General features: G+C 56.0%; 13 protein-coding genes and 1 long non-coding RNA gene across 27 annotated transcripts; 4 read left to right on the top strand and 10 right to left on the bottom strand.

Moving 5' to 3' along the window:
• Positions 1-14,423: 14,423 nt before the first annotated feature.
• TRNP1 (TMF1 regulated nuclear protein 1) lies at positions 14,424-14,918 on the bottom strand. Its single transcript, XM_066204667.1, has one exon. It carries the CDS (start codon positions 14,916-14,918, stop codon positions 14,436-14,438), a length of 483 nt encoding a protein of 160 aa, XP_066060764.1. The 3' UTR covers positions 14,424-14,435.
• Positions 14,919-18,096: 3,178 nt separating this feature from the next.
• KDF1 (keratinocyte differentiation factor 1) lies at positions 18,097-27,161 on the top strand. 3 transcript variants are annotated; one of them, XM_066204299.1, is made up of 5 exons: positions 18,097-18,135; positions 20,212-20,359; positions 22,293-23,364; positions 24,277-24,351; positions 24,939-27,161. In XM_066204299.1, the coding sequence occupies exons 3-5, from the start codon at positions 22,311-22,313 to the stop codon at positions 25,019-25,021; spliced, it is 1,212 nt and encodes a 403-aa protein (XP_066060396.1). In that variant the 5' UTR covers positions 18,097-18,135; positions 20,212-20,359; positions 22,293-22,310; the 3' UTR covers positions 25,022-27,161. The 3 variants fall into 3 exon arrangements, with proteins under 3 accessions (XP_066060396.1, XP_066060394.1, XP_066060395.1); XM_066204297.1 differs by having other exon boundaries at positions 18,103-18,135; positions 20,185-20,359; XM_066204298.1 differs by lacking the exon at positions 18,097-18,135 and adding an exon at positions 18,772-18,819 and having other exon boundaries at positions 20,185-20,359.
• Positions 27,162-30,568: 3,407 nt separating this feature from the next.
• On the bottom strand, positions 30,569-38,568 carry NUDC (nuclear distribution C, dynein complex regulator). The gene is made up of 9 exons (XM_066204511.1): positions 38,434-38,568; positions 37,356-37,433; positions 35,381-35,581; positions 35,007-35,090; positions 34,516-34,629; positions 33,918-34,112; positions 33,319-33,402; positions 33,110-33,228; positions 30,569-31,433 (listed from the first exon to the last, which is right to left on the bottom strand). Exons 1-9 carry the CDS (start codon positions 38,527-38,529, stop codon positions 31,382-31,384), a joined length of 1,023 nt encoding a protein of 340 aa, XP_066060608.1. The 5' UTR covers positions 38,530-38,568; the 3' UTR covers positions 30,569-31,381.
• An 869-nt stretch (positions 38,569-39,437) lies between these two features.
• Positions 39,438-41,683, top strand: NR0B2 (nuclear receptor subfamily 0 group B member 2). The gene is made up of 2 exons (XM_066204451.1): positions 39,438-40,174; positions 40,719-41,683. Exons 1-2 carry the CDS (start codon positions 39,649-39,651, stop codon positions 40,988-40,990), a joined length of 798 nt encoding a protein of 265 aa, XP_066060548.1. The 5' UTR covers positions 39,438-39,648; the 3' UTR covers positions 40,991-41,683.
• Positions 41,684-43,386: 1,703 nt separating this feature from the next.
• Positions 43,387-49,417, top strand: GPATCH3 (G-patch domain containing 3). The gene is made up of 7 exons (XM_066204300.1): positions 43,387-43,744; positions 45,239-45,648; positions 47,045-47,219; positions 47,956-48,015; positions 48,262-48,383; positions 48,550-48,677; positions 49,038-49,417. Exons 1-7 carry the CDS (start codon positions 43,396-43,398, stop codon positions 49,255-49,257), a joined length of 1,464 nt encoding a protein of 487 aa, XP_066060397.1. The 5' UTR covers positions 43,387-43,395; the 3' UTR covers positions 49,258-49,417.
• Positions 49,418-50,349: 932 nt separating this feature from the next.
• GPN2 (GPN-loop GTPase 2) lies at positions 50,350-54,703 on the top strand. 2 transcript variants are annotated; one of them, XM_066204521.1, is made up of 6 exons: positions 50,350-50,407; positions 50,793-51,279; positions 52,365-52,521; positions 52,801-52,961; positions 53,545-53,675; positions 54,134-54,703. In XM_066204521.1, exons 2-6 carry the CDS (start codon positions 50,863-50,865, stop codon positions 54,204-54,206), a joined length of 939 nt encoding a protein of 312 aa, XP_066060618.1. In that variant the 5' UTR covers positions 50,350-50,407; positions 50,793-50,862; the 3' UTR covers positions 54,207-54,703. The 2 variants fall into 2 exon arrangements, with proteins under 2 accessions (XP_066060618.1, XP_066060617.1); XM_066204520.1 differs by lacking the exon at positions 50,350-50,407 and having other exon boundaries at positions 50,690-51,279.
• A 3,807-nt stretch (positions 54,704-58,510) lies between these two features.
• Positions 58,511-59,813, bottom strand: SFN (stratifin). Its single transcript, XM_066204306.1, has one exon. It carries the CDS (start codon positions 59,723-59,725, stop codon positions 58,985-58,987), a length of 741 nt encoding a protein of 246 aa, XP_066060403.1. The 5' UTR covers positions 59,726-59,813; the 3' UTR covers positions 58,511-58,984.
• Positions 59,814-61,953: 2,140 nt separating this feature from the next.
• ZDHHC18 (zinc finger DHHC-type palmitoyltransferase 18) lies at positions 61,954-73,848 on the bottom strand. Of its 4 annotated transcripts, none has more exons than XM_066204479.1 (10): positions 73,533-73,848; positions 71,468-71,628; positions 69,875-70,024; positions 69,057-69,194; positions 68,654-68,702; positions 68,222-68,324; positions 66,878-66,987; positions 65,217-65,316; positions 63,149-63,372; positions 61,954-62,597 (listed from the first exon to the last, which is right to left on the bottom strand). In XM_066204479.1, the coding sequence occupies exons 1-9, from the start codon at positions 73,790-73,792 to the stop codon at positions 63,307-63,309; spliced, it is 1,137 nt and encodes a 378-aa protein (XP_066060576.1). In that variant the 5' UTR covers positions 73,793-73,848; the 3' UTR covers positions 61,954-62,597; positions 63,149-63,306. The 4 variants fall into 4 exon arrangements, with proteins under 4 accessions (XP_066060576.1, XP_066060577.1, XP_066060575.1 ...); XM_066204480.1 differs by lacking the exon at positions 63,149-63,372 and adding an exon at positions 63,411-63,502; XM_066204478.1 differs by having other exon boundaries at positions 61,954-63,372.
• A 329-nt stretch (positions 73,849-74,177) lies between these two features.
• PIGV (phosphatidylinositol glycan anchor biosynthesis class V) lies at positions 74,178-80,083 on the bottom strand. Of its 3 annotated transcripts, none has more exons than XM_066204585.1 (4): positions 80,035-80,083; positions 76,813-76,966; positions 75,048-76,199; positions 74,178-74,964 (listed from the first exon to the last, which is right to left on the bottom strand). In XM_066204585.1, exons 2-4 carry the CDS (start codon positions 76,897-76,899, stop codon positions 74,668-74,670), a joined length of 1,536 nt encoding a protein of 511 aa, XP_066060682.1. In that variant the 5' UTR covers positions 76,900-76,966; positions 80,035-80,083; the 3' UTR covers positions 74,178-74,667. The 3 variants fall into 3 exon arrangements, with proteins under 3 accessions (XP_066060682.1, XP_066060683.1, XP_066060681.1); XM_066204586.1 differs by lacking the exon at positions 80,035-80,083 and adding an exon at positions 78,504-78,738; XM_066204584.1 differs by lacking the exon at positions 80,035-80,083 and having other exon boundaries at positions 76,813-77,245.
• A 1,794-nt stretch (positions 80,084-81,877) lies between these two features.
• ARID1A (AT-rich interaction domain 1A) lies at positions 81,878-135,744 on the bottom strand. Of its 2 annotated transcripts, none has more exons than XM_066204678.1 (20): positions 134,171-135,744; positions 114,261-114,470; positions 113,150-113,611; positions 112,441-112,554; positions 98,346-98,586; positions 97,962-98,051; positions 97,253-97,420; positions 96,237-96,552; positions 94,678-94,823; positions 94,483-94,592; positions 93,372-93,578; positions 92,687-92,894; positions 89,141-89,273; positions 88,682-88,854; positions 88,393-88,543; positions 88,140-88,271; positions 87,964-88,060; positions 85,712-86,576; positions 85,273-85,403; positions 81,878-84,834 (listed from the first exon to the last, which is right to left on the bottom strand). In XM_066204678.1, the coding sequence occupies exons 1-20, from the start codon at positions 135,269-135,271 to the stop codon at positions 83,110-83,112; spliced, it is 6,780 nt and encodes a 2,259-aa protein (XP_066060775.1). In that variant the 5' UTR covers positions 135,272-135,744; the 3' UTR covers positions 81,878-83,109. The 2 variants fall into 2 exon arrangements, with proteins under 2 accessions (XP_066060775.1, XP_066060774.1); XM_066204677.1 differs by having other exon boundaries at positions 93,372-93,581.
• A 5,628-nt stretch (positions 135,745-141,372) lies between these two features.
• LOC136301539 (uncharacterized) lies at positions 141,373-150,251 on the bottom strand. Its single transcript, XR_010723893.1, has 3 exons — positions 150,127-150,251; positions 146,942-147,070; positions 141,373-141,680 (listed from the first exon to the last, which is right to left on the bottom strand). It is a non-coding gene; the product is annotated as an uncharacterized lncRNA (long non-coding RNA).
• A 14,199-nt stretch (positions 150,252-164,450) lies between these two features.
• On the bottom strand, positions 164,451-195,750 carry RPS6KA1 (ribosomal protein S6 kinase A1). 5 transcript variants are annotated; one of them, XM_066204730.1, is made up of 23 exons: positions 195,617-195,750; positions 189,721-189,765; positions 179,267-179,320; positions 175,498-175,611; positions 174,603-174,684; positions 174,232-174,312; positions 173,555-173,634; positions 172,844-172,950; positions 172,259-172,296; positions 172,008-172,150; positions 171,416-171,486; positions 171,104-171,192; positions 170,818-170,882; positions 170,367-170,469; positions 169,782-169,909; positions 169,234-169,356; positions 168,660-168,749; positions 168,053-168,211; positions 167,671-167,832; positions 167,287-167,363; positions 167,058-167,175; positions 166,532-166,669; positions 164,451-166,285 (listed from the first exon to the last, which is right to left on the bottom strand). In XM_066204730.1, the coding sequence occupies exons 1-23, from the start codon at positions 195,677-195,679 to the stop codon at positions 166,163-166,165; spliced, it is 2,253 nt and encodes a 750-aa protein (XP_066060827.1). In that variant the 5' UTR covers positions 195,680-195,750; the 3' UTR covers positions 164,451-166,162. The 5 variants fall into 5 exon arrangements, with proteins under 5 accessions (XP_066060827.1, XP_066060826.1, XP_066060829.1 ...); XM_066204729.1 differs by having other exon boundaries at positions 169,234-169,359; XM_066204732.1 differs by lacking the exon at positions 189,721-189,765 and having other exon boundaries at positions 169,234-169,359.
• Positions 195,751-209,807: 14,057 nt separating this feature from the next.
• HMGN2 (high mobility group nucleosomal binding domain 2) lies at positions 209,808-213,282 on the bottom strand. The gene is made up of 6 exons (XM_066204737.1): positions 213,172-213,282; positions 212,528-212,572; positions 212,107-212,136; positions 211,473-211,523; positions 211,045-211,140; positions 209,808-210,683 (listed from the first exon to the last, which is right to left on the bottom strand). Exons 1-6 carry the CDS (start codon positions 213,184-213,186, stop codon positions 210,648-210,650), a joined length of 273 nt encoding a protein of 90 aa, XP_066060834.1. The 5' UTR covers positions 213,187-213,282; the 3' UTR covers positions 209,808-210,647.
• Positions 213,283-213,552: 270 nt separating this feature from the next.
• On the bottom strand, positions 213,553-224,799 carry DHDDS (dehydrodolichyl diphosphate synthase subunit). The gene is made up of 10 exons (XM_066204734.1): positions 224,752-224,799; positions 223,669-223,756; positions 222,722-222,838; positions 222,044-222,186; positions 221,326-221,442; positions 221,049-221,150; positions 220,280-220,394; positions 219,031-219,138; positions 214,555-216,557; positions 213,553-213,886 (listed from the first exon to the last, which is right to left on the bottom strand). Exons 2-9 carry the CDS (start codon positions 223,729-223,731, stop codon positions 216,321-216,323), a joined length of 1,002 nt encoding a protein of 333 aa, XP_066060831.1. The 5' UTR covers positions 223,732-223,756; positions 224,752-224,799; the 3' UTR covers positions 213,553-213,886; positions 214,555-216,320.
• Positions 224,800-228,788: the final 3,989 nt, after the last annotated feature.

The raw sequence follows: 228,788 nt of genomic DNA on the forward strand, positions 1-228,788 counted from the left end.
TCCCTCGGCCCTGCCGGGGGAGATGGTGACATTCCCGGGAGGGAGCGGGGCTGGGGGTGGGACGGTGGCTCCGGAGCCGGGGAGAGGCTGGAGCGGCGCCCGGGGCGGCGCAGGGCGGTGTGAGATGTGTTATCTCTCTCCGTGCAGGTGGGAACTCGCATTTTCGCTGCCAGCGCAGGGCTCCCATCCCCGGTGCCAGCAGCTCGGTTCCCTCCCAGCGCCGCAGCCGTTCCCACCTCTCCCCGTGCCGGCGGATGGGGCCGCAGCCCCGGCTGCTCGGGGCGGTTGATCCTTGCCCTCTCCACCACCACGGTGTGTTTGCTCTCCTTATCTTGCCCCTATCGAAGCCCGGGCTCGGCTGGAGCACTGTCACCCTGCCTTCAAAGGCGCAGGCAGCGCTCCCCGGGCTGTTTGCGTGGCCTATATTTTTGCCTTGTAATCCAAGGAGGGGATGGAGGTACGGACACCCCTCCAGCCCTCCTCCCTTCCCCCCTAGCCGGCGTGGCTGGAACAGCTGATTACTTGAAGCATCCCTCCACTAATGTGCAATTACAGGTGGCTTGGGCTGAAATCCCGGCTGAATCCGCGTGTCCGTGGCGTGAGTCACCTAACTACTGCTCCCCTGCGGGATCCTGCGCATTCCTTAAGGACTGGACAGGATGGTTAACGCGCCACGCACCAGCCACCCTTCCCGAATGTCACCAGCGCAACGAGTTCGGCCAGTTTCTGCCTGCGCTCCTCCTTCCCCACAGCCCTGCATGGTGCTGGCGGTTCCGACGGCCAGGCTGAGCACCCAGGGGTGATCCCCCTTCCCGGGGGATTTTCCAGCAGGGCTCGGGAGGAATCAGTCCCTCAGAAGATGCTGGTGGGGGTGTTTCAGCTGAGATCAGAGGCTAAAAACCCCAGAGTGTGGATGGTGGGAAGGCAGGACAGGCACCGCCCTTCCCTCCGGGGACAGAGGGAGGGATGGCAGAGCCCGTGTCCCCTTCCCCGCAGCCGGGCTTGCTCGCGGCACGGGCAGCTCTGGGCTCGGGGAACGTGTCCTTCCAGAGGGGACGGGAGCCTTTGAAGCCAAGCTGCTCATTTGGTGCCGCTGTTGCTGCTCGTGCGGTGACGGAGGGCACGGGGTGAGTAAGAGCATCCTCAGCACCGCCCCACGTCACAGCTGAGCTCAGCCCGGGAGGGGCCGGCCCTCCGCCCCACTAATGCCCCGGGAATTGGAGATGGTCGGCATTGCTAATGGCACTAATTGCCCGGTGCTCATTGAGCCGATGATTTGCTTTATCCAGGCAGGCTGAGTTACCCCATCGGCCCCGAGGCCATCCCGGGCGTGCAGAGAGCCAGGAGAGACCGGGGGGGTGGAGGGACAGCAGCCCCGAGACGGCTGGGGGCTGTTGGTGGATGAGAAGCTCAGCAAGGCCTGGAAACGTTCGTTCGCAGCCCAGAAATGCAGCGGTGCCCTGGGCTCATCCCACAGCCTGGGCAGCAGGGGAGGGAAGGGGGGATAGTGCCCCTCTCAGGTGAGACCCCACCCGCAGAGCTGCCCCAGCCCTGGGCCCCCAACATCAGGAGAAGGTGGAGCGGCTGGAACAAGCCCAGAGGGGGCCGCGGAGATGCTCCAAGGGCTGGACCCCGCTGCTCTGGAGCCAGGTACTTGGGATGAGGGCCTGGAGTGCCGGGACAAGGGGCAATGGCTTCAAACTGACAGAGGACAGGCTTAGGTTGGATATGAGGGATAAATTCTTCCCTGTGAGGGTCCCTTGGCAGCTCCAGCAGCTCCCCACAGCCCCAGGTAAGTGCAAAGCCACCGGCAGCTGGGAAGAGCCAGCTCCTGCCCCCAGGCCAGCTGATGGCAGCGCTGGTGGGTTTTAGGGGAGGCTGCCCAGGGGTTTGGCTGCCAGGGCTCGTGTCTGCGGGCAGGCAGGAGCTGCTCTGCTGCCCAGGTCAGCGGCTCCTCACTCACCATCACGTGGGTGGGAGGAAGGCTCATCCCGCAGCCGGCACTCCCTAAACCTTGGAAAGCCGGGATTACCGGCATTATCCCGTAATTGAGGAAATCCCCCCTCTCATTAGCCCCGCCAGTGGCTGTTCCCTCCTTCCTGCTCGGGGCGGGGGTCCCCTCTGCTCTCCCAGCCCAGGACCTCTCCAAAGGCATCCCCAGGCTCCAAAAGACCCAAAATCTCTGGGGTGACCCGGAGGGAAAACCTTTTAATTGTCCCTTCACAGGGCACGGGCTGGGAGGAGGAGGGGAGGGGGCAGTGGGTGCTTTGTGATGCCATCTGCCCCGGGAGCTGTGTGGGGTCAGCGTGTGCCCGTCCCCTGCGCAGCCCCTGGCACGTGTCCGCGGCGTGATAAGGACAGCCGAGATAAGGACACGGATGTCCCTGTGCTGTCTTCCCGCTCCCTGGCCCCAGGCACGGGGGTCTGATCCAGCCTTTCCCTGTTTCCAGCTGTGCCAGGGCTCAGCCAGGTCCCACTGTCACAGCCCCTGTGTCCATCCTGCGCTGGCACGTCCTGGTGCTCACGGAGAACTCGGATCCTGGCCCACATCATCCCTGGTTCGCCTCCCCTGCTGCCTGGTGGGGTGAGGCGAGCCCCAAAATTCCCCTTCCCAGCCCTCTGAGCCCCAGCCCAGCGGCGCAGCACCCCCTGCACCACCAACAGCCCCAAAGCCAAAGCAGGAACGGGATATTTGCTCTCAGAGGAACTGCTGGAATTTCTCCCAGTGACTCCATGGCTTGGACAGCCCCAGCTGGAGCAGGTAACAAATCCCCCTTGTCATGGCCTGTTCTTCAGGTATTTCAGGATTACGCCAACCTCTGCGTGCTGTGCTCTCCCAGGCCGGCTCTGTGTGCAGGGCAGGAGGCTGCAGCTCTCTGGGGTTATTTGTGTTCATGGCTTTGGGGTTATCGGGGCCCAGGAGGGGACAGAGCGACATGAAAATGGCTTTGGGTTAAAATGCAATTACAAGCCGGGAAATTGGGGGGTTCCTAAAGCACAGGAGGCACCGTGGGTGTGAGTATTGTGCCCAGCTGCACTGGGGGTGAGCTTTAGTCAGGTTGGCCCCAGCCAAACCTGCAGGTGTGCAAAGCCCAGTGAGGCTTTTACCCTTTAAATTGACTTTTGAGGCATTTTGCTGCCTGCTTTGAAAAGCCAGGCCAGTAGGAGGAAAATAATGTGGCTGTTTCTCCCCCAGACGGATCCCTGCGTGTCCAGGCCGGGCTGTTTTCACAGGATCATGGGATGGTCTGGCTTGGAAGGGACCTTAAAGACTTTTTGGTACCACCCCCTGCCCTGGGTAACCTGTGCCAGGGCCTCACCACCCTCACAGGGAGGAATTCCTTCTAAAATCTGATCTAAACCCACTCAGTTTAAAGCTATTCCCCCCTTCTCCCACTTGTCCTTGTCTCCTTCTGCTGCAAAGCCCTCAGCAGCTCTTCTTGAGTGGAAATGCAGCTCCATCTTGGCTGAAATTCTGGCAGAAAGTGGGGATTGGGGTTAAAATCCTGGGCTGAAAGCAGAGCAGGTGGTGGGAGCTCAGGGCGCTGAGATTCTGGGAGCTCATGGTGCAGCTGAGGTTTACATTTGGGATGTTTCCAGGCTGGTGAGCGGATCCGTGGCTCAGCCTTTCAGACTTTGACTCCCAGTCACAGGAAGGATTTTACAGCTTTCAGGAAGAAGGGAGTGGGGAGAACACGTCCCTGCGATCCCCTTTGGAGGGCTTTGGAAGGATGAGCAGAGCTCTTTGGGGCTCACCCCGGCACCGAGTGTCCCAGCAGCCAAAGGAAACACCAGGACCTGATCCAAAACCCTCGCCGGGAATTTTCCCATCTGCTGCACCGGGCTGTAGATCAAACCTCGGGTGACCTGCGGGGCTGACAAAGGGAGAATGGACTTTTGGGGTTTGTTTAATGTCCCTGGGGCTGGGAAAGGACGTTCCCAGCCCGGATCCTGTCCTCCCTTTGTTCCTGGGTTGGGCACTGTGGCGCGGAGCCCCAGCAGGGCCTGTGCTGCCCCGGCCTTTCAGCCCTTTCCTCCGGCAGCTGGGCTGAGCCCGCTGGGTTTCGGTGCTCACGGGGATGTTCAGGGGCTTCAGGACAGTCAGTGTGGCTGAGGATGTAATGCCAGCGTCTCCCTGGGGACACAGGGAGCAGAGGGGAGAGGATCTTCCCCAAAAAAGGATGGAGGAGGATCCACTCCCAGCCCTCACAAGGCTCCGCGTGTCCCACAGCCCCAGCCCAGCTGGGAACACTGGGATGAGGGTTTCCCCAGCAGGACACGGGCCGGCTGCGGGAGGAGGGCGCAGCTGTGTGGGATTTGGGCACAGCTCCCCCCTGGGAGCCGGGTTATCAGAGCGCCGCCGCTCTCCCCGGGCAGCGATAGCACAAGGACACGCCAGGCTCCTGGGGACACAGGGACCTCGGGGACAGGCTGCCGGCTTTGCCTATCACAAGGCAACGAGCGGAAAACAGGCAGGGGAGATAAACCCGGGGCTCCACGTGGGAGCCCCGCCGGCTTCAGCCAAACTTTCCATGGAAATCGGCGGCACTCGGGGGCAAAGCTTCACCCGCGGGACGCGGGCAGGGGACACGCCTTGTCCCCGCATCCTCCGGCTGCTCTTCGCTCACCAAAGCTGTGTTGATGGATGGTGCTGGTGCTCCCCGCGGAATGGGGTCTGTGGGATGCAGAAGAGGCGGTGTCCCAGGGCCGGCTGTGACGCCCGTCCCGGGAGGCCGCGGTCCCACAGCCGTCCCCGCGTGTCCCTCCGGTGCGTGTTTTCCTTGGCAGTCCCCGGGCAGGAATGTTTCCCGCTGCCGAGAGAAAGTGGAGGCAGGAATTGCTGGAATAGCGACAGGCTGAGTAACAGCGCTAACTTTATTCTCCGAAACAAAGGGCAGTGTCCCGGCGCCGAGCGCGGCTCCCGCTCCCTCCCGGCCGTGCGGGGGCCGGGCTGGGGGGTGCCGCGGGGTCCCTGCCCCCAATTCCTGTCCTGGGGACCCCCCGGGCCCGGCTCCCACCGCAACCCCCTCTGCTGCTCCCGCCAGCCGAAAGGGCGATTCCAGGAGCACGGAAAGGCTGGGATTTCCCTCCCGGGGGCTTCCCAGGGCTTCTCCCTCTGCAGGTGTATCCCCAGCCTATCTCTCAGGATTCCGGGGGGCTGCGAGCCTGGTGTGGACATCACCGAGCCCTGAGCAGGCCGGGCCCGTCCCGCACTCCCGGGGTGCTGTAGGGGGGTCCTGACCCCCTGTGCCCCGCCCGGGGTGATTTCTCACTGTGGAAGTGGCCGAGGAGGGGGTCCCCTCCCCAGAGCACAAACCCCACGGGCTGTGGCAGCACCTCCCACCCCGAGGAGGGTGCAGACGGGCAGAGATCATCCCTGGAATGCAGCCCCGGGCCCGTGGTTTCCCTGCAACCAAGAGCAGGGGGGTGGTGGAGCAGGATCCGTCCCTGCGAGCAGCCTTGGTGCCAGGGCCGGCCTTGGCTGCAGGGCTCGGGGCAAGGCAGCGCTTTCCAAAACAAATATTTGTCCAGCGCAACAACACGTGGGAAAGAGCAGGAGGATTTGCTTCCCGGCCCAGGGGGAGGTTCCCAGGGAGCTGAGCTCGGCCGTGGGGGTTCAGCCGTGCCCTGACCTGTCACTGAGCTGAGCTGCTCGGGGTTTGAACCTCTTTATGCTCCGTGGCTTTGCACAAAACGGGTTTTAATTTGCAGCCCAGAAGGGGAATCGCTCTTGGATGGACTCAGAAAATCCATCTGGACGTGAGGGAGGGGGTGTTGAGGAAGAGGTAGGACTGCACAATGTCCTGGCTCTGCCCTGTATCTGTGCCAGAGAATCTCAGAGACCCCAAATCTACCCCCAAATCCTCCCGCGTGTGAAGCTGAGCAAGGTTGTGCACTGACAGCCCCGAGGTGTTGGAAGTGGGTGTTTGGATGCTGGATGTCCTTCCTCAGCGGTGCCATTGTCCCCCCAGCCCCTCAGCCCCCAGTGACAGTGCTGTGCTTGGGGGGGTCCCATCCACCATTTCATTTCCCCAGAATTCACCTCCTGAGGCTTTTCCTTGTGTCCCTGGTACCTTAAAGCCCCGTTTTTCCAGCGCTTTTAGAGTGAGACCATCCTGCGCTGAAAATCCCTCCTGCTCTGCCCCCCAGGGCAGTGACACAGCCACCTCCCAGCTCGGAGTGTTCCCCACCCGCCCAGGTTTGCTTGGAAGTGCTGTAGGACACAGGGAGGGACCCCGTGCAGAAGGCAAAGCTGAGGCAGCAGCACTGAGCCCCCGGGACACCCAGGGACACGCAGCAGCCCCCCAGCTCCTGCTCCTGCCTTGGCACAGGGCAACGAACCTGGAGGGTCAGCGTTAATTGGGAATTAAGGTACGGAAAGCCCCGGGGTGAGGCCGGGGTAATGGCCTGGCTGCTCCCACCAGGGCACCAGTGCCCGGGGTGAGCTCTTCCTCCTCCTCTTCCTCTCCAAGACGCATCAGCTGTGAGGTCGAAGTGTGTCCCTGGCCGTGATCCCGCTGGATTTAAATCCCCGCGTGCTTCACTGCAGTGCATCCCTCTGCCCGTGCAGGGGGGTCAGGGGGCTCTGGCGGCTGCCAGAACCGGGGGTCCCTGGTGCCTCCCCTGGGCCCCCCCTGCCCCGGCCAGGGCAGGACCCCCCGGCTGGGATCCGTGTGTCACGGCTGTCCCCGTGGGTGGTGGCACGTCCCCAGCACGTTGTTCCCCCCGTGCCCTGCCGGGGCTGACAGGGGTGAGCCAGGGTTTCCCCAGGCTTTCTCCATAACGGGAGCTGCTCCCGGCCCCTCTGCCCTCCTGCTCCTCTCCATAAGAGGCGAGACGGGGAGAGCCGAGAGGAGCCCGTGCCTGGCTCTGCTCCCTGGATTCCTTTCCTGCCCGTCACCGACAGATTTAGTCCCCAGCGTCAGCCGCGCCGGGGCCGGCGGGAGGGCGCGGGGCTCGATGGTGGCACTCGATGGTGGCACTCGTGGTGCCCGGGAGTCCCCCGGGGGTGATGGGGCTGTGCCCGGGGTTGTTTCCATCCAAACAGGCCGGGGGTCCCGGTGGGCACCATCCCTGGCACGGGGACGGCGCTGGGGGGGCACAGCTGGAGGGGTGCGGAGAGAGAGAGAGAGAGAGGGGATGTGGTGGTGATTCCCCTGCCTTCCTTCCTTCCTTGCAGCCCCGATGCTCAGTGTGATCCTTGCACTCGGATTGCTCAAACCCCTCCAAAAAACCCCATTTTTAGCTCTTCCAAATGAACTTTGCTGGTAGAACAAAACCCACCTGCAAACAACAGAGGGCTGGAAAGGTTCGGCGCTTTTTTGGCCTTGGATCCTCTCCTCCCACAGTGCCAGCAGTGGGCAAGCTGGGGCTGGGGACACCGAGGGCCCGGTGCCACCCACAGGTGCCTGGGGAAGGATGAGCACCCCACGATGGAACTGGGACATGAGGAAACCTGGAGCTCTTTGTCTGGAAGGGAAAGTCCCCAAACCCCAAATTTTTGAGTTTTGAGGATTATGTTGCTGCAGTTTTTAGGAAACCCTCACCCTACACCCCAGCACATGGAGCCCAGGGATCTCTGGATCCTCCCGAGGGAAGGGCTGTGAGCAATAACTGGTGCTTTTGGCAATTAATCTCGTTAAACCTCTTAATGAACCGTGATCAGGTTACAGGCTTGTCATCTCAGATTGCTGGGGATTAGCAGGAGCAGGGAGTGGAGCAGGCAGGGTTAGGGGGCATCCCTGCTGCAGGGTTGGGACTTGGGCTTAATATCGACCTATTCCATTCCATATACTCAATTTTATGTATTCATTATAAATCACAGATATCAGGGCTGCAGGGGGAATCTGTCCCAGCATGAGATGGGACAGCGAGCAAGGCAAAACCTGCCAGCAGCACCTTGCCCTTTGCTGGACACGTCATGGAGCTATTCTGGGGACCATCCCTCACTGCTCTGCCCTTCCCAGGACTTGCCAATCCACAGATTTGGCTGCTGTGGGTGTAGGGAAAGCCTGGGGCTGTGGGGAAGGGGCAGGTGCAGGGCCTGGGGTGCTGGGGATCCACTCCGGACAGGAGCAGGAGGATAATTCCCCTCTGCTGGGGACACAGTCCCTGGAGGAGGTGTGGGATCCTGCCCGAGGCAGGGACATGGAGCACCTGTGGGCCCTGGGAAGGAGCAGCTGTGGCACGGGCAGAGGCGTGTGATCGGATTAGGGCAGCCAGGACTGAAAATAGAGACGCTGCTCTGTGATGGGAAACTCGGGGGTGATCCAGCCAGCCCTGGGTGGAGGTGACAGGCAGGGATACCTGAGCCCTGGAGAATCCTGGCTGGGACACTCCTGGCTGTGCCCAGCTCCAGCCCGGCCTTCCTGGAGGGAGAAAGACCTTTACAAGAACCCACGTCCCCAAGCCCTCCTGTGGCAGCATTAATGACCCCATTTCCCTTAAAAGATTCCTTTAAAAAAGGGCTCAAATGCCTAGACAAATCTCTTCTGAACACCCAAATGCTTGGAAAAGGGGGTGAGGACGGGGGTGAGGCTGACCAAGACATTTTCTGTCATTCATCACCCAGAAGCAGAGGGTCTGTGGGAGTCACCAGGGTGCAGCTGTGCCAGGGAGGGTGGGCACCCGAGCTGAGCCTCATCCCAGCTCTGCTGGGCCATGGGGGGCACAGGCAGGACCTCAGGAGAGGTGGCAGATCAGCCTGGAGCTGGGGCGCCCACCAGGCTCACATGGAGCCCCAACCCTGCCCAGCTCTGCAGCATCCCCAACCCATCCCTGCCCTCATCCTGCTCCAGACAGGGCCAGGCACCATCCACACCCTGTCACTGGTCCCCCAGGGATGTCCCTGGGATCCCACTCCTCGTGAGCCAGGCAGGGCAGGAGCAGGGGGAGCCCCGGGCTGGGCCAGCACATCCCAGCGTGGGCACAGGGCTGGGGCTGGGCAGGAGTGAGCGGGGCAGGAACTAGACACATTACCTCGCAGGGCAAAACAACCCGATTGCTGAGGTTTAACGAGATCAGTGACTTAAAGAGCTTTAGTGGGGAAGAGAGAAGTGGACCAAGAGGAGCTTAACACAGTAAGGCGAGCACAGAGCATCCAGGTGCCATGGGAAAGGGCCTCTGAGGTCTGGGAGGTCTCCAGAGCCACAGCAAGGCCCCTGGGCTCTGGGGCAGGGGCTGATGAGGTGGTGAGGGCAAGGTGGCCACCTTCAGGGCAGCATCCCCCGCCTGGCAGGCACAGGGGGCCAGGACAGAAAATAGGGGATTTATGGGCGTTCCTCAGCACATTTGAACTGGGCTGAAGCACAAGGCTGCTCGTCCCAGGGGTGAGGGGTGGGAAGATGGAAATACCGCAGCTCAGAAGGAGCCAGAAACACGGCCAGGTGTGTTCCCAGGTCCGGGTCACAGTCCCGGCCCCCGCGGACCCCTCCGAACCCGACTGCCCTGGTCAAGGAGCAGAACCAGATCAAAATCCCAGCGTGGGGCTTCAGCCCCCCGCAGAAGGACGGTGAGGAGCCCGGGCTCATCTGCCGGGAGGGATGAATCGGAGGAGGAGGAGAATCCCACCGCTGGGACTGCGCGGCCGCGATCGCCGCCCGGAGGAGGGCGGGCGGCCGGGACGGGCCCGCCGTGCGCGGCAGCGCCCTCTCGTGGCCGCGCCGGGGGCTGCTCCGGCTCCGCCACCGTCCCCTGGCCCTGGCCCCGACACTGTCCCCTGTCCCCTCTGCCCTGGCCCTGTCCGCTGTCCCCTAACCCCAGTCCCCTCTGTCCTCTGTCCCCTGTCACTGTCCCCTGGCCCCTCTGCCCTGGCCCTGTCCCCTGTCCCCCCTGTCCCCTGTCACTGTCCCCTGGCCCCTCTGCCCTGGCCCTGTCCCCTGTCACTGTCCCCTGTTCCCTCTGCCCTGGCCCTGTCCCCTCTGTCCCCTGTCTCCTGTCACTGTCCCCTGCCCCCTCTGCCCTGGCCCTGGCCCCTCTGCCCTGTCCCCTGTCACTATCCCCTGTCCCTTCTGCCTTGGCCCTGTCCCCATGTCCCTGTCCCCTGTCACTGCCCCCTCTGCCCTGTCCCGAGTCCCTGTCCATTGTCCCCGTCCCCTGTCCATTGTCCCTGTCCATTGTCCCCTGTCCCTTGCCCTGAGTCCCAAGTCCCTGTCCACTGCCCCCATTCCCTGTCCACTGTCCCTGTCCCCCATCCCCGTCCCTTTACTGCCCTTCATCACTTTTGCACCAACCCTGTCCCCTCTCCGTCACCCTTGTACCATCCCTGTCCCTCTTCTGTCACCTTCCCACTGTCCCTGTCCCCTCTCCATCGCTCTCCCACTATCCCTGGCCTCCCCTCCATCACTCTCACGTGGTCTCTGTCCCTTCTCCATCACACCTCCACTGCCCCTGTCCCCACTCCACTACTCTCCTCTGTGTGTGTCATGCCCTCCATCACTCCCTCACCCTCCCTGTCCCCTCTCCATCAGCCCCCCGCATTCCCAGCCTTCCCCCCTCTCTCCCATCAACCTCTCAGAGTCCTTCCAGCCCTGGGCAGTTTCTGTCCCTGCCGTGGGTCCCTGTGTCCCCCTCACACCAACCCACCCCACCAGGCCCAGCCCAGAGGAATTAACGGTGGGAAGGGGAGAAGCCAGGCTTAGGTATTAACGTGCCACATTAATTTTATTTTTCCCAGAAAGTCTGTCACAGAATAATCCCATAAACCCACCAAGTGTGGGTGCTGTTTATGTAACGGTGCTGGCAGGAGGGCAGGGAGGCAGCGGGGTTATGTAAAACCCTCCCGAGCCTGGGGGCTGTCCCGGCGCCGCGAGGGAGCTGCCTCCTGCCTGTCCTTGTGCTGCGGCTGCTCTGTGTGTGCTCTCCCCTGATCTGTGCCCCAAACGGGCCCAGGACCCCCGGCTATGGTGGAGTCAGCTGGAACTTCCTTCTTGTGGAGATGCAGGACGTGCTGGCTGCTCCCACCATGGAATGGAACTCGGACCAGCTTCTGTTTCCTCTTAATTCCTGTTCCCGAGGCAGTGATCACTTCCCACTCCAGCCTGGGGAGCTGCTGTTACCCCTCCAGTCCCAAACCCAGGTGTGGCCACAGCTGCCTTCCCCACCCTCCCTGACTGAACTGCCCTTGCTGCTCCTCCTGCCGGGCAGGGGGACATCCCAGTGCCCCTGGGATGTGCCAGGAGATGGATGTGCCTTTCTCCACCCTTTGAAATCCTGAGCGTGGCATTCCCTGGGCACCTGGGGTGGACAAAAATCTTCATTGCAGCTCTTTGCAGGGTGGTGAGGAGCCTTGGACTCTCCTTGCCCTTCCACCGACCCTCCTGTCCTCACTGACTCCATCAGGCTCCCCCATCCTGGAGGAAAATGGGAATAAGTGTGTGAATTGTGATGGATGTCATGTTCCAGCTGAAGATACCCCAGGAATACAAAGTGGTATGAGATTGTATCCTTACTGAGACCGAGGGGTGGGGAGGAACCATCACGCAGAAGGATTTTTAATGATTTTAGTATTTCTGGTTTAATGGAGTTGATTTATTATAAATTTAAGGTCTTTCCCTGCATTTCCTCTAAGTCGGTTCTGCTCTAATCAGGTCAAAAGCTGATTTGCAAATAATCACCGGGGAAAGGGGGGAAATCGAGGGATTTAGGATCAAGCTGCGCATTCCATACTATTAATTGAAAGCCAGGGGAGATAATGTGTCTCTTCCCCTGGCTGAGACCCCTAAGCTGCTCTTAGCAGCAAACTCCGCTGGAATCACCTTCCAGCTGGGATTACACTCGGGAAAATCTCCCCTGGGGCTGAGGAGTGAAAGGGCAGGAACTGGGGAGCACCGAGAGGTGTCAGAGCACTCACAGCTCTGCACAGGGCAGCACAAAACCAAGTGTTCAATCAATTGTTTGAAAACTGGGATTAGTGGGGAAAAGAGAGTTCTTGAGTGTGGGGCTGCAAAGGCAGGATGGGAGCTTAAAAACTTCTCTGGCACCAATTTTCTGCAGATATTTATGTGCAAGCTGTGCATTGTTTGTCACCTTATGTGAGTTTTTCAGGACAGACCGTGTCTGTAGGTATGTGTGTATATATATATCTCTGTGCGTGTACACAGTGACATCCTGCTGCAGGAATTATGCACATGTTTTTCCACATCTCCCCACACACTCACAGGAGGGAAGAGGTCGATAATCAGTGAAATCCACTCCGGTATTAATTACATGCCATTACCGGGGCTTATTTGCTAATCCCCATTCTAATCACCCTCCCGGTTATGTTACAACCAGCACCTCAGGACTCCGCATGTAATGAATAAAATATATATCAAAGTTTATTCCAGAGCACGGGCGGCACGGTGCGGGCAGCGCAGCCAGGGTTACACAACAGACCTGCTGTCACACCAGGGAGGCGCGGCACATTCGGACGTCAGTGAAATCCCCCCCACCCCAGCCCAACCCCAGCCTTTTGGTTTCTTAAATTTAAATTCATAAATAAATAAATAGCGGGGGAACTTAGTGTTTTTTTTCCAGGGGGGGTTCATGCAGCTTCTGGGGAACGCCACAGCGGGAGCTCGGCACGGCGGAGCGGGAGCCGCTGGCTCAGGTGAGGGCCGGAGGAGGAGCGGGACGGGACCGCGGGGCCTCGGCAGCCGAACCTCTGCAGTTCCCGGCGGGGACGGGCTGCTTCCGTCCGCTCCCAGCCGCCCGTCCTGAGGCCGGCTCAGGGCTGGGGGACAGCGACGGGGACAGCGGCACCGGGGCCCTGCACAGGCTTTCAGTCCGGAGAGAGGTCCTTCATCCCGGAGAGAGAGAGATCCTTCTTCATCCCGAGCCCATCTCCGCCTGCTCGCTCCTTCCTGCCAGCCCGCAGCGACCGGCTCTGCCACCAGGTGACATTGGGTGTCCCCAAGGACGCTGGCTGGAAGCACCGGGAGCCTTCAAGTGTCCCTGCTCGGTCGTCAGAGCAGTCCCAAACTCCGGCTGGGTGGGAGGCGAGCGGTGCCAGCGGATCGCGAGTCCCGGCCCCGCGGGGATGGAGCCCACCCCGCTGCCCAGGGACGGTGCAGGTGCGGCGGCCCCGAGCCCGCTCGACTCCCGCCGGGGTTTGCGGGGGGCACGTCATGGCTGCCCCGAGTCAGTCACAGTCCCACCAGTGTCCCCAGCGCTGGGGTCCCCTCCTGGGGGCCTCGGACGGGGAAGGGGCCCTGCCCCAGAGCGGCTGCCCTGAACCTGCTGCCTTCAGGAGGGAGCGACCCCAGACCGAGCTGGGGGTGCTGGCAGCAGATTCCTCCATAAACACCCCCAAACCAGGCAAGATCCTCCAGAAACCCCAGATTCCGAAGGCTCTCCCGACGCCAGGGAGGTTCCCAGAACCTGCTGGGTCCCCCAAAATCATTCTGTCCCCCCAGTCTGCTGGTTCACTTCACCCCCTGGACCCTGACCCTGCAGGGTCTTTCAGGCACCACAACCTCAGGGCTGCTCTCCCCACCAAATTCCTCAGGGCACCCCAAGGTCCCCAGACCCTGCTGGGTCCCCTGGAGTGCCCCAAACCACGAGGTCCCCTATGGAACCCCGAATACCCCAAAGTCTCCCCCCATCAGAACCCTCTGGGGGCCCCAGACCCTGCTGGGTACTCCCACCCCTCAGAGTCCCCGAGACCCTGCAGGATCTCCCTCAAGGCACCATCAAGGACACTAAAGCCCTTCCAACCCACTGGGTCCCATCCCGCTGGACCCCTCAGACCATCTCCAAGGTCCCCAGACCCACCCACGTCCCCCAGACCTCCCCCACCCTGCAGGATCCCTCTGGGACCCCCAAATCCATTGGGTTCCAGCCCATCGGATTCCCCAGACCCTGCTGGGTGCCCCAACCCCACAGGGTCCCCTGGACCCTTCACACTCCGCAGAATTCAACTGTAACCCTCAAACCCACCAGTTCCAAACCCAGCAGACTCCTCTAAAGGACCCCAGACCCTGCTGGGTTACCCCACACCAGGTGGGCCCCAGATCCTGCAGGGTCCCCAAGGCCCCTCACACTCACCAAGGTGCCCCCGACCCCAGGACTCCCAAACCCAGCAGGTGCCATCCCACCAGACCCCCCGGGACTCCCTCAATGACCCCGGGCCCTACTGGATCCCCCCCAGCACAGGGTCCCGCCAGTGAGCCCCACAAGGTGTCCCTCCTCTTTCAGAACCCCCAAACTCCCCAGGTCCCCACAGACCAAACCCCCTCAGGTACCCCAGACCCCTCCAGCTCCCCAAACCTCCCGTGTCCCCACCGTTCAGACTTGCCAACGTCCTCTTAAGGACAGGATCCCCCCCACCACGGGGTCGCCCAGATCCTGCAGGGTCCCCCAGACCCACCCAAGCGTCCCCCATTTTCAGAACCCCCCCCACCAAACCTCCCCCCCCGAGCACCCCGGAGCCCCGCCGCCCCCCGCACCCGCCGCCCCTAGGCGGAGCCGCGGGCGGCCGCGGGCAGGCGGCGCACGGGGGTCCCGGCGGCGGCCCCGCGGCTCCGTGCGGGGGCCCAGGGCACGCAGCTGCGGAGGGCGCGGGCGGCGGCGAGCAGAGCCCCGGGCCGGGGGCGCGGGCGGCGGCGCAGCCCCTTCTGCAGGCGCTGGCTCTGCGCCGCCAGCGCCAGCTGCGCCTGGGCCACGCCGGCCCCGAGGCGGCCCAGGGTCTCCGCGCGGGCGGCCAGGCGCAGCTCGGCGTGCAGCAGCGCGCAGTGCACCTGCCGCACCCGCCCCTCCAGCTCGGCCGCCGCCCGCCGCCGCCCCTCGGCCGCCACCAGCCTCCGCCGCGCCGCCGCCAGCTCCACCGCGCCCGGCCCGCCGCTCTTGCCGTCGCCGCCGCCGCCGCCGCCGCGGGACGGGCGCTGCGCGTCGCCGCCGGTGGGGCTCGGAGGTGCCGGTGCCGCCGCTGCTGCAGCCATGGATGGGAGCGGGAGCGGCGGCGGAGGGATGCGGCGCGGATATATAGCCCGGGGGCGGTGCTGGCGGCGGCGGCTCGGCCCCGACGGGGGCGGCTCCGGCACGGGCTCCGCACCGGCACGGGGGAAGGGGGCGGGGGACACGCGACCCCGGACCGGGACGGCGCGGCCCGGGGATCGGTGTGGGCCGGGGATGAGCCGGCACCGCAGCGGCACCGGGCTCGGTGCGGCACCGGTGCCGGCGTTGATGGGCCCCCGGGCTCGGTACGGTGCAGCCCTGGCGGGGCTGCTCTGGCTCGGTGTGGCACCGTCAGGGGTCCCGGCTCGGTACCGGGCACCGGGCTCGGTACGGCACCGCCCCGGTGGCGTTAGTGGTGCTGGAAAACCGCCCTCCCTTGGAGGGGTCGGTGGGAAATGCGGAGCTGGGGACGGGAGGGATCACTGGGAAGCGCTGAGAAGGTCACCGGGGGGTCACTGGGAAAGGCTGGACTGGGAGGGGCCGTGGCCGGGGTGTCCCGGGGCCGGGGGCGTCCTTGGCCGTGTGGCTGTCACAGCAGTGTCGCTGTCAACGTCACTGTTGGCATCCCGTCATTTCCAGGTATCGATAAAGCCGGGAATGGGCTGGCAAGGGAGGGGGTGCGGCGGGAGCCACCTCGCTCCCCCCAGACCCCGGGTTTTGGGGCTCCCCCGGTTGGAACGTCAGCCTCGGCAGCTGCATCTTCGTGTAGGTGCGTGGGTCTCACATCGGAGCAGCGGAGATGGCAGAAACCAGGTGTCAAGGTTTCATCCCACCCCCGGACTGGAATAAAAGCCTAAGCCAAAAACAAAACCCCAGCCTAAATCTGTTTCAGGCAGAGCCACATCCAGCCTTCGGTGGATGTCGCCCACAGGGCTGCTGACATTTTTGCTTTCCTTACCTTAGGAGGAAAAAAAACCCATCTCTTGTGCTTTGCATCACATTCCTGCTCCTGCCAGGCTGCCACACGTCTGCCAGGCACCGGAGCAGCGTCAGCGGCTGCTGCGTCACGGCTCCGGCCCCCGCTGCCGGCTCGTCCCATCCCCCGGTGCCGCCGCATCCCCCCGCCCGGGGTCGGAACACGGCTCCGACATCCCCTGAAGCTCCTCGGGCTGCTTTCCAGCCTGTGGGGAAGCTGAAGTTCGCCTTGAGCGATCTGATAGAAATGCTGCTCTAAAACGAGGTGTGGAAGTTGAGGGGTGCTGCTCCACCGCGGGGTTAAAGCTCTTTCAATGCTCCCTCTGCCCCCGGCCCAAAAAAAATGTAGGGAGAAGCAGTAATTAAACAGAGCATCCTCCTCTCTCATTTTTTTGCTCTGATTTGGTGGAACCCGGACCCCCAGGGGGAAAGGGCCGGGGTGTGTCCTGCCCTGAGCTTCCCCCGTTCCCCCAAAAGGAAACCCCGGAATTGCAGAGGTTGGAGAGACCTCAGGAGGCGCCTGCTCCGTCATTACCTGCTCAGAAAATAATTGCTTTTTCGGGTCACCCCCCATCTCTGCACTGCTTGACGCCTTCCCAGCTCCAGCCCCTGCTCCGGGGTGACAAAAGGACACGGGAAGGGGGAGCAGCTGTGCCTGGACGTGAGTTTAAGAAATAAGGTGAGCTGGGGACACTGGGCAGTGAGGCTGAGGCTGAGCCCCCGGAGCAGCCGTGCCTCCAGGCTGTCCCAGCACATCCCAGTGGCGAGCAGACAGCGGCTGGTAAATGCAAAGAGTAGGAAAGGACAAGAAATGCCCCTGCCCTGAGGTAAGGCACAGCCTGAGTCCCCAAAACCCGCCGGCACTGCGGGATTTCTGCTCGGGCTGTGGAGCTATTAATGATTTAGCAGAGGAGGCTGCAATTAGCAGTGCTCAGAATAAACCTCGGTGATGCAAAAGCCCGGTGAGAGCTTTGTTCTCCCTCTGTTCTCCCTTCCCTGGCAGTGCCCCCGTGCCGAGGCACCAAGCCCCGGGATGGGACACCAGGATGGGACACCGGGATGGGACACCGGGATGGGACACCGGGATTCCCCCCGGCCACGGGGATTAGGGATGCAGGAGGACAGAGCCGAGGGATGCAGTGGCCTCATCTCCAGCCTCTGTAAAGCCCTGTGCTGGGATGTGCTCCAGAAAAAGGGAGCCTTTTTACAGGCAGCAATAATTAATGTCGGTGCCATCTCTCCCAGCCTCTCCCCAGGTTTTTTCCCGGGTGTCCCAGTTACCAGGGCAGGAGGGACTCGGGTGCTGCTCTTTCATCCTGGCACAGTTTCAGGGAAGGAATCCTGATGCAGGATTTCATGTTGAAGCCCCAGGACTCCTGGGCTGACCCAGCTCCCTGTCCCACCATGCCGGACCCAGCGATGCAGCAGCGTTTTGGGACATGGTGACAGCTCAGCTGGGAGGTGATGGGGCACGGGAAGAACTCAGGGACTGAGCAGTTTTGAGTTCAGAGGGTCAGATGTCTGCTCTGTTCGTCCTGGGAGTGCCAGACTCCACAGGACGGTGCCAGGAGAGGTTTTGCGGCTGGGATCTGTGCTCAAGGCACCTGGCAGAGGAGATGACACATTTCCAAGCAGTGCTGTGAGTTATCCATGAATTGGGGAAACAGCACCAGCTGGACTGCAGTGCCAGAGGCCTGGATAAATAAAAACAGTCTTTGTGCCCTTTGGAGAAGGAATGAGCTTCTTGGTACTGGCACCGTCCTTTAAACGGATTTCTCTCTCCTCTTTCCTCTTGGAAACCGGCAGCAGACACTGCACAGCTGCCATTCCACCAGGCTCCTTCCCTGCTGCGCCTTCCCAATGGGTTTCTTTCCTTTCCTCCAGACCTCCGACCCCCCAGGAGTGAATCGCCAGCTCTTTGGGATCGGGACACTTCGGGACAGGGACCCTCGGGGAGTGAGACCCTCGGGGATGGGAACACTCAGGGTGGGCACAGCGATCCTCGGAGAGGGGACCCTTCCTGGCAGGAATCCTTGGCACCAGGAGCCCGGGAACGAGGGCTGCTTTGGGGCACAGACCCTCGGGGCAAACTCTCGGCTGCCCGGGGTCTGTTCCCGGGGTCTGTTCCCGGGGTCTGTTCCCGGGGTTTGTGCCCGGCTCTGTGCCCGGCCCTGGCACGGAGCAGCTTCGCCCGCCGAGCTCTGCTGTCCCTCGGCGCGGCCCGTCGGGGTCACGTGGCGCACCTGGCCCAGGTGAGGCGGGGCCGGACGCGCTCCCGGCTCGCAGGTAACGAGAGCCCGGCCCGGCCCGGCCCCGGCGTTAGCCCAGGGCCCGACCCCGGCCCGATATCGGCATCAGCCCAGGGCCCGATCCCGGCCCCGGCATCAGCCCGGGGCTCGGCCCGGCCCCGCCGCCGCCTCCCCGCGCTGCCCGGCCCGGCCTGGCCCGGCCCGGCCCGGGGGCAGCCGCAGGCCGCGGCCGGCGGGGAGGGAGGGAGGGAGGGGACGTCCGTGACCCCACACCGGGATCCCCTCGGAGGGGACGACCGTCACCCCCCACCGGGATCCCCTCGGTCTCCGGGCTGCCCCGCCACGGCGCCGCGTCCCTCCCGTGCGCCCCGGGTCCCCCGGCACAGGGACCCCCGTGTGCCCCGGCGGGGACAGCCCGCACTGCCCCGCCAGCCGCTGTCCCCCGTGTCCCCCGCACTGTCCCCTCCCGCCGCTCCGGGACCGTCCCCGCCCTGGCCCTGGCCCTGGGGAGGGCTGGTGGCGGTCGGAGCTTTCCCGGGGTTTGGGGTCTCGCTGGTCCCTGCTGGGCGCTGATTCCCAGGGCAGGAAAACGAAGTGGGGGGCGCGGGGGGAGGCTGTGCAGGGCAGGACAGGCTGGGATGGGGCCGTCCCCTGCTCTTCCTGCTGCCAGCTTCTCCTCTCCCCGAAAACCCCTCGTCTGGAGGACGTGGTGGGGGCCAAGGTAGGCAGAGGGGGCTCTGCTTGGTGCCCAGGTGGTCTCCCCTTTTCCTTCCCGTTCATTTGGGTCAGGCTTTGTTCGTGGCGCAGCCCTGGTTGTCAGCTGGAGCAGGGTGGGTGTTTTGGGCCGGGGCAAAGGGAAGAGTTTGGCAAGAGGCAGTTCCCTGGCCAAGTTGTGTGTATCCCAAATGGCTGAGAGAGAGAAGATGCTGGATCCCCCGGGGTGCACAGGGAGGATGTTGGATCCCCAGGGAGGATGCTGGATACCCCGGGATGCCCAGGAAGGATGTTGGATCCCCAGGGAGGATGCTGGATCCCCCGGGATGCAGAGGGAGGATGCTGGATCCCCCGGGATGCCCAGGGAGGATGTTGGATACCCAGGGAGGATGTTGGATTCCCAGGGGTGCCCAGGGAGGATGTTGGATTCCCAGGGGTGCCCAGGGAGGATGTTGGATCCCCAGGGGTGCCCAGGGAGGATGCTGGATCCCCAGGGGTGCAGAGGGAGGATGTTGGATCCCCAGGGGTGCAGAGGGAGGATGCTGGATCCCCAGGGGTGCCCAGGGAGGATGCTGGATCCCCAGGGGTGCCCAGGGAGGATGTTGGATCCCCAGGGGTGCCCAGGGAGGATGCTGGATCCCCAGGGGTGCCCAGGGAGGATGCTGGATCCCCAGGGGTGCCCAGGGAGGATGTTGGATCCCCAGGGGTGCCCAGGGAGGATGCTGGATCCCCAGGGGTGCCCAGGGAGGATGTTGGATCCCCAGGGGTGCCCAGGGATGATGCTGGATCCCCAGGGGTGCCCAGGGAGGATGTTGGATTCCCAGGGGTGCCCAGGGAGGATGTTGGATCCCCAGGGGTGCCCAGGGATGATGCTGGATCCCCAGGGGTGCAGAGGGAGGATGCTGGATCCCCAGGGGTGCCCAGGGAGGATGCTGGATCCCCAGGTGTGCCCAGGGAGGATGTTGGATCCCCAGGGGTGCCCAGGGAGGATGCTGGATCCCCAGGTGTGCCCAGGGAGGATGTTGGATCCCCAGGGGTGCCCAGGGAGGATGCTGGATCCCCAGGGGTGCACAGGGAGGATGCTGCATCCACATTTACTCTGGGTCAGGGTCTCCATCCCTGCCCGGTGCCAGCAGAGCAGTTGGGAATTAACAGGTGAACTCCAGCTCCTGGCCAGGCTCCTTAGGACACTTCACAGCTGTGGGTGCTTCCACAGGGTTCAGAGAGGCTGTTTCAGTGTGTAAATCCTGTCCCCTGAATTTGGGAGACGTTCCCTTGCTGCCAGCAGCACCAGCAGCGTGGTTATAGGCAAATGGATGTGACATTGTTCAGGAGAGTCACAACTTAACTGAGCTTGTTGAAAACCTTGCAGGGAAATCCCGCCCTCTGAACAATGAAGATCTTAGACCCTGGCTAACTCTGAGCCCTGCAAAGCCTTTGTGGATCCTTCCTGGCTGCTCTGGAGCAGATGCTGAGGCTCTCCAGAGGGATCTTCTCCAGTCGCTCAGGGTGCCTGTGTGAGAGCAGAGGAAGCCCCCAGCCATCGTGTGAGTGACCCTGGGGTGTGGATTTTGGTCTGAGCATTTATTTATGGCTGAGGGGTTTGGTCCAGGCTGTTCCTGTGCTGGGGAAGCTGCTGGATCAGGGAGCTGTGTTCTGTCTGTGCTCCCGAGGAACTTTTCCATGTGGTCCGGAGGTCCAGAAACGTGAGCTGTGATGGGAATGGGCGAGCGCAGAGGTGTGTGTGACACCTGCAGGTCCTTTCCTTAGAGCTGGGATAATGCTCCTCTCTCTGGCCAAGGTGCTCTGAAAATTCCAGAAGGTTGTCTGTTGTTATATAAAGGAGTGTTGCTGTGCAGTGCAGGTGTTGCGCCTCTCAGGGAGGCCTTGGAATGAAAAGAAACATCCCAGCTAGCAGTTCCCAGTTCAGCTCAAATGTTTTCATTTCGTTTCATGGTTTTTTCAGTCTGTTTGTAAATTTTGAACTGCATTGCAAAACTGAGGAAGTTGAGGGGAAAGAAAACCAACTTGTTCTGAAGTAAAAGAAATCAAAACTCTCCAGTGATGCTGAGGTGAGGGAGCTCTGCCTGCTCAGCTCTGAAACTGGAGCGTCTGGGGCTTTTTACTTTGAATGTGCAAAAGGAGCTCCCGGGATGAATTTTCACAAGGTACCAGAGCCAAAATATTCCTGGAGAGCAGTGGTGTGCTGGAACTGCCTGGCTTTCAGTCTGGGCCCGTTTCTTTGTGGGGAAAACGTGACTATTGGTTTAAAAACCAGGGAAAATGAGGCAGTCCAGGTCTGACAGATTTGTTTATTCATGCTTGAGGTGCCCTATAGAAAGTCTATAGTAAGGCAACAAGGACAGCCCTAAAACACTTAAGCTATGGCTGGGCTCTCACTGCTTATTAATTACCCTAATTAGTATTTAAAAGGATCTCTTGGAGGTGAAAGCAGTGTTTGCCAAGAAGCCTGGAAACCATGGAGAATTTGGGACCCACCACAGCCCGGGATAAAGGCAGAGCAGTGCAAGTGGGGAGTGACAGCCCTGACCTGACTTTCCTCACACCGCCCCGTGCTGAGCCTGAATAATAAAAAGATTGAGAATGGGGAGAAGGAAGGTGCTGAAGTGTGAATGTTGGCTCTGTGCAGACAGAACGGGACAGTGCACACTGTGACAGCAGTTCCCTCCTGCTGCAGGAGCTGTGTTGGCTCAGCTGAGCAGGGGCTGCTGTGGCATTTCTGGAGCGGGGTTTGTAAAGGTTTTGTTCCCATGGGGAGGGATTTGAGGCTGACTCGTTGACAAGATTTTTTCCTTAATCCAGATGAAGACATTGGGTTTTCTTAGGGAAGCCTTTGACACCACCCGACCTTAGCATGACTGGCAAAAATCATTAGTGTTGGTAATGCTGTCATTGCTAAATCCTCTAAATTGAAATAGCAGCAAATAACGTGGAGTTGGAATTGGCAGCTTGCATAATGATGGATTGCTTGTCATCTCCTCCTGGGCACGATGTGTTTTGAAATGGATAAGTGCTGTCAGGGCCCAGCCTAATCCTAAGGAATGCAAGACAAAGGGAAGTTGTTTAAAAAGAGATACTTTCCCTCTGGAGCCTGTCAGTGGCTCCACCTCCAGCTGTGCTGCTCCTTTATTGCTCTGGAGCCGACTCCTCTTCCAGCTGCGTGGAGGAAACTCTTCTGAAGGTTACAGGGATTCTGATGTCTGAAAATATCCCTTTTAAAGCATCTCTCTTCCGATGTGAGCATCGACCCAAGGGAAGCAGCAAAGCTCGGGTGGTGGGAGAGCCCCGGAATGCGGGCCCTGGGTGAGAACAGCGTGGGTCCTGATGCCAGATATTCCCATAAATCACTGAAACGAACGTCTGGCTTTGGGAACGTCTGGCTGTCAGGTCCCTGTGTGCTGGCCGAGGTGGGGCAGGGATGGGGCGATGGCTGTGTTTTGAGCCCCGTGTGTCCTGCAGGTGCCCCGGAGCCGAGCCATGCTGGGCCGGAGCAGCCCCGGGCAGCGGGAGGCCGTGCCCCTGCGGACACGGGCGGCCAGGGACACGGATGTCAGCCTGGAGGTGCTCAGTGGCTCCACGCCCGAGGTCAGAGCCGGCCGCAGCAGAGCCCAGCAGATGAGGGACAGGAAAGGGCGCAAGGCCGAGCTCAAGGACTCCAACGGCCGCGAGGCAGAGACCATCACCTTCATCTCTGGCACGGCAGAGGCTCCCCCGAACCAGAGCTTCTGCTGCTCCTCGCTGTCTCAGGCCTGGAACACGTACAAGGCTGTTTTCTGTTGCATAGTGACGTGTGGGGGCTGCTTCCAGGACTGCAGTGTCTGCATTCCCTATCCAGGGCCTGCTGAGACCTCCACAGATGACGGGAAGAACGGAGACTACAACGGGCGGCTGCCGAACAGCCCCACCAACACCTCTCCTGCTGAGAAGAACGGGAACCAGATCAAAAAGTCCAGCATGGGCAGCAGTTTCAGCTACCCAGATGTGAAGCTGAAGGGCATCCCTGTCTATCCAAACAGGAACCCCAACCACCACCTGGAATCTGATTCCTGCTGCAAGGAGCTGCTGGAGAAGCCCTTCAGGAACAGCATAGAGAAGCCACCTCTCCCCAGCAGCCACCGGAGCTCGGAGGAGTATTACTCCTTCCACGAGTCGGACGTGGACATCAGCGAGCTGAACGGCTCCATGTCCAGCCGCCAGATCGACGTGCTCATCTTCAAGAAGCTGACGGAGCTCTTCAGCGTCCACCAGATCGACGAGCTGGCCAAGTGCACCTCGGACACCGTCTTCCTGGAGAAGACCAACAAGATCTCGGACCTCATCAACAGCATCACTCAGGACTACAACCTGGACGAGCAGGACGCCGAGTGCCGGCTGGTGCGGGGCATCATCCGCATCAGCACCCGCAAGAGCCGCGTCCGGCCCCACATCCCCCTCCCGGGCAGCCACGGCCACCAGGACAAGTCCAGCCGGGGCACCGCGCCCGACAGCGGCAACGAGACCATGCTGGAGTCCATGGTCATCAGCCAGGACGGTACGTGGGGCCCCCTGGGTGTGCCCGGGTGTCTCTGGGTGTCTCTGGGTGTCCCCTGGTTGTCTCTGGGTGTCCCCCGGGTGTCCCCCAGGTGTCCCTGGGTGTCCCCGGGTGTCCCCAGGTGTCCCCGGGTGTCCTGGGTTGTGTTACCAAAGCCACGGAGATGTGGCACTGGAGCGGGGCCGGAAGCTCATGTCTCCGGTGGGCTTGTTCTCCTGGGATGTGTGAGTGGAGAGCTCTGCTTCTCACCCTCCCTGTGCTGTGGCTTTCTAGAGCCTGTCTTTCCTTGCCCATGAGGTTTGTGCTGAGTAATTGATGGGTTTGTGCTGCTGCTGCTGCCTGTGCTCATCTAAGGGAGGCAGAAGAACCATGAGTCAAACTGAACTGGTAGGACCAGACGAGCTGCCTGTGCCAGAGGATGTCCAGTTACTCAGCTGCCTCTCTCCCATGTGCTGCCTGGCTAATGCCACCCTCAGACTCCGGTGACAGTGTGTCCTCAGAGCCCAGACCTCCTCCACACAGTGAATGTCCCTGCAAGGAGCAGGGAAGGGCTGTTCCACAGCACCAGTGCCTCCTGCTTCTTCCTCCTTGTGTGAGCAGCCTCAAGCGTCTGAGCTCCGGAGCAAGTTATAACAGAGTTTGTTGTAGAAAAACCTTGAAAAGCTGAGTGTGGGGGGCAAGGAGATATCCAGAAGTAGCAGAGGAAACCGTGTGGGTGTTGTGCTTCCCAGATTAGCAGAGAGAGGCTGCTCCTGGGATTTAAGGACACACAGCTCAGACTACCCGGGCGATGGGAAGAGTCAGGCTCTGCCTCTCCTGCTCCCTGAGGGTGCTCGCTGACAGGGATCCTTAGTGCTGAGTCATCCCTCGCACCCTCCTGTGCTGTCTCAGGCCCTTTGGTTTCCCTTCCAGAGCTGGCCGTGCAGATATCGGAGGAGACGCCGGCGGATGTGATGGCCAGGAACATGAGGCGGCACAGCAGCGCAGGTAACGCACCTGCCTGGGGCACAGGGTGCCCCGAGCCTCCCCTGCCTCATCTCCTCACCCTCCCCCAGGGCTGGGCTCACCCTGCTCCTCAGGTTCCCCTCGGTTCTCCTGGGCTTTGGGAGTGAGGGAGGTCAGACACTCCCTGGGGTGGTGGATCTCTTTGAAAAGGGGTGAAATCCAGGAGAGGCACGTTCCCTGTCCCTGCACAGGAGCTGGCCTGAGAGCGTTCAGTCTCTCTGTGCCTTGACAAAGTTTGGGGCTGTGTTTGGGGTGTGACTGCCAGAGGTCACAGCTGGGTGGGAGTGGGAACAAAAGGAACTGTGCAAAAGGGGAGCAGGCAAGAGTGACGGGCTGCCCCGAGCTCTGATCCTCCCAAAGAGCACCCCAGGGCTAAAAGACAAGTTTCCTCCTGCACAACAGCCCTGTCCTGGGAGATGGCTGCAGTGCAGGCAGGGCTGTTCCCTGCCATGGCTTTGTGTGGCTTTCTCCTCCCTCATGGTACACAAAGCCTCCTGTGGCAGCTCCTTCCCCACTGCCAGGCCGCTGTGCTTCCCCTGGGCTAATGGCTCTTCTCTTTCCTCCCCAAGGCTCTCCGACCAGCAGAGATTCCTCTTTCCAGGACACAGAGACTGACTCATCTGGGGCTCCTCTGCTCCAGGTGTACTGTTAAAGGACCCAAGCAGCGGCAGGGAGGTGTTCTGGGGCTTTGCTGCAGCCACAATCCTCCTCTTTCCACGTGGAGTGTGCTGTGCCACCTTTGATTTTTTTTTTCCCCCCAGTCTACCCTGATCCTTATTGAAGCCAGATTCCTCCTGCTGTCTGAATTTCACTGGATATTTTGGTTCCTTTGGACAATCAGGGAAGCAAACTGCAGAGCTAATGAACTTGGGAGGTGGAATGTGTGCCCAGGGAGGAGAAGATGGACAAGGAAGTAGCAGATAACTTGTGCCTCCGTGATTTCTGTAAATCACATTTAGCTCCAGCCGCCTCAGTGGCTCAGCCCTTTCCCTGCTTTGAGGACCTGTTGTACAGTTCCTGCTTCCTGGCGTTGCCCAAGTGAGCCTGGATAGGGAATAACTGTGTGGTGTCTGTGCTGGTGCTGATGGGAGGTGCAGGCTGAGATCCTGCCCTGTAGGGACCCAAATCTCCATTTGAAGTGCCTGTCTTGGTGCCACAAGCCCAAGGTCTTCTACCCATGGTGTTTTCAGTGGCCAGATCTGCCTTTCCCTGCTGACCCTTGGTGTCACCTCCTGCTGCCCTGTGAGGAGAAGGTTCAGGTTTATGGGGTTCATTGAATTTTTGGCCTCTTGGCTCCACTCCTGAGACAGTGCCAGTGCTGGGGCTGGGATGGCTGCGTGAGCAGACCATGGGGATCAGCTCTGCCAGCCTGCTGTGAATCCTCTGCCAAGCCCTCCCTGTTTCCCCTGGGAGAGCCTGGAGCAGGGTTGTCCCAGGTGAGGAGAACACTTGGTTTCACTCCTGATTTTCTGTGGTTCAGAACTGGGCTGTTGGACTGTTCTGCTAGAAAATCCTGTAGAAGTGCTTTGCTTTGAGAGGAAAGGCTCCTGGGAGTGTCTGCAGAGGGTTGGTGAGGCTCTGCTGGTCCCTTCCCTTCCCTGGGGACACTCAGCACCTTGTCCTTCCCTTTGCTCCCCTGGGGCAGGCAGTGAGCCAGGAGATGGGCACTGCTGTCCCCAGGGCACAGTGCCAGGTGACCTTGGGGGCTGCAGCAGGAGGAAGCTGCATCTGTGCTGTTGCCACTTGGTTGTTTGTCACAAAGTAAACACGTAAAGCCGTGGGACTTGTTTGGAGATTTGGGTGCCCTTGGACATGAACAGAAAACGCTTCGTTGAATTTACCAGCCCTAGGATAAACACACGCACTGGATTTTGGGGAGAGGGAAGCCCAAACAGGCCCTGGGCTTCGGTGTGGACCAGGGTTTTGTGCCTCAGTTGGACTGGAGTGTGCCTTAGTTGAAATGAAACGTGCCTTAGTTGAAATGAAATGTGCCTCTGTTTTACAGCCTGTGATTGCTCTTCAGAGGTTTGGGCAGGGAGGAAGGATTTCATTCCTCTCACGAGCTCTCAGGCTTCTTTAAACGGCCAAACCCCTTTGAAATGGACAGTTCCTGTCCCTGTTTTTGTAACCCCCTGGCTTTTTTCAGAGTGTGCTTCCAGAAATCAGGGGCATTACTGAGACCACACTGGAGACACTGACAGAGAGAGATTCCGAGGATGAAGGGAAGAGACTGAGCCTTGCATTTGGCTTCCCCTCCCTGCTTTGTGTTTAAAGCTGTTGGTTTATGAGAAATGGAGTTTATACAAGGAAAAGACTTGAAGCAAGGCCAGGCCGGGACTCCCAGGGGAGCTGTGTGAGGTCATCTCCTTCCCAGTGCTGCCCATCCTGAGGGACCTGCTTGGCTTCTGCTTCTCATGGGTTTGTAGTTGTTACTTGGAGAGGTTTCCTCCCAGCTGTGCACTGAGGTGTCACAGGGGTCACACTGACACGGCTCCGTGGGCTGTGCTTTGGAGACAAGGGCTGGGCTGGACTTGCTACGAGCTGCAGTCGCTGGTACTGAGCAAATACACATTTTTAGTGTCTAGTCTGGGCACGAAGAGTGAATGTGTGTGGATTAAATTAGCAATAAAATCCCCAAGCCCCCCAGAAACTCACTAAGTGGAAGACTGTCAACTCAGTGGTCGCTGAAGCTGGTTCACCTGTGGTGTCTTACGGGATTCTTTTGCACTCATTGGCCTTAAATGTTCCGGTTTGATCTTTTTTATAAAGTAAAAGTTGTGCTCTTTACCTGTGCTGTGACTTTTACGTTCCTGTTTTCATCAGCTTGGCGATCCTGGCCTGGGGGTTGCACAGAGAGTGGCTGATTCCTGCTGTCCCAGATGGACAGAGGTATTTCCATCCATTTGGCAGCTGCAGGGGAGTGCCAGGCTGGTGTCTGGATGCAAATGAAGGAGCCTCTGGGGACATGTTTGTTGACAGCAGGGAAGCCTGGACTTTCCCCGAGTGGTGATGCTGGAACTGAGCTCTGGAAAAGCTGAGCCTGGGGGAGAATTCCCATGTTGTCCCTATGATGTCACCAGCCCGTGGTAGCAAATGTGGGGTTTGCTCTGCAGGATCAGCTCAGGGGTGGAGGGTGGCCCAGCCTCTGACCCTGTGACTTGAAGGACCAGTTCTGCACTTTCCAATTTCAGTGCAAATCCCAGGATGACCTGCAGGGCTCCATTCCTGGCCACTGACCTTCCCTCATCCTCCTGGGCAGGTGCCTGGGGGGGTTTCCCTCTGGTGCACAGAACCAGGATGTGTTTCCTGGGAGGATTTCAGAGCCATGGCCAGGTAAATGCTGCCTTCTCTCGGCCGGGAAGGGTCTCTGGGGCTGTTTTTGTGTCTGGAGCCCTCAGACCAGCAGGGTGGGGCCCGTCAGCCCAGTTGTGTTCAGCAGCTTCCCTTTGGGGCCGTGGGTTTCCTTGCTCACATCCACGCGTGGAATGAGTCTCTGGGGGTTTTGTCTGCAGGAAGTTGTTTGCAGTGGGTGAAGCTGCCTTGGCTCTTGCTGGAGTGGTTTTTGCTCTCAGCATTAGTGTTGAGCGTTCTGCCGAGTGATCCCACCGGGTTGCCCAAGTGGAGATCTCACAAACACGGGAGCCTTTCCCTGGCCACGCAGCTGTGGAGGTGTTCTCCCTCACAGGTACTTCCTCCTGGGAGCCTGACTCAGCACCTGCCTTTTCCTGAAGACGTTGTTTGCTTTTATTCGGCTTGGTTTTGGCAGGGGAGTCTCCAGAGACTCCCACTTTGTGTGTGCTTGCTGTGCTGTGGCCTCAGAGGGATCCTGTCCTGCCCAGCCCGAGCTGCCCACTGCCCACAGACCCCGGGGTCCAGGTAAGGAAGCTCAGGAGCTCTGCAGAGAATGGCTGCAGGAGTGTTAGAGAAACTCCTCTCCACATCCTGAGCTGCTGAATTATTTATTTCAGTGTGGCTTAGACATTAGGAAGCAGGTGGATGGACCCTGATTCCTCACAGCCTGGCCCTTGCAGTAACACAGCAGCTGAGGCTTCTCCTAGAACTACACAGTAACATCCAATACTCGCTGTTCTGTTCCCTTCCTTGGGGTTTTGCTGTCACATCGCTCTTCCCAAAGCAGTCCTGGAGTCTGGGATATTTCCCAAATGCTCTGAGCTGAAGTATTGATTAGTAAAAGCTAAGCCAGGAGCTGTGTTAAGGAAAAAACCCCAAATGACTGGGGAAAACCTTACCCTCTAGAAACTCTCTGCAGAGCCTGTTGTGCCTGCAAAGGCCTTGCTTTTCCAGGAGGTGGGGAGGGGCCCTGGGCAGGTGAGGAGCTCCGGGCTCTGCCCTCCGGCTGGCAGCAGCACAAAACGGCTTCTCCAGGTGACCCGACACAGGTATGGAATGACAGAGGGACCTTTGTGACCCGTCCCTGTCCAGCACTGCCCCTCCCGCTCTGCTGGGGCTCACCACCACCAGCAGGACGTGTTTGCAGGGCTTGGATCCCTGGTGGAGCTCAGCCTGTCCCTGCCGTGGGCAAGGACAAGGCCACCCTCCGTGGTCTGCAGGGACTCAGACCGAGCTGGGGCTTTGCTTTCCTTAAGCCTTGAGCAGCTGCTGGGAGCCGGCAGGGTTTATCCCAGGGCAAGCTGCCTCGGGAAGCACGAGGCTGCTGCCAGTTCACTTTGGCCTGGGGAAAGTGGTGGCTGGAGGTGTTTGCAGAGGACAAGGCCACCAGTGAAACACCTTCTGTTCCGCTGGCCCAGGGGGTGAAGTCCAGGGGCAGCTCTGGGATCAGCCACGGTTCACAAACAGCCCGGGCGTTCACCTCCTCCTGGGGTCCGGGCAGCAGGGATGGCCCCGTTCTCCCAGTGACACTTCCAAAAACTCTCCCCCAGCTCCCCTGGGGCTCCTTTTCTCCGTCTTCTCTCAGCTGCCACCGGAACCAGCAAATCTGGATTTCCCAGTTACGACCCCAAACACTGTCGTGGCTCACTCCAGCTGACCCCGCAGTGGCTGAGGAGCCCCAGATCCCGGGAACACTGAGGGAGCTGTGCACTTCCAAAGGGCAGGGACTGCTGCTCCCACCGTGCTGCCAGGCCCAGGAGCTGCCAGGCCAGGCTCAGGTGTGAGCTACAGGGCTGAGGAGGAAACGGGGAAAGAACAAAGGCACAGGTTGGGTTTGTGCCGTGGACTCTGCCTGCTGCCTGCCCGTGCCTGTCCCTGAGGAGGGGCTGGTGGTGGGATGTGGATTCTGCTGCAGGTGCACGGTCTGACCCTGCTCCCCCAGCTCCAGCAGGGAGCAGCAGCAGCACTGACAGAGCTGAGAACGGGGTGAAGCTCATCACACCCCAGAGCAGCTCTGCCCTCCCAGCTCACCTGTTCCCCAAACCAGTGCACACAGGCAGGCAGCTCATTCCAGGGCTCAAACCTTCAAATCCAGCACAGTTCAGCTTTTTTGTGAAAACAGGAGATGCTGCTCTTTTTTCAGGGCCAAAGCGGGGACAGGCAGGTGTGTGCAGGTGATCTGTAAGACAAACAGCCAGGAAGGTCCGGGCCAGAGCACTCCAGAGGCAGCTGCCCTGATCTGAGTCCTTCCCACCCTCAAGGTCACTGCTCTGCTGGGTGGGGGCTGCTTTTTAACCCCAAGAGCCTGTAAAACTGAGGGACTTGATGCCAACAGAGCTCTGCTGCTCCAAAAACAACCCCAGCAGGCCAGGTGCTGCGCCTGGCCGGACTTTGCCCAAACAGGATTTTCAGCCGTTTGTGCCCATCCCTGGGGGAGGAGGTGGGAATGTTTGGGGGAGGCAGAGGGAAGAGCCACAGCAACAGGGATCTGGGATAGAGCCCAGCATTTCCTGACACTCTCCTTGTTGGCATAAAGGAGCCCTGGGGCAAGGGTGGCTTCCTGGTGTGGTCACCTGCTGCTGCCTGGGGAGCAGAGCCAGGAGCAGCCCCCTGGGGCAGTCCTGGGATTTAGGCTGGGAATGAGCTCAGCAGCACTCCCGAGCAAGACACAGCTCCCACTGCCACGTCCTGAGGGAGGGAGAGACCATCAGGCCAGAGCTGGGAGCAGGAGAGGTATCCACAGGCAGCTGCAGAGAGCACAGCACTCCCCTGGCTCCCCTCCCTTGTCCCTCCCGGCCTGGATCCCACATCCCTCCTGCCAGAGAAACCACACGCTCTGCCCAAGATGTTCCACTTGTTCTCCTTTATGTTGCGCTGCAGTTTGAACAAAGATATGAACATGCAGAGTGATGCCACTCGTCAGCAGGAGCTCACACAACGCCAGCAGGGAGAGAGGCTCTGGGAAAGGAGGCAGGAGACACTCCCAGCAACAACAGCATCCCCAAAGGCCCCCATCCTCATCCTCATCCTCATCCTCATCCTCATCCTCTCCCACCCACAGCCACGGACTCTCCAGCCTCTCCTTGCTCTAGGACAGCAGGCTGACCTCTCCAGCTGTCCCACTGCCGGCACAAACAGGAGCAGCACCAAGGAGAAGCAGGGTCTGTCTCCACTGCAAGAGCTGTGCTTTTAAACTGCTCTTTTCCCCTCACAGGAAGGCAGAAAAAGATTTATTTTACAGAACAAACTGCCCCTTGTTTTCACAGGAGAGCAGGAGGGAGGAGAACTCAGGAGTTCCTGTGCCAGTGGCAGGGAGCAGGTGAGCAGCTCCGAGCAGCCCAGGGAAGCGAAGCAATGCCTTAAGGATTTATCCCAAAACCTCTCGGGTCTGGCTCTCTCAGCCCTAGCAGCCCTTTTTGCTCTAAGCCCTCCTTCTCTCCTCACTGCCTTTGGGAACTGTGGCAGATGTCTCCGCCTGGAGCTGCTCTGGGGCCCTGCCTTCTCTGCACAGGACACTGAGGGTGATTTTGCACAGGTGCCTCCACAGCTAGCTCGGGTGGGGGATGCTGAAGTTTTACTTGCCCAAGGTGAGGAATATCCAACCATACAAATCCTGCCCCATTCAAGGGGCTCACTGAAAGAGGGGGGGAAGGGGGGGAGCTCAGTTGAATTTAGCCTTTGAAAAGTCCATTTCTGGATGCTGCTCCATGAACCTGCAAGGAAAACAGAGACAAGAGTTTGGGTGAGTGAGCAGGAGGCAAACAGCTCTGTTTGGGGAGGGGAGGATTCCTGCTTCCTGCACTGAGGGGTTTTGCTGCAACCCCACGCCCTCCACAGCAGGGAGGGTCCTGCTGAGCTCCTTGGGACACATTCCCTGGACTTTCCCTACAAACACCTTTTCCTCGGGTCAGTGGGAGCAGCATTCCTGCCAGCCCAGCAGGTCAGCGAGTCCAGACACGCGGGAGTTGTTAATGATCAAACACAGTTACCCCTGGGCTGGACACGTAGCAGCCACGACTGATTCTGGGGCAGAGGGGAGATGGTGAAAGCAGATTAGGACTGAAGCTCCAGCCTGACAGCTTTACCGGGAATATGGGGAATATCCCCAGTGCTCTGACAGGAGAAACTCAGGGAGGCCACGACCAGAGGAATCTGGTTTCAAACCAAGTCTGGTTTTCAAATGTACTGCAGTCCCAGCACAGGGAATCACAGAATGGCGTGGGTTGGAAGAGACCTTCAAGATCATCCTGTTCCGACCCCCTGCACAGGGACTACCTGGACTCGGGTTGCCACATGAGGAAGTTCTGAGGGCAGTGCTCTGTGCCCAGCAGTGCCCAGGGCACACAGAGGCTCCTCTGCTCTGCTCTGCTCCCCACGGGACACGACACATCACAGGCCTGTGGAGGACTCACACAAGGTACAAGTGAGGGCAGCTTGGTCTCCTCTGTGTTCCCATCGCAGGGTTTCCCCTGGAACGCCCCTGCAGCATTCCCACTTTCCCCTTCCAGGGCCATCTGTGCTGTGAGGATCCCGTCCTTGTTTGGCTGCCAGGAGAGCTCCACTGGCAGACATCAGCACCCACATGGGTGTCACTGAGTCTCCTTTGCCCTGGACTTCCCAGGGCAAAGTCTCAACTTCCTCTCCATCCTTTGCCAGCCAAACTTCCAGGGCACCAAACAGGTGACCCTGCCGGTGAGGTGTCCAGCACGTGGCTTCCTGGGAGCAGAGGGTACCTCCCATCCCACTGAGCACCAGGGAAGCCTGGTCTGTGCTCTGCTCGAACCCCACGCAGCCCCACGGAGACGCTCCTGGCACTACAGATAAAGCCAAGGGGAGCGAGCAGTCGGCCACAGCGATCCTTCACCCAAGATAAGGTGTGAGGTGCCCTTGCTGAAGAAGCTGCCTGACCCAGAATTGCCTCCACACCTTCCCACACGGCCTTGGGAGCTCCTGGAGTCACTTCCCTGCTGCAGTGCCTTCGTGCCAAACAGGGCAATAAAGCCATAAAGGTGGCTAGGGGAAAACTGTCTGGGGGCAGGTGGAGGGAGGGAGGGAGGGGTGATTAGCTGGCTACCGAGGGAGATAAGACACCAATCAAGACCATGGTTAAATGTTCAGCAGGGATGGCACTTCCAGATCTAAACGTGCCTTCTGGACTTGAAATCAGCAGATCAAGACAATTCCAGAGCTAGGTTATTCCCAGATTTCCCCACTAGGCTTTCTACCCCCATAGGCTTTTACAGACACTGGTGGTGCCAACAATCCAGTGACTGTGCAGACGTGAGCACGGCAAGGCCAAGCTGCTCTCTGTTCCCTTGTTAGTGCCAGAGAGGAGGAGGAGGAGGCACTTGGGAAGGCAAAGCCATGCAAAGGAATGAGCTGTACCCACTTTTTCAAGATATCCTGCTTCTTCTGCTCATCAGAGGTGGGCAGCCCCATGGATTTCTGTCGTTGGTCATACATCATCTTCTCCACCATGCTGCGAGTTTCGCTGTCCAGGTCTGACAACTGAAAGCAAGGCCCCAATTGGAACAACTCTGGGCTCAACTGAGGTAATTTCTGAGCAGGCTCTGTCCCACGAAACAGAAGAATTCTTACCTTTGAATTCTCTGGATTAATTTTCTTGGTGTTGATTTCTGGGTCTGTGGAGACCAGTTTGTTCCACCATTCCATTTTGTTGATCTAGAGGACGAGGAAGCAAAAACAATTTATCTTCCTTGGATTTGTTCTAGGGTTAAGTCTCAGTCACAGGGGAAGAAAAATGATGGAATCAAACTTTGACAGTTTTCTAAATATCAGTAAAATCAGAACATAGATAAAGGCTATTTTTGTTTCAAGCTACTTTAGGCAGCCTCAGTTTTCACAGCTGGGAGATCTGAGAGAATGTCAGATGTCCAGTTTGGCATGACATAAATGGGATTACAGACACGAGAAGGTCTGTCCCTGGATTTTCATGTCACTAACAGATGTCAAAACACACTAAAGGACAGCATTAAAATGACTGATTTCCTTCCGACTTTTCCTGAACTGCTGAGGAATACACTGAATATCCTGGAAGAGAACTAGGCTGAAGATGGGGGAACTTAAATACCCCACTAGCAGTGGCACCTCTGACCCTGCACCCAGGACAACCAGGGTGGTGCTGAGCCCAGAAGAGGCAGCCAGGCCTGACTCCTGCCCAGCCCAGCCTGCCTTACCTTCTCCAGGTGCACGGTGACTGTTTTACCATCCTCAATGAGCCAGGAGCTCTCCTCCACCTTGACCTCGTTGAAGAGCTCCCCATCAATGACAGGGGGGTGGCCCTTGAGGCCGACCTTGAGGCGGCGTCTCTGGATATCCACCACCACGTCCTTGCCCTTCAGCCTGAAGCTCACCTTGAAGGGCACAGCCAGCTGCAGCAGAGAGGAGCAGATCTGAGGAGCTGGGCAGGGAAATTCCTCCTTCCCCTCCCATGCTTCTGTCCCAAGCCTTTCTGCCCTGGTTTCACCAGAGCCAGACACAGCAGGGACTCTTTTCCTTGGGGGACTGAGCGAGCAGGAGGTGAAAGGAAGGGATCATCATAAAAAGGGAAGCAGATTTTAAGGCCTGGTTAGAACAGGACCAAAATTTGACAAAGTACAGCTCCTGGGAATTTCACTGAGTTACCAAGCTCTCTCCCAGCTATTGACACATCGCTGTTTCCAACAAACTTCCAGAGGCAACTGAGACATAGGGAACTGGCTTCATCTCTTACCAGCACCTGCTCTTATTCCCTGTCTCAGATTCCTCAGATCCTGGTCATAGAGCACTACTTACATCCAATTCTGAAAGTGTCTGTGTCCATCTGTAATTTGGAAGGTCAGCTCCATTGCCAGAGTTGGGTTTAAGTTTTCCTTTATCCTTCTCATCTTCCTCTTCATCATCTGTTCCCTAAGCAATTCAAGTGTAAAGAAAGAAGCTTCTCCAGTTTCCATTGTAACAACAGCTCTAAGGTTCTGTAAGGGTTGCAGGTCAGCTGATTGTGTTTTAGATCCACTTAAATTTACCTCCATAATGATTAGCTGCTTCTGATAAAACATGACTACAAGAAAAAACCCAAAAGCCCTCTCTATAAGCACATTTAGGAATTGTTTATTCTTAAAGCCAAATTTTCTAATTTGTGTTTTCAAAGTGTTTATTTTGGACAGGGCTTGGAGCAATCTGGTGTAGTGAAGGCGCCACAGCAGAGGGTGGAACGGGATGAGCTTTGAGGTCCCTTCCAACCCAAACCATTTTATGATTCTGAGGTAAGTCCAGACGAGTTTTACCTGTTTGTTGGAATCTGAAGATTCACCTTCCTCCTCCGAGGGTTTCACTGGGACACTGTTACCCTGCCCCTGTGCCTCTTTCTTCTGTTTGGAAAGAGAAGAGCAGGAACAGGCTCAGCCAAGGGCTGGCACTTTGTGCCACCTCCTGAGCTGGCACTAGGTGGCCTCAGCCCTTCAGTCCAGCTGAAGAGCACCACTCACTGCATCCCACTTTGGAAAGAGGGATTTTCAACCCTTAGGAAGTGACAGGAAGGAGGCACTGAAGGGGGAGATTCCCTTTGTCCCCCCACTCGGACCAAGAACAAGCCCGAGCCCTTCGAACCCCTCACAGCCGCAGGGAGGACAAAGGTGCAGATCCCTGACAGGGCTCTCACCTGGTTGATTTCCAGCTGCAGCCTCTCTGCCTCCTCATCTGTGAGCTCCTTGATGCGTGGCTCGCTGGCCTGGCCCCTCTCCCTCTCCCTCTCCCTCTCCCTGGCCAGGCGGGCGGCGCGCTCGGCCTCCAGCCGCGCCTTCTTCTCCTTGCGCTCCTTCTGCGCCAGCTTGTTGTGGTGGCTGAAGGCCTCTGTGATCAGCTGGGGACAGGGCACAGGGTCACCAAACAACACCCATTTCAACCCTACAGCCCCCCAGCTCCCTCTCCTGAGCATCCGTGGAGTCACTCACATGCTGGGAATTCTCCCTGCACCTCACTCAGTCTTTCGGACTGAAAACTCGGAGATTTTTCAATTCCAAAAAAAAGAAGAGGAAGTGAAAAGGGAGGAAAAGGAGAAAATTTGAAATATTTATATGTAGTCCTTCCTAGTTACATGGGGAGTATGTTTCCAGGAGATAACAGTGAAATAAAAATCCTTCACTTATTTTACCCAGCCCTCTGAAGCTACTCCACACCTCCAGGACAGCTGGACACACCAGATCCAACTCTTTACCTACTTCTGACCTTTCCCACACCTGGGGCTTCTCTCCAGATGCAGCCTCAGTGCTGTGATTTAGAGGAGAAATGCTTGAAACACCCCCGTGTTTTCACACTGAGGGGTGAGTTCCCCCATAAATAATTTGTTTCAGCCTCGCTCCCAATTCTCCAAAGGTTGTTGTGACTCCGGGAGGCAAAATCCCAAGGTCTCTGATGCCAAGGGCTGCGTGCTCAGCGGGAAAACTGAGTACACAGGCAGGGAGCCAGAGAATTGCCCCAGGGTCGATAAGGGCAGGGGTGCTGTGCAGAGCAGCACGTAGGTGAGCTGAGGTCTGCCCCAGAAAATAACAGACAGGTCCTCAGAAAGGAGTCAGAGGGGGAAAATCTATTTATTTATATTTCCCCAGAAGTTCGGGGCGGAGGGAAATCCAGAACCTTTTCCAAGCAAACTGTGGTTTGTAAGCAAGCACTGAGTGTTTCTGCTTTGCTTTGCTTTACAAACAAGGTTTGTTTACACTCTCAGCTCCAGCGTCTCCTGGAGCACAGAAAGCAAGATGTGCATCCCCCAGGATGTCCCAACCTGATGATCCACGGTGAGGAAATTATCTTCAGTGCCTGACCTTGTCCGTGTCACTGCCCACACCACCAGCCTGCTGAAACGGCACCCAAAAACCCCAGCGACTTTCCCACCCTCTCCTTTCTCCTTCCTGCCAAGGGCTCAGCAGAACTGGGCAGCAGCTCCTTCCCCATTTGTTGGGGCTCCCATGGCATCAGAGCACTTTTCCAGGAGGCCACAAAGCATCGTGACAGATGCCACCAGCCAAGGGCACAGACACTTTTCTCTCACAGGCACAGAAGTGCCAAGGACAGCAGCCAGGCACCTCTGAATTGCCACTCAGGTGGGAGCACACAGCCTCCAGCAACAGGGGAGATTTCCTCTCTGTTCTGAGAGAAATGACAGCAGGGTTTGCCTTTCTTACTTTTAGGGAACCACAGGGTATTTTGGGACCTTAAAGCCCCTCCATTTTAGGAAGAGCTCCCTGCAGGAGGGGATGCTCATCCAGGCAGCCCAGCCAAGGGGCAGCTGCATGTGCAGAGCTGTGGACTTTGTGCTTTTCCTGAGCTGAACAAACAAGGTGACAGGGGGTTATCACCTGCTGTGTCACTGTTCAGTCACTGGGCCTGGCAGCTTTGCTTTCCAAACTAGCCTTTGGCCAGAGCCTGGCAAGAAACCTGCCCTGTGCTTCCACCTGAGCAGGGAACCGTGTGCTCCTCACCTCTGGCAGGGCAGCTCTGGCCTTCCTTCCCTGGGAGCTGCTGGTGCCCAGGTGCACCCAGGTGCTGGGAGCTGCTCAGGCAGGGGACCCTTGGCGTGGCCCAGACACGGGTGGGGTGGAAGGGACAGGAGTTACAGGCCTGCAGGATTCACTTTTTACCTTCTCTGCCACTCCGTCCTCTCCCCCGGTGAAGAAATCCGTCTTCCTCCTCAGGAAGCTGAAGAAGGTGTTGACGAGCTGGGAACAGGAGAGGGAGGAGAGAGGGGGAGCAGTGAGCGCAGGTCCCTGCAGGTCACCCCGCGTCCCCGGAGCAGCCTTTATCCTTTATCCTTTGTCCTCCCTCTCCGTGGCTGTGGCAGCACTGCCCCGGGCTCAGCCCCGTGACCCACAGAGCGCCCGTGGGGAGGCCCAGCCCTGCATTCCAGCTTGTACTTGGCGTGCTCTGCCTGGGGAAAGGCAGCAGCTCATCCTCAGCTCCTGCTCCCACTCCCCAGGCTGTTATCTGAGGCAGGGATGGATTTATGCATGCACACATACCTATATCTCACATATATATATGTATATACACACATGCCATATTTTGTTTCCCTGCACACCTAAAAACATGCAAACTCCTTATTTCTACAGCTGCCGGGGATCGCCAACGAACGAACCAGCACCTCCAACCCCCTCTGGAAACACATCCTCCCCTTGGACTCGGCTGATCTTTATTGCCCAGGAGTCTCGGCCAGTGGGGGCTCCAGTCAAGAGGCTTTGCCACAGCACGAGGAGCTGTTCCAGGATCGTTTTTTAAACATTATTTGGGAGCGGGATGTCCCCACACCCTCCGGCCCTGCTGCAGGTGAGCACGTGGGCCCCGGGGGCCCCGGGCAGTGGGACCAGAGGAGATCGCGGGGGATCAGGGTGGGATCGGGGGGGATCGTTGTGCTGGAGGGTGACCGGGGGAGCTCGGTGCTGCCCTGTGGTGCTTTGCCCCGCCGTGACCCACCGCAGGCCCGGGGACCTCAGGGCAGCCCCGGGGCGCCGGGGCCGGGCTGCGAGGCCACGGTGAGGGCACCGCGGGGCCTCATTAACACCGCCCCGGTTAACGAGGGGCCGGCGCTGCCGGGGGCCGTTATCGCCGCACGTGCGGCCGCTGCTCCACGTGCCGGGGCGGGGCGCGAGGAGGCCGGGCCGCTCCCCGCTCGCTCCTCCGGGCCCGCCCCGCCCTCCCCGCTCCCCATGCCGGCGGCGCTACCTCGCGCACGCCGCCCTGGTGCTGCTGGGCCATGGCGAGCAGCATCCCGTCGAAGCGATCCTCCTGCTCCGCCGCCTCCTCCGCGCTCAGCCCCATCCCGCCGCCGCTCCCGCACCGGGCCGCCACCGGAACCGGAACCGGCGTCCGCGGAAGCGCGAGCCCCTTCCCGCCCGCCAATCCCAGCGCGCTCCCTCGCCGCTCTCTCCGCTGATTGGTCACGAGGGCTGTCAATCTCCCGGGGAGGGGCGGGCGGCGGGGCGCGGCGGGGTTGCTATGGCGACGGGCGGAGCGGGCCCCGGCCCGGCGGGGAGCGCAGGGCGGGCGGTTCCCCGCGGCTCCTTTTCCCCGGGCCGAGCCCCCTCCCTGCTCCCGCCGCCGCTCCTGGGGCTCCAGCCCCTTGCCCAGCTCCGTTCCCTGCCTGGCCGCGCTCAGGGTCTGTCCTGCAGTGCGGCTGTCCCAGGGTTTGCGGTGCCGCTGAGCAATCACTGCCCGCTTCGGCTCATGCTCAGCTGCTGTCGAGCAGCACCTCTGGGTCCGTTCCATTGGGAAAATACGGGAATTTCGGCCTTTTCTCTTCACTCTTCTCTCATCCTGCAAATGGCAGCATTGTCCCTTCCCCAGCCCCGTGTTTCCTCCGAGAGACACGGCCCCCGGCCCCACCACAGCCCGCCCGCTCCCCAGGTCCGTTCCCGCACCACAACAAGAGGCTCCCGAGCAAGGCCAGGCAAACAGCTGCAGATAACACGACTTCCAGGTTGCTGCTGCCAAGGCCGGGCGCCGGGGCCGTTGAACGCCGGGCCCAGACGAGCTCCCCGTGTTTGTCTGTGAACCCTGGCAGCGACACCTGCTCGGCGGGGCCTTGGTGCCATGGTACAGCCCGGGCTAATGACTCTGTTTATCCTCTTTCGGTAATCCTGATAAGGCCACGGGGCCCCTCCCGGCCCATTCATTGAGAAAAGGGCCGTTGACTCGCCCGGCCCGGCCAATCAGCCCAGCAACGACGGGGTTGGCCGGGTGCTTTTACTGAGGGCGGCTTAATCAGGGCGGTCAAGGCTGCCGAGGGGTGTTCACCGTGACCCGGCCTTATAAGAGCTGCCGGGAGCAGCCGCGGGCTGGCAGGACGGGGACGATCTGGCCTGTGACACTTTCCACAAAGGATTTTTCACAAAGGTCTCTCTCCCATCAGCCGAGTTTCTCTGAGGACCCGGCTCGGCCATGAGCAGCGGTGTGGACACGGAGTGCGAGAGGTGCCAGTGCCAGGGCAAGGACAGGCACCCGGCCATCCTGTACACCCTCCTGAGCCAGGAGCGGCATCCCGGCGGGGCCCGGCAGCGCTGCCTGTGCCGGCAGCACCGCACCGTGTGCCTGCGCTCGCCGCACCTCACCTGCCGCGCCGCCTCCGACGTGCTGCTCAGGACCATCAGCTTCGTCAGGAACGTGGCTGCCTTCCACCTGCTGCCGCGGGAGGACCAGCTGCTGCTGCTGGACGGCTGCTGGGTGCCCCTCTTCCTGCTGGGGCTGGTGCAGGGCATGGTGACCTTCGAGGTGATGGAGGCCCCGGCCCCCAGCATGCTCAAGAAGATCCTGCTCAGCGGCCAGAGCAAAGGGCAGGAGCCCCAGGGGACGCAGCCCACGCTGGCGGCCGTGCAGCGCCTGCAGTGGTGCCTCAACAGCTTCTGGAGGCTGGACCTGAGCCCCAACGAGTACACCTACCTGAGGGGAGCCATTCTCTTCAATCCAGGTGAGTGCCAGGCCCTGGGGGCTCTGCTGGACACGGAATCATGGAACCCAGAGTCACTGAGGGTGGAAAAGGTCTCTGAGACCGTCGAGTTTACCCTGTGCCACTCCCCACCTTGTCACCAGCCCAGAGCGCTGAGTGCCACGTCCAGGGATCCAGGGATAGGGACTCCTCCACCTTCCCAGGTGAACACAGACCTCGTGGCTTGGAGATGCTCAGAGACAGGCAGGTGTGAGAGCAGAGAGGGCTGGTCACCTTTTCCCTAACTCTGGTCATTCCCAAATGCACTGGGGAGCAGGAAGGAAGGATGTCAAAACCTTTGCCTGCCCTGCAGAGAATAAATCCTGGACTCCTTTACTTTTAAAGCATGGTTTTCCCTGTTAAGTGCTTTCCCTCCCTCACCCAGCATCCCTGGAACAGCAGTGCTGCGTCCACCTCCTTAGCGTGGCCTCGCAGATCCCTCCTGAGGAGCGGGGAGGGGTGGGAACGGGATCAGCTGGAGCAACTCCCCACCCTTCACGTCGCTCTCTCCCTGCTGTCCCCGCAGACATCCCTGGGCTGAAGGCGCCCGGCTACATCGAGAGCCTCCAGCGGGAGGCGCAGCGGGCGCTGCGGGAGCTGCCGCACCCCGGGGAGCAGGGCCGCTTCTGCCGCATCCTGCGGGTCACGGCCTCGCTCAGGTCCGTCCCCGCCGCGCTGGTCACCGACCTGTTCTTCCGGCCCGTCATCGGGGACGCCGACATGGGCGAGCTGCTGGTGGAGATGCTGCTGGAGGCGCCGGGCTGGCCGCGGGCGCCGTGGCCGCCCCTGCCCCGCTGAGCGGGACCTGGGACGGAAGCGCTCCGGACTGGGCAGAACTCTGTGCTTCCCTGGGGAAGCAGCTGCGGCTCAGCAGGTTTGACAGCAGCCCCTGCTCTGCCTGGGCCGGTCTCCAGTCCAGGGAGTGCGTGTGGGGTGTCCTGCCCTGCTCCCGGTTTTCACTGGTTTTGCTGTGAACTCCAAGCACTGAGGGTTTGTCCTCAGCCGGATGCCGTGGTGTCTCACGGCCTCAGTGGGTTCACTGCCCGAGGGCAAACGTTATGGAATTACTCTGGGTCTGCCTTCCATGCTTGGAATCTTAGAAATACTCAGGAAATTTCTTCAGGGAAAAAGCCAGTGTTAAATTCTACAGGGTGTACAGACTCACCCCTCTTTTTCCTTAGATTCTCTCTTTCCTCTGCAATTCCATGAAATACAACAGGATTAAGAGCATTTAGGAGCACCTAAACCTACTGCACCGCATGTGGGGCTCTGGGCTTTCCTGTCTGTGTGAAAAGTTAAACCCGAGCAGAGCTGGTTTAGTGGGAGATCCAAAGCTCCCTCCCTGGAGTCAGAGCCAGGTGCACACCTGGAAAACTCGCTCCTCCCGCCTCCAACAGGTGAGGTGTCAGTGTTTTGTAAGTGAACATTCTTGTGGTTTGTATATAAGATGCAATAAATTATTTTTTTAATAAAATATTTGGTGTTTTGGAACACGGTGGTGCCTTTTTAGCAACGGCGTTGAATTTGGGGTGGGCAGAAAAAACCTGCAGGCACGGAAAAGACAGAGTGGAATAAAAAGGGGTTTTCCACAAAAATCCATCTGGCAATGCAGACAGTGGGAGCTGTTGGGTGAACAGCCCCTGGGTGCTCCCAGCACAGAGAAATTCCCAGGGGCAAGCCCCCACCCTGCACCTTTCTCCAGGTGTGCAGATCAGGTGTTGGGGCTGTCCCCAGGCCGTGTCGGGGCGGCTGCTCTGCTCACCCCCGGCAGCACAAACCCCGTTCCCGGGGCTGACACAGCTCAGGTGGCTCAGCTCCAGCCTCCCGTGCCACGGGAACAGCTGGAATCCGCGCCGTGTGAGGAGGAGCTGCTGTGCCAGCCCGGGCTGCAGCTCTGCCCGGCTCATCCCAGCCCATGACGGCCTTTTTCCATGGGGAGGGAATGCCTGACGCACCCCACGGTGCCCGCGGGGTCACACGGGGACAGGGGACGGCGGCGGGCACCCACCCCTGAGCGGGGCTGGCAGCAAAGCTCCTGGCACTGAGCGGGACAAGGCCAGAGCGTGGCGTGGGACGAGGACGGGCAGCCTGACACCCCCCGGGGCTGTGAACCGCCTGCAATGGCGTATCCTGGCCCCAGCCCCTGTGACTCCCCCCGGGTCTCTGTCCCCAGCGCCTGTCACCCCCGGGGTCTCTGTCCCCAGCCTCTGTCGCCCTCAGGGTCTCTCTGTCCCCCCCCGGGTCTCTCTGTCCCCCCGGGTCTCTCTGTCCCCCTCAGGGTCTCTGTCCCCAGCCCCTGTCCCCCCGGGTCTCCCTGTTCCCCCCGGGTCTCCCTGTCCCCCCCGATGTCTCCCTGCCCCCCCGGGTCTCTCTGTCCCCCCGGGTCTCTCTGTCCCCCCGGGTCTCTCTGTCCCCCCGGGTCTCCCTGTCCCCCCCGGGTCTCTCTGTCCCCCCGGGTCTCTCTGTCCCCCCCGGGTCTCTCTGTCCCCCCGGGTCTCTCTGTCCCCCCCGATGTCTCTCTGTCCCCCCCGATGTCTCCCTGTCCCCCCGGGTCTCTCTGTCCCCCCGGGTCTCCCTGTCCCCCCGGGTCTCCCTGTCCCCCCCGGGTCTCTCTGTCCCCCCGGGTCTCCCTGTCCCCCCGGGTCTCCCTGTCCCCCCGGGTCTCCCTGTCCCCCCCGGGTCTCTCTGTCCCCCCCGGGTCTCTCTGTCCCCCCGGGTCTCCCTGTCCCCCCGGGTCTCCCTGTCCCCCCGGGTCTCTCTGTCCCCCCGGGTCTCCCTGTCCCCCCGGGTCTCCCTGTCCCCCCGGGTCTCTCTGTCCCCCCGGGTCTCCCTGTCCCCCCGGGTCTCCCTGTCCCCCCCGGGTCTCTCTGTCCCCAGCCCCTGTCCCCCCCCCCCGGGTCTCCCTGTCCCCCCGGGTCTCCCTGTCCCCCCGGGTCTCTCTGTCCCCCCCGGGTCTCTCTGTCCCCCCGGGTCTCCCTGTCCCCCCGAGTCTCCCTGTCCCCCCGGGTCTCTCTGTCCCCCCGGGTCTCCCTGTCCCCCCGGGGCTCCCTGTCCCCCTCAGGGTCTCTGTCCCCAGCCCCTGTCCCCCCCCCCCCGGGTCTCTCTGTCCCCCTCAGTCCGCCCCGCCTGCCGCGCGCTCCCCCGCCACGAGGCGGCGCCCTCCCCGTTACGTCATCACCGCGCGCCAGCACGGCCGGGCCAAGATGGCGGCGCCCGGCGGTAGCGGCGGCGATGGCGGCCCGGCCCGGTACTGCCTGGTGAGCGGCATCCCGGCCGCGCTCCGCTCCGCGCAGCTCCGCCACTACTTCAGCCAGTTCCTGGAGGCCGGCGGCTTCCTCTGCTTCCACTACCGGCACCGCCCCGAGCGCCCGCCCGCGGGAAGCGGCGGCGGGGCCTCGGCGCCGCGCACCTGCTCGTGCCTGGTGTCCGTGCGGCCCGGCCGTGCCCGCCGCCTCGTCCGCATGTACTCGGGCAAGCGCTGGCTCGGGCCCGGCGGCGCCGCGCTGCCCGGCCGCTGCCTCATCCGCAGGGTCCGCCTGAGCCCCGGGACAGGTACGGCGGGCCCCGGGACGGAACTCCTGAACTCCTCCTGGGGTTTCCTTAACGCCTTAAATCCGCTCCGAGGCAGGAAGAGCCCGGGTGGGCTCTGCTTAGCCCCCTCCCGCTCGGGATTTACCCGCCCCGGGTGGGCTGTGGGACCCCCCAAAACTATCCCTTGTGTCCTGTGGGCTCCCAACACCTGTGGGACCCCCCAAAGCATCCCCTGTGTCCTGTGGGACCCCCCAAACCATCCCCTGTGTCCTGTGGGACCCCCCAAACCATCCCTTGTGTCCTGTGGGACCCCCCAAACCATCCCTTGTGTCCTGTGGGACCCCCCCAACCATCCTCTGTGTCCTGTGGGACCCCCCAAAGCATCCCCTGTGTCCTGTGGGACCCCCCAAAGCATCCCCTGTGTCCTGTGGGACCCCCCAAAGCATCCCCTGTGTCCTGTGGGACCCCCCAAACCATCCCCTGTGTCCTGTGGGACCCCCCAAACCATCCCCTGTGTCCTGTGGGACCCCCCAAGCATCCCCTGTGTCCTGTGGGACCCCCCAAACCATCCCCTGTGTCCTGTGGGACCCCCCAAACCATCCCCTGTGTCCTGTGGGACCCCCCAAACCATCCCTTGTGTCCTGTGGGACCCCCCAAACCATCCCTTGTGTCCTGTGGGACCCCTCAAACCATCCCCTGTGTCCTGTGGGACCCCCCAAACCATCCCCTGTGTCCTGTGGGACCCCCCAAACCATCCCCTGTGTCCTGTGGGACCCCCCAAACCATCCCTTGTGTCCTGTGGGACCCCCCAAACCATCCCCTGTGTCCTGTGGGACCCCCCAAACCATCCCCTGTGTCCTGTGGGACCCCCCCAAGCATCCCCTGTGTCCTGTGGGACCCCTCAAACCATCCCTTGTGTCCTGTGGGACCCCCCAAACCATCCCCTGTGTCCTGTGGGACCCCCCAAACCATCCCCTGTGTCCTGTGGGACCCCCCAAACCATCCCCTGTGTCCTGTGGGACCCCTCAAACCATCCCTTGTGTCCTGTGGGACCCCCCAAACCATCCCCTGTGTCCTGTGGGACCCCCCAAACCATCCCCTGTGTCCTGTGGGACCCCCCAAACCATCCCCTGTGTCCTGTGGGACCCCCCAAACCATCCCTTGTGTCCTGTGGGACCCCCCAAACCATCCCCTGTGTCCTGTGGGACCCCCCAAACCATCCCCTGTGTCCTGTGGGACCCCCCCAAGCATCCCCTGTGTCCTGTGGGACCCCTCAAACCATCCCTTGTGTCCTGTGGGACCCCCCAAACCATCCCCTGTGTCCTGTGGGACCCCCCAAACCATCCCCTGTGTCCTGTGGGACCCCTCAAACCATCCCTTGTGTCCTGTGGGACCCCCCAAACCATCCCCTGTGTCCTGTGGGACCCCCCAAACCATCCCTTGTGTCCTGTGGGACCCCCCAAACCATCCCCTGTGTCCTGTGGGACCCCTCAAACCATCCCTTGTGTCCCGCAGGCCCGGAGGCGGCTCCCAGCAGCCAGGACAGGGCGGCTGCCGGGGAATGTGTCAGCGAGGCGGAGCTGAGGCGGCTGCCCGAGTTCAACCCGCCCTCCTTCATGCCTTTCGGGAACGTGGGCACCCCCCTGAGCGTGTTCCTGGAGCTGATCCGGGCCTGCCGGCTGCCCCCCCGCGTCATCAGCAAACTGCAGCTGGCTTTCCCCAAGACTGCCTCATCCCGCAGGTATGGGAACGTGCCCTTCCAATACCTGGACTCTGAGACAGTGCCTGAGGAGGAAAGAGTTTACACGGCTGCAGGGGATGAGATCACGGAGGGAGAGGAGCCCGCGGGGGTGACTCAGCCGGCCCGGCCCCAGGAGGATGAGGAGGGCCAGGAGAAGGAGGAAGAGGAGTTGAACTCAGATGACGTAAGTGGAATGTTCCAGCACCGTCCAGGCTCAGCTGTGGGGTCTGGGAAGGCAGATCCCACTCTCAGAGCTCATTTTCTAATCTCTTAGTTGGATAAATGGCTCGTTAAAAAGAGCTTTAAAATACAGTGGTTCACCCCCTGGTGCACTGAGCCCCTCGGGGCAGGGACAGGGGGGTCTGAACCCCCAGAACTGCTCAGGGGGGTCAGAGGGGTGATCCCAAAGGGTCTGACCCGCGGAGGGGCAGAGGGGAGGCTGGTGCTGCCCGGCAGATCCTGCCCTGCTGCCTGGCCCCGCTCTGCTCTGCTGGGAAATGAGGTGGAGGTTGGGGACAGGTCTGTGTGCTGGGAGTGACGTGCAGAGCTGCTCAAAGGGCTGACCTGGGATGCTCCTGCTCCTGGAGTTAGTCACTGTGAGGAAAATGGCTTTTGTGACCGAGACTTCTGGAGAGCTGGGCAGGGCAGGAGCCATCCCAGCCCTGTCCCTGGCAGACACCAGTCTGGCCTGTTCTCCCAAACCTCTGTCATTACACGTCCCCAGGCAAGCCGTTCCCGTTCTCTCCTCCACCAGAATTAACTCAGATGCCCAATCTCTGCTGCAATCCCACCCCGTTGGTTTCTCCTGGCAGCGTGGGGCACTGAGAGCACTCTGTTCCCTCCTTTTCCCAGCTTTTTATTCAGCTTTTCTTCTCCAGACTAAACAGCCTCCTCCAGCTGCTTCTCCCAGGCTGTTTCCTGGCTCTGCAGCCGTTCCTTTGGCTGTTCCCTGGCTGTGCCCAGGCCTGGGCAGGAGCTCTGTGCCTGTGCCAGGGACCTGCTTCCTGGGAGCCCACGCAATCTCCTCAGGGATCAGCTGGAGAGGAATGAATTCCTTGCTAGTGCTGACTCCAGGTCCAACGCCCCTGCTCCTTAAATGGGCATCGGTGTGGGGCAGGTGGGGCCCGTGGGGTGGGTGTGCTGTGGGATTCCTGCTGCTGACTCTGGCGGTGCTCTTAGTCAGGGATGAGCTCATCCCTCGTGTCGGGGCCTGAGCGCTGTGGGCCCAGCTCTGCCAGCACAGCTGCCCCAGGGACGGCCTGGGGGGGTCAGCGGGCGGGGAGGGGCAGTGCCAGTGTCCCCCAGTCCGTCCCAGGCTGTCCCTGCAGGACCAGGACAGTGACAATGGCAGGTGTGAGGAGTGGGAGCAGGGAGGGGCAGTGCCAGTGTCCCCCAGTCTGTCCCAGGCTGTCCCTGCGGAACCAGGACAGTGACAATGGCAGGTGTGAGGAGTGGGAGCAGGGAGGGGCAGTGCCAGTGTCCCCAGCTCCCTCTGGCTGTCCCTGCAGGACAGTGACAGATGGGAGCAGTGGGGAGGGGGCTCTGTGCTGTCCCCAGCCCCACGGCACTCTGTCCCCCAGGACAATGACACGTGTGAGGAGTGGGAGCGGCACGAGGCGCTGCACGAGGACGTGACGCAGCAGGAGCGGGTGCGGGAGCGGCTCTTCGAGGAGGAGATCGAGCTCAAGTGGGAGAAGGGCGGCTCCGGCCTCGTCTTCTACACGGACGCCCAGTTCTGGCAGGAGCAGGACGGAGGTGAGCTGGTGCTTGTGTCACTGAGCCAGCAGCTCAAACAAAGAGTGCAGCTCAGCTGGAGCCACCAGCACCGTGCCAAGGCCTCTGAGCCTTCCCCTGGGCGCTGAGCTGGTCACCAGAGACCCCCGTGGTGCTGCGGGCGGCCTCTGGGGCGGGCCCTGGGATCTGGGCAGTCTCTAATGCCGTTTCCTCTGTGCTGGGACTCCTGGAGCACCACCTCGAGTGCTGTGTCCAGTTCTGCAACAGAAACTGGAGGTGCTGGGGAGTGTCCAGGGCGGGGGCTGGAGCTGGAAGTGCCCAGCCTGGAGAAAAGGAGCTCGGGGGGACTCTGTGGCTCTGCACAACTCCCTGACAGGAGGGGACAGCCGGGGGGGTCGGGCTCTGCTCCCAGGGAACAGGGACAGGAGGAGAGGGAACGGCCCCAGGCTGGCCCAGGGGAGGCTCAGGGTGGACGTGAGCAGGAATTTCCCCACGGAAAGGGTGGCCAGGCCCAGGGAAATAGTGGAGTCCCCATCCCTGGAGGTGTCCAGGGAAGGACTGGCCATGGCACTCAGTGCTCTGGGCTGGTCACAAGGTGGGGGCTGGTCACAGTTGGACTGAGTGGTCTTGGAGATCTCCAGCCTCAATGACTCTGTGAATCCTTCGCATTTTGTTGGAGCAAACAGGGAGCTGGGCCACCAGCAACGAGCTCCCCTGTGCCAGACCCCACCAAAGTTGTGCTTCCCTTCTCTTGCAGACTTTGACGAGCAGACAGCCGACGACTGGGACGTGGACATGAGCATCTACTATGACAAAGGTATCAGAGCTGAGCCACCCACCCCAGGGAAACCAGGAAGTTCTGACCATGCAGAATGCGGGAGCTCTTTGTCATTCTTTGAAAGCATCCAAGCTGTTTCAGTGAACCTGAAACGTTGTTTTTCTGGTCTGGCAGCAAGGGTTGCCAAAAAGAACAGGTTCTGCCTCCTCTGCTGGTGCTCTGGGGAAAATGATGGTGGTGAACGGGCTGCCGGGGCTGTGCTGACTCTGGCTGCTCTCTCCCCAGATGGAGGGGATAAGGATGCTCGGGACTCGGTGCGGATGTGGCTGGAGCAGCGGCTCCGGGACGGGCTGGAGGACGGATCTGTGTCAGGGCAGCCCATTGGCACCTTCGAGAGGTACACCAAGGTGAGCCCTGTGTGCCTGCCCAGGGCAGGGCTGAGCCAGGGGGTGCCCACGGGCTGTGGGGTAGGAGCAGCAGAGCCCCTGGCTGTGGGAAGAGGGCGGGAGGCTCTGGGAAGATGAGGGTGGGATTTGTCCAGCAAGTCTCTGATGGTTTTTTCCCCTCTCCCAGGGCTTTGGCAGGAAGGTCCTGGAGCAGCAGGGCTGGACAGAGGGGCAGGGCCTGGGGAGCAGCAGCTCTGGGATGGCCGAAGCCCTGGACAACGAGGGTCAGAACCCCCGGTGCAAGAGGGGGCTGGGGTAAGTACCCCAGTGCCCTCCCAGCCCCTGTTCCCACCTCTGCCCCGGATCTCTGGGCTCGCAGCAGCTGAGAGGCTGCACAGGGAGCTGACAGGGACAGGGCTCTGCCTTTCCCTGCTCAGCTGGGGAGTTCCACAGCACTCCACAGCCAAACAGGCTGCTCCTCCTGACAGTCCAGGCTCCTCACTGGAGCAGGGCTGGAAGCGTGTGCAGCTGAAGGTGTCTGCCCATGGCAGGGGGTGGAACCGGGTGGCTTGAAGGTCCCTTCCAACCCAAACCATTCAGGAAAGGAGCTGGGAAGCTCAGGGATCCCTGATGGCCTCTGCAGCCTCCGGCCAAACCTTTCCTGCTTCCCTCCAGGTACCACGGGGAGAAGCTGCCAACTTTTATCAGGAAGAAGAAGCCCCGTGGGGACACTTCTGTTGTCATCTCCACCATCTACGATGACCCTGAGCCCCAGGACACGGGTGATCAGCTGCTGAGGCGCCAGCCCCCCACGGCCATGAAGTACAGACAGGACATGGCCTTTGTCCGGGCCTCCCACCCCGCCCTGGGCAGCCTCAGGGCCCAGCCACGCTGAGCAGGGACTGTCACAGCCTTTGTCCTGCTCCCCAGTCCAGGCTGGCTCCTGGTCTGAGTGTGAAGCAGGGTGTTTATATATTTATTTTTCCTAAAAACACAGATTTGTAATAAAAATTGCCACAGTGGGGTTTTTTTTCCCCACTAATTGAACCCTTCAAATGAAAGGAAATGGTGTTCTGTGTGAATGGGGAGGGATTTGGGGGGGTTAAAACTTATATTCGTCCTGGGATCAACCAAATGTGTGTGTTTGGCGAGGCTGAAAAAGCAGAACTCGCAGTTGAGGGCGGCCTGAGAGCCGGGGAAGGACAAGTACAGACGGGCACAGTAACTGTCATGCCGCTGCCCGAGCCAGCGTTCCTTGGGCGTGGGCATCCCACACTGCTGGGAGAAACTGGCGGGGATGAAAGGCTTTTCCTGGCAGCCCGCGGGAGCTCTCGGGAGGCGGTGCCCCGTGGTTGTGGGTAGCGGGTGCTTTCCAGGGTGCTCTGCCCCGGGCAGAGGGGAGAGTTCTGTGCTACTGACCCAGTGCTGGAGGGCTCAGTGTGAAAGGTCCGGGCCAGGCCCTGGGTGACTGCCTTAAGGGCTGAGGGGGGAAAATGTGGGGAGGAATTCCTGCTTCTACCTGACAGGAGGGTGGATCCAGGTGCGAGTCCGGCTCGTCTTGTCAGCGAGTGGCAAGACAAAAGGACGTTGTCTCAAACTGCCCCAGGAAGGTTTAGGGTAGACATTAGGAGGAATTTCTTCACGAAAAAGGGGGTTAGACATTGGGAACGGGCTGCCCAGGGAGGTGGTGGAGTCTCTGTCCCTGGAGGTGTTTAGGGAAAAACTGGGCGTGGCACTCAGTGCCATGGTGGTGTTTGGTCACAGTTAGGACTCGATGGTCGCAGGGGCCTTTTCCAATCCCGTTGTTTCTGTGATTTGGAAAGAAGCGGGGCTGGGGCTGTGCTGGAGGGACAGGAGCCGGCGCCGGGACTCGAACCCGCGACCCGTGACCGGCTTCGGAGCCGCCGGTTCGAGTCCCGGCCCGGGCGGGGCCGCGCGTCCCCCCGGCCGCCAGGGGGCGCTGCGGGAGCGGCGGCCGCTCCGCGCCCGGAACGCGGCGCTCGGGGCCCGCGGGCACCCGGACCCGCAGCGGGGACACCGGCCCGGTGAGCGGCCCGCGGGGCCGGGGGGGATTACCGGGATTGGGGGGGGGGTTAACGGGACAGGGGGGGGAGGTTAACGGGGTGAAGCGGCCCGGACAGGGAGGGGAGATGGGGGAGAAGGCGGGAGTGGAAAGAGGGTGGTGAGGAAGCAGCGGGGACGCGAGGGGAGCCCGGGGATGGATGGGCATGGATGGGCAGGGATGGGCAGGGATGGGCAGGGATGGGGAGCAGGCAGAGGGAGGGGAAAAGGGGGTGGTGGGGGAGAGAAGGCGTGGAGAAATGGGGATGTTGGGGTGAAGGGGAAGGGGGATGTGAGCGGAGGAGGGAGGGGGCACAGGCGCTGTCCCTTCCCGTGCCCCGCTGCCCCCTAGCCCTGCCCCGTCCCCAGTCGCAGGTCACCCGGTGCGGGGGCTGTGTCCCCCCTCAGCCCGCGCAGGAGGAGCGGGAGATGAGGCAGCATGTCTGAGGGCAGCAGGGGCAGCCCGCTGGCCTTTGGCCAGGTGGTCATCGGGCCGCCGGGCTCGGGGAAGAGCACCTACTGCCAGGCCATGGGCGCCTTCCTGCGCCGGCTGGGCCGCAGCGTGGCCGTGGTCAACCTGGACCCGGCCAACGAGGCCCTGCCCGGGCCCTGCGCCCTGGACGTCGCCGAGCTGGTCACCCTGCCCGACGTGATGGCCAGCCTGGGGCTGGGCCCCAACGGGGGCCTCATCTACTGCATGGAGTACCTGGAGGCCAACGCAGACTGGCTGCGGGACAGGCTGCAGCCCCTCAGGGGACACTACGTGCTCTTCGACTGCCCCGGGCAGGTGGAGCTCTACACTCACCACGGCGCCCTGAAGAACGTCTTTGCCCAGCTGGCCAAGTGGAATTTCAGGGTAGGGACGGGCTGGGGCAGCCCGGGAGCTCCAGGCTCACACCCCGTGGGCACAGGGTGGGGCTGAGGGTACTCATGGCTGTTGTCTTCTGGAGTTTTTGGGCCTTTCGTGTGAAGTGGTTTTGTCAGGGAAGGAGGGGAATTTTGCCCTGTTGTATCCTGAGAGAAGAATGGCCTGTCAGGGCTTTCAGTGGGATTGGGAGCAGGAACACGGATTCCCTCCTCACACTTCACACAAATCCCAGAATGGCTTGGGTTGGAGAGGACCTCAAAGCCCATCTCATTCCATGGGCAGGGACGCCTTCCCCTGGAGCAGGTAACTCCAGCCTGTCCCTGAACACTTCCAGAGGTGGGACAGGACATGGTGCTGTGCCCCAGGATGCTCCCCACTCTTGCCCAGAGTGGGGCTCTGCGTGTGCTGGGAGCCTTGGCACTGCCTTGAGGGCCGCAGGGGACGTGCCAGCCCCTCCTGCAGCCCCAGCAGGGCCCCGTGCAGCCCGTGGGACGGGCTCTGGGCTCTTGCACAACGGGAGCTGCAGGTGAGGGCAGCCCCGGGAGCTGCTGACGCTGCGTTTGCTCCGCGGCTTGGCGGCCGCACCACGAATGTGCAAACCCTGGGTGCTCTGAGCAAGAAGGGCAGCTTCATTTGTTTGGGAATGTCACTGGGAGTCTGCACATTAGAGCTGATTTTCATTGGAATGAGTGGACGTGGAATTGGAGTTGCTAAAATAAGACATTTACAGGGCTGGTTTCTGCTCTCCCAGGTGCTCACTCCAGACTGGCTGGGTTCTGCTGCTGTGACTCAGCCTCAGAGCCCTGGCTTGGAGTGACGTCCCCAGCTCTGGGGCCACATTGTTACAGCCACACAAAACCCCGGGGAATCAAACTGCTCGTTAGTGCAATTGTTAATTATTAATGCCGACCACAGTCGACTGTCCCAGCAGAAGGTGGTGTGCTGCAGGTGCTGCTCCTCAGTGGGCCTGGGCATTCCTGTCAGGCCACTGTCCTGTGGTCGTTTCCACACTGTCCCACGAGCAGGGGATGGGCTTGTCACAGCTCTGACCTGGTGTGTCCCTCTGTGCCCAGCTGGCTGCCGTGCACCTGGTGGATTCCCACTACTGCACAGATCCCGGGAAGTTCATCTCCGTGCTCTGCACCTCCCTTTCCACCATGCTGCACGTGGAGCTGCCCCACGTCAACGTCCTCTCCAAGATGGACCTGATCGAGCAGTATGGGAAGCTGGGTAAGGGAATGCCCCGGAGCCTCGGCCTGCTCTGGGGGGGAAGGGACCTTCAAGCCCATCTCTCCTGCCTCCCTGCTGTGGGCAGGGACGCCTTCCACTATCCAGGGTGGCTCAGAGCTCCCTTCTGGCCTTGGACACCTGGAGGAATTCGAGGGGGAGGGATGTGGAATTGGGCCGTGCCAGGTGCAGACCAGCTCTGTGAGAGTGGGAGGCTGCTGTGGACCTCACCGTGCTCTTCAGCCTCCAGCTTGCCTTCTGAGCTCCCTGTTTTCCCTGCAGCTTTCAACCTGGATTATTACACCGAGGTCCTGGACCTCTCTTACCTCGTTGACCATCTGGCCTCCGATCCCTTCTTCAGGAATTTCCGCCGCCTCAACGAGAAGCTGGTGGAGGTGATCGAGGACTACAGCCTGGTGTCCTTCGTGCCACTCAACGTCCAGGTGACCCAGCAGCAGGGGACAGCCAGCCCTGCGTGTGCAGCAGCCACTCAAGCCACAGGGCTGCAAACCCCAGCCGTGAAGGGACTCGGGGCTGGAAAACAGGGAAACACACCCAGACTTGTAAATGGTCTCTGGCAGCCAAAGGAGAGAAAAAGGCTGATGAGCTTGGGGCTGCCTGGGCCTTGTGTCCTGGGGTAGGGAATCCAGGCTCCCCCTTCCTTCAGCTCTCCTGGCCTGCGTTTCAAATCTGGGCTGAGGATCACCTAAACCCTTGTTAAATTAGGGAGCAGCGAATAATGAGAAGATTGGGAGGAACACATTGGGGAGGAAGGGCTGGAAATGTCCTTAATCAGGCAGCTGGCAAAAGTGCCAGCAGGCAAATGGGCTGGGACAAGGTGATGAAAGGGAATGAGAGGGTGGAGGGTGTCACCCGGCCAGCACCAGTGTCCCTGTCTGTCCCTGTCTGTGTCCCCGGGGCCTCGGGCGCTGTCGGGTGACCCAGAGAACATCCAGGGCCCAGCCCAGCGTGAGCTGCTGCCCGTGGGGAAGGAGCAGGTTCCCAGTGAGCTGTCCTCCCTCCCAGGACAAGCAGAGCATGAGGCAGGTGATGCAGGCTGTGGACAAGGCCAATGGATATTCCTTCGGCGACCAGGAGCACCGGAGCCTGGAGGCGCTGATGTCGGCAGCTGTGGGCGCCGACTTCCACTTCTCTTCGTATCCTCCGTGGTGTTCGTTTCTTGCTCCCTGGGGGACAGAGGCTGGAATTTGCAGGCCCAGGTTGTTCCTGGCATCCTCTGGTGGGTGATACCCGTGTGGGGAGTGGGGTGTGCCCAGCCCAGCCCGGGGCAGACACTTGTCCTCACCAAACCCACCAAAGTTGTTGCTAATTGATACCCTGAACCTGTCAGGAATCTTTTTAAGAACTTTCCTCCCTCTCACCCTCCCTAGGATGGGTTCTTTCCTTCCCCTTCAAACCATACATTTGATTCTCCCGGACTTGTCAGGTGTGGGATCAGGCAGAGCCTGAAGTAACTCAGGTGATGCTGCCTCTTCCTGATGGCCTTCGGGCTAATGTGAGGCTGGGCTGGTTCCTCGCTGGGAACGTTCAGAGCTCCTGCAGAAGGGAGTGTTTGAGCCCAGCCCCTCGTTTTCCTTAATTACTGCGTTATCAGCACCCTGGCAGTGCAGGAGAAGTATGTGCAATCTCAGGACAAAGCCGTGGAAGAGGAGGTGATGGATCTGTGACACGCCCTTCCCCGGCTCCTCTGTTTTGACACCTCTCCTTTTCCTACCCCGAGCTTCAGCTGTGACTCAGAGCAACTGAAAACTTTTCCAGGCAGAGTCTGGACTCCCTCTCTGGGTGGGTTTGACCTCCCGAGCTTCAGTCCTGCTGCCCAGAGCAGGGATTGGGCAGAAGGGAGGTGGCTGAGGGTCTTAGGAACAGAGAGACTGAGCCAGGGAAGGCAGGGAGAGCAGGGAAAAGAAGCGAGATAAAGTCCCCTCCATCACGACCAAGACAGATCCGGAGAAGGAGGAACCAGGTGGAGCTGCCTGCTGTGCAGTGAGGCTTGGGGCAGCAGTCCTGGTTTGCTGCAGGAGGAGCACAGGGCCCCATGCTCCGAGGAGGATCCAGGCCGAGACGCCTCCGCGCTGTCTCAAGGACAGAAAGATGTTTGTTTTTCTTTTTCTTAGAAATAATGATGGACTCTTTCTTAATAAAACACTCCTCGGTCTCACTTTCATCTCAGGAGTTTGCTGAACCTGAATAAATAAAGCCAAGAGAGCTGCAGAGCCCGAGGCCAAAGCGCCTCCGGGGGGAGCGTCGGCAGCTCCCATGTGCTGGGAGCAGCCCCAGCCAGGCTGCGGGCAGCGAGGGCTGTGGGGCAGGAAAGGAGGTCACTGCTGGCGATCCAGAGGCTGCAGCTGGCCTGCGCGCAGCACAACCCACAGAATGCCAGCCGGGCTTTGGGAGGTTTTGCTGAAGAAAGCCCCTGCGTGACTCAGCCCATGGTTTGCATCTCGGGCCTTTCCCAGGAGCAGCCTGGTGTGTCCTCATCCACCTTCCTTTTTCTGGCCTCGCTTTCTCGGTGTCCCAAATCCTGGGGCTTCCCCTCCTGCCCACGTAATTCCCTCTCACGATCCTGCCTCAGCTCCCAGTGCTGGCGCAGCTCTGAGCCCCGTGTGCCCCTGCTCTGGTCCCTGCTCCAGGCGGCAGCTGGGGCAGGGATCAGGAGGGCTGGGGGGTGACAAGTGGGGTGGCCACCTCAGGGAGCCTCCAAGTGCCTCCTGGCAGCTCCGCACGGGATGGGAGCGGGCACGACTCCCAGCCCCAGCTCTCTGCAGACTCAGCATCGCCTCTTGCCCAAGATCTTGCATAAAACACAACAGGATTTTCTCACAGGATGGTTTGGCCCTTGGCAGAGGGATGGGAGGCTGGATCCTCCATGGATCTAAATGTGAACGGGCTCTTGGGCAGCTGGGCAAGGAATTGAAATGATTTTCCCCACATCTCCCAGCTCCGTGGCCGGGACTGGGAGACGAGGAGGAGCTCAGGGAGAGGAGGACACAGACACTCCTGCTTGTGCTTCACCCAGACCCCTTCCCAATGAAACAGATTTCAGATATCGATGTCAAGTCCCAGTGTGCTGCCAGTGCCTCAGCTCTTCCCGAGAGCCCGGGAATTTCCCTGGCTATTCCTGGCTGGAACCCAGCAGCTGCATTTCACTGCCGAAGCTCTGGAAGCCAATCTAACCATAACTGAACTGAAATTCCACCCTCACCCAGTGGCTCGTGGCCTTGTCCCCATCGTTTTGGAGCTCTGTCGTTTCTGTGAAGGGGTGGGAGACGGGATCATAAAAATATTAATTTTATCGTGGCTTTTTCATGGCTTTGAGAGATTTGGTAGCTTAAAAGGGTATGGTCAGGTCAGACTGAGCTACGCAAGAGCCATCAAAGCTTTTGTGGTTTTTTGGCTTTTTTATTCCATTGCCCTGGACATCTGCAACCTCGGCCTTGGCATGGGAACAGCTCAGCTCAGGTCACGGTTCCTGTGCTGTGCTCAAGCCGAGAAATGCTGAGCTCTCAGAGAGCTTAGCCCCAAAACTGCCGCGGTTTTGCACCAGAACTTCTTACAGATGAATCAGGGGCTGAACGGGGACCCGCAGCCCAGAGGGGACAATTCTGCTGCCGCTCAGGGCGAGCAGGAGGCAGGAAAGGCTGGAGCCCCTGGTGTGAAATGCAGGGGAGAAAGGCAGCCTGCTCCAGCATCCCCAGGCTGGGAGGGGACACCGGCTCCCTGAGGGAGGTGACACTTTGGCTCCTGTCGCTGCCTTGAGCAATCGGCAGGGCCAGGGCCAGGATGAGTCAGCCCAGCCCAGGCACATCCCTGGGAGGGGGCCCGGCTCTGCCCAGCTGGTCCTACCTGCTGAGCCCCCCTGACCGTGAGGCTGGACCCGCCAGGGTGGCATTTGGGGCACGGAGGGATTTGGGCATCGATCAAAGGCGTGGAGCTGGGCTTTCCTGGGTCCCCTCCCGGCTCCAGCCCGAATTTCCAGCTCCATCACGAACCCCTGCTCAAAAGCCGAGTTCTCCCATCAAGCGATTCTTTCTAATGGGGATAAAACCCCTCCCCAAAGCCCCGGGGCGGGCGCTGGTGCCAGCCTGGCAGGAGCTGCCCCAGGCCAGGGGCCACGGACGGCCCGTGTCTGCGTGCCCAGACTGGGGTGCCCCAGGCAGGAGCCGGCCAGCCCCGGCCCTGGGCACAGAGCCTGGGGGAGGCTGGGAGGGCTGCTGACGAGGACAGGCCGGGCTGGGGGTGCTGCAGCTCAGCCACCTGTTTTGGTTTGGCTTTTCCCCATGGCTACCAGTCCCTGTGCAGGGGCTGTGCCAGGACCCTCCGTGGTGGGGGAGACACTCCTCGGCCCTGGGGCACCCAGCCCCTCTGCTCCAATGGTGTTTGAGACACTAAAAATAAATTATTGGAGAGCTTTTCTGGGCGCCTCTTCAGGGATGCCGAGACTCTTCCACAGCCACCGGACAAGGACCAGGATGGGGATCGAGGTCCCGATGTCTCCCTGGTCCTTCCACTATCCTGTGTCAAGCAGGGGGACAGAGGGACCCCGGAGAACGCCCCAGCAGCACAACCCTCTCACAGGAGTGTCCTGGGGATCCAGGGCCTCCCCTCCTTCCCAGGCTGGAAAAGCTGCCGGACCGGCTGGGAGCTGGGGAGCACCAACCTCCCACACGGCCCAGCCACGCTGCAATTCCAGGGGCTGTTGAAATCAGTTAACTCCTGGGCAGCCAGGGAGAGCCCCAGGGATGGACAGACACCCCCGGTTACCCCGTCCTGGGCAGCAGCGCTCAGCTCCAGCCCCGCCACTCCCCAGTTTAACCAGTCCGGGTGTCCCCGGGCCGGGGCCGGCGCGAGCCCTCAGCTCGTTTTTCCCGTCGGCTGCCCCGGTTTGGGTAATTACAGGGCTGGGGCTGTTCCCAGGCTGGCAGGGCTTGGGGCCAGGGGGAGGCCAAGCTTTGGGGTCGCTCCGTGGGCTCCTCCCTGGGGGGCCAAGGCAGCACCAGGGGAGGTTATGACGGGGCTGGCCAGGGACTGGGGGGTGGCTGAGGGCCAGGGGGCTCACAGGGCTTCATCCCCTCTGCTGGGACCTGCTCCAGGTGTCCCAGCCAGGGTGGGCAGGTTCTGGTTTGTGCAGCCCAGGTTCCCACGGCAGAGCCCTGGCAAACCTCGTTACATCCCAGGCCAGCCCCTCGCCCCCTGGGCACCCACAATTCCTGCACCAAGGGGGTCACGGCCCTGCTCGTGCCTCATTTCCCCCAAAGCCCAGGGGCTGCTGGCACTGCACGGGCTGGGATTTGGGCTCAGGCCTGGCGTGTCCCCCCGTCCCCCTGAACTGGGGCGGCACGTCGTGAGTCAGGCGCGTTTCCTGCCGGCAGCCCAGCGCTGCCATCAAAGGCCGGCTCCTGCCCGGCCCTGCTGCCTCCGCTGAGCTCACAGCCCAGGGTGCCGTGACTCTATTTTATTGTAATGATTTTTCATGTTGAAACGCGCTGGCGGGGGCAGGGGGGAGCTGCGCCCTTGGCCTGGTGCCAGCGCCAGAAGTGCTGAGCTTTCACCTGTCCCGGCGCGTCGGGACCTTGAGAGGGGTGTCCCCACCCCGCTGACACCCCAGGGCTGTCCCCGTGTCGCTGCCCATGCGGCTTTTGTGGATTTTCCTCCTGGGACTGAGAGGAGCCGTGGGGGAGGACCTGGGCACGCACACAGGGGTGTCGGCGGCAGGTTTTGGGGAGCTGGGGTGGGGTCAGGGGGCACCTTGGAGCTCCTCGCGGAGCAGCCAGCCCTGCCTGGGGCCGCCCAAACCCTCGCCCCACGATGCACAGAGCCCTGAGCCCTCCCACGGGCCGCAGGTCGCCCCAGGACCCGGCTGGGGGACCCCGCTGCCCCCACCCCGGGACGGGAGGGGACGGGAGGCGCCCGGAGCTGCCCGGAGCTGCCCGGACATGTGCGCGGGGAGAGACGAGGCAGACGAGAGCAGAGGTGCAGGAGAAGGTTTATTGGAGACGCACAGAGGCTTCGGCAACACGCCCCCCCCTCCCGGAATGGGGGGGCTGCCCGGACCCCCCCGCGCCCCGGCCCAGCCCCTCACCTCCTCCTGTCGCAGCTCCAGCCCTCCGGGACGGGGGGTTTGGAGCTGGCACAAGCCAGACTGGACACCCCCCACAAAAACAAATGTTAAATAGTTGGGGTCTGGGAGCTCTCTGGGATGGAGGCGCCCCCTCTCCCTCTTTTCCCCCTTCCCAGAGCAGAGGATGGGGGAGAGGGAGGGAGGGACCCTGCCAAAACCACCCCCACTCCCAGTATCCAGGCTGGGGGGGAGTTGAGACTTCTTCCCCCCAAAACCAACCAAAAAAAAAACAAAAAAAAACCACCAAAAAAAAAAAAGCCACAAGGAGGTGCCTAAGGGTCTGGAGCTGGGGCAGGTGGGGCCGGTCCCCAGCTCGGCAGGGGACGTTCAGTTCTTGGGCTCTTCGCCAGCCTCGCCGCCGTCTTCACCAGCACACTCAGCTGTCCATAGCGTGAGGTTGTCCCTGAGCAGCTGCATGATGAGGGTGCTGTCCTTGTAGGAGTCTTCGCTGAGCGTGTGCAGGTCGCCCATGGCCTCGTCGAAGGTGGTCTTGGCCAGGGAGATGGCCTGCTCGGGGGCGTTGGCGATCTCGTAGTGGAACACGGAGAAGTTGAGGGCCAGCCCCAGGCGGATGGGGTTCGTGGGCTGCATCTCCTTTTTGCTGATGTCCATGGCCTCTTGGTAGGCCTCCTGCGCCTTCTCTATCGTCGACAGGCGGTCGTCGCCGCTGGCCACCTCGGCCAGGTATCGGAAGTAGTCACCCTTCATCTTCAGGTAGAAGACCTTGCTCTCGGTGTCGCTGTCCTTCTTGATGAGATACTTGTCCAGCAAGCCCAGGACGTTGTTGCAGACGGCGTTCAGCTCCTGCTCCACCTTCTCCCGGTACTCGTTCACCACCTGTGCCTTGTCGTCGCCCTCCTCGGTTTTGTGCTCGATGCTGGAGATGACCCTCCAGGCCGAGCGCTGGCAGCCCACCACGTTCTTGTAGGCCACCGAGAGCAGGTTGCGCTCCTCGTTGGACAGCTCGTCCCCGTGCTCCACCACCGCCTTCATGAAGTCTGCCATGTCCTCGTAGCGCTCGGCCTGCTCGGCCAGCTTGGCCTTCTGCACCTGCTGGTTTCTTGCCATGGCTGGGACGCGGGGCGGACACTTGGGCGAGCAGCGGGAGCCGTCGGAGCCTCTGCCGAGCGCGGCCGCCGGGATTCGCTTTTGGCTGGGCGTCGGAGCCTCGAGCGAGAGCAGGAGGAGCCAGCCAGGTCCAAGGAGTGTCCCTCCTCCTCCTCCTCCTCCTCTGCTTCCTCCCCGCCGAGCGCGGCCTTAAAAGGAAACTGGCGGTGAATCATCGCCCGCGGGCGGCGGGGCCGGGGAGGGGGCGAGGGGGGCGGCCAACGCCCTGCCCTCCCCGTGGGTGCGGCACCCCTGGGTGCCCCGAGGCTCTCCCCAGAGCCAACGCCCACCCCGGCACCCAGGAAACGCCCATCCCGCTGCTGAGAGGGCTCGGGAGGGCGACAGGCGCTGTCCTTTGGGGGGACGGGGCACACAGCAGCGCTCGACTCTTCCCCCCCCGGAGAAATGGGCCACGGGGTGTGGCCGCTAGTAACAGTGGGTTCCTCCCCCCCGAAAAAGTCATATCAGTGTCGTTTTTAACGTGGTGATTAACTCGGCAGTAATTGCGAGGGCTTGACGGGCAGGTATTTATTCCCACAGCGGGGACACCGAGGCAGAGGCTCCGCACCGCTCGCAGGCGCCGCGGGAGGGACCGGCCCGGAAAGCGGGGCACGGTCAGCCCCGGCCTTGGAGCCACGGCCCGGTGGGGCCGCCTGGACCCCCCGAAGGCGCCGCGGCGGGAGGAGCGAGGGGAGCCCCCATCCCCAGGGCCTTCCGCACCCCCGGGGGCGTTTGGCTGTCAGCGGGCAGCCGTAGCCTCGGCTTTTCGCTGAGGCCGTTCCGGGCTGGCCGCGGGCCGCGGTGGCAGCGCAGGGCCCGATAGGGATCTGAGCTGCGCCTTGCGCTGAGTTTCACTCGGAGCCTGTCGCCACACGCCGGGTGCGGCCCCGGCCCCGGCCCGGCCTTATCTCCGTGCGGGAGCGTGCGGGAAGGGCAGGGTGGGGCGGGCGGCTCCGCGCCAAGGGAAAAGGGGCGTTGGGATTCTTTCAAAGAGCCGGAGACGCTGCTCTGCTCCTCTGCTCCTCCCTGCCAACACCCGGCCGGGTTCCCCCCGCGCCTCCCGCAGCGCCCCAGTGGACCCTGCTGGGATGGAGGAGGCAGGAAGGACGGGAGGATGCTTTTCCCGACCGCTTCAAGCCCAGGAAAACGCCTTCAGCCTTCACATGGCCCCCTGTGCGCCCTGGAAAGGGATTCAGGGCCGTTCGGCCCTTCCCGGCCAAGCCCCGGACACGCGCTGGGGTTCGGGGTGCCCGGGGTGCCACCGAGGGGCTCCCGTGGCAGCACCGGGGGGTGTCCGGCCCCAGCAGCCTCCCCACAGCCCCTCCAGCGCCCGCCCGAGCAGCTCACGCAGCAATCGGAGCTCCTGCCCCAGGTGAGCCGATCCCGTGGGAGCAGGTTCTGCCCCGCGGAGCCGGGAAAAGGCGATTCCCAAAGGAGCGGCTGAGCAGGAGAACACGGCCCGTCCTGCCCCCTCTGCCCGGCACACACAAGGCAAACCCGCAGAGACCCTCCAAGAACTTCCATCGGGCACAAAACCCGCTCCCCACAGAGGGATTGGGGCCAAAGGGACACCCCAAGGTGCCCGGCCTGCCCAAATCCACCTCCTTCCCTTGGAAAACCACGGGCAGGAGTCCCTGGGTGGGGTGATCTGAGCTCACACTCCTTCGGGCAGCAAAACCCTAATTTGAGTCTAGGGTCTGCAGCGGCCAGTCCCGCCCAGGCCAGTGCCCGTCTCCAGCCCCCTGAGCCGAGGGCGGGCGTGGGCCGGGCCGGCAGGAGGCAGAGGATGCCCGTGGCTGTTCCCAGCGGCACTGGAAGGATGCTCAGAGCCCGTCTGGCCACCCTGCCCAGCCCTGCTGCTCCCCGCGGCTGCGGGGACGCCGCCAGCTCCCAAAAAACATCAGCGGACAACGCATTTTTCCGAGGGGTGCTCACGGCGCCCCGGGTCCTGCGGGCGCTGCCCATTGCTCCTTCCCAGCCGGGCTGGGCCCTTCCCCCGGCGCAGGAGGGCGCAGAGACGGCCCCAGGCGCTGCCACAGCCCCGTTTGGGAAGCGCCTGGCTCCATCCCCGCGGCTGATGGCAGAGCCGTGCCAGCCCTCCGTGCCTTCCCTCGGCTCCTGCTCGGGCCTGCCCAGGCAGGAGCCCTTCCCCTGCAGCGGCGGAGCAGAGGCAGACACCGAAGAACAGGAAATAGGAGAAACTTTCATTTTGGTACAAAAGTAAAAGGCGTAAACAGGCGGTGAATCCTACAGGGCTGGCGCAGGCCGGGCTGCTCCGCTCAGCTCTCAGCCCAGGGCGGCTGCTCAAGGTGCTGCAGGGCTGGAGCCCCTTCCCCAAAACCAGAGCCGTGCTGGGATGGGGCCGGCGGGGGGAAGCTGGCCCGGGGGGCTGCGGGGATGGACTGACGGGGTGAGAATTCCCATCGGGAAAAGTCCTCTGGCACACGGGCACGGCTTGGAGGGGCTGGAGGGCTCGGGGGCCGGTGCCCCTGGCTTGGCTGTGAACGCGTGATCCTGCTCCTTCCAGAACCCCGCTGGGACTCCGATCACGACATTCCAGCGTCCGCGGCGGGGAGACGCCGTCACCGTGTCCGCCCGGTGGCGCGGCGGTCCGTCCGGCGGCGGGAGAGCAGGAGCTGCGGTCATTGCAGCTCCTTCTCCTCCTCGGGGCGGCTGTATGGCTTTGGGCTCCCAGGCCGGCTCCCCGAGCGGGCCGGGAGAGGCTCCCGGGGCGGGGAGGAGGCGCACCCCGAGCGGAGGCACTGGAGGTGGTCATGGCTCCGGGCTCGGCTCCCGTGGGATGCGCCACGGGAGGCTCGGGCTGCTCGCGGCGCTGGATCCGCGCGGGGCGAGGAAGAGCACAGGGGAGGAAGAGAAAGAGAAAGAGAGAGCGTTAGTGGCAGAAGTGGAGGAGCGGAGGAGCAGCGGGAGCGGGGCGGAGCAGCCAGGCTCGCCGGGACCGGCCTGGGGCGGAGGAAGGGAGGAGGAAGGGGCTCCGTCCCTGCCCCGGGGCTCGGGGAGCTCACGGGGGCTGCAGGGAGGGGCGGAGGGGCAGCTCACGGCCCCCGGGTGACACAGGTCACCCCGACGTGCCCTGAAGGAACTTACCTTGGCCACGGGAGGAGGAACCGGGTGTTGCAGAGAGGAAAACGGGCAGAGGGGCCAGAGGGATCACTTAAGCCACGGAAGGGGTCAGGGCTGGGGGTACAGAGCTGCCCCGGGGGCCGCAGCTCCCTCCATACACCGAACCTCCCCTGGGCTGGGGTTTCCTCACACAACCAGCCCCGGGCTGCAGGAGCCTCTGCCATCCCCGGCCACACGGGTCCCACACTGTCCCACAATGTCCCACAATGTCCCACAATGTCCCACATGCAGCCAGCCTACCTCCAGCCCATGCCAGGGGAAAGCAAACCCATCCTCTCCTGGCAAAGCCTTCAGGTGACCCTCACACCCACAGCCCCAGCACCACTGCCCCCATGCTGGTGGGGTCCTGGTGGGGTCCTGGTGGGGTCCTGGTGGGATGGATGGGGCACACGTGGATGTCACACAGCCGGAGGGTGACGGGCCCCCAGGCCAGAGCTGTCATGCAGTGGAGACGAGATGGGTGGCTGGAGTGGGTGAGAGGGAGAAGGAAGCACTTTCTTACCAGCCAGCCCTCAGAAATCAGAGCAAACATCCGAGGAGGGGCAAATCCCGTCAGGCTGTGCAGGAAATGGCAAAGTCCTGGCAGGCATCCTCCTGGGGAAGACACCAGAGGTTATGCACCTCACACCTGCCGTGGGGCCAGGAGGGCTGGCACAGATGGGGAGCTCGGGAAAGGACACTGAGGCGACAACGGTGGGGAGGGGATGAGCCCCTGTCCAGCCCAGAACTGTGGGACAGCAAATTCCCCTTGCTCCAGCAAGAGTCACAGCAGGAGTTTCCAGGTGAGGCCTGAGCCTAACAGAGCCCAACTGGCACCTGAGAGATGCCAAACCCTGGGACACACCTGCCCTCTTCTGTCTTCAAGGAGGAAAATAATCATCCAAGCAGTTAACTCTTTAAAAATAGAATTTTATTGAGTAACAAAGGAACCTGGTTTAAATAAAAACAGAAGGAGTCTGGCCCCTGGTAACCCCCCTCCTCACTGCTCCTCTGCCATCCTCCCGGCACAGGCACTTGCAGAGTACAAAGCACGATGCTGGTGAACTCAGGGGGGCTGGGCTGCCCCCCAAAATGTGCTGCCCCTGCCTGAGGCTGCAACTGGTCTGTCTGATCCAAGGAAACCTGACAGGCAGCTCGGCACCGTGAGCCTCTGCCCTGGTGCCCACGTGCACAACGCTCCCTGCGCAGGACACAAAACGTTCTACGTAGAAAAAAAGTCCTACAAATTGTGCAAAAAATATCCAGCAGCTTGTAATAACACGATTCAAGTATTGCTACAAGGTTTGTGACTCTCCCCTCAGCCCAGGGACACAGAGCTGGCTGCCTGGGTGCAGAGGGTGCCCGTGGATGAGCAGCTCCCGGGGCACTGGGGACAGCCCAGGGGACACTCTGCTGCTCAGCAGCCCAAACCAGGAGCACACCACGAGCTTCTCAGAGACCAGCACCCCCTCACTGCTTCCTCGGGGAAACTCCACCTGGGAAGGCTGTGCCCCCCGGGAATTCACACTGTTCTGTTGCTTTTGGTCTCCCACAGACAGCACACGATCCTGGGAAGCTCCAGTTCCCAAACCTGACCCCTCGTGACCTGCATCTCATGGCAGTCAGAGAGCACAGAGCGTTCCTTCTGCCCCAACACAGGAGGGTCCCCTGGCTCACGTCTGTGCTGCAAAATGTGTCTGACCAACTGGCAGGGCCAAAACACAGCCCCAGCCGAAAAACAGAGCAGCAGGGATCACCCAGGACATCCTCACTTGCCTCCAGGAGCCAGAGTCCTCCCAAATGAATAGCCCAACTTACCGAGGCACAGCAGCCTGGGCAAAGGGGGAGCTGCTCCAGCCCGAGACAGAACAGCCCTTGCAGGTGGGCCAGGGGAACAGGCTGTGTTCCTGGAGCTAACAGGGACACCAGGCAGACACCACCTCCCCAGCCCAGCCCCCAGTGGGAATCGTTTTTCGGTGCCCACCTCCCACCCTTGGCCCACCTCATTCCCAGCAGGAATCACAGCAATGCCCTGGAGCTCTGGGGACTCCCCAGGGACCCCCTGCACGAGTCCAAGGCTCCCACAAGCTGTTGGGCTCTGTCAGGAAAAACCCCTGACAGGCCACATCACAGTGAAACAAATAAACAAAAAGTAATAAATAAATGTATAAAAAGAAGGCAACACATGGCTCGAGTCTTTGGCAGCTCTGGGTCCCAGGGCTGTCCCCCCTGAGGCCGGGGATCACACAGGGGCAGGCACTGGCTGGAGCAAGGTGCAGGCACAGCAGGCACTGGGAACATCACAGCACTGCTAGGGAATGCCTCCTACCATGCTGGTGTCAGTTTTGGCTCCAAGGGAAGGGATTTCACTCTTGGGACTGGACGGGGTCCCGATATCTGGCTGGATAAATCCTCTTCTGTCTATCAAACTGGAAAACAGGAAGGGAACAGGAGTTCAGGGAACAAAGCCTGAAGCTGGGAGCTGGCAGGCCACAGGGAAGGCTTTTCTCCCAGGAGCTGCTGAGCACAGCACAGGCAGGATGCTGGAGCACAGGGTTCCTGCCCAGCACGTGAGCCACAGACCCATCCCATGAGCCACAGACCTGCCCCATGAGCCACAGACCCATCCCATGAGCCACAGACCCCGTCCCATGAGCCACAGACCCATCCCATGAGCCACAGACCCCGTCCCATGAGCCACAGACCTGCCCCATGAGCCACAGATCCCGTCCCATGAGCCACAGACCTGCCCAATGAGCCACAGACCTGCCCCATGAGCCACAGACCCCGTCCCATGAGCCACAGACCCATCCCATGAGCCACAGACCCCGTCCCATGAGCCACAGACCTTGTCCCATGAGCCACAGACCCCGTCCCATGAGCCACAGACCTGCCCAATGAGCCACAGACCTGCCCAATGAGCCACAGACCCCGTCCCATGAGCCACAGACCCCGTCCCATGAGCCACAGACCCCATTCCATGAGCCACAGACCTTGTCCCATGAGCCACAGACCTGCCCCATGAGCCACAGACCTGCCCCATGAGCCACAGACCTGCCCCATGAGCCACAGACCCATCCCATGAGCCACAGACCTGCCCCATGAGCCACAGACCCCGTCCCATGAGCCACAGGGAGCTCTGAGCCACCACAAACCCAAAGGGGAACTGGCCAAAGGGCTTTACAACACGAAACCAATGTGAAAGAGGAACAAAGTGCAGTAAAACACTGTTCTTTTCCCCACAAGCTCCCAGCCTGGCTCCCTGAATGCTCAGCTCGACCAGCTCTGAAGGGCAGCACTGCATTTTGGCACCTCTGAACCCACTAAAGGGCCACTGGGGACACTTGAGAGGGCAGGGCCTGATATCAAACACAAACCAGATTTTGCTCTGCTGCTGTTACACCGAGTTAGCACCCCTGAGCTGCTTCACCACTCCAGACTGGATCCTCCAGGGATCCCCACATGCCCAGGACAGGCTGGGAGCTCCAGGCAGGTCCTCAGCTCAGGAAGAGCCGGGCAGGGCCTGACTCTGCCCAACTGCACCATCTTGTGACGAAGCTGCAGCTGTCCTGTGCTCAGAGAGAGCCAGGGAGGAGCCTTTGGGGGATACTGAGCACTCCTGGTCACCTCAGGCTTGGAGAAGATCACCCAGATCACCCCATTGCAACCCTTGGGGACATGGGCCTGTACGGGACTGACCAGCTGCTGCCGAGTCCTTTGGTGCTGTTCTTCCCCTTACCCAACTGCAGGACCTGTCTGATGCTCAGGTTCCAAGAAACAGCTACCACTGACCCAAATTCATCCAGTTCCTACACAGCTCATGCCCTATTCATCCACCTCCAGCCTTTCTCTGCAGAGAGGGAAGCTTTCCTCCTCCCCACCAGGGCAGATGTGTTTGTGCTGACACGGACATGACAGCTCTGTCCTTGCCAAGGCTCCTCTCCCACAGCAAGATGCAATTCCCAGTGCCCGGAGGTCACAGGCTCTTACCTGGGGTGGAATGGTCCACACAGCACTGCACAGCAGTTTGTGAGGATGCTCTTATGGCTGTAGGGATTGGCAAACTCCGAGCCCCTCTTGTTTGACCAGGACCCTTTGATCTGAAAGGGAGGGACACAGATCAGGAGGGGAAGGACGTGAGAGCAGACAGGGGCACCGCAATGGATCCTTGCAGGGGTGGGAGGTTTGTCCTAGAGCAGAGGGAGGACGCCTGCAGGCACAAACAGCCTCGTGCTGCCTCTGCTGAGGTTCAGCCCTGCAGCTGCAGAGCTCCCGAGCTGTGCCCTCCCCGCGCTGTGCAGCAATGTCACTGTCACCACTGCCACCACTGCCCCCGCTGCCACCACTGCCCCCACTGCCACACCAGCCCCATCCTCCTCCTCCCCTCGTGGTCTCCAGGGTTGGCAGCCCCTCAGAGCAGGGCTGTGGTCCCTCAGGCTGAACAAACAGTGAGGGGATTCCCAGGGCAGAGGCTGCTCTGTCCCCACCCCAGCAGCTGCCCCGGGGGTGGCACAGGGGGTGGGCAGCTGCCACATCTGCCCCAGGCTGCACTGAGCCACCACCAGCACATCCACCTGCACGTTTCCTCCTCCTGTTTTACTTCCTCCCCCAGCTGCAGCACCAGGCTGGAGCCACGGGCCACTGGTGCCCCCAGTGCTGGGGTACAGACTGTGAGCTCCACTCACACAGCCCTGAGCAGTTCTGCCACACCTGTGAACGTAAGGTGGAGGGGAAAGGGGGAAAAGCAAAACCAAAAGGGATGCAAACACGCCTTCTGCAGTGCTGGAAGCTCCCAGCAAGGATTACAGGTACTTCTGGCCAGGAGGGCAGATTTTGATTCTGAGGATCAGACAGATCCTGCTTTTCCATGCAATCTGCCCCACTCAGGGCACTCCTTTGGTCCTTGGAGTCTGTGCACAGCCCAGATTTGAAGGTGATTCTCATCAGATGTCTGTACGTCGTGTGCTAATTAGAGATGAGGAACTGCCAGACACAAAGGGCCTGGCCCAGGGTCTCAGAGGAAACCTGTGGTTACACAGGATGCTGAATTCACATCACCAAGCTCACACCCAAACACTCCCCTGGGCCAGCCTTCCTTTTTTAATCTCACAGCTCCTCATTTTAAGCAAGGCCACAAACAGACTGGAAAAAACACACACGTGATGGTTCTAATTCAGCCACCTGAAAGTGCAGCCGTGGGCACAGGCTGTTTGCTCTGCACTGCGTTATCACAGGCAGTGAAACACTGCACTGAGGCAGCCAAAAACTCCCTTAAAACTTGCTCAGGACGGGTCCTGGGCAGCCTGGCAGCAGGACAAGCATCCAGGTACTTACATCTTCGTTCGTCGTCAGGTTGGAGGCGACTAAATAAGTGTGAAAACCTGAGAGGCCCAAAATGGACCAGACTGAGAAAAAGCAAATCACCAGCTCCAGCACAGTGAAACAGAAGTCAAGGAAGTCTCTAGGAACAAAACCATTCCACAAGGAGAGGCAGAGGACTGTCTGGGGAGGTTTGGACAGGCTTCCCATCCCCCAGGCTGGTCTGCAGGGATCCACCAAGGCACAGCCTGCTCCAGCTCTTCCCTTCCCACCTCAGCTTGCAAACTGGGAAACAACTTTGTCACCCACCCTCAGTGCCAGGTAGCCAGGGGACTAAATTAATTGGGGAAGGGACACCAGGGTGACCTGCAAAGAGCTCCTGGCCCCTCTCTGTTAGTGATTAGGGGTGCTGGGCACCCCAGGCAGCTGCTGCCAGCAGAAGGATATCTCGCAGGGGTTGTCTTCAGGGTGGCCAGGAACCCGTCCCTCTGAGAGCCTGCAAAGCAAACAGAGCAAGGACTGGCATCCCGGCGGGCAGCCCTGCCCTCCACGGGCCGCGTGGATCTGTCTGTCTGCCCGAGGAGCATCTGCAGCAATGTCACTGCACGGCCACGCAGGTTTGGGGCTGGGGGGAAAGTCACGCTCCCTGCCAGGGGAAGGGTGGGGCACCAGCAGCTCAGCTGCTCTGGGGACACCAACGCCGCCCCCGGCTCGCACAGCCCCGGCGCTGCGAGGCACAGAGCACCCCTGGGAGCCCCGAACCCCTCCCCTGCTGCCCCCCAGAGCCCTCCCGTGCGTGTCCCCAGGGGCAGGCCCCGAGCTGCGCTGGCAGCCCCAGGCCGGCACTTACGCAGGGTGAGGTGGGTGACGACGCAGGCGAAGATGAAGGCGGTGAGGAAGGACAGGGACAGGATGAAGGCGTAGAAGTAGCGGTAGTTGCGCTTGCCCACGCAGTTGCCCACCCAGGGGCAGTGGTGGTCGAATCTCTCTGGAACAAAGGCTCCTGGTGAGGGGGGCCTCCCAGTACCTCTCACCCAACACAGAGCAGGCTCTGCTCAGCCCCCCCAAAAGGAGGAGCTTCAAACGCACCTTCCCCCTGCACCCCGAGGGCAGAACCTGCCTGCAGCAGTGCAGAGGCACCAAGTTTCCATGGTGTCTGTACCAGCCTGGGGACAGCCAGGCCACACGCAGCCAGGACCTGCAGCAAACCTTGTGTTTGTGCAGGCCTGCATTGCATTTTACAGAACCCTCCTCCCACAGCCAGGGAAAACACAGCCATGGAGTCTCGGATGTGCTGCCCTTGCCCTGAGCCACTGCACTAGTGCTGCTTTCAGTTTGGATGCAAAGGAGACAGACCATGCGGTATCCTGTTTTATAATCCTTACGAGAAGCAAAAAGCAATCTGCCCAGGAACACAAGTGACAGATCAGTGCCAGGACCAGAGGGAATGACTGGAGCTGTGTCAGGGGAGGGTCCGGCTGGAGATCAGGGAAAGGTTCCTCCCCCAGAGGATGCTGAGCACAGCGCCAAGGCTGCCAGAGCTCCAGGGATGCCCAGGGTGGGGTTGTTGGGGGTCTGTGCAGGGCCAGGGGCTGGACCCATGATCCCTGTGGGTCCCTCCAGCTCGGGATCCCTGTTATTTCTTCCCCCTCTCCCCAGGCCGCTCACCCACGCAGTTGTCGCAGACGCTGCAGTGCGACGTGCGCGGCGGCCGGAACATCTTGCAGGTGTAGCAGTACTTGAGCTTCACCACGTACTTGTTGATCACCACCTCCATGGTGCGGGCCGGGGGACGGTACGTGGAGCTGCCCATGCTGTCTGCAGGGACAAGGAGGGACACTCACACCCCTGGGCCACCCCCAGCTGCCTCCTGGCAGGGGCAGGGGCTGGCACACTGGCTCTCCTGGCTCCCACAGGACACGAGGCAGGATTTGCTGCAGGGTGGGCAGCCAAGAGCTCCAGTCAGCTCCTCGCATTATTTATGGCCTGTCTTTGTGCAGTGGCAATGCTGCTGGGTTGCCAAGAGGAAGCAATAAGCGCCCAGTGCTGTGGGAATGTCAAGTAATTTACAAACAGTGAGTGTGAAGCAGCAGCCCAGGGACCCCAGCTCATCTCTGCCTGCCCGGCAGGTCACAACAGGCAGCCTGGCTGTGAAGGCACAGGTGGCTCTGCCGCAGGAGCAGGAGCATCCCTGCCACTGCCAGCACGCAACCTGTGTCACCCCACAGCTGCAGCTCTGCCAGCCTGCAGGGACTCGCCTCCGCCACCCTGGGGAAGGACAGCAGCAGGTCTCGAGTGCTCCAGCACATTCCCTGGAATTTGACATATTTGTGTTTGTAGCACAAGAGGATTCCTCCTCCTCCAGGTTTGAATTGAGGGTTTTTAGGGGCACTGCCAGTCACATGTCTGTGTGCTGGCACTCCGTTATTCCCTGGGGGCTGGAGACAGTTCCTGTACACAGCAACAGCTGGAAACCCCCAGTATCATGTTTGCAGTGTCGGGGGTTATTCCTTTTAGTCACTCCCAAAAAAGTTCCTTTCCAACTGTGAGGAGTTCTTTGAAAATAGTGACGCAACAGTGAGCATGTTAAGAGGATAATAAGTGGATTATATTAGCAGTAACAGCTGGCACATCAGGCAGCATCTGCAGCCAGATTACTGCTTTAGGCCCTTATAAATAGAAACGTGGATCAGCACTCTGGGGATATTTAAAAACCATTTTTAAAGTCAGATGTACAATTACTGCCTTGCGTCTGTCTTCAGCGGGACAGGTTCAGGCTGCCTCACATCAGCTTTGCTAAAGCCTTTGTTCCAACCTGCCACAGCTCCTGGATGCAAACACCTCCTTGGCTGCCCCCAAACCAGCGTGACAGAGCAGTTTTTAGAAGAGGACAAACATTAGCCTGCTCTAAAGAACACCTTGCAGCACAGCAGGCTCAGTGGCAAATCACAGTATCAAAAAGCATTAATTATCCTTCAACTCTGCTGCCTGGGAAAGCGCTGGGACTGAGCAGGAACAAAAAGCACCTGAGCTGCCCTGCAGATCCTCTCTGAGGCACTGCCCGCTGTGCCAGAGGAGCTTATTGCACCTCTCATCACGACTGGTAAACACTGTCAAGCCTCACAATGTGATATTCTGGATTTTTCTCCCCCCTGGAGGAGAAAAGACCCAAAAGACCCAAAGGAGCCAAGACCCAAAAAAGGGGCCTCGTTGAGCCTGGAAGGTGCACAGACACACAGAGAGAGGGATCAGAGCTCTCACCAATTCGCTTCTCCAGGTCTGCAGCCTCACTGGGGGTGGCTCTGGGCAGGATTCCCGGGTCCCTGAAGCTGGTCTGGAGCAGGCAGCTGACCACAAAGAAGAAGAGGACGGCGGCGATGATGGGGATGGCCAGGGTGAGGTGACTGGCAAGGAAGGGGCAGCTGTTAAAAGAGAAATCAAGTGGAATTGTTATCAGTCATTGCACAGACCTGCTGTTAGCTGGGACACCACCAACCACCACGGGGTAGTGGGCTCAGCAGTGACCTGGGGCTGTTTTTCCAGAGATGGGGACTGGTGTGATCACACCCCAGGGCAGGTGGCAGCTGGGGACAGCAGAGGACACAGCCCTGCATACACAGAGCCACTGTCCCCTCCTGCAGAGGACTGATCAGCACTCAGAGCCAGCACGGGATGGGCTGCCCCAGTCCTGACGGCTGCAGGCAACGCTCGGGCTCTGCAGCACTCTGAGAGGATTAAGCAACTTTTGTTTCACCTCCCCAGCTCAGCTGTCCTGAACAAAGCACCCACCAAGCAACAAAACCCCTTCAGTTCAAGCCTGAGCCCCTCAGCCTCGACAGAAAGGTCAGTGAAAGGAGACCTGAGCTTGTTGTCAGCCCTTTCCTGGGAGAACCTCCAGAGCCCACTCTGCCCCACTACGGAACAGAAATCTTGGAATCCCCAAATGGTTCGGTTTGGACCTTAAAGCCCATCTCATCCCACCCCTGCCAGGGCAGGGACACCTCCCACTGTCCCAGCATGGCTCCAAGCCCTGTCCAGCCCGGCCTTGGGCACTGCCAGGGATCCAAGGGCAGCCACAGCTGCTCAGGGCACCCTGTGCCAGGTTTTCCCATAGAAACCATGAAGTGCAGACATAGACAAGATGTATTTGCTGTACACCCAGCAAACGAGCCTGTGCAACAGAGGCATCCTGCTAAAATAACAACTCGGTGAGCCCCAGGGCATCTTCAAGCACGAGAGAGTGACTCGGCAAGAAGAGAGGCAGAGCAGATGTCCTGCATCCCCTGCCCGGCCACACAAAGCCGTCCCTGTGCTGAGCTGCCCGCCAGCCCCAGAGCCGGCAGAGAGAGCTGGCAGGGCACGGATGATGCTGAGAAAGGCGTTTTTACATCGGGATGCTGCGCCCGCTTCCCGCAGCCGCCTGTCCCTTTCAGCTCATCTGACTTCTCAGAACCTCTAATCCGATCAAGTACTTTCATCTCCCCACCAGCAGGCTGGGGCAGCTTTCCCCCGAGACTTGCAGGGATAACGCCGTGATCCAAAGGCAGGCGTGGCCCCCGCTCCAGGGAAAAGCGGCTCCCATCCCTCCCGGGACAGGAACGGAGGCAGGACGTCAGAACCCTGCAAGGTGTCAGGAACCCACGGTGCTGCCAGGGCAGCACGGGACACAGCGGGATGCTCCTGGCTCTCCGCTCCCTCCGGCTGCAGGAGCTTCCCTGGACCAGCTTTCCAAAGGAAAGGGGACTGGGGGGGAGCAGCTCCCCCTTCCCCAGACCCAGCTGCACAATGGGGGCCGAGCCAGCGCAGCCCCCGAGGGGTTTCACCATTTAGAAGAAACACTGTTCCAGTGGTGGACAAAGCCCCCGAGCCTTGCGGGTTTCCTGGGTGCAATTTTGGGCCAATTCTCTTCTTGGGAGCAAAAGGGGAGACCTGGGGGCTGTATTTAGAGGCCGGGGGGGCATCCTAGGGGGATGTTAAACCCCTTCCTGCGGCCAGACTGAGCAGACAGGGTGCAGGAGAACCCCTGCGCCCCATCAACACACCCGGGGACGGGTGGCGGGGCAGTGACTGCCGGCAAAGGGGGTCTGGGGGGCTGTACCGCGGGGAAGGGCTTGGGGGGCAACGGGGAGAAGGGACAGCGGGGACCCCACGGGGCGAAGGTGACCCCCAGCCCGCCTCCCTCCCAGCACGGGGGCCGGCGTGGGCGGCCGGCCAAGCCCGGCTCCCCTAAGGCCGGCCCTAAGGAGGGCACCAGCGCTCCGGCAGCCCCGAGGGGAGGCCCCGAGCACGGAGCCCGCAGGGCCCGGGCCCGCCGCCCCACACTCACTCGAAGGCGAAGAAGAGGCCGCTGGTGGCCAGGATGAGGCCGAGCGTGAGGGCGAAGACGCCGCTGTGCCGCGCCAGCATGAGGCGGCCGCCGCAGTAGAAGCGGTTGCGGCCCGGGAACACCTCCCACTTCCTGCGGGGCCGCCGCGCCGCTCCGGCCCGCGGGGGAACGGCGCCCGCCGGCACCGGCGACCCGGCCGGGCCCGGGCCTGGCGTCGCCGCCGCCCCGGGCGGGATCTGCCGGTACTCGCAGTCCTTCATGGCCCCGCCGCGGCGCCCGGAGCCCCGGCCCGGCCCCGATCCCCGGCCCGGCCCCGATCCCGGTCCCGCCCCGCCCCGGGTCCGCGGCCCCGCCCTGATCCCCGGCCCGGCCCCGCCGGCCCCGCCCCGATCCAGACCCCGCCCCGCCGGTCCCGCCCCAATCCCCGGTCTGGCCCCGCCCCGCTCCCCGCCCCTCCGCACAGCGCCCCCTGGCGGCCTCGCCGCCGCACCGGGAGCGGCGCGGGCTCGTCCCGGCACCGACCCCGATCCCGACGCCGGAACCCGTGACCCCGACTCCGACCTCGGCCCCGATCCCAACCCCAAGCGTGACCCCGGTTCCTGACCCGGTCCCGGCCCGGCGGAGCGGGCTGAGCCGCCTCTCCGGTGACTTTCACCTGTTTATTGGGGTCGTGCATGTGCCCACACAGCGCCCGCCACCCTCGCCGTGCCCCCTGCCCGGCCTGGCTCCATGGAAAAGCAACCGGAGTAGTCTGAGCAGCTCAGGGCAGCTGGACCCTTCCTGCCCCCCTGCTGTACCCACAACACATCCCAGGGAATCCCCAAATCCATCACAGGATCCTGCCACAAATCGGTGCCTGCCGTAATCTCCCGCAGGACATGCAGGAACCGAGGTGCATGCCCCATCCCAGGCAGCTGATGGGAAGTTTGGCTGTCAGCAAGGCCAGCTGAGCAGGACAGGATGCTGCAGCATCACACCACAGAGACCACCCCGCCTGAGACAGGGTAACGGAGGAGTAACACCTTTGTAACTGCAACAACTGCGCCGTCACAGCCACCTCAGGCTGTTAGAGCAGGTGAGTTTCAGGTATGAGCAGAGCTCCCGTCCCACTGCTGGTCTGTGCCAGCACAGCCCGCTACGTCCATGGGAAGAAGTTGCAGTGCAGGATCAGCCCCAGCAGCCAGTAGCCCAGGAAGAAGCCCAGGATGCTCTTGCTGAGGGGGGTCATCAATCGCCAGTTCAGCAGCAGCCTCACAACGGGGTTGTCCGAGGTCCCTTTCCCACACCAACTGGGAGATTTACCCTGAAGAGGCTTCCCCGAGGCTGGATTATCAGTCCCCGTGCTCCTGAGTAAAGGTTCGTGCTCCTGAAGCAGGTGAGCTGCGAACCAGTACAGGACGGGCGAGGAGCAGCCAAGGAACCGGGTCAGCACCTGGAAACGACCAGCAGAGGAGAAATCACCCAAATGCCGTGACTGTCCCTGCCCCAGCCCCACAAGGAACCCCTCTGTCCTACCTGCACGTGCATGCAGAAGAACCCGAACACCAGCAGGGCCGTGGCGTGGACCACATACACGAAGGCAGCAGGGCCGCAAAATCCGTCTCTTGCCTTTCCCCTCCCCTCACTCTTACTCCTCTCTAGACCAAGAGTCAGGCAGTGCCGGGGGTTTGTGCTGATGTAGGTCCAGGCAGCCCATGAGCCCAGAAGGGTGACAGGCAGAGCAAGCAGGAAATTTGGGATCTGCCTGAGCTCAAAGTACCTTAGAAAGCCCACGTTCCAGTAAGCGTCCTGGATATAGGAATAGACCACGGGGAAGCGCTGGGAGCACCAAGGGGGTTTGTCCCCCCCCACGCCTGCCACACGATAGCCCTTGTCCCGCGCCAGCCGCAGCAGCGGCTCGGGAACGGCCTGGGCCAGGCCCGCGCCAGGCCCGCAGAACCTCACGTAGGCGTAGTACTGAAACAGAGCAAAAGGCAGAACAACGCCGGCACAGGCCAGGGCCGCCGAAAACGCCAGGCTGAGCACCTGCTTCCCCAGCGAGGGGAGCTGCCCGCGGGGGGCCGGCCCCGCCTGCAGCCGCAGGGCCAAGCGCCTGCCGCGGGAGTAGAGGAAGAAGCCGGCGTTGAGCACCCCGTTGGCGCGGGCCCCCGAGGCCAGGGCGAAGAGCATCCCGCCGAGCCAGCTCTGCCCCCGCTCCAGCCGCCACATGGCGCTGAAGGCCAGCGCGGCGAACAGGCTCTCCGAGTAGGCGGCTGCCATGAACACGCCGGCGGGGCTGAGCGAGAAGAGCAGCGCGGCCAGGAAAGCCTGGCGGGGCCGGCCGAGCACGGCCCGGCCCAGCCCCAGCAGCGCCGCGGCCGCCAGCGCCGACAGCCCCGCGTTGAGCGGCGCGGCCCAGAGCAGCAGGCGGCTCCGGGGCTGCAGCGGCGCCGGGAACGGCAGCAGCGCGCACAGGGCCCGCAGGCTCAGCGGGAACAGCGGCAGGAAGGCGCAGCTGTGCTCCAGCAGGTAGCCGCGCTCGGCGATGAAGAGGAAATGCTCGGCGTCCCAGCGGCCCAGCCCGCCCAGCAGCCGCTCCAGCAGCGCGTCCGCCGCGCCCGCCGGGCCCGGCCGCGGAGGGGAGAAGGCGTCGGCGGCGTGGTCCGGGATCAGCAGGTTGAACACGGCCTGCAAAACAACGAGGCGCTGGAGATGCTCCGGTGCCGCCGGGCAGGACAGCTGCCGGGGCTCGGACAAGGGGCGAGGGTGGCGCCGAGGCCGGACATCCTCAGGGCTGGGTGTAAAGACGCCCACGAGGCTGTGAAAAGGTGCGAACCTTTTGGGGTATTTACATCTGAGCAGAATAACGCTCTGGGACAGAGCCAGCACGAATCCCTGCAGAACTGGCTGGGGAAAGCTGCTGGTGGCTGTGACTGGGCTCCGTGCTGGCTGTCACAGCCAAGCTCCCCCACGCTCAGAGCAGGGTGTCTCTGGCAGTAGGACTCGGGAGGAACGTACAGGAGGAGATTATTGTTCCTTTGCTTTGAGAGAAACACCCTTTGGGCCAGACCAGCCTCTTGCAGCAGCAGCAGCGTGAAAACACAGCAAGTTACAAGGAAATCTACACAATTTTCCTTAACAGCAACCCGTAAGTAAAACCCCTGGCTGCAGACGGCCTGTTGGCTCCCCAGAGACGATTCCCCCATTGTGCAGCGCCAGCTGACGGGTCTCAGGGGTGCTGAAGGGAGGAGCCTGGCAGCAGCAAAGCCCAGCAGAGCCCCTCTGGCTGGAGGACACTTGCCTGCAGCAGCAGCGCCAGGGCCCGGCAGCGCAGGGAGAACCACACGACCTCGCGGAGCTGGGGGTCTGCCCTGCCCCACAGCTCCATCCCACACGCAGGAGTCGCCTCAGGAGGTCACCGATGCCAGCGGAATTCTCCTTCCAGTTTGGGAAACCTGGGGTGGTAAACATAGAGGACAAAGAAAGGGATTTTTGGCTTCAGCCTCATGTGTGAATTTTGCGCCTTTGTTTACTGCCAGGCCCTTGAAAGGGTGCAAGTCTCTGTGAACAAGAAAGTCGCCTGTGGAAGAGATCATGGATCTGGGAGATGACGCAGAGACCTCTTTGATATTGTTCCTATTAAAAAAAAAATAAATCCCTGACTTCTTAACCTTGGCCAAGACACCGAGGGAGAGAGGTCACAGTGTGTTCTCTGGCCCCACTCCTCACGGGGCCGGAGCAAATCCCTGGAGCAGACAGGCTGCTCGGCTGCCTCAGCAGGGACCCCAGCAGCTGGAGCCAGGCCTGCGCCAAGCATCCTCACACACATCCACTTCCAGTGCAGTGAATGGGATTTACGCCTCTTTTTCTTGGAATGGAGACAGACTTCATGTGGACTCTGAGCGTAACCCCCGTGTAAGCAGTTGCAGAGTGGGGCTGCCAGGAGCTGCCTCCTCTCTCCCGCTCTGTGCTTGCCCCTGGGAAGCCAAGAGTGGATTTACTCAGCTGGCTCCGTGGCACCAGCTCTGCCGGAGTAGGGTGGATCTCAGGCACACAGCCTCCCCCAGCACCAGCAGGACACAGACTCTGTGCCACTCCATCCTCACCACCTGCAATTTTCCAGTACTTTGGCAAAGCTGCTGGCACCTGCCTGCCGGGCACACTGCACGTGCTGAGTCCCCCTGTCCACCTCCTCCCTGCAAACCTCTCCCGAGGGGTTTAAACCTCTTTGTGGAGCCTCCCCAGTTCAGTGTCTACGTGTCCTGGGTGCTGTGGTGGCCCAGCTCTGAAGCCCTGGCCCCGAGCCATGGGAGGCAGGCAGGATCTGCTGTGCAGCTCTTTAAGATAAAATATTTCTTCCGTTGGTTCCACGGCCACCAACTGCTTTTCACTTTGAGAAACACACAGCCCACAGCTCTCGCTGGGTCCCAGCGACACCACATCCTGCCCTTCTCTCTGCTCCAGCACTTTGTGACACACAGAGATCCCCGAACTGATCACTCCACAGCCTAAAATCACTGAGATTTCTCTATTGCCACTGTGGAGAAAAAACCCTGCCAGGCTGAAAATGCACGAGAGGGCAGAGAGCAAATCATCAGCAAGGCAAAATCCAAGATCCAAACTGGCTCACTGACAACTCCAATCCCCAACCACAGGGTTATGCTTCCTATTGAACCACAAATAAAAGTTTTGGGGTTGCTCCTGTTCCCCTTGTGCTCCCCAGCACGCACAAAGCAACTGGTGGGAGGCACACTCTCCTGCATCACGAAGCTGTGACGTTATTTTAAGCGAGGGGACACTTCAACCCAGCTGTAAACTCTTTTAAAGCACATTCACAGCTGCAAATCCTATTAAAGCACAGCAGCAAAAAATTGTCCCGGCACTTTAAATATAGTTTTTTCAAAACGCAGAGAAAAAGCCTCGCCTGAATGTGCCAAGAGAGCTCAAAGCAAACAGCTTTAAAAAGCCTGTTCCTGTCACGACGCAGCACACCTTGTGACAGAGCAAAGCCTTCAAAAGAGCTGCAGCCCACAAGCCCCGTTTGGATCCAGAACGCGGCATCGGGAATGGCTCTGCCCCAAAAATCCTGTGGGAAAGAGCACCTGCACCAACACAAAAAGGAGAGGGAGAGGCAGAAGGGCGTTAAAAATACTCCAGCGGAAAAGGATGCAAAGTCTTAACTAAAGACGCTTTTCCCTCTGTGTTCCGCGCTTGGCTCTCAGCTGTGAATCCGTTTGGGAGCGGCGCTGGGAGCGGGATGGAGCAGGGGCAGAGCAGAGCCGGGAGAGCGCGGCGGGGCCGGGCGGCCGCAGTGCGGGGCCGGGACCAGCCGGTGGCAGCAGCCGCTCGCCACCGCGGCATCTCCCCGGCACCATCTCCCCGGGATCTCCCGGGCACCATCTCCCCGGCATCATCTCCCCGGGATCTCCCGGGCACCATCTCCCCGGCATCTCCCGGGCACCATCTCCCCGGCACCATCTCCCCGGCACAGCCGGCTCCCGGCAGGGTGAGCAGCCCTGCTCCAGCCCGCATCGAGCACAGCCTGGGCGCCGCTCTCCAACCTGCTGGGAGACTCAGCGGACGCTCCAGACGCGTCTTAAAACCTCTTCTAACCAGGATGCCAAAGGAATGCAGCGGGATTTTGGAAATCCTGTTTGCTTGGTGCTGTTTCTGTGGGCCTGGCAGCTCTGGCCATCGCTCCTGGCCGGTTCCAGCTGCTGGTCCAGAGGCTGCAGTGCTTCCCTTGTATCTGGATGCAAACGGGAGTGTTTTTATCTCTTACAACAGCTCACGGGGGTGAACTAAACCTGCTCTGGAGCAGAACCCAGGTGTGCCCGCCCTGCTTGAGGCTGGGCTGCAGCTGCACCACGGCTCAGGGACGGGACAACTCCTCCCGCGCCCGGCACATGCACGGAGCGCCGATCCCGCCGCCGTTCTCAGCGGCCAAACCCGCAGCGGCCGCAGCGCTGGTGCCCGGGCGGGCAGGAAGGGCGCACAGAGCCGTCCCGTCCGGGGCCGGGCACTCGGTGCTGTGCGGAGCCCCGGGCAGCGGCTGGGCGCTGCAGGAGCGCACGGCGGGGCCGTTCCCGCTCGGGGCGGAGCGCTGCTGAGGTGTGGCCGCACACAGGAGGGCACACGGGCCCTGAGCTCACCGCCCTGTCCCGGGGCTGTCTCCGAGCCCTCCGTTCTCGCTCCTGCCGCCAGCGGGGCCGCGCCGCGCGGCCCGGGGACACAAACCCCGCCCGGACCGGCGCCTGAGCCGGGTGGGACCCCGGGGCGAGGCCTGCCGGCGGCTGGGCCCTGCAGGCCTCACGTGCGGCTCCTGCCGGGGCCGGGGCGAGGGCGGCGGGGACAGGCCTGCTCCGATCCCGCTCCCGCTCCCCATCCCGCTCCCGCTCCCCGTCCCGGTCCCCATCCCGACCCCGACCCCGGCCCCGGCCGCGGTCCCGGCGCCGCAGCGCCCCCTTGCGGAGGCCGGGGGGAGGCGGCCCCGCCCCCCTCGCGCTCCCCCCCCCCGCCCCACCTGAGCGCGCGGCGCGCGCGCGGCTCCTCGCGCGCCTCTCCCTGGCCCCGCCCACTGCCCCAACGCGGGCGCAGCTTCCGGTCACGCCCTTTCCGGCGTCACGTGGCGGCGGCGGCGCGCGCGTGTGGGGAAGGGGCGGGCGGCGCCATCTTTGTTGAGGGCGGGCGGGGGAGCCGGGCCGGGCCCGGGGCCGGTAACGGGGCAGGCCCGGGGCCGTGCCCCGCCAGCAGCAGCTGCACAAGGGCGTGGGGCGGGCAGGGCGGCCAGAATGCAAATCCTTCGTGCTTTGCACCCGAATCTTTCCATTCCTGAGCAGTTCGTTAAACGCCCCTCTCCGACCCGACCTCTCTGCCGTTCCCCATTTCTGCCATCAGAGGAGAAAACTAGAGTTCACCCCAGGCCAGATCCCTGATTAAAAACCCTCCGGGTCTGGCCCTGCCCGGATCCACCCTGGGATAAAGGAGAAACCATCGCGGGCTGCTCAGCCCTGAAGGAGAATTCCTGAGTGCTTTGAATCGGGCATCAGGCTTGGAAGAACTCACCTTTTCTTTGCTGGCAAAAAAAAAAAAAAATAACAAAAAGAGGAACAGCAGAGTGATTTGGGTCCAAAAGGCGTTCCAAGGAATTCCTTGAACGGAAGGATTTGGGAACAAATGAGGCCCAAAGCATCACGGATTTCGGCCAAGGTCGGAGGTCAGGTGTGGGTCCCCAACGCTCCCGGTGCCACACTGCCAACACCGTTCCCATTTCTCACCTCTGCCCTTGATTTCCACTGTTTTACAAGTGCCCAGGGGCTGTGTCTGTGCACACACAGCGATGGGGGAGCAGAATTACTCCCCGTGGATCACCTGGGTGTATAGTTCCGGTCAAATTAGGAGCACTCCTGCCTCTCCCCTTCACTCCAGATTAAATCCACACAAGAAAAGCTGCCGATTTTACCTGCATCCACTTCTTTGGTGGCTCCTTCCTGTTGAGGAAACGAAGCAGAACTTCCACATCCATTTCATCAGGTTAAACACAACTCCTGGAACACAGAACTGAATTATCAGGGCAGTTGGGTTTGCACTGGCAGAGTGGCAGAGCCCAGCACAATCCTGGTCTCACACTCGGTTCCCGGCGTTTTCCAAAGCCAAGGAAGCCCAGCACCATTCCTGCCTTTTGAGCAATCCATTTGAAGGACTCTCCTGCCAGGAAGAGCTCCCGCAATTCCTGCTGACTGACGAGACTTTTCAGGAAAACGACTCTTTGATTTTGGCACAATCACTCCCAGGAATCTGAAGTTTGAGGAATGAAGGTTCTGGGAACTGAGAGCTCCCGAGGCGAGGACTGGGAAGATGAAACAAGGGGAATTTTTGAACAAAAATGACGTTTGCCTTAAAAAAAAAAAGCTGCTTTTTCTTTAATGAGCTGGGAGCAGTTCTAGCTACCCTACTTCCAGTATCCACTGAGGACAAAGCCTCGGGCTAAATGAAATCCCCGCTTCCAAAGCCCTGAAAACGTGCAGCTCCTCATCCAGAGGGCCTGAGCCTGGCCTGGGAGCTCTGCCTGCTGGGGAGCCTCGGGAGGAAGACAAGAGTCCACAGCAAGAAAACGTGAAAAACGCGAGGGGAAGGAAAATTTTCCGTTTTACGGAGCCGGGAGGGAGCTGCCTCCCTTCCCTCCCTGGCAGCCACAGCTTCACCTCATGCTGCAAATCCCCGGCCTGGGCAGCTCCGAAGGAAAAACTCCAGCAGGGAAAGCAAAGTCAGAGCAAGCAGCATCAGAGCTCGTGAGCAGGGCAGGCCTTGGGCAGCACTGAACTGCCCTCCGTGCCCTGCCAATAAAAAAAACCCTTACAAACATCTTACCAAGATTTAATGTACATTTATTCTTAACACGTGGAACATATAGTATAAAGATTTCATACTGAATAAATGATATTCATTAAGCCAAAAAAGGAAAAAAGGGAGGAATTTACATCAAGTTTTTAGCTACATCGTCTGAAATACAAATATGCAGAATTCATCACTGAAAAATCTCAATTGTGTTTCTTCATCAGGAACTTCAACTGAACCTAGAACTTTTTCACACCTCGATTAGAAAGAAAACAAAAACAGGAAAAAATAAACTATAAGTTGATTGGCTGCTGAGACAGCAATGACTTTATACACAGAGACCTGTACAGCATCCTCCAGGGAGGGATGTCTGGCAAGAGATTAAATAATTGTGTCTCGCTTTTGCAGGTCATCAACTCGTTAACTCGTCATACTATAAAGGGGTGGGAGGGGACAAAACTGCAGGAGTCTCAGGGTATGTGCAATGTACAACGTCATATATATATACACACGTGGCAGCGCTGGGCTGCAGCTAAAGGTTAAAACCAGTTCTAAGAGGTGATCTCAGGGTTATTCATACAATCAAGGAGGAAGAGAGAAAGAGGTCAGGGTGTTGTAGGTTCACACATTATACTTTGGGGGAAAAGCCTTTTTTTCTCCTCAACATTAACTAAAAACATTTTTAAAAACTACAGCTTGCTGCTGATCCAGCGTTTTTTTCATTTTTTTTTTTATCCATGTGAGACATTATTACAGTATGTTTACAGTTTAAGGTGTACAGTACATGGAGTTCTACACGCTACTGCACAGGCCTCCCTTGGACAAGGTCTGTTCACAACTGGTAACTTCTTGGTTCCTGCAAGATTGTGAATGTACAACGATAAACCACACAGAGTTCAGCAGTCACTTTTTGTCCTTCAGAGTTTACCATTAAAAACAGTTATGAAAGTGGTGCCTGTCAATGGGATAACACGGCAAGTCGTCTTTCCCCAAACTCACTGTAAACGACAGTAACTTTGGTTAAAATAAAAAAAGTCTTCTATGTAGACAGAACTTTGTCTCCTTTAATAAGGGATTCAGGACAAATTTGAAGGGCAGGGAAGGGGGAGAGGGGCCGGGGACATCTCTCCCCGAGGGAGAAGCAGGACAGCGCAGGGCAGACAGTGGATTCTGAGGTGGTTTTGCATAAATAAAGGGCAACAGTCAGTTTCTAAGTTCTCCACTCACGCACACGCACACGGGGGCTCGGATCCCACAGCTGTCATGACTGGCCAATTAAAAACAGTACATCACAAATAACTTGTGAAACCAAAGAGTTCATCAAAGGCGACACGGAGATGTCCAAGAGCCGCGACTCGTACAAGGTGAACTCCGAGTGGTTCTCGTCCACCTTGGCCAGGGCCAGCAGCGCGCGGGCGGCGCGGCGCATCATGTCCACGCTGGTGGCCTCGAAGGGCGGGCTCTGCATGTGCATCAGCCCCGCCTGGCTCTGCTGGAACTGCGTGGCGGCCAGGCTGTCCTCCAGGAAGCCCAGCAGGTTGCCAATGCTGCCCTTCTGCACAGCAATGGCTCTGGCAGCCAGGCTGTCCCCCTGGGCCAGGTTGGCCAGCAGCACCACGGCCATCTCCCGGCACACCGGGTTCTTTCTGTCACTGAGGAACCGCACCATGGTGCTGTACAGCTTCTCCAGGCGGCTGAACGGCGGCGTGGCCAGGATCAAATCCACGTTGTTGTCCTGGATGCTGAGTTTGCTGAGTGTTTCCAAAACCAGTCTCTGAGGGGAGAGCACAGCGTTGGGTCCCAGTGTCGGAAAGGGATCCTGGGCCTCTGCTGAGGGACACACTGCCCAGTGGAGGAGTCCATCCAGGATAGGCAAACAGATGCTTTCCGGGTAAGGGGAGAGGTCCAGCTGCCCGGAAATGTTGGCCAACGTGACCAGTGTGTTTTCACGCAGCATCTCCAAACAGTCCCACCACCACTCCACCTTGTTGCAGCTCACCCCTTGGTCCTGCTCCTCCTCTTTCTCGTAGGTCAGGGGGGCCTGTTTGCGTTCTGGATGCTTGTGGTGTAGGAGGATCAGTTTCCCTAGAATCAGCAGCAGCCCAGGGTGTTTGGACATTTCAAAGTCATTGCCTGGCACAAACGATAAACTCCTGATGATGTTGGAGACGCAGATGCAGCGCTTGGCCAGAGAGTCCTGCCAGTCCAGGAGGGTGCAGAGCGGCGTCTCGTCCTTACTGTGGGGCTCATCCTCCAGGATTTTTATATTTCTGTGGCTCTGAGCTGGGCTGATGACAAAGGGGAACTTGCTGCTCTCCTTCGCCGTTTCCGAAGCCTTGACCTCTTCCTCGTCCCCTGCCAGGGAGCCCGGGCGTGCCGAGAGCATGTCGTCCATGGTGGCAGTTATCCTCTTCTCCGAGGAGCCGTCGGCCGCGGGAGCCTCCCCTTCCCTGGGGCTCGGGGCGCTCTCGGCTGCTGAACGTTTCCTCAGGGCAGAGGAGCAGGAAGCTCGTTTGTGAGGCAAGGGCAGCTCGGTCTTGCTCTCGAAGTGTGTCTGGATGTGCTCGGTGGTGTCCCCGCCGCCGATGCGCCAGTGCAGCAGCCCGCTGTCGAACTCCTGCACCCGCCCCAGCTTGTCCGAGTAATCCACCACGAAGGGGTCGTTCTTCTGCACCACCTTCACTGGAAGCTTGTCAAATTTACTCACTAGCTTCTCCTCGCTGCTCTCTAGAGGTACTTTGTCCTTGCTCGAAAACGCAGCCTCCTCCTCTTCCTCATCCTCCTCTTCCTCCTCACAGTTCAGGCTCCGTGGCTCATCGTCCTCCTCCCCTTCTTCAGGGGAGGAAGCTGAAGATTTGCAGAACCTTTCTGGATCTAATAGTGTTCTTTGCCCTGGGTCCCCTACCTCGTATTCCTTCAGGATTCCAAAGATCTCGATCAGGCAGCGCCGGAAATATTCCACCAAGAGTTCCAGCAAGCCTGGCAGCTACAGGGGAGGAGAAAAACAGGAGGGGAGGAAGGAACAGCCATCAGAAAACAACTCAGGCCAACGCACGCAGGGCAGAGGGTTTAAGCAATGCTGGCAATTAATGGTGCTTCTCATGCTGGCAACAAATGGCGCAGAGGAGAGGTTTTTGTCCTCTGAGAGAAGGGACAAAAGCAGACACTGGCTGCCAGTATCCAAACTGCCCCCTGCACACACCCGGTGCTCTCGGCTGTATCTCCCTCCCAGTTAACTCCCAGGGAGAGCCTCTGCACACACACACACAGAGATCACTCAGGCCAGGGAGGGACCACTCACAGCTGCCCTCACCCCACGCTCCAGGTACAGAGGCTGCAGGAGCTGCTCGTTGCCACCTCGCTGACAGAAACCCCTGCAGCATCAGCACTTCAAAGACCTGGCCCAGAGAGCATCTGCACCCACCTGGCTGAGGTTGAAGGTCATTATGCTGTTGTCATCATAGAGCAGGATGTTTATGGTATCTAAGGCCCACGTACTTTCAGCCAGCAGCCCCGACTTCAGAGACATCATCACTCTCCAGGCTTCAGGAGTTCCTGTAACATAAACACATGATACTTCCAGCTCCTGGAGTTTCAAAACAAAGAGGAGACACTCGATACTGCTTTTTTGGACCTGTGAAGAGCAGAGCCTGGTTAAGATGATGTACAGGCTATGTCTGCCACCAACCTGCCCGCAGGCAACGCCAGACTAAGGGCTCGGAACACAATTAACCTGCAAAAATGCCTTTTTTTTTGTTTCAAAGCCAGCAGAGCCCCTGCGCTTGGCAGGACTGCGCCAAAGGGCCAAAGGCAGCAGCAATCCCTGGGAAGGCTCCATGAGGAAGGCAGGGGTTTCCCCTTACCGATATCTTTCGCCGTCAGCCGCCTCCTCTGCTTCAGCACAGGTTGCGTGGCTTCCACGGAGCCCGGCGGGAAGGTGATGTCCCTCCGGATCATGGGGGGCTGCACAGCTGCTGGTGTGATGTGCGAGGCAGGCACGGGCGGCCCCGCCTTCTGCATCTTCATCCCCGAGTGCAGGAACGGGGATTTACTGGGAGAAGTGCGGTTCTCCAGAGGTCTGGGCAGAGGTGCTGGGCTGGATACCTGAGGAATGTGATTCTGCATGCTGGGGGGGGTCTGGTAGTTGGACTGGGGGGGCCTGGTCATGGGGGGCACGGGGGCGGAGGGGCCGTAGGGAGGTTGCCGGTTCCCGTGGGAAGGCCATGGTCCCTCGTGGTTGACCCTCTGGTCTGAATGCAGGATTTCATCCGTTCGAGTGACCCCGTGGTAGGCGGGGCCCTGGGGCGCCGCGCCCGAGCTCTGCCGGTTGGGGTAACTGCCGTAGCCCAGCTCGTTCCTGCCCTGCCACAGGGCCCCTTGCTGGGGCCCCTCGGGGGCCGGCTGGATGGGGCCCCCCATCATCTGCGGGGGGATGTTCTGCTGGGCGCCGGAGCCGGGGGCGGCCGAGACCCTGTCCCTGCCGAACTGGAAGGGGAACTGGCTCTGGCCGGCGCGGCGCTCGGCGGGGTAGGTGCTGCCGTACTGGTTGTACAGGTCCTGCTGCGGCGAGGGCTGCGCCGGCGGCTGCTGGCTGGGCTGCTGCGGCTGCGCCGGGGGCAGCTGCTGCTGCCCCTGCCCCTGCCCCGAGCTGTAGGGAACGTTGTAGAGCTCGCCCTCGTGCCGCTTGGCGGGGAGGCCGTAGCTGCCGTCCATCGGCCGCTTGTAGTTCTGCGGGGACAGAGAGGCGCGGGCGCGGTCAGGTGAGAGGGAATTGGGGATCGCTTCGCCTGGAAGGGTTTTGAAGCACTGGAAGGGGCTGCACAGGGAATGACCATCCCTGGGCAGGGGAATCACCGCCCCTGGGCAGGGGAATCACCATCCCTGGAGCGCTCCAAGGAACGCCTGAGCTCGGTGTTTTGCCCTGGGTGACGAGGCGGTGACCGGTCACACGTGGGACTCATTAATCCCAGAGGTCTTTTCCAGCCTCAGTGATTCCATGAAACAAACAAGCCAAACCTCCGGGCACGGTCCCCAGAGCCGGAGGATCTGCCCCATGGCACGGCCTGGGAGAGGCTCTGTCTCCCTGTTGGCCGTATCCGAAGTGAAAGTTGGACCAGTTGTTCCATTTCACAAGCCAAGGCCAATTCCTTGTGGCTGCCTGGGGAGCTTCCCTGTGGATCCCACAAGGATGCCTGAGGGGCAGGAGTCTGCCCACAGAAAGGGCTTTCCTGCAGAAAAGGCTCAGCTCTACTCTGCATTCACCACAAACCAGACCAGACACTGGCACTTGCTTCCTTCCACACCCAGGAATTTTATCAGACCTTATTTCTCTCACACTTCCCAGGTTTCTGCTGAAGTATCAGACAAAATGCATTAAAAACAGTTGTACTTCCTGCATCTTCCTTTCCTGTGGATTTCAAAACACGCTGCTGAAAGGAGCAAGAAGGCTTTTCACCCCTAATTCTTTTAAGTGCAAAGGGAGAAAACAGCCAATTGCTGAGACCAAATTAAAATCCGGGCTCTCTCCTGCCTCCAAGGCCCGAGCTGTAGCTGCTGTGGAGGCTATTCAGACACTCCACGGTCACAACTGGCTTCAGATGGAGCTCTAGGGCTTCAAAGATGACAAGTTCCAGAGTAACTCGAACTCTTGGCTCCGAGCCCCGTGGCTCTGGTTGCAGAGCCAAACTGCAGAGCAGTTGGAATTATTCTTAGCACAGCTCAGTGAGTGCCCTCTCTATACTCTCCTAAACCATAGGACTTAAAATTATCAGGAAAACATTATGGGTCCTGGCACGGATACAAGGAGCAAGTCGTATGTCAGGATTATGGAAAGGGATACACGTTCATTCAAACTGTCCTGAGACAAACCTGATGGGCTGGGCAGGGCTTGGAGCCCCCTGGGAAGGTGTCCCTGCCCCTGGCAGGGGGTGGCACGGGGTGGGCTTTAAGCTCCCTTCACCCAAGCCTTCACTGTGTGATCCTTTGGTGAGGTTCCTAAACCTTCACGTTTATAAAGCAAATGCACAGCCCAGAGAGGATTTTCCTCCTCCCCTCTTCACCAACAGCACAGGTAAGACTCTCAGTTGGGCCAGTCAGGATGTCTGGGCTCACCCACCTGCTGCTGCTGCTGATACATGGTGGTTTGCTGGCTGGGGAAGGGGCTGCCCGAGGATGTGCCTTGAGTGGAGAATTGATTGCCATAGGAATCATGTCTGGAGAGGAAAGAGACGTGTCAGTGTCACCGCGCCAGGCTGGGAGCCCGGGGTGGGGCCGGCAGCCCCCGGCACAGACCTTTGCTGCTGCTGCTGCTGCTGGGGGTAGCGGCTGGGCGAGTACATGCCCGCCTCGGGCGTGGAGGGCAGGATGCTGGGCTGGGCGGTGCCGCTCCCCAGGCCGCCCTCGGGGCCCAGCCCGGGCTCCGTCCTGCGGGGACACAGAGAGAAAACCCCACGTGCACTCAGCACCCTCGGTGCGCGGGGCGAGCGCTCGGCACGGGCGCACGGGGCCTGGCGCGAGCGCGTGCCCAGGGCGGCGCAGGACCCACCTGACTCTGTCGTAGGGCGCTCCGTAGGAGTAGTGCTGCCGCTGCCCCATGGCCATGCTGCCCATGCCCGGCCCCGCGGCGCGGTTGTAAGGGTCACCCATGCCACTGTTGGGGCCCTGCCCTGAGGACATGAAGGGATCGCTTCCTGGAGCTGCAACAGAGAGAGAGAACCACTCAGCACACCCACCCCTGCCTCGGGAAAGGACCTCTGAGGCTCTGGGGAGGAAGGGCGAGCAGGGGGTGTCCTGCAGCACAGGGCTGAGGGCTCCGGGAGGAGAGGATCCCTCACCTTTCCTCATACTGCTGTAAGGATCTTTATTTGTCTCGTAAGACATGCGACCCATCATGTCAGAGGTATTCATGCTGGGCTGGTACCCTGGGTTTGGAGTCATGGAGTTCCGTTTCGGGAACGCAGGATCGCTGCCATCTGCAAAGGCATCCTGAAGGCCCACGGAGTTACTCCTGTTCCAAAAAAAACCCACAAAGACCACGTTACAGGGGTCCACGATGGTCCTCAGGACACTCCTCCTCTCAGGTGTTGCCATCCCCTCCAAGGCCACAGAGTCAAGAGGAACTGCCCTTCCACAACGCTGTCCTCAGACCCAACCCCGAAGTTTAGGAATATTCACGCACAATGTTGCTGTCAGCCATGAAGGAAGGAGCAAAGCAATGGAGTCCCACCAAAACAGGCCCCAACATCTGCAGCAATGACCCAGAGGGGACCCCAGCCCCAGCAGCGCTTCCATACCTGATGCCTGGCAAAGGGGGCATCTGACTGTGCGGCGTCGACGCTGGAGTCGGTGGCTTCAAGTCTCCTCCTTCTGCCATGGAGCTGCTGGTGGACTGAGGTGTCTGGGGGCCCTGCATGGAGCCTGAACCCGCTGCAAGAGCAGGAACGTGGGGTGAGCAGCTTTGCACCCTACAGATGCAACCCTGAACCTCCCGGCACATCAGCCTTGAGAAGTGAGTTCTTTGAGGAAGAGACAGATGAAATATGGCCAAAACAGCACGAGGAGCTCAACAGTTCAAGGACAGGCTGGGCCAGGCTCCCCAGAAGACGCTAAAGCTGAGAGGTTGTATCTCTGCTCACCTTAACCCCGTTCCCTTTTCCACACCGTGGCCCTGTGTGGTGCTTCCCGAGTTATCCTGTCAGGGGATAACTGATGCTCTGGAGTGCACCACGTGGCAGGAACACGGGGCTTCCTGCCAAGGGACAACCACTGACGTGCCTGTCACCTTCACATCCCCCCAGCCAGGAGGGGCGGGGGTTTGAACCCTGTCCTGGGAGCCTCAGGATCTCCCCAGTGATGGAAACTTCAGCTGAGGCCACCAAGTGACTCCTCTGTCTGCTCTGCCCTTCCAGAGCAGTGAATTGAGCAGTGAAGCACCACTCCCAAGGATTCCTGGAACAGGGAATGCCGGAGATGCCGGATCTTTCACTGGAGGACAAAACTCGTCCAGCAGGTTCCCTGCAAGTCCCAGCCTCCTTTCTGCTCCAGTGAGCTTTGACCAAAGCCCCGTGTGTAATCCAGCTGTGCTGGAGCTCCAGCAGCTCTCCCCTGGCCCGGGATCGCCGTGACAGCATCAGCTCAGGTTCAGCCGCTCCTCGCAGCTGGCAAGAGCTGAACTCTTAATTAATGTTTCCATTAGTTCCCGTCCCCAGCACCCGATATCCCTCAGCTTCAGGCCTGCTGGTTGATGAGTCATTTCAGCTATTCATTAAAATCCTCCGAGGTCACGTCCAGGGCATGTTTGTTTACACCCCACCTTCCTGGCACCCTGTCCCTGGCTCTGCGACTCCCTCCGGGAGGAGGAAGGGCAGCAGCTCCGGGGAGTTTCATTCACAGCCCCTCCCTGGCAGCCCAGCCCCGCTGCTTCCCCCAGGAATTCAGTGTGGTGCTGCTGGCAGGGCAGAAGAGGCTCCGAGACATTCGCCGTGCCGCTGCCATTTGCTGTTTGTCCCCACCTCCCGCCGTCCCTCCCACTCACAAACTCACAGGAGCTGGAGCGGGGCCAGCTCCACGCTCCGCGAATTCAAACCCAAGGTTCCTCCCCGGGGACTCTGCCAGAGGGAACCTTCAGGGCTTTCAGGAAACTCCCAGTGCCCATGAGGGAATTCCCAGTTGCCTGCAGCCAGGATCTCTGGGAGCACTCCTGGGTGCTGCGGGGTGCGATGGACACTGCAGGGGAGAGCTCTGGCACCACGAGTTCCGCCCCTGCAGCCTCAGGAAGCGGCCGGTGGAGAACGGCACAGCGCAATCCTCACCAACGTTCTGCAGGAGGTAATCTGGCAGAACGGGCTGCAGTGAAGAGCAAGCCAATGCCAACAGGTTGTGAGGCCTGCAAGGAGGGCAAACCTCATCTGTGGGGCAGCAGAGCCCTCCAGCAAGTGATGGAATGGCTTCAGAATGTCCTCCTGCTGTGCACGGGTTTCCAGACAGGGAACTTATTCTGATCCAGGCAATTCCCTGGGGGCCTGCAGGACACAGCCCTGCAACAGCAGCATCCACAGGACTCCACATTCCCCCGGGGCTCCTCAGCCTGGAGCTGGGCTGACAGAGCAACTTCTGTCCTGTCCTGCACCCCCAGGGCCTGAGAGGAGGAAAAGGAAAGTGAAAGAGGAGCAGGGACACGCTGAGTGATTCAGCAGAAAGGATCAGAGCCACCAGCCAGGCTTCAGCGCTGCCTCTGCACATTCCCAGCTGTGGGAGTCTGGAGCAAGGCGAGTTGAGAGACGGGTCTGAATTGGAAATGCAGCAGAGTCCTCTCATAGCAGGACCCAAGCTTGCAGAGTTTGGGTTAAGAGCCCTGCAAATTCCTTCTGCTGATGAGCTGAAGCAGGAGCTCAGCCCAGAAGGCAGAGCCAGGCCCTGCACAAACACCACGTGAGCTGAAACAAAACAAAAACCGACGCAGCACCTAATCCACTCTGACACACACCTAGAGCTACAACGAGCCTAAAGTGGCTTCCTGGAAGTCTCACTGCTCTCCAAAGAAAGCCCAAATGCTCTCAACATCTTTGCTGCACTGCCTTGGGGGGGCAAGAAAGAGGTTTTGGAAAGAAAGTGGGGCTGGATTTGTGGTCTAGCTCGAGCAGAACTCAGACACCGCTTTGGACAGAGGTTTAGTCTAATGGCACAAAAGTGACTTCATCTTGCAGAACACACCAAGGCTGAAGCTCCACTGGGGCAGGTTTCCTGACCAGTGACAAGATATGATTTAGTTCTTTACAAACCAAAGGAGAGAGAAATGTGGTGCCCAAGAGAGCACTGGGACAAGCCCCTGTCACTGAGGGGTTCAGCAGGGCTGGGACACAACTGCACTGCAGTCAGAAGAGGTTCATTATTCCACTCCTCAGGAGCCAGGCAAAGATGGTGCCAGGTTTCCAAAAATGCCTTTTTGGGTTTTTTTTTGCAAACATTAGAGGAACTTCAAAGCAGACCAAGTTTTTATTTCACCTACATGAGTAGGCTCCTGACCAGAAAAAGCATCTGAAGTTTTTTAGTTATAAGACAAACTGGAAAACTCAAGCTTCAAGAAGAGTTGGCAAAGTCAGCAGCAATTCAAGCAATGAACTTAATGCAAATGAGACAGAAAGGATCAGACTTTCCAAAGACTAGAGAGTGCAACGTGCATGGCTGGCCTGGATGTCTTTTCTTTTTTTGTTTAACAAATCTGAATTGAGCATTATGCTTAAATATTCTAAAACAGGAGCACCCCATCGAGTCTGAAACAACAGTGGAGGTTCCTTTTAAAGGGCTGATTCCTAAAGCACTCAGCTTGTCGTGGGCCTCCCCTGCTCAGAGCACAGAGCCTCACAAAGTCCTCCCTGGCTCGTGCTGAGGGCTGGGAGCAGGAACTCCTGAGGAACTCCAGCCTTTCCTCCCACCAGGTACCACTGGCACAGTCCAAAGCAGCACGGCTCTTGCAGTGGGCTCCCAAACACCACAAGGGTTGCTGCTGGAATCACCTTGCAGGGAAATCCAGAGCTCTCTCTCCACCACATTCTCACCAGGCACCAGAGATGCAGCAGCAAGCAGAGGGATGTTCATGTGTGTGTATTTTTGTTTTCTTTTTTCTCAAGCTTAATCCAGAGCTGACACCCAAAACTGAACTATGCCAGGAGGCTCAACTCCCTCCCAGTCTCATCCACTCCCACGTTACCAGAGCATTTTTATTCCACACAGCCAGAGGACAGGTGGGGCTGCTGTGGCAGTATGGACCCAGAGCACAGTGCCAGAGACCCTCCTGCTCACACATCCCCTGCACACCTCAAACCAGGCTCTGGCCTCACCTGGAGATGGGGGCTGAATCTTGGTCTGGGACTTCTTGGAATCAGCAGCAGCGAAGATGTCGGGAGGGGGGTCCTCTCCCCTCTCGATCTTGCACTCGAAGGCGTACAGACACTGGATGTACTGCTTCTTCAGCGAGCTGGCCGCGCTGCTCGACGTGCCCACGTTCAGGTTGGTGGCCAGCTCACGCCACTTCTTGTTCTTGTTGACCTGCACAACCAAACAGCAGGCTCTGAACCCCAAACCCCAGCTGTACCTCCTCCAAGATGAGGAATCCACCTTCCTCAGCTCACACAAAGGATGCAGTGAGGGCGTAGCAGAGCAACCCCGAAACTACTGAACTCCCTTCTTCACCCCCAGAAAACTTTTCAGATTTACAGGGACAGATTGCAAATCAAATTAGTCACGAGGTCAGCTGACAGCCAGATGCAAAGACAAAGACAGTGTCACCAATCTTTGCACTGGACAAAGCGGGGAAAAAGGGCTTGAATTGGATCTGGCCACAGGCTGTTCTCACCCAGACAAAGGGAGAGCAGACATCTGGCTCACTTAAAGGGCGCTGGCTTTTATTTACAGAAATAAAACAGAGATAAAACGCGGCTAGATGGAAATTCATGGCTCACATCTGGCCACAAAGCTGATTTTTTGTGCAGTGGGCAGCTCTGTCCCCTGGCTGGGGTCACTGACCTGAGTCAATCCCCCGATCTCCTTGACAGAGATGTAGAGCCTGTACAGGTCCAGGGGCTTCCTGCCCACGGCAGGCAGGTTGGTCATGCCCATGGCCTTCTCCTCAGTGAAGGCCAGGTAACGATCCACCCACAGCTTCCTCTCGGGCTCCCCGCCCAGCTCATACAGCTTGGTGATCTTCTCGTTGGTTGTAGTAGAGGAACTGGACTTCTAGGAGAAGGAAAGAGAGATCAGGACTGAGCAGCAGCTCCTCCACAGCCCCGGAGGCATCCTGGCCATCCTGGCTCCCCCCAGTCTCCTGATGCTGTCCCTGAGCGTGTTCCTGTGTCTTTCACCACCTGGAGCAGAGGCAGAGATGGCTTTGGCATTCCAAATCCCTACTTAAAAATGAGCTCCCAAACTAGAGGTGTTCCTCAAACCTGATGATGTTCCAGGTGAACCCTAGAGCCAAAACTGAGTGTGCTCATGGCACATGAGATGATCCTTCCACAGCACAGACCAGGACAGAGCAGCCCCGATTCGTGGCCAAGAGCATTCAAGTCCTCTTTTGCCATAAACAAGAGAGGCAGATGCCAGAGCACAGGAGCAGAAGTGAGAGATCTCCTGGATCTTCCTGCTGCTGGCACAGGGATCAAACCTGCTGAGCATTTGTTTTCCTTCAGGTAGCAAAGGAAGAGACCAGGGGCTCAGAAACTGCTTTTTTGGTGGTTCTTTTGAAACTGGTAGCAGCAATGCAAAGAAAAACAGTCCCTGAAGAACTTGTCTGCCTCCCTCTTCTGGCTTTAATACAGGATTAGTAAGAGGTTTGTTTGTGAAACAACTGCAACACTTTAGTTACCACGTCCCAGCTGAGAGCTGCCTTGCTGCAGGCCCACTCCACCAACAAACTCAGGTTTGTTTACGCTGCTTTTGGCAGTTTCACTGTGGCAGGTAATAATTCCTAATACTGAATTTGTTTTCCAGGTGAAATCCACGACTCCCACAGGACTGGGAAACGCTCCCCTCCATTTCTCACACTGTTCACTCCAAGTGAACATACAACACATGGCGTTATTTCCCTGGATGCTGAAGAGGATGGGAGTCAATAAAAACAAAACCCAGAACATTTTACCTTTGACTTGGATTCTGCTTTGGGCGTCCCATCTGCCTTGTTGTTCATTTTAGTTGCAGGTGTTAATTTGACGTCCCCGAGTCCCATCATTTCAGGGCTTGCTGCCATCCCTGGGAAGGTGAAGGAATCTTTAAGACTCATTTTCCTTCCAGTGCAATGAAGTCAGCGCAATGAAATCCTAAAGCTCTGGCTTACCTGCAGAGTTGTTGGCCATGTTCCCCCCCATGGGGTAGGGTGGGCCCTGGGGGTTTATCATGCCAGCCATGCTGTTAATTCCCTGCCCATAAGGAGGTCCAGTGCCCATCATTCCCCCCTGATTCATGTTGGGATAACCAGGAGGCCTAGAGGAGGAAAGAAGAAACAAACACTTACTCCACACATGTTATTAAGCAGTAGGGTATTGCCTTCTGAGGAAGCAGCTTTGCTAAAAGAAACCTAAAAAGGACAAGGAGAAGTGACTTGCCCCAAACCATTTTTCCAAGAGAAGAACAAAGATCAGGTGCTCCCCTAAAGCTCAGCAGCCAGAGCCCAAGTCACGTTCCCAAGAGAAAAGGGGACGCAAACCCTTTGGAAAGTGGGACTTGAGCTCTGAACATTTTCACCCTTCATCTTGTTCTCCTACATCCACAAACTGAGCCTCATTCCACTTGTTAAACTGCCTTTAACCTGCAGACTCTGCAGCCCTGGGCAGCGAAGTGAGAATACAGGATCTAGAATCATGGAATGTCCTGGGTCGGAAGTGTTGTTTCCCATTTACTGCAAACCTCCCACACAACTGTGGCTCAGACTCCTTCCTCAAAGGGACAGGCTTGGGTGCCTTCACTGGGGCTTGGCAACTTGACCCCTGGCAGCCACAGGTAAAAGCAGGAGCTTTCAGGAGCAGCCCTCAGGTGAGGATAAAGAGCAGTGTCCAGTCAGACAACAAATATATCCACCAGTTCTGGGGGAGCGCAATTGAGGAGCAGGTTCATGGCTCCCATGGCATTCTGGTAGGCCACACACACCTACTCTGAAATGGGCAATAAAGGAAAAAACAACCCCAGAAAACAGTGCAAAGATCAGAGTTGAATTCCAGCTCCTTTCCCACAGCTGCTCATCAAGGCCCTAAAAGGAAGAAGCTCCTCACATCGGACAAGCGATGCCTTAGAGCACACACACAGCTGGGTGGCTGCTGGGTTTAGGGGCAGCGTCTCCAAGTCACCCAGGGAACAGAGAAGACCAGAAGGCAAAATGCAAAAATAACGGAAGGATCTCAGAGTTAAATTTCACCTGTGAATATTAACAATGCCCTAAGTCTGCCATAAATCATGTATAGAGTACTGGAATGGTTTGGGCTGGACAGACCCTAAAGATCATCCCCTGTTCTACCCCTGCCATGGGCAGGGACACCTCCCACTGTCCCAGGCTGCTCCAAGCCCCGTCCAGCCCGGCCTTGGGCACCTCCAGGGGCAGCCCCAGCTGCTCTGCAGCCTTTACCCTCCTTTTTAACACTTCAGTTGAGAACCAAACCTCCACAAAGGACCAAACCTCTCTGAAAGCCCAACCCTCCCCAGAAGCCCTCTGAGCGTTCCGTCCGGTGTGTGTGACTCCAGAGCCCCACGGCACTGAGCTGTGTGGCACCGGGCTGTGTGGCAGTGTGACACCGGGCCCTGTGAGCCACGTGGCAGTGTGCTGTGTGGCAGTGACGCCAGGCCGCGTGGCACCGGGCTGTGTGACCCACGTGGCACCCACGTCCCCGCCAGGCCGGCCCGTACCTGTTCTGGATGGAGTTGGCGGCGGCGTGCATGGCGGCGGCGGCCGCCTCCTGCGCCTTGCGGTTCATGCCGGCGGGCGGGGGGCACATCCCGCTGCCCACCTGGGGGGGCATGTTGGCCATGTTGGGGCCGTAGGGCCGGCTGCCCATGGCGGCGTGGCCCATCCTGCCCGGGGGCAGCCCGCTGTACGGGGGCACGCCGCTCTGCCCGTGCATCTGGCCGCCCGCCCCCATGGGCGCCATGCTGCCCGCCATGCCCGGGCTGGGGTAGTTGGCGTTGGACATGGCGTTGTAGTTTGGCTGCCTGGGGTAACCTCCTGGGGAGAGACACACACGGCATCAGTCAACCCCTCCGGTTTATGAATCACCATAAAAAACCTTCTATCGGCAAATATTTAAAGATCGCTAACGGAGATGAGGGGGAGTGTTCACACCTCAACACAAAGTCAAAGTACTTGGATATAAGCCACGTAAAATGTGTTTTGACACAGCCAAGTAACAACATCGATTCAGAAGCTGCCTGAAACTCTCCCAAACCTCAACCCGGCACAGAGAGCTAAGTGGTCCAGGACAGGATGGAAAATCCCACATTAACCCTTCCCAGAACAGGCAGCACTGCACCATCTTCCCTTCCGAAGAGAGCCATCCCTTTGTCACAATCACATGGGATGCACAACCTGCTTAGTCCTAAACAAGGAGGAAGAATCCTAGTTTTACAAGTGCAGCTATCCCTGAAAGCAACATCCTCCATCAATCCCAACAGGAGCAAAGCTCTGGTTGGTATCACCCACAGATTAAGAGGGGACAAATCACAACATTTATCATGAAATCGTGGAATGGGGCTTGGAAGGGACCTTGAAGATCACCCCACGAGCAGGGACACCTTCCACTATCCCAGCCTGCTCCAACCCGGCCTTGAACGCTTCCAGAGACGGGGCAGCCTCAGCTTCCCTGGGCAACCTGTGGCCCCAACAAGCCATGAGGACAGAGAGAGGCCTTTGCAGGCTCCGTTCCCACCTTGAGGTCCGTACTGCCCGCCCTGGGGTCCGTAGCTCCCCATGGAGTTCTGCTGGTAGGGCCCCATGCCGGCGTGCATCTGTGCTCCCGAGGACTGCCGGGGGGATAAGGCTGAGCCAGGCTGGGGGGAGCTGTACTGGGGCATCTGGGGGTTCCTCTGCATGTACCCTGCACACCAGGAGGGAGAAAATCGTTAGTGCAAAGCATCCACGTGTGCCAGGCAACAGCCCCAGCCCTGGCAGAATCCTTCCAGCGACAGCCTCCACACATTTTAGTGGTTGCATTAAGGAGCCAGTGTTATCTGAGCAGATAACAGATCCAATTTCCTGTTTTAGCCAGAAAAAAAAAAACAACAACAACAAAACCTCTTTGGTGTCACAGCAGAAGCCAGTACAGCTCTGCAAATCCTCGGGGCTTCTTGCTCTTAGTTTTTGTGCACTTGTTTGTTTTCTCATACTGACAACTCTATACCTCCATTTTTCCCCCCAAAATCTTACTCTCTCAAAGGGGAAAGGCACACAGCATTGATGTGAGCACCCCTTGCTATGAAGCTTAAAGAAAGCAAGTGAAGAAGCCAGAGAAAACATCTCAGAAGCCAAAGCACGAGTTTGGATGGAACATTTAGAGGCCCAACAGGCACCAGCAGCTTCAGCCCGTAATCCTGGGGCAGCTGCTCAGCGCCCCGTCCCCGGGCAGAGGCGCGACCCACCTCGGTCCTGCGCGATGCTCGACTGGTTCATGGCGGGGTGCAGGATCGCGTCCGACTGGCCGCTGGGCGGGCGGGGCGGCATCTGATTGCCTGCGCCACGGGAAGGACACGGATCATCAGCACCTGCTCTCCACACAGCAGCACGGGCGCAGCCCACGACCCCCAACAAGCCCAGGGCAAGGGGTGCTGGCCGCGGCCAGGAGGAACGACAGCCAGCGGTGACCTCGGGCCGGTGCCCCGGCACCGCTGGCTCTGCAGCACCCCACCCAGCCCTGTCACACGAACCAAGAGCTCGGGGGACCTCAGTGACCCCGCGGTGCTGACACGGGCCAGCTCCTCCCCGCTGGGCACCGCGGCTCAGCCCCAGCAGAGGCGGGAGCTTACCTGGGACTGCAGCAGGGGAGAGGGGACCGGAGCGGGACTGAGCAACGCTGGCTGGAGATCCAACTGGGGAGGGGGAGGGTCCTCTGATGCCTGGCAGGTGAGGAGAGGTATGTGGCGAGAAAGGAGACTGAGCTGGGTTACTCTGCTCTCCTTGGCTGCTGGAAATCCCTGATGTGCTTACTCCAGGGCTCAGCGCTCCTTCGGTCCCCATGGGCAGGTCATCTATGGAACCAGACAGGTCCTGCAGGGCACAGAAACACATCAGAAACCACAGAGCCACGGCGCTGCTCTCTCACACCCCACTCAGGAAGAGCATCTGTCCCTGGGCATGCTGCACACAGGAGTCAGGGAACTCTGGTCACTGCTGGGACCAAAGGCTGCTGCCAGACGTGTCTTATCCTGCTGCCAGTGTGAACCCAGGAGCTCCTGAGCTGGTTTGCTGCTGGCCCAAACAACCGGCTAATTCTCCTATTTGCTCCTTTTAATTCAGTTTAGAGGTGGGAAGTTAAAGAATGCATCAACAGCACACGTCAAACTGCAAACACAGGAGACAGTCCATGTGATCGTGGCTTGGAAGGGAAACGTGGCTCAGCCTCTGAAAGACAGAAAACTCCTGCCTCACCATAATTAATTCATAAACCTCCTATGAGCTGGGAAACTACTCATTTGAGATGGATAAAAACAAACTAAACAGAGATTTAAAAGAAAACCATAAAATGCTCTTCAGGGTTCCCACTTCCCTTTCTTCAAAGACAGCAAAAATTAGCAGTTACTGCATCAACCCGTAAAGTTTAGCTTTTCTCGAAGGCAAGGCTAGAAAACACCCTTCCTCCTGCATGAATTCACCTTGGAGAAGAAAAGCACAAAAAGCCTGGGAGAGCTGAAACCTCCAATTGCCACAGCAGCAAAACAACAGCAGCAAAAACCAGCTGGCAAGTGTGAACAAATGGGGATAATTCCAAGGAGCTGATGTGCAGACCCAACATGCCCAGTTGTGCTGCCTGGTTGATAACAAGGTGCATCAGCTGTTCAGGCTTGGCCTGCAGTGAATGAGTCAGGAGCAGCCAGAGGAAGTGGCAGCCTATTTGAACAGAAAGCTGGGAAGCTGTAACTCTTCCAGGGATTAGATAAAATCTCTGCCAGAGGTTCAAAGGATCACGGCAGGTGAAGAAGCGGAGGCCAAAGCTTACCAGGACTTCACTTACCCTTCCTGAGTCTTCCAGAGCAATCAGCTCTGGATCAGAGGGGTTCTGGGTGAGCCCTGAGGGAATCCCAGGTCATTTTCCCTGCACAGAATTCAGCTGAACAGCACAAGCAGAGCCAACCTCATTTAAACCCCACAGAGAAAGGCCAAGCCAGCTGATCAATCACCTGGACACCCTGGTTTCATTTACACTGACGACACAATTCCTGGTTCAGCAGCAGCTCAGGGAATGTTTTCCCAGCTCTGGCAGTGCACAACACCAGACACTGCAACCCCTCAGCCGTGGGGAGCAGGAGCCCTCAGACCCAACACCTGCCTGCCAGGGGACGTGGAAAGGCTCTGCCAGCACTCCCAGGACGTGGAGAAGAGGAATTCTGGAGGGACAAAGGCCAGCATGGGTGACACCTCATCACCCCGTGGGACAGGGACATTCAGAGGGACAGAGGCAGAGCTGGGCCTCAGCACCACCTTCAGCTGCTACAGCACAGCAATTTGCTCTGTTTTAATGGAATTTGAACAAAATGCTTCTAACAAACGCTGGCAAGTGTTACATTGGAGCTGCAGGGCCCAGACACTTGGGGGGATGATTTAGTGCAGAGCGTCCTCCCTCCCCTTCCATTACTGCTCCTGTTGGAGAGCTCATTTCCTGCACCACAGTCTCTGAGGTGTATTTGCTTACTGCTCAAGTGTTATCTTCCTGAGGGAAAAAAAAAAAGGAAAAAGCTTTGTTTTATTTCAATGAAAGCAAAAAAGCTGCAGAAAAAGCCTAAAAATAGTGTCTGAGATCTCTTTCAATTTTCACTACTTTCCTATTGTAACATCAAAAGCATTGCTCCTTTATGCAGCTATTTGGGTGTTTTTCCCTGGACAACTTTGACAAATCCCACATTCCTACTGCGGAAACCATCTGAAGTGGGAGTAAAGAGACATTATTTCCAACATTTTGCATTAAAAAGCATCAACCAACACAAACAATCAAGAGCAAAACACTCCTCTCGCTGAGACTCACTGCACCCAACTGCAGCCACTGACAGAAGACACGCCAAGAGATTCCCCCCAGAGCACCTGAAGGGATCAGGATGTCAGAAACCAGTTCAGTCCAGCCTACAACTGGATGGCAAGGCTGGCATGTCCCTTCAACACACGAAGGTGGTTTCGGTTTGAATCACCAAGTGCACCCAAACACTTCCCCTCGCCACCAAAATGAAGTTGGAGGCCAAACCCATTCCCAGCTCTGAAATTCTGCACCACTTAAGCTCTTGGTGGTGGGGATTTTAGGGCAGTTAAACCCAGAGAGCAGAGGGCTGCAGAGATCAGGGGCTTTTAGGCTCAAGGAAAGAAAAACCACATTAAAAATGTGTCCCTGAGACAAACAGAGGCATTGAAGAACAGATACAGAGCAAGCATGCCAGGTGAAATGTGAGTTTCCTCCCTTTATCTGGGGGTAAAGTGCTTCTCCGAGAGGCAAGAGAGAAGGTTTTGGGTGGAGGGACCTGGGCATGTGTGGAGGTCACTGCTCATGGCCTGGGCAGCCCAGCAGGGCAAGGCTTGGTCATGCCAGACACAAAAAGATCTGCCAGACATAAAGTGAAGGAACGTTAAAGTCGGTTTGAAAATTAACTCCTGAGACGTAGGTAACATTCTCCAGAGCTCATGTCTTTGACCTTGCCTGCGTACTACTGCTTTAGGACTCAAGTGATCCAAAACCATCCCATTTGAATGAAGCAGGTGGGTCCTGGGTGGCTGCAGCCCTGTGAGCAGGGCCCCTCTGCATTGCTGACAAGCCGTGAGCGACCCCAGAGCAGCAGCAGAGCTCCAGCTGTCTATCAGGCTCCCACATGACCAGTTTGAATGAGTTCAAAGTGAATTACACATCCCCCTTTCCCGGCTGTTGGGACATGGGTTGAAGCAGGACCGTGAAAATCAAGTAACTCCTGAAGTGACTTTCACCTCCAAAGATATGTAAGTTTTATGAATTCCAACAATAAAGTCATTTCCCAGCAAAGAAGGGTTCTGCCAGCACAGCAGCATTTTCTGAGTGTGTTATTCAGCAGGACGGAGCTGCTCAGAAGGGAAACTCCTGCAAGGGGAAGGAGAAAACGTGGACTGGAATGTGTGAGCCCCAGCAGCTCATCAGTGAGGAGCTGGTTCTCAGATGTCAAGCACCAGGGCACCACGGGTTCATTAAACCTGAATGACACCTCCAGCTCTGATACCCCCAACCCAGGGGAAAAGGAAATCCCTGCATCTCCCTACAGCCTGTTTTCGGGGCTCAGCCGTAGCAGGGAAGCCTTTAAAAACAATAAAACCCGATGGAAATAATGGAGACCTGCTGCTGTCAGGGGGGTTCTGGACCAAGCCCAGGAGCAGAGGGCCTGGGAGGTTTTATTTGCCTCCCACGGAGCACCAGAAGGAGACCTGGGAAGGCAGGGCAGCAGCGGGAGAAGGGCTCTCCCCCAGCACAGCCAGGGAGCCCAGACAGGAGGTGAGGCTCGGCAGCAGCAGCTCTGCCAACTCAAGGAAACGTCAGGGTCTGGAGAATTTCCTCACGTGTTTCCAATGTGTTTTTTATGCATTTTATTGCTCATCTGCCATGCAGATCAAAAACGCTGGAGGGATTCCAACTATTTCACAGAGAATCTCACACTCCAGGCTGGCTGCAGCCCCAAAGCCTGAGTTTCTTCACTTGAAATAGCGCCCAGTGTTATTTTGGGCTGTGACCTGAGCGCGGAAGCCCACGGGGACCCCGGCAGGGAGCGGCTCCAGCTGCCGGAGGATGCCCGCGCCGGGCCGGTGCCAGCGCGGGGCTCGGGCTGCCGACGCACAGCCCCGGCAGCTCCTCGTCAGGCCACAAGAAAACCCTGCCCGCGATCACAGAGCCTGCCCTGCCGCCCCACGAGGGGCGTGGGGGGCTCAGCCCTGCGCGGAAAGGGCTGCAAGTCCTGGCAGGACCAGCGCAGCGAGCCGGGGGCTTTGTGCTGGAAACAGCCGGGATTCTTTTATCTGGCAGCAGGAACCACCACCCCTCTATCTGATAAACCCATTTGTTAAACAGAGATGAAACGAGCAGAAATACTTGAGATCAAGGTAACGAAATCCCAGAGGAGCAGAGGGACTCAAGGCTCTGCTCAGGCCCGTCCCAGTGATCTGGAAGAGCAGGAAGACTGACCAGAAAGCAAATGGAATTCCTGAGCGGGGGCTGCAGCCTCCCCTGACCCCCCCCAGCCTCGGCCCCTCCACGTGGGAGTTGTGGGGGGACGGGGAATGAGCTCAGCACCATCAGGTCACCCGACAGCGCCCGAGGAAATTACGGGCTGACACGAGCCGGTGGTGGAGCTTATAAATTCTGGAAGGCCAGCTGTTTCCATAGGATGCTCACAAGCAAGACCAGAGAACAATGGCTAAATTTATTCCCCAGTTCTTTCTGAAAGGGAAAAAGCCTCTTCCTTCCTTCTAATTGAAATACTCACTTTCTACTACAAGCTCTTTTTTTCTGGGCAGTTGCTTTTCCACTTACTCAAGAGCTACCAACATTTTAAAATCACAAGCTTGTCCTTTCCTTCCCCTTTATTTCCACACCCAAAATACCTCAATCCTCTCTATCACAACAATCACACAGCTGACTGGCAGGATCTCCCTGCTATTTTGGGGACATGGATAGACTCGTTCCTCCTTTGGCAGCACAGACAAATCCTGCCTCTCGTGCTCCACAGAACACTCTCTCCTGGAGACATCCCCTGCTCCACTCACAGCACACCCACAAAGGAACCCGAGGTTTTCACGGGTGTGACAGAAGGGTCCGGAGAGCCCCTGCAGCCCCAGTGCCTTCCCTGCTCTGCCTCTTCCAGGTGGGACCCCCAGCAGAAATCAAAGCTGGAGCTTGGGAACAAGTTCAGCTCCAGTGGAAACCCAGCTGATACTTTTCATCCAGAGAGATTTGTCATCCAGTGTCTCCAAAGCTGACAAATCTGGAGTCAGAACAGAGATTTCCCAAGTCCTGTCCTATCCCAAAAACATACAGCTTGTGCCAGGGATGACCATCGTTGCCCTTGCTCTGCCCTTCTGCCACCAGTTATTGTGGAGAGGAACATGAGTCCATCTCCCCAGCACCAAAAGCACCTTCAGGATCATTCCTGGTGTGGGTATGGGCTGGATAAGACACTAAGGGGACGTTCTTCTTCAAAATGGGACCAGAGCACCAGTCAGAAGGAACAAAGGGATTTATCTGCAATGAAATCACTGGGATTGACCCCTTGGAGATGTCCCTGCAAGCCCAACCTCTGATCTGAGCAGGGATGACATGAGAGCAACTAGAACAGAGCTCAGCAAGAGAAAAAACACCGAGATCCCGGTACCAAAGTGAGTGTGCCACAGGGACCTGGGGGTCCCCACGTGCCACTCACCCCGCAGTCCTTACAGGGAGGAAGGAAGTGCTAGAGTTCACTACTTCAAGGGGAAAACACCTGCCCACCAAACCCAGCACCAGTGAGGTAACACCAGCAGGGCTTCAGCCTCTGCTAGAGTCCATGTTCCCTCCCTTCCACGGAGCTTCAGCTCCTCTCAGGCAGCAGCACTGACAATTACAAACCTAAGATGGGGACTGGAACATGCCAGAGAGATTCGTGCAGTTTCCTTGCTCAAAAAAGAAGCTGCAGAGCTCATTCTTCCAGGCTGGCTTCAGACAAACTGGGAGAAGCTGCTGGCTGGAGCTGCACTGCAGGGAAGGGAGAGGAGAGGAGGCTGGCAGGAGGAGGGGCTCGGTGCCACGCGAGGAATTTTACTCTGATGGCAAAAAAGAAGCTGCTGCTCTAATCCAGCTCAGTGGATGTAGGCGAGCCGTGGCAGAGAGCGGGCAGGGGACGGAGCAGGGAGGAGGCCAGAGGGAAGTGCTGCTGGCTGTGCCACGTTCCTGCGCCGGAGCCTTGCGGAGCAGCCGGAGCTGCTACCGCAGCAGCCATTGATTTTTCAGAGGTCGATACTCCACTCCCACAGATCTCCTCGGCAGGAGCTTTAATCACATCTCCTGCTCCTACCCTGTGCCACCCCTCCTTCTCTTCCCCCTCCAAATAAAATAAAGTAAAATATATTAAAAATAAAAAAAAAATTTAAAAAAAGAAAAAGGGAGGGCGAGGGGGCTTCCCTCCCCCTCCGAGCGTGGAGCAGACGAACAAATCTCATCTTCTCCGTCTTTGGAGAGCAGAGATGCAGAGCTGTGGTTGCAGCACGAAGTAGAGAAGGAGTAACATGATTCATCCACAGAACAAGATGTCGCTGGAGGGAGAACCCGCCATGTGGAAGGGCAGCATTCCCACCCAGAACGTGCTGGGCCCTTGCGCAGGAGCCCGGGAGATGCAACAGCAAAACCCCACGCAGGAGTTCCCATTTAACCCTTCGGAGGCTGCTCGGCTGGTAAAAAGTACTCCCAGCTTTTCACAAACGTTGCTACAACATCAAACATCCAGGGCAGCACGAAAATTCCAAATTCTTCCGCGCAGGGCAGTGTCACTTCAGCTGTCCCAGAAGCTGTCCCGTCCATCCAGCACAAAAGGGTGACACCTGCAGCTCCCGCCGCAATACTGACCCCAAAAGAAGCTGCAGGAGGATCCTGGGCACAGGAAGAACATGGCAGCAGCAGAGGATGCTCTCACTGGATTTCTGGAAGCCGTGGGGATGCAGGGATGTCCAAGCCATCAGTGGGAAAGGTTGGCCTTGGAGAGGCAGGTGCAGGAGGGAAATGCCTTGGCTGACAGACCTGTTTATTCCGAGAGCTTTTGTTTTCCCTCCACAGGTTTTCACGTCTCCTCATCCAAGTCTGAGGACAAACCCCAGCTCACACAGAATCATGGAGGAGGCAGGAAGTTCCCCTTCCAGTGCCAGACACGCGGATATTCCCATTCCCCAGCTTCTCTGGAAGGCGCTTTCCAGGCTCATGTTCCACACGCTGAGACTCCAAAGCATTTAGTCATCCCAGCATGTGACTGTGCCACCACGCCAACCACCCCAGCCAGGGCGGGCAAAGGGAAGCAGCAAAGGCAAGAGGCTGAAATTATCATAAAATTTAAAAGCCCCCTGTTCAGGCAACACTCTAGATTTTAAGGTAAATCAGCTTTTAGTATTCTCATCAGCATCTGAAACAATTAACAGTGACAGGATCAAATTCTAAAAAAGCAGGAGGAAGATTTTAGAACAGAAGAAGAGTTCTAAGGTCTCAGGCATTTGCAAGTGTGGGGCTCAGTCTGGACAGAAGGGAAGAGGATGGGGATCAAACGTCCAACGTCAGACTCACGAGAGGCTCCTTCGCCCTTTAAAGGGAGTCCAGTGACACCAAGCCAGCAGCAAGAAGGAAGTGAAAGCCTCATTTCCCTGGCCTGCAGCACGAGCTGCTCGTGAGCAGGGGCTGAAGGGGCATGGGAGCGGCTCCACACCCCACAGAGACACGTGTGGGAGAGCAGGGAGCTCTGCCTGGCATCCCAGAGCAGGACTGGCCACCAGTGCTGGTCACCCAGTGCTCCAGCACTGCCTGGGATCCCAGAGCTCGGCCCTGTCCCGTTCCGGCACCGCCTGGGATCCCAGAGCTCGGCCCTGTCCCGTTCCAGCACTGCCCGGGATCCCAGAGCTCGGCCCTGTCCCGTTCCAGCACTGCCCACAGTCCCGGACCAGCACTGCCCACAGTCCCGGACCAGCACTGCCCACAGTCCCAGACCAGCACTGACCCCAGTCCCAGACCAGTACGGCCCACAGTCCCGGACCAGCACTGCCCACAATCCCAGACCAGCACTGCCCATAGTCCCGGACCAGCACTGACCCCAGTCCCAGACCAGCACTGACCCCAGTCCCGGACCAGCACTGCCCACAGTCCCGGACCAGCACTGCCCACAGTCCCGGACCAGCACTGACCCCAGTCCCAGACCGGCACTGACCCCAGTCCCAGACCAGCACTGACCCCAGTCCCGGACCAGCACTGCCCACAGTCCCGGACCAGCACTGCCCACAGTCCCGGACCAGCACTGCCCACAGTCCCGGACCAGCACTGCCCACAGTCCCGGACCAGCACTGACCCCAGACCCGGACCAGCACTGACCCCAGTCCCGGACCAGCACTGCCCACAGTCCCGGACCAGCACTGACCCCAGACCCGGACCAGCACTGACCCCAGTCCCAGACCAGCACTGCCCACAGTCCCGGACCAGCACTGACCACAGTCCCAGACCAGCACTGACCACAGTCCCGGACCAGCACTGACCCCAGTCCCGGACCAGCAATGACCACAGTCCCAGACCAGCACTGCCCACAGTCCCAGACCAGCACTGCCCACAGTCCCGGAGCAGCACTGACCCCAGTCCCAGACCAGCACTGCCCACAGTCCCAGACCAGCACTGCCCACAGTCCCGGAGCAGCACTGACCCCAGTCCCAGACCAGCACTGACCCCAGTCCCGGAGCAGCACTGACCCCAGTCCCAGACCAGCACTGCCCACAGTCCCAGACCAGCACTGCCCACAGTCCCGGAGCAGCACTGACCCCAGTCCCAGACCAGCACTGACCCCAGTCCCGGAGCAGCACTGACCCCAGTCCCAGACCAGCACTGCCCACAGTCCCAGACCAGCACTGCCCACAGTCCCAGACCAGCACTGACCCCAGTCCCAGACCAGCACTGCCCACAGTCCCAGACCAGCACTGCCCACAGTCCCAGTGCAGCACTGACCCCAGTCCCGGACCAGCACTGACCCCAGTCCCGGACCAGCACTGACCCCAGTCCCGGACCAGCACTGACCCCAGTCCCAGACCAGCACTGCCCACAGTCCCAGACCAGCACTGCCCACAGTCCCAGACCAGCACTGCCCACAGTCCCAGACCAGCACTGCCCACAGTCCCGGAGCAGCACTGACCCCAGTCCCAGACCAGCACTGCCCACAGTCCCAGTGCAGCACTGACCCCAGTCCCGGACCAGCACTGCCCACAGTCCCAGACCAGCACTGACCCCAGTCCCGGACCAGCACTGACCCCAGTCCCGGACCAGCACTGACCCCAGTCCCGGACCAGCACTGACCCCAGCCCCGGACCAGCAGTGCCCACCCCGCAGCCGTGTCCTGTCCCAGCTCCAGCCCTGCTCTGCCTCCCCAAACCCGGCCCGGGGCAGCCACAGCCCTGGGCAGGCCCAGCGTGGAGCCCAGGGAAGGGCTGGGCTTTGGGGAATGCGAGGCAGGCGCAGGCAGGAAGCTGAGCTGAGCTGCGCTGCTCTGGACCAGAATAGAAACAGGAAACGAGCCCGGCGTGAGCGCAGCGGCTCCTGCAGCGGCTCCCCAGGGATGCTCAGTGCGGAGCCCCCCGGGCGGGGTTCCCCCTGCACAGGGTGGGATCAGCTCCCTGCAGACCCCAGGAAGGGCTGGAGGAGAGAGAAGAGCCACATGGACACACAGCAGAGCAGCCCTGGGGCGCGGCCGGCTGGGAGAGGTGTCACTGGAGCAGCTCTGGAGATGCTCTCCACAGTTAACAAAACATCAACCACAAAAACTTGGAAAAAAGGGCACAGCCTTCTCAGTGAACCATGCAGGAATGGTGCCCAAGAAAACCTTGGGCAGAGGAGCACTGAACAAGGAAAAATACATTTTTTTAACTTTTGCTGCCAGCACAACCTGGGATAAAACCCTTCAGATGGCACAAACTGGAATGCAGGATCGGCACTGCCAGCGCTCCAGGCGCTCCTGGGGGAGGCCTCGGGGTGCTGGTGCCTTCATCTGCATATCCACTGTGCCGCCCTGCTTTGAAATGCACACACTGCTAATCCCTCTCCTAAGGCAGGCAATAGGACAAGCTCAAAAGGCCAAACACAAACCAAACAGAAGCAGGAAGTCCCACATGGAAAGAGAAAAAAGGAGAGGGGGGAAAAAAAAAGGTTTGAAGTGACCAGCAGATTCAACTGTAAAAGAGTCTTTCTCCCTGCCCCCTGGAAAAGTTGTCAAAATTATTCGTTTTAAACGGAAATTTTAAGGAAACAGGCTGCCTCCCTCCCTCCAAGGCAGCTCTGACAGTTTTTTGCTGCGTTTCAGCCTGTTGCATTGATTATTTCCAGGTCAGGGGACACAGCTGACAGAGCTCAACTTTATTCCACTACAAGCCCTCCCAGAGCAGCTGAAATGGCCATTTGGGAAGAATGGAAAATCCAAGTGGTGCTTCCTGACAACCTCCAGTGTCCAAACTCAGTAACTGCTGGACTGAGGGAGAGAATCAAACCAAAACCAGCCCACAACTGCTGGGGACGTTCACTGACGAGCTTTTTCTGCCAAAGCTCTGCAGCCTCATTCCTCTCCCCACCCAACAAAACCCAGTTTTCTTAAATCCACACTGCAAAGACCCAAGGCCAGAACCCACATCCAGGAATGAAGCATGCATCAGGAATATTTTCAGTCGGTTAAAATCCTTTCTGCCAGTGATAGGACACTTTTCGGATCAAAATTCATAGATAAACGAGAGTGAAACACAACTAAATAAACAAAACAGTTTCCCAATAGTGCAAAATAGCAAAATGCTGAGGTTAAAACTATTCCCACTCCACAACAAGATGAAAATAAACCGCCCAGGACAGGGAGGGGTTTCTCCCCCAGGCTCACCAGTACTCTGACCAAACTAAGGACATTCTGGGGTGGGAATTCCATAATTTTTGCCCCGACTGCCCACTATGCTGCCACAAAAATTCAAACATAACCTCGCTGTGTCAGGACCTCCAAACCCCTGCCACAGTCTGTCCTCCTGGTATATGAATGGCTTTGGGAGCCAACCTGGAAGCTCAAACAGCAGAGATGCCAACTTCTGTGGCCGGGAAGGAAGGAACAGCCTGGAGGGAACCCCTGCCTCACGCTCCACATCCATCCCAAGGACATCAAGAGCTCCTCCAAGGCAGCCCATGAGACAGAGACTGGGGCAAGGAAAAACCTGGCCCGTGTTCCATAATGAGAGAGAAAATCCCTCCCAACAAACCTGAAACTCCAGAGAACTCTGCAGCAGAGCTGACCTGCAGCCCAAGGCCAAACGGATGTCCCAGCACCCAACCTGCTGCCCCCAGAGCTGCCACCAGCAGCTTCCATGGAAGTGATTACCTGGAGATGCCTGACTCCTTCGGCCTCAAAATCCACGACTCAAAAGTTTAAGGCACCAAATAAACTGGATACAACTCTCCAGGAATTTATTTTTTTCTTTTGCTAAGGAGAAGAAACTAGGGAATCTCCTGGGAGAAACAGACCTATCCCAAGGATTACTATTCCTCTATTACACCCAGACACAAAAGACTGCACTTCACTTCTCCTGTGCAGTCGCAATCTAAGTTTAGTTTGGCTGCAATCCTGACGGAGACTCCCCGGGGAAGCAGGGAATTTGACAGAGAAATTCCTCAGCCCGCCTGCCACAGGAAGGGAGAGCAGCCAGGACACCGACAGGGAGGCAGGGCGGCTCAAAAGGCACCGGGGAGCCCCTCCGAGCTCAGGAGAAAGCTCAGTCAGTGACACAGCAACCGTGACTGGGGAGGGATCCTGACGGCCCCACCCAGGACGACCCACAGGACGTTCCTCAGGCAGATCCCACAAACCCACAGGGGCTGAACAACCTGACAATGCCCCTGCCAGGAGACCAGCACCTCCTGAAAGGGCGAGGGACCGGCCAAAGGGATATTCCCCCTTTATCGCTCAGAATCCCAACGCGAACAGTGACGCACAGGATCAATGCGTAAAGGCCAAGGACTCGTGAAGGCACTGGGCACGTGAATTTAACACTTCCCCAGAACCTAAAAAGCAGGAACCTCCTTTTCCTGCTGGGGCTGATCTGTGTGTAATTAAGGATGATGCATGGCGTGATTTGCCCCAATTCCAGGATACCCAGTGAGCTTTTCCACAGCACCCACCAGGCCTGGGAAAGGGCTCAGGACTCCGTAATAAAATTAAAAGCCCACAAACAAACTCTGCTCCTCTAAGTCATCCATAATGGCAAAACAGGGATCTGGGAATCCTCCTGAGCAGTATAAAACTTTCTCAACTAGACAGACTGAGCAATATCAGGAAGATAAAAAGAAATTGATAGTGCCCTTCCATGGAGCTCTTGCATTCCTGAGCATCCCCAGGCCAAACTCGGTGCAGGAGATTGATCACTGCAAACTGAAACGTGGATTTGGCTGCCAGCATCCCAGAGATGCTGCCTTCCACACCCCACAGCAGGCCGGTCTGAAGCCTCTCTCAGCTGGTGCTGTTCTTGTCCTCCAGGACCCCAAAGAGACAACCAGGAATTATGGAAGATGTACAAGTGTCTTTTTTTTTTTTTCCATTTTTCGCCTACTAAGGAAGAGAAAGGCCAAAAATACACCAGGGTTGGGCGAGCTAAATTTCTTAAATGCAAATTATTTGGTGGTGAAGCCAGGAAAACCAGATATTCCCTTGTTTCTAGGTTCCTCCACTCCTGCAGCTGAGATGGGTTTCTTTTCTTAGACTACTCGGGAGAAGGGACAACTTGAAAAGGGCCAAATATATTTAACCACAAGGTATAAAACAAACTCCCACTTGGTGCTGAGAAGGAGCCACTTCTCAAAGCCTCGCTACTAATTCCTATAATCCGAGTCAGAGGGATCAGTAGGATTCAGGAAGGCTCCATCAGCAGTGCCTCTGAAAGGGCTTCCCACCGTTCTGAGCTACAGCAATTCCTTCAATTACTTCAGTGCCTTCACTTCTCCTGTGCTCCTCGCCAGAAGATGGGTCACATGGAAGAACTTGTGGAGAGGCAGAGTGGAAAGAAACATGCTATTTAAAAGGATTTTTTTTTTTTCCCCAGGCCTCAGAACGAATTAAATCTTTGTAATCAGGGTCCAAAAGGCAAAAAAAAAAAAAAAAAAAAAAAAAAAAGAAGAAGAGGAAAGAAAAAGCAACAACCCACAACAACTCCCATTAGGTGGTCAGAACTAGAATCACTTTATGTTTTGGGTGACAATTTGTACCCACGATCCGAAGGAATTATTTCAAGGGGCTCATAACAAAGCTGTTCTCATTGCTGGGAGCAAAAATAACTCAGCTCTACACACAGCTCACTCCTCTGGCCAATCCAGCTGCAGCTCCCAGCACTGACTTAGCCAGTGGCTAAACAAAAAAATAAAAGCTCACTCACTTCCTACTGGTTAGAACAAAAGTTACCAGCAAAACTGGAACTCAGCAGCTCCAAACTTTTCTTCCAAGCCAGAGGCACAGACCAACTCGTGCGAGCTAACCCAAACTTTCAACCCTTCTCCGTTTTCTTGATGTTTTAACACAAAATTAAACTACTCTGGCCCAAAACCCGCTGGAACACTGGGCACTAACCTCATCCCCAACTGGTGACTGCACATTCAGATTTAAGATGCCAAAGAAAATACAATTCTCCATTTGACAAGGAAGGAGCTACATGGGCCTGATCTTCCTCACTCCAGACACCAATCACTTTGTCTTTTTCACCCGCTGGTCAGTCAGACTGGACCAGAGAAGCTTAAATCAGCAGCAGAAGGATCCAACGAGACAGAAAGGCAGTGGTGCCCCAGGGCCAACCACCAGTGCCACAGCGGGCCAAGGAACAGGGAAATAAGTTAAAAAAGAGGATTTTCCCCAGAGGCCAGGGCCTAGTCTGCCAGCAGTCAGGTACTTCAGACGCTGCACACGGAATTAACTGCTTTAGGCGGAACCTGCAGACCAGAGCACTCAGGGTTAAACTTCCCTCTCAAATCCATTACTTTTGTAAATTACATTCAATCTCCAGTGGGAAGCCAGAAGCTAATGACTTAGTAAAAAGCCCAGGCAGCCTCCATCGTTCCCATTTCCAGGTGGAATAGCACCAGTGCTCATTTCTCCCGCTGTGCTCCTGATTGCCCTCGGCCCAGGCCCCACTCACCGGCAGGCTGGAAGGTCTGGACTGAAGATTCAAGTTCATGTCTTCTTGCCCTTTACTGGAAGCCATTGAGGGGGCAGAGGACGCCTGGGACCCAAATGAGTCTTGAGATAACTCCTGAAACATCAACAAACACGCAAATCAGAAGTCACAAATGGGAACGCAGTAAAGCCTCTGCTGGAATCGCTCTGGGATATTCTCACACTGTGGCACATTTACGTCCCCTTGGTGACATTTGCCCAAAACTGGAGGTGAGAGCCAGGACTGAAAGCCAGCACACACAGACACTGCCTGACTGCTGTCACAGCTGGGAGCACAGGGCCAGGGCCGTGACAGAGCAGCCGTGCTCCAGCTCTCCCTCATCATCCCTGGAGATCACGGGCTGTCCTGGCTCTGCCCCCGCTGCCTCTTCACCTTCACCACCCCAGCCTGGCTCCAAGCACCTCACTACACGAACAAGCCCATTAAACCCTTCCCCTTCCCAGCGGCCGCCCTGGCAGCGTCGCGGCGTCTGCTGAGAGGTCCCAGCTCCGCTCCTCCTCCCCAAAGCCCACCTTAACTTTTGCCGGTTCCCTGCGGGAGACACCCCAGCTCTGACCGCTCTGCCCACGCAGCTCTCCGCGCGCGATTAACCGCTTTTACCGCACGGGACGGAGGGTTTGCCCCGGCATTTCTCCCAACGCGACCCGCAGAAGGCAGCGGGCAGCCCTACCTGAGGCGGGGGGAAGCGCTGCTGGGCGTAGGCCGAGGGCGGCTGCGGCGGCTGCGCCGGCGGGTACGACGAGGAGGGCTGGGGCAGCGCCGAGCCCGCGGGCGGCTGCGCCTGCTGCTGCTGCTGCTGCTGCTGGTACGGCGCCTGCTGCTGCTGCTGCGGGTACGGGGGCTGGCCCTGGCCGTGCTGCGGGGCCGGGGGCTGCTGCGGGTACGGGCTGGGGGGCTGCTGATGGGGCGGCTGCTGAGGCTGCTGCGGGTAGGGCGGCTGCGCCCCGGCCGCGGGCTGAGCCGCCGGCTGCGCCTGCTGCTGGTACGAGGGCTGCGAGTGAGCGGGCTGGGACGGAGGCTGCTGCGGGTAGGGAGGCTGCTGCTGCTGCGGGTGAGGGCTCTGCTGGTTGTAGTAGGGGGTCTGGCTCTGCTGCCCGTACGCGCCGGGGCCCTGCTGCCCGTACGGAGGCATCTGCGGAGGGAGAGATGGAGAGGCACCAGTCACAACGGGACTTCCCACAAAGGGACTTCTCACACACACACACACACACAGAGGTTCTGCTCCAGAAGCAGAAACTCAGGAACTTGTGCAGAGCAGCGATGCACTGGAAATGCCACTACCTACGTACGTCCTGGACAACAGCAGAAGTTGCTCGTGTGTGACATTATTCTTGGCAGTAACCAAGTTTTAACAGGCATCACAGCTAAGTGTTATGGGGTCCCTATCTGACCACCCTTCAACAAAAGTAACGTTGAAAGGAAAGACTGCCTGCTCCAACAACAACAACAACAACAAAAATTGCTTTTTGAATCCTGCAAACAGTCCAGCAGGCGCCACTTGGATCATGTAATGAGCCAAAACTGACCTGGAGTCATTTCTTGTGCAAAGAACAGCTGTGTCTCTAACACAGCACAGCAGAAAGAGGATCTCCCTCCCCTGCTATTTGTTTTTCCCTTGCTGGATCCACTGCTCCGCCACCGCCTCTCTCGGAGGCAAGGATTCCCCAGGGTACGGATCCCACCTGGGAAATGCCATTTTACCCCAACATTTACCGACCCAGCCTGGCTGGGGGGTCACGGCTCTTTGGCTGCCCAGCCGTGCCAGGCTGTGGGAGCTGTACCTGTTGCGCATACGAGATGCTGCCCATGGTGCTCTGCGTCCTGCCCTGCATGCCCATGGGGTATCTCTGGGGGGCCTGGGGCCCGTAGGGCTGCCCGGGGTAGCCGTGGCCCTGCTGCGGCCCCGCCTGCGGCCCCTGCTGCGTGTAGGGGTTGTTCCCTCCGTAGGGCTGAGGCCTCATCTTCCCCATCTGATCCATCGGGCTCGACGGCTGCAAGGCAACGTGGGACACGTCAGGGACATCAGGAATCGTTCCTTCAAACGGCACAGCTCCCCAAAAACCCCCGGCAGAAAGCTCGGGCAGCTCGGCGCCCAGGAGAGGCTGGGCTGCCGCTTCCTAGGTGCTGAACCCCAGAGTTCCCTTTGGAATTACAGCAGGACTCCTGCTGCCCCTTCCAAAGCCACCAATCCACCAAGAACAAGCCCAGTGAGAAGTCATTTAATGCTGACACCTCTCCCGCGGCCAGACGGGGAAGAAGGGGGGAAGGATCATCAAGAAAAATCAATTATCAGTGTAAGTGGCTTTTCCCCATTGTAGGTAGTAGTTTAATGTCCAGATATTCCACAACAAGGTAAATTCAGGCTGAAAATTTAAATATTCACAAGAAGCACTGCTTCTTTCACGTATAACAAGGTCTCCCAAAACACTGCAGGCTGTTAATTTACACTTATGCATTTCAATTAATGCACACTGATGTAGTAACACTGGGCAGTGCTGCCGACATCCAGTCTTCAAGACTGCAGTTTCATTTTTCAGTATTTTTTTTACATGTGCTTTGTGTCTGCTACCTTTTGGAGAAGAAAGAGTTTCTAAATCAAATTTATTCAGATGCACGTAAAAAAAAAAAAAAAATTGTCAGCCTCAAAAGTCAGGTCCCTGAGCTTTAGAGCAGAGACAATGAGATGAGTGAAGAAACGCAACTTTCCTTGGACTTACTCATCTGTGCTACCCCTGCCTGGAGCCAAGATTCAGGAACAGTCAATCGAATTTCCTGAAAACACTATAAACCTCAACACTATAAAACCTCAAAAGAGGGCTTTTTCACCTCGGCAGCAATTCCCCCTCTAAAGCAAGGGCTGCTCTGTGGTGGTGACCTCTAAATGAATCCCAGCGCAGTCCTTAACCTCCATTCCTTGGACCGAATGGGAATCCTCCCCTGAGCTCCTGGTGACCTAACTAATCCCGATTAGATGTTTTCCACAGATCACCATGACAATGGACTCTCTATTGCACCATCCCTCCCTGCCACCCCTGCGGTGGTGTTTGCGCAGACCCACCCTCCCTTGCCGAGCTCAGGTGCTTGAGGAGTGGCCCTACAGGTCTGCACAAGCAAACCTCACACGCAGCTCAGGCTGGAAACCCCAGAGAATCCCAGAGCGGGACTGCACTGATGTCTGCAGAATCCACCCCTCTTAGGGGGGAAAACAAAGTTCTTGCAGTATGCTGCACTTGAGAAAAGCCTTCCCCAGCAGCCAGCACAGCTTGGAGCCCCAGCACACATTTGTGTGGCCAGCTGTCTGTGCAGAGCGGCTGCCAGGGAGGCTGGGCCCCAGGCAGCAGCGAGCACAGGGACACCACGGGCAGCCCGTGGGGCTCTGCTGAGCGGGGACGGCAGGAAAAGCCCCACTGCTGGAGAGGGACAGGCTGCTGGAGAGGGACAGGCTGCTGGCTCCCAGGAAACTCGTGCCAATGTGGCACAAATCGATGGAGAGCAAAGTGCAGGTGCTCTGCTCTGCCCCAGCTCAGGGCGCCCAGGGAATCTGCCAGGCTGGAAGGGATCCGCAAGGGTCCAGCCCTTAGCCCTGCACAGGACACCCAGAGTCACATCCTGTGCCTGAGGGCGTCTCCCAGATGCTCCCGGAGCTCTGGCAGGCTCAGGAAAGCCAACCCCTCTGCGAGCAGGGCATTTGCCACCCTGGGGAAGCTGTTCCCAGCCGATCCCGTGCGCTCCCTGCATTTTGGATTTGGGATGCCCTCCCAGCCTCAGCTGTGCTGGATGTTCCCATTCTCGGCCACACTGACGCCAAACCAACCCTGAACAAGTTTTAGTCCATGTTTTATGCCCAAGCCATCAGAGATGCTGCTGCTGGGGAGTAACAGGGCAGAGGCTGCAGACTCGCAGGCCGCCCCAGATCCCTGCCCCGGGAACACCCTGGAGAACACGCCAGGCACCCACAGGGTCTGTGCCAGCCCCATTCATGGGGCAGAAAAGAGGTCTTTGAAGGCTCTGGTGGAACCCTCAGAGCCGCAGGGCCTCAGCCCTGAACGGAGCTCCCATATACCCGAAAAGATGCAAATCGTGTTGACATCTCCCCAGCAATTGTCCCTGATGCTTCCCAAGTCCCGCCTTGTGGGTGTCCCCTGGCAGTACTGACATCTTCTCCCTGCCCACAGTATCTCCTCTGGTAGGTAAGAACGGGGCCAGCAGGAGCTTTCCCAGCCCCTGGCCTTTGACTTCAGCCTGCCCTCACCACCCCCAAGCACTCACATCCTTCCTTCCACCTGACAAAGTGCAACTTTGGGGTTACTGACTGAATACTTCAGCATCTTTTCCGTTTGTTACTCGCTTCCTCCTGGCTGTAACTCACCTTTGCAGCCCTCTACCAAGGGCAGCTTTTTGGGTTTTTTTTTTTTAACTATTTTTTTTTTTCCAAATACACTCACACCACATGCTGCCACCCCTGCACTGATTTTCCTGTCTGTGGTCACCCACAAGACTAACCATCTCTCCAGGGAGGAGAAAACAAGGTGAAGACTCACTTTTCCATGACTCCTACAGGAAGCATGACAACTACTAAAAAACTTCCCAGAAACATTTGGAATTGTTTATGCAGCCATTAGGAAAAAAAGAAAAAAAATTAAAATAAAAATAATAATAAAAAAAGATAGAGAAAAGAAAAAACCCAAAACACAAACCCCAAACATCTTTCCAGGATGTGACCAAGTCGTCACCCTGCTCAGCGTAGGAGGGCACGACGTGCCTCAAGCTGCCACCCTTCCACCAGGCCCCAGCACAGAGAGGGTGCTAAAAACAAACACTGAGAGCATCTAGACTGCAGCCTTACGGATAAAATTCCATCACCAGGAGGAATGCAAACGCCAATTAATCCCTAATGAAGGAATTACTTCGTACACACACTCCTGACTCGTAGCAAGGCTAATTTGTGCTCCCCGGGGTTGCCCTGCACATCTCAAACGCTACCATGTGTTGTTTCTTCCTTCAAAATATCCCGTTCATTCAGAATATCCCACACGCCCCCATAGCTGATGGGGCTCCAGCTGCTCTGGACTCGGCGCTGCGGCTGCGGCTCAGCCAGCCATCGGGAGGCTGCCTTGAATCTGCTGCCCCAAAACCCTTTCACTGGGGATCTGAACTCCACGTGCCGCGAGAGAAGAGCCAAGCTGAAACGCAGGGACTGATCCAAGGGCTGCAGTGAGGAGCAGAGGCTGCACAGTTCCTCTGCACACCCGAGTGAGACGGGAACGCGTCAGGGGAAACACGGAAACACCGAACCCCCACCGCAAAGGGCTGGAAATTCTTCCCGGGGCTGATACATGGGAAATCCTTTCAATAGGAAACCACAGGAGTAGATTACTGTGATTACACTTCAAAAGCAAAGGCCCTGCCACAGAGAGACATAATTGAGAGAAAGTGTTGCTCCTTGATCACTGAAGTCCAGACCCCCTGCTTCCACCTCCCTGCATTCACAGAAATTGCCTCTATTCTCCCTCAATCCCACTATCTCGGCTGTTGTGTAACACCAGCAAGTACCACAACTCCACAAAACATTGTCCAACTTCCAAAAACAAAGTCGTGTGGTTTGGTGTGTAAAGAGAGTGACCCTAAGCCGAGCTCCAGAGAAACTGCAGAGCTTTGGGGGTGATTTAAGATAGTTCTAGACCAAGAGTTTGTAACAGCAAGCCCAGAGTGAGCTTAAAACTGCTGAGTTCAAAAGCTCTTCAAATCACTTTGTGTGATGTGAAGGGTGTCAGGCCCCTCTAACGAGGCAGTGCAGTGAAACCAGCTCTTCTTCCAAACAACTCCGGGGTTTTTCCGCAAGAAACAAAAAAAGCCTTAAGCAGACAAGAGGATTCCGTGAGCAATTCTTTTCAGATTTTGTCCGGTGGAAGAGAAATTTGGCCTCTTGAATGAATAGCTTGGTTAAATTGGAGAGGACTTGCTCTTGGTCCTGTCAGGAAAACGAGTAAAGGGAAGAGGCAAATCCCACTCTGGAAGCAAGAGCCAAACCCTCCACAGCTGTGCAGAAAAACGGGATTCTGACTTTCCCCATCACCTTATTATGTATTTATATTTTACTGGGCCCGGGGAAGAAAAGGAGGGAGAGTCATTTACCGAACTCTCCAGTTTCAAACCAGCGTCATTCAATTATTGGCAAACGTGGGTGCTGGCCACAATTGCTTTCTTCAGCTGCTCCCCTTGATCCCCCGCCCAAAGAAAATAAGAAGGCTGAAAAAGTAAGAAAAAAGCCCTAAGCTCTCACGTTGGCTTTGAAATCTTTTCCTGACCAGCTCCGTCGTCCGTTTTTTTGATAAAAAAATAATAAAAGGCATTCCTGCCTGTTTAACTGAGAGAAGCCCTAATTGATTCCCACAGTCATTAACCTGCATTTTACCTCGGAGAGTGGTAGTTAAGGAAGTCGGCACTGCTATTTATAACTCATCTCAAATTGAGGGCAGACTGCCTAAAATCTAACACATCCCAGCTGTACTCCTGTTTGAACTGGGGCCAAGGGAATTTTTTAAAGCAATCTTGGCACTGAATGAATGACACCAACAGTACGAGCGCGTGTGGTTGTGTTGTGGTGACGTAGCGCTGGAGGTGGAAGGGGACGGGGGGGCCGCTCTCCGTAATCCCTCTCCCAAAGCCCAGCTCAGCCCCGAGCCGGAGCCGCCCACCCAGAACCAAACACAGGAAACGTCTTTTCCTGTGCAACGCCTTCGAGTGAGAAGCACATGGCTAATCTGCATAAAAGCAAAAGCCACGCCGCTCCTGCCAGGAAGGTTGCGCTCGGAATCCCTGGCCACGGAGCCGCCGGCTGCGAGGGCTTGGAGCCGCGCCGGGAATGCCGGCGAGGGCCGGGAACAGACGGGAAGGACCCCGGCAGCAGCAGCAGCCATTGTCTGCCTGCCCAGCGCTGGTACAAGGAGCAGCCTGCGGAAGGCAGAGCGAGGCGCCGGCTGCTCCCCGGCCACCCCAGAGCGCAGGGGGAAGCGGCGGGGCCGGGCTGATGCTGAGCAGCACCAGGGATGCCGAACACGTACCACAGCTCAGGGACAAACTGCTCCCCTCCCCAGCCTGCAGCCCCAGGGCTCCTCACTGCGCTGGGGCAAGTGGGTCTTGTACAAGAGGGACGAGGGATTGGACCTCCCACCTCTAAACCCTCGAACTCTGCCCCTTCTCCACGTTCCAAGGGCACTGCGAGAGCACTAAAGCCCCGAGCAAGACGAGCCCCAGCTCCCGGGGATGCCGGGTGTGATGGCCCCGGCTCACAAAGCACAGGGCTCGCGAACAGTGGGAAACACAGGGAGGCGTTGCCCAAGGCTGGCACGAAGCCCTGGGGATCCACCAAAACCAGCCAGGCTGTGGTGATTCCACAGCTGACGGCAGCAGCTCCTCTCCTGCCAAAGCACAACCGCGGCCGATCCACAACATCACCAGGACACAACTAACGGGGACGGGGGACACAAACAGCACCCAAGGGGCAGCGCAGGAGGCTCCAGCAAACCCGAGCTGGTCACTCGTGTTGGCACAGCCGCCACTCCCACACCCATCTGTGCCTTCCAAACCCCCCAAAGGCGACTCCAACTCCTGCACAAGGGGAGCAATGACCACAAACCAACAAGCGTCCTCATTCAGGAGCAATCCCAGCTCACCTTCCAGTGGGGAACTCTCACCTGCTCTATTTAAGGTACCACTGGCTGTGCTGAGGTCAACACCCCGGCCTGAACTCGCTGCCTTTTATAGCCCGGGTCACGCTCCCGTGCCTCTCGGCTTTTATAGAGGGACAGAAAGGGCTCAGGGGAAGCTGAAGTTAAAATAAAGATCCTCCGGCAGGACGTGGAGATGCCCCCAAAAGAAAACACCCAGAAAACCCACGGTAATAAACAGTCCATGAGGTGTATCCACCACCTCACTGGCACGGTTGAAACAACGAGCCCGTTTCTCCGAGAATTAGCGCCACAGAAATGTACAGTTCCTTTTTTTGCTTCTCCCCTCCCTTTTTAAACTTGAGAAACCCACCGACTTCCTCCGGTCCCTCAGCACAGGCCGGGCAGACACCGAGCCCACGCCGGCCCTGCCCAGCTTCCTCGAGGGCAGCCCCAGCACTCTGGGAACCCCACTCCATTCAGGAAGCAGGTGGGATGCTCTGACTCACACCCATGAGCCTGGAGTGCCAAAACCTGACTTCTGGAACACAGTTCAGGGTTACAAATGCTCATCCCTTGGAAACGGGCAGGGCAAATCCATTTTTACATAAGCTGCAGAAAAGTAAAACTCCTCCCTCGCCCCCACAAATCCCAGAACCTGACTTGGATCTGGACACACAACCAGGAGGTGATGGATCACCATCTCATTAGCTATGGCCAATGCAGGTTAAAGTTTGGCTGTCAAAACAAACGACCTCTGCTCCACAGTTTCAGTTCTGCAACCGGAAAGAGCCTGGTCTTTCTTCTGACTTTTCCCAGTAGGTCAGAGTTTGACCCAAGACACTTTCTATTCCTCTAAACCTCTGCTAACACCCCGACCTCAGAACAAGCTCATGACACCAACACAGAAGGAGAACAGGACTCCTGCCTTACCTCAGCCACCTGCTTCTATCTGGAGCTCCTGCAAAGCTGGAATCTGCCCTGCTCTATGTTTATCCTCTCCTTGACCATTCATTTCATCACTTTCTTTGGGGAGATCTGCTGAAAACCCAGATCCTGAGCTGCAGCAGTGGAAGGAAGATGAGTGAGTTTCTCCCAGCAGCCATCCTGTGACCTGTATCTCCCTGCTAAACACAATCCAGTAATTACCCATTAACATTTCTCAGCAAGAGCCCAGTCCACACATCTCAGAGGACTTTCCAAAGCACGGCTCTTACTGATATTCTTCTAATTGATTAAAACTGACCAGAGTTTTGATTACAGGATGTGTCACCATGGAACATCTCATTCCTGAAAGAAGTCAACCAGCAGAAGATGATGTGGTGGGGAAGTGAAATGAGAGTCACCCCTCGCTGGAAATAACCCAGCAGCAGCACAGCGTTCACGCCCAATACCAGCAGAGTTGTGTTGTTTTTTATTTCATTAAGAAATAGAGGGTGGGAGGGCGCCAAGCCTGCAACAAGCACCACGATGGTTCCTCACAGACACCTCTCCTGTCTGCAGGCTCAGCACATCCCTGTGGGAACAGCACAAGGGATCCCCCACGCCCGAGAACCAGCAACAACCAGAGGACTCATTCCCTCTCCCTCCATCTCAACTGCTTACACCATGGCAGGACATTCTGACAAACACCATCCACTGATTTAATTGCAGTCAAAATTAACTAAGGATTGTGATTACTGTACAATAGCTGATGACCAGTGAAGATTTCAGGCACTTCCCAGGCAGCTGGGGTCAGGTGATGCAGTTTGCTGTTCAGACTGTGCGATCCCTCTACAATTTCTACATCATTTCCCCAATATTTCAACTTGCATCCGAAATACAATCTCCTTCTATCCAAAGAACAAGGTAAGGAGCCATCTATCCCTCACTGTCAGGCTTCAATTCACTTTACAAGCACATTACTGAACCAGCTCGCCCCAGGATTCCCCAAGTGCCGCTGCTGACTCCACCCAAAACTCCAAGAAACACCAAGATGTGAAGAAAACTGCGCCCGAGCTCCGTGGGAGATGATCCCAAGGAACATGTGATCCTTGTAATGAGGTGCTGCTCCTTTTAAGATGGAAAGAAACTTCCTTCCTGAATATTAAATCAGGCTTTAAGTTCAGCCAACCTCCTACTTCTGCTCTAATGAACTGGAGGCAAGTCAACAAAAAGACTTCTGCTCCAACGTCTCGTTACAGCCCGGCTTCCAGGCTGCACGGAGCAACCCAGCTCCTGCTGCACCACAGCAATGGCCAACAGCAAGCCAGAAAAAAAGCGGGAGGAGGAAGGGCTGGGGTGGAAGAGCAGGATTACACTCGGTGTCACCACTGCTCCAGTGATCTCACTCCAAGGAGCACGAGAGCAGCTGTTCCACATCACCAGCCAGTCCCAAAATATTTGCTCGAAAACCTGAAAGGGCTCCAGGTGCCCCGTGAACACATTCAGACACGGCAACCTGCGGCAGACTTCAGCCATCCAGCAAATTCCCTGTAACCCCTGCCTCCTTTAAAACAAGCCCCGCTGATCTCATGGACAGATGTCTTTTGCTACTGAACACGAGGGATGTTTCCCAAAACTGGAGGGCTGAAGAAAGAGCCAACACAAGGGCTCACTGGAGTTTACTTTCTAGAATAAGGGTAGTTTCATCAATTCACTAAAAGCCTCTTCTGCACAGAAATCTGAGGGTGCTGGTGCACACGGGATTGGATAAGACACCTCCAGCACAGCCTCCTGGGTTCCTTTCTAAGAACGCTTTCCCGATAAATCTTCATCTGTAAAATGCAGCAGCACAGGTTTCTACCCACTTGTGTGTCTGAAAGCTCCATCTGTATTTGAATATCTCATCACTTTGCAAATTCATCTCATTTGACACAGAACGAACAGTGGCTGAACAGACCCAACTGGCCAGGCAGACTCCCGTGACCCCTTCCCACGCCGGGCTGGGCACTCCTGGGGAGCCTCCAGCACCAGCTCAGGGCTCTGAACAGCCCCACCTCTCCCACCACACACGGCACCTCGAGGGAGGAGGACACAGCCACGCTGATGCTCGGAGAGCTGCAGGTCCTGGAGGCGCCTCATCCTCTCCACAGCCTCCGCAGGAGCTGCGTGTCGGGGCCTGCAGCCGCTCCAAGCCATGGCTCAGCACCGCTCAGCCTCTCCCCCGCTCCTGCAGAACGACTGAATTCACCCAAAAGCCTGTGTTATGGAAGACCAAAACCATCTGAGGTTGGGATGACCCTGTGGAAGACAGGCAACCCCAGCCTGTGCCAACACAACCTCCTGTGCTCCATCATTCTCGCCTCCAGCCTAGGATGGACTCTCAGGGCTCCAGAGTGGACATCACCCGGCCCTGGGATGGGGGAACGCGGGCCAGGAGCTCTAAGAGCCCCAGGGCACAGCCCTGTCCCAGCCAGGAGGTGGGATCAGCATCACTGATTACCCCAGGAGACCCCCAAACACACCCTGGGGACAGGGGCTGCCACCACACCCCGTGCCTGGCTCTGCCCCCAGCGCGGCTGTCACCTCCGCAGGAAATCCCAAACCCCTCCCACCACTCCCGACCCCGGGTGCTCCCTATCCGACATGAAACAAGGTGGCAAAGCTTTGTTTTCCCAATAGGAAACAGAAAAGTTACTGTATTTCCCTTGTCATTACAGCAGCTGAGAAATTTGGGCGCTATTTTTGTGGATTTTAGCGAGCCTTCTCTTATTTTAGCCTTCAAACTCAACCTTCAAGCCTCCACTTCAGCTCCACGGAACCAAAAATATTTCAAATTGCAGTAATGACAAGTTACCATCTGCATTTACTGAGGATGGGCCCGGTAACTTTACAGCAAAGCCACAACCAGTCTCCAGTATTTACACCCAGAGGAGCTATTTGCATCCAGCGAGGCAGGGCTGTCGTGCCTGCCTGGGGAAGAGGAGGCTGGGGGAGATGGAAAGTCTACGTGGGCAAGGCACTTGGAGCTGCAGCCAAGGCAGCTCCAGACAGCGGGGAAGACTCTCCTGGAGCCTTCACCAAGCCAAGGCTGCTGTCCTCAGTGACACAAGGCCCCCGCTACGTAAAAATACTAATAATTTTCTTTATTTTTTAAAGCCCACCAGGCCTCGCTTACAGTAATTTTTGAAGCCTGGTTCTGTTGCCCCACGCTCACTCCCGTCCTTGGGCTTTTATTTCATCTCCATCCAGAAAAAATACAGCTTTCTTTGCAGGCAGAATGAACAAGGTGGGGAGTTGCTCAGCGAGTTGAGGAGTGTGTGCTGGCAGCTGGGGAGAGGAGACAAGAATCCCCGACTGTGCCAATGCCATGGGGGCAGGAGGAACAGCCAACGCTGCAAAGCCTCCACTGGTTCCAGGAACAGGTAGAACAAGAAACCGTAAGACAACTCATATGGGGAGAGCAAGGTGAGACAGGAGTGTACCTTGACAGCAGTGACACCTCCGAAGAGTTCATTGCCATTTCCAGAGGGATCGGGACAAAGCCCTCCCGAACTGTGCCCCTCGCTCCGCGGCAGCGGCACTTCCAGCACCCTCACAGGCACCACCAAGGCCAGGAAACCCGTGCTCGGAGGCTCAGCAGCACATCCCACTGCCTCTGCTGCCTTCCCAACGCCCTGGCTCAGTTATTCCCCGAGCAGGGGCAGCAGACTGAGCAGCTCGCCCCGAGGAGAAGGCCGGGAAGGGTTAAGGGCCAGAACACAGCTGAAAACCAAGGAGCACTCCATTGCTCCGGGATGCTTCATACAACACTAATCACTTCATCTGATTTTAATTCCTGACACCGAATCAGCATATAGCTTTTCAAAGGAAATCTTGTCCCAGATTGCAAGGTAATCAATCACAATTAACGTGGAAAGCAGCTTTTGCAACACCACCATGGCCTGCGAGCGGGGCAGGCAGGACAGGGAAGGGGCTCGCAAACATCTGTCAAGTACAGGCAGGCAGGATCATTTGGGACAGGACTGCTCTGTCACTGGGCTTCTTGCTTCTCCTGCAGTGCACGACCTGAGAAAGAGCGGGTTCTGCGCCAACGCTCTCCCTCCCCAGCAGTGTGCCCTGTGCCAGGGGAGCCACATTCTCCCCACAGGCTGCTGGAAACCACACTTCCATCAGAGGGACTTTTCCTTAAACCAGAGAAAATGGTCAAGAGGATGGTGCCAGACTCTCTTTAGTGGTGACGGTGACAGGACAAAGGGCCATGGCCATAAAATAAAACACAAGATCCACCCCAGCATGAGGAAGAACTTCTCCCCATGAGGGTGGCAGGGCCCTGAACAGCTGCCCAGGGAGGGCTGGAGTGTCCCTCCGCAGGGACATCCCAAACCCACCCGGGGTGTCCCTGTGCCACCTGCCCCAGGTGACCCAGCCTGGGCACTGGGACATCTCCAGAGCTCCCTTCCAAGCTGCGACCCTGTGAAAACTGTTCTAGGTGTAAGCCCATGGCCAGAGAGAAATTCTGATGCAGCAGCGAGGGCGTTACCCTGGATCCTGAGATGGTTTGGAGCACCTCTGTGCCACCTGCAGGGTGCAGGGCCAGGGAAAGGCTTCAAACCACAGAAAACTCCTCCTCCAAGCCTCGCTGCTCTGCCACAACAACCTGAAAGATACTTTGATACTTAAGTGCCTCCTATCAAAGAACCGTCCCATTATCCACATACAATTTAAAAAGAATTAATGTTCAACTTGGCCACCTGCAGCAGCTGCCCCAAGTCCTTCCCAGGTGATCCAAAGCTCTGCAGTCACCACAGGTGCCCCACAGAACAGTGAGTGAGTGAGTTTGGGGTTTTTTATAATGAAATAACACCCCCCCTCCCGCAGGCAGTGCAGGGGCAGGGCTGCAGAGACAACACGTGCAGCCACAGCAGATAAAAAAGGCACTTTCCGCAGCATGTGATCACTCAGTAAACTGGCCTTGAATGGGAAGGCTCTTCCTTGATTAGCCATGCAAACCCCAAAGCCAAAGATAATTTAAAGAGGAAAGAAACTCAAGTTGTAACGAATTCCAGCACTTGCACCGTTTCACCGGATCTCCTGCACGCAGGTAAGAACTTCTGCTGAAAGCCTTTCACAAGGAGCAGGCTGAGGGGAGAGCACCTCTAGCCTGGCACTGGTTTAATTATTTACACAGAGTTAATGAGTAGCAGACTCTGCTCCTAAACTCGCACAGGGTGCATAGTCCTACAGTCGTTTGGACTTTCAATCCACCCTCGGACTGTTAGGAAGTACAAAACCTGAAACAAGCCTCCAGGAAGGATCCCGGAGAGCAGAGCGAGCCCAGGACCCTGGCAGAGTTCAGGAGGCAAAGCAGGACAGCCCAACCCCTCCAACACAATTCCCACAGTAACCTGGAGGCGAAGGGAGACATTTTGCCACATCACCAGAGAGTTTCCCTCAAGGAAAGGGGGACAGGCACGAAGCCACACGGTTAGGGGCAGGTTACTGAGCACTCCTGCCTCTGCTCTCCGCACCTGGAGGGACCAGGACAGGAGACACTCAACCAAGGTGATCTGAGCTGGAATATTTTCCCTGATGTCCAAAGCACTGGGACACAGAGGCAGCCGCTGTGCTCAGGTGTGGCCGATCCTGCCCTGGAGCAGGACTGGGGGGCTTGGTGACCTTCCCAATTCCCCCCAGACCTCTGCTCAACAGGGAAACCATCACCACCGCACAGACAACGCAGGCAGGGGTCCCACGGCGAGCCCGGTCGGGGAGCACAGCGCACACTGCACCTTCCCCTCGGCAGAGCGATCCAACTGAGCGCTGAAACCCAAAGCAGAATGGCCATTTCCAGAGCAGCTGCCTCCCCGTGCAGGTGCCCACAGGGCAGGAGGCCTGGCCTGGGCAGGGGGAGCGGAGCACAGCCCCAGACCCCCAGCACCCTGCAGGTGTTTGCCAACATTCCTGCCCGCAGGCAGGCTGCCAGGACTGCTGACACCAGAAGGGAAATGGGGATTTTCAGGGCTTCTCTTAGTCAAACCTGGATGAAATTTCCCAAGTGAGTGGAGGGGAGGAAAGTTCTTTAACCCATTCACCCTCCCCAGGGGGGAAGAGCCCTCCCAACTTCAGGATTTTTTTTTTTTTTTTGAGAAGAGTCACAGGATGTCTAAGGATGGAAAACCTTAAGTGGCAGAAAGTCAGGGCCACCTTTGGCCTCAGCCTCCCCCCAGTCACGTCCAAGATCCCCATCACATCCCAGCAGAACAAAGTCACCTCTGCTCCCCTCTGGCTCCCCCGTGGCCAAGCACCCACCAGAGCAGGACAAGGAGCAGGACCTCTCTGCTCCCCCAGCTGCACCAGGGCTCCCAGAAACCACTGCCCACATCCAACCCTGAGCTCCTTGGACCAATTTAGGCTTAATGGTAATTAGCCAGGAGAGAGAGGAAGTTAAAAAAAAAAAAAAAAAGAGAGAAAAAGAAAGAAAGTTAATAGCAACTGAATTTGTCCTTGAAAGAGTTTCAATTACCAGAGCTGGCTTAAGGAAATAATGACATGCTGGTTATCACATGAAATGCCAATAACTGTAATGGAGCAGCAGGTTTTTTGGAGTTATTTACACAAACTGATTTTTCACGGGAATTTCATAGGAATTAAGACATACACAATCTATCTCCACTCTCTCACTCTCTCATAAAGATATTTCTTTACCCTATTAACAGAATTAACCGATCTCCTTACTTGATCCTACACACTTTTGTCCCTTTTTTACCTCCCAGTAAAAAATGCAAAGAGCATGATTAGAAATTAAGACTCCAGCTACGTTTTACTCTTAACACCTAAAGCAACAAGAAATATTTGCTAAGAAATTCTGAAGCAGCTTTTATTAAGTTTACCCGTCACAACGCATCATCCTTTGCGTTTCACTCCAGAGAACTCGTGCCCACGTCGGGGAAATACTCACTGAGCTGCCACTTCAAACTCAGGAACACTCCAGGAAGACACCGGGGCAAACCTGGAGATGTTCTCGAGGTAGAGCAAGAGCCCCGAGGAGCGCTCGGGCTGCAGGACTGCACTGCTGGGTCACAGCACCGGGAGCCAGCAGCGGGGACCCCTCCCTCACCCACGGCTTAATACATCACGAATCCATCTCTGATTAGGACATGGAACTGGTCAAACACGCACAGGAGCTGAGTCCTGGGAGCAGCAGGTGCCCCTGGGCAGCCCTGGGTGCTGCTCTGAGCACAGAGCTCCATGAAAAGGGTCCCAATGAATTCAGCTAGGGCCAGGGAGGGAAGCTGGGGTCACCCGCACAGCCCAGGATGAGACCCAGAGCATTCCCACTCCCCTCCCCACCCTCCCCTGGCGCCTCAGCTCCCCCCAAAGCTCCCAGAGCAGCAGCTCAGGAACAGGCTCAGTGGGAATCCAGACCCCACGTTCCAGCCCTGCTCAACGGGGAGGAACAAACGGCTGCCTGAAGCCCAGCTCTGCACAACTCCAGCCCCAAAGAGCCCCAAGCAGCCTCCCCAGAGGGTGTCACATTTGGGACTGGCGTTTTCCTGGGCTCGACCGACGGGCACAGCCCCCCGAGCCCCCAGAAGGACACAGGGCTTATCTCCAGGTGAAAACTCCCCTTTTCCCAGGGAAACCGAGAAGGCAGCAGCTCCCCTGGGGCCCCCAGGAGCAGGAGGGACCCTGCACAGCCCGGGCACTTCTGCTCCAAGGTGCCAAAAACCAGCTTTTTTTCTCCCCATCCCACTCGTCCCTTCCAGCTGGAGATTGCTGGCTCTGGCTAACAGACATCCAGTCCAGCTCTCCCCCTGCCCCTGCATAAATTAAAGAGTGAACTTTCTGCAGTCAGCACACAACAGAAAAAAAAAAACCAACCAAAACTTTTGTAGGACTTCTAAAGAACATTTTTTCCCAGCAGGAAGGCATCCCTTCCTTTCTGGCCCACCAGAACAAAAGGGGAGATGCTGTTTTCCACCCTCGCTGATGGTTTAAGGCCCATTCCAGAGGGAAAAAGCAAGTGGCTAAATATCGACAGGATTATCTTTTCCATCCCCCCCAGCCATGTTTCGCTGCCTTCGGTTTCTGTTTTGCTGCTGCTCCTTGAGAGTTTCCAGCATTCCTGGCAGGAATTGGGCAATGGCATTGCTGATGAGCTGCTCCCCAGAGCAATCCATCACACAGGAGCTGCAATTCAAAGAAGAAATCACACTCACCAGCCAGAGAACTTTAAATACACAGGGTAAGAACTGGAAAGGGCCTTTTCTCCCCTAATATTTTAATTGCCCAGAGCACATATGCAGAGGATAAAAGCTGGATTTCCAACTGGTGGCGTTCCTTTGAGAAGAGCAAGGGAGAAAAGTGCTGGAGAAGTTGTGTATGAGATAACAGATAAAACCAACAGCTGCACTATTGAGCCTAATTTTAGACATTATTTTCCCTCTGAAGGAAAGCTGCTGGGATTTTTAGCACAGCCCTCATGGAACGTGTGATAGGCCTGTAACACAGGAACCACTGACCAGAGTTCTCAAATGAGGCAACAGAGAAAACCCAAAGCTTTGTGAATGCACCAAACTCATGAGAAGAGTCAGGCACAGCTTTGTAACAACGTTTGACTGTGCTGCCTCCTCCCAGCCCAGTTTCTCGTGTTATTTAAGAACAGAGAAGCAGCTCTGCCTGCTTGTTGAGGGAAAACAGAAGTTTTCCTGTTTTCAGAAACAGGAAACAGAAGTTGTAACAGGTAAAAGGAATAAAACTGGGCAGTCTCAGAAAACCACCAAGTATTCTGGCCCCCCCCATAAAAGGCCTGCAAGTCAAACAGAAAACCTTTCGGAAACCAAATTTCTGCCTTGCAACCAACAACATCATTACAAGAGAGACACCACAGGGAGAAACCCTCTCCTAGCCCAGGTAATAAATAAGGATTCACAGGGCAACTCAATTAAACTTCATAAAAAGCAGCAGGCAAGCCTTGCTAACCCCATTTCACCACAACACTCGAGTGGTTTGTCCTGGGTTTCCCAGTAAGCTGGTGGTGATAAGGGCAGGGAGAAATAAAAGCTCCAGCTGAGAGTGAGGACAGAGTCTTACTGTCCTGTCTCCCACACACATCCTGCCTGGAAACACTGGACACCTCCAAGCCGGGCACCAGGGAGAAGGCACTGCACAAAATGAGAGATTTTAAGAGAATCCCACAACTCCTGGTTGACTTCAGACTGTTTAAAAAAGATAAAGCAGCAAAAGCTCCAGTGTCCACACCAGGATGAACAAGATGTCACTAACAAAATCGAAGCAGCACAATTTTCCTGCTTGCTCCAAAAGGGCCAAGCCCTAAAATCGCTCATTCACAGAAAAGGAGAGGCACCACTCTCCTCCTCGCTGGAAAGCTCCAGTGCACAGCACACAACTCGAGGCTCCTGACATTACAATGCAAAGCGAGGAAAAACCACGAGCCAAGAGGAGCCAGGTCCCAGTTTCCCATTCCAAGACATCGCAGCTCACTGGCAGCACGGTTCCTTTCGGTGCCAATTCAGTTTTAAACCATATTTCCAACAACGTCTTTCATGCCTCACTCGCTACTAAAGTCGGAATCAGAGTCAACAAAAAATAGCTCTTGTGTGGCAACAGGCCCAAAAGCATTTTTTTTTTTTTTAATTAACATTAGATTTTTCAACTGCTTTCCCTGAACTTATACCAGAGGCCTTGAGATGCCGGGCCACCTGCGGGGAGGTTTGCCGAGGTGTCAATGTTTAATGTGATCCAAAGGGTTCTCCCATTACAGGAGACACTCGGTTGTAGCCAAAGCCTGAGAAATGCCCATCTACTAAAGGCAGGGAAGTCCTTTCTCTCGAGCAGTTCCCTTTAAATCCCAAGACCCTGGGAAAACTGGCTGGTTACTGAGAGCTGCTACATGCTCTGAGGGGGAGCAGGTGGAAACAAATCCACGGGAGAGCTGGAAAAGCTGAAAACCAGGACCCACGGCCTGCCTTCCTACAAGTCATTCCCACAGCAAACCGAGGATCTTTCATCCCACACGCTGCAAATCAGCCCCCTGATCCTGCTCTGTGTTCCCCAGCTGGAAAGATGACCTGGAAAAAACCCCCCAAGTCCCCAAAACCACGGGGCACCCTGGAGTTCCCTGGGCTCCCACTCAGCACCTCCTCCCCGGCGGTGGGTGAAGTGTCCCCGGAGGTTACACACAGGAGTAACCCCTGTGTAACCCTGGCGTGACCACACAGCTCCTCTCGCCGCGGGGAACACTCCACCCGAACAACTTTCACACCAGAAATCCCTGGGCCTTTCCTGAGGAGCGGAGTGAGGAAACCCCCGTGCTGGCATCGCTCGGAATTCCTCAAGAGTACCCGAGGAGGGACTGAAGGCACCACCTGCTTCTCATCCCCAGGTGGGGTCTGTGGCCCCCAGGAGATGCTCCCTGGGAGGTTCCTGGCAGGTCAGGCACCCTCTGCGCTGCCCTCCCGGAGTTTCCCAGGAGTTGGGTGGGGAGTACCTGCTCTGCTCCTGGCTGTGTGAGACAAAGACACCAAGCTTTAAACTCTCCTAATCCGGGGAGTTCAGGAGGACACAGCACACGAGGCTGTAATTCAGTATTATTATTAATCAGCCTTTTCTTGTGGGCAGCACAGATGACACGTGGAAGCTTTTCTCATTAGATGTGTCTGCTCTTTGCTTTTTCCGGCAGAAAAAAGGGAATTCTCAGTTGAAGTCCAATAATCCTTGGCACAAAAAGGACAGGGAGGGGAAAGTCACTCGGTTTTTGAGATGAGGGGGTTGCTGGTTTACCTTTTACATTCACTATTTGCCCTTCCTCAAGTCCAACTATTTCTCAGAACAACTATCCATTAATAATTCCAGTTGATGGGACTACTTACTCAGGTATTCCCAACTCACTGTGTCAGCAGCTCGTGGAATTAAGCGGAATTCATTTGCCAAGACAAAACAAACTCCTTTTACACATTTGTACCAGAACACTGACAGAAGTGAACTGCAGGGAAACACCAGAGAAGTTCAACCTGACTCCATGTTTTAGAACACATTTTATCCAAGTTGAGAATTTTCGGGATTTACAAAGCAAGCACTTTGTCCTTGCATCCGTGGAACAGCTGAAACCTCCCCTGAGGATGCTCCAACCCTCACTAGCAGTCACCACTGGACGTCTGATGGCCCCAGCAGGGCAGATCTGCCCTCTGGGAGAGCAGAACTCCAACCTGAAAGAAAAGCCAACCCAACCACTCAAGGCACTGCGGCCGAGGGTGCCTTTGGTACAGACAACTGAGAACAGCTGAGCACTTTTCAGATGAGCGCAGGAGAAGTCCTGAGCAAGGAGGGAAGCTCTGGAGGCTGCAGGTCACCCCGCGTGGTCCCAAACGTCTCCCACCCCGGGCTGAAGTTGGAGCAAAGCACACAGAATGGAAAGGGAAGTTTAGTCCTGCACGAGGCCACCACAGGCCTGGGGGATGCAAGCCTGAGCACAGAAAGGAACCGGCCTTCAATCAAGGCTTCCAGATAAAGATCCCAGCACCTCTTTTCCCCATATCTAAAATGTCTGATGCTGTACTGCCTTCTCCTCTGCTCGTCTCGTGGCCATTCCTGTTCCAGCTAAGAGGGAATTCTACACACACAACAATCAAGATAATCCTCAGGCTTGCTTTTCCTGGTTCCACTCCTCAGAAGACTTGTGACACTGCTGAGCCTGACCACAGCCAGCACCTGAAGTCTTTAGGAAGTGCCTGTATTTATAGGGGGGGAAGGAGACACATCAGTTCTCACTCAACAGAGGTCAAAATGTGCCCTAAGGCACGGAGCTAGGGACTCCTGTCCTGCATCACGGTTCTGCTGAATATAAATTGAGAATTCTTGGTAACCGACCCGTTTCAGCCGTTCTGGCCACAAGTTCGGTTCTGATTGTTTGGGGACTTTTTTCCTTCTTTAGGCTGTAACACACCCCAGAACCCCCGAACGTGCTCCCATCTAATAAAGAACCCAAACAGCCCCAGTTTTGAAAAGGGCCAAAACCAGGCGGGAACAAACGCATCCTCAGACCCATCAAAGAAATCATTTATACCGAGGGGAAAGTCACATAACCAAAATAAACAGCAAGCCCATTGTGCGGAGCAGCCCCGCCACCGTTCCGACAACACAGACTCTATTCCGGGCCGAGTCCAACATCACAAGGAAAATAAACCCAAGGTACAAACAACGTGCCCTCGCCTCCAGCTCCGCCCGGGGCTGGGGCAGAGGGATGCGGGGCTCAAGGTCACGCCGGGGGATGCGGAGAGGGGCGCGGGGCTGCCCCGTCCCGGGGCCGGCGGAGGAGGCGAGCGTGGAAGTTTATGAGCTCATCAGGATGGTTGTACCATTACATCAGAGGCAATTATAAATGGCCAAGAGCAGGGGATGGGGAGCCAATCAGATCACAGATGGGATGTCAACCTAAGACCAACTGTCTCCTGGCTTTGACAGAAGGATTTTACCTCCATAATTCAAATCCCAAACCCAAGCGATCCGCACTCGCTGCTCCCGTCGCCCAGCTCCCCGCCAGCGCTCCCGCCCCGGCCCGCGGCCCCTCCGCCCTCCCCGCGGGCCCCGCGGCCCCGCCGGCCCCCGCCGGCCCTGCCCGCCCCGCCGGCCCCCTCCGGACCCCGCGGGACCCCCCCCGGGGCTCTGCCGGGGCTCGCGGGGCCGCGGGAAGGCGGCGGCGCTGCCGGGGCCACGCGTCGTCCCGGTCGCGCCCTTGGCCGCCCCGGCCCCCCGCGCCCGGCCCCGCCGGGCCCCGTCCGCCCGCCCCGGCCCGCGGGCCCCCGGCACAGCCCCCCGGGGCGGCGGGGAGCCCGGCGGCGGCGGGCCCGGGGGGGCCCCGCACAAAGGCCGGGGAGGAGGAGGAAGGGAAGGCGGCGAGGCAGCCATTTTAGAGCGAGCGAGCAGCACAGACAATGGCAGCGCCCGGCAGCGCCGGCCCGGCGGGGGGAAGCCGCGGGAGAGCCGCCGCCGCCGCCCCGAGCCCCCCGAGCCCCGCGCCCCCCGCCCGGCCCCGGCCCCGGAGCTCCCCCCCCCCCGCCCCCCGGCCCGGCCGGTACCTGCTGGCTCCTGCCGAGGCTCTGTCCCCCGCCGCCGCTGCTCCCGGGGCTCATGGGCGCGTGGTGGCTCCTCGGCGGGGCCCCGCCGGCCGCTGCCCAGCCCTGGCCGCTGCCCCCGCCGTACTGCGAGACCATGTCGGCGGCGCCCTTGGCGGCGGCCGCCCCGTCCTGCGGCCCGGCGCTATAGTCGCCCCCGGGGTACCCCTGGTAGGCGCGGGCGGAGCTGGGGGAGGTGAGGAGCTGGTTGAGGGTGGGGGTGGCCGTGGGCTGCGGGGTGCTGCCCCCTCCTCCCGCGCCGCCGGCGGCCGAGGGCCCCATGACCCCGAAGCGCTGCTGCTGCTGCTGGAAGGCGGCGGCGGCGGCGGCGGCCGCGGGGGACTTGGCGGCCGGCGGCGCGGAGCCCCGGGGGGAGCTCAGGGCGTAGGCCTGGGGGGGAGGCGGGTAGGAGCCGGCGCTGCGCCCGGCCGCGTAGTAGGAGTTGTACTGGTGGTTGGGGAAGCCGTGCTCGGCCCCGGCGCCGTGCGAGTTCTGCGGAGGGGGCGGCCCCGCGGGGGCTCCCGCCGGCCCCGGGTAGTTCTGCTCCAGGCCCCCGCTCTGCAGCGCTGCCATGCCAGGGCTTTGTTGTCCGCCATGTTGGTGGAAGGCAGCGGCGGCGCCCCGGCCGTAGGGCTGCCCGAAGCCGTAGGCTGGCGGGGGCAAGGCGGCCGGGTGGGAAGGGGGCGGCTGCTGCTGCTGCTGCGGCGGCGGCTGCGGCGCCCCCACCCCGTCGCTGCCGCCGCCGCCGCCGCCGCCACCGGGCGGCTCCGGGAGGTTATTGTTCAGGGTGGCGGCGGCGGCGGGCCTGGGGCCCGGGTTCCCGTTCGAGCTCTTCAGGTCGGACTCGGCCCCTGCGCCCCCTCCGTTGCTCTCGGCCCCGTCCTGCAGCTCCTTCCCCGACGGGCCCTCGCTCTCCGCCTGCTTCTCGCCGCGCTCCGCCGCCGCCGCCTCACCCCCCGCCTCCTCCGGGGGACAATCCCGCTGCTGCGCCTCCGCTTTCTTCAGCTCGGATGGAGCCGGGGCGCCCAGGCTGCTGGCGGCGGCGGGGGCGACCTGAGCAGCCATGATCCCCCCCCCTCCCCGCCCGGCCACCCCCCCCCGGACCGGTCCCCCCCGAGCTGCTCCCTGCCTGGCCGGCCGGCGTGAGGCCTCGCTGCTCTGCTCTCCCCGCTCAGGCGGCGGCGGGCGGCTCTTCAGGGCAGCGGGGGCTCATTCCCCCCCGGCCTGCTCGGCGAGGCGGGGAGGGCTCCGCTGGGCTGGGCTTCCCGGGGCCTGGCCCCGCTGTACCTCCTCGGTTGCAGCCGGCGGAGAAAGGGGAGGAGGAGGGAGTGGGGGGGAAGGAGGAGGAAAGGGGGGGTGGGGGGGGGGACCCGGGACGGGGCTCCCGGTGCGGGAGAGGCGGGAGGGAGGGAGGGGGGACACGGCGGGCGGGCGGGCGCCGTCCCCGGAGCGGGGCCGAGCGGCGGCGGGGCCGGGCTGGGCGAGCTCCGACTCTGCTCGGCCGAGCGGGCTCAGTCCGACACGAGGCTCAGCGCTGCCATTTTACCCAGCGCCGCGGCCGCCTGCCAAACCCGGAGCGGAGCGCAGCCCGGCCCGGAGCGGAGCCTCCCCCCTGTCACAAAGGAGGAGCGGGCCGGCCCCGGCCGCCGCCGGCGCGGAGCTGCCGCCCGCAAAACCCGCGGCGGATCGGCGGAGCCGGGGGCCGGGGGGCAGCGCTCCCCCGCCGCGGCCGGAGCGGCCCGGGGCGATCCCCGGGGGCAGCGGGCGATGTCCCGCGGCCGGAGCCCTCCGGGGCCGTGCTGGCCGCTGGGCGGCCGCCCGCCCTGGGGTTTCTGCCCGTGGGTTACCGAAGCGCCTCTTCTTTGTCCCTAGAAATTCCATTTAGAATTAAGCCCTCTGCGAGCTGTTAGCGGTTGTCATTTCCTCTCCGCTTGGCCGTGTCCCTCTGGAAAAGGCGTTGGCGGCGCGCCAGGGCTGTGACTGCACGCGCGGACAATCCAAGAAAGTCCGGCTCCCCTGCCTCTCCTGCCAAGGCGAGGGCGGTGGGCACGGAACCAGGAATTCCCAGATCCAAAACCACCTGAGCGCATCTAGACACAACACGTTGGGCAATGGGACAGGATGTGCTGGCACTCAGAGCCGTGCCGGAGCTCCGCAGCTGTCAAGAGGTGAACTGGGAACTGGGCCATGCTCTTCTGCAACCCTTTCAGGCCCAGATTCCCACCTCCTCCATCCCCGACGCCTTGGCAGAGCGGTGCGAGGGAGGAGAGCCATGTACCTGGAGCTCCGTCCTGGACATAGCCAGGCCTCTGCCAGCCGGGTCCGAGCCTGCCTCTTCAACTTCAGGTGGTGCAGGGCTGCAGCAGGACATGGGAAGGACAAAAAGATGAGTTATTTGGGTTAGAAACACCAAGTTCTTAGAAATCAGGACATGGATGTCTGGTAAAAATGGCAGGCGTGGTGTGGGTTAGGCCTGGGTCCCGTGTATTGGTGTTCCTCTGGAATATGGAGATACTTGGAAAAGTCAAGGTGAGGTAAATACAACTTTAAGATGAGAGAAAACATCAGAAAACAGTGGGTGGGGAGCCAAAAGAGACTCTGAGGTCTGAGGCTGCCATTTTAGAAGATCACCACAGAACAGATAATGTGGCAGAAGTGACCCCTGTGCGGTGACAGCAACCAGGGCTTGGCCCCAGCCCAGCAGCCAGCAGGACACACCCCTGGAGTCCCCCCGGAACCGGGCAAAGGCAAGTCCAGTGCAGGAGGAAAAGCCTTGGGCAGCAGGACTGGGTCCCTGCCAGCACCCTGTGCCTGCTGGGGATCAAGTGAAGGTGTCAGTGTCTACTGACAGCAACGCAGCCCTCACACCCATTATAAAACTTATAATATGAAATATTTATCATCTAGAGTGCAGGTGGTAGAACAAAGGGGGTATTCCAAAGCTGGAAAGTGGGAGGGGAGGGGGGATATGGTGATAAACAGGAAAATTCTAAATGTTTTCTAGATCAACAAACTGCCCCTCAGGCTCCAAACAAAGCACCTTTGCCATTTCTCAGCCAGCGAAGTTGACTCTGCAACACGGAGCAGATCCCACCTGGCAAATTGGCTGGTCAGTCTTTGTCCTCAGCTGTAAATAAACTGTTAGGAAAAATTGGGTAGTAAATGATGATACTGGTATTGTGATAGTACTCGAGGCCTTCACAAGGGTTGGAGGGCCAGCACAATGCTGAAATCTCACATGGGAGGCCCTGTGGCTTTAGTGAGATGTGTGTGGACCACAGAAAAGGAAAAACACCAAGATACTCTTCTTCAGAAGAGTTTGGAAACTGTGGAATGTGCTAGAACAAAAACTGATCTACATCCTCTATCAGAGGAGTTACTTGATGAAATCCTGGGTTCTGGAAAGACAAAGGAGAAGAGAGGGAAAACTCCTCCAATATCAGGCTAGACTCTCAAAAGTGAAGCCCGGTGTTCTATTATTGTCCATGGTGCCCCACAGCACCAAAACACACTTCCTTGGGTGTTTCGTTTGCACTAAAGTTTAAAAAGCACGAACTAGAGAGAATTCTGCCATTTAATCCCAGAACCATCTCAAGCACCCACCTCCCCAGCCCCAAAGATACATCTACTTCAGGGAGCAAAGCCCCACCATCTCACCGAGCATCACCAAAAGTTTAACCGCTTCACTCCAGGAGCCTGGGAGGCAGCTCAGGCGCATCCAGGCAAAGATCCCGAGCTCACACCTCTCTACCTGTGTCCGTCTCTTGGAACCCCCTCCAAGGAGCACTATGTCAGACTATGAAACACGGTGTTGATAGTAATGTGAAAAGCAGCCTGGATTCCCCAGCCACCCACACAATGAGGAGACACTCACTTTACCAAATGTTTGTGAAAGCTGCAGCAGATTTTGGAATACGCCTCATCAATGAGGCCCTGGCACTTTACTCGATACTGAGGCATTCAGTGAGTTCCCAGCCATGAGGACTGGGAAGCAGATGACAGCACGGTTCTTAACAACATTGCCACCTAAGAGCTGAAAATCCTCCCGCCAGTGCCGCTGTCCCGGGATGTCGCGACCATCCATCGGGACCGGCGGCGCCTTTCCCCTGCGGCACATCCTCACTTGTCCCAGCCGGAGCCATCCCCGCTCGGCAGCGGCGGCCGTGCTCCTTCCCCGTGTCCCCAAGTGCCGAGCACGCTTCCCTCAGCCCGGCCCGGCTGCTGCCTCTCAGATAGGCTGGGAAAGCTGCGCTCACATGGCACTGCAGGCCACCGCCACCGCGCTGCCTCCTCCTGACTGGAAGTCTCCTTCATGAAGGTGGCCGTGCCATTTAACCCAGCACTAAGGCAGTTTAGGAAACCTGGTCTAGATTAGAGTACTAGAAACAGGAGTAGTGTCTCCCCCCTCCACGAAAAAAAAAAAAATCGGGCTCTGCCAACTGTGTGATGGCAAATATGGACTGAATCGTTGACATGGAAACCGGACTAAAGTCAGCGCTGCCTCGGCTCAGCTCGCACACACAAGTTATCATTATCCAGCCTTTCCCTGGCTACAAACACGGACTGGATCCGGCTGCCGGAGCCGGCTGCAGCTCCCGTGATAAAGTCTGAGCGAGCGGAGGGAGCCGGGCAGGAATGGATGGAGCTGTGTGGGGAAGGATGCTCTTCCCCCGCACCCAGAGGCACGGCGTGCGGGGATGTGCACGCTGGACCCGAGAACAAGAGACCCATCCATTATAATCCATGGGGCGCCCTGCAAAAGATGGAATGGAGCCGGGAGGGTTATTTGCTGTAAATAGCTTCTCTTATAGGGTTTTTCCTAAAGAAAAATCACATTTCCTGTCAATGTTTATATTCGCCCAACCTATTCCTTGCAGTGTTGGAGCTGCTGTTGTATCTGGGTTAAGCAGTCTCCTCGTGGCTCCACCACCACCAAGATTGAAATTATTTGAATTATTTGTTTGCTGGGCATCATGTGAGACAACGCTCACTTATCCACTTCAACAAAATGCTAAAATATTGTATAATCTCGCTTTCTGGGGAGACACAATGGCTCTGCGCTGCGAGTGCCATTGTAACTGTCCCTTCGCTGAATGCAGCAGCTCAGCACAGGCGGGCGTGGATTTTCCAGGGGTTTTGCTGCTTCCCACGCCAGGTTCCCCCGGGCAGGGAGCGAGCCCCGGCTCGGCCGCCCCGCGAGAGCCCGCTGGTGACATCTGACAGCGAGCTGCGAAACTTTGGATGCATTTTAAGGCAGGAAAGTGGACTCGGCCTGACTCGAGGAAATGCATTATTTTAGCAGCACTGGCGAGGAGGAGGAAAAAGCGAAGCGGAGTTTGCGGAGGGGAAGGGACGCGGGAGCGCAGCCCCCGCACATCCTGCGCGACCCCCGCGGGCCGGGGGCGGCCGGGGCCGGTGCCACGCGTGTCCCGCAGGCCGGCCCGCGGCCCGGCCACCCCCGCGGGGGAAAAGAGGGGCAGAGCAGGTTTTGGGGGCACATGCGTGAGGATTCGGGGCTGAGCGAGGAGAACAGCGCTCCCCCTGCAGTGAAAGTAAAGGTGGGGGTGGAATTTAGTAATTCCAGGGGAAATTGGGGGATATTGGGAAGGGGAGGAAAACAATACTGAAGTGCGGGGCAAGACGAACCCCCTTAATTCGATACCCGGGGGTGCACCCCGGCTGCCCTCAGACAGCAACGCTCCGGTGCGCTCGGGGAAGGAAGAGTAAATCTACTTTAAAAAAAAAAAAAAAAAAAAAAAAAAAAGGGCAAAAAAGAAAATCAAAACACGGAGCGGAGTTTGAAAACACCCCTGCACTGGATCCGGAGCCTACCGTCTGTTTTCCCTGAATCCCACCAGATTTGGGAGCTTTCGGGTGGGTTGGCAGAGCGACCGCGGTCTGCTGCGAACCCCACTGTGAAGAGTTAAAAAAAGGGGGAAAAAAAGCCTTTTAAACCTGCGGAAAGAGAGAAAGATCTGAACTCTGGGCCTGGATTTTCCCACTGAAGGGAAACTTATTGTGTTCCAAATCCGTGGGACCTGGCGGAGCCGTGCGGGAGGGGTCAGCAGCAGGTTCTCCTGTCTGGAAAAAGCTGTCCCTCGGCCTTTCCCCCACCTCGGCGCCCCTTTTCAGTGGGGTGTAAAAAACACATCCCCTTTGCCTGAAAACCTACCCTCCTAAAGTGTATTTTTAGAGAAGTTTGAGTTCAGGCGTCACGACTGGGGAGGGGGGGTGCTGCGGGAGAGGCAGGAGCTGAGAAAGAAGGTTTTTTCCCCCTTTTCATCAAGCGCTTGCACTGCCATTTTCCCGAGACAGGGAGGGAGCGAGGGAGGGAGAGCGGAGCGACAGACAGCGCTGGCGAGGAAGTTTCTCACGGCAACTGCGGGCTGGATCGGGAACGGAGCCTTTTGTTCCCGGCAAGTTCAGCAGGAGAGAGAGTTGGAGCCTGCTGGAGAGAAAAACCAGCGGAGAAATAAAATGGAGGGAAGTAGGAAGAGAGGAGAAAGAGCTGGTGCTGGGCTGAGATTAACTGCAGAGCACCGCGCTCGGGTGTGCGCGGCATTTATTTAGAAAGTTGGTGTGGTAGCCTGAGGCAGAAATCCCTCGTTAAGTGCATGGGAATGAGTGAGAGACCCAAGGACACGCAGTGCTGGGCAGGAAGTGGAATTTTCCAAGGGGTTCACATCCTTCGGTGCTCCTTTTGCCAAGATTTGCTCTCCTCGCTCGATGAAGGCTGCCTCCTAGAGACGCCAGGGAAAAGGCCTTAAAAATGTGGCGTGCTCTAGGCCTGTTTAAACGGAATAATTAAAGGCTGGGGACAGCCTCCCTTGGAGGTGGCAGCGCGGTCCGCAGCCCAGATTCGATGTGGGGTACTGCCCTGCCTCCCCTCGGTGTCCCTTTCTCCCTGGGAGTGTTGAAACACGGTGCATGGTGGCCATGATCTCGGAATGGGGTGAAAAGTCACCGAAAACCCAGCCCCACCCTCGATTTAATGCTTAGACACACATCCAGTACATCCCATATTCATACCCACGATTGGTTTTGTCCTTCACCCCAAACCACGCGTGCTCTTTGCGTGTATGCAGACCCAGAGTGTGAAATAAACTTGTCTGAATTAACCCCCAAATCGCTGACAAACATCCATCCCTTTAGCAGGCACCCAGGAAGGGGGAGCAGAACTTTAATCCCATCATTATTTGTACACTCGGTCCAGCTGGAATTAAAAAGCAGCAGCCTGATCTCGAGGAGACCGAATTTTTCAGCACAAGTTTGGGCTTTAGTGAGGTGTCCCGAAAATACCATTTGATTAAAAATGTTCATCACCTTGTGCCTTCCCGGCCGGGCAGGGGAGAAGCTGCGGTGCCCTGCGAGAGTGCGGCGTGGCTGTGACAGCAGCTCGGCGAGACACCACGTGGGAACGCCGAGTTCGGGATTTAAACGTGCTTTTCCACTCCGGCCATGAGGGAGGGCGAGCCTGAGTTGGGGGAAAAGAAATAAATAAATAATGGAGAAAAGCCTTCGCGTGGAGCTCAGAAGCGACCTCTGTGGCTGCCGGGGACTGAAGTTCAAGAGCCCCGGGCTGGCAGCGCGGAGCAGATGCGGCTCGGGAAAATCCAGCAGCAGCAGGAAGGGAAAAGGGGGCTCGGGGGTGGGGGCTGCCTCCCCGGGAAGCGTCGTCCTGGCCGCGTGGGAGCGGTCCCAGCCCCCCATTGGAGCTGGCTCCGTGTGGCAGCGCCCTGAGCTCCGCGGGGAACGCGGTGCCCGAGCCGTGGCCGCTCCCGGTGCCCCCCGGCCCCGCCGCAGTCCCGGCCACCGCCGCCCGAGCCCCGGGGCCGGCCCGGAGCAGCCCCGGCAGCGGCCGCGGCCCCACCGAGCTGCCGGGCGGCCCTGCCCTGCCCTGCCCTTCCCGGGGGTCGGGGGGCACCGCGGGACACCGGCCGTCCCCGTCCTGCCCGGTGCCCGTCCCGCCCGTCCCCGGCGTGTCCCCGGGAGCCGCCCCGCGCCGGGACCTCTGCGGGCCTGGGAAAGTTTAACGGGGAAACGTCAGGAAGCACCAGGCAGGAATTTCAGTGCATCCCGTGTTTTATGGTGGCGTTAACTTTTACATATTGGGAGTAATTAGCAGCGAGGCTGTTAAAAGCAGGTTTAAATAACCACCCCCCTCCCCCCTTTCTCTCCTTTCCCAAAATGGTCCAAATCCGGTTTACCTCTGACTCGACCCCCACCGGGGCAGAGGTGAGAGCACAAACCCCACAGTTTGTCCATGTAGGCAGGAAAACACATTAAACCCCGCATATTAATTAACAGGTCAATTTAAAAATATATATTTCTGCAATGGTTATTTTGGGTTCTGCACCCCCCCACTCCGCCCCCCAACTTTGTTTTAGTAAAGTGGGGAAACATACACAGAAACCTTCCTTGCAGTAGATGCTTTTTTTTTTTTTTCAAACGGAGCCCAGATGCTGGTCAGGATTAAGGTTACACCAAACACATTCTACATTGCCATTTTCCAAACAGAATAAAGCAGATGGAAAAGATGGAAGAGGATAAAGCAGGAACGGAGCAGCAGTGAAAACTGCAAGCCCTGCACTAACGCTGAGAGGAGTGAGCTGGGATGCCAGGAGAGGCAGAAAGAAAGAAAGCAGGCGTAGCGCCGCTGCATATCACATTCCTCACAGTTAAAATGAGTATCTTTAATTAAACAGCTGTCAGAATTTGGGCTTTAAACCTTATATTTAAAACGGGAGAAGGAAATTGAGCTGCAGCTGATCACTGCGTCTCCTCAGGGCTCAGTCCTAGGAGATGTGAAAGCCACTGGCCGGGGGCCATCAGAGTACTTAAGTCTCTGCGTAATTTTAAACATCAGCAGCCCCGGTGATTTTAAGGATCTACTCCCTTAAAGTTAGCCATGCACTCAGCACTTTGCAGGATCCGCCCAGCACACTCAGAGCAGCTCCGAGCTCCAGAACATGAGTATCTGCACATCTGAGAAACAAAGAAAATCCTCTTTTCAATAGGCTAAACATTTCTCCTTTATTTCTAAAAGACACCAGTTTGTCCATTCTGGGAAATTGGATCAGACCAGAATAAAATCTCAAGGGGAAGTTAGCAGAATCTATGCTTATTTGTAAAACACCACCCTTTGGCAAATTCAGATTTTAGGTGAAATTCTACAATAGCGGTTTACTCAGCACTGTGACTCAGTTCCATGATGTGCTCTGAAAATCTCTTGCAAAAACTGAGTTTAAGAGATTTTGTTGGTATTATATAGGCACACACACGACACAGAGAAGGAATACACAAACTATTAAATATTCATGCTATGGGGAGAACACTTAGTAACGTCCCTTCATTCCAGCTGTACAAAGGCAGGCACCAGCAACTGCTGAAAAAATGAATGACCCCAAACAACCACAATATTCCACATAAACACGGTGTTGAGCAGCTTGCAAACATTGGCCAAGAAAGGGTCAAACAGAAATTGTCCTTATCTACCTTTCAGCAGTCTCACATAAACCAGTAATTCCAATCTGAATTCTGTAATCAGCCCCCCCGGGAGTGTTGGCACTTCCCACACATTCAGGGTCTCTGTGTGGGGATGGGACCGATTTTCTCCTCCAGGCCTCCACCCCGCCGAGCCCAAACGGCCTCAAAGTCACCTTGTGAGCACCACAAGTAGGGACCTCAGTGACATTTACTCAGAAACAAAAATTCAAACACATTCTGAGCAGCTTTGCTGGAACTTTCAGAGTTCAGCCGTGGGACTGTGAAATGAGGTCATTTTTATCTCTCAGTTATCTCTGCCTTGAGAAAGGCCCGTGATCACACCTCGGCAACAGCACTGCTGGTCGAGGCTGGGATATCACACACGTGTTCACTAAAACAATGGCACTGCCCAGAGCTTCCTCTGTAAAACCGAGCTCCAGACAAACTGAGGAATCGTAAAAAAGACATCATTTTCAAATATTTATAAAAGTATTGAGTATATCTGGCAAAACAACAAAAAACCCACTCCGCATCCAAACATGTAATGGTTGCTGCTTGCACCCCAAGCTTTAGAATTAGATCCTGAGTGATACGTGATCAGAAAGAGTCATAGTCATTACAGCTGTCAGAAAGAGGTACAATTAACGGCATTATGAAACAAAGTATTTTAAAATATAACTTTTCCCAGCTTCAGGAAACACAGTTACTGACCTCGGTGTTCCTGTGCTGGGTTCAGGCAGCCGGGGAGGGCCCTGCAGCCCTCCCTGTGCAATCCCACCCCTCTGGAACCACCACTGCCTTCCTGTTGTTTCACCTACCTGGTCTATTTTTAGAGAGTATTTTGTGCAGGACTGCCTCATACATGTGTGCAGCGTGCCCAGCACGTTTCATGTTCTGTTTAAACACAGGCCTGAGAGCAGCAAATAGTGCTGAGGCAGCATGAGGAGCAGAAGTTCTGCAGGGCAGTGATGAGCCACGGGCTGCAACCAGCCCCTGGCACTTCTCAGCATCCCACAGGATAACGGAGCCCTGGATTCAGCTATCGTTGCTCCAGAAACTGCTCATTATCATTATGCTTTAAGGAACTTTGCAAATACTTCAAAATTCTTTTTTTTTTTTTTTTTTTAACCTGTTTAATAGCCACAGCACAGCAACTTGCTTTAAACACAAACAAAAACCAAACCAAAACACCCACCAACAAACAAAACCCAACCAAAACACGAAGCACTAGAGCTGAGTTGTGATGCAAATGAGCAAACTGATTTCCACCACTTGTAGAGGTACAAAAATAATATAAATTTGACATCCTATTATGGGAAGAAAGGGAAAAACCCACCTCAAAATCAAGCCAAAGACAGTGAACGTAATGTCCAGATAATGAGAGCCTAATTAACCTGACCACAATGAGATGCAGAAGTTAGATTTTTTTTTCCTCAGGAGGGGGAAAAGATATAGAGGAAAGTAAAGAGATGAAATACAACAAAGGTTGCAATCATGCCAGACAAAGCTGATGTCTTTGATAACGCAGCAAATTTCTCTGGGTAAAGGAAGACACCCTCACCCATCCCCAAATCAATGAAGTGTTTGGTGTGGTGCATCATGTAAAAATACCAGTTAAATTGGAAAATATGAAGGTCAGTGCAAGAGAAGTTTTGTGGGTAAAAAATGACTAAAAATCCAGTGCTGGATTGTGCTGAAATGGGAAATTTTGGGCTAGAGAGTGAGTGCTTTGAAAGCTCCTGCAGCTTTGGCCTCAGAACTGGTGCTATTGATGGGCTTTCAGTGACACAAGCACAAGGAACTGAAAAAGAGTGTAAATACAGGTGGTTACCGACAACATCCAAAGGCATCTCTGCAGGGGACTGGAATATCCTAAATGAAGAACTGGATGAGGTTCTGGAACAGCACAGGAATCCTGAGGAATGGGCTGGTGGAATGCAATAATAAGATTAATGCAAATCACAAGGCTGTTCACACGGGGACTGACAGCCAAAACTCCCGTAAACGGGGAATTCACCACAGTTAGCTGGGAAGGATGGAGCCTCAGAAGTGTTATTTAGTCACAGAAAGGAAGATGACAAATGGGATCTAAAGACCAGGTAAGGCACATCCAGATGTTATGGCAACAGCTCTCTTACAGAATTTTGGGTACAGTTTCTATTCAAGAATGACACATGGAAACTGGAATAATCACAGAAAAGCTCCCTGAGCTGGTTACAAGAGCAAGGAATCTGTCAGGAGAGAAGAGTGAGGCTTCCTTTCAGCAAACTTCAACAAAGAGAGGGGTGATAGGGTGAGTTTGTATACACAGACTATGGCTCCAAGACAGTATCTGAACTCGAGGGTTATGTTGGCAACAAATACACATCTAGAGGCCTGAGTACCATTAAAATGATTGCTAGAATAGGATGTATTATTATTAGAAAAACTAGATTTTAAAGAATCCCTTTTTCCTCAGGGGATCACAGACCCAGTGGAGAACTTTGACTGTTTTGTCATTATTTTCCCTACTTTTAATCAGTGAAATGAGAGGAAAAATCTCTGCAATATTGTGAAGATGCATTTATGGTGGTTAAAAAGTATTCAGACACTGTAGTGATAAGTGTAACAAAAATCCATTACAATTAGTAATTCTGTATTTACTGCAGCACTTGAATTATATGCAATAAATAAAATATGGAAGCAAACATCAAATAACAAGGATAAAAGAAAACTCTGAATGAGACAAGAGTTTGAGAAGGCATGTTGTATGATTTGATTTATAATTAGCGTTTGCATCATGGTGCAAAGAACTGGATTAGGGCGGGCAAAAGCATAAGAACTGCAGACAGGAAAACTGAACACCCTGCTCAGCTCCCTGGTAAATTCATCCGGGTCACAGGAGCGTGAAGAAGCACGGAACAGAGGGAGAATTAATGTGGGCCTGGAGCACACACCAGCTCAGCACATTCCCTGTGTCAGACAGTGCTTGGAGGACTCAGCACTGATCCTTGTGTGGCCCAGCCTGCACACACTGTCACTGTCACCTCCTGCTCCTCTGCTCTGCAGGGAACTCTTCAAAGACAGACATTCCCAAGGGAACAGCTTCCAAAATCCCAGAGGACTGCACCTCCCAGAAGACCATAAAGGCTCACACCTTAGGTCTGGTTTCCCTGGAGTCTTTCTGTCTCCATCATAAGGAACCACCAGGAACATGTATCACCCATTTGCTCCATCTCACATCTCTTCCCCTCTCCACACAAAATGTACCTGCTCCAGCAAAACACCAACAAGCCAGGGCTGCCCTTCTGGAATCTTCTGTCCTAGGTGCCTGCCCACTGGAGATGTTTTCCATCCCGCTGTCCCAAGCTTCCTTGGATCTGCCGCCTCTTCCCCTTCCTACAAACAATAACACACACAAGCATGGAGCCAAAAAGCATCTTCACTTGGGTTTTTTCCTCCCTTTTTTCTTTACCTTTTTGTTTTTCTCAGTGTTCTCACCAGAGGACACCTCACAGCCCTCAACTGTATCTTCACATCATCAATGTTTGGGGCCAAATGAGAACCCCAGAACTTATCTGTTGGTGTTTTCTTCAAATGCCTTCCAGATTTAATTTTGGCTGGAATATTCTCAGCTGGAATATTCTGTCCTTTTTCAGGTTCCACATTAGAAAATAAAAGCAGATGCAAAGCAACTGGAAGGAGCACAAAGAATGCTGGGAGGCTGAGGAAATCCAACCCTCCAGAACAAACTGGAATGCTGGATTTGCCTAATCAATTGGAAAAAAGAAAAAGAGAAAATTAAAAGGAGAGAGCTCATGGTAGAATTGAGAGGGGACAAAATACCAATAGTCCACTTTATTAGAGGACAGGTCAGCAATCCAAAGTTCATGGGCACTGGAAACAGAAGAGGAGATAGACCATGTTTATACCTCGAAGCTCCACAACCCCCGGGACTGTACATGGGAAAAACTCCGGGTAATTTCCTAAGCCAAGCACAAAAGACCATATATATGCATTAAAAGAAGATCCCACAATAATCTTGACACAAACCCCAGAGTTTTCAGTTAGAAATAATCAGAAATCTGCTCTTCCACAGGTGGCAGCGGGCTTCTGCATGTTAAGGGATGTTTAAATGGATTTACCACTTTCTTCTTCATGAACCTTGCAGCCTTTCAGAAAAGAAGTTGCCCAGGGAAAAAAACAATGGGTGTCAGGAGAAAAGTAGTCTTTTGTCAGGTTGACCCACAGAATCCCCAAATTCCCGAGAATTCCCTGCCAACACATTGTGAAAAATAACATACAGCTGAGTAGCAGAACACCTCTCTGTGGGATAACTGCCCAGAATATCTTGAGAGGTAAATTAATACAAGAAAGAACCAAGCACCGTGCACCGATTAACAGTGAAAATACCTGAAATCAGCATAACAAAGTGGGGTGAGTGCACTTGTGCTCAGGATGGTTAAACAGCTGTAATTAGATCAAACAAACTAGATTGATGTATCATCCCTTTGTAGCTGTGGCCTCAGAAGGCAGGTCAGGAGCTAAGTTCAGTAAAACAGTTTTAGTGCTGCAGCTTTTATCTAACAAGGCACAGCCACACACTCACTCCAAAGTAAATACTACTCAGGAGAACTGCTGAATTCCAAAGAAAGAGAGTTTCTAGAGAAGATGCCATTCTTTAATAACAACCTTAACTTTTGTCAGTAATAAAAACTCTCCTAATTAATTCAATAATAGACCCTTTGGATAAACACTGCATAGGATTTTGGTTACAGATTCATTCAAGGCATTTGGAGGTCTTTATTGAGTAGCTCCCCATTCACTAAAAGTGTCTGCACAAAACGGGTGAATTCTAATTTGTTTTGTTCTTTCAGAACCTTTTAATTAAATTTTAAGAAAATCATGTAGAACAACATCTCATGAAATATGGTCACTACATTTCAGAGATGAGCAAAACATAAGGTAGCAGATGGTATGAAGAGGATATATGTGAAGAAATGTAAATAGCAGGGAACCTCACCAAATCAAAGACGTGAGGCAGAACTGAAAGCGCCTGCAGGACCCCTGGGAGAGCTGAGGAGATGAGGCAAGCACTGAGCTCAGAGGTATCAGCCTTTCCTTGCTCAGAAATGACACACCACCAACAGGAAACTCTAATCTGGTAGAGGGACCCCTTGCTGCTGAGGGAAGTGAGATTGTTGCGAAGGGCCCTTAGAGTGACTATGGGAGGAGTGGAGGGAAACCAGGACAGGTGCCAACAAATGTATTTATCCAACACTCTTGGAATCAAAAAGATACCAACTCTTCAGAACTGTAAGCAATGACGATATTATAAAGGAGCTAATAGTAGAGAATAACCTTATATTGAACACAAATGAGATGAATTCTTTAAGGCAGGCAGGGGACCAAGCAAAGAGAAGCTTGGTGTCATCAGAAGAGTTGTGAGCAGCAGAAGCAGGGTGACTCTGGGGCTGGCAGGGGATGTAAGCTGTGTGTGACCATTGTTTGGTCCAGAAGCTGCACTCCAGGTGTCTGAGCTGCTGTGGCTGCACTGACTGCTGGCTGGGAGCCACCTCTGCCACGACACAGCCAAAGAAATTAGTGAGTGGATTGTGCCGTGTCTGTGGGTCAGAGCAGAGCCTGGGTGAACACCAAGCATCTCTTTCTAACCTTCTGATTAAAAAAATTATCAATACCAGACCGATACTGTTCAAAAGAAGCCACCAAATACTAGAGGATGTTTAAGGGTGAAGGGAGGCACCCCTGAGGAGCAGGGCCCAGCTGATAACTGCAAATTCAGCTGAAGGAAGAGCTGGAAAATGGTGAACATTCTAAACATTTGTATTTCAAATAGTTGGGAAGCACAATCCCACAGCAGAACTCCACAAACCTAAATCACAACTATTTCCATTTTGTATCTTCTTCTGCCCCGAGCTCCATTTGTCTGGGTGATTTATGAGGTGAGCTCTGGCTGCGCCAGGCTTCTCTCCTTCTGAATGGAGGAACAATTCAGATAAGGAACAAATCTCTTCTGAGTGAATAGAGGAAACTGGACTTCACTGCATTGACTAAGGTATTTATTGTACATCTAGGCCAGAGGAAGCTTAGCACTTTTAATACATATAAAACTGCAGAGAGCTGCTAGGAAGAGCAGAAACCAAACAAAACAGATTCACAAGTTCCTTAATAATTTAAATTAAGCCACGAAAGTAACAGGAAAGAAGGAGCAACAGATATCTATCAATTCCAGCGGCTGACTCCAGCCACCCACAGGAACTGAGGAGCAGTTGGCTTTGTCCCCTCAGGCACCCTCAGGCTGAGGGACAGCTAAATTATAATCATGTAACCTCCAACGGGCAGTGCTTTCCTGGCTGTTCATTTCATAAATTGTCTTGAGGTTCCTTGTCACGGAAGGCATTGGATATAATTACAGACAAAAAAATATAACTCACAGGCCTGGTCCTGGGCAAGGTGCTTTGGCAGCTCAGCAGCTCAGGGGATCATCAGCTCTTTGTAGACAGGAGCCCAGTGCTAAGAGATAAAGTGCAAGAAATAAATCTCTGTGGTACAACCCCAACTTACCAGTTCGGAGAAGACCACGTGCAGAATTCCTGAAAGGCAATGTAACCACAGAATTAAAAATTCTAAGTGCAAACCCCAATATTAAGTCATCCATTTACAATTGCTGCTGGTGAATCCATCTACTCCAGATGGGAAGAGGTCACTCTCTTCTTTTTCCAGGGCAAGTCTATGAATAATTTGAGTGATTAAAGCTCAAATCAGGTGTGAAAATGAAAGACCGGAAAAGCACATGGAAAAGAAACCACACTCACAAAGAGAGACTCAGCTTTCATTCTGGAATCAGGAAAGGCCCCTTCCATTTCTGTCCTGCCACAAAATACAGGTGAACTCGTACATTTTTTCCTGAAGAGTTGTCACTTTTAAAGGCACATTGAAATCTTATTTTTACTTTTTAGGTCTCCCTTCCTCTATTGGAGATGACCTAAATTTTGAGCTGAAGCACTCACAGCATCCTCGCTTGGAATAGAAAACAACAGCAAAAAAACATCAGGCTGTGAAAAGAGGCAAAATAATAGGAGGGAAAATTACAGTGAAGTCCTCCCTGAATAAGAAGAGGTCACAAATGCTGCAGAAATAGAAGCTGAAGTGGTGCTATCCCGAGCCAGGGGACACGGAGTGGCTGCATTTACAGCCCAGGCAGAGGACAGGTGGGCAGGATGTGCATTGAAGCAGTTCTGGGAACACCCAACAGCTCTCAGCATCCCCTGCAAACACAGCGCTGCGCTCCCGCTGCCAGAAATGCCACAGACACCAAAATACAACAGCCTCCTGTCACAAAAACACCCTGCAAAAACCTGAATGCTTTCTAGGAGTGCTGAAATGGAATTAGATAGCTGCAGAAAGGGGTAGAGGCAATATTTTATATGTTAAATAGAAAAATGTATGGGAACACATAGAAAGCCCAATAATCAGCAGTAGAGACTACTGAACATTCATGCAGCTCATCATTTAAAAGACAAACCCCAAAATGTGCTTGCAGATACATTGGTTTTGCTTTATTTTATCACCTTAAACAGCCAGCAGAAACTAAGATTATAATCTGTGCCTTTTTAAAATTCCATTCAACAGATGTTCATAAACAGACTTGAGCCAAATTTCAGCTCCCCAAAAGGATATTCAGCCCGAGAACTTCTACAAATGGATGATAAAGTCCCAATTTTCCCCTTGTAATCATTGCTTTTCTGAGACACCAAATCCTCTCTTAGCCTCATTACAAGTTCCCACCAGCATAAAATGTATTTTTCATTTCCATTTCCTATAGTATTGTTTTCCAAAAATGGCATTTCCCAGCACAAGACAACTCTCCTTCACTCCTTATTTATGTCACCTCCTCAATACGAAAGGATTGTCTCAGTGACAAGGCTCTGTTCTTCTAAAAAGATGAAAAAAATCCAAGTGGTACTAATAAATATTTACTTAATGTAAAGAAAAGGGAATTCAACAGTTAAGGATGAAAATTACAGGGGGGAAAGAAAAGGTGTTTGGAAAGGGAAGGCTGTAAGAAGTTCAGTGCTGTTTATGAGCACGACTGCTCAATGGCTCCTTCTGGGACACAGCGAGATGACTTCTTTAGAAGTATGGTCTAGAAATACCCCCAAATCACTGAAATTATAAGTCACCCGAGTATTTCAGCTGCAATACAAAATTAAGAAATATCAGGACACATAATGAAAATGGTGGAATGAAACCAGCATTGCACTGACTTCTCTATGTTAAAAGGGGAAGGGGGGGGGGGGCTGAAGTGAAAGGTTTTCTTTTTACTTAATTACTCTCAGTGCTCCCTGGGGACTCCTTCCAAAGCGTATTTTGTATTTGGACCTAAATGCAAGCAGGATTCAGCCTTGATCTTATTCCTTATGACAATACATTTCTTAAATTAGAAGTCCCACGACTGGAATGTTGACACCACTGCTGGTTCCTCCAGCACCCCAGAGTCCCTCCTGTGTTATCAATCCATTAACCTGGGAAGTAGTGAGAACAGGGGAACACAGACTGTTCAAAATTAAAAAATCCATCCACAAAATAGTACTTTGTGAGCTTATAGCATCTTTCATCCCTTTCTATGTATGTGGAAATGGGAAGTCTCAAAATACTTTAAAAAAAAAACCAAACCAACAAACCAAACCTACCTAACTTCAAGGTATTCTGAAATGATAACATATTAATTGAGTGAGCATCCACCTGTGATGCGATTTAAGAGACTCCTACTGCAGCATTTCACACATATTCAATCCACCTTCTGGTTACAGCGTGCAAGTTTATGGTATGTAGAAGGAGCAGCAGAGCTGGTTAAAGATTTTCTCTTGCTTCACATACTCTGCAAGCTTCTCATTAACTCATACATGACTTTAATCACTGCTGAAGCACACACTTCCTTCAGCATGCAGCAGGACTGGGCTGGGGAAAAAAAATCCTCCATAAAATATTATTGTAGCCATGAATTAATAAAGAGAAGGGCAACGTTTTCCTAAAGTGGCTGCTGATTTTCATCTCTAAAGGGTTAAACCGACCTTCGCTGATCCAGAAGAGGCAATGAAATAGAACTTTAAGGACAAAAATGGAGCACTTCAAGAGATTATTATGAAGAGCCACATTCAAGAAGACAAAACCTTATTCTTAAAGCACAGATGCTTCTGAAACAAGAGATCGCACGTTTTTAACAGCACACTGCCAACCGCTTGTAATGAATAAGCAAAACGAGGGGAATCAGGGTGGTTTTTTTCCTTTTTCCTTGGAGCTCGGAGGGAAGGGGCATTCGTGGATGTGGTAGCACAGCTAGCTCTGCACTTCTGCAGGGCTGTGGAGCTGCTGCTGGTCGGTGTGTGGGGGGAGAAAACAGAGTAAAGCCTGAGAAAAACCCATCAGAGCTCCTGTCCTCCCCTTCCAGCGTTAATGGGAGGGATACGAGTCCATGGGAGCTGCAGTGGGGGATGGTGCTGGCGGAGGGGGTGGGGAGAACCGAGCGAGGCCTTACAACCATCAGCAGCTCTTGTTCTTGTTCCTTTCAGCCTTAGCAGGAGGATGTGAAGCTCATGGAGCCGGCAGCGGGATGGGGGGGAAGCAGAGCAGGATCATAGTTTAGCTTTTGTCCCCTCTCCGCAGGGTTAATAGGAGGACACGAGTGTCACCGGGATAAGGGCAGGGCCGGGGGGGGCACGGCCGGGATCGCAGCTCCCCGCAGGGCTCCCGGCAGCGTGTGCTGGGATTTGGGGGGGGTCCTGCGCGAAGTCACGACACCCGCGGGCGAGGGGTGCGGGGGGAGACACGGGGCAAACTTCCCTCAACGTGGCGGCTCCGCTTATCCAGCACGGCGAGGCCGGGGTGCCCCGGGGGGGGGCGAGCCCCGGCCTTATCTGTGGGGCGCAGGGAGCGCGGCTCCGCGGCCGCGGGCAGGGAGGCGGCGAGGGAGGGCGAGCCCAGGTGCGCCGGCAGAACGAAGGGGGGCACAGGCGGCTCGCTGCCCGCAGCGGGAGCGCGGGGCTGGGGCGCCAGCCCGGCCCCAAACCAGGGGAAAGTTTCCCCAAACTTTGGCGCGGGGGTCCCGTCCCCCCTCCGCGACCCCCTCACGGCGCCCCCCCCCTCAGCGGCTGTTCCCGCCCCCGCCGCAGGGGGAGGGGGGCGCTGTTCCCGGCTCCGCGCCGCGTTTTCCCGCTCACCCCCCGCTCCCCGCGCCTCCTCACTCCTCCGCGCCTCCGGATCCCTCCGCCGCAGCCGGCGCTGGGGCTTTTTCACCTCCCCCACCCCCATCGCTTCGTCCCGATTATCCCGCCCGAAGCTGCGGGGAGGATGCGGGAAAGGAAACGCTCCTCCCGCCCCGTTCTTGTAACGGGGTCCCGGCTAAGGGGCCGCGGGACGGAGCCTTTCGCCGAGTGAGGGAGAGGAGGCGGTTGGGACTACTTGGCGTTCCTGCCACGGCTTTGGCGGAAGGAGCGCGCTTGAGCGAGAGGCTGTGTGGTACTGCGGCTCTCCTCAGCGCTTCCTGGAAACTCCCGCTTAGGAGCGAGGGGGGGCGGGAGCGAAAGAGTCCCAGGCCGGGAAGGGGGGGCAGGGCACAGCCCCCTCCCCGTGCCCGGGTGCCCCTCGAGCCCGCTGACACCGCTCAGAGCGACCCTCACCCCCTCTTCCTGTGCAGATGGAGCAGGGAGAAGTAAGGGATAAACTCCCTCGTAACCGCCGTGCGGCGTGGTGGGGGCTGAACCCCTTTTCCCCTCACAATCCGGAGGGTGGAAGGGCAAACTTCACTTTTCCCCTTACAGCCTGGGGTCTGGAAGGGCAGACCCCCCCTTTTCCCCTCACAACACGGGTCTGGAAGAGCAGGCCCCCCTTTTCCCCTCAAAACCTGGGCTCTGGAAGGGCAGGCCCCCCTTTTCCCCTCAAAACCTGGGCTCTGGAAGGGCAGACCCCCCTTTTCCCCTCACAACTCGGGGTGTGGAAGGGCAAACCCCCATTTTTTCCCTCACAAGCCGGGAGCGCCCCTCTACCCTTAAAACTGAGGAATGGAGAGCAGGGGAAGGCAGCGGGGTGGGGTGGGGGAAGAGACCCCCCAGAAAGTGCCCCTTTTCCCCCGAGTTCCTTGGGATGGGGGCGATCCCTGGATCCGGGGGGCTGGGAGCGGGCTGAGGCGGCGCGGGGGAGGGGAGGCCGGGCTGGTAAATGCAAAACGCTGGTATAGAAGCGTTTTAGCACAATCGGGCTGGAAAGCTCCGACTGCAACGGGCTGAGAACAAAAAAAAAAAAAAAAAAAAAGAAAAAAAAAAAAGAAAACGTGAAAAGGCTCCTTTGCTGCCCTCTGCCTGCCGAGGCTGCGGGGGAGCCTGGCCGCCTCCAAGGCCGGGGAAAGGCTGGCAGTGGCTGAGTGAAAAAACAGGGGAATCCGGGCCGGTTCACGCACCTGTGATGCTCCCACAGAGTCAGTTAGGTTGGAAAAGACCTCTGAGATCATCGAGTCCAACCTTTCCTGCCTCTGGATGCACTGAGTTAGCCTTTTCCCCACGTGCGGATGTGCTCCTGTTCATCTCACTTCCAAACAACTTCAGTAGAGGGTAAAACTCCTTCCCATTAGTCCAGGCTGAAGGACATCTCCAAGCCAAGAGGGTTTTGGGGTCTGCTTGAATTATTTAATGACACAACAGTACAAATGCCTAACACATGCAAGCCACTGGAAAAAAAAAAAAAAAAAAAGAAAAAAAGGTGGAAAAAACAGGAGGGTAGAGCAAGTGTGCTGATAAATGCCTGTGATACACAAACACGGGCAGTAAATACCGTGTGGTTCATTAGATACGGGCTGGGGTGATCCTGCCCTGCAGTTAAAGGCCTCTCACTTCCTCTGCCTTCTCCAGATTGGTGCCTTGCTTCTCTCTCCAGCTCTACCGGTTCCCAGTTTGCCACCCATTAAATGTGGAGCTGTCGATCCTCTCTGGTGTTACAATGCAACTCTTTGATGCCAAAAGCCCCTTCCTCCCCCGAATCCACAAGTTTCAGGGATGCTGGGACTACACAGGAAAGGCAGGCAACATGTAATGAAATTATGTGGAAGAGAAAGATCCATTAGAGCTAGGAGATACCCATAAATCCTGTTAGCAGCCAAGCATTTCCATAGAAATTTCCTGATTCTAGATGCCCAGCACCTTTCCTACGCTTCCATTTCCTTAACACCATTCCCAAATCCCTGCGTGGCTTCATTTACAAACCTAAACCCCAAATGTAAATTGAGGGGGGAGGATCTCTTTGAAGTCAGTCTCCTTGGATTTTAGCTCTAAATTCTGCAGTTCAGGGTCTACTGGAAAGGGCAGCCTCCAGCTCTTGGACCAGGAATCATTTCTTGGCTTTAGACTCTTCCAGCACCACTCAGTTAAAGATGAGCCGTGTTAATATCTTTAAGTTCCATGCTCTTTGTTGTACTTTTATTCCTTCGCTCTTTGTACCCCAGTCAGTGCAGAACAGCTTGTAAATACATGGATTTATTCTGTCAGCCTCACACTGCTTCCCTTGAACATCAAAATATTAAAACACAAAAGCTCCCCGATTACTCATCAGTAGATTGGTGACTTTACACACAGGCAGCTTTCTCTGGGGTAAATTAAAACAACTCCTTGAAAAATTTTGGAGTGAGATGGATTGTTTCCAGATTCCCAGGAACTGTGAGGGACAATGTGCCCAGCACTGGGGTCCTCAGAGCGGCTGCGAAAGGTAAAGTTACATCTTGAGAAATCTTGGGTCCCACAATTAGGTCCAAATTAATTATTCTGGATGAATTTTGTTCAATTAATTATGTTAATTGCCTGCCTGGCAGGTTGTTAAGAATTTGAAACCGTTTAATGACTGGTACATAAAGATTTTGCAGCTGGGAGTGATTTTTTGATAACAGATCCAATACAAATCCCTGTCCGGCTTCCCAGTTGTGTTGGCTCCCCAGTGCCAGGTGGACGGGCAGCCTGCTTGGTTTGCAATTGTGTTTTAAGTGCTTACCAGATCCAGGGCAGTATTTACACCTGTATTTTTAACGTTCTGGCTGACAACATTTTGGACTTTTAAAGTTATTCGAGTAACTCAATCCTAAGCAGACATTCTGCTGAATCCAGACTATCAGAACCCAGTAAAAAAGGGGTGAGTTTTATAAAGCTGAGCACATTTTGACCAGGGAAAGCTGAGTTTATGGGCCCAGAGTACTTGAGACTCACTGCATCTGAAGTGATATCACTGAAATATCACTGAAAGGCACTGCAGGAGACTCTGCTTTTCAGCTTCCCTGCCTTCTGCCAGGTCTCTGGAGGAGGATTAGGGAAGTTTACAGGAGCTTCCCAAATGGGAAAGGAAAAAAAAGTAATTTAGATGGTCTATTTGTGAATCAGAGGCTGAGGAAACATTGTCATGTGAAGGGAATCCCACAGTTAAGGACAAAAACGTTCCTGTGCATCTGTGCTCAAGTGGAAACCCCAGCAACACTGCTGCCCAGTCACACTCCCACGGAGTCAGGTGGAGACTCTTCGGAGATTATCCAGCCAAAGCAAACACGCTGGAGGAGTCAGGCAGGTGCTTTTGGAGGAGGAGGATGTTTCAAACACACTCCTCAGCCCTCCACATGACCCGTCTGGCATCAGGCAACGCTGAGTTAGTCCTGAGGCCAAAGGAGTAAAATGCAGGTAGAAGACAGAGGTGTCTCCTCTCCATGAGGAGGAGAGCACAAGACAGCACAGAAATTTCCAAGGCATCGTGCTCGTTTTTCATCAAACACCCATTAGTAAAATTGTTTTCTTTGCTTTTGACAAATCAGTTCAAGCCCACACACATCCTGCAGGATCCATTACACTGAGGGCCTGAGCCTCTTTCATTTCCCAAACAGCTCTATCACCTTGTTGGTGATCATCTACCAGAGCACTCCACTGCACATCCCTCGTGACACAATAATTCCCAATATTTACACCCTTGGCAATGAATGGAAGATGCATTGATGGGTAATCCGGATACAGGATAGCATCAACAGAAGTGGCTGAACTTGATTCACATTTTCTGGTGCTGTCGAGTTGCCCTTTTACAAATCTTTTTGGTGTTCTCCTGGCCTCAATAGATTTAGAATGGTATTTCAAAGACCACTGATGACACCATTCAGTAGCTGGCAAGACAAAGAATTCATGGATGGAGTTAATAAGGGGGATAAAAGCAGTCTGTGCCCCAAACCCAACATTTTCACAGTGCACGTGGGCTGGTTGTGTGAGCCAGATGCAGAGAGCTCCAGGGATGCTACGCCGCAATCCTACAACCCTAATTCTTGCGCATGTAAGGCTGTATCTGATTAGGCATTTCTGTATTTTCCGAGTATGTAATTATCTAGCACAGTGCGTGCGAGTCGTGGAGTAAACCCAGTTGGGAGCGGAGCACTGGGAAGGGGAGAAAAGGTCCGTACGTGGGTGGGTGGGTTTGTCCGTGTCGGGGGAGTACAATGTGGAAAAAAGCCTTTCCTGGAAAGAAACTGAGATGAAATCCCGGCATTGTGCTGCAAGCAGTTATCACCTCCTGAAAGCCACAAAGGAGGTGATAACTAGATCCCAGATCTTGTAGGATTCTCATTAGGAAGCAGTTCTTTACTCAGAAGGTGGGGAGGCCCTGGCACAGGGTGCCCAGTGAAGCCGTGGCTGCCCCTGCATCCCTGGCAGTGCCCAAGGCCAGGCCGGACAGGGCTTGGAGCAGCCTGGGACAGTGGGAGGTGTCCCTGCCCATGGCAGGGGTGGGGTGGGATGGGATGGGCTTTAAGGTCCCTTCCAGCCCCAGCCACTCTGTGGTTCTGGCTGGCTGTGATCCCGAGCACCCCCGTGGGTACAGTCCCAGGAAGGTGACAGCTGAAAAAATAGAAGTTTCAGGCTTCTCAGAGTTGAAGAATTAAGGAAATCCAAGTGTCCTTGCTGTAAATGCAAGGTAAATTATTCATTCTCTCTCTCTCCCCCCTCTTTCCTCCCTCTAGTTCAGTTTTTCTTTTCATGCTTTAATCGTTTTGACACCAAGCTGTACAAAAGTAATTTAAAATTAACATGACTGACACTTGGTAGATAGCAGGACCCAGTGCAGGGCTCCACCTTCTACTGGGAACTGCGGAGAGGGGCTCTGGATTGGCTGCAGGACCTGAGGCAGCTGATGGGGACTAAGGAAAAACACGGCAAACAATTAATTTGCTAATTTAGTTTTCTGTTTAATTTGAGACCAGAAAATTGTCAGGCACTCATCAGTCCGTGAGCAAGGCTGAGTGGACTCAGGGCAGGGCTGCGCTGTTGGCAGCAAGGAAGGGATGTGTTTGATTAGCCAGCAAAGCAATTTCTCCTGCGGTACCGGTGGCATTTCACAGCGTGTTTGAGCTCTGAGGTTCTGTGGTGTGGCTTTTGTGTCACCTCTCCCCGGTTTGGTGCCTTTAGCACATCTGTCTGTGGTCTTTTCTCACTGGGAAGGAGGTGACTGGACATGTGTGCCACAGAACAGCTGGGAAAAGCTGTCACGTCAAGCACAGAACGGGCCGGAAGCCCGCACTAACCTGGGGCTGCCACGCGATGCCTCGGTCAGCCAGAATGCTGACAGGGATAACTCTGCACACCGTGAGCATAATGGACCTGGATCAGGACTAATGTCCTTTGATGGGGAAAGAAACGCTCTAATTTGATTTCCTCCCTTCAGCTGCAGAGTGTGTAATTTCAGATCTGCGCAGAGCGGGCCCTTTACGCTCGGGTTTGGGCCTATTTTTGATTGATTAAATTGAATTGTGTCTATTTATTTCACGCATCCAGTTCAGGATTTCACTAGTGGCTTGTCAGAGCGAGAACGTGCACATTTATCGGGAGTGAGAAACTCACCACAGCCCTCCGTTTCCTCTGATACCTTTTGCCGGGATTTGGTGCTGTGCGGGCGGGTGGGCGTGCGGGGAGCTGGGGACGTGTGAAATCAAGGAGTTGGTTGCCAGCAGAGGGAGCGTGGGGCAGGGCCGGGTTCAGCGGGGAGTCAGGGAACGGGACCGGCTCCCGAGGAAGCGTCACAGCTCTGATAGAAAATCCCGAGGCTGTTGGAACATCGGCACGGTTTGTTTCCTTCATCCAAATGAGCTGAGAGATGGGATCTCGTTTGCAAATCTGAGACCTTCCTGGCCTCCCTAATTCACAGATTCCCTCTTCCCGGCTGAGTGATGCTCCCGGGAAGCCCAAGTCACTAGATGGTACTGTTGCTGTTCAATATTGACGCCTCCGCGGGCCAGCTCCTTGGGAAACTCGCGTTTCTGTAGGGAGGGAAGGACGGCTGTGTAATTTGTGAGGGAGACATGAGCGAGGAGCTGGGGAGAAGAAGTAGGTCAGAACTGCTTCCTGGGATTGGGCTGTGGGAGGGGGAGCGGAGGGGTGGCAAAGTTTTTGTCAGGGCTGGTTTGCTTCCAGGTTTGCTGCCCAGAGGGGCACGAGGTCAGGCCCTCATGTAAACTCTGCAAAAGCTGGGTTTTGGTCAGCCTCATTCGTGGTTAAACCCAAGCAGAAGGATGAGTCCTCTGTGGCCACAGCCTGGGGAAGTTTTGTCACTGTCTGACCTCAGGACACACAGAGTCACCTCCTGACAGGAGGCAACACAGCAAATCACAGGATCATAGAAAGGCTGATTTGGCTTGGAAGGAACTAAACCTCATCCCATCCCACCCCCTGCCATGGGCAGGGACACCTTCCACTGTCCCACCTTGCTCCAAACCCCATCCAACCTGGCCTTGGACAATTCCACGGCTCTCCAGCTGTCCCCTAAAAGCCAACCCGCAGTGAGAGACTGGTCACACAAATTCCTGGAGCCCTCTGAAACCCCCCCAAGCTTCCCAATGACATCATTGCCTGGGTCCCATCCCCGTTAGGAGGTCAGCGAGCTCTCCCTGGCGAGGGTAACAAACAGGTTATTGTGCTCTGAGCTGCAAACAAGCCCCGGCCCTCCCGGCTCCAGCCCCAGCGGAGAGCGGAGGAGCTGCTGCCTGCCCGGCCTGCGCTCGGCTTTCTGTTAGAGGAGAAAGTCAGGCCAATTAAATCAGGCAGCATTGAATCTCTAATTGACATAAATGAGACAGACAGACAGCTGGGAAGACTGGGAGGAGGGGAGGGAAAGGGGAGCAGGTGCCCTGGATGAGAAAGAGATGGAAATACACCCTAATAGGACCACGGCTTTTCTTATTCTGTGTGTTTACATTAGCCAGCAACATCATGGGAAGTGTCTGAGCCCCTGCTGGAGAGAAATTAGTGAAATAAATACAAGTTACAACCATTGTGGAGTTGATTAGAATGTTCCTAAAAATCTCCAAACAAACCCAAAGGAAAAAAAAAATCACCCTCAAAAAGACATTTGAATTTGTGTAGTTAAGAAATCTGGTTTTTCCCATGCAGTTTGAACATTAGGCCTTGCAGCTGAACAATTACAAAATCATTTAAAATCATATTTGTTTAATTTTCCACATCTGAGCAGTGCTTGCCCAGGTATTTCCCCCTCTCCTTTTACCAGGGAGTGCTCTTTTGTCTTTAACAGACCTTTCAAACACTAATTTATACAGAAATAAGTTATTTAAATTCATACATTTCAGGAGGATGAGGCACAAAGAGGAGGAACTCACCCAGGTCCCACCCGGCACTGCAGAAGGAACCAGAATTACCAGCCCTCGCTCTGCCTCGCCCAGGGTGTGCCCTGGTGGAAACACACTGTTGGACGTTTGCTCCAAACACACCTCTGCTGCTGCACAGGTGAGAAGGGAAGGTGGAAAAGCATTCCTGAGTGGATGCAGGTAACAAGGAGGGGGGAAATACAGTTTTGTGGTGCTGGTGAGTCCTCCAGTAGCACCACAGAACAGCAATTTGGGATAATCTCTTACAAACCAACCCTATCTTAGTTTTAAAATAATCAAGATTTGCACATTGTGATGTAAGAACCAGAAATGTTTTTAATTTACATTTCCAGAAACTTTTGAGATCTCTTCCCGAATATTTCAACACATTCTCCTTCCCCATTTTCCCAGCTGGGATAATTTTTTGCCAGCACAGGCAATTCTTCTCGGTATCCATGGGAATTGCCTCCATAATTAGACGTGCACCCAGTGCACAGATCAGAGCGCTCCAACCCAGCAGCTGGAACTAGGAGGCAGGTCTGATTAAATCTGCTCTGCCATGAGGAGAAAAGCCAGCTTTAATGAAACATCACAGGACTCCCTACCCCGTCTTTAAACAGGGCAGGAAAAGGGACTCTGGGATTACTTTAAGAGTGGCTGCTCGTGGTGTGCTCACAATTCACAGAGCAGAAAGCGAGCACTGAGTGATCCAGGGCCTTGGAACTGGGGATCTGCCTCATTAAAAAGGGGCTGATTGCCAGCAGCTTATTAGAGGGGCTCAGAGTCTGCCTTCAGAACGGCAGTGAAGGTTGGAGGGGTCAGCAGGTGCAGATGGAGGGTTTCTCCTTGAGACTTCCCCTCGAGCCAGTGAGATCAGAGTCAGCTTGTAGAGGAACAGCTTGTCTGGGTTTCCTGCCCTGCCCAGCAGTGATTGTTTGTGTGGATCTACCAAAAGACACAGAGCCAGCCAACACCTTGTTTTTTAAATGAAATCCCAGAAGGGTTTGGGTTGGAAGGACCTTAAAGCCCACTCAGTCCCACCCCCTGCTGTGGGCAGAGACACCTCCCACTATCCCAGGCTGCTCCCAGCCCCGTCCAGCCTGGCCTTGGACACCTCCAGGGATGGGGCAGCCACATCTGCTCTGGACAATTTTCATGGAAAGTAAATGATTTCTATTCCTGCACACCTGGTTCTGCAGGTACAATGTGCTCTTCAGGAAGGGGAGCTGGTGAAAGAGGCAGATGGTCGGATAGAAATTATTAATCCCATACAAGTTTTTTATCTTGAGTTGCTGCCTCCACTTGGTGTCACAAAGCCCACGACTCCTGGGGGCTTCCCCTTTTTTAAAAACAGAGCTGGGAGTTGGGGTGGGGCAGACGTTAAAATTCCAAGTGGTTTGGTGGGTGGGAAAAAAGCGACTTTTAACAAATACGCCGGGGCTGGGGGATCAAACAGGGCTCTGGTCTAGACAGAACCGCACTCCCCGCCTGCCTCAGAAGTTCATTCCACAGCAGCTGACAGAATTTAGCATCTCGTTTCCCTAACAGGATTGAAATGCAGCTCCGTGTCCCAGGGTACTGAGAGCCCCTCAGATCTCTCGGCATTCCCATTTCCCCTGCTGGAGTGGCTCCCTCTGGGATCGCGGCCCTGCGGACGAGCGGCGCTCACGGAGCCCGGCAATGCAGGTCGCTTTAGCTGGGGTTTGAACTCAGCCCTTCCTGCAGTTCTATGGTTTGAATATCATTTTCACAGCCCTTGCAAGCAGCAGATGAATGAGGGATTCCTGGCTTTGAGTCAAAAGCTGCCGTAATTAAATGTTTATAAAACACTTTAAGCATGCGAAGTGCTGTTATAGACAAGGAACCAACAGATCTGGCAGATTGGAGCCGGATTTTAAGGCACACCAGCAAACAGAGCCCATTTCCCCCACTCCATTTCTCCTTTAGAGCCACTAGCAAAGGGTTATGGAGGCCATCAGCAGGTTCCTTTTATTACAGCCAGGATAAGTGAAATCAGAATCACTTTCTTTCATACGAATATGTGTTATTCAGATGGTTTCCCCTCTGAAAGAACTCTCTGAGCAAAGGGCCAGCTTGCTGTTCAGCTCGGGAAGGAACTACCCCGTGGGAAACAGAAATTGCTGCTACTTCTGATCTCTCACATAAAACTGGAGAGCTTCCACCTGTTACAGGTTTCTAACACCATCTGCTGTTTAAAAGGAAGATGGCATTGGAGCTCAGCAGCACCGAGAGCTTGTTTGATAAACCAGGCGCGACACCAGCAAATCTGGAACGTTTCTGTAATTGTCACAATTCCTTCTTTTTCTTATTTCAAGCCCTGAACATATTTTGACTTGATCTTCATTATGAAGTGAATTGTTTCTTCGCCAGAGGAAGGAGAATCCCAGCGAGCAGCAGCCGAATGTCAGGTCCACAACACTTCAGTTTTCATTCCCAGCCATGGGGCTGTGTCATTTCAGCACCAACACAAATTTCAAGCAGTGTCACTCTCTCCAAAGCTTGGCCCAAAGAACCGAGTTAAAAATGTTTTCATAGGAGAGAGCCATGGTCTCCCTGGGATATGAGGAGCTCAAAGCAAATCATTCTTTCTATTAAAAATAAAAATAGTGACCTTTCGCTAGCTCACACTGCTGCCTGTTGGACAGAATAAACATTCTAACCAAGGATTCTTCTGCTGCTTCCTAATTGAAAGAGATACAAACTTTTGTCCCAGGAAAAACAACAGAACCCAGGAGCCCATTACACGTTTAAATTGAAGGGCTCACAACTACTGCTCTTGGTTTTGGTTGCAGATATTTGTAATAACATTTTTTTCTAAAACAAAAAGACTTTTCTCCAAAGGGGTCCCTGGGCATTCACCCTGAGAGAAGCAGGGGTTTAGACAAAAACCACCCGAAGTCTCAAAATCTAACTCCAGACAGCCCTGGGATTCTTCTCCCGTCCCATCCCATCAGCCCCGTGACAGCCTCACCCCCCAGCTCTCGCATTTCCCACCCCTCCACACATCATTTAAAGTCAGTGGCTCCTTTTGTGAGCGGTCGGCTCCTCACCCCGGCACTTTCCCTGCACTTCGACAAAAGAGACCTTTTACATGTCAATTTATTTTCAGACAAGCATATCTGAAAGGGAGTTTCCCTCCGGAGTCGAATTAGTATTAATGGCAGGTGTTCAGTGGCACACAAAGGGAGGGAGGCAGCGCCTCGGCTGAGCTGAGGCACTAAGACAGCTTGATGTTTTAATAACCAGAGGCAAGGAATGGAGTGGCAGCGGACCTGCGGCTTCCCCGGCGTGAGTGAAGGTTTTATTCAGAGCCCCCGTGTACTGCCGAAAGAAGATCTTGAAATATTTTAAATGTTTTCTTTGCCTTGAAAGAGGGATTAAATTGTTGAATATTCCATGAAAGCGCAGCATCTACCCCACATCCCGTGGAACTCACTCGCAGTCACCGAGTACTTCCGAAGCCTCCCGCGGCCTTGGGAAGCTGCCGTGGCCACCAGGAGGAGGCGGAGGCACCAGGAGGCTCCAGCTGCACGGTTCACCATCCCCCAGCGCCTAGAGATGCCGAAAGAAGAATTACACGGACTAACTCAAAGGTGGGTTTGTCTCCAAGCGTTGGTTTCTATAAGCACAGAAGCGTCCTGAGAGTAAGAAATTGCCCATTCCTGTTGGTTCTTGCCTCATTCCAGGACTGGTTCTGGTCACTACCCCCTGAGAGGAGGCAGCGTGAGAGGCAGCCCTAAGCAGCGCTGCCGGTTTTCAGGGCCTGATCAAAAGCTTTGCAGCTCTTCCAGAAGGCAGACAAGGAGCACTGTCCCTGCTTGGCACGGAGGAACAGCCTGGGAGCGAGCGGGAACCGCCCGGGGTCACCGGTTCTGCAGCTCAGTCAGTAACAGGATGGCCCCTGAATGACGTTTGTTGTACGAGTCAGAAAGAAACCCTGAGTTACCGGCTGGAGAACGAAGTTAAACTGAAAAATAAAGGGTGGTTTGGTTCAGAGGCTCCTGCTGAGGGGAAGGAAAACCCCAAATGGTAAAAGCAGCAGCCAGAGCCAGCGCAAAGCCTCGGCTTTACCGGGGAGGAGGTTCTGTCGTCCTCCCCCCAGAGAACACGGAGATGGGAGGGCAGAGGGAACGGATGAGCCAAGCCCAGGAGGTTTCCTGGCCTGCTGAGCATCTGTGGGGGGCTTGGAAAAACGTGGTTTATTTTATTCAGAGATCTGAGCTGCTGGCTGGGCTGGGGGAGAAATGGAGGCTGCAAAATCCACCTTGCCTGGAACAAACACACAGGACTTGGAGGGGAGGGAGGTCCCTGTGGACACGAGTGCTGCTGGCTGGGAGGCTGCAGGGCTGGCTTTGGGAAATACATCCGAAGGTTTGAGGGAGGAAAAGTCCCAAAGCCTGAACCCCAGGTGTGACACAGTCTTCTGGCTGCTGTGGAGTTGGAGAGGATCAGTTCCAAGAAATCCTCTAACAACAACAAATACCTGGCCCTACACAGGGAAGAGTGAATCAGAGCTGCTTTTAGTGCCACTTGATATCAGTGTACATTCTAGTTCTCATATACACAGAGGGATTTCTTTAAAAATTGACAATTTACACGTCAAAAAAGTTTTACAGTGAAGTTCTCTCAGCAAAGATCAGTCCACACGAGGAGGAGCCAGTCTTTCAGGACCAGGAAGGCACTTGGCCTTTTGAGAGCAAGTCCCCAGGGGAGCCCTGTGCAGACCCTGCCCGTTCCCCGTCCCCCTCTTCCGTAGGTGTGCAAAATCTGGGCTGTTCCTGCTCCCTGGGGCCTCACAGGGTGGTGGAGGGGAGCTTCTTCACCCTCCTCTGTGCCAGGATGGAGGATTCGATGGGCTTCAGCTGAGGGCTTGGCTTGGAGCTGTTCAGGGCCGAGTATGTGGCAGCCATGGCGCCCTGGAGAGAGGCAAAGGGGAGTCATTCAGGAGCAGGAGCTGCTTCACACGGCAGTGGACCAGAGCAGCCACACCCACCAACAAAGCCAAAGCATCTTTCTTAGTTCTTTAACTCTCCCTCCTGCACTGACATCCTGTTAAAGAATCTCCCCTTTCTTTTCCCAAAAACCTCAGCTTGTCTGTGCTGCCTGCCCTGACTCACACCTCTCCAAACTTCCAGCCTGCTTTCCCCCTGCAGATTTTGTACCTTTACAAGCTGAATGTCCTGGTGATTGAGCTGGCTCTGGGGTAGACTGTCCTTCTGGGTTATCCAAGGATGCTGCAGGACCTGCTTGGCTGTGAGACGCTGGTGAGGATCTACATGGAGCATCTTTGATACCAGATCCTACAGGCGCCATTTGGAAAGTCAGACTTTAGAAGATTTCATAATTTAAATGCAAAAAACCCCACCTGTGTACACCCCCAGATCAGGATTTACATGCAGAGGCCGAATTTAAAGTCCCCAGACATCAATGTCTTTTTGTATGAAATATGTTTTTGGTAGGCCTGGGGGGGTATAAGAGAGCAAACCCCACTAGGGTCAAGCACGAGGTTGGTTTTCCATGCAAATATCCACAGCCAGAGCTAAAACAAAGCTGCTGTGGAGGGACATGTGTGGGGTGGAAGCTGCAGTGCTGGTTTTCTTCTGTCTCTCGTGTGCTCCCTCCCCAGCATGCTCTAAATTTGCCTCACAGCAACCCCAACCCCTGAGTGTAACAAATATCAAACCCTACCTTGGCCATGTCAGAAATAGTGTCCCAATTGCCCCCACTGATGGAGAACTTCCCCCCTCCTATCCGTGTCAGGATCTCTTCTGGGGTGTCATTGGGACCATTTGCAAAGGGGGTGCAGCTGGGGAGAGAGGAGAGAGCCCCGGGTTTACTGACCAGGCAGGGGGAGAGGCACAGCTGTCCCCACAGAGCACCCTGGGGACAGGGGGTCACAGCCCAGCCACTGCCTCACCCTGCCAGCATCGTGTACAGCAGGACCCCCAGGCTCCAGATGTCACAGCCCTCGTCGTAGCCTTGGCGTTTCAGGACCTGAACACAACAAGCAAAGGGAAAAAACTGTGTTTGGTTCCTGTTGTTGAACTTATTTCAGAAGAGGGGCTTGACCTGAGTGCAGTCCATATGCAAAGCTTCCCGAGCTGGACAGAACAGCAAAATCTGGGACTGTTTTGATCAGGATTCAAAACAGATTCATTACTACAAGTGGTATTTCTGTAATTGCCTCTTCCAGGGCAGGCTGGAGAAGGGAACAGGGCAGACCCGCTGTGCCAAGTGGGAGCACAGGTTAGGGGAGGGACAAGGGGACTGCTGGAGGGCCTCAGGTTAGTAAGGTGCTCACCTCAGGTGCCACAAAGTTTGCTGTGTAGCAGGGGGTCATGAGGAGCCCGTTCTCAGCCCTGAGCTGCTTGGCAAAGCCAAAGTCACAGATTCGGATGCTCTCGGGGTTCCCTGATTTATCCACGTAGAGGATATTGCTGGGCTTCAGGTCCCTGTGAACCACCTGTGGAGCCAAGAAAGGGCTGTGCTCGTACCCCAGGCAGATAAAGGTCTGAAAGCTGCCTGGGGTCACTCATCCCCTGCTCTGGCCTCACATCTGCTTTGCCAGAGGGCAACACCAGCAAGAAATAATTGCCATGATGGGCAGAGTTACTCCCTGGAGGAGAGGGAGTGCACTGTAATGCCGGGGAGCTTCCCGGGAAAACAGTTGTGACCGCACTCACCCCTTGGGAATGCAGATACTCCACTGTTTTACAGATCATGTGCAGGACAGAACTGGCTTCTCTCTCAGAGAAGAATTTCTGTCTGAGGATTTTATCCAGCAGCTCCCCTCCCCTCATGAGCTCGGTCACCAGGTACACGTACTTCCCGTCATCGTACACCTGCCAAAGAGAACATGGCTGGGGTCATCAAAATGTGCTTCCAGAGCTTCCCTTTTGTACCTCCATCACCAAGGAGCAGACAGGCATCAGCAGAGGTGGCTCTGGGGTGCTTCCCCACCCCAGAGTCATGGAATATCCCAGCCTGGAAGGGACCTACAGGGATCATTGATCCAACCCTGTCCCTGCCCAGACACCCCAACAATCCCACCCTGTGCACCCCTGGGAGCTCTGTCCAAGAGTTCCTGGAGCTCTGGCAGCCTCGGGGCCGTGCCCATTCCCAGGGGAGCCTGGGCAGTGCCCAGCACCCTCTGGACAAGAGCCTTCTCCTGACAGAAACAGCAACATGCGGAGCTGGGTCACGGGGCTGCCCCTGCTGCGGCTGAACTCTGCCCTGCCAGCCTGCACTTCCTAAAGCAGAGCCCAGGGAAGTCTCCCAGGCCACACTCACATCTTTCAGGGTGATGATGTTTGGGTGCTGCCCGTACCGCAGCAGGATCTCGATCTCCTCAGAAGGGTCTCGCTTGCTCTTGTCAATCACCTGCAGGAGTAGGGACACACTTCAGCCACCACGGATGGGGAAGGGCCAGGACAAAGCACACAAGCTGAGTTTGGAGCCTGCAGAGCTCCTGTGCCGTGTCCACTCTCTGCCCCCTCATCTCTTTAGCTCTAGCAAGCCTTAAGGTGCTTCATCAGTTCTGTGTCCCCAGCCCACAAAATTGTATGTGTTAAGATCTGATGTAGCCACAGCTTTGCACAGGAAGAGGAGATGCTCTCCCCCCTGTGAGGGAGGAGGACACTGCTTTCCTGCTATTCCTAGGGAAGTGCAGGTACCTGCAGAGCAGCACAGAAATTGTCCTTTTACATCCTAGATGAGCCTAAAGCTCATCCAGTTCCACCCTCTGCCATGGGCAGGGACACCTCCCACCGTCCCAGGCTGCTCCAAGCCCTGTCCAGCCTGGCCTTGGGCACTGCCAGGGATGCAGGGGCAGCCCCAGCTGCTCTGGTACGAGGGGAGCTCAGACCTTGACTGCGTACTCCATGTTGGTGGCCTTGTGAATGCAGCGCTTGCAGACGGAGTAGGAGCCGACGCCGATGGCCTCCTTCACCACGTACCCATCGCTGAACTGGACGTTCTTGCCGTGCAGCTGCTGCCAGGGCACAAAGGAGAGCTCAGCTGGGAGGGTTCAGGGAAGGGTTTGTGCAACACGATGAGTTAACTGCAGCACAGAGAGAGCTGTCAGACTGTCTGCTACATCCCACAGCTTCTCCTCCCGGCGGGGAGCGGGAGGAGAGGAGAACAAGGCAGATATAGGTCAGTGGGCCAGCACTGCCTGCGCTGAGCACGGTGCCTTTGCCTTTGGTTGCCCAAGCCACGGGCATTACAGACCCCCTGCCAGCACAGATCCACCTGGGGACAGGAAAGCCACAGCCCCACACTGCCCTGACAGCCCGATGTGACAGTCAGTGGTGATGAAAGAACAGGAGGCAAGAATTCCAAAGAGAACTGCCTCAGGCTCCAGGTGGTGCAGAGCCCTGCAGGCCTGGAGCATCCTCTGTCCCCCTTCCTTACCTGCACGACTGAATGCAGGGATGGCTGGGCAGGTTTCACTTTGCCATCCTCCATTAACCCGGTTGCCACGAAACTGAAGCCTCGGAAGAGCTGATGGGCCCCTGCACTCGGGGGGACACCCGGGGAATCTGCAGCAGGAGCAGAGAGACAGCTCCAGAAGGGCCTGAGGAGCAGAAGCCTGCCCCTCGCTCCCAGGAGCCACGGCTCCTGTGGTTTATTTGAGACAGGAGCCACACCAGCAGCACTGAGCTTACCCCTGACATCCCACAGAGAATCATGGAATTGTCCAGCTTGGAAAAGCCCTCTAAGATCAGCGAGTCCAGCAATTCCCCCAGCAGTGCCAATGTCCCCAGGTGCCACATTCACATGGCTTTTAAACCCCTGCAGGGATGGTGACTCCACCACTGCCCTGGGCAGCCTGTGCCACGGACTGAGAACCCTTTTGGGAGAAGAGATTTCCCTGACACCCAACCTAAACCTTCCCTGTGCAAAAACCTTGTTCTGCTGGTGCCGGATACTCCCTGCTGTGAAGCCACAGAGTGACATCTCACAGGAAACTTGGGCTTTTCCTCAAGACATACAAACCTTTTGGTGTCCGTGACGTGAATTCTGTGTCAAAATAAAAGGTGTCATCTGGCTGGCCCACTGCAGGCTTGAAAGGGGGTTTGATTTCCCTGCGGTACAGCTTCTGCAAAACACACAAACCCCAAAAAACAGCTGCAAAACCAGCTTGGAAGTGCTCCCACAGGCACCTTCTCCCAAAGGGTGCAAAGGCTGGTGAGGAAAGAGGGCCGGGAAGAGATTTTGTGGAACTCTTGTGCCTTAGCATGTTGCTAGAGCTCAGTGAGGTGACAGGCAGCCCAGGCATGAGACGGTTACATGACAGAGAATTTTGGAAAGGGTTATTGGAATGGATGGGGACAGGGGCTGGTAGCTCTCCCACGGCTGGCCAAGCATCAGGGCTGTGCTTTCCCTGCTGTCAGAAGTGTGTTCCTAGTGCTGAGTGGTGCAGAAATTTGCTCCTTCTGATACTCACATTCCAGTCGATGGTGGAGTAGAAAGGGTGGCGCTTGATCTCCTCTGCCCCGTCTGGCCCAGACCCTGCAAGGGACACCACAGGTCACGTTGTACTGAACCCCCAACAAAGCAAAGGCACAGCCAGGGAGGCAGCACAGGCAGATGTCCCAGAGAACCTGGCTGGGATCACCCCAGTGCCCTGAGCCAGCACAGGGGTGAGCATGCTGCTGACCCAGGGGGACGTGAGAGGCCCCCACACAGCATCAGGGGCATTCAGAAACAAACAAACAAACAAAAAATCTTACCTAATCTGTTGGCTGGATTCCTTTTGAAAAGGGCTCGCAGGAGGCTCTGAGCCTCAGTGCTCAGGAACTGTGGCATGCCCAGTTTCGCTCTGGGGAGGAAGTTATGCAATCAGCTGCAGGTTTGAAGAAGTCAACCCACAAGGCAACTGCAGCACCTCCACCCCCAAAACGCACAATCACCTCCCCGGCATTTACACTGCACCCTTTAAATGGGTGGCTGATACGGCACCACTTGCCAAATAATGCCGCAGAATTGCGAGAGCCCCCAATTGCAACACCCCTGCTGTGCAGACAGGAGAGAGGAACTCTTACTTGAGGATAAGGGTCATCGTCTCTTTACGGTCCTTCCCCTGGAAGGGCAGTGCCCCCGTGAGCATTTCAAACTGGGAGGGAAAGAGAAGAAGGGGGGTCATGTCTGAGCAAGGCTTGCACAGGCCCCACTGGCCCTTCCTGCTCGTGGGGTTCCCAAGCCTGGCTGTGGCAGAGCTCACAGGCACAGCGTGCTCCCAGCAGCGGCTCGGCCCTCGGGGTTTGCAGGGAACGCGTCCAGGCAGCGCCCGCCGCTGCCGGAGCCCTGGGAGCAGCAGCTGCCAGACGGTGGCACCAGATCTGCACCGACAGCCACGGCCCGGCGCCGGGGGGGACACGGACACCCCCACGCACCCCACACACAGCCCACAGCGACCCCCCTGCATCCCACAGCCCCCACGGACACCCCCCCAGCCCCCTCACAGCCCAGCAGCCACTGGCACAGCAGCCTGGAGGGACTGGCGCTGCTGGCTGGAGGCCTGGACAGCCCCTTGGGGCTCCACACAGCCCCCTGCCCGGCCGGCAGGTCTGGAGGACACACAGAGCCCCGTCGGCCGTTCCAGAGCTGCCGTTCCCAGCCCGGACAGGCACCCACCATCAGCACCCCGTAGGACCACCAGTCAGCGCTGTGCGAGTGGCCCTGGCGATTCACCACCTCCGGGGCCATGTACTCCACGGTGCCACAGAACGAGTAGGCTTTCTTCTCGTGGTCTATGGCCTCCTTACTCAAGCCAAAATCTGCACAAGAGGAAGCTGTCAGCACACAGCCACCGCTCCAAACAGCCCAAGCAGCTCTGTATCTCAGGAGCCAACCGTGCTGGAGCCCCAGGCTCCGTGCAGCCCTACCTGTGAGTTTGATGTGCCCCTCTTCATCCAAGAGGATGCTACAGCAGGAATGGAAAAACAACTTGTTACTGTCTGTGCTAAGGGCTGGTGAGAGCAAGCACAGCAAGGGATGGTCTGAAATCATCCTTTGGCTCCCAGAATCCAAAGGAAAAGTTACCTGTCCCTTCTCCCAGAGCTTTAAGCTCCACCAGCCAAGACAAGAGTGAGACCAGAGCAGCTCTCTCCTCTCCACATCCTCAGCTTCCCAGTAAACCAGTGGCCCCAGAGGTTACCCCCTCTGATCCCCACGTACCCCAGGCAAGGATAACCAAGCTGCAGTGGGCTCTGCAGAGCCTAGCCTGGTCCCTTGTCCCTCTGACAGCTCCCAGCTGCCTAAGGCTGGAGCCTGGAGGCTGCCAGGGCTCTCTGCTCAGCCCTGTGGCACACACAGCTCCTGGCTGGAAGCACTGATGCGAGGAGCAGCAGCCTTGGACTGGCACCACCACTTCCCATGTGTGCAGCCCCTCTGGAAGGCAGGAGCTGTTCCCTGACTCCAGGCTGGGCTGGCTGCAGGGCTGGGATGCTGCCTCAGCTGCCCACACGTACTTCTCTGGCTTGAGGTCCCTGTAGATGATCCCCAGGCTGTGCAAGTGGTCGAGTCCCAGTGCCAGCTCTGCCAGGTAGAACTTGACGTCCTCCTCGGTGAACATGACCTGCAGGCAGGGCACAAAGCAGAGAGGTGCTGGGTTACACTGCCAGCAGCTCCCCTGCTCCCAGCCAACACCTTCCACGTCCATGCTGCTCCCTCCTGCCCTTTCTAAGTTTTCCAGACTTCACCCACCGTCCATGGCTTGGATCAGAATGGACCTTAATGGATCCAGTGCCAGCCCTGCCACAGCAGGGACACCTCCCACTGTCCCAGGCTGCTCCAAGCCCTGTCCAGCCTGGCCTTGGGCACTGCCAGGGTTCCAGGGGCAGCCCCAGCTGCTCTGGGCACCCTGTGCCAGGGCCTGCCCAACCTCACGGGGAACAGTTCCTTCCTTAATTCTAAAACAAACTGACTTTCTTTTAGTTCTTGTTCTTTAGGAGATGCTCATCTGAAGCTGTTGCAGAGGTGCAGCTGCCACCTGTGCTGCTGCTTTTCTGCTGGAGCACAGGGCTCCCACAACACCCTCTCCTGGTGCCAGCTCTGGACTAGCAGCAGGTTGGACGCTGTTTGCCCCCTCTCAAGGACTGCAAGGGTCAGTCACTTCTCCAGGCCACAAGCAGAGATGAGCTGAGCCTGAGCAGCCCCCCGAGATGCCAGAGCATACCCACCTCTTTGGAAAGCCGAGTGAAAAGGTCACCTCCTCTGAGGAAATCCAAGATGAGGTACAGCTTCCCCTCTGTCTGGAATGCTGAAACACAAGCCAGAGCAGGAATCAGACCCCTGCACTGAGGGAAGGCTCCGTGGTGTTACATTAATCACTTAAATCCCAGCGGCTCCGGCTGGGCACATGCCCTGCGTGGTTCCTGGGTTAAATGCAGGTAGAGCTGAGGGGGAAAAGGAGATGGCCTGTCTCTGCTGCTGAAATGGGAGCTCCCCACAGCACTCTGGCACTGCAGAAAATCCTCATTTTATGGGGTCTGGTTCCCTTTCTGCCAGTGATACCCTCCTGAAAGGGCTGTTTTCCCGGGAGAGGCACTGGTCACCTTACAGGGAACAAAGCTGTCCTTGCCTTCCCCGGAGTCAGAGCATTAACCCTGCCAAACTCCAGCTTGGCTAGTTAGCTCTGCTCTCTCAGTTTCTCCTGGTTTAATGTTTTAATCTCAGGGATTTGATGTTTAAACCTCCTCTCCCAGTCCATGCTCAGTTCCCCATTCCTAGCTGGAGCAAGCAGTGCACCACAGATCCTTCCAGGAAAGGATTTGTGTTCAGGGGATTGTGTTTAAAGGCAGCCAGAGTCTGCTGGAGCTGCAGCCCCTCTCCCAGCACCCCAAAGAGCTCCACTCACCATAATGGAGTTTCACCACAAAGGGATGGTTGACATCAGCCAGGATGTCCCTTTCTATCTTTGTCCTCAGTCGATCCCGCACTGTGGGAAGAAAGAAGCAGCTCAGACTCAGAAAAAGCCTTGGCCAGTGTCTAGCCCCAGTGTCCAGCCCCATCCCAGCCTTAAGCACTGAGCTTCTTGAGCCAGGTGTTTTCCCCCCTCCATCATCATGCTCTTAAACAGATGAAAGAAAAGGAGGGTGTTTTGGTGAGATAAAGATGCTTTTCTTTCACCCAGCCCGCCCCAGGGCCAGCAGTGACTGCTGTGACATTTCCCCAGTGCTGCCGAAGTCCCAGCGGATCCGAGCACTGCAGGAGGAGTCTCCTTCCTACCTTTCAGCGTCGCCTTCTTGAGCACTTTCATGGCATAGAGGTGGTTGCTGTCGGGGGGTGTTATTTTTCTCACCAAGAAAACCTGAGGCAGAAGGACACCACATTCACCAAGTACTAAACACTGGCGGTGGGAGCTGGATGCTTCCCAAAGTGGCAAACCCTGGAGGGTCCCTAAGAAGCTCAAGCTTTCCCATGGGGTTTCCAGGGAAGTGTGGACTCCTCTCACCCCCCAGCCTCATGCTGCACTTTCCTCCTTTGCAGCCTTCCACACCTCCTGACTGCTGCAGCTCCCGTGGGCTGGGGCTGTGACTGGGGGCACTGATGCTTCCCTGTACCACTGAAGCCTCCTGGCTTGTCAGTCACATCAACTCCGTGCTATTCAGGTCCTGCATCCTCCAGACTTTCATCTCCTTCCCTTCCCTGATGTCTCATTCCACCTGGTTTTAGGCAGCATCCAAAGGACACCACCTGCAGGTGTGGTGGGCTTGGCAGTGCTGCTGGTTGGACTGGATAATCTCAGAGGTCTTTTCCAACTTTTCTCTCATTCTACAAAGCCCCTGCTGCACTTGCAGCACACAGTCCTGTCCAAGCCCCACTGTCAGCTGGTACCTGGCTGACCCCAAGCTGATTTCATGTGTCAGCAGATGGTCTGTAAGAGACCTGGGTTACTGAAACAGATACAGGCTACAGGCTACTTCCTTCCTTCTTCACAGAAGGGAAACTGGACCGTAAACAGGGGCCAAACCCAGCCTGGGGCACACAGCAGCAGTTCTGAGAAGGGAGGAACATGCCCAGGAACATTCCTGGGAGTCAGGAAAGTGGTTTTGTTGGGGATGGTTCCTTTCGTCACCAGAATCGTTTCCCTGGCATGGCACACAGGAAGAAGTGATCTCACCTTGCCAAAGGAGCCCTGTCCCAGCACCTTCAGGAGCTCAAACTGTGAGGGATCAGCCTTCTCAGAGCCCTCCTTCACATGGTGTGTAATGTTGATTTCCTGCACGCCTTCCCCCTGAAACAGAGGGCACACGGTTGGCAGGGACTCCTGAGCGAGGGAAAGCAGCCTGATGGGATTAGGGAGCGAGGACTGCAGCTCCAGACTCACAGGAGCCACGGCTGAGAGAACCATAAAGGTTGGTGCTTGTCACAGGTATCAGCATCTGCAATCAATAAGTCAGGGTAGGGAGGGCCAGGTAAATACAGAACCCTCCCTCCCAACCACAGGAGCTCCTTTGAACTACATTTCAGAAGAGTGCTTGAGAAGCACCTTCCTTTTTGAGGCACTGGTAGCAAAAACAGGAGTGTTTATGCCACTAAAAATCCCACAACACAAAAAATACGGCACTGTTGTCAAAACAGGGCCAGGGCTGGCAAAAACCAGACATGTTGGAGCCCATCTGCTCGGCAATCTGAGCAGCTCTGCAACATAAGTCTTAGTGCATCTTCAGCACATACAGATGATGCTTTAACAGACTCCAGCCTTCAAGAAGATTGAGGGGAAGCCAAGGTCTCTGGCACATGTTTTGTTTAAAACACACTATTTTACTTAAAAAAGAAATAAAGAAGAAAAAATAGATTTAATCAGCATAAATAGAATAAACTCACCCAGGGAGCTGGGCCAGCACAGCCACAGACCCTGAGGTGATGCTGAAACACCTCCTATTCCCAGCAAAACTTTTGGACCCAAAGGACAAAAGCAATGCTGTTCAAAAATGCATTAAACTCTTCTGTCCCCAGCCCTGGGGAAGCTGTGGCCAGCAGAGGCTGCAAAAAGCTGGAACTATGATTTTTATTTTTCCCTTGCAGAGTTTGGGAAAAAAATTACACTTTGCTTTCTAGACCTGTTCAGACGCTTGGTCTGGAACCAGCTCATCAAAGCAGCTTTTAAAGCCAGCCAGAGCCCAGTGCCAGCCCTGCCTGTCCTCCTGCCCAGCCCACTCCCACCCTCCAGTGCCCGTGGATGTGGTTTCCCACCTGCACCGAGCTCCCTTCCCCTCTCTCAGGGTTTTTCTCAGTTTAGGAAGTGGCTTTGTTTCCATGGCGGGAGCTCTGCTCTCTCCTGTGCTGCTCAGGCACTCCGGGCAGGGGCACAGGAGCTCCCTGTGTTATCCTGCCTTTCCCTGGGCTCGGTGATCACAGGCAAGGAAGATCCCATAATCCCTTAAACAACACATTTTCGTGTTCCAGATTATCTCCCAGCTTAAACCAGCCACTTTGCACTTCTGGGTCCATCTGGAGGTTTAGTCCCTGCAAACAGCTGCTGTGAGGAACAGCTTCCCACCTCCAGAGCTGGAGCAGGAGCCAGCCAAGTTCAGCTCCTCCTGCCAGCTCAGCTCTCCAGGGAGAGACCCCAAAACGGACCCATGAGGAAGAAATCCTCCCTTGGGAGGGTGGGCAGGCCCTGGCAAAGGTGCCCAGAGCAGCCGTGGCTGCCCCTGGATCCCTGGAATTGTCCGAGGCCAGGTTGGATGGGGCTTGGAGCAGCCTGGGACAGTGGGAGGTGTCCCTGCTGTGGCAGGGGTGGCACTGGATGGGCTTTAAGGTCCTCTCCAGCCCAGCCCATCCTGAGATCCTCCTACCACAGGAACACTTCGAGAAGCCATTTGTATCTTGCTGCCACAGGGGAGGATTTTCCCTCATGGACTCATCCACTAACTTGGAATTCAGCTGTCAGGATTTTTGTGACCAGCCAGGCCAGCAGCACACACAGGTCCCCAGCACAAAAGCACCTGTGTGCCACGAGCTCAGCTGCTTCAGTGTCACCACAACAAACTGTCCCAGAAGGCAGAGAAAGAAAAGCAGACCCGAGTGCCCCCAGCATCCGTGGGAAGCATCAGCCGGCGGCAGGAAGGGAAGCAGAGGGAGGAGGTGGCAGCGGGAGGTGGCAGCGCTACTGACCGGGCTGGCGAGCTGGCTGGGGGCAGGCAGCTGCAGCCTGCAGGGCTTGGCTCGCTGCTTCCTCTGCAGCCGGAGGGTCAGGAACGCCCACACCCGGGGAAGTTTAGGGTCCCTCTCCATTGTCCCATGCCGATAACATGGTCCGGCCCCGGGAGCTGCGGGCTCGGGGCCGGGAGCTCAGGTGGCGGCGGCAGCGGCGGATGCAGGCTTGGCACGGAGCGACGTTCACGCTCCCCCTCCCCAAGCCGCACTTGTGGTTGGGGCTTTTTCTTTTTCTCAGGTTTGCTTTTTAAAGAAATAATAACGTCACAGCTCGTCGCTGGCATTTGGGTTCCCTCCCTGGCTCAGACAAGGCACTGGTAGAAAACACACACAGTCCCCTTCAAGTGATTTCCACCCAACACTGCCTGAAGTTCACGTCAGGCTGGGAGCCTGGGGTATTTCCAAAACAGGGGAAATTGTGAGAAGCCACTTTCCTCTCCTGAACAGAAGAGAAAAACTCACAAGAACCCACCCAGAAGTGTGATGACACCTTGGAGAGCTGCACATCTCTGCTCTCCGCTGGCACAGGGATGAGGGGTCACCCAGGGTGGGATTCCCCCAGGAATGTCTGGATTTGCATTCAACCCTTCGCTTGCCTTATGCTGCACAACAGTCCTTGCAGTGGAGTCTGGGGTTATTTATCTGAGAACCACCCTGAAGGTCCACCTGAGGTGTTTTTAAGGGCATTTCTTGTTTCTGAGCCCACCATGGCTCAGATTATCGGCAGGACAGAGCAGAGGTATTGAGAGGGCTTGTTTTGCCTCCTTCCCCATCCAAACCTGTTTCCCTTTGACCCTTCCATCAGGACAGACAGATGTTTCCTGCAGCAAGACCCCAGAGGGTGCAGGTAAGAGAGAAACCTCTTGAAATGAGTCAAAAGACACCCACAGGAAAGGAAATAGTTCCGCATCAGCGCTGATTTCTGAATCTCTCCTGAGAGTGCAGAGGATGGAACCAGAGACAGATTATGACTGTTTGCCCCCTGTGCGCCCACCACGTGCTCTTTGAGAACTGATAACGAAAGAAACAAATGACTGAACCCCAGTGAGGCAGCTGGGCCCAGCCCCACTCGGTGCCTGCCGAGTCCCAAGGGCTGGGGCAGTGCCAGGGCATGGAAAAGCACCTGCAGCTGCTGAGCACAGCAGGAGCCTGGCTCACACCACACCTCCTGCCTTCCGACACAGCCCAGGGGAGGGGAAACCCTGTCCAGCCTGGGCTGCCCAAGATAAGCACCCATCCCACAGCAGCCCCACGTCCCCAGTGTGGGGGAGCAGTGAACTCCCCGTGTGTGGGCCTGGCAGGAGCTGATAAATCTCGTCCTGACCCAGACCATCTTCCATGTCGTGCTACCAGCGTGGGAGAGGAGCCTCAGAAAGGCAATAAAATCTCCCCTGTACATCCACGCACCCAGAAGTGCCCGTCCTGCCTCACTGACAAGATCAGAAAGCCACAGGAGACACGAATGACAGCACGGAAAGGGGGCTGGTGTGGGGAGGAAGGAGGAGGAGGAGGATGAGATCAAGTCCAGGATGTCACGTGAGCAGTGAGCAATAGCTGCTCTCTGCAGCAGCAGTCCCACAGAGCTGAGGGGCTGGCAGGGGCGGGAGGCAGGAAAGGGTTTGGTTTTCAGAGAGGTCCCTGCCAGCTCTGCTCACGCCCTGGCGTGTGGGACAGAATGCAAATGAAAGGGATGAGTCTCCTTGAGGTGCCCACTGCAGCTCTCCTACCTTGTCTGCCGCGTCCCCCAGGTCCTTCTCTATCCAAGTGATGTCAGATTTTGCCTGTGGGACAATAAACAAACGTCAGCACACAGGGGCTGTGATTCTCTGCTAAAGTTTTGCCAAAGAACGTGCTCAGCAAGACCAGGTGAGCTGTTCACAGCCCCTGTGGGTGTCTCAGCAGCCAGCGCTCCTCGGGATGTGATTCTGAGCCCTGTGCAGGCTCCAGGAGAGCAGCTGGAGGCAGGTCCAAGTAAATAAATTTATATTTATTTGATTTGATAAACTCAGGGTGATGGAGAGGGGAGAAAGAAAAGCAAGCCCTGAGGGAAGGGAGGAGCCGCATGAGAACAGTGAGATTAGAGCTGAGAATTAACTGATTTTCAGCTCCAGGACGGAATCAGGTCAGAGGGGCCCCTGCAGTCACCTCTTCCCCTTCCTCCTCTGCACTGCTGTGCCCTTGCAGGGGGAGCAGCTGGAGAGGGCGACTGTCCCACTGCTCCAGGAGCAGCAGGGTGACAAATCTGCCAGAGCCACGGCTGAACCCCGTCCTGAGCGAAAAGGGATCACAAGACCCTCCGCAGCCCCTGCCCCAGGGATCCCTCCCACCCACCGGGAGCAGCTCCATCCTGGCTCCTTTGGGGCAGGCCCCAGCCCCTGCCTGGGATGGGATGGGAGCGCTGGATTCCCACAAGCGCGGATCTCTGCAGGGCCAGCACTCCCTGCTCCCGGGGGCTCCCAGCACCTGCTGTCACCCACAACCTCCAGAGAGGCATTTTCCACAGGTTCCTGCTCGGCTGGGAGAGGAGATGGGCTTCTCCTGGGAACTAAAAGCCCAGGAGGACGCTCCACTCAGAGGAGGAGACAAGTTCTGAACCTCCCCGTGCCGCCTTCGCAGGGCACAGACGGCTGAGCCACCCCAGGGCAGGGCTGGGGACAGACCAGCAGGGGCTTTTCCCAAGTTCAAACTACAAGTCCTGTTTTCTACTTTCCCCTTTTTTTTGAGGGAGGATTTTACGAGCCAGAAGCCAAGAGACAGGTTTGTTTTTGCTCGCGTTTTGTCACTTTGCCGGTTGAGACCGTCACATCTAAATGCAAGAAAAAAAAACCCGCCCTGCAAAAGCTCGAAACAGATTCTGCTCTTGGCATTTTGCTTCCTATTCATCAACAACTAACCAGAAGCTGTTTTAATTTCTGTTGCTTCAACACATGCTCTGGTCCCAAAACACTCCCAAAATCTGGCAGCACCTAGGGAAGACACTTCTTAGAAAGCAGTCATACCCTCCAAAATGCCTTTTCCAAAAGAGTGCTGAATTAAACCTGGATAAGGTCTGGCTCTCTAGGATCAGGAATTCCCTGATTCCTCGTGTCCTGCAGAAGGGACAGAGCCCAGCTCGGCAGGCAGAGCAGGTATTCTATCAGACACTTGCCTCCTGGATCCTTGGCTTGCTGCGGAAGAGGAGCCTCAGCATCTCCAAAGCTTTGGGCTGTTATCCTCCCATCCTTCCCCAGCTGGATCCTGAGCTGGGAGCCCAGAGCAGCGCCCGGAGCAGCAGCAGAGCCCTGGGGCCGTGCTTGTGACACTGGGATGTATTTTGGGAGTTTCACTGAAAGGAAGCGGCGGTTTGCAATGGGGAAATGGCTTTGTGTGGCCGTGGCTGCACAATGCAGCGGCCACATGAGAACACTGGGCGGCTTTACGGGCGCTCGGGCGTGGAGCGAGCCATCAGCAGATCTCAGCCGCCTTTTCAGGGGGTCAGTTCAGGCCCCCGTGTCACACACACGAAAACGGGCACAGAAAGAGCAATTTTAGGCACTGCACGAGGCAGCAGAAGGGAAAGGGCCAGGAGGGAGCAGCAGCTTCTGGATCAGCACAGGAGCAATGTGGACCTGCTGGTCCACCATGAAGATGTTCCAGGGACTGGAGCCCCTCTGTTCTGGAGCCAGGCTGGGAGAGCTGCGGGTGCTCACCTGGAGAAGGCTCCAGGGAGAGCTCAGAGCCCCTGCCAGGGCCTAAAGGAAAGCTGGGGACAGTTTTTAGCAGGGCCTGTTGTGATAGGACAAGGAGTGATGGTTTTATGCTAAAAGAGGGGAGATTTAGATCAGATAAAGGGAAGAATTCTTTTAAGAGGCTGGTAAAACCCATGGCTGAAAGCAGCTGCTCTCCTGAGGGAACTGGGAGTGCACATGTGGCTCCCCATTTTCCTTGCACAGACAAATTGGGAGAGAGCTGGTTCAGAATGATCCAGCTGAAAACTTCCCTCTCACTCCCTGAGCCTGCACTGCCTGACTTGGCCATTCCCATCTCTGTCCCTGTTGGAGGGATCTCAAAGCCCATCTTATTCCACCCTCCCACTGTCCCAGGCTGCTCCAAGCCCTGTCCAGCCCGGCCTTGGGCACTGCCAGGGATGCAGGGGCAGCCCCAGCTGCTCTGGGCACCCTGTGCCAGGGCTCAGCTGCTGCCCAGGAAGGACTGGATGGGGACAACCTCAGACCCCTCCTTCCCCGAGTGTCAGCATCGGGAAGGAATGTGGGAGCTTCACACTCCTGAATTTTGCATGAAGTTTTTTTATGTGACCTATTCTGGAGCAACAGCTTCCCTGTGGAGCAGCAGCTCCTGCTCTGGAGGGAGCCTGGAGTCAGCGGGGAGCACGAGGTGCTGCAGCTCTCTGGAGGAAGAGGCTGAAGTTTGTCGACAGCAAAGGCTGCTCTGTCTGGAGCTTTTTTTTCGAGTGGTGGTTCTCAAAAAGGAGAACAAACAAACCAAAGAAGCCTCCGCAGTCACTGCCTGCCCTCCTGCAAAGGCCTTTTTTGGGCAGGGCTGGCCCTTGGCCTCATTTACAACAAAAGAATTGGCCAGAACCTCCGACTGTCGACTGTACTTCTGTGGTGGATCCTCTGCAGTGCTCCGGGGAGCCGCCAGCCTGAGAAACGCCGCGGGACACTGAGCAGGGACGTGGCCCAGGCTGGGGGGGGGGGGGGGCCCAGCTTGGGGTACCTGTGCCCTGGGGCCACGAACTCAAAGGAAGAGGGAGATTCTTGGAGGATGTGCAGGGAGAGGCTTCCTCAGCCCTCTACCTGCCACTGAACGCTCTGCGGACAGACAGCGGCCTCGGGGACACTGCGGCCCGGGAGGAAGGGACACGGCGGGGGGCTCTGAAGGTGGAAGTCCTGCACAAAGTCACTGCCGCAGCACGGGAACACCGGGGACCCCCGGGGAGGGATAAGGGCGGGGGCGGATCCCCGGCGGGAGCTGCGCAGGGAGGGATTACGGAGAGGGAGCCGGGCTGCACCTCCCACCCCACACCATCGCCAAGGACTGGTACTGGTCTCCTGAAAAACAAAACCTACCCAAAATGGGAAGGGGAGGAGGAACCCAGAGGACACAGGCGGGCCTCTGCCCAGGGAGGGTAACGTGGTGTCCAGAAATCCTCAAATCATCAAAGCCCTCGTGCCCAAACCCTTACACAGCTCAGGCAGCTGAAGAAGGGAATGACCAGCTCCATCCTGGCGTGGAAAACATCAGGAGCCTCCCCACACAAGGCTCAAACCGAGGCCTGGCTCCTGGAAATGCTCTGCCATCCTCCTGGGGGCAATTCCTCCCCACTCACAGAGGCAACCAAACGGTGTAAAATGAACCTGGCGACTCGTGGGAAGGGCTCTGCTGCTCCTCCAGGGATGCTGGCTCCCCACGACGGGGTTACAGCAAATCCCTAACGAGGGAACACTGCCCCGGGACAGGCGGCGTCACACCGGCACCCCTGGAGCACACTCCAGCAGGTGGCACTCAGAGCATCTTCAATGTCCAAAACGTGTTTCTCATCTGAACCGGGATGCGGGGAGCCCAAAGCCCATTTCACGAACACCCCGGTCATAAACACCCCTCGGGGCAGTCAGCACCCCTGAAGCACAGGGATCTTGGAAATGATTAAGGGATGAGGGGTTTTCTCAAGCAAAGCCTGAGGAAGGGAGAAGGCAGATGGTGGCTCACACAGCTGAGCCCCGGTCCTTGTGCTTCACGACATCCTTTGTGATCTGCTCAGTTTTTAACCAACTCGTTTCACAGGGAAACCAAACTGTCTGCTTTATGCCAGAGGGCTCAGGTCGGTTTTGGGCTGGAGAGAGCAGAGAGGCTCCAGCACAGGCTCCCCCTCACGCTCCCCTGGCTCCTCCTGCTCCTGGCTCTATCCAGGGCGATGTTGGCAGCAGATCCTCAAAGCTTCTTAAAAAAAAAATAAATGAATTAATACAATTTCTCCACCCTTTCCAGGCACCACAAGCTGCAACTGGCCAGGGTCAGCTGACAATGAGCTGTTTGGGCTAAAGACACAAGCTCAGGCAAAAGATGTTCCCAAACTCCACAGAGACTTCCCGATGGTGCTGCTGCAGTTCCAGGGCTGTGAGAGGAGCCCCGGGAGCCCGCAGGACTTTGCACCCAATGAAACGTGACACTGGGGAGGAAAACACCTTTAAGAGCCAGCAGATAAGGAATTACTCAGTTCTGCAGCTTCTACCGAGCAAATCAGCCTCCAGTGCAAAAGAGCAAAGGATGCAGCCTCCCCTTCCTGCACACACCTCCCGCAGGGAGGAAAGCTCTGCTCGCAGCAAAATCCCAAACGTGCTTTGATGGTGCTAAAACCAGGGGACGCCATCCCAGGCTGTTCCAACCACAGAATCCCACAGGAACCAGCAGTAAAGCCCCACCTTCCATCAGGGCACGGGGCAGTTCTGCTGCTTTCAGTAGAAGAGCTGCAAACTCTTTCTAGCTGAATTATAAAATACAACACGGGTTTCACAACAAGAACCAAGACTTGTTTGCTGCCCTTGGAGTAACCGTGGGATGTGGAAACTATTCTGTATCGCAGGAACGCCGGAATTCCACACTCCTCCCACAGCACACAGGCTGCCCTCCCCCTGCAAGGCACACAAAAGTGGTCTCAGGGCCTGGAAAAGCCTTTGCTTGGTACCTGCCAGGGTTGCTCTGTGCGAGTGGGGAGAACCCGGCTCTCTCGCACCCTCTGAGAAAGTCACACGTGTGGGACACGCTGAGAGAAAAGGGACCGTCCCGTTCTGGGGGTGGCTGCGAACTGCAGCAGGGTTAAAAGCGAAAAAACCCTGTCCAAAACACACCCCGAGCTGTGCATCACCACCACCCCGGTGAGAGCACACAGGATGAGTGCTGGAGCAGAGCTCCGTTTTATCTTTAAATGTTCATAAAACCGCGGATGCGGCCAGCAGCCACCCCCTCCATGGCTCAGCTGCTGCGTGTGCCAGGGACAGGACCACAGCAGGGAGATCACATCCATCCCCTTCCCAAACATGGAAATGACCTCCACCCCTTCCCAAACATGGAGATACGTCCATCCCCCCCCCAAACATGGAGATACATCCAGCCCCTTCCCAAACATGGAGATACATCCATCCCCTTCCCAAACATGGAGATCACCTCCATCCTCTTCCCAAACATGAGGATGGCACCCATCCCCTTCCCAAACATCCCACACAGGGATTGCAGTCACCCCCACACTGGGAACACCACGTTTTGTCCTGTTCCCCTCAGATGGTGTTTTTAGGAGCTTTTTTCTCCTCGCTCTGTCCCTGTGGAGACCCCAGGGGTCCCCTCCTGGATCCCAGAGATGACCGCTGACCCCAGTGGTGGTGCAGAGCCATCAGCTCCCCCTGTGACAGCAGTCATGGCACATCCCCAATTCCCGGGCTGTCCAGTATATCCAGCTCTCTGACAGGAGGGGATCACTTCAGCCACATCTCAGGAGCACAGAGCGTCCTCAGCCCGCTCGGCATTCCCAGGGCAGTTTCCCAGCTGTGCTCTGCAGGACTGCCAAGGGAAGGACCTGGATTTCAGGCTGCAGTTGGGAAACCCTTCCCACCTCAGAGCTGCAATGAGATCAGCAGGGGCTGTTGCAATGCCTCTGCTCCCACTGCTGGGAGGCTGCCCCAGGCACACACACACGGGATTTCCTAAGGGAGAAGGAAAAGGGCTCCAGGCAAGGCAGGAATTCTTGGATAGCTGGGCCTTCCCTCCCTGGATGGTCCCCACCCCGTGGCAGCCCTGGCAGGCAGTACAGTGCAGCCAGAGGGAAAAGAGCTTTTGCAGCTTCACCTGGAGCTATGGAAGGAATTTACTGCTCATCTCCAAAGCAGGCTTCACTTCCAAATAAAGCTGAGACTGGTGAAGCTGCAGGAGCTTCAGGCAGATTTGCTTGTGTGTGCAGGGAGAATCCCAGTCAGCATCTTGGCCAGCAAACTCAGCCAAGGGCACTCCAAGCTCCCAGCTGCTGGGGTGGATGACCCAGTGACCCACACCCACTCTGGCCCCTTCAAAAATCAAAAGTGAACGAGTTCTTTGGGGTCCTCTCCAGTGCCAGCCCTCACCACTGTCCCCTCCAAGTACAACACACAGTAACAGATTTTCAGGGTTTTCTTTCCTTGAATAAAAGAGGATTTCTGGAGACAGAACATGAGGCAGCTTCTATGAACTCACCAGGGGGATGGAAATGGCAGGGAAGAAACCGGAGTGGTTTGGATGGGTCGGGGACCATGTGGGAGGGCTGCTGGAGCAGACTCTGCTACATTCCTCGTGTGCAAGTCCTGTAAACTGACCCCTCTTCAATTATTCATTAGAGTCTGCAGCTCATCAGAGACTGCTCCTCAAACAGGCATTTATTTGTGTTTTTTAAGAGCTCAGAAGCTGCTGTTCGCCATAGGCCAGCCCCGCCAAGGACACAGAGCAAAGGCTCTGCCAGGAACAGGCCAGGCAGCTGTCCGGCACTGCTGGAGCAGCAAACCCACTCAATTCCTTCAGCTGACAAGGCAGAGCAGCCAGGTTGAACTCAGAGCTTTACCAGTGACAGGTTGGAAAAGCCAAATGTTAAGAGTGGCCACAGCTGCTGCCCAGTCCCTGCAGCATCAGGGAAATTTCCAGGCAGCACCACAGCACACCAGAGATGTTCTGCTCCCACGTCCTGCCCAGCCACGGGGGCCAGTCTGGCCAGAACACCAGGCTGGGAGCCACAGGAGAGGGGCAGTGGGCTGAGAAGGGATTTGCTGAGGGATTTACCTGCCCCTTCCCACCGGAGGAACCAGCAGCAGCTGCGCAAACACGCACAGAGCAGAGCACTCACTTGTTTGTTTTGAAACCCTTCACGTTAAGAGGCTGTGATTAGAGGTGTCCAGCACTGACCAGGATCACACACTGGACGTGGGCCCTGTCCTGCTCTCAGCCTGGAGCACCTTCTGTGGCAGAGCACAGCCCTTGCTCCAGTCCCAAAGATCCCTTTTATGGTGCAGAGCTGGGAGAGCTCAGTTCTTCCCTTCCGCAGTTCTCCCTGTGCTCTGTGATTATCACCCCAGAACAGGCTGATCAGCACCCTCAGCCCGCTCCCCAGAGAGAGTGTGGGCACACTCAGCACTGCAATTCCACTCCTCTGCTTTTCATGATGAAGTGATTTCACTAATTGGGTGTTGTACTTCCACGTATAATTCCTCATGCTTGGCACCTTCAGGGAGCGCAGGCTCACCCCTCAGCTGAGCTGGCTGCAGAGCAGGCTGAAAAACCCCAATTGTGAGAGGTTCCATTCTCCCACTGAATTCAGTTGCTGTTCCCCAGCTGAACAAGGACCAGTTTCACCCAACCTGACAATTAAAATTTGGAGAACACAGGAGAGAACGAGGTTCTGTACCCAGGGAGGCTTTTAACCACCACCACCGAAGAGGATGAGAAAGAAATCCATCCTTGTAGCCATCCTGCATTGGATCAGCAGCCTGGTGTTAGGGATGTGGCCATGGTTAAGCCTGTTTTCAGTGCAAATTCAAAACACAGCCTCATCCCATCCCCTGTGGACACTCACTCTTCCCCAGCACCAGCATCCTGCAGACATTCCCAAGGAAAACACAGTGAGGAATGGGGCCTGCAGGGACTTGTGCACCACAACTGTTCTTGAAAGGCAGAAAACACAAGAGGTTGTGAAATGCATCAGCTGTCCTTGGTAAGAAGCTGAGCTGGAGCTACAAAAGCAGCAAGAAAGTCCCAGGACAGGGCCAGCCTGGCCCCAAACAGCCCTTGCCACCCCTGCAGTGACACATCCTCGTGTCTCAGGTGAGACGGCGACAGAGGCACCACACTCCAATCTCCCAGCACCAACTGTGAGCTCCCCGACTCTTTTGAGGAACTCTTGGATTTCCTCCTTTCCAGAGAGCCTTTGGTCATGGCCCAGGCACATGGGGGCTGTGCTTTGGCAGCATCCTGCTGACAGGGCCCGGGAGGGACAGGGCTGCCGCGTGGGCGTTGAGTAATCGCCGCTGTCGTCGCTTCAGGTTATTTTTAGCAGAGATCACAGAAAGAGCTGCAAAAGGATAGCACAAACCTGGAAAAAAGGTGCCTCTTCCCCTTGCAGCTCTCCACACATGGCACAGAAGGGTGTGGGAGGGAGCCTGAGCAACCTTCAATGTGAGAATAGTCACCTCGCATGGTGACGGCCACTTGCTTCTCCTGCTGGAGGGAGAGGCAGAGCCAGGAGCTGCTGCTGCTGTCTAACCACAGAAAGAACTGAAACTCACAGATATTCTGGGTGCTGCCTGTTCCCCCATCTGCAGCATCTCAGGGCAGAGCTTGCCCTCAAGTTGAAGGTATGTGTTTACAGGAGGGATTTAATTTGTGCTGGTGGCAAACATACCTTGTACAAACTTGGAAAACACCACCGAGGTTATTTCAGGAGCGTGCAGCAGAGCTTTGGGTGCTCAAAAGTTACCCAAAATGGGATTGCCAGACACTGCTCACAGGCATTTTGGCCATGGGGCTTCAGAAAAGTGGAAAGCAGGACACCTGCAGCAGCATAGGACTCTTGTGGCTTCCCTGCCCTGGGATGTTGGAGAACTTGCCCGCTGCTCTGCTCCAGCTTGGACTGCACGTCCACGTCCCACAGATCAGCAAAGGGAACCTCAAGTCCTTCCTGGCCTCTATCTCGTGATCTTTCTGTGGAATGGCACCTACAGATGGAATCTGCCAAGGTTTGTCTCAGTGATGTCCTTCAAAGAGAAAAAAATCCTAAATGATTTTTAAAGCAACATCCATCAGCCTCATTTGGGGAAGGGCAGTTTAGCCAAGTGTTTGAAGATGAAAGAGGCAAAGTCTCAAACCTTAGAAACCCAGCTGGAATCCAACCAGAAGACACAGATTCCTTTTTTTCTCATGCCAGAGATGCAGGCACAGTGAAGAGTCATAAACCCACTGTTCTCAGGGGAGGGAAGTACAAATTTCATTAACCTGAATTCATCTGACCCCAAGATTTCTTTGCAAGGCACTGAAGAAGTGCCAGGCCAGCTCCAGAGTGGGACAGAGAGGCAGAACAGGTAGGAGAGATGCACTGGCACTGCTAGAAATCCACAAACGTCCCAGGGAAAAAGAGACACAAACAACTGGCTGAAATGTTGACAACTGGGCTTTAGGTTTAAATGTCTTCTGCTAAAAATACAACGTAACCAGCTGGAAAAAACAACCCCAGAAGCCCCCAGAGCCCTCGGCAGGGCCGATGATTCAGGGAGGGAAGCTGCCACAGGGCCCTGCTGAGGGTATAGAGCTCCTGCCAGCCCGCTCAGCAAGGATGCCCAGGGCAAATCCAATGTGTTGTGTCATTCTCCACGGTCAGAGCACGGCTGGATCAGGAAGGGAAATCCTGAAGGGATTATGATTTCACGGTACTGACATGGCTCTTCTGCTGTGCACTGAGTGCAGGACGGCAACGGGCACCAGCAGGAAATGCCCACGGTGACAGCATCGTGCTGGTCCTGTACCGGGGAGGGCTCACGGCAGACAAATCAAGTCCTTCCACACCACACTGCTCATGTGTGGAGCAGGGTGAGCTTGAGCTGTCTCAGGAAGGCCGAGCAGGTTCAGATCCCTGCCCAAAACACGGGAGACAGCAGCTCAGTTCTTTCTGTCACTCCCAGCTGATGCTAATGGGGATGCAGAGGGCAACTTGGCAGAAGTGGAGCTTCTCCCAGCCCCACCAAGGCAAGAGAATAAACAGATACCAGACTCTCGGCAAGGGCAGCCGTGCCAAAACCATCAAATACTCTTGTACTTCTCATCCCAGCTGGCAAGATCACACCCCAGAGATGGCGTAAACACAGCACCAGAACACCCCAGGGGTGCTCACTTCTCACCCTCGGCCACAGCCTCCACTCCAGCTCCTGTGTGCTGGGCAGAGGTGGCCCTCTGGAAAACCTTCCAGGCATGTTTGGATGACCACAGGGACAGGAAGACAGGGGTTTATCTTCCCTCTTCCCCATCTGCAGTCCCTCGCACTCCCACGTGCACTCCTGCAGATTTACAGAGCAGCAGCTTTGCAGGGTTTAAAAATAACCGTCCCCATCCCGCTCGGAGTCAGCTCACACCCCCCACGCTCACAGGGACTCACAGACACAACCCCGGGGCCATTTTTTACCTTGGATGGAGGATTCCCACCTTCTTCTGGAGCTGCCTGCCCGTTCTGCAAAGGAAGAGAACCCTCTGTTAGCACACGCTAGCCGTGGGATTGTTCCTCATGGCCCTCACAAGAGCTGGTGGCTTTGGGAGCCCTTCACGGGGGACAAACAGGGCAGGGTGGAACTCTGGACATGGTACATTTCCCCATACACCAGACTCTTGTCTTTTAACTCGTTCAAAAGAAAGTCTCTTGCCCAGAGAGTCTCTCCACACATCCCCCAGATGAAACTGGGGCCCCTAATCCACCCAATACTGCTCGTGGGGCGAGCAGCACCAGCGAGGGTCCCTGGGGTGGTTGGTGCAGACCCCCCCGGGCACCACGCTGCTCCATGCCACCGCTCCTGCACCGCTCTGTGGCTGCTGCTGGGGACTGCTGGCAGCAGCAGGAAGAGTTAACAACCACTGTGCCCTGACATGGGCTTTAATTGGAGCGTTTATCAGTTATTTATTACCCTGCCGCAGCTGATAGCTGCGGGAAATCTGCCCCGCCTGGCTCCAGGTCGAACTCCGCACAAAGTCACGGCAGGTGACCCGAACCACCTGGAGTGTCACCAGCCAGGTGTCACCGCGGGCGCTCAACCGAGCGGGGATCAGGTTCAGCACGGCACCGGCACCGCCTGGGGAAGCCGGGGGAGCAGAAGTGGGTGGGATTTCATTGAGACACAGATACTCAGAGCAGGATGAGCACGTACAGGAGGTTTTCTGCAGACTGTGGAGAAAAACAAGGGCAAGAAGACTTTGCTTTGACATCTGTTTGCACTGCAGTCTCAGGCTCCAAAAATCATGGCATTCCTCTCCTCCTCTGAAAGAACAAGGGCAGTTTATTCCCTCCTTTTCAGAAGTTATGGGCCAAGTGAAGAGTTGCAGTGTCAATGGATTCGAGCCTCAGATCCTCAGTGGGATAACTGGGTTCTAGAGCCTTTCAGGAACTGACAGAAACGAAGCCAACTCCTTCCCTGGAGCAGCAAGGATCCACTGACGTGATCAAGCTGACCTCTTCCTCAGGTCTCCACTGTACTGCAACATTTACATCTCTGTGGACCCGATCTGAGCTCCACAGCTCACCTTAGTCCCAGCTTAACTCTAAGTTCCAAAGTAGTTTCAGCCAAGGACTGAAAACAAGCCGCAGCAGCAGCAGCAGCAGCACGAGTTCTCCCGGAGGAATGCTGCCCTGGTGTTTACACGGAGCTCTCAGTGCCATTAGCACAGAGAACAGCTGAGCAGTGAAGTAAGAATTTGTGCTTGTGAGCAGCCCCCACAAGGCAGGGGGAGACACGGCACTCGAGATAACCAGACTTGGAAGAGGCTGATGTTTACTGGCTCAGCTGTCACCCATCCACGACTCCTAACTGGCTGCTGATCCAAACCACAGCTCGGGGAGGGCTGGTTTTCTCTCAGACAGCTTAAGAAGCAGAATTTCTGTGCTGGACAGAGGGAAGCAGTGCCTGGCTCTTGCTCTGGAGAACAGATCCACAAGGCACGTGTCAGGAGAGGGGTGAGTGGACGCAGGGGGTGTCCAACCCCTCAGCTTCAAGGGTGAGCTGGGAGACACCAGGTGATACCTCCAGAGCCGCCAGACTTTCGAGGGCTGAGTTTTATCAGCTCCCTGCTCCGAGGAAAACTTGTCCTTCTGCTGCTGACAGAAACCCATCCTAGCCGGGATGGGGAAAGAAAAAGAGCAGTGCCCGTGCCAGGGAGGTTTCCTGGGCACGCGGGTCCCTGCTCTTAGCGGGATGAAGCTCCTGATGAACGGTCGCTTCCTCAGGCTGACGTAAGTCAGATGTGTGAGCAGAGAATTGCAGTGTTTAGAGCCAAGTGCTCTCCTTCCACCCCAGAGCAAAACCAGTCCTTATTCCCTCATATGGAATCGGAGGGCCATTTGTAAGCGTTCCAGATGGAAACGCAGCTCCAGACTCATCACCTCCCGAGATAAAATACGGCCATTCAGCACATCGTGAGCAGAGCTGGAATAGTTTGTGGGTTTCTTGGGCTGACATTTGCCTCTTTAAAATCAGTTATTTCTGCCCTGCCCCTGCACACCACACACAGGGGGGAGCAGGTGCAGCTGCCCTCTCACAGCACTCTGGGGCTGCAAAGGAGCCTCCCAAATGTCCTGCTCCAAGAGAACTCCCAGGATCTCCCTCCTGCAGCAACCAGGCAACGTCTGCTGCAGGAGGGAGGCACAGCTCCTCCCTGGGGTGCCCAGGGCAGTGAGGAGCTCATCCAGACTGTGTCAGAGCAGGGCTTGGGCTACTGATGAGGCAGCCACACGAGGCTCACCGGAGCCCACAGGCTGTCCTTGCAGCTGCCCTGCTCCGGGCTGAGCGGAAACGGGGATTACAGAGCTAATCTGATGGGCACGTGGAGCAGCAGCCCAGCAGCCAGGGCACCTCTGGGTGACTGACCGCCCCGACTGCCCCAGAGGTGACACAAACCCCTCCTGAGCACGGGCAGGGCCAGTTTCCTTAATAGCACACAGAAAGGTATCCTGGAAAACAAGTGCGCTCAGTTACGCAACTGCCAGCCTGGCTGAACTTGGGAGATATTTATCTTAGGACATCTTGCGCTTTAAATCCTTTTAATTCCACATAATCCACAGCACAGGGAGCAATTTCCAGACCAGGCCAGTGTGCTCTGATGTGAAACCAGGATGAGGCACATCCTGGCAGGACTGTGGGGACAGTGCCCAGTCCTGCTCTGTGGTTACACCACCAGCTCAAGTCATCCCGGGTTATCGACAGCTCTGCTTCCAAAAGCAGCTGCTGCTATTCCTGCATCCTCACGTCTTGAGGTGCCTCAAAACACCTCACACGTACCAGGTACCCAGAGATGCCCTCTCACCCAACTCTGGTGAGCCATAAAACACTCAAGGAAGGAGCAGGGGAAGAAACCCTTCACCCCAGAGCTCCTGCTACTTTGACACGAGAACAAGGCGTGTTTAAATTATTACCATTAAGAGGGATTTATGGATCTTGCCTATTGCAGTTCAGAGAAAGGAAATAATTCTACAAAAATAGAGATCTCCAAAGGAACTCTGGCAGCCCAAACAGAGGAGCCTCTGCACAAGGCACATCAGAGATGACAGCTACTCGGCTGTCTCCCTGTCTCTTGATTGAAGTTTGCACAGCTCAAGCTACCATGCTTGAGAAAAGAGTTATCCACAAGTAGCTCCTGCTCAGTAAAGGGTGATACATATATACAGGTAAAAATAATTAGCTTGAAGTGGTGGAGTTTGGCATAATGCCACATCAGTTGCATTGTTGTAGGTTTGTGTAATGAAGAAGAATTTGAAGCAAAGCGGAGCCCTGATGACAGATCCATCACTGTGGGGTTGAAGTCATGGAATCAAAGAAACACGGGATGGTTTGGGATGGACAGGACCTTAAAGCCCATCTCATTCCCTCTGCCATGGGCAGGGACACCTCCCACTGTCCCAGGCTGCTCCAAGCCCCACCAAACCTGGCCTTGGGCACTGCCAGGGATGGAGCAGCCACAGCTGCTCTGGGCACCCTGTGCTTCACCCTCACAGGGAAGGATTTCTGTGTCACTCAGCTCCACTCTCCAGAGTTTATACTCTGCCCCAGCCACGTTTTTCTGCTACATAAGCAATATCGGAATAACAGAAGCAGAAGAGAGGATGGCAAGTGTAAAAAAAAGCAGGAGAAAAGATTATAAAGCTCAGCCTCCAGGACAGAGGGACTTGGCTCCTGGCAGGGAGCAGTTCAAGCTCCCAGTGCCACCCACTCCCACGCGTTTCCCTGGCATGGCTGAGCTCTGGTGGGCCGGGACAAGGGGCACCACAGGGCCAATTCTCCCGGAACACAGTGGAAAAACCCCAAATCCCTCAACAATAGGACTGATGCCTCCACCAGCGCGGTGACAGCACCTCTGCTCCGTGACTCAGAAAGCAAAGGTCGGAGGAAGCCGGTTTCTAACCTGGATGGCAGCGATCCCAGGGCAATTTACGTAACCGGTGTTCCAGAAATGTCTCCTTGCCTTCTCAGTGGTGCCACCTCTCCCAGGAGTGGTGAAAACTTCCCCCTTGGGCCCCTGCCCTTGGCGATTTGAGCCTCAAAGTGCAAAACTCCTCCCAAACCCCGTTCCTGCTCCGCTGCCGGACCTCAGGGAACTCCCTAACGTCTGACCCAGGTGTAAAGGTGAAGAACACCTGAATTATTTTCCTCGCTGTGATTAAGAGAGTGTGCTTATCACTACTTTAAACCAAAGGGAGGCAACTTGCTAAGTCCCACTTGAGATCCTGAGACGCAAAAATCCTGATCTGCTGAAATCCCACCTGCACGTGGTGCCTGACTCTGACCCCGAGCTGTGGCCAAGGTGAGACGGGGGAAGGGGAGGGCCAGAGGCTTCCTCCAGTTTCAGTTTCCGATTAACACACCCGCTCCTAACGCAATGAGGAGAGGAGTCCCTGCCGCTGCCCTGAGCCCGCAGCTGACCCGGAGCCCGGAGCCCCGGGCCATTTCCGCTCGGAAGCGATCCCGTGGCGCTGACACAGCGCCCGCCCGGCACCTGGGACGGCCGGGATTAGGCTCTGAATGTCGCCTCGCCCGCGGCTTCCACTGCCCTGGGCACCGGCATTAGTTTCCTCCCATTAGGGGCCGAGCGGCGTTCCCTGGCTTCCCAGGCATCTCCCTTCTTAGGAGGGAAGCACAAATAAAAAGCCCTGTCCCCCAGCAGTAACCTACGGCCTGCCCCTGGGCAGAGGACATGTGTTGGCAACTGCCGCAGGACTTCCCTCCTCTCCCAGCTTGGAGCACAAACTCCTCCTCATGGCTCCAGCGATGTTTCTGAGGCTCCTCGCCCACGGCGCCTTCGTGCCAGGGGTTTGGCCCAGCCTGAGCCTCCCCACCTCCCTGGGGACTCCAGGAGAAGCTGTGCCATACCTGGCTGATGAAAATTAGGAAACCCCACCCTGAATGGCCAGTACCTCCCTGCTGTGCCTGCAGCGCGGGCGAAACGCTGCCCTGCTCAGAGCACAGACCTCTGCAGAGGTGATTTTAAACAGGAATGAGCAAATCTGACCAATTAACCACGGAGACATCCCCAGGTATGATAACAGAGTGTGACACCATCGAATCCAGAGAGAGCGGCAGGAAAGCACCGAGCTCTGTGAAACGCCTGGGACAAAGTCCCCAGTTCCCCCCAGGTTCCTCCAGGAGAGCTTCTGGTTCCAGCTGGAGTGAGATGTTTAACTGAAGAGTGCCAGAGCACAGTGCCTCAGCCGGCTGCTCTGCCGTGGGTGACAACTGCTGCAAGCTGTCCCTTCCTTCGGAAATGGCCGTGGTGCCAGCCTGCAGATGTGGACAGGGGATGAGCTCCATCCTGCACATCTGGCTTGGGGCTCGCAATGAGGAGGAAAAGAGGGAAATGGGAGGGAAGAGCAGACGTCCAGCAAAGTGACACAGGAGCGTGATTGGAGTTGGTGGCGCAGGCCTGTGCGAGAAGACGGCGCTGGGAGGGTGAGGGACAAAACCCCCCAAAATTAAGATCTTTATGCCCTGGGCCTTCAGCCTGGTCCGCTTTCCCCTGTGCCCTGGAGATTTGGGAGCGCTGCCTGCGCTCCCCGAACGATCACAGCCCGCACGGGCAGCAGCGAGCCCGGCAGCCCCCGGTGCCCCGACCACAGCCCCGGGCGCGCACACCGAGCCCCGGAGCGGTGCCGGAGCGGTGCCGGAGCAGCCCCGGCAGCGCAGGGCTCCGGCGGCCGCGCTCCCCCGCCGCGGGGAGCGGCTCGGGGCGGGCGGCACGGCGGCCGCCGCTCCGCGGGGTCCCGCCGGGCGCTCCTTTGTTCGGCGGAGCCCCCGGCCCCGGAGCCCCCCCCGGCCGTGCCCGCTCACCTCCGTGTCCAGATGCACCAGCTCCATGTCGGGCCAGGGCTCGGGCAGCTGGGCGAGCGGCATCGCTGCCGGCGGGTGCCCGCGCCGGGCTGGCTCCGAGCGCCGCCGGGCTGGGCACCCACCGGCTCCGGGCCGGGCCGGGGCGGGGCGCGGGGCGGGCGGGAGGCACCGGGGAGGGGCTGCGGGGATCCTCCGCCCGGAGCATCCGGCGAGCGCAGCCCGGCCAGCGCCGGCTGCGGCAGGGGAGCCGAGCGGGGAGCCCCGCAATCGCTCGGCTTGGAAAAGCTCCCCCCGAGAGCATCGAGTCCGCCTGTTCCCCCAGCGCTGGCCCGAGGCCGCCGCTAACCCGTGTCGCCAAGTGCCACATCCGCACGGCTTTTAAATCCCTCCAGGGATGGTGACTCAACCTGGGCAGCGTGTTTCAATGCCTGACCACCCTCTTGGTGAAGAAATATTTCCCAATATCCAACCTAAACCTCCCCCAGGGCAGCTTGAAGCTGTTTCCTCTCCTCCTGTCCCTGTTCCCTGGAGCACATCCAGACCCCCCCTGGCTGTCCCCTCCTGTCAAGGACTTGTGCAGAGCCAGAAATTCCCCCTGAGCCTCCTTTTCTCCAGGCTGAGCCCCTTTCCCAGCTGCCTCAGCCTCTCCTGGGGCTCCAGCCCCTTCCCAGCTCCCTTCCCTTCCCTGGACACCCCCAGTCCCTCAATGTCTCTGACCCCACAACTTGAGGGGTCTCAGCAGTGCCAGCAGAGGGAACAGGCACTGCCCTGGGCCTGTGGCCACACCATGCCTGGGACGGCCCAGATGGTTTTCACTGGCAGGCTGAAACCTTGGGAAGTGATGCCTGGATGCACCATGAAATACCATTTCTGGGGGACTTGGGAGCCTCTGCCAGGGACAGCTGTGGCTGAGCCACTGAAAGATGTCCCTGCCCATGGCAGGACAAGATGGTCTTTAAAAATCTGTTCCAACCCCAGCCATTCTGTGGCTCTGCACAATCCTCACAGCACCACAAACACCTGAAACTTACTCACAAATACGTGACACTGAGCCCTGCTCTTCTGTGCCTTGGAAAGGTTTTTCCTCTGGGAGTGTCCAGCTGTTTCCCTGTGTGCACAATCTGCACGGCTGCACCAGGAGAGGTGGTGAGGACAAACATGGTGACACGGCTCAGATCACTGCTGTACTCAGGAAACTGCACCAGGAAATCCGGATTCCAGGTCTGAGATGTGCCATGAATCACTGCCCATCACCTCCTGCAGTGCCCCTGGAATTCCCTGAAAAACGGGGATAAAGAACACATCCACCGTAAAAACAGGCCTTCAGAATTCCTGGCTATTCTCACCTATCAGGTTCTCAAATAGGAAAAAGTTTTCTTCTACTCACATTTTTTCAAACCCCGGTGCACCACATTTTCATGTTTCATTATAAAACTAATTGTTAAAAAAAATGAAACTAAATCTTTTTAAAAGATGCATCAGTAAGAGTTGACTTCATCAAGGTGTGGCTGGAAATATTTAACGAGGCTGAGTGGCAGCCTGCAGAGCTGGGGCTGAGCATTCTGAGGGCAGGTGCCCCAGGTTACAGCCCTGGGCTCTTTACCTGTTCAGAGTGGGCAGCAAACCCTGAAAAAGCCAAACTGGGACACAGCTCAGCCCTTAGAAAAATTCCAATTAATCTCCACAGCACGTGAAGCTGCTCTGTGAGTCATCACCAGGACCTGCTTGTGATTTAGGATAGAGCTGTCATCTTTTCTGCTCATGGGGAATGGAGTGTAGAAGATTCCCAGGGTGGCTGTTTGAGCTGGGAATCGCTGGCACAGCCCTGTGCCCAGAGCCCCATCTGTGCCACGAGCATTGGGGCCCCAGGTGAGGGCTTTAAATAACACAAATCCACCCAGCTGTACTGACTGAGGTCCTGTTAGAGCCAATTAAACTCATGGCACTTGCTGCTGGAGCAAGTTGGAGCAGATCTTGTGGAGGATTATTCACTTAGCTCCAAAGCCACCCCTGAGGTCCCCTCATTGCCTGGAACATGGAGTGCCAGGCTCCAGCCTCCAGCTGCTGCAACCTGCTCTACCTGGCATCAGTATCACAGTGATGTCAATGCCACGAGCCCATTTACCTCCTTCCTCGGTTTCCCAGAGCCTTCTCCCTTCCCCTCTGCTCTGCAGGAATGCAGAGGGAGGTGAGTGCAGGACTGTGCTCCCTGCCTCCTGTTTAGAAGGAGAATGAGACACTTGGTGGTGCTTCCAGAGGGTTATCCATGGAAGTGAGACAGGGTCGGGCACTGAGCAGGAACCTGGAGCAGCTGAGGGGGGATCTCAGGCTGATCACGAACGCCAGGAAATTTCTCATTCTCAAATCACAACTGTTATTGCAACCATTTTTTTTTTAAGTTATAAATAAATATCTTTTGAAGTGTTGAAAGCTTACAGTAGAAAATCTTCTTTAAGGCCACAGTGAAAGGTTCATGGGCAATACCCAGAACAAGGCCTATGGAGAGCATGGAGACAGAATTGCTGCTGCTTCCACCCCTGGCAGCTCTGTTGGGATGCAGGAAATCCACTTTATTTCATAACACAGAGACAGACAGGCTGCCCCAGGACTTGACAAAGACAGAAATCATGAAGCTTCACCTAAATAAAACTACCAGATTATCTTGTCCACTCCTTTTAGCAAAACAGCAAATTAAAGACTTTGGGGAGACCACAACTGACTTGTGTGTGATTATTCTCCGCATGTCTGCAGCCACTTTTGTTAAAGGAGAGGATTTTGCTGAGGTAGCTCTGCAGTATCGCAAATTTATAATAACACCCCAAAGAGGGTTGTGGTGACACCACAGTGATGCTGGGGGGAATGCTGCAGCCTCTCCATGGCCAGCTCCAGGACTCCAGGAGAAACCATCTGTCTGTCGATGGAAGGTGTTCTCAGACTGACCTTCCTCCACTCCTGTACCAGGTAATGCTGACTCCTGGCTGGGTTAACAGAAGGTGGAATGTGCCACAGGAGATTGCTGCGAAGTTCAGGGCAGGATGTCAGCGTAAGAGAAATGAGGTAGTGGTGTCCCCCAGGATTTATTTCCAGTCACAGACCAGCTATAAAAAGCATCCTTGATCCTGGAAGCAGGGTGCAAAAAGCAAAATCTGCTGTTTGGGTGACTGTCATGGCTAAATACAGTGATTAAAACATATAGCCTGGCATTTTTTCTGAGACAGTTGCAGGCTGGGAAGAACTGCTGCTGTGGTAAACAGAGATCTGGGATCAGCTGGATCCTTTGTCAGTGCTGCATTTGCTGGAAATTCAAAATACTGCGGGTTTAGTTTGGTTTTCAAACCATCAAATCCTCCTCAAATACAGTTGTAGATATTTCTGCCTCTGCAGCTGGCTGGCTGTGTAACATCTTTCCTTTGCAGGGAGGCTGACAACATTCGTTAAACCAGTTAAGAGAAAATTAACTCTACCCCAGCCGAAACCAGGACATCCCCAAAGCACTTCCAGAGCAGATGGAGACTGATCTGTGCCATCACTACCAGATCCAGTTTTGACTCTCTGCTCCAAAAGCTGGCCAAGTGATTCTCCCCATGACCACACAGTAACCCAGTGCTCCCATGGCTCACTGCATCCTTTCTTTTTCCTGAATCCACGGGCATCTCATCCCCTGCCTGCTTTGTGTGATGCCGCTTTTACACAGACAAGGAAATGCAAAGAAGCTCACAGGCACAAGACCTTGCAAAGCTGAGTGCCAAATATCTGCTACAATTTACAGACTCGTCTAATTTGCTAAGACAGTCAATTAATTAGCGCTTGCAGCAACCTTCTTTGTACTTTTAATATTGACCAATCGGGTCCAGAGCTCGTTGTTGTCCTCACAAGGAAACTGAGTCAGGTTCTCAGTGTCAGGGCAGAACTCGAACTCCACATCCTGTCCTCTAATCCCCAGCTCTCCATCCACCATCTCATTTCTTTGCCACAATGGAGGAAGAGATGATGGATCACCGTGTTTTGATCCCAGGAACATTTTTCCTTAGCGTGGTACAAACCATGTTGAAGATATTTCTCTGGAAATGAGAAAAACTGGCTGCCTTTAAGAGCTTTTTTGCTTTTCTGACAGATTTCTTTCTGTTCCTCCTCACTGGGTGCGATTGCAGCTGCTTCAAATGCCAGCGTTTTGCAAGGCAGGTCCAGGCAGTGGTCGGAATGCAGGAATTGCACCACAGCAGGCAGTGAATGCAGAGCTCTCGGGGAAGCACAGCCCAGGCAGTTCCTGTTCCCTGCACAGACTGAGGCTCATCCACGGAGCAAACACCTCCAACCTCTGCCGACATTCCCGCACAGGTGAGCACCACATTCCCTCGCTCAGCTCAGATGCATTTCTGAAGGTGTCCAGCACATCTAAACCCCCCTTTTTTTTTTTTTTTTTTTTTTTTTTTTTTTTTTTTTTTTTTTTTTTTTTTTTTTGGCAGAATAAACTGCATTTTCCCTGCTGGCTCCGCAGACTCTGTGTCTGCCAGGCCCACCCTGCTCCTGTGTGGAATTTCTGTAAAAGCACACGGTCCCTGCACCCGGATCCCCCGGCGCCCCTCGCGAGGCACACGCAGCTCAAACCAGGGATTTCTGCTGCGGAATGGATCGAGGTGTTGGCTCCAGGAACGTGCTTCATTTGTGGGTTTTGCACCTTTGTCTCAGGAATACTGAGCTGCAGCCGAGGGACCCGTCTGAGGCGGGAAGTGCCCCGGGAAGGCGCTGGGGAAGGAAGGAAGGAGCTGCGAGGCAGCGAGGCCATATCTGCCGGTTGTCATGGATACAATCGCTGCCCGTCTCCTGTATCGGTTACCTTCCCTTTCCTGGATGCAAATAAACGAGTGCCGGCCCTGCTCCTGCGCAGGACACAGCCCCTGACACCCGAACAGAAGGAGAAAAACATTTGTTTCAAACCCACACATCTCCTCGCAGCATCTGAGGGGAGAGTGGGAGGTGACTCGGGCTTTTGGTATTCAAACTATGCGGGGCCGGTAATGCTTTGCCCAATTCCATGTGGTCCTGTCCTAACCTTTGGCTATTTCCTGGGACCTCGGAGGAGCTGTTGCACCTCCCGTCCATCCCTTCGGATTCCCGAGGAACTGCTGAGGGCTTGGGATCCGCACGTGCTCCCTGTGCAGGGCTCTGCAGGCTCCACGGACCAGCTCTGCCTCCAAACACCGAGGTCATGGCTCAAACTACACCCAGAATTGTGGAATTTTTTGGGCTGGGAGGGATCTTAAAGCCCATCAATTCCAGGGCCAGGGACTTCTTCCATTATTCCAGGCTGCTCCCAGCCCTGTCCAGCCTGGCCTTGGGCACTGCCAGGGATCCAGGGGCAGCCACAGCTGCTCTGGGCACCTGTGCCAGGGCCTCACACCCTCACAGGGAAGGATTTTTTTATAAAAGATTCTTTTCTTTTTCTACCTGAAAAAGGCTTTTTCAAAACCCCATGTAAAATACAAGCATTTCCTCACCTTTTCTTTTTTGATTTAATTTTTGAACCAGGTTTGCAGCCCAGGTGGGAAGTTACTTAGAGCAAGTTATCCATCAAATTTTGTCTTTAATGAGCACACAGCTATGTTTGTTGCCTGTTTCAGTGTAGGGCTATGTGAGGGAGTGAAAACATGAAAGAGAAAACTATCAGAAACTGTAAACAGAAGTGAAGCTGCCAGGGCTGTTTGCACTGTCCCCCAGGAGGGAGAAACCTGAGTAAACACAGCACTAAGTACAGCCAGGGTTTATGGTTCTTTTAGGTTTAAGAACTTGTAAACAAATGACGGGGCTTTTAAAAGGATACAAAAAGATACCCTCGGTTTTGTGCTGCTTCCAGGGCACACAGGTCCCACTTTCTCCAGACAGGGGAGGGGAAAACAAAAGCACATTTCAACAGAATTCCAGCTCCAGGGAGAGGAAAATGTCATTCCAGGGTTTGCGGTCTCGAGCTGACATCCTGCAGCTGCACAAGTCTGGTCCTGCTTGCAGGAGCACACTCAGATACCTGCTCCTAATTACCCCATTCCAGAGTTTGGGATGCCATCATTCCACAGAAAAAATGAAGAAACCATTTCAGAATTGGAAGCAAATTTCAGAAATCCCGATGAGAAGCCCAAACACCACAGAAATCGATTCTCCTTTTAGGGGGACCCCGAAGTTTCTTTCTGATTTCAGATCAATATATGGCTGGCAGCATTTCACTCCTCAGTCCCTTTACTAAACAGAGACCATGTACACATCCAGCCTTGAACAGTTACATCCCAAAATAACCATAAAAATGAACTTCTAAAATACAAGAAATTATCCTGGCCGGAATATTTTGGCCTAATGGGTGATTGTATCAGGTAGGAAGGCATAACACAAGCACAGGTTTTGGGAGAGGTGGGGAAAGGGTGCCTTTATCATTCAGGGAGAGGGAAACAGGTCTCTTCTAATAACAGTTGTTTCTGTATTTTATAAGTGCTTCAGGCAGTGCAGAGCACAGGGATGACTCAGTTGGCTTCAGGGCCAGGTAGGAGATACATCCAAAGAGTGCTCAATGGGTTCCTTGTTGGGAACCGAACAAAAGGCACAACAGGTTCAGTGATGGCAGAAATTTGATTCCCTGGAAAAAGAAAATCTATCTGTCCCTCATCAGCATCCCAAAAACCCCCAAACAAACAGACTCTGGACTTAGGGAGGCTCTGGGATTTTTGCAGCATAGCACATACAAAATGGGTCAGAAATGCAGGGCTGGTACTTTGCTGCTTGACTATTAAATTGCTCCTTCCTCCATGAGCAAGTATCAGGACTGTCCAGCTGGGCCTTTTCTGGCTCTCTGAGGAGAGGCTTGGTGCATTTCTGGGAGCTTTACCAGGAGTCCTCACACCTCTGCTGATGAGGGAGGGCACACTTGATCCTCCATTAGAAAAATCCTCTTGCAGAGTCATTTTTCAGTGCCCCTCCAGGCACTCCAAGCTCACCCCAAAGGGTTTTCCAGCAGCAGGCTTCAAATCCACCAGCCTGATTCCTGTGTGCTGCTCTCATTTCACTGCCATACAGCAGAACTGCTCAGAACAGATAATTTCTAGCAACAAAAGCAAGAACTTACTTTTATCTTTCTTCCTCTAAACTCTGTGGGCACCCTTGTGGTGGGTGTTCATATGCTGTGGCTGTGCCTTTCCTCTGTCACGGTGCAGAGAGGAGGGTAGATGTTGCTCAGATGGTGACCTTTTACCACTAAGGACTAAAGACCTTTTATAAAGAAATGTGTCCCCAAGCCCCTGTCCCCTCTGGCTTCCCTCTGCTTTGCTGTCCTGTGCATCCCCAGGCACTGAGTAGCAGTAATTTACAAGGTAACAACTTGATTAACCAGGTATTTTGTCACCCAATGGGTAGATAAAAGCTTCAGAGGATGTTATTTTATGCCAAGAAAGATTTGGCCAGAGCCAGGGGGTCAGTTTTCAACAGCTCCAGCCCTGGAAGGTGGTTTGGATTTGCCACTGACTTCAGTGACAGCAAAACTGGGACTTGCATGGCAGGAAAGAACTCCTTTCACCCTTTCCTCCCAGCCCAGTGTCAGAAATGGCTGGCCAGACCTGCCATCTCATTTTTCTATTTACAGTCTGCACAGAATCATTTTCCCCCTCAGCCTAAGCAGCCACTGACATAATGTTGGAGATAAATGTCCTGTGGCAGTGGCCCAGCCTGAGATAGGAGGGCAAAAGGGTCCATGTGTCGGAGAGGGATAATAAATAACATCAGATGTAACATTATTGAACTCAAAACTCTTCTATTAGATATAAGGACTCTGAGATATGCTACAGTCCTTAAAACAGGATAAGAATCGTAGTGCTATTAGCTGTTAACACTCTGCGACACCAGATACTTGTTGAAAGGGACTATTGATCAACAGAGATGGAAAACAGTTTTTTGGCAGCTGTTTGCCAGTTGGAAGTTAATATGGGAGTCAATTACCACCAGATAAATGTCCCTTCTGCAAGATCACCAGCAGAAGCTTTCAGAAGAGGAAGATACAGGCATGGCTTTAAATATCATCACTGTTCAGACAAAACCAGATGGGTTTAAATATCACCACTCTGGTCTTAGAAATTAATTTCTGAGTGAAGTGAAAGGGTTAGGGTGGAAAGCAAAGCAGCTCAAGAACAAGGCAAAAGAGTGTGTGTTACCCCTCATGGTCCTGCACCAGCCAGGGGGAAAATAAAGTGATTTTTCCTCCCCGTGTAAGATGGGGGGGACTGTGACTAAATGCCAAAAAGCTGCAGAACCCTCGAGAGCTGGAGCTGTGGAACGATTCCCTCTGGTGAGGAGAGGCCAGCACTGCACAGGGAATTTCACAAGGCACTGGAACTACTGAAGGGCTGCTCGAGGCAGCCACGGCTCTGTCCTCACCTCTGCCTGCTGCTGCAACACCACCTGCTCAGACACAGTTTCCTCCGGCCGGCAGGAACCCAACGGCTCTGAGTTTAAAACCAAAGGCGTGCGGGGCTGGGAATGCTCAGCCCCAGTTCCGGGCACGCAGCATGTGACAAGGACCTTGGGCTGACATTGGGGAGCTTTATCTTGAACAATCTGTTTGCTCCTGCGTGCAGGGCAGGCTCCCGGGGTAGGATATCACACACGTCAGTCCCAGCAGTGGGGGCTGCCAGCCCGACCTCCTCCAGGGCCAGGAGGGGTTTATCAGCGTTCCCAGTTTGAGCTAAACCAGCCTGTTGTTTCCACAGAATCCCAGAATTCCACAGAATGCCAGGTTTGGGTTGGGAGGGACCTTAAAGCTCCTCTCAATCACCCCTTGCCAGGGGCAGGAACACCTTCCACTGTCCCGGGCTGCTCCAAGCCCCATCCAGCCTGGCCTTTCCTCCCCAAACACAACCCGTAAGCTGAAGGTTGGCTCGTCCCTGCTGGAAGTTGTTCACTCCCCAAGTTAATCACTAAACCAAACTCCCAACAATTCAGTGCTAATGGGTGGAACCCTGGCCTGCTCATTTCCCTGATCACAGAACAATCACTGCAGGTTTGTTATCTACAGCTGCCAGGGCATGGTGGCAGGGCCTGCTCAGTGGAGACATGAATAAAATGTACGGAGTGTTTTTCAGCACACTCAGGTGTCCCTGAAACACTTGATTTCAATGTTTGCTACATCTTGTGACTGGAAATCTCTGCCTTCTGCCTTTTCCCTGTAATTCTGGGTGCGGTTTTGCCCACTTTATCCCATAAATCCCCACCCCAATAAATGCTTAAATCCCTGCCCCAAGCAGGCACTGGGAACTGAGTAAGAGGAATGAGTTTGGCTTACCAGGAGCTCATCTTTCCGTTTTGCATCCATTTCAAGGAAGTGTCATGAGGGTGTCAAGTGCTTTCCCTGCAATCTCGCCAGCTCTGGGAAGCAGCCACTTCCTTCCCAGCTTTCAACACCATCCTTGGAAAAGATAAACATGGAAAGCATGTGCTAGAAGGAGATAACCCAACCACTAAGGCTTTTGGGAATGGGAGAGGTGAAGGAAAACCAGCAGCTGGTGGCATTGCTTCGGCACAGTGCTGGTCACAGGATATCAAAAGCAAATTGGAATAACACAAAAAAAAGCACAGGAAACTTTTCAACAACTAAAGTGTTATTTCTTTGAACATCACTATTTATTCTGTGATCTCAGGTTGAAGATTCAACCAGTCTGATATGAGTAGTTTGTGCCAACAAGCCTAAAAGAGATCAGGCTGATAGGCTACCTATGTAAATCTGGGTTTAGCATAAAGGATCCCTTCCCAAGCTGAGGACAGATGAGAGGGAGAGTGGCAGCTCTAGTTTTAGGCTCAGACTTTCAGGACATGTGCCACAGCAGCTGCAATAATGGCCTGAGGAGGAAAAGGAATGGCTCGGTGATTCTTAAAATAGAATATGGGAAGCCTAAGTTCAAAGGCTTGATATAACATGGATAAATTCCTTTGCAATGTCAGCTATGCCTGTAAACCCGTGAGGAACTGAGCACTCAGTCTGGATTTTGGGTAAAATCACAAGAAAAACTTTGAGGAGAGGCTCAGAGAGGGCTCCCACTGCTCGGGTGAGTGCAGTTGGTCCAACACTGATCTCTGAAGGGGCAGAGGACGGGGGACGCTGGGGCAGCGCTGCTTCTGCCTTTCCAGAAGCAAGTGACACTTACCGGACTGGGATAACCGGGGCTCCAGCCTCCCCAGGTCTGCCGAGCTGCCTTTGGAGTTACGTGCAACTTGTCGGCCTCCCGGCCCCATTCCGTGTTTCCTGGTACCACCGTGTGGCCAAGGGAAGAACAGGCTGTTAATCACGGCGTGTTAATGAGCTCAAGGGGCCCGCACAAATCCCTGCGTCCAGCGGGCTGTGGCAAGGAGGCACCGCGAGGCTGCCAAACCCAGCCTTCCCCTGCCAAGCAGCCTCACATCCAGCTTGCCTCGGAAATCTTTTTTTTTTGCAAGAGCAATTAATTCAGTATCAAGGGAATTGTTCTCTGTGGGGCTTGGCAGCACGGAAGTTAATTGGATCATGGTATGGCAGGGAAAACCTGGGCACCTCCAAGCAGGCTGCAGGCCAACAAAACCCATCCACCAAACACCTCCCGGCACAGGAATCACCTCTGCTATTATCTCCAGTAAGAAGGAAATGATGAGAAAAGCTAATTTAATTGCCCAAGTTTACAACCGCTCCTCGGGCTAAACTCAGAACCCCTAGTACAGCTCTTGTGCTGAGGTAAGACTGAATTCCATCAAGAAGCACCAAGACACCGCTTCATTAGAATAAAAGCAAACAAAATCTGTCTGGGCAATGCTAAAATAGTAATCCAGAGGAACCAGGTTAATAGTAATCTAATAGTAACTCCTCTCCAGGAGGAGACTGCCACATACACCCACCTCTGCACAGCAAGAGCAGGGGAGAGCTGCTGCCTGCAGGGAAATTTGTTCAAAATCCAAAAGTAACCTCAGTGGGATAACTGAGTGAGAAAAATTAAATCTACTATCAAATCTCTTTAAAAGGGGAAAAGTAGAAATTTCGTTTGGGGTTTATGTGTCCAGCAAAATGCAAAGAACTGTGGTACCTACCCGGGCCACCTGCAGCCACCCTGGGACTGCTCCTTCTACATTCTCCAAGTACTTTCTCCAGGCTGGTTTGTTGGACATAAGGCAATGAAGTGTTTTTGTTTGGAAGCTTTAATGCATTTTAAAAGGTCTCACATTTAGGAAGTTTTCCCTGAAACTCTCTACTCCTGTTTCTTCTGCTACAGCATAGATGTTCTGGCTCCCTTTGTAAGGAGGTGGTTAAAATGGCAAAAAAAAAAAAACCAACCACAAACCAGTTTTTAATAAAGGGTTTTTAAAAGCCCAGTCTTTCACATCAGAAATCTTCTAAAGCCAACTTACTAAAGATCTTTATTAGCCTCAATCAACTTTACTCAACCACAGCTCCCCCTGTGCCATCTCCTTCCCATCCCTCACAAATGATGGGCTCACTGTAAATTGTGAGAGTTTAACTCAAACTCCATTTCATCTCCACCAACTGCAGAAGGTGCCATTTCTCAGGAATTATAGTCAGCAATATTAGTCCCTGGGTATGGTATTACCATATCTGGGATGATTTAGGGACAATGAAATCCCTGTGCCATCAAGCTCTGTGATTCTTCTGACACAAATGATCCTGCAACTCAATATCCTCTGGATGCACTCACTGAATTCAGTCCATTTTCCTTCCCTGTTCCCTTTCAGCCCACCCGTGGCAGGGCTCAGGGGTGGGAGGAGGATACTGTTGCTTCTTCCAAACAGAATTGAGCTCTGTGAAGGCAAAAGGGAAACTGCTGCAGAGGGAAATGATTCTGAAACTCTAACCTGTTAATCAATCCTAGGGCACTCTACTGGGAGGAACAGGGACCTGGGGAGTCCTCCTGACATGGCCCCATTCACCTGTTCTCATGGTTTTTAGCCCAGTCCACTTCCAGTTCAACACAAACCCATGGCTGATGGAAAGGTGGTTCTGTAGGATATTGGGGAGTGACCACTGACTGGCAACTTACTCACATTAACTTCTGCTCAGCTTAATTGTTGCTGCTTTGGGGGGAGTCCAGAGACTTTGCTCTATGATTGACCAGTAATTTCACTGTTCTGAAAACCCCAGAAAAATCCTGAAGTGTTGGGAAAACAAGGATCATCCCCAGTATCCCCTTCCAGCATCCCAAAGGCTTCAGGCCCCGTGCAGAACTCAGCCACTCTTTGCAACTTCACCTATTAAGAGGCAAATAAATGACAACAGCGGTTTGGGCCTATTTCCCAAGTGATTTGCGCTGAAATTAATAAAAAAAGAAACGATTTAGTGGCAGAGCCCAAATATTGCATGGATTTAACCCATCCTGGCTGTGATGTTTCCCAAAGCTCCAGCAGGACAAAATCCCTGCTGCTGCAGAGCCCACCCAACAGACCAGCCTGTTAACTGCACGTGGCAGCACCAATGCCATTCCCAACAGATGCACAAGAGGCAATTTTCCATGTAAAATGATTACAATTTAGCAGGAAAATGCCTGTTCGGCTTCAGGCGTTCTGGCAGGCGGCGATGCAGATTTGTGGTGCCTCTAAGCATGAAGCAGGCACGGGCTGCAGCTCAGCGCCTGCTCCCCAGCTTTAATTTACACAGCTAATTAGCTGGATTTACTGGCTTCAGCATCCCTCACTCTCTGTTTGCTTAAGGAGAAATAGATGAGCCCTGCCTGTCGAGTCTAGCCCAACAGGCCAATAACTCCAGCAGTGCAGGGCACATCCAGTGGGAAGCATCTCAGATGCAGCAAGCCCTGGAACCTCAGCACCAAAAACATCCATTGCTTTCAGAGGAATTCAGGTGGCAGACACCGATTAAAATCACTATTTCTGTGCTTGGCTGGAGAAAACACCCTGCAAGGAACCACAGAGCTCAGCACAGGCTGCTGGGGGGTGGGAAGATGGAGAAGTTAAGGATTTACTTCTTCAACAAAGAGCAACCCTGAGATCCCCCTTCATTAGCGGCACTTTGTTTAATGACTGAGGTGAAGAGGTCACCCAGCCAGGGATGGACACGACATTCCAGCTGGCAACCTGGCCACTGGCAACCCCTTCAAACACAGCTCCTTTGGAAGTACTTGCTCATTTGTAGATGCCCAGCAAGGTTAGACTCTGCAAAAGCAAGGCAGGCTGTATTTCAAACTTTCTGATTTTAAAAGATTTAATTATTATTTTCCTTTTCGCAGTCACATCTCACTGCCCGGCCGCTGCAGCGACTGCTCAGGAGGTTTGGTGGCTGTATCTGGGTGGGGTTTAACGAAGATAATGAAACAGGATTATTCATTATTTCTTTTCTGTTAGACATACCAGCTATGGGAACACAGGATGGAGCAGTTCCTGGGGGTACATCCCAAACTGCCTTTTGCACGTGCAGCCGCTCCAGAGCACTTCCAGCACTCCCAACATCGGAAATTTCTGGATGTGAAACTCTGCCCTGCTCGTTTTCACTGGATTCCCTCTGAAATCAGCACAGGTTGAAACAGGTCACTGAACTTAATCACAAACAGACACTGAAACCCCGGAGAAAGCCAGGCAGAGATGGAAAAAACACTCCATCCGACAGTCACTGAAGGAGACGTTTACACAGGGGGGTTTGGGTTTGGCTCTGCTCTGGAGTCGAAGTAGCAACTATAAAAATGCTGCATTTTTACTCAGAAAATCTCATCTCCTGCTTAGTCACTACCCCAGCCAGGTCTGGATTCCATTAGCAGGAGCAACAATATTCAAGTTTAAGTGCAGAAATGTAACACATCATCAGTTTTATGGAGCCAGTTCTGGTTTCACTCCCAAGAAAAGCTCACCAGTTTACTTTTCTCTGCAGCAAGATCACTGTATTCCTCCCCATTTTGTACAGTGCTACATTTTAGAAAATAAAGATAATTTATCTCAGTATATTCACTTACATGTTCCATTTTCAGCCTCCACGTAAGCCAAGGCTTTAAAAACATCCTGCAGTAATCTAGCTTTTAGGCAAGGAAACCTCTCTTTTAGGTAAGGAAATCTTGCTTTTCAGGTGTGAATTACCACAATTAATTATCTGAATGAAAACACAAACACGGACATGCACACAGCAAATGTTCTTAAACCACATTAAGTGAACTAAAGGCAAGAGAAATTACAGAGCATTAAGAACAGTCCAAGCCAAACCGTATCCAGCTTTATTAAAGGTACATTTCATGAACAATCATGGTAATTTAGGCAGGACATGGGCTACAATCTGCAACATTTTACAACAACTGTCAAACTCCCCTCCCTTTGTGGACTACTGAAATGGAGAAGTTGCTAAAAACCGTAACAATCTTCAGCTCACACTTGTAAGAGGGCAAAGTTTAGAGTGAGGGTGGACACGTTCACCTCCGCGCGTTGTCTGACAACTCTGCACAAACCCACCCTGACTTGGAGAGGAAAAGAACATTTAAAAGCAGATTTCTGTATCTGAGGATCCACAGCAGAAAAGAGGAAGTGCAGCTCCTGTTTGAGCCAGTATATCCCAGACTGGACACCAGGAATCTGGATCATCTGAGAGTGGACTGAGTGTGGTACATCCCAAAATGCCAGTTCTGCTGTGGTTTGGAGTGACGGGCTCTGGGTAAACAAGGAGACACTGATGGCATTGGGATCTGGAGTAGGCAACAGCATCTCGGGAGCTTTGATGTCCACTTGGACAAAACTGACACGCAGCATGGGGGAATCCCTTCTTCCTCCCTGCAGGAAGGGCCCTTCTTCCAAAAACTGGGGGACTGGCAAAAGCTTTTCTTATTAAAATTTAGGTTTTGAGAAATAGACTAAATGACATTTGTCCCCATTGCCCCCCACCCCCCAGAACACAACAACGAAGCGGTCTGTGTGCTAACAACATAGCTTAAAAAAAAGTAAACCAAAATTCTGCATTGTTATAAAACTTGATAAAAAATAGTATTTCAAACTGTACAGTCACCAGAAGTACACAGTTATCAAAAATTCACACGTTTCACTTGGCTTCACCAGCACCTTCGGCTTTCTGTGCCTGAAAAGGGAAAGGGGAACAAGTCAACAAAGGAAAAAAATGGACACTCGTTTTTCCATAGAGCAAAACCCTGAGCAGAACAAATCCTCTCTGAGCTGCACAGCTCCGATTTTTAATAAAATTAAACTTAACATCTGTGGCCCCGTAAAACACAACTGAGAAGTTGCTTTGTGAACTTTACAGAAGAACAGTAACTTCCATGTGGCAACATCCTCTGGCAAACAGACAACTTTAACTCTTTACCAACACTTCATCTGCATCAAGTGTTGTAAGCAACACTCGTCCTTGCCACAAGCCAAGACCTGCCCCGGTCCGAGAGGGAAAGGAATCAATCCTGGTGCACAACAGGCTGCTGGGATACCTGGTCTGTTTTGGCATCTCCATTTTCTGCTGGGTTGTTTCCCTCCTTGCCAGCATCAGCTTTTCCCTTCTTCCCCTTGGGCACCTTCTCGCTCTTCTGTAAACGCAAGACAACATTTGCTGTCAGCTCCCAGCAGCCAGACACGAGCCACAAGCCCTGAGCCAGGGGTGCTGGCCCCCAAAGAGCACAGCACACCCATGTTTGTTTCTTAAGGGATTGACAGAAAGCATGAAGTCTTCCCTTCGGTATTTTTTTATGCAAATTCTGTAAAATCTGCAAGTTTTCAGTTCAGCTTTATGCAGTGACAATGCAGCTCCATTTCCTCACTGCACAGCTGTTAATCAAAGGTTTGTTGGTTGTTATTATTGCCAGGCAATGCCAAACCTCATCACACATTTGCCTTTCCAAACAGCCCTGACCCAACTCACCTTTGGAGCTGCTTTTTTAGGTTTAGGCTCTGGCTTTGGAGGAGCAGGTTTCTGCAAGGGAGAGAAAACCTGTGTTAGAGACTCGTGGAATGGTTTGGCTTGGGAGGACCTTAAAGCCTCTCCAGTGCCACCCCTGACAGGGCAGGGACATCTCCCACTGTCCCAGGGTGGCTCTAAGCCCCATCCAGCCTGGCCTTGGGCACTGCCAGGGGCAGCCACAGCTGCTCTGGGCACCTGTGCCAGGGCCTGCCCACCCTCACAGCCAGGAATTCCTTCCCAATATCCCAGTCCTCTGGCAGTGGGAAGCCATTTCCCCTTGTCCTGGCACTCCAGGCCCTTGTGACAAGTCCTGCTCCAGAGAAACAAACTGCCTTTTTTTTTTTTTTTTTTTTTTTTTTTAAACACTCAGGCCAAATAGCTTAGTCTTAGGAAAGCAAATAAAAACGCTTGAAACTGCAGCAGTTATTTGGTTTGTCCATTATTTTACCACTCCCACAGCACCACACAATGGGACAGGTCCTTAAGACAGGAACTTAATTTTCACCTCCAGCTCTGAGATGCATTTACACACCCAGTGGTTGTGTGTAAAACCAGCAAGTGTTGTGACATCCGTGCCCAGCAAGAGGATACTCACAGCAGATAACCTCGCTGATCTCCGCTGTGGCTGTTGGGAAAAGGAAAACGGTTCTATTGAAATGACACGGAATATGAACTCTCAAAATCTTACAAGCTTGCTCTCTTCCCAAAGAAGTGAACCCCCAGAAATTATGTTTCTAGTTCTTTAGTTTTCAGAAATTAAGGTGGCAGTTCTATTTTTCTGTGTTCTCAAGAAACATGAGGCTATGCTGCTGAAATTACTAATAGCCAATGACAGTTAATTTTTCACGGTTAAAAGTAGATTTCTCATGGTTAAAAAACAGTTAAGACTTTGAAAAGTCAGAAGCAGTCGAGACCAACCCTCCCCCCCACTCCCCAGTTATTCTGCCGACGTTAAACCTCATCTTCCAACGGAAACACTTGATGATCCAACTTTCTCAAAACACTGAACTTCTTACCTCATCCTTAACTTTGGCCTTATCGCCCTTGGTCTCTCCTTCAGCCTGGGGACATGGACACAGGTTGTAGGGACAAGTGATGGAGGGGACCCTCAATCACCAGCCGCTATTTTAACCCCCCCGCGCCCCAAATCTCAAGAGGAACATCCCCATCCCACCCCCGGCGGGCGCGGGCCCCTCCCCGCGGGGCCGGGGCGGGGGATGCCGGGGCACAACCCCGCACCGACGCAGCCCGGGCGGGGCGGGGGCCGCGGCCTCCCCGGGCCGCGTGCGGGGCCCCCTCAGGCCGGCCCCCCCCTCCCGCCCCCGCCGTTTTGGCGGCAAAGCTCCGCCGCCGCTTCCCGCCCTTTCCCGCCCCGCACCGGCGCTCCCCTCCCCCCCCCGCCCCTCACACCGACCTCCCGCCAAAACCAACCGGTTCGGACCGGCGGGGACGGCCGGCCCCTCCCGCGGCCCCCGCCGGTAACGGGCCCGCGCCGCCCCCACCCCCGGTGAGGCCTCGCTCCTCCGTTACCGCCCCGAACGCGGGGGGGGGGGAGCGCATAGTCCCGCCCCCCCTCCCACAGACGGCTCCGTGAGGGGGGGAAAAGGACACCGTGAGGGGGGAGAGGACGCCGGGAGTGGGGGGCGGCAGCTCCACGTACCTTTCTCTTCGGCATGGCTCCGTGTGTGTGCGTGCGTGGATGAGTGTGTGTGTGTGTATATGTGTGAAGGAGAGCGGAGCGCGCTGGGCGGCGTGAGGGGGCGGAGGGAGCGGGCGGAGGGAGGCGGGGGTGGGGGAGCCGGGCGCGCTGGGCGCGGGGGGCTGCGGGCGCGGTGCGGGGAGCGGTGCGCGGGGCTGCACCCGGCGGGCTGCGCTGGTGCCGACCCCACTAATTGGAATCGGGTGTTTATAAAGTTTTATATAGAGCCGGACGCGGCCCAACCGGTTCCAGCCGGATCCCCGCCGCCCCGCGCGCCCATTGGCCCGCGGGGGTCACGTGGGGTGGGGCCAAGGCGGGGAGGGAGGGAGGCGATTGGGGGGGGGGCGCGCGGAGGGGGCGGCGCGCGCGCCATTCCCCCCCCCCCCGCTCCGTGCGCGCGCGCGGGAAACCCGCGGGGGGCGAGGGGGGGGGCGAGGCAAAAATGGGGGAAAAAGGTAAAAAAAAATAAAATTGGGGATGATGCGAAAGGGATAAAAGGGGGACACCCCCCCCACACCCCCGCGCCGCCCCGCGCGCAGGTGAGCGGAGCTGTTCGTTCAGCACCTCCGGGGCCCCCCGCGCCGGGAGGGGCTCCCGGGGGAACCACCGAGAGCCCTTTTTCCTCTCAAAACACGGGAGATGCGGGGAGATGTATCCGAAGGAGGAGGCGGCAGTGCTGGAAGAAGAGAGAAAAATGTTTAAAAAAGCCATAAAATGACGTTAAATCAATTCACACAGGTGCCTGCCGCTTGTGCCAAGTGTCTCGGGAAGTTGGGCTCCTTCCAAGAGGGGACATTCCTCACACCTGGCACAGCCACAGCCCATCTGCTACGAATCCAACTAGAGATCTTCATTGCCACTTCACTGCGCCCCAAACTTTCCACTTTTTACTTGAACCTCATTCAGAAAAACACCCCAGGGAAACGACCTTTCCCCCCTTCCCTGCCCAGGTAAACTCAGGGTTTTTCAGACCTCAGCCACACGTTTTTCCCAGCCATGCTGATTTTTGCCATCTCCAACCCATATAAATTAAAGATGGAGGTTCAGTTCTCACTGACAGAAGCCTGTGGCTCTGTTCCCACAGATTCACTGGGAAGATGCACTCCTGAAACTCTCGAGTTTGCCTGGGTAACTCATCCCCACCCTCTAACAAAGGAAGCCTCACAGGGGAAATAACCGGAATTGAATTTACTGGAATAACTGATGCAGGTGAAAAGTACAAAGTCAGGTAACGGGAACCTTTTGCCACTGTTTGAACCCTCCTCCCCTACTCCAGTGATACCTTTTATAAAATGGATTAAAACTTTCCATACAAGCATTTTATAAACCAGATCCTTCACTTACCTCACCTGCAACAGGACCAGTACTTTGTGGAAAGCCACCACTGTGGCTTTTGTCACCTGTAGAGTCATAACACAATGGAAAACCTTTTTTTTTTAAAGGCAAAACCACATTTTTTGAGTAGAAGAGTCTCCCCATCAGCCTGGCAAAGCAGACTGGAGAGTTTCCATCTCATGGAGAGTACACTGTTTCCACAGTTTCCTGAAACATGGAGAAAATAAAACACAGCCAAAGAAGTTTAAAATCAACAGCTCTCGTCATCTCAGCACATTTTTATCCAAATCCTCTTTGCTACTTACACAGAGGTGGTACCTGCACACAGCTTCACCTGGGCAGGCTTTGGGGTATCAGCAAACTGCTCAGACTACACTGTAAAAACAACCTTCAAATCATTCCCAGGCTAACAGGAATCACATGAGGAGTCTGTCACAGATTAAATATTATTATATTAAACCTGGATTCCAGCTTCATCACACCTTAAAATAAGCAGCTCTACATACTTTAAAACATTCAGGTTATTTTTAAAATAACTTTGGTATGAATATACTTTATTCCCAGTTTGACTACACAGTTCTCCTCTTCACAATCACAGGCCAAGTGCTCAGTGTGCAGCACTTACAAGGCTTTTAAATCTGCATTTTGTGGTTTTCACCTGGAGGTAAGAAGAAACACTTCAAGCCCAGCAACAGCTGGTACTGCCACATCTGTGTGTGCATCAGGAACAAAAATCAAGACATTTTCAGTTCATTTCATCATGGGGACGGAAACCAGGAGGAATCAGAGACGGAAACAATCTTGGGAATCGGCTTGTCCATCTCCCTGCCAATGGAAAACTGAGAACAAGTAATACTCCACAGCTGCTCTGGCCACTCCCATCAATATCAGCCAAACAGCTCTTCTGAAACATTTTGGCTGGAGTCAGAGGCTGGTTTTGGCTACTGTATTCCTGAATTAAGCCCACCCTCATTCCCTGGAATTCCCTCTGAGGGTTTGGCATATGGTAGCCATCACCTGTGTTTAGCCAATTTCCTTCCCTTCCTGAGAAGGTTCATTCCCAACCAATCCTTTTATTTCTGCCTGCTCAGAGCCTTCCCCAAGGTCAGTGTGGTCCAACACCAGCACCTTCTGCACCTGGCTGTTCCCCACATACGCTGCTCAGGAGAGCTCTCAGAACCTGCTGAAACCTGGGAGCAGCTTTTTTCTGGGATCCCTTCCTTCAGCTCTCTGGAAACCAGGAGTGGATACATCCAGCAGAGTCAGGTGGGGAAAAGACAAGATGCTCTCACCAAGCAGGCAGTGGGGAATGTCCCTGACACCAGGAATAATCCCCTCCCTGCAGAAAGCAGGGCTCTCTTGATGGGCCAGCAGAGGACATCTCAATAAGAGATTCCCTACTGCAAAGCCATGGAAGGAATCCAGACTGATTTAACAGGACTGAACTGGTTTGGCTGGGCCAGTTCAGGAGGAATCAGAGGACTGGAGGAGGCTCACTGCAGTTAACTTCTTGTCACCGGAGCACCTGGTCTGTCAAGGACCCAGCAGCAGAGACCCAGCAGGGTGCAGGTATCTGTCTCCAGGGCAGGGAGGTGACACAGGAGGGCACCACCTTCCTCAGCAGCATCACAGACCAGGAGAGTTCACAGCAGCCATCCCTGCCCCGGGCAGGGCCAGCGGGACGGGAGCTCCTGGAGCAGCCCTGGGTGCCCACGGCAGGACCCCGCTGAGCCAGTCCCTCTGAACACTGTGTTCCCCAGGGCCCAGCACCTGTGTCATGCAGACACCGGACACAATCTCTCAAAGAAGTCTGCTCTCTTGTGCTCCAGGGCCTGCAGGAAGCCCTGGATCCTCTCCTCCCTCAGGGCCGTGCATTTCTGCAGCAGCGTGCGCCGGCGCCGCGAGTCTCCGTGGGACGTGCACCCCTCCTGCTGCAGCTTCTTGGTCACGTAGGCCTGGTCCCTCTCCAGCTGCTGCTGCCTCCTCTCCTCCAGGTAGGAGTCTCTGGCCTTCTGGAGTGAAAAGCGGCGAGGGTTAGCACCTTACCAGGGCTCTCAGCTCACCTATGGCACAGCCTCTGCCTGGCCTTCGATCCGCAGGTTCACTCAAGGCTGGCTCTGGGTCTGCCTCTTCCACCTTGAGGCAGCCTGCTTGGCTGGCTACAAAAAACACAGGGGTATCCTTCTGGGCCGTCCCTCCAAGACACCACTCTGCTCGGAGCATTAACTCCTAGTTAGAACAGATAAAAGCCAGGACAGATTGTGGGAAAACCCTCAGATATTGGAATCAGAGAGGAACAGCTACAGGAGAACTTTGAACCCCAGACATGCACCCTCTTATCCTCACCAGTGTTATCACAGCATTTTTGATCCTATTCCCCTGGTTGCTGAAAGGTTTTAGGGGATTGCAAACCACGACTTACAGGGCAAGTCTTTGAGATGATCCAGTATTGAGTTAATCAGCTTTGAAACAAAAGCAGGAATAAGCTCAGCGTTCCCAAATTTCTGTGATCTAAGAGTGTACTGGCTTGAGACACAGCAGGAGAAAGGCAAAGGCAGGAGCCATTCTTGTCTACCCTTCAAGTATTTGAAATATATTGTTGTAGAACATCACTTTTAGATTTCTCCTTATTGCACGTGTCCTGGCCTGCAGCTTCCAACAGCAAAAACACATCAGCAGGCAGGAATATTAAGGTTCTATTTTTAAAAACTGTAAAACTGGTCACTGTGACATAAACTGACACAAACACACACGCTTGGGAAGTGCTGGTCTTTCAAACAAGCAAGAATAATAATTACCCTAATGAGAGCCTGACTCACTCATCCCCACACTTTTCCCGAGCCCAAGGCAGCTATGGCTCTGGAAATTAGCTTTTGTTGTGCTGGCAACGTGAGCAGAAATATCCCCAGCCCCAGCAAACCCACTGAATGGATGCACACCAGGGCTGCCTTGAACTGCAAGGATCCGCTGACCAGAAGACTTCCACCCTCAAAGTGGAATTCTCTTCCTTGCCCAGAAAGACTCAGCTCACCACTGCAGGGGCAGGCTGGCCAGCCAACACCTGCATTCCTTCCTGAGATCTACCAGGTACCAAAAGCAGGGTCTAGCTGATCCTTTGTGAGGGTTGCTGGAAAAAAAGGGCAGCCTCAGACACTGCAAAGTGGCTCTTACAGGGAGAAAACTGACCAACAAATGTGGACAATGAGAAACCTTGATAATAGCATGGCACGAACACATCCAGCCACCAACCAGAACTAAGGAAAGATGAGAATAGCTGGGAACAGAAGCTGCATTTGTTGCCTGTCAGAAACCAGCACCAGGAGCAAAGTCAGAACAGTGACCTTACTGTTCCAGACAGAAGCCAAGCTCGTGGCAATGACAAACACTACTGCCTTTTTTGCTTCCCTCTTCATGCAGAAGGTGAACTGCCATTAGTTGTACTAATACAATGAATTGCTGGTAGGAAAAGGGCAGACTTGGGCCAGAAATAGGAACAAAAGAGGTTAAGGACGTGGAGAGTTTGGATGCTGCCAGACTGGCTGCACTTGATTAAATTCAGCCATAACCACAACTGGCTATAATCTCTTTGACAACTCTCAGAGGTGAGCAAGGTCCCTGAAGGTAGAAAAGGGCAATGTAATGCCTGTCTTGAAAAAGAGGACCCAAATAATTAAGGAGCAGACACATTCAGCAGCGAGATATGGTGGAGATTAAAAGCTGCCACACTGAGGCTCTTCTGCCAGTCACTGCTGTCTCTGTGCCACCAGCTGCTGCCCCCCACATTTCTCCATCAGGAGTTCCAGCTCCCACACTTGTTTGGCTTAAAAACAGCCAAACTACTATCTCACTATTGAACTGGCCAGCTGTGTCAGAACCAGGTCAGGGAGGTTCACAGCAACAGATCTAAAAGGAGAGCAACAATGTCAGGGAGCAACAGGAACAATCCCTTCAGCAGGTACACCTGGACCCACCAGAAAGAGGACACTTGTCCACAGACTCACAGCTCAGGCAGCCTCATTTCAGCTCCCAGAAAGGAAACTCTAAACCCACTTGTTACAACCCTGAAAACAACAGTGGAGTGAGAGGAAGAGCGTGTGAGTACTCCCTGCTTGTTCCAGTGTGAAGGCAGCACGTGCTTACAGCCCTGATGAAGTGTCTGAGCTGAACTGGCAGATTTCACCCTGGGGCAGACCAGGAGAGTTCACTTGGTGCGTGAGGTCTGGGACAGCTGCTCCAGCTGCTGCAATGAGCAATGAGTAACAGAGACAGTGCTGACTTGGGATATTTTGCTGATAGAGGAGTCTGGCCACACACCAAGATTGTAACAAGCCACAGGGGTACAGGAGAAGCAACACACGAGCTGCTACTGAAACAAGATCTGCACCAACAATCGGTGCTCCCAGTCTGCAGCCTCTCACCTGATCTCCAGCTGCTGTGCAGGCAACACATGGGCTTGGGCTTTCCAGTGCCCCGAGGCTCCCTTACCTGTAAAGCACTGTAGTTCATCTGGAACTGAAGGATAGCTTCACACAAGTTCCAAAAGGAATATTCTGGCCATAAGACTGACTGGAACACCAGGCATGAATGGGATGTCTGCAGAAAGCAAGATCACCAACAATTTAATCACTGAGCAAGAGAAAAAGTCATTAGGATGTAACCCTGTTGGGCAAACTATGCCACTTTCCCCACAAAGGTTTTACCTAGGCTGTGTTATCAGATTCTGCTATCAGAAAGTGAGGCAAAAACCACCTAGGAGAGCCTGAAACTGCATAGTGTAGAGTCCTTCTAATCCATTTTTAATGCTGGGACACCAGTCATCCACTCCTGTAAAGGATGGCATCAGCAGAATTCTTTCTAATACTGTGTTGGTCTTCAGAGAGGTATTTTTAATAGCTTAAGCATCACAGACTTATAAAAAACTAAAATAGCAACACTGGAGTACCAAAGGCTAAGGGAATAACAGTTGAACTGAGGATCAGGACGTGACATTTAAGCCATTCTTCAAATGACATCTCATGATATTCCTTACTGCCCACTCATGAAATTTAAACTGCTTAATGAAGCCAAGAGTTGTGGTGCCCTGAAGATATCCTTGAGCTGGATGATGAAAGATTTCAACTCAAAACTTATTTTTGCCACCACGTTCCTCACAGTTTCAGGTAAATACATTCCTCTGATGACTGCTAAAGCAATCCAACACTTAACAGGACTCCTCTACCACTGAGAGGAGCAGGCAAAGTGTTATCTCATAGCATCAGCACCCACCCAGCGTACAGGTGTGCCCAAAAAAAGAGGGAGGAGAGGGGATGCCTTGGTAGGCAAGCACAGCTCAGGCCAGACAACTTCTGAGAACTCGCCAATTAAATAATTTGGAACGGGAACATTTGATGTGGTTGCCTAAAGGCAATTGGGTTTTGGCTCCAAAGTGTACATGTAAAATAACATGTGAGCTTCAGCTGAAGCAGCTCCACTCAAATGTTCTCTACAAAGAAGTAATTATCCAAAGGTGAGGAGAGGAGCAAAAGGATGAGAATTCATGATTTTAGGCAAACACAGATCTGCAAGAAACAGACTGCCGAGAGGTGCCCCAGCACTCAGTCCATCCTGGGAGTTACCTAACCCCAGCAGAAGGAGTTCCAGAGCCCTCACATCCGCCTGCGCCTGGAGTCAGCGAAACACCAGCACCCTCTGAGGCAAAGATGGAATATCCCAAGGAGAAAACAGAGACTTTTACCTGCCAGAGCAAGAAGTCACTGAGGCGAACCTCTCCAGAGGTTCTTATCAGCAGGTCTGGGTCGGGGGAGTTGCTGGTGTACAGACATTTATCCAGCAGCGATTCAGACACGTCACTAAGAGACAGACACAGTTTATTAGACCCCTTTCTTGACCTGCTGGATGTGCCACAAACCAGAATTAAGGGATTTTATGCAAACTAAGGGCTGCAAATCAAAACTGGGTGGTGGAGCTGAACCACAGTCTCGTCAACTTGCTTCTGACAGACACCGCCTGTCTGCTCCACAGGCTATTCCAAATGCTATTTCAGCCCCCAGAGCATCCCACTCCATGCTCTTTGAAACATAACACAGTGGTGGAAGCAGACTGTGAAGGCTTCCATCTGGAGCAGGGAGCAGAGTGTAACTATTCCTTCTCCTTCAGGGTGGAGGAACAGTGGAGCATTCACGATTCATCTGTTGTTTGACCTCATAGCTAAGACTGTCAGCCAAGCAGCCAATTGTTGTGGCATGAAATCTGCCTTCACATTTAAACTAACTTAAGACACAGACCTAATTTCTCTTCTGTCTTGGTTGTGTATCTATCACCATGGTAACTGAAATAATAAAAGCCAAACATTGCATTGTAACTTTAAGTCATTTGTTCCAGTCACACTGGTTTAATGAGATCTATTTAAAAGCCACTTGGCTTCTGAGAGGTTTCTCATGCAGTGTGAGTGGTCAGGCAGGCAGGATTCATCCAAAAGCCCCACGCAGAAAGCCAAGGGTTACCTGGGCTCCAGCAGTCCTTGCTCCACCCCCCAGGCCATCTCCCTGACAGCATTGCTGATCTCATGTCTCGATGTGTATGCAAAGCAGACGTTCAGAAAGCACCTGCAGAGAGGAAAAGATGTGAAAGGCTCATCCTGGGAAGGTCCAGCAGATGACAGTGATGTGTACTTGTAGGACCAAGAAAAAAAAAAGAGGTGCAGCATGCCTGACAAGTCCCAGCCCTCAGGGAGAGGAGGAAGACGTGACGTATCAGCTCTTTAAACTGAGTGTCACTTACTTGTTGTAGTTCCTGGTTGCCAGCACAGCTTGGGCAATCAGCTCCTGGATGTCCACGGGCAGGAGGGGCAGATCCCCCAGGACACGGATGCACACCCCGTGCTTCTTCAGGTTCTCCCTGCACCCAACCAGAGTGGGGAGCACAGAAAACACACCAGTCACACTGCACAAGTGCCAACACCCACCCACAGCTTCAGCAAAACTGGGAGAGAGGCAAACCCACCAAATAGCGCCAAACTGGCTGAGATTTGATCATGCCAAACCGGCTGAGATTTGATCATGCCAAACCATTCCATAAAGGCACAGTGATCATTCCCCACCCCAGTTCCTGAGGTACACACATAACCAGGAAAGGATCACAGATTAGGCATCCCTACCTATGGAAGCTTAGAACACAACCACAGGCTTTGGGCACCTCTAACTAAACAAAAATTAAGACAAAGCTTTGATATTTATGAAAACGTCTGGCACTCTGTGTTTATCTGGAAGCTGTCCTCGTCCCCGTGGTTTGGATGGCACAGCTGTCACACACCTGATGTGCAGGGGGAGTGTGCATGCACAGAGCTCTACGCCCCACCCAGGCAGGCACGGCCCCTCCAGCCTCTGCCTGGAGGTGGGGAAGGCTCTCCTCACTTAACCCATCCTCTCACTGTAACATCCCTGCAATTCCTCGTGTCCTGCTCCAGTTCCACCCCGTGGGAGACAAGGGGGGCCCTTACTGCTCCTCCAGGAGGCGGCTGAACTTCTGCCTGGCCAGGTCCATGAGCCCATCCACCTCCTCCTTGGAGCGTTTGAAGTTCTCAATGCTGAAGGCATAAACTGTCACCTCCCGAATGCCCAGGTTCAGGCACCACCGCAGTGTCTGCAAGAAGACAAAATGCAACAATCACACACAACTTCTCCATCTAAAACCTTCCTGTGGCTTCCCACGAGGCCAGGACTGGAGCAAAAGAAATGGCTCTCAAAAATATGAAACCCCTAGATGTGAATTTCAGATTCATTTTAAAGAACAGGAGGGAAATAGCACTACGTGAGGATGAGAATCCATCACAGGGGACTCATGCAGCCAGGAAAAGCACCACTGGTTTATAAATTATATAACACTGTACCTTTCAAAACCTTTTCAAAGGAAGTCAACCTGTTTCACAGAAATAAAAGCCTTGAGATCTGTAAGGTAGATATTTTAACTGAGCGCCAAACAGAAGAAAAAACAGCTGAAATAGAAGGACTCTGCAAAATAACACAGAGAGGGAGGAGCTGAAGTTGTGAACCCTGATGATGAACACCAGCCCCAAGCACAGGCCTGGCTCCAGTGAAGAGAAGAACACAGCACACCAGCCCAGCAGCAAACCCAGCTCAAACTGCCACCACACAAAGGCAGAAAACATCCGCCCCACCTGTGCCAGCTTATCAAAGCCTTGGGAATGTCCCTGCTGTCTCTCCACGTGGCACTTCTGGGCGTAGCGGCGATTGCCATCCATGATGAAGGCAACGTGCCTGGGCATTGGACCTGCCTGGAGAACAGGGGGAACACAGGAGAGCAGCAGGTGAGCAGCCTGCCCACCACAGAGAGCCCAGCCCCCTGTCCTCCGTGCTCCCACGAGGGCTGGGCTACCTCCCAGCAGGAAACCTGCAGCTGGAACGAGCAAAGTGCTCATTTCCTCTCTGTCAGCCCCACTTTAGGGTCTCCAAAGAAACAGCTCAGTGCTGGCAACTGCCTGAACTGAAAAGCAGCTTTGCCCTCCCCATTTCTCTCATGACAGAGCTGAGTGCTCAGGAGCCCAGTGCTGCCACAGCTGCAGCCACGGAGGAGGGCACACAGGGGTTTATGCTGCATTTCTTATTTCAAAGACAGAAATTTCATAGATGTAATTTTCACAGACACAATCAATTTCAGAGAAAACAAAAAAGGTCATAAGGCTTCCCCCCACAAAGAGGGCTGCCCCTTTCCTGACCTCACTGGGCCTCACAAGGGCAGCACCGTCAGTCTCAAGCCTGAGCAAGGAGAGAATTTTCCTGGAACTGGTGAGTTTTTGTTCCAATGCTCAGTTCCATTCCTTAAAACTCCCAACGTGAGGATCTCTCTTCCCTCCCTCCTTCCCATGCCCTGCCTTCATCAGCAAGGGCACAAACCCTTATTGGCAAGCACTGCTGCAGCCTTGATCATTTGCAAGGCTAAGCCTAAGTAATCTCCCACCCTGGGAAGCAGCTCAGGAACACACATCCAGTGCCATCCCCTTGCCAACAACACTCCCTTTCCAGAGCACTGCAGCCACAGAGACAGTTCCACCCTGCAGAACCTGCCAGCTCTTCACCACAGAATCCACCCAAATCCACCCCTTACCTTAATGATGTTGGCACAGAACCTCTCTATGATGGTCAGCTCGCCCTCTCTGATCCACGACATCTTTTAACTGAGAGCTCCTTTCCTTCTTCAGAGAGAAGATGAAAATGAAAAGGTTAAAGGTGATTGTTTGACCCCAAAGCGAACAAACCACCTGGGAAAAATCAGCTCTGACTTGCTGCTCTGGAGCCCTTTACATTGTTTGTGCAAGTCCTTTGCTAAGCAGGCAGTGAGGAAGCTCAGAAACGGGCTCTGGAATTTTCCAGCTGTGTCATCAGAGTGAGTTCTGCAGTGGCTGGTGCAAGGAAAACCATCCCTGAGCCCTCCGGCCTGCAGGACTGGTTCGTACAGAGCCCCCAGCACTGTGTTTGGGTGCCACCAGCACGAAGAGCCCAGACCAACCACCCGGATTCCATCGCACCATCCAGGGGCAGCAGCAGATCGAGTTACACAGACGAGTTCGTTCTCCGTGTGGGCTTTCTCTGCCTCCCCCCTCAGGGGGGATCCCTACCCACAGCCGCAGCCACAAAACATTAAGGCACGTAACTGCTGAACCTCGGGCTGCTCCCGAAGCCCTTAATGCACCCCTTACGGCTCGGCCTGAGCACACCCAACGCCACCGCTGGCCGCTAATGGCCACCTAATGGCAATCAGCCCTTTACAGGCGGTTTGACACAGTCATCCCAAAGAAGGACCTTCACAGGGGCTGCAGGCCCGGGCACAGCAGGACGGCCGTGCCGCGCTCCCCGGGCCGGGAGGCTCCAGCCCCCGGGACCCCGGGCCGGCCGCGGCAGCGAGCGGAGAGCGGCCCGCACAGCCGGACCCTGCGGGGGACTCCGCTCCCGGCAGCCGCACCGCCCTCCCAGCCGGGAAGCACGCGGTGGGGACGGGGCGTCCCTTAGGCCTCCGCCGGCTCCGTGAGGGGAGGGACGCGGCCGCCGGCCGCAAAGAGGCGGCGGAAGGAGACACACCCCGCCCGCAACGGCCCCACCGTGCCCGATGAGCTCCGGCTCTGCCCCCGGTCCCCCCCGGTCCCCCCCGGTCCCCCCCGGTCCCCCCCGGTCCCGGTGCCGGCCCCGGTACCTGCCCCGGCGGCGCCGCCTCAGCCTCCGCCGGAGGGTGACGTGCCCTTCCGCCTACGTCACACGGCGGCGTCCGCGGGGGGCGCGCGGCGCAGGGGGCGGGGCCGCGCCTGCGGCCGGGGGGGCTCTGAGGGGAGGAGGGATGGCGGGAGAGACTGTGAGGGGAGATGGAGCGGTGTGAGGGGAGATGGTGAGGGGACACTGAGGGGAAGGGGAGATGGAGCGGTGTGAGGGGAGATGGTGAGGGGACACTGAGGGGAAGGGGAGATGGAGCGGTGTGAGGGGAGATGGTGAGGGGACACTGTGAGGGGAAGGGGAGATGGAGCGGTGTGAGGGGAGATGGTGAGGGGACACTGTGAGGGGAAGGGGAGATGGAGCGGTGTGAGGGGAGATGGTGAGGGGACACTGAGGGGAAGGGGGGATAGAGCGGTGTGAGGGGAGATGGTGAGGGGACACTGTGGGGAAGGGGAGATGGAGCGGTGTGAGGGGAGATGGCGGGAGAGACTGTGAGGGGAAGGTGAGATGGTGAGGGACAGGACACGGACTGGTTTCTAAGGGACAGAGGGCAGGGATAGATTGGCAGGAGATTCTCCCTTTGTGAGGGTCGTGAGGCCCTGGCACAGGGTGCCCAGAGCAGCTGTGGGTGCCCCTAGGTCTCTGGCAGTGCCCAAGGCCGGGCTGCACAGGGCTTGGAGCAGCCTGGGGCAGTGGGAGGTGTTCCTGTTAATGACAGGAGTGGGGTTATTGGATGGGCTTTAATGTCCCTTCCACCCAAAGCAGTCTGTGTTTCTGTGACAGGGCTGGGGCACTTTTGGGGGGCTGCACGTTCCCAGCACAATCCCCCTGCCCTGGTACCCCCCCCTCAGGAGAAAAACAAAAATAACTACACACAGAACATCACCGGCAGCCATTGCCCATGGTCTTTATTAATTTTTTTTTCCAGAAAAAAAATCCCACATTTTACATAGCTGGTACAAGAACAAAAATAAAATGAACAGAAGGAGGAAAACCTGCAGCAGCAGGAACTGAGGATCTCGCTGCAGGGACTCCAGCAGGAAATGTCTTTGGGAAGTGTGAGTAACTCACTCAGGGGTCACCTGAGCCCCACATACACACACAGAGCCACCCCAGTAATCCCCTCCCTCCCACCCACTCCATAAAACTTCCCGGGTTTGACACGAACACTTTGGTTGCTAGCAGTAAACATGGGTTACATTCTTCCGTCTCCTCCTGGACATTTTTGGGACTCAAGGCTTTCGCCCCAGGGCAGACACCCCCTCGTGAGGGACATCTTTGTTTTATTTCTCATACATTCAAACACTCCCGTGTCACAGCAGGACCCTGAGCATGCCCCATCCTCCCTGACCGTCCCCTCATGCATAGTGCCCGTGGGCAGGGTGGGCCGTCATGCAGCAATTTAGTTAATTATTGTCAACGTAAGGGAAGAACCACAATGGCCAACACAAGGAGATGCGAACCAATCCCATCTCCTCCACTGTGGCTTCCCAGCACAGATAAAAATCCCTGTTTTTCTTAGATTCCAGCACCCCGGGGGAAACCTGAGTGATTCCCTATTTGCTTCAGCCCAGGACAGGGATGGTTACAGAGCTCCCACCTGGCAGCTCTGCGTGGGAGAGCAGACCCATCTCCCTGCTCCATAACCTTTTAGATGCTTTGAATATTTCTTTTTCTTTTTTTTTCCTTTTTTTTTTTTTTTTGTTTTTCCTCTTATTTTTGTAAACAATAATCGATGAGAATACTGAGAGAAAGCAGAAAGATTTACAGAGGTATTTACACACACTAGACATCTGGCAGAGAAATCACCAAACCATTGAAGTGGGAGCAGGGGGGGAAGGTCCTACACGATTCTGGAGGACAGAAAGGGATGAGGGGGGGCAGAGACAGGGATTGAGGGGGCAGAGACAAGGATTGAGGGGGCAGAGACAATTACAGGGGGGCAGCAGTTTCCCTGGCACAGCCGAGGTGCCGGGGGGAGGCCAAGAGCCACCCCCCAAGGCTCTATTGCATTTACCCCGTCAGACTGAAGCTGTTTTCCTGAAGCAGTTTTGTACAGATCCCGTTGCTAGTCAAGAACTAAAAGTCCTTCCCCCCTCTCCCAAGAAGAGACCGCCACCTCACCCTAAACTACTGGAGCAGGGCAGGGAGCAGCTGGGGGCTGCTCTCCATCCCCCTCAATGCCCACGTGCTGGGGGTCCCTGGGCTCCAGCAGCCTCAGTGAGTCCCCCCAGAGTCCCCCATCCCTGGGGATGGAGTCGGTGCTCCTGCTGATCCAACCCTGCCCCACACCTAAACCTGTCGCTACTAAAAACCTGCAGAAAATGTGCCCATGGCCAGACACCCTCCCTGGGAAGGCTCCAGCCACCCCCTGGGCTGCAAGACGAGTGTTCATACCCCAAAACCTGGGATCCAGACTTTACCCCAGCCATGGTGAGTCAGCATTCGAAGGAAGCCAGGAAGGAGAAAAAGATGGAGCACTTGCACCTCCCTCAGACTTGGAATCAGGTCCCTGGTCCCAGGAGGTCATGGACAGCCAGCCCTGAGCTCGAGGGTGAGGAGGGGCAGGGACTGAGGGTAACCCTGCCTCCCAACACTCCCCGGTCACTGTCTGCTCTTCCTCTGTCCCCCTGGATGGGGCTGGGACCCCCGTCCTGAGCCCCAGCCTCACGGCACCAGCCTGCTGGGAGCCTGTGTGACATCCCAGCCCATGGGCAGCAGGAGGACTCAGGGGTGCGCTGCAGTGTTCCATCAGGTGCCAGAGTAAACAGGAGAGAGAAACAGAGGACAGTCCTCAAATGCCACCAGGCTGGGAGAAATTCAGGAGTTGGGGAGCCAACGGGGGCTCTAGCACCTCTTCCCTGCCCATGGCACTGCCTGACTTCTCCATCCCCACACACATATCCACAGACCCAAATGCTTCCATCAGTGCACGGGGAAGGGAAAGAGACCATTAAAATACAGTTAAAAATAAAACAAATCCCAAACATACCAAAAACACATTTGAAAAGCTCGACAACACATCAGCCCACCTAGCAAACATCCAGTGAGGTAGATCTACACTTGCAGTACAAACTTCATAATTTCTTTGTGCTGTTAGAAAAAACCCTCCTCTCTGTCCAGCACTGGGCTACAGAGGCATTTTATCCCTGAGATTGCTCGAATACCTGAGAATAAATTGCAGGAATTATGTCCTTTCTCTCCTTTTTTTTTTTTTCTTTTTCCTTTTCTTTTCTTAAAGATTAAAATATACAAAAATACAAAACCAGAATATTTATATTAAAAAAAAAACAACCAAAAAAAAGAACAACAAACCCAAAACAAAGACGACAAACAAACCCAAAGATACGTCATTCACGCACGTCCTAGTGCAGCTTTCACTTGGCCTTGGCTTCGGGGCGCCCCAGGAGAAGGGGGGGTCCACCGGGGCCAATAAATAAAGGCAAGACTTGGGAAGGGCTGTGGGGAGGGGGGACAGCAGCCACTGACCCGGGACAGCCTCGTCCCCTGGCCCTGGGGAGGCTCAGCGGGTTCTGCAGCGTGGGGTGGGCAGGAGGAGCACAGGGCTTTCCCCAGCTCCGCGTTCCGGAGCCTGGGAGAAGCCTGAAAGGGGAAGAGCTGGCTGCGTAAAACACCTCGTGCTCTCTGGGCTGGCACTTAGGGAGGATTAGGGGAGGAAAAAGTGGTTTTCCTTTGACTCGCTCTCTCCCAGGCTGCAGCTCGCAGCCCACAAACAGGTGGTGTTAGTCCAGCCCCGAGAGATGATCCATTTCCTCCCAGACTGAGCCCAAATCCGGGCTCTGCTGCTGTCAGCAATGGAGCAACCATGGAAAAACCATAAACCCTCACACCTCCCTGAAAGTGAGAAGCCACGGGGAGCAGAGGGACCCGCGGGGCCGGCCCACGGGCGTCTCCCTGGTGCTCCACAGGCAGCTTTCCCTCAGCCTTCCTCCCGGGGCGGGTCCCCTGCGGCTCCTCCAGGCTGTGCCGGAGCCTGCTTGAGGCTCAGGAGAACAGGAGCCA

The sequence above is a fragment of the Chamaea fasciata genome, unplaced genomic scaffold (assembly GCF_029207755.1).
Source record: "Chamaea fasciata isolate MVZ Bird 193981 ecotype frontalis unplaced genomic scaffold, bChaFas1.0.hap1 SCAF_26, whole genome shotgun sequence".
Classification (NCBI taxonomy): Eukaryota; Metazoa; Chordata; class Aves; order Passeriformes; family Sylviidae; genus Chamaea; species Chamaea fasciata.

Bases quoted from the DNA above. Each gene is read 5' to 3' on its own strand.
- TRNP1 (XM_066204667.1), bottom strand. From the start codon at position 14,918: ATGGCTGCAGCAGCGGCGGCACCGGCACCTCCGAGCCCCACCGGCGGC.
- KDF1 (XM_066204299.1), top strand. From the start codon at position 22,311: ATGCTGGGCCGGAGCAGCCCCGGGCAGCGGGAGGCCGTGCCCCTGCGG. The intron at 23,365-24,276 runs GTACGTGGGGCC...TTTCCCTTCCAG, and splicing joins CATGGTCATCAGCCAGGACG to AGCTGGCCGTGCAGATATCG. The intron at 24,352-24,938 runs GTAACGCACCTG...TTCCTCCCCAAG, and splicing joins GAGGCGGCACAGCAGCGCAG to GCTCTCCGACCAGCAGAGAT.
- NUDC (XM_066204511.1), bottom strand. From the start codon at position 38,529: ATGGGGCTGAGCGCGGAGGAGGCGGCGGAGCAGGAGGATCGCTTCGAC. The intron at 33,403-33,917 runs GTAAGGCAGGCT...CTCGTCCTCTAG, and splicing joins TCACCGTGCACCTGGAGAAG to ATCAACAAAATGGAATGGTG. The intron at 33,229-33,318 runs GTAAGAATTCTT...CCTTGCTTTCAG, and splicing joins TTAATCCAGAGAATTCAAAG to TTGTCAGACCTGGACAGCGA.
- NR0B2 (XM_066204451.1), top strand. From the start codon at position 39,649: ATGAGCAGCGGTGTGGACACGGAGTGCGAGAGGTGCCAGTGCCAGGGC. The intron at 40,175-40,718 runs GTGAGTGCCAGG...CTGTCCCCGCAG, and splicing joins AGCCATTCTCTTCAATCCAG to ACATCCCTGGGCTGAAGGCG.
- GPATCH3 (XM_066204300.1), top strand. From the start codon at position 43,396: ATGGCGGCGCCCGGCGGTAGCGGCGGCGATGGCGGCCCGGCCCGGTAC. The intron at 45,649-47,044 runs GTAAGTGGAATG...TCTGTCCCCCAG, and splicing joins AGGAGTTGAACTCAGATGAC to GACAATGACACGTGTGAGGA. The intron at 47,220-47,955 runs GTGAGCTGGTGC...CTTCTCTTGCAG, and splicing joins CTGGCAGGAGCAGGACGGAG to ACTTTGACGAGCAGACAGCC.
- GPN2 (XM_066204521.1), top strand. From the start codon at position 50,863: ATGTCTGAGGGCAGCAGGGGCAGCCCGCTGGCCTTTGGCCAGGTGGTC. The intron at 51,280-52,364 runs GTAGGGACGGGC...CTCTGTGCCCAG, and splicing joins TGGCCAAGTGGAATTTCAGG to CTGGCTGCCGTGCACCTGGT. The intron at 52,522-52,800 runs GTAAGGGAATGC...TTTTCCCTGCAG, and splicing joins CGAGCAGTATGGGAAGCTGG to CTTTCAACCTGGATTATTAC.
- SFN (XM_066204306.1), bottom strand. From the start codon at position 59,725: ATGGCAAGAAACCAGCAGGTGCAGAAGGCCAAGCTGGCCGAGCAGGCC.
- ZDHHC18 (XM_066204479.1), bottom strand. From the start codon at position 73,792: ATGAAGGACTGCGAGTACCGGCAGATCCCGCCCGGGGCGGCGGCGACG. The intron at 70,025-71,467 runs GTGAGAGCTCTG...TTGTCCCTGCAG, and splicing joins AGACCTGGAGAAGCGAATTG to ACAGCATGGGCAGCTCCACG. The intron at 66,988-68,221 runs GTAAGTACCTGG...CCTCCCTTTCAG, and splicing joins ACCTGACGACGAACGAAGAT to ATCAAAGGGTCCTGGTCAAA.
- PIGV (XM_066204585.1), bottom strand. From the start codon at position 76,899: ATGGAGCTGTGGGGCAGGGCAGACCCCCAGCTCCGCGAGGTCGTGTGG. The intron at 76,200-76,812 runs GCAAGTGTCCTC...GTTGTTTTGCAG, and splicing joins CCCTGGCGCTGCTGCTGCAG to GCCGTGTTCAACCTGCTGAT. The intron at 74,965-75,047 runs GTAGGACAGAGG...GGTCGTTTCCAG, and splicing joins TCTTCTGCATGCACGTGCAG to GTGCTGACCCGGTTCCTTGG.
- ARID1A (XM_066204677.1), bottom strand. From the start codon at position 135,271: ATGGCTGCTCAGGTCGCCCCCGCCGCCGCCAGCAGCCTGGGCGCCCCG. The intron at 97,421-97,961 runs GTGGGTCGCGCC...CCTGGTGTGCAG, and splicing joins GAGCATCGCGCAGGACCGAG to GGTACATGCAGAGGAACCCC. The intron at 92,895-93,371 runs GTCAGTGACCCC...TTGGTTGTGCAG, and splicing joins AGATCGGGGGATTGACTCAG to GTCAACAAGAACAAGAAGTG.
- RPS6KA1 (XM_066204729.1), bottom strand. From the start codon at position 195,679: ATGCCGCTCGCCCAGCTGCCCGAGCCCTGGCCCGACATGGAGCTGGTG. The intron at 171,193-171,415 runs GTAAGAGTTCCT...CTTCCTCCCCAG, and splicing joins ACGATGACCCTTATCCTCAA to AGCGAAACTGGGCATGCCAC. The intron at 170,883-171,103 runs GTAAGATTTTTT...TGTCCCTTGCAG, and splicing joins GAATCCAGCCAACAGATTAG to GGTCTGGGCCAGACGGGGCA.
- HMGN2 (XM_066204737.1), bottom strand. The intron at 211,524-212,106 runs GTGAGTATCCTC...TCTCCCTTGCAG, and splicing joins GATCAGCGAGGTTATCTGCT to AAACCTGCTCCTCCAAAGCC. The intron at 210,684-211,044 runs GTATCCCAGCAG...TTCCCTTTTCAG, and splicing joins GAGATGCCAAAACAGACCAG to GCACAGAAAGCCGAAGGTGC.
- DHDDS (XM_066204734.1), bottom strand. From the start codon at position 223,731: ATGTCGTGGATCAGAGAGGGCGAGCTGACCATCATAGAGAGGTTCTGT. The intron at 221,151-221,325 runs GTAAGTGACACT...TCCTCTCTGCAG, and splicing joins GCAACCAGGAACTACAACAA to GTGCTTTCTGAACGTCTGCT. The intron at 219,139-220,279 runs GTAAAAGTCTCT...TGCTTTCTGCAG, and splicing joins GTGACTTCTTGCTCTGGCAG to ACATCCCATTCATGCCTGGT.